The sequence below is a fragment of the Ruditapes philippinarum genome, unplaced genomic scaffold (genome assembly GCF_026571515.1).
Source record: "Ruditapes philippinarum isolate M1 unplaced genomic scaffold, ASM2657151v2 ctg2494_1_1_1_1, whole genome shotgun sequence".
Lineage (NCBI taxonomy): Eukaryota > Metazoa > Mollusca > Bivalvia > Venerida > Veneridae > Ruditapes > Ruditapes philippinarum.
Window position 1 is genome coordinate 1 of NW_026863666.1, and position 288358 is coordinate 288358.

Sequence of the window (288358 nt, forward strand, 5' to 3'; positions counted from 1 at the left end):
TAACTTATTAATAAGTTACATATTCAGTATAAGTACTTTAGTTATTTTTGTGCAAGAACTGAGAAAAATTAATCATTGAAAACTTCAAATTGTTGTTTAAATTTGAATAAATATATAGGATGCACATGGTGCCTTATCAACTGCTGTGAAATGTTTCTGTAGAGAAAATAACTACCAATAATGCAGTTGAGCACATGTGTGTAACAATTTGTATTGTTCAATTAATGCTTGTTAGGTATTTGTATTTATACTTTTGTACAGCCATATTGCCATGAACTAGACATACTGCAGTATGCTGTATGGTGTTTTATAGTTGACACAATTGTTTTAGGTGTATGGTATATGCCTTAGAGCATGTAAATCCTATGCATTATACTCTGAAATAGTATAACAACGGCATGACAATATGGGCAACTGATAAACGATTGTAAATAAACCAAAATGAAAAAAAATAAAAACATGAGAAAAGGAGAAATCTGATTAATGGTACTCCCTTGTTTTGCACCTTGTTTTAATAAATGTGGTACTTATATCATTCTGTGATACTGTTAAAGAATACTTTTATTTTTATTGGTAAATAAAACATCAGATTATGTAGCTGTTCAGAGGTGATAATTTTTACTTCAACCAAATGCTGACCAAATGTAGTATTTATCATATCCTATAAATACAAACATTTTATTATTTATATCAAGGAAAAAGGCCATAACCATGCTAAATTTCTTAAAGGCACTTACAATCTAGAGTGGTTGCGTGGCGGAGTGGTTAACGCGTCGCACTAGTAATCTAAGGATTGCTGACCACGTGGGTTCAAACCCTGGCAGGGGCAAGCCGTTGTTTCCTTGAGCTAGAAACTTTACATTCATTGCTTAAGTACTGGTTGGTTCCAGGAACGGGTTCAAGAGTGTTTCAATAAGCTTATAGCTTCCAACACAATCAAACTAAATCAAATTTGTATAAACTTATATTGAGTAAACCATTCATCATTTTCATGGAAAATTTCAAAATAATTACTGAATAGTAAATACTGCAGTACATGGATGATCTTACTGATCTTGGTCTTCACTGGGCACATGGAAGCTAAGAATTAGTTGCCATGACGTTTTGTAGACTAGATCACAAAAACTAATACATAAAATGTCAGATGTTGGAAAAATGGCTGTTAAAATTTTCCTTTTCTAAAAATGGAAACGTTTATTGGGCATATCTGTTAAGAAATGTTCTCCAGTTTCATTCTGACATTTATCAATATGCTTCTAAATTTAATTTTCCAAAATTCTATCTTTAATGGTGTTATTTTTAATTTCATCATCATCAAAATAATGTTCAGTTGCTAGTAATTAAATTACTGTAAATCCGGTATTTTTCGCGATGTTTTAATTTTCGCTATTATTCGTGAATCGGCCGCGTCACGAATTCAAGATGCCGCATAAATTTTATAATGAAACATACATTATAAAAAAAATATCTGATGACAATTCTTTTTTTTTCGAATTGTTATTAAGTTTTATAATGAATACAATAACTGAATGTAAATAATTAATCTGTGCAATGTTTTATTTACATCATAATAAAGATATGAAGGTTATAGGATTTTCCCATTCCATTTTCCTCATCAATACATACATGTAAAACATAAAAAGAGACAATTTTTGCACTTTACAGACAATGTCAACACATATTGTTTAGGTAACAATAGATTTACGGTATTAAAGTGATCAACGGATAATTTTCTTACGGTAGATTAAGTATTATAAACAAGTATATAACACCTTTTTACAAACATTTAACGTTTCATCAAACACGCTATTTGCAAAAAAATATTGACAAATGATTAGAAAAACCGTTCGTAATAAGTCAATTACATGTATGTAGGTACATTTTGTATATAAAATAAATAAATAAAAACCGTCTCTTATTAACACCATTAACATTTACCTTGCATAAGAGCAACATAGTTTAGGAATTAACTTCAACTGTTATATTGCGGAAATAAAATTCAAATAATCGCGAATATAAATTGCTGACCCTGCCATCGCGAATTCATGAATACGCGAAATAATCCGGGGGTAGGGTTTTCGCGAAATAAAGATCACGCGAATATAAAGTGATTTACAGTATTATTATATATAGCTTTAACTGCACACACAAATAATTATGATAATACAGATAATATGTAGACAATTAGACAATTGCCCTAAACATATTTATGGCACTAAAGGTCCATGTGCTAGCTTATTGGTCAGATTAAGTTATAAGCTTATATATATAAGCAAGTTCCATCAACAATTTGTAAGTGAAATATTGTTGAATTTTGAAGCTATAAACCCAAGAGTACATTAGCAACCAGTGAATAATGAGGTCATGGGTTAAAAGCAAAATGTAGAATTGAAACCACTAGTAGCACAAAGTGGCTATAAACCTAAAACATATGACACATGGATGTCATGCCATAAGAACACAGTGTGGTCATGCAACAAGAACACAATGGTCAGTCATGCAACAAGAACACAATGGTCAGTCATGCATCAAGAATACAATGGTCAGTCATGCAACCAGAACACAATGGTCAGTCATGCACTCAGAGCACAATGGTCAGACATGCACTCAGAGCACAATGGTCAGTCATGCAACAAGAACACAATGGTCAGTCATGCAACAAGAACACAATGGTCAGTCATGCATCAAGAATACAATGGTCAGTCATGCACTCAGAGCACAATGGTCAGTCATGCAACAAGAACACAATGGTCAGACATGCAACAAGAACACAATGGTCAGTCATGCATCAAGAATACAATGGTCAGTCATGCAACCAGAACACAATGGTCAGTCATGCACTCAGAGCACAATGGTCAGACATGCACTCAGAGCACAATGGTCAGTCATGCAACCAGAACACAATGGTCAGTCATGCAACCAGAACACAATGGTCAGTCATGCACTCAGAGCACAATGGTCAGTCATGCAACAAGAACACAATGGTCAGACATGCACTCAGAGCACAATGGTCAGACATGCACTCAGAGCACAATGGTCAGTCGTGCAACAAGAACACAATGGTCAGTCATGCACTCAACGCATAATGGTCAGTCATGCAACAAGAACACAATGGTCAGTCATGCAACCAGAACACAATGGTCAGTCATGCAACCAGAACACAATGGTCAGTCATGCAACCAAAAACACAATGGTCAGTCATGCAACAAGCAAACAATGGTCAGTCATGCAACCAGAGCACAATGTCAGTCATGCAACAAGAACACAATGGTCAGTCATGCAACCAGAACACAATGATCAGTCATGCAACAAGAACACAATGGTCAGTCATGCAACAAGAACACAATGGTCAGTCATAGAACCAGAACACAATGTCAGTCATGTAACAAGAACACAATGGTCAGTCATGCAACAAGAACACAATGGTCAGTCATGCAACAAGAACACAATGGTCAGTCATGCAACAAGAACACAATGGTCAGTCATGCACTCAGAGCACAATGGTCAGACATGCACTCAGAGCACAATGGTCAGTCATGCAACAAGAACACAGTGTGGTTATGCAACAAGAACACAATGGTCAGTCATGCAACAAGAACACAATGGTCAGTCATGCAACAAGAACACAATGGTCAGTCATGCAACAAGAACACAATGGTGAGTCATGCAACAAGAACACAATGGTCAGTCATGCAACAAGAACACAATGGTCAGTCATGCAACAAGAACACAATGGTCAGTCATGCAACAAGAACACAATGGTCAGTCATGCAACAAGAAACACAATTGTTAGTCATGCACTCAGAGCACAATGGTCAGACATGCAACAAGAACACAATGGTCAGTCATGCAACCAGAACACAATGATCAGTCATGCAACAAGAACACAATGGTCAGTCATGCACTCAGAGCACAATGGTCAGACATGCACTCAGAGCACAATGGTCAGTCATGCAACAAGAACACAGTGTGGTTATGCAACAAGAACACATTGTGGTCATGCAACAAGAACACAATGGTCAGTCATGCAACAAAAACACAATGGTCAGTCATGCAACAAGAACACAATGGTCAGTCATGCAACAATAACACAATGGTCAGTCATGCAACCAGAACACAATGGTCAGTCATGCACTCAGAGCACAATGGTCAGTCATGCAACCAGAACACATTGTGGTCATGCAACAAGAACACAATGGTTAGTCATGCAACAAGAACACATTGTGGTCATGCAACAAGAACACAATGGTCAGTCATGCAACAAGATCACAATGGTCAGTCATGCACTCAGAACACAATGGTCAGTCATGCAACAAGAACACAATGTAGTTATGCAATCAGATGACAATGTGGTAATGCCACCATTAAGCACTATGTGATAATGCGATATGGTTATGGAACTACAGCCAAATGTGATCTGGCTTATTAATCATCCATCATGTCTGTTTATCCACACTTCCTTTTTCTTTGGCTAGACCACTTTCTCATTACATATTGTTATAAACAGGAATATTTCTGGAATTAAATTTGCAAATGGTTTAACAAATTCTACTTTTGTGCTTAATAGGGGGAAAGACATCATAAATTGTCTCAATTTAGAATTTTAATTTGAGACTATACAAACAGGTGTTATAACATAAAATTTTGTTATCCTTTTGGAAAAGACAAAATTGCACACATTATTTAATTTGTCTTTTCTTTTGTGTTGTTGAAAAAGGTTACAATATTAGTGCAATTTTTTAACTTGTGAAATACATTTCACTATTATTTATAACTTTCTTAAACAAAATCATTTATATGTGAAAAATCTTTAAGATTTAGACTTTACTTTATTACGTCAGATCAACCTTATACTTGACTGTTTCTGTAACAAGTTAATGATACTGAAAGTATCAAACCTGAATGCTACTGTATATGAATTATTTTGATGAAAGATATTTTTACTTTTGTTTTTAATATTATTTTAGTGTTATGTAAAGAACAAGATGTCTATAATGTCTATATATCAGGCTGCCTGAGAGTACCATATGGCTTGTTATTTCATATCTTGGAGACAGTATGGAATATTGCAGTAATTTCAGATATATCTTACATAAGTTTGCTTATTGCAATCTATTACAAGGGCTGTTTTAAGAGCATCATACATTCTTTAAGCATTCTATGCACAAAAAATGAAATATAATAAAAAGGAAAACACTGCTCTAGCTTATTTTACATTAATTTATTTCATCTGTTACAAGAGTTGTATAAAGAACATTATCCATATAATCCATGTGTAAAAAGAAGACAAGAAGGAAAAAGTAAAAAAAAAAGTAAAAAAAAGAAAGTACCATGTTGTAATTGATTTCAGTGAGACTATAAATGAGTCTAGCATAGCTATAATTCTATCATTGCTGTAATTGAACTGGCTTGTGAAAGTATTGTTATTTGTAAGCTAGTTTATTGTTTATTCACAATATAAAGAATAGGACTGGCAGACTTTAATAAGACTTGCACAAAACCTTTACAGACAACATCATTTACAAAAAAAAACAAAAACAAAAAAAACAAACAAACAAAAAATCACTTGGTTTGCCCCCTAATCTCAATAGGGGAAGCATCTGGGTTGCTGGATTGATTCTTATACTAGGCATAATTTCTAATTTCTTCATGACTGTTGATGTTTCGGACATTTAGTTTAATGGTCATTTTGATATATGGTTAGTAATCATTCATCAAAATATAGCCTATAATGGAAGATTAGTTACCCACCGTTCTTAAGTGATGAACTCTGTGGTGACATCATAAGAAAATGTTCTTCATCTTCTAGAATCTTATCACAAAGTTTGCTAATTTTATTGAAACTTTGTCATAATTTTAATCTTGATATTTGAGTCAATATAATAAGATGATTATGTCGGAAATACAGCTTGGAGAAAGATTCTGTGACATTTCCTGAAATATACCATTATTTGTTCAGGAAATTGCTAACTATTACTGTCAAGTACTTTTGTTCACAATTTCTTTATATAATAGTTTATTTTAGAAATTGTTGTTGTTCGATTTTGACATGACATGGAGGTCAGGGAGTATAAACTTGTACAGTGATAAAAAGCATAAAAATTACTTTGGAATCATAAAGTTACATAGAGTTAGCATGTTCACAAAATGTTTGATTTTAATCTAATTGATCCAGAGTCTACATTACATCATAACTGGTATATTTTGATTTTCTGTGAATGTTTTAGGTTTTGTCTATCCTAAGCTTGCTGTTTGCAACAGCTTCTACCCATGCAGCCAGTGCAAACTAAGATAAGCTGGTTCAAGCCATCTGGTCATGGTGTGCAATGTTTGCTGTTCAATCAGTATGGAAGTTTCCCTGATATTGTTGAATGGTTATGTCCAGATTGAAAGATAGACAAGACCATTTACGTGTGGGATAATTTTCAAAACCTACAATATTTCATCACCATTTTAGGTTTAATTTGAGTGAAATAGGATGAAATAAACAGGAGATTTTCTTGGCAGATTTAATTCCCTCAGTAGCCGTTATACTGTCAATAAATACAAAAAATTTGATGCCAAGAAATATGAATATTTTTAGATTAATGATTATTAATTGTCAAAATTTAAAATATGTTTTTGTTTCAAATTTAACGGCATATAATTTAGATATTGTAAGAAAATAAACTTTACACATATACTTAGACAGACAAGTTTTGTGTCAGAATTAAAGTTGATTGTAGATGGATAGCAAATTTTAAGCCAAATTAAATTTTCCAGGCAGTTTACTTTTCCTATAAATATTTAATTTCGACCATAAGGAAGCCTGAGCTTTCTAACATTGCATGTTTAAGTACTGAATTAAGTGGCACTTAAAGTGTTTCCAAGCACTTTACAGATCTTGTTAAAGTAGATATAAAACTGAGATTAGCAACAGAACAAAAACCTTAGTTTGTTACTGGAAGTATTTTTTTACCTACTTGCAGGAGGTAGATAGCTTTGGCAGATGAAAGCTGTTACTTACTGTCACGATTTTTATATTGTTCTCTTTTGTTGCTTTCCCATCATTTTTTATGTCTTTGATGATTTAGAGGAGGATAATCATTGTGAATTGTATAGTTTGTATACATTCTGTAAACACACCTGGGAGATAATTGTTGTGAACATTTTGCAGGAATACAAAATACCAATTATGAGCACAGTTGGTGTCTGTTGCATCCAATAGAGAAATTATGCTGGAGCAAGAGTTATGCACAGTTTAAATTAGCACATTTTAGCATTATAATTACTACTTCTATTGAAAAGAGATGATTTGAAACTATTTTAATTGGGCCATATTATTGTGCATTTTATTTTTGAAGTCCACATAATGCATTTCACCTTCAGTTTCCTGGCAACAACTGGAAATACACATGACAGCACAGATCATCGTCTGCAATATTTCCTATTCAATCAGTACTTAAATTTAATTATTATGTCTCCCTAAACTTTTGGGAGACATTTTGTTTTGCCTTAGCCGTCTGTCTGTCGGTCCGTCTGTCCAGTTGTCCATCTGTCTGATCATCCACATTAAGCTTGTCGGCCCTTCACAGGTCAAACCATAGGTGAGATTTCAACCAAACTTTACAGGAGTAATGAGTAACTTCCCTAGTTGTGCACATCACCTGCACATTTCCCTTCGCAGCACAAAATGGCCACCAGACCTAAAAATAGAAAAATCTTATTCGGCCTTCACAGGTCAAACTGCTGGTGAGGTTTTAACCAAACTTTACAGGAGTGATCAGTATAATCCCTAGTTGTGCACATCATCGGCACGTTCCGCTTCGCAGCACAAAATGGCCGCCAGAGCAAAAAATAGCAAAATCTTGTCCAGCCTTCACAAGTCAAACTAATGGTGGGATTTCAACCAAACTTTACAGGAGTGATCAGTACCATCCTTAGTTATGCACATCATGGGCATGTTCCGCTTTGCTGTACATAATGGCTGCCAGAGCTAGAATCAGAAAAATCTTGTCTGGCCTTCACAGGTCAAACTACTTGTGGGATATCCACCAAACTTTACAGGAGTGATCAGTACCATCCTAAGTTGTGCAAAATACTGCCATGTCCCGCTTCGCAGCACAAAATTGCCGTCAGAGCTATAGATAGAAAAATCTTGTCCGGCCTTCACATGTCAATTTACTGGTGGGATTTCAAGCAAACTTTACAGGAGTGATCAGTACCATCCTTAGTTATGCACATAATGGGCACATTCCGCTTTGCTGTACAAAATGGCTGCCAGAGCTAAAATTAGAAAAATCTTGTCTGGCCTTCACAGGTCAAACTACAAGTGCGATATCAACTAAACTTTACAGGAGTGATCAGTACCATCCATTGTTGTGCACATCACAGGCACAATCCGCTTTAACGCAAAAAATGGCCGCCAGAGCTCAAAATAGAAAAATCTTGTCCGGCTTTCACAGGTCAAACTACTGGTGGGATTTCAACCAAACTTTACAGGAGTGATCATTTCCATCTGTAGTTGTGCAGAATACTGACATGTCCCGCTTTGCAGCACAAAATTGCCTTCAGAGCTATAAATAGAAAAATCTTGTCCGGCCGTCACAGGTCAAACTACTGGTGGGATTTAAACTTTACAGGAGTTATCAGTACCATCCCTAGTTGTGCAGAATACTGACACGTTCACCTTCGCTGCACAAAATGACCTTCAGAGCTATAAATAGAAAAATCTTGTCCGGCCTTCACAGGTCAAACTACTGATGGGATTTCAACCAAATATTACAGGAGTGATCGGTACCATCCGTAGTTGTGCAGAATACAGGCCTGTTCCGCTTCACTGCACAAAATGGCCCATAGAGCTATAAATAGTAAAATCTTGTCCGGCTTTCACAGGTCAAGCTACTGGTGGGATTTCAATGAAGTTCACATAAGTGACCATATCCAAAGCTAAAGCTCTTTATTCAAGCATAATTTATATCAATTATTTATATTGTTCATACAAAGAAGTAAATTCATAAGAAGTGAACATAGCCTTCTTGAAAAAGAATAAACATATAGCTTATAGAAATAAATAATAGAAGAAAATGTCATTACACTTATGGTTTTATGTATTTAATTACAGTTCAGTTTTTAATCCCCTTCAGCATAGCAGAAAGGGGATTAAAGGAATGGCCTCCGTCCGTCCGTAACACTTTTGTGTCCGCTCCATAACTTTTAAACCACTGAAAATGTTTTGAAATAAATTGGCTCAAGTAATCACCATAATGAGAGGATGTGCAGAGCGCAATAATTGGGGCAACCCCCAAGGTCAATGTCACACTTAAAGGTCAATTGTTAAAAGCTTTTCATTTCATAATAAAAGTCTACATTTCGTGTCATAACTTTTAAGCTACTGAATTTTTTATGAAATAAATTGGCACAAGAAATCACCATAATGAGATGATGTACAGTTGCCTTAGGTCAAAAACAGAGTGACTAAAGGACAATGGTACAGTTGCCTAAGGTCAAAGACACAGTGACTAAAGGACAATGGTACAGTTGCCTTAGGTTAAAAACATAGTGACTAAAGGACAATGGTACAGTTGCCTAAGGTCAAAAACACAGTGACTAAAGGACAATGGTACAGTTGCCTTAGGTCAAAGACACAGTGACTAAAGGACAATGGTACAGTTGCCTTAGGTCAAAGATACAGTGACTAAAGGACAATGGTACAGTTGCCTTAGGTCAAAAACACAGTGACTAAAGGACAATGGTACAGTTGCCTTAAGGTCAAAGACACAGTGACTAAAGGACAATGGTACAGTTGCCTTACATCAAAGACAATGTGACTAAAGGACAATGGTACAGTTGCCTTAGGGCAAAGACACAGTGACTAAAGGACAATGGTACAGTTGCCTTAGGTCAAAGACACAGTGACTAAAGGATAATGGCACAGTTGCCTTAGGGCAAAGATACAGTGACTAAAGGACAATGGTACAGTTGCCTTAGGTCAAAAACACAGTGACTAAAGGACAATGGTACAGTTGCCTTAGGTCAAAGACACAGTGACTAAAGGACAATGGTACAGTTGCCTTAGGTCAAAGATACAGTGACTAAAGGACAATGGTACAGTTGCCTTAGGTCAAAAACACAGTGACTAAAGGACAATGGTACAGTTGCCTTAGGTCAAAAACACAGTGACTAAAGGACAATGGTACAGTTGCCTTAGGTCAAAAACACAGTGACTAAAGGACAATGGTACAGTTGCCTTAGGTCAAAAACACAGTGACTAAAGGACAATGGTACAGTTGCCATAGGTCAAAGACACAGTGACTAAAGGACAATGGCACAGTTGCCTTAGGTCAAAGATACAGTGACTAAAGGACAATGGTACAGTTGCCTTACGGGTCAAGTGACCAAAGGTTGAAAACACAGTGATTTAACATAATTATACTAGTACTTTAAAGTAGACAGATGAATCTCTGTCTTCTTTCAATTATAAGGTCATAATTTGATAGTAAAAATGAATGCACTCAGTGGCATTAAGTAACTTGGAACTTTAGGGACATTTACTATTTATACAGATGTCACCATCAACACGGAAAAAAAAGTGAGAACATAAACTGCAAAATTAATGCAATATTTATGGCTTCAACAAGGAGCTGTGCAAAATATATCAGAAGCTAGAATAATTTTAGAATATAATGCTTAGTTTATTGGACTATTATAGCAGCAGTCTTCTGCTTTTCCTGATCTTAAATGTAATAATCACATCTTATAATGTAATTTCATGTCTGTATTACATCCTTAAGTGGCCATTTATGTTTGCAGACTTTTGGAGTTTAGGAAGGCATGAACAAATTTATGTTCCTTTGTATGACAGTGTCCTGACCTTTAACCTCATATTCTGTTATTTTGTCATTTCTTACGCTGAATTTAGCTAAAATTTTCGTAGAAATGTTTCTTCATTCTGTTATATACGAGCCAGATTATACAAAATTTTCAAACATAATAACAATTGTTTTGCTTTATCAAAACTAATGTGTGTTTTGAGACACTATATGAGAAAGTTTGATTAAAAGTACCGCTTTGATAGGAGAAGTAATGTGTGCTTTGTGACATTTTATCATTACTGCATTGTGAATCTGCTATCCACATGCAAACTTTCGTATAACATGGCTGCACATTGTGATCTGATTCATAAAACATAAAAGCAATCATAAGACTGTTCTTGTTGAAGACTGTCTAGACTTATAGAACGTTTAATATTATTTTTTGTAACCTACAGGTTCCTATTTTATATCTGTTTTCAGGCTGTTACAGCAGTAAAAGATGGGTCTTTCTATATACAGATCATATCTGGGGTATGTATATATGCAGTAATAATATATTTATCTAAAAGTACATATTATGTAACTTTCAGAGCATTATCCTTCTGTTGCATGAAAAGACAGAAATATATTTGCTGAAACTCACTGAGATGTGACAATATTAACCTTCACCTAGAAGTCCAAAGCATTCAAATTGTATTGGCTATGCCATCTTGATATTGGGAAGTTTTACTTTGAGTGTAAGGAGATTACTGAAAACAGTATATTTGTAATCATTTAAGAATTTAACGAGACCAAATTTATTAATAAAATGGCAAATATGTTATACCTCATCATACATTGTATCCTCAACTATGATATAAATTTCATTCTTGCTTCCCCACCCCCCTTCCAATTAGATGATTTCATATGTTTTATTGCATCATAACATTATAAAAGCATCATATCGTCTATTTTAAGGTTAAATTTGTCCAGTCTGTTTGAAAGTCAGTCAAAGCAAATAACACATTTACAATTGAAAGAGCATTGTAGTGAGTGACATGGGTTCTTCATTGTTGAATTTTAAGAACATTTCACAGAATTAAGAGAAACAATTTCTGGCAAGATGTGTTAGATGCTTAATATGCATCAATTTGACTTTGGTTTCAGTGACGTTATGCTCATATTTTCATGGTCAAGTTGAGCTGAATTAACTTTATATTTCAAAAGATTGACTGTCAAAATGGTGTTTGACTAACAGTTGATACTTGAAAATGTTTAGGATAAAATTATATATCTGTCTAAAATTAAAAAAAGACTGCCTCACTCTTTTTATAAACTAAGCATTATAAGGTAAATTTAAATGGATATTTACAGAAATTTTGTTTGGATCTGCAAGTTATTTATTGTTTATTCGAACTTAATTATTAAATTTAAAGGAATTATGGCAAAATGAAAACTTATTTTGACTTTCACCAGTTCACTCACTTTATACCCTTAAATGGGCATAATGTCACTTTAACAAAAATATTGACAAGCAGCAGCTTTTCAAATAGATTTTGCATGGAGATCATGCCAGATATTCAATCCATCAATATCTGCAATCAATCTATATTGTTCTGTATTATACACCTTTAATTAAACTTCAGTTAAGCTTTAAGATGTGTCAACTTTTTAAAAAAAATGGGAAAAACCATTTTTATCTATGATTTTTGTACTTACTTGGGGTTAATTTGTCAGTGGTAGAACTTAATGTAGCCAGACTTTGACTCTAAGCTGGGACCTACAAACACCATTCTGCAGTTCTACCAACTAAGTTACTTGGCTACTTAAGTCATTTAAGTGAACAGTAGCATATGACACAAGATCAAAGAATCTTACATTCAATATCATTTCATATAAAAGTACATTAAATCAGACATTATCCTAGAAATGTTATTGAGCTTATTACAGAATGGCTGTGTCATATATTTGAAGTAGCAACTTTTGTAAATGTCCAAAATTAATATCTAATGGTTTTTGATGTGAATGATACAATTTGATTTATTAGTTGTGAAATTTGTCTTGTTGTTGATTAAAGTATCATTTTGTTTTAACATATGTTTTAACAGGAATTAGGCTACAGTATGGTGATAAGATCTGTTAAAATTTGTCTTCATCAACTTGTGCCATGTGAATGAAAACATTGCAGTGTGAAATAAAAAAAACGTTCTTACAACTTCACTTTTCTGAGAAAATATATTAAAGTATTGTCATGTCCAACTTTTTAATGTCAGCTCTTAAGTTATAGAGTCACTGTACCAGTGCTCAACTAGTTTTTCACAAAATCACATAAAAACTCTTTTAGAACAAAAAGTTTGCTGGGAAACTTATTTTGTTACAAAGCTGGCCCTTTCAAACTAACAATAAGCTAAACGGTTTTAACGACACAGATCAGGATACAATTTACCACAGAGTTGTATATAGGAAAACCACTATATTTTTCAGGCAACCAAACCAGTGCTTGACCAGATGGTTTTATCTCTATCAGAACTTCTATTTTTTAAAAACAGATATGACTTTTTATGTTCAACAATTCTATTTCAAAAATATTTTGAAACATTTATGTTTTAGTGTCTATAGATGTAAATATGAGAGCAAATATGATACGAAGGAAATGCTATACATTGACAAATAAAGTGTTTATAAGAGTTTTGGAATTTACATATACTGGGGTGTTTGAGATTACTTATTCTCATATTTTTTTTTACTAAAATCACTCTGCAAACATAGTTGAGTGTGATACTTGGTGTAATATACAAATGGTCTACGCTTTTAGTGGTGTGTTCCCGATTTGTTTCCGTACAGCTGCCATATTTGTTTACATGTTCATAGCCCCTGCCTTTTATGGAAAGCAGGGTTTTGATGATTTTTGGGCACCTTTCCTATGGAAATCAATTGGGAGCATAAGAGTAAAGGCAATTTAACAAAGTATTGTCCACATTTGCCCTAAAGTATCATTATTTCAGTGTTTTAAATAGTTTTTACTTTTATTATAGAATTGTATTTTTGTACTGTTTAATATTGTCTGCAAAATGGCCAATCTTCTACCAAACTTGGAGTACTTGTACATGGTGTAGAGGTTACAGGTCAGATACAAATAGCACACACAAACTCCCAGGGTTTTTCCACTTTAATGCATAAATCGTACACAATTAGAAGTATTGGTTGAGCACTGGGCTGGTTGAGCACAGGTACTGTGACTCTAATTTTTATAACTTTTTATTCAGGTCCATTTCTGAAAATCTTAAAAGATAATTATTCCCTTCAAACTTTGAATACTTGTTAAATATCAAAATGGGAAAGTAAACCTGAAATTTATCTATGTAAAGTTATGCTTTCTTTTCTTTTTAAAATTGTCTAGGCACATTCCTTAAAAATGTCAAAGATTTCTCTTTTAATTTACTTCATTCTTGTACTCTTTCAAAAAGTTAACACTTTTCAAAAGGGCAGGTTAAAACCTGAATTTTATTAATTCACAGTTATGCCCCTTTTTTTAACTTTTTTATATTTCCATAAAATGTTTGAAAATTGTTGAAGAGACTCACATTTTATTTCTGTAAACTATGACTTCTTGATATTTTATAAAAGAGGACATTTTATTACTAAGTTTTTAGACAAACAATTTAAAAGATTGACAAAATTGTTTATAAATATATCTAGATGTAATCCTAGGGAAGAGGCACTAAAAAGAGATAGATTTGTCTTTAAAAGGTATAGACATTGATAGATCTGTCTGAATTTATTTAACTCAAACTCTATGTAAATCAGTGGGAATAAAGTGAATGCTTAGAAATTTCAGATTAAATTGGATGTGAAAAGATGTTAGACTTAGATTATATGGCTCAGAAAGCTATTTATAAGATTCTGTAGATAAAATGTATTCCAGTTACCGTACATCTAGTTGTTCATCATCGTTGGTTACCCATGGTTTATATTCTATATAGCTTACCCACAGTATATATTCTGTACAGACTACATTATGTAGGTTACCCATGGTACACAATGATGGTTGTTCACCAAAGTTAAGTAAGTTCTGTAAGCTAGCTGGATAGCTCTCTCACATGAAGAATCAGAAGTCCCTGGCGGTATTATAACAAACAATAGTGAGGGGCAAGTGGTTTGAAATCATTTTGAAAATTTCAGTCAGCTGTAACCAATGCATGGTATTTAGTGTACTTAAAGTTATAATGGCCCTTGTGACAAATGACAACAAAAATTAATAAACTAATGTAAAGGTAAAATTACCTTGAACAATTTCTCAGAATACATGACATTTCTGGCAATGGAAACAAAGTCAATTAAATAGCCCTTAATATGTTTTATCACTTTTATGTTAGCTCTATATAGAATTTCACAATATAAACTTAAGGTTTGAGAGAGGTTCTTTATAGTTACTGCTTCGATCATTGGAATGCATAATATTTGACTCATGATTTCATACTGTTATGTCAAACAAAAGCAACAGTTATTCCTGCAATGCAATGTTATGACAAGTTGTGTTATTAATGTACCTTACATATTTTCTGTCGACATATTCGTTGTCTTCTTTAATCATTAGCATTGATGTCAGTTATAGGTAATTCACTTTTTGTATATTTATTATGCAGTTTATGTTTGCTGAATCTTTATATGACTATTTACAGGTCTTGTTTTTGTTACATAACATGAGGAAGGCATCTCCTGGTTTTATGAGCCCGAAATAAATTTGTTACATAAATTTGGTAGTCCACATATCAGTCCATCTGCACCACTGGAAAGATATAGTGGGACATCTCATTGTAAACAGAACAAAAGAGAACTATACAGTTCATTCTGTAGCAAAAGAGGAGAGGCCCATGGGTCCTCTATTAAACAAAAGAAAATTATAAGGGAAATGTGCCTTGGTCGCATGCTTGTTGAAAGATCATTTTGGATTGCTAAAACAAATTATCTTCTAGGCCAATATTGCCCTATTGAATCTTACTTTACATGATGATTTTGTTAGCTTGACTTATTTCGAAGAAAAAAAAGAGTTATTGTTACACGCATTGCCTCGCTCGTTGCTGTTGCCTTGCACATTGCCTTGCACATTGCCATTTGAAAACTTTATCATTGATCATTAACCTTTTTTTGATTTTTTGGTGTATTGTCTTCATACTTGTCCACAACAACCCTTTGGACAAGACCTTCAAGTAACTCAGACTTACCTTGACCTTCATTTATTATGACATTGACCTTTAAGGTCAAATGTCTGAATTTTTGCTTGATTTTTGCTGTAAGTAGCTAATCACCATAACTGTACCAATTGCCAAAAAGCAACAAAAGTAAAATATTGTTCGTGTAATTTGTCTATGAGTGATGTTTTGGAAAATATAACCAGACACCAAAAAAGAATGTTTTTGAGAAATAAAATAAATGTATTGATAAGGAAAAAAAAAATAAGTCCTTATTTTATTAACATTATTTAATCAGATATTTAAAAATAATTGTTAAATTGTCTATGTAAATAATATAATGTTAGACACATAATTATCTTATTTTCTGATTTGTTTTATTCTTTAAAAGTTTTTCATTTATTTTCTTTCAATGTGAAAGTCACAGGATAAAACTTAAAACTGCATCTGTTACTACTTATTTTGTTTTGAATGACTCATGCACTGTTATCTGCTGAGGGAAAAATAAATTCATGCTGAGCATTCTCATTTTCTCTGTACATTTCTGCAGATCTTGTGTATTTGACACCCACATCATGAATTTATTGATGATGTTTTATTATATTTTTGAATTGAAAAGTAATAGACATGCAATTTAAGAAATGGATAGTAATATGAAAGTATATCAACATAGAATTAGAAGAACATAATTAAGTATCAAATTGGAGCATTTCATTGATAAGTCTTATCTTACAAACTCTTCAATGTACAGTAAAATAAAATAGAGATAATGAAAACCTTAAAGAATGCTCAAAACGGCAAGATTGAAAATGTGTATGGTGTTGTCAAATGTCTGTTAAAACTAGCTCAAAAATAAGTTTGATGTAACATTTGAAAGTACTTGTATGGCTATGAAGATTTTAAAAGATGTATGAAATATTACAGCAGCATTAATATTAGCTGGATTATTTACTGATTCTTTACTGTGGCATTTATGAGCTGGCTACTAACTGATCTTAAAGTCCAGACTAGCATCTGTATTATGTCTGTTAAATATAACAGTTTTCTTATTTATATTATTCTAGGGTGGGTCTTTTTTTCATATACATATTTCTTATGGGAAGCTTTAGGCTCTGTGTTGTATGAAGACATCTGTTACAGGCATTATTTTTCAGTAAATAACTCGTAAAAGATTATTTGAGAATATGAAAATGTAAAAATATGAAAAGAGTGGGCAACTTAAAGTTAATGCCATAAAATGTTCAAACAACATTTGACATTATGTCTCAAGAAGTTGATTTTCCAGAGAAATGTCATTAAGTCAGTTGGGAATAACATGTCCGGATATCTTCAGAGCCCTGCTTCTGTGGAGAGAGAATTTCGCCAGAATTTAATAATCATTAAAGAAGCAGCCTTCATCTTTTTCTTGTCTCAAATGAAATAATGACATCTTAATAACGTAATTTGATGTCTGTATTGTACCCTTTAGAGTCCATCTACGTTAGCAGACGTTCCTCAGTGCTAAGGATACAGACAAATTAGTTGACCTTGCCTAATATTGATACCATCACATAATCCAATTTAGATAGATCAGATGCTCTTTATTGAAGATTATTACACTTGGATCAGTGATTCGGTTTTTTTGGTGTGTTTTTTTGTATCAACTTACATATGTCTTTGAATTGGGGAAAGTTTTGGTGTAAAAGCCATAAAGTAAAAAATTTTGGAACACTTTACAAATCTTTTTTTTTGCAGATGAGTATACACTTGATTTAGAAAATGGTGCTTTCCTTAAAAGCAGTATTCATGCATTGCAGATATATTTTGTGTTTGTCAATGAACTATCATCTTGAGTGACCTTGAGTAACCTTAAGTGATCTATTATTAGCTCATCTGAGCACAATGTCATAAATTTCTTAAAATGAAACTCAAAATTGTTCATATAGTAAAACCTTTGAAAATACATTCTCTGAAAACCACATGTGTTTAAATTATGTCCCTTGATTCAAAATTTGCCATGTCCTGGTTTTTTTTAATGTTTTCATTTTATACAAGTAGACCGTAAAAGCTTCAAAAAATATTCTCTCAAAGCCCAAACACTTAAGCTTAGATATTTTACTGAGCTGACCTGTACCAAGATTGTTCAAATTATTGTTCAATGTCAAATTGACCCCATCCCATTTATTTCCCCTGATAAATAAATAAATACTTTTCTCCTCTTTAACATCATGGGAACAGTCCTGAAATTTGTTGTGGAGGATAGTCATAACTAGTAGATGACCTCTATATATTTTGAGGTCAGTAGGTCAAAGGTTATCCTGTCCTCAGGTTATTTGGATCCAATGGCCCCTTTGGTATTTTCAACCTGTTGCTTTTAGATTTATGTCACATGTACAGTAATGTATGTAGAAAACTTTTGATATTTGATGTCCTTGAACTTGACCCAGAGACCTGCTTTTGAATTTTTAAGTTATGGTCCTTAAACAATTTTGAACTTATCTAATGACAGTTTGCAGGGGAGAATTCTTTTGGTGGCAGGATGACCTTTATGAATAATTATTATACCCCCGATATGAAGTTTGGGGGGTATATAGGAGTCACTCGGTGGTTGGTTGGTCAGTCGGTCGGTCCAGCCGTCCATTGCATTTTCCTTGTCCGGAGCATAACTTGAAGACTAATAGTTGGAATTCAATACAACTTCATACAATTGTCAAGCACATTGAGAGGAAGTGCAGTGCACAAGAACCATAACTCTATCTTCACTAATTACAGAGTGATTGCCCTTTGTTACTTTCCTTGTCCAGAGCATAACTTGAAAACTACTTGTTGGAATTCAAAACAACTTCATACACTGGTCAAACACAATAAGGGGAAGTGCAGTGCACAAGAACCATAACTCTATCTAAAGTTATTACAGAGTTATTGCCCTTTGTTACTTTTCCAATTTTTTTTTATTTGTCCGAACCGTAACTTGAAGACTAATGGTTGGAATTCAATATAACTTCATACAACGGTCTAGCACATTGAGAGAAAGTGCAGTGCACAAGAACCATAACTCTGTCTTCACTATTTACAGAGTTATTGCCCTTTGTTTCTTTTCCTTGTCCGGAAATAACTTGAAAACTACTGGTTGGAATTCAAAACAACTACATACAATGGTCAAGCACAATAAGAGAAAGTGCAGTGCACAAGAACCATAACTCTTTCTAAAGTAATTACAGAGTTATTGCCCTTTGTTATTTTTCCATTGCTTTTTTTTGTCTGGAGAATAACTTGAAGACTAATGTTTGGAATTCAATACAACTTCAAACAATGATCAAGGACATTGAGAGGAAGTGCAGTGCACAAGAACAATAACTCCATATTGACTAATTACAGAGTTATTGCCCTTTGTTACTTTTCCTTGTCAGGAGTATAACTTAAAAACTACTAGTTGGAATTCAATACAACTTCATGAAATCTTCAAGCACATTAAGAGGAATTGCAGTGCACAAGAACAATAACACTATTTTGACAAATTACAGAGTTATTGCCCTTTGATACTTTTCCTTGTCCGGAGCATAACTTGTAAAGTACTGGTTGAAATTCAAAACAACTTCATACAATGGTCAAGCACAATAAGAGGAAGTGCAGTGCACAAGAACCATAACTCTGTTCAGAGTAATTATAGAGTTATTGCCCTTTGTTACTTTTCCATTGCTTTTTTCTTGCCCAGAGCATAACTTGAAAACTACCAGTTGGAATTCAATACAATTTTATACAATGGTCAAGTATATTAAGAGAAAGCGCAGTGCACAGAAACCATAACTCTTTCTTGACTCATTTAATAGTTTTTGCCTTTTGTTATTTTTTATTGTCCAGTGCATAACTTGAAAATTAATGGTTGGAATTCAAAGAAACTTCATACAATGGTCAAGGGCAGTGAGATGAAGTGCAGTGCAGAAGAACCATAACTCTATTTGGACTAATTACAGTTATTGCCCTTTGTTACTTTTTTGTCCAGTGCATAACTTGAAAACTAGTATTTGGAATTCAATACAACTTCATACAATGGTCAAGTGCAATAAGAGGAAGTGCAGTGTTCAATAACCATAATTCCATCTTCAGTATTTGTGGAGTTATTGCCCTTTGTTATCCCCCGCCGATGGAATCGGGAGGGGGATATAGTTTTGGCGTTGCCCGTCTGTCCGTCCTTCCGTCCATCCGTCCGTCTGTCCGAATTTCGTTTCTGGAGTAGTTCTCTGCAACTACTGGCTGGAATTCAACGAAACTTTATGGGAATCATCAATATCAAGAGGAGATGCGCATATCGTCGGCTTGTTCCGGTCCGACCCTTTAACTCAGAGTTATGGCCCTTGATTAGTTATGTAGTATGCATATAGAGTAAAAATCGTTTCCGGAGTAGTTCTCTGCAACTACTTGCTGGAATTCAACGAAACTTTATGGGAATCATCAATATCAAGAGGAGATGGGCATATCGTCGGCTTGTTCCGGTCAGACACTTTAACTCAGAGTTATGGCCCTTGATTAGTTATGCAGTATGCATATGGAGTAAAAATCGTTTCCGCGCTACTTCTCTGCAACTACTGGCTGGAATTCAACGAAACTTTATGGGAACCTTCAATACCAAGAGGAGATGCCCATATCGTCGGCTTGTTCGGGTCAGACACTTTAACTCAGAGTTATGGCCCTTGATTATTTATGCAGTATGCATATGGAGTAAAAATCGTTTCCGGAGTAGTTCTCTGCAACTTCTGGCTGGAATTCAAGGAAACTTTATGGGAATCATCAATATAAATGGGAGATGCGCATATCGTCGGCTTGTTCCGGTCAGACCCTTTAACTCAGAGTTATGGCCCTTGATTAGTAATACAGTATGCATATAGAGTAAAAATCATTTCCGCACTACTTCTCTGCAACTACTGGCTGGAATTCAACGAAACTTTATGGGAACCTTAAATACCAAGAGGAGATGCGCATATCGTCGGCTTGTTCCGGTCAGACACTTTAACTTAGAGTTATGGCCCTTGATTAGTTATGCAGTATCCATATAGAAAAATATTTGTTTCCTCGCTACTTCTCTGCTACTACTGGCTGGAATTCAATGAAACTTTATGGGATACTAAGAGGAGATGTGCATATAGTCGCCTTGTTCCAGTCAGATACTTATAACACAGATTTATGGCCCTTGATTAGTTATGTAGTATGCATACATCTCAATGGCATTTCCAGATTTTACTATTTAACACAAAGTTATGGCTCTGTTATTGCCCTGAATATTTATCAAGTTCAAAGAATATTACTATTTATGCCATGATTAGTATATAGATAAAGCCTTATGTCTTCAGTTGTTGTGTAAATAATAACCAGTACTCGGCGGGGGATATAAATTCAACGAATTTGCTTGTTCCTTTTTCTTGTCAGGTGCATAACTTAAAAACTAATGTTTAGAATTCAATGAAACTTCATTCAATGGTCAAGCACAATGAAAGGAAGTGCAGTGCTCAAGAAGTGTAACTCTTTTCAGACTTATTACAGAGTAATTCATTAAAACTTCCATCATCATCAATGGTCAACCACATTGAAAGGTAATGCAACATACAAGAACCACAACTATCTTTAATTGCCCACAACCATAACTCTATTTCATTTTTTTTGCAAGGTATTCTGTTACTAGTAACTTCCTCATTTCTGAAGCAGTTTTGTGGGGGTATTAATCACATTTAGTGATAGTTCTAGTTTTGTTTGATTGCAAAATTTTTCTTCTCGGAATTAATAATAAAGTGTTTATTGATAAATTAATGTTTAAAATGAATTTTTCTGATTCTTCTTTTCAGAATCTGTACTTTTCCTCAAATTTGAAAGGTCTCTTGTATACAGTCAGTAATATGTATGAGCAAACATTGCCTACTCAGCATTTCTGGTATAATATTAACATTGCATAAATGGAATATAAACTAGCAATCATGTGCAGCTTCTAATGATATATAGTTATAACTTGTGCTAATTTCTGAAGAAACAAATTACTGTATGTGCATCAGTAAACTGTGGTTGAAGTACCAGTGTCTGAAACAGGTACCTGCTAGACTGCAAATTTGATAAGAAATGATGTACTGTTGTTACAATTGCTGATCTCTTGGTTAATAAAAGTATTATGCATTATCAATCATCAATTTTCAGTCTGATGGGCGAGTTTGTATGTAGTATAGAAAGTAGACCTATCTGAAGGATTGTCAATTTGTGGTTAATGCCAAAAACTACCACCAACAGTACAATTGTGGACTAAAATAAAGATATCGTTCTTTTTAAAAAAAACGTCTGAGGTCATCCTGATTCTATAACAATTGTATATGTCTATTGTTAACATAATATACAGAATTTTTGTTACTAGTAGGATCTAGGAGTTTGTCATTCAGCTCATTATATGACAGTGACCAGGTGTAAAATATGCTTTGATTTGCCGGAACTGTCACTGTCTTACCTCTACTAGGCTTTACCACCAGTAAAAGTCAGGCCAGTTTGCACATCCATACAGTCTATGAACTATTCTGTCAATATCTCAATTATTTATAGATAAATACTGAAATCATTTAACATATTTCATTGACTACTCTAGTAAATACATTATATAAAATCAGCAGGATAAGGAATAAACAGAGGTCTGCGTTCATAGGAAAGCACTGGTAAAAATATCTGTTTTTTTTTCAGTTTTTGCCAGATGACCTGCTTGACATCTTTTGTATGTCACATTATCCAAAACACAATTTTGGTAATGGAATAAAACTGTAAATATTATAAAAGTATATACATGTATTTGATTATTTAGCCAGGTCCAGCTTATATTTGGATGATAACTTTATGCCTATATTCTTATGATTCATGGTTTGCTGAAAGTTTATAAGTGAATATAACGTGTAAAAGATAAGATTTTGCAATGTTTGTCCAAGTTATAAAGCAGTTGTTGTAATTATCAGACTATTGTAGCCCATGATCTGATCTTCATGTATCTGTAATGTAATTTGATGTCTGTTATAAGAGAATGTTATTCTTAGAACCCATTTACATTCATGGACAAATTAGTTGACTAAACTTCATGGTAATACTCAAAGCAATACAAGATATAATATTCCTCCTAATACAAACTCTTCCTTTCCTTCTTTCTAATGTCATATTCAATTAAGGATAAAATTGATGTTTTGTTGGAATTGAATTTTTGTTTGCCTTATTGTCTTGAATGATTGATAGGTCTTGTAAAGATAAAATATTTCATTGAACTATGCTAGATTAGGTAATTATGTAATTGTTTTTAAAGCTTGATCAAAGATTCAAGTAAGCTATTTAGAGAAATGTGTAGAGGAGATGGGCTAAAAAAGGTTTCTTGGACCGAAGTTCTGACCAGCCCATAAAGGCCTAATTGGACAAAGCATTGGTTGTGAGTCATCAAGTATCTCAGAATTACAATGAAACTGTCAAATTTAAAGATCCTATAACTCAATGTTTTATGGTTTTATATCATAAATACGAGGGATGATCAAAAATAAACCGGACTGTGACTGGCAATTGAAGAATTTTCATCCTATCACTTATTGTTATATATCAAACTTAATCGGAAAACAATACCTGTAAACTGATACTATATCTAATCTGATAACGCAAATAGCTTGTCCGTAACAGCGAATTAAAAAACCATGGTAACGCACACCCGGCGCAGTGCGTAAATTCGCCTTTACATGAGGCGTTTTATGCTGCGTGTATTTTACAATATGGCACATTTAGATTTCAAAATACGCCAAAACGTAATGTACCATATCTTTGACGTTGTCAGTAAAATGACTTCATTTAAACCATATTTATATTTACAATCACAATTCAAACGTCACATGTTAATGAAATACTCGCGTTAAAACTATGTCGTTGGAATGTCTCGAAAATCGATCAATAGGAAATATTTGTCAAATGTAAGACGAGAAACTGTTTAAAACGTAGAAAAAGATTATGGCTATCAAGGGAAAAGTTCCAGAAAGCCACCGCATATTTTTTTGATTAGCTTAAAAGATTAAGATAGGATAATAGAGAAATAGAAACAAGAAAGGGGGAGACAGAAAAAAGACATTTTCAAGGACGTTGGTGACGTCAATCGCCAAAGACGTTGAAAAATGACAGTCGATTGACCGCGGACATTGTCAACGATGTTCGACAGTAACTACGGAACGGTGCAGTCAACTCTGAGGATCTAAAAATGATAATAGTTAATGCATTAATTACATGTATTGTATTCTTAGTTTACAATTGTATCAATTATTTTCTTATTTTACGCAGTAGTTTTATGGAGAAATTGTGTCAACAATTTAACAGCCACTGTTCAAATTGGCTATGCGTTTTATTTATTTTTAAATAATGACAATTTTGATCATACATAGTTGTATTATTCTGTTATTTTTTTCGTATGAATGATACATTATCATTCAGCTCATTATTTTACATTATTTGTATTACATAATATAGTAAATTTCATGGACGATTTTTTCAACATCAAGTTACAGAAGGAAATAACGGAAGTTTGCGTCATTACAGGAGCTCTTTATCACCATTCATTCTATTACAATACAATATGATACCCACTTGAACAGAAATATATATAGGCAGGGGATCCGCCGCATCAATAACATGACTGTACCACATATTGGCCTACTCCGTGAATGGGTAAAAATCTGCTCTGTTAAGGACAATACGCTTGCGACGTCTTTACGTCAATTTTAAAGTTATACCGTGCGCCGCATTGCTTTACATGTGCATGCCAATAACAGCATAACTTTTTTCTTTGTTAATATTTCTTGTTGGTATTTTTTGTATCATTTAGGGGATAGATTACGATTTATTTTCCGTGCATTGTTATGTAAATTCATTTAACAAGTTAAGAATCATTTACAAAGTCCGGTTAATTTTTGATCATCCCTCGTATAATGCTCAAATGAAGATTTATCAATATTGTAAGTTCCAAATAGCATTATTTGTAAAGATATTACTTAATTTACATTTCATGTTAATAAAGGGAGGTAATTAGAAATTTGTTAAATATTTTACATATTCTTCTGTGTTTGAAAATTGTTTTTGAAGCATAATTATATACACTTAAGTGTGGTAAGAACCTCACAACATACAGGATCTTTAACTTAAAAGTAAACTTGCACTCTTGGGATTTGCTTGTGGATTTATTCAGTATTTGTAAAGTTCTTGCCCTTGACTTAGTAAAAGAATTTTAGTTTTCAACTTGTGGCACATGTAAAAAATTTTTGACCTAAAGTCATAAGATTGACTAAACAGCGGAGTGTGGGGGCACCTATGGACACATTTCTAGTTTTACTTGAAAAATGTTATTTTTTACTACAACTTCTTCTACCTCAAACTTCAAATACTTATTCCTTATCATCAATTACATCCTATGTGACATTACTTAGGTTCAAAACTCTTGAAGCTATAGTTTCAGATTCATCTTTGAACTTAGGATTTTCTTTAAGAAATATATTATAACTTCTTTACTTCAAACTACTTCAAACTTAAAATATATATTTCTTATCTTTACACACATGTTGTGTGACAAGGTTCATACCTCTAGCGTGACTATTTCCAGAATTATTCCCCCTTGAACTTGGAATTTATGTTAACAAATGTTATTTTTTTACTATAACTTAATACATAATTATACTTCATTGATTTTTCTTCATAGTTTTGTCTTCCTTACTGCGTCCAGTATTTTATTAGTCAGGCTTCGCTGTCTCCTGTGACTGCTCTTGTTAATGTTGGTGTGACTTTAAACCAAAGCTAAAACATTTGGCTCCATGAACATATTGATAAGAATAAGAGATGGTGTTTGAATTCCAATGTTTTATGAATGTTTGTCCATTATGATAAATTCAAGATTGGAAATGCCAAAGTTTAAGATACTGACAATTGATTATGCCAAGCTTATTCATGTTGATAAAATGTTATGCTTTCTAATTTGATAAAACTCAGTGTTTCCATGGTTTTCATGATGCATTAATATTAAGATGTCGATACTATCTTATGTAACATTTAAATGGACAACATCAGGATTTCAATATTGAGGGCAATCAGTTAAAGAGAGTAAGACAAGATTCACAATTAACATTAAAATCAAAATGTAGTTCAATGTAATGTTTTTAAAATATGGTAAGATAATTCTGATACATACGGTACACTATATATAGTATCAAATTGCTGAAATAAAATGTTTTTTGTTGTTGTTTTTTTTAAAGATAAAGAAAAAAAGTACTTTTTATTTCTTGACCTTTGATTATAGTTTTTCTGTTTTATACTTACCTGTTTTCTACACAAGTTCCCTCACATGCATCAGATGAAACATTGGTGAAATCATTTGGTATTAAAGCAGCATGCCTTCAGATCCATGCTTATTTTCAGGAAAATTTTAAAAATGTATTTAAAAGTAAATATTGCAGAGTGAATAAAGTAAGTAATTTTTACATTGCAAAGGACACTTATAATCCATGTTTATTACCAAAAAGATGTCAAAATATGAAAAAATAGTCTGTCCTTCATTAGTCATGCAGTAAGAAAACTAGTTGAAAAATACTCCATGAAAATAAGTATCTGAATATTTTTACTTTTCTTTAAATCTTAGTGCATCATCACAAAGTTGGGACATGCAGCTTTAAACATATTTAAGTCAACCAAATCATCAAAAAAATGATGTCCTTATAATTATTTTTCAATGAAAATATTTGCATGCTTACATGTATTGGGAGAAATAAAGATTATGTTATGTATGTAGAGAGTTAAACTTGTATACTTAATTGTCTTTACTTTAATAAGCTGCCAAACTGTTTACTTTGTATCAATAACATTGTAGATGAAATCAATTTATAATTAGACAAAAAATGTAGCAGATTGCATCAATAATGATATAATCAATTATCTGTCAGAGAGAGATCTACCTATAGAAAGCCTTGTTAACACAATATACAGTAATTCCTAGAATCAGATAATATATATAAATAAATTATATCAAAAACAAAATAAAAAAGAAAAATAAAGCATCACTAGGTTGAAACTTGATGAATATCTGAATACAGTTTTATAGAGTTAATTTACTCTAAACAAAGCAAAATGAAAGGTCTCACTAGGACACAAGTTGCAGAAATTTAGTTATTGTGCCATCCATCCCATCCAAATCTTCAATCCCAAACCCCATCCCATCTCATCCATCTTTACTGTCCTTGAATATAATCAATAACTTCTTAAATTTTTTCTTTTGGTGATTTTCTTTCAGTGTTGTTTAAAGAATTTTATTCTATCCAGAACTCTTGTTGTTGTTTCTTTTGCCATAGCAACCAATATGAAAATATTTTTATAATCTCCATGTCAAAAACTGTTAGTCTCATTTTGATATTAATTCTCAGAAGTAACCCTCCACCAAAATTGTTAGAATAATTTTTTTTTATCAAAATACAATTGGTTGCTATTTAAAGTGTCACTTCTTCCTGGCAGTCTGGAAGTCGTTTTTTCCACGTTTTGTTAGATGAATATAATATTATTCTGTTGAGTGGTTTATGGGCATCTTTATCCTCAATAATTAAATTTCAGTTCTCTTTCAATATATTTATGTATTACAAAATAATTACACATATATGAGTGAGTTATCAATAGCAAGTGTTGAGTCTGGTATATTGTCATTATACAAGGAAATTCAATGGGGCGACCATGACTAAGATCATTTACAGGGTCTGACTTTCAACCACTGTCTCTGACTTTCAGCTACTGGCTCTGACTTTCAACCACTAATTGCTCTGACTTTCAACCACTGTCTCTGACTTTCAACCACCAACTCTGACTTTCAACCACTGTCTCTGGCTTTCAGCCACTGGCTCTGGCTTTCAACCACAGGATCTGACTTTCAACCACTGTCTCTGACTTTCAGCCACTGGGTCTGACTTTCAACCACTGTATCTGACTTTCAACCACTGGCTCTGGTTTTCAGCCACCAGCTCTGACTGGCACTAACTTTCAACCACTAGCTCTGACTTTCAGCAACTGGCTCTGACTTTCAATAACTGGCTCTGACTTTCAACCACTGGCTCTGACTTTCAACCACTGTCTCTGACTTCCAACCACTGGCTCTGATTTTCAGCACATTCTCTGACTTCCAATCACTGGCTCTAACTTTTAGCCACCAGCTCTGGCTTTCAATCACTTGCTCTGACTTTCAATCGCTGAATCTGAATTTCAGCTACTGGGTCTGACTTTAAACCACTGTCTCTGACTTTCAGCTACTGTCTCTGACTTTCAGCCACTTGGTCTGACTTTCATCCACTGTATTTGACTTTCAACCACTGGCTCTGGTTTTTAGCCACCAGCTCTGACTTTCAATAACTGGTTCTGACTTTCAGCCACTGGGTCTGACTTTCAACCACTGTCTCTGACTTTCAACCACTGGCTCTGGTTTTCAGCCACCAGCTCTGACTTTTAATAACTTGCTCTGACTTTCAACCACTGGCTTTGACTTTCAGCCACTGGCTCTAACTTTTAACCACTAGCTCTGACTTTCAGCAACTGGCTCATACTTTCAATAACTGGCTCTGACTTTCAACCACTTGCTTTGACTTTAAATCGCTGGCTCTGACTTCCAGCCACTGGCTCTGACTTTCAACTACTGTCTCTGACTTTCAGCCACTAGGTCTGACTTTCAACCACTGTATCTGACTTTCAACCACTGGCTCTGACTTTCAGCCACTGGCTCAATGCTGTGGGTTTAAGTCTTAACATATGCTATGTATTCTTGCCTAAATTAAATGTACAGAGAGTCACTCAACAGAAAAGCTTATCCCCAGATCTGTGTGGCTAAAACCAAAACAACAATGAAATTTAATGTACATTGTATTAGATAGATCAAGACTGAGACAGGATGAAGCATTCAGCATTTTCCTTCCTCCCACAGATAGTTTAGTTTGGCAACAGAAGAAGATTAACAACAAAAGTAACCATTTAAAAACAAGTTAGACAACAAAATGAACCTATTCTTTCTGATTGTTTTACTTTATAAATTGACAATATAGCCCATTTGTTTCTATTTTCAGAAAAAGCTGTAGCAGTATCGGACAAAGTTTTTGTATGTAGATCACCCAACAGTCTGTGGTACGTAATACACATCTTTATTTCATTACAAGGACTTGAAATATTTGTCACAATGAGTTAACAACATTTGTTGTTGTTTTTTTTGGTCCTATGTGTTAACTCTGTGCTTCCAAAGTATTTTGGCTCCTTCATATAGTAGAAATAAGACAAATAAAAAAACTGTATTGAGGTTTTTTATAGTCTTAAATTTAAAGAAATGTATCAATTTGATTTAAGAATATTTGGAATAAAATAATATTCTGGCAATATATGGGCCTTCAGGATAAAGTTTGCACTCCGTGTAAAGCAGATTTGAGTGGCAGAATTGAGAGTTTTCTTAATTATGTTATTAATGAAGAAGCCAAATTAAATCTTAATCTTAAAATCTAGGAAAGTACATTGAACATTCATCTCTTTTATTATACCCCCAAAAACGAAGTTTGGGGGGGTATATAGGAGTCACTTTTCCTTGTCAGGAGTATAACTTAAAAACTACTAGTTGGAATTCAATACAACTTCATGACATCTTCAAGCACATTAAGAGGAAATGCAGTGCACAAGAACAATAACACTATTTTGACAAATTACAGAGTTATTGCCCTTTGATACTTTTCCTTGTCCGGAGCATAACTTGTAAAGTACTGGTTGAAATTCAAAACAACTTCATACAATGGTCAAGCACAATAAGAGGAAGTGCAGTGCACAAGAACCATAACTCCATCTTGACTAATTACAGAGTTATTGCCCTTTGTTACTTTTCCTTGTCCGGAGCATAACTTGAAAACTACTGGTTGGAATTCAAAATAACTTCATACATTGGTCAAGCACATTGAGAGGAAGTGCAGTGTACAAGAACCATAACTCCATCTGGACTAATTACAGAGTTACTGCCCTTTGTTACTTTTCCTTGTCCGGAGCATAACTTGAAAACTACTGGTTGAAACTCGAAACAACTTCATACAATTGTCAAGCACAATAAGGGGAAGTGCAGTGCACAAGAACCATAACTCTATCTAAAGTAATTACAGAGTTACTGCCCTTTGTTACTTTTCCTTGTCCGGAGCATAACTTGAAAACTACTGGTTGGATTTCAAAACAACTTCATACAATGGCTAAGCACAATAAGGGGAAGTGCCATGCACAAGAACCATAACTCCATTTTGACTAATTACAGAGTTATTGCCCTTTGTTACTTTTCGATTGCTTTTTTTTGTCCGGAGCATAACTTGAAGACTACTAGTTGGAATTCAATATAACTTCATACAATGGTCAAGCACATTGAGAGGAAGTGCAGTGCATGAGAACCATAACTCCATCTTGACTAATGACAGAGTTATTGCCCTTTGTTACTTTTCCTTGTCTGGAGCATAACTTTAAAAATACCGGTTGGAATTCAATACAACTTCATGCAGTTGTCGAGCACATTAAGAGGAAATGCAGTGCACAAGAATTATAACTCCATTTTGACAAATTACAGAGTTATTGCCCTTTGATACTTTTCCTTGTCTGGAGCATAACTTAAAATATACTGGTTGGAAATTAAAACAACTACATACAATGGTCAAGCACAATAAGAGGAAGTGCAGTGCACAAGAACCATAACTCCATTTTGACTAATTACAGAGTTACTGCCCTCTGTTACTTTTCCTTGTCTGGAGCATAACTTGAAAACTACTGGTTGGAATTCAAAATAACTTCATACAATGGTCAAGCACAAGAACTATAACTCTGTTCAGAGTAATTATAGAGTAATTGCCCTTTGTTACTTTTCCATTGCTTTTTTCTTGTCCAGAGCATAACTTGAAAACTACTAGTCTGAATTCAAAACTATTTCATACTATGGTCAAGTATATTGAGAGGAAGTGCAGTGCACAGAAAGCATAACTCTTTTTTAACTAATTTAAAAGTTTTTGCCCTTTGTTACTTTTTATTGTCCAGTGCATAACTTGAAAATTAATGGTTGGAATTCAATGAAACTTTATACAATGGTCAAGGGCAGTGAGATGAAGTGCAGTGCACAAGAACAATAACTCTATTTGGACTAATTACAGTTATTGCTTTTGTTTCTTTTTTGTCCAGTGCATAACTTGAAAACTAGTAGTTGGAATTCAATACAACTTCATACAATAGTCAAGCGCAATGAAAGGAAGTGCAGTGTACAATAGCCATAGCTCAATCTTCAGTATTTATAGAGTTATTGCCCTTCGTTCCTTTTCCTTGTCTTTCTGGACTTCTTACAGAGTAATCCAATAAAACTTCATCAATGGCCAACCACATTGAAAGGAAATGCAACATACAAGAACCACAACTATCTTTAATTGCCCACAACAATAACTCTGTTTTAATTCTTTACAAGGTATTCTGTTACTAGTAACATCCTCATTTCCGAAGCAGTCTTGCGGGGGGGGGGGGGGGGGGGTATTAATCACATTTAGTGATAGTTCTAGTTTTATTTTGCTACATCTGTGATAATTATGAAAATTAATGTATGCAAGACATGTATATACAATGTATTAGAATATTGAAAATACAACATACTTTAGAGTTATTAGCTATAGAAAAAGTAACAGATGAGAAGACAAATGTTAAAGGCTTGTATATTCTTGATTTATTTAAAGAATTTGAAATGTTATCTACCAATTATGTTAATTAAGCCTATGAATAATTATACTTGCATCTTTAATAACTTAGTATAATATTCTAATACAAATGATAAAGAATTGAGTTCTAAAACTTTTAGACAAAAAATTTCAGCTGTTATTCATGACATCAAAAAATAATTTTGTACAGAAGTGATTATATTGTCTTTTTTCTAAACGATAATTGGTCAGCTATGTCACATTGTTCAGCAGACATCTAGATTATGAATGTCATTTTTACAGAGACAATTTGCTGGGTAAAAGCATTTCTATATTGTCTTCACTGGTACATTATATAAAATTTAACTGAATCCTGGAATTTGGGGATAATTAATATTTGTCTATATTATTTAGCTTATCTCAAGGCAAAGAAACCAAAAAGGTCGTCATAGTGTCTATTATTTTAACCCATCTCAAGGTAGAGAAACCGAAATGTCCTCAGATTGTCTATAATTTTTAACCCATCTCATGGCAAAGAAACCAAAATGTCTTCAAATTGTCTATAATTTTAACCCTCCTTATGGCATAGAAATCAAAATGTCTATAATTTTAACCTATCTCATGGCAAAGAAATCAAAATTTCCTCAGATGGTCTATAATTTTAACCCATCTCATGGCAAATAAATCATCATGTCCTCATATTGTCTATAATTTTAACCCACCTCATGGCAAAGAAACCAAAATGTTCTCAGATCGTCTATGATTTTAAACCATCTCATGGCAAAGAAACCAAAATGTTCTCAGATTGTCTATGATTTTAAACCATCTCATGGCAAAGAAACCAAAAGGTCCTAAGGTTGTCTATAATTTTAACCAATATGGCAAAGATGACCAAAAAGTCATCAGATTGTATATGATTTTAACCCATCTCATGGCAAAGAAGCCAAAAGGTCCTCATATTGTCCATTGACTTACTGGCATATGCATGTATTACCCTCCATACATTTTTTTTTACTTTTCAACCTTACTTATCACACTCTGCTTTTATCATTAAAACAATAATATTTGACTCCTGAAGGCTCAGACAGTAATAGCAACAACTATTCTCTCTATGTTTTGTTATGACAAGCTGTGATATTAATGTTCTTGCATTATTTTCTGACAAAATCTGAATGTACTTAAAAAGCCAAATTATTCTGAAGCAGTTATTACATTTCTGTATTAAAAAGAAATTTTGTCTTAGGCAATTTATTGTTTGTAACTGCTTTGTTTGTGATTCAATACGGAATCTCATAATTTTAATGAAATTTACAAATCCTTCACTTTTAATGAAATTCAGGAAATTTCAAGTTCCAACTGAAATTAGTAGCTGAAACCCTAAGAACATTACATACAATTTTCTATATGTTGATATATTTATTCTATTTTTTGTTACTTTATTCATCAGCTAGAGCTATAATTATTTCTTTATAACCAGTCATTGGATTTGATAGAAATGCTCACCTAGCTGTTTTCTATCAAGCATCCACTTGCAGGTTTAAGGTCAACATCTTGTTTGGAACGCAGCAAAATTGAAAAAAGGTCAGTCCAAAATTTTACATCAATTCTGTGTACTCTCTTCAAAAATGTCAGTTTGAAATTTATACAGTGGCTGCCATCTGTGTTCATTCCAGGATCATCTGAGAATTTCCTCTGCAGTTTATTCCTAACTTTGGAATTATACAGATATCTTTTGGCACAAAAATGTAGTAAATTTGTTTATATAAGTGTCTGCTTTGCATCACAATTTGAGTGAAATTATAAGATTTTTTTCCCACAATAAGATTCAAATGTGTTTTCAAATAATCATATGCTTTGCTTCAAATTTTAATTAAAGATGTTAGTATAAGTAGGAAACGCTTAAATAATAAGAAAGAAAGTTCCAAGGGTATATAGTTGGAAGGTAAAATAACAGTTATAATTTCTTTGAAGGCTAAATAGAAATTAATTTTCTTGAAGGCTACATATAAATTTAAATTCATTGAAAGTGAAATAAAAAAAAATTCTTTAAGGTTGATCAATAAAAATTAGATTTCATGAAACTAAATGAAAAATATGATTTCTTGAAGGTTTGATAATAATTAAAATTTCTTGAAGGCTAAATAAAAATAAACATTCTTGAAGGCTATATTAAATTTATAATATCTTGAAGGCAAAATAGAAAATGTAATTTATTGAAGGGTAAATGAAAATAATGAGTACTTGAAGGATAAATAGAAATCATAATTACTTGAAAGCTAAATAAAAATATTATTTCTGAAATGCTAAATGAAAATGAAAATTTCCTAAAAGCTAAATGAAAGTTATAATTTCTTGAAGGCTGAATCAAAAATATAAAATTGCTAAAAGATGAAGTGGTTATATTTTCTTGAAGCCTAGATAAAAATTAAAATTGCTTGAAGGCTAAATAAAATCTTTTACTGCTTGAATCCAAATAGACAAAGTTAGAAATTAAAAATTTATATCTGCCTCAAGGTTAAGAAAATTTCTGGACTTCTTGTAGGCTAAGCAAGTGTTAATTTAGAGATGCTTAAAGGTTAAGAAAAAGTAGGTAAGAGCTGTTTGAAGGCTAATTGAAAGTAAAGGCTAAGAAAAAGTTGAATTGCTAAAAATTGAAGACTAAGAAAAAAACTGCTTGATCTCAGACAAAACCTCTGGTTCCACAGCATAAACAAGGTTGAAAAGCTTATTATATGTAATATGGAGACTCTTAGCATTTAATATTTTTGTCTCCTTACTGCTTATAGATAATTTGCTGAAATAAGTCATAAGTAAACTTTTTTTTTTAATTTGTTGAGAATGTGGAGAGTAATTGTCTCAGTTTCTAAACTTTGGTGTTAGATTATTAAAAGCAAGTCAAAATGTAAACAAAATTTTCCAGGAATAAAAAATAAACAGAAAAAGAATTTCTATTAACAGATCTCTTCTAATCCAAATATTTTATCTTTGCATCTTTTTTTCTAAGAATTGAAAATAACAAATCATTATAGTTTTTTTTTCTCACACAATCTTACAAAAGAATTTAAACAAAGAGATTATTTTATCATTAACCCTTAATCTCTGAATTTGTGACATGGATTTGCTGTGCTTAAAATTTGGAAAAGTCCAAATTGAATTTTAACAAAGTACATTGAATTTGAGCTACCAGGAGTATCATTAGAACCTGGTCATACTGAAAATTCGTACTGGCTCAGGCCTGGCTCAATACTCAATATTTGTCTGTCTGTCCATCTGTCTGTAAACTTTTATTTTAAACAACAACTCCTCATAAAATGCTAAGCCAATTTCATCCAAACTTTACAGGAATGTTCCTTGGATCAGGTCAGCTTTAAAATTTTTTCAAAGAACTAAATTCCATTCAGAATTCTGGTCGCCATGGCAATTGAAAGAAAAATCTTTAAAAATCTTCATTTAAAAAACCCAAAGAGCTAGAGCTTAGATATTTAGCATTGGGTCTCTACCAAGTTTGTTGAAATTAAAGCCCTGGAGTCTAAATTGGCCCTGCCCCAGGGGGGAGTGGTGATTTTCCTTATATGTATATAGGCAAAACAAACAAAACAATTCTTCTGTTATACTATAGAGGCTTTAGCTTAGATATTTGAAATGAAACTTTGTCTCGTGGACCTCTACAATAATTGTTCATATTATAGCTCTTGGGTCAAAATTGCAGCGCCCCTTGGGAACATAGATTTACCTGATATGTATTCAGTATAGTAAAAATTAAAAGAAAAATTCTTCTCTTAATCTACAATAAGTAAAGCTTAGTTTCCATAGCAACCAGTGACTTCATAGCAGCCATTGACTTTTCATAGCAAACTGTAAATTTTCATTGCAACCAGTGACTTCCATAGCAAACATTAACTTTCCATAGCAATGAGTGAACCTACCATTGAATTTCATAGCAGGCACTGACTTCCAAGAATTTATTTGTATAGCAAACAGTGACATCTTATGGAACTGTTGTTTTCTCATAGCAGTAGCAATCGTTTAATTTAATACACATGCACTATTTCAGAATGATGCAAATATGAACTTTGTGATATCAGTTAGGTTTAGATTTTATATCTGCTTTTATTTATAGTTAACAATATTACTTGTTCCTTGTCATGGAGAATATTCATATTCAGGTGAGCGATATTAGGGCCATCATGGCCCTCTTGTTAAGATTCCAGCTGGTGATCACTTGATCGAAAGGTATGTCCCTCGCTTTCTGGATGCTTTCTGTTGAAGATATTAACCTACTATGCAATGATTTCATAGTTAAATGAAAGTTCCTGGGCTGCCTTAGTCTTAGGCTCTATGCTGGTGGCAAAGGCTAATCATTCAGTAATTGCCTGTTCTTTTCTTTTTCAAAAGCACACAAAAACCCAGATGAAAACAGTTTTCAGAAATGACTTTAGGTTGCGGATGTTATTTATTTTAATTCACTGTCAGAATTAAAATGCTCATTTTATGAGCTATTTCTTTGCAAGGTCATTTGAAACTGGTGTAAAAGCATAGAATATTCAACATTTCTATTTGCTAGATTTTTTTCTCTCTAAAATTTGTTAAGTTCTGCTGGTCCACTAACAATGTATGCATGATCTATAGAAGTTTCTTGGATTGGTTTCAGCTCAATAGCTTAAATTTACTAACAGCTAGTGTAAAATAGGAACATTATGCGAAGAAGTATCTTGGACTTTTAGGCGGAGGTCACCAGTGATAAAAATAGAAATTTAGTTTGTGTCAAATTCCTTTAGTGGTGAAAAAACTGTTGGTGATCAGTTCTAATTTTCTGTGTCTGTTGGTGTGCAATGGACCTCTCACAGATAATATCTATTGTTTTCACATAATTTAGATAATGAAAACCCCTGTGCTGTTTCAAATAGGTTACCAGTTATGAACCCAGACTAACCACTTTAACAGAACAGTTAGTACCTTGCATTTAAGTCCAGAATAGCTCGGGTAGTTATGAACATATTGTTGGTAATCCTAGACTCCGCCCACTCTCAGAGAACAGTGGGGATTAGCACAGCTTGGGTAGTTATGAACATATTGTTGGTAACCCTAGACTCCGCCCACTCTCAGAGAACAGTGGGGATTAGCACAGCTGGGGTAGTTATGAACATATTGATGGTAACCCTAGACTCCACCCACTCTCAGAGAACAGTGGGGATTAGCACATCTGGGGTAGTAATGAACCTATTGTTGGTAACCCTAGACTTCACCCACTCTAGAAAACAGTGGGGATTAGCACAGCTTGGGTAGTTAATTATTGAACCTATTGATGGTAACCCTAGACTCCGCCCACTCTCAGAGAACAGTGGGGATTAGCACAGCTGGGGTAGTTATGAACATATTGTTGGTAACCCTAGACTTCGCCCACTCTAAGCGAACAATGGGGATTAGCACATCTGGGGTAGTTATGAACCTATTGATGGTAACCCTAGACTCCGCCCACTCTCAGAGAACAGTGGGGATTAGCACAGTTCTGGTAGTTATGAACCTATTGATGGTAATCCTAGACTCCACCCACTCACAGAGAATAGTTGGGAACAGCACAGCTTGTGTAAATTTTCTTCCTGGCAGAGAACAATCAGCTGCTAAAATTCCACCAGTTTCCCTGAACATTGCAGTTCAGACCATATCCTTTTGGCTGATTTTGGTACAAAACATGAACCTTTGCATTGACAAAAACAGCATGGGGGCAGCTGGAAGATAAAAAGCAAGGGCTATTTCTCCTGTATTTTCCTCACACCTCTGGGGATGAGAGGAGCCAAGATTACAAATGGCTGTTGCATAGAAATAGCAAAAACATGCTTAGTTCTAAATAATCCAGGAATTCTTTTTGAGTCCTTGTCTGCCAAAATACAACTTGTGCTCAATACACCATTTGCTATCCACCTGCATACCGGGTATTGAGAGAAAACAATGGAATGAGGTAGCATCTGTGTCCTAGGGAAAATGGTTCTTTTGGAAAATTTTATTCTCCAAAAATGTATTAAAAAAATGCTTTTACAATAAAACGTGTGCGGTTTTCTTTCCTCTTTCTTATTTCTTGGCAAAATGTAAGAAAATTGATTCTAATGTCAGTGTAAGAGGGAATTGTTTTTGTTTATTGCATAAAAAAATTCTTCTTTCAAAATAATTAATCATGGTGAAGTCTCGTGGGTGACTTTCTTCATTTGAAGACTATACTTTTTCCAATTAATTTATCGGAAAATCATTTATTTACAATAATATCTACTATAGTTAAAAGTAGAAACACATTTATAGAGGCCGGCCTTTCCTCTAATTTCTATAATAGCCCAAGAATCTATAGACAAATTTGGAATAAATTGGTTTTCATCACAAAACATCTGTCGGAAAATAATGTATTATGTCTGCTTTAATTTGTCCAACGGTTCAACTATATCATATCTAATAAAAAGAGAAATCACATTTTTATGTTGACTTGCTCAAATACTAAGTCTGTTTATTGCAATTTTCAGTTTATGAAAATTATACTTGTACTATATAAGATATTATTTCAAAATGCCTGTATGCCATAGTTGTGATGCTTGTTATGATATCTAAGTTACAATGCAGTTGATGGTGCTGATGATGTTATAATGATGATTATGTTTTGATGATGATGATGATGATCTTGTTATGATAATTATAATGATGGTGATGATTTTAAAAAAAATGATGATGATATTGTGATGATTATAATGATGATGATGATGTTATGACGATAATGATGATGGTTCTGATGATAATGATGATGATAATATGACATTGATAATGTTTTGATGATAATGATGATGATGATGATGATAATGTTTTGATGATGTTGATGATGATGATGATAATAATGATAATGTTTTGATGATGTTGGTGATGATGATGTTGATGATGATGATAATGATGATGATGATAATAATGATAATGTTTTGATGATGACGATGATGGCAGTGATGTTCAGACACTGTTATTGATGTTTATGAGTGTTATGATAGTCAAGTTACTATTTATGTAGCTCACAATACAATGCCATCTTGCATCATGATTTAATTTTCATAAAAGCTGCTTCACTTCATTATTATTATATTTTCAATTTGCTCTAAGTCATCTCCTCTGTACAAAATTTTTGACATTGAAGTATTGAGAGAAAAAGTCCTAATGTGTTAAAATGTACAAAATGTTTGTATTTACAAAAAAGGAAGAAGCTTGAATGGTGAAGAAGCTATTATAGAAAGCTCTCAAAATGCTTGTAAAAATTGTGATTGCTTTTGATCTTTAAACATATCTTATAGAACTATATTTGTCTTCTTAAATTTCTTGGCATCAAAGCAATTTAAGATTTCACACAGAATATATAATGAAGTCTGGTGAAATTTAAATATTTATAATGTCAGACAATTTATATGTACAGAAGTTGTAGGTAATTCCATGTAACCAATGAACAAAAGTCAAGCTAGATGAATTATTAATGAGACAGACATAAAATCTATATCTTGATCATGTTTTTCTGAATCCTTACCCCACTATATATCTTAATTGGACTTGTCCATCTTTCAATTTGGACAAACAATTCTTCAATATCAGGGATAAGATATTTAAATTATGTACTGACAGAATAGTAGACAGTGCTGACTGATGCTGGTCTGCACTAGTTTTATTAGTTGAATTATTTCCTGCCAGCAGACATAAGGTCAGTCATTACAATGCCAGCCTAGTTCAGTTCCTGCAAAGCCAAATGTTTTTGAACACATGGAATTAAAATATAGACAAAACCCTATACTTTGTTTATAAATTTTTTCGTAATCTATGCCCAGGTATGTATACTGTAAATGGCAGCACTTGAACAAAAGTAAGTTGGAGTTCAGGATGAAGCAAACCTTTTTTTCATGACAATTTATGGTGTACTCTAACCTTAAACATGGTCTTGTCCAGCTTCCATTTTTGGAATTGTCTATTTACATTTGTAGGGATATCAAGATGAAAAAATCAAATAAGCCAACATGTAAACCTGGTCTGAGTGCACAATCAGGGAAATCTAATGTGACTAAATATACTCAATGATACTGTTTCCACTGATATGTGTGGAGAAGTTGACAGTTACATGTGGAGTATGAGGTTAGTACTGGTAGAAACATGCACTCATAGACAAACTCTAAAATGACTGAAATGTATTTAAATGGCACTTAACCCTAAAGAAACAAATGCTTGGAAAACATAATACTTTGATGATTTATAAAAGCAGTTAAAAGTTTTCTTCAAAGTAAGAGAAATGATATTCATGTGGAGGGTTGTATGCCCAGATAATATTTTACAAATGTTTGGGGAAAAAATGGACTTCCTTACTGTGAGAAATTTTCCTTCAGTATTATGAGTGTACTGTCTTTAATTATTTTTCAATTTTTCACGATTCTTAACATTTGATATTATTTTCATCATTGAAAAATATTGAAATTCTAATGTAGCATTGTACAGTGCACATTTTGGCACTGAGCATATTTTTTTACAGAGCATATTTTTGTACTACAAAAGTTTTGTACTGAGCAAATTCTTTACTGAGCATATAATTTCCATTATATTATAGAGAATTGTGATATTTTAATGAATCATATTTAAGTGAATTGTGAAAACTCTCAGTGAATCATAATATCTCAGTTAATTGTGAATGTTAGTCTGCAGTTTAAAATCAAGTATTACCCTAAGAACTACATACATACCCTATAAAGTTATATGTTTGTTATCAAAAGAACTTTGTCAAGGTCACTTTTATTTTAAGAACATTTCTCAATTTCACAAATCTCTATAATATAATGCAAATTATATGCTCAGTAAAGAATTTGCTCAGTACAAAACTTTGTAGTACAAAAATAATTATGATTCGTATAAAAAAAATATGCTCAGTGCCAAAATGTGCACTGTACAATGCTACAAAAACATACTCAGTACATAGATATGCTAAGTACAAAGTACAATGCTATGCTTAGTAAAAAAACATATGCTCTGAGTACAAAAAAAAATGCTCTGATCAAAATAATGGTTTTTTGCTTGCACAGTAATTATGCTAAGCAGTGCAAAGAATTCTTACTACAAAATTTGAGCTGTCCAAGGTCTGTGCAGTAATAAAGTGTGAGAGGAAACAATTGCCCCGAAATAATTTCAATGCCGTTAATATCTTTAGTCCAAACTTATGTTCAGTGCAAATGGTTCTTAGTACAAAATATGCTGTGAAATCATGTAATAATATCTTCTGCCTAGGGGCTTCATTTTGCAGTTTCACTATATCTTTTTTCCCCTACTTAAATTCTTATATTTGATTCAATAAATTGTAAAATTAAGTTAAATTTTGTCTTTGAAACTGAAATTCCTTTAGCTTTTCTAACTTTTTTATAAAAATTTGATTAGATATTTTCCCTATGTTACAGACACATCTTTATAGTTTGAAGTACACTAATTGTATTTCCATCTCAGCTTATATCACAACACACAGTATCAAAATGTAAATGCTGTGCCATTTTTGGTATAAAATTGCTGCAAAATTGGTATATATGTAAATAGTTTATGTTTTTTGACTACTGATGATGCCTGAAGACTACATTAGTAATTTGGCTAATGGAAAGACATTTTTGTTATAGTAATTCTTCATAATTTGGATCCTATCAAAAGTATTAGATGGCATACATGAATGCTAGTGGGTAGTTTATCTTTGCATGGTAAGTATGAAAATTGTTGGTTTGGAAGAATATTATAATCATGAAATGATCCAATGGTTTCAGACATTTGTACTATATGGGAGTGGAAAAAACAAGTTCTGTGATGAATATGATGATGATTTTAGGATTGTTAGAAGAATTCTACGGTCATTAGAGTATTGATTACATCACGTCACAATTTGCTCAAACAGAAACGTGCAAAAAAATCAATCAAGAAGCGTTTTGTGTAGTTAAATTCTAACACTATGGAAATTTTTCTATATAAACAAAGAAGGTCGGAAGCGTGCATTATTCTACAACAATGCACTCATCATTCTTATTACCTCCCTGTGTATTTTCAAACCGACACATTAAAGGCGCAATTTTGTTTGTAAAATGTGATAAATAAAAAACAATTTTTTGTTGAATTTTGTTGTTAAAACTATCTAGAATAAAAGAAAATGGTCTAAGAAAATGAATCCGAACACCAATATCTTTAATTCAGTCGTTAACGCTGTACAGACTTTTAAAGTGTTTTTTTACATGACGTCACAATGTAGCACAAAACAGCACGTGCAAAAACAATTAAATCAAGAAGGCTGTTTGTGTAAGTTTTGTTGTATCTCGGAGACAGAACACTATTTTTTTTCTAACATTTTTATATCAAGGGAACAGAATATTCTATTTGATCAAGGTTTGTTTGTATGTTGGCAGCATAATATTCCATTTGTTCAATGTTGGTTTGTTTGTGGGCAGTAGAATATTCTATTTGTTCAATGTTGGTTTGTATGTTGGCAGCAGAATAGTCTATTTGTTCAATGTTGGTTTGCATATGGGCTGTAGAATATTCTATTTGTTCAATGTTGGTTTGTTTGTGGACAGTAGAATATTCTATTTGTTCAATGTTGGTTTGCATATGGGCAATGGAATATTCTATTTGTTCAATGTTGGTTTGTTTGTGGGCAGTAGAATATTCTATTTGTTCAATGTTGGTTTGTTTGTGGGCAGTAGAATATTCTATTTGTTCAATGTTGGTTTGTTTGTGGGCAATAGAATATTCTATTTGTTCAATGTTGGTTTGTTTGTTGGCAGTAGAATAGTCTATTTGTTCAATGTTGGTTTGTTTGTGGGCAGCAGAATAGTCTATTTGTTCAATATGCTCAATGTTTCATTTGTTTGTGGGCAGTAGAATATTCTTTTTGTTCAAGGTTTACATTTGTATTTGGTCAGCAGAATATTCTATTTGTTCAAGGTTAATATTTGTACATGTGTGTGGTTAGCAGAATATTCTATTTGTTTAAGGTTAATTTGTATGTTGTCAGCAGAATATTCTATTTGTTCAAGGTTAATTTGTATGTGGGCAATAGAATATTCTATTTGTTCAATGTTGGTTTGTTTGTGGGCATTTGAATATTCTATTGATTCAATTTGTCCAAGGTTTATATTTGTATGTGGACAGCAGATCACAATTTGTAAGAATGTATTCGATCTGAAGAGGCTTTTTATTGTTTTGCAGTGTGCTAAAGTATAAATTTAGGAAAATAGTTAATGAAATTTTAAGGAATGTGTTCAAGAGTTTTATAATATTATATGAACAAGACAGCAATTAAAAGTTAAAATCTGATTTTTTAAGAAATCTACATTTAATGACTTCCCACTCTGGAAGATTTTTTCTTTCCCATTGAGAGATGTCTGTCATTAAGTGAAATTATTTCCTGTATTTTATAACAAGTGGCTCCTGAAGACTTCTGAGATTTTAGAAAGTATCAAAATATCATTAGTTAGTTTATATTTAGATTTTAACCTTGGAAAGTGTTCAAGAAATGCTGTATTTGATTTTTTTCTAAACAACTGGAATGCCTTCTTTTTTAGATATGGTTAAGTGATTGATCTGTATTTACATAATATATAGTTATTTTAAATAGAAATATTCTAAGATCACATAATATTAAAATAGAAGTGGATTAAGATGGCATATGCTTATTTGACAAAAAATGTAAATGTTCTTGTCCATCTGTCATTTTTAGGGCAAATTTCAAAATATTTAAAGACCATGATCACTGATCAGACACTGCTAGATGTGCCATCTGAACATGATCTGCACTTGTCGCATAGTTAGATTCTGTAGCTGATTTCAACCAAAAGTTACATACATTTACTGACATTGAACTTTAACTCGGCTTTCACAATGGGCTCTGTTTTTTTACAGCAGTATAATTTTAAGTTTGCTGGTTGTTTTGCCTCAGTCTTAAAACAGACTGGCTGTAGTTGAAAAAGTCAGATTGATGGTTTGTCTAGACTCTTTGTCTTACTTCCAGACACATTTATATATCTCAATACTTTTTATCATCTAAATTAGTATTTTATTGTAAACTGTAGGTGTAGTATCTCGAATTTTTCAAAGAAAAAAGAGCAATTGCTACAGTCATTTTTTTGTTGCCATTGCAGTTGCCAATGCCATTGCTGTCCGAAAACTGTTACATTGGTCATATTTTATTCACATTGGATTGCCTCCATACTTGGACACAACAACCCTTTGGACAAGGCCATCAAGGTGACCAGACTGAACTTGACATTCACTCATATATGACCTTGACCTTCAAGGTCAAATGATTAAATTGTGCTTGATTTTAGCTATGATTGGCTATAACTCTGTTATTTATGAATGGATTGTCTTCAGACTTGGACATAATAATCCATAGGACAAGACCTTTTTTGCAGAATCAATTGATTATGACTCATCAATGACCTTGGCCTTAGCTTAAATTGCCATAACTTTGTAATTTATATAAGGATTTGATTTATACTTTGACAAAAAGAACCCTTACAACAAACTGACATGTTGAATAATTTTAAATGACATTGACCTTAAATTGACCTTGAAAGTGAAGGTCAAATTATTAAAATTTGCTTGTCATATCTTTGTTATTTATTTACACTGGGACAAAAGAACACATTTGACAAAACAGACATGTTGTATTTACTGATATGTGGCTGTTAACTGGTGGTTTAGGGAAATCACTTTTGGTTTAAGCAGGTTAAGGGCTTAAATTGTGCCTTCTGAACATTTGACAAAAATAACTTCATTATACTTGGTGTATGCCCCATGTCCAGATATTAAGTATTGTTCTAGTACATGTAACTAGTCAGGACTGATTCTAGTCAGGAGCTAACATTAACAAAGAAATGGTTTGAGCATCTTCCTAATATTGCCTCATGCTCTTGTAGGCTGGATTGCTGAAACTTCATGAAGAAACTCTTCTTTAAACTTCAGTAATTTGTTGAATCTTCTCTATCTAATCTGTACAGCATCTTCCTAATATTGCTCATGCTCTTGTAAACTTCATGAAGAAACTTTTCTTTAAACTTCAGTAATTTGTTGAATCTTCTCTATCTTCTGTACAACATCTTCCTAATATTGCCTCATGCTCTTGTAAACTTCATGAAGAAACTTTTCTTTAAACTTCAGTAATTTGTTGAATCTTCTCTATCTTCTGTACAACATCTTCCTAATATTGCCTCATGGTCTTGTAGGCTGGATTGCTGAAACTTCATGAAGAAACTCTTCTATTTGTTGGATCTTCTCTATCTTTCATACAGGGCATTGACCATGCAAGCATTAAAATTGGTTCTGGTTCACACAATTGGTTTATGTTGACATAGTGAATTTTCTTTATAATGGTTAATGTGAAAGTGTTATTAAATGATTGCCTGTATAAAGATAGATGTATATTTAATCATTTTTGTGAAGTAAATAGGATCCAATTAAGTATCATTTTTCCCTGAAATAAAACTCATCTTATTGTCCTGTATAAGTGGATAAAAGTTAACAATGATAAATGTGATGTTGATTTAATCTGTGATCATTGAGATTTTCTTGATAGGTCTTTATAAATGTTTGGTTTAGTTTTTAGATTACCAGAATTTTTAATGAAACTACATGCACATTTGTTTCAATTGTTCATTTTAACTGTCAAATATTTGTTGAACAAAAAATTGTTAGTGATTTAAAGTGCAAAGAAATATTGTGGTAAATAATATATTGTTTGTGGTAAGTGATTTAAAACCTGATTCAAGTGGCATGCTCTGATAACCTAAACCATGTACAGTATGAAATGTTTGAATCAGTGTGGTATACATGTATATTAAATGGAATTTTGTAATTGACTGTTTTTCCATGCTCTTATGATTAATTAATCAATCAGAATTAATATTTGTGGTTTGATTTGGCCTTCAACTACAGTATTGCTATGATGGCATATATAGTAAACCTTGAAAATAAAATGTTATTGAATCTAATTATATATTGGCAGAAAACATATCAGTTTATTTTCATTATTTGATTTATTTGAAATATTTATGTAAAATGTTTTTTGTGCCCCCACTTTAGTGGCGGTTATTTAGATTTACCCTTGTCCTTCCGTCCGTCCGTTCTCTTTTGTGTCGCACATAACTCAAAAAGTATTTGACCTAGTCATGAAACTTTACAGGAATGTTGATCAGCATGTGTAGTTGTGCACCTGGGTATTTTCGTCTGGATATTTTTAGTATTTTCAGAGTTATTGCCCTTGACTTAGTAAATATTTACAATTTTCAACTTGTGTCGCACATAACTCAAAAAGTATTTGACCTAGTCATGAAACTTTACAGGAATGTTGATCAGCATGTGTAGTTGTGCACCTGGGTATTTTTGTCTGGATATTTTTAGTATTTTTTGAGTTATTGCCCTTGACTTAGTAAAATTTTGCATTTTTCAACTTGTGTCGCATGTAACTTAAAAAGTATTTGACCTACAGTCATGAAACTTTACAGGAATGTTGATCAGCTGTTGTAGTTGTGCACCTAGGTATTTTTGTCTGGATATTTTGAGTATTTTTAGAGTTATTGCCCTTGACTTAGTAAAATTTTGCAATTTTCAACTTGTGTCGCATGTAACTCGAAAAGTATTTGACCTAGTGTCATGAAACTTTACAGGATTGTTGATCAGCATGTGTAGTTATGCACCTGGGTATTTTCTTCTGGATATTTTGAGTATTTTTAGAGTTATTGCCCTTGACTTAGTAAAATTTTGCAATTTTCAACTTGTGTCGCATGTAACTCGAAAAGTATTTGACCTAGTGTCATGAAACTTAACAGGATTGTTGATCAGCATGTGTAGTTATGCACCTGGGTATTTTCTTCTGGATATTTTGAGTATTTTTAGAGTTATTGCCCTTGACTTAGTAAAATTTTGCAATTTTCAACTTGTGTCGCATGTAACTCAAAAAGTGTTTGACCTAGAGTCATGAAACTTTACAGGAATGTTGATCAGCATGTGTAGTTGTGCACCTGGGTATTTTCGTCTGGATTCATTTAGTATTTTTAGAGTTATTGCCCTTGACTTAGAAAATTTTTGCAATTTTCAACTTGTGTAGCATCTAACTCAAAAAGGATTTGGCATAGAGTCATTAAACCTTACGGGAAGGTTGCTCAGCATATTTAGTATTGCACCTGGGGTTTCGCTTGTGGATTTATCCAGTATTTGTAGAGTTATTTACCTTGACTTAGTAAAAACGGTTTCATTATGTTGTTATTTGTTCCTTGAGTGCTGAGTTAGAATCGACCAACTTTACAGGAATAATGATCATCATCACTAAATAACAGGAATAATGATTCACATCACTGTGAAGCTATGCACCTGGGACTTTGCATGTGGATTTTTTCAGTTTTGTTAGAGTTATTGCCCTTGACTTACAGTAGAATAAATTTGCAATTTTCAACTTGTTCATGCATAGCTCAAAAGTATTTCACTTGTAGGCCTGAAAGTTTACAAGAATGTTGGTCAGCATGTGTACTTATGCACCTTGGGGTTTGCTTGTGGATTTATTCAGTATTTGTAAAGTTCTTGCTCTTTACTTAGTAAAAGATTTTTAGTTTTCAAAAAATATTTGACCTAGAGTCATAAGATTGACAGAACAGTGGCGCGGTGGGGACACCCATGTCCTATGGACACATTTCTAGTTTATATAATAACTTTGAAAATTGGTGCACAGGTACAAGTTAAATGTATGCAATAGTTCAAGTATTTCAGGGGTCACTGATTGGTTTCTTGGTCGAAGCCTATTTTTTCTGTCACGATCTCGGACATTGAGTCAAATGGTCATTTGTCTCTCGCCACTGATTCAGGAATCATGTAGGATAAATAGTCAGTTGCTTGCAGAGTAATTTGAAAAGGCCTAAATTTGGAAACTTTTGACAGTCTATTTGGCTAAAACTGTCTTCAATGTAATCATTTATTTAAAAGTTGCATCTATCTGGAAAAACACTATGCGCGCAAACCAAAAAAGGGCAACTACTTAGTTAGTAAAATGCTTAAATAAGAAAATAATAAAACATATTAAACAGCTACAGTTGCTTCAATATGGCTGTATTTGAGCCTGTTAAATCTTTTAATTAATTTCTTATTATAGTCTAACTATTACTTAAATGTAACATTACATTTAATAAGCCTTTTCTATTCTGACATTAACATCTGCTTACTAGAAGTAGTTAATTATTACCTCTGAAGGTATAATGTTTCATGTTGTCAAAATTTATGTTATTTCATTTTAAGTGCGCTTTTTGTGTAATTTCTGAACTCAGTGTTAAACCTGCTTTAATTTATCTAACTTGTCATTTATTGGTTTAATGAAAAGGGACGTTAAGATACTTCTGTCATTCTCTATAAAAAGTGATTAAAATATATATATTGTATATGTTACTTTAAGTCTTTCCTTCATAGGCAGAGTATAAGTCCAAATATTGTTGGACTTAAAAGTCTGTAGAATAACCTTGATTCCAGCAGATACTGATTTATTATTTGTTCACAGATTCATAACTCATCTTCTTATATTCAAATTTAATTTGTTCACAGGTTCACATCAGTTCTTTACTTATTAGTTAAATTTATTATTTGTTCACAGATTCACATCTCAAATGATTTATTCAAGTATGATTAATTTGTTCTCAACTGATTAATTCAAATTGAATTTATTTTCAGATTCAGGTATAAAATGATAAATGTAACATTAATTTGTTCACAGGTCCACAGCTGAACTAATATCTTTAAATTTAATGGAAATTTTAGATGTTTCTTCCAGTATCAAAGAAATGCTTACCATGCCGTTTTGAGTCTGAGCCAAATTTCAAAGATTTCATTTGTTTTTAAATAATTGAAATATTCTGTGTAAGGTTGTTACACATAATAAGTTTTGACAGTTTGGACATATTGTTCTGATAAATGCAAATTTCTGTTTGTTCTCTGAACTGAATCTTCTTCCTGGGACAAAAATTGATGAAAGAAGCTATTATATAAGAAGTAAAAAGATCACAAATTAGAATTGGAAGGCAAATAATATTAATAAGGAAAGTGAAATTATTTCAAAACATTTAATGAGGCCACGCTGTCTGCTCCATATTCACTCAGTTGTTGCTCCAATTTTTGTATTTCGATGTTGAAATCCCTTAAATTCATTATACAAATTTAATAGGGTTTTGAGTTCAATAAAAAAACAACATGAATATGAAGGCAGGCTGATTAAAGAAATTGACTTCAACAATGTGATCGAACTAAACCCAAAATTGTTTGCAATAACCATATTGTATCAATATAATTGTATAACAGATATTGTAAGAGAGAAGAAAGTTGTGGCAGACAATGGCATTATGATATGCTTGTGATTTTAGTGCAGTCAGCTTGATTTCCCAGGGTGCAGTTACTGTGAAACTGGCTGGAACCATCTAAGTCAAACAATGTTATATGTGGACCAAGGGGAAATATTTTCGTTACTATAGGAATTGAATTATATATAGCATTATGGCCATCATGGATAATTCAATAGTTGTGCCAGTTTTTATTTATCCCATGCCTGGTTTGTATGATTTAGATTTGTTGTTTTTTGCTTTAACATATTGGGGGTTAGTAAAATAAAACATGAACGTGTAATGGTCTTAAATTGTGTAAACATGGCAGAAAATTATGAATAAATAGCATAATTTTAAGAATTGTAACAATTTGAGGATCCTTCTCATTGCAGTATTCCTTTGAACCTTTTAGCTCACCTGTGCATAATGTTTTCTCAAAGCAGTTTGGTTAAAATTCGTCCTGCCCTTGTATTGTTTTTCATGCATTGACTTGTTTATGAAAGTGACATTAAAAAATATTCTAGTAGTAAATAAGTAAGTAAGTAAATAAGGAAAGTAAAGTAAGTAAAGTATAAATAAAGTAAAGTAAAATAGTAAGTAAAGTAAAGTAAGTAAAGTAAATAAGGAAAGTAAAGTAAGTAAAGTATAAATAAAGTAAGTAAAGTAAAGTAAAGTAAGTAAAGTAAATAAAGTAAAGTAAGGTAAGTAAAGTAAGGTAAGTAAAGTAAGGTAAGTAAAGTAAAGTAAAGTAAGTAAAGTAAAGTAAAGTAAAGTAAAGTAAAGTAAGGTAAGTAAAGTAAGTAAAGTAAAGTAAGGTAAGTAAGTGTACGTACATACATAATGTACGTAACGTAATGTATGTAAGCAAGTAAGTAAGTAACGACTTCATTTAATGAGGCTAACATATTCAGTTTCGCGATCTTTCATGCGGGCCCCAGTATATACAAAACAACATAAAAAACAATCAAAATCAACATTTAAACAACATAAATATGTACATTAAAACATCATATCAATATATTAATAATTAAACTTTTTTTTTTCTTTTTTTTTTTAAATGAAAAAGTGACATTTTCATAACTTCTTTATGGAAAGTACCGGCAAAGTAAGAATAATGTTAAAGAATGAGACATTTATAGGGCTGTTCTATTAATAATTATTCTCATTGAAAAAGAAAATGCTTAGAGTGTACATGTTTTACATAGAGCATGACCATATGGTTCTCTACTTACATAGAGCATGACCATATGGTTCTCTACTTATGTTATATAAATCATGCCCTTAGAATAAAAATTGATCCTGCCCTTAGTTTACTTATACTTGTTTAAAAAAAGACACATTAAAATCTATTTTTGTTAAAGTTACATCACCTACAGATTAGATATTTAGCCTGCAGTATTGTCATAGTTTAAAAAAATATATATAAATATATAAATTATGCAATTTGGGTCCAAAATAGCTCTGCCTTATGTCCCATGCAATTGAATTTACTGAGGTGAGTGATCTTAGGCCAATCAAGACTCTCTTGCTAACATAATACAGCACTCATTTTAATTTGTTTGAAGAATTTGTGATGTATCATGTGAAGAGATGACAGTTGGATATATCATTGTTATTCTCTAATGTTAACATTATAGTTTCTCTTAAAGGAAAGTTTTTCTTAAAAAAATGCTTTGGAAATGTAATATATGTAATGATTTTCTTACTTGCAAAGGAAAAATAGATATTTACATCAAACTTGGTACCTAAAATTTTGCCATTCACATCACATTTATATTGGCAGTAGAATCGTGCAGTTTATTACCATCTACACATTAAATGAGAATGTTGTTATTCCATGCATCAACATCATTTATTTTACACTATTTTCCTTTGTATATTTATTATTTGCATGAAAGGATTCCGTTTATTGTATAATGGCATGTATTTATTTATTAGGAAATTTGCACTACATAGGAAATAATTCATGACAAGAAATATAAATGTCATAATTACATGCAGTTTTAATACAGACATAAAACTTAAAAGGTAATGAAATTCTTGTGAAAATAGAGCCGAAATATCTCAATTATAATTGAATCTAATCATGTAAAACCTCAGCAATCAAATTTCCACATTTATATTGCTAATTTTCATGTCTGTTTGCAGAGACATATTATTTATAAATATTGAATACACAAATTCATTATCTAGATAAATATCCAAATACATGGAATCAAATAGCATGTTTGGCATTATGATTAAGATAAAATACTGGTAGAAAGTTGATGCTTATGTAGGGAAATTTGGTTTGGTACGTGGCATAGAGCTGGTCATATCTTTGAGAACTGTACTGGCTTAGGCTAAAATATTTGTTGTTGTTATTATGATGATCATCTTACACTCTTATAATACAAGCATCCATGAATAATTACATTCAAATGTCAGTCTTCAAAAGTGACAAGCCTTTGCCATCAATATATAGTCACCATAGATGGTAACTTGGTCTGATTTTGTTTAAAATTACTCTTTTCACCTTCAAAATTACATAGAAAAAGCAATTTATTTGAGAGAAAAGATTTTCTGAATAATACTTCTCTTAAACTTTTGAATAGGCTGACCCTCACCAAACTAAAATGGTATATAATTTCTTGGATGATTATTTATTAAACTTTCAGAAATACTGTGTTCTAAATTGGCCTCTTTTAGAAGCTGTCAGAACCGAGAATAGAAATATATTTTGAGAACTTTAACATCTGGTATAATAGATTGTTAATTATTATGCAAACATGTCTAAAAGCATACTTCATTTAGAGTGATCTCTCCAGTTTTTTGGAAAAACTTTTTTAGTCACTCTTAAAGGAGCAATGTTTTTGGCCACTCTTAAAGGAGCACCATCCTGTTATTGTGCAATTCTTAGCCATATTTGAGTAAAAAGCATTTGTGAAATACTTTTCGTTTTTGGGTCAGTTTACACAATAACAAGAGCAGTCGGTAGGACAGCAACGCTCGACTATTCTTAGTGCTTAATAATTAAAAAGCCTTTATAATGTAAAATTTTCTAAATTTACAAAAGAGCAAAAAATTTTAAATCCATGTTAAAGTTATAGGCCTTGAAGAGAGTTCTATAATTATGCTCTCAAAGAAAAGTATAAAATTTCAACTTGTTTCAAAGCCAGATGTCTGAGGTGTTATGCAAACTTTAACGTAAATTCTAAGTCGAAAAAGGGACATAATTCTGTCAAAATGCTTGATACAGATACCTATTCCTGTCTACAGGTTGGGGTCATGATGGTGAACAAGTGTGCACAGTTTCAAAGCTATATGTCAATATGGACTTTGAAAATATATGAGGTATTACAAAAACTTTAACATAAGTGGTTATGCTGAAACCGAGGCCGACGCTAGGGTCACAGACTACAATAGCTCTACTTATTCTTATTGAATAGTCGAGCTAAAAATGATTATCCTGGAAAAGTAGGGTGAGAGAATTACCTGAAAATTTCACACAAGTTATTTGTCCGCACCTACATCAATTGGGATAGAAATCTCAGAAAAATATTTGCAGTCCTGACATGTCAAAATACCTCAGTGGGGTTCCTTTATAAGCCCATTATTATAAAAATTAAAACCCTTACACTTCTTGGACAAACATCTAATATTGGCAATATGGCAAGGATAGCTAGCTTTGTGGGTTCAAACCCTGTAAGTGGCAAGCTGTTGTTTCCTAGAGCAAGAAACTTTACATTGCTTGGTAATGGTTGCTTCTAGATATGAATGATATGGGGAGTATGTAATAGATTGTTACCCAATCCAACTAAGATAATATAACTAACATATTGGATATTCCTTTCCCAAACACTGTCTGAATCATTAGTTTGCCTGTGGTCTGTGGCCGCACAGTCTAACCATGCAACCTGTGCTGACCAAGATCATCGTACACATCCATGCTGTCAGATAAATTATGTTCTGCACTGTTTGCTGTTTTAGTCAATGGTTAATTGAAATTTTCCCCTTAAATTGATTTAGTCCAGAGTATTAAAATGAAATATTAAGCATTTTGTTAATTTAAATTCAAGTTAGGCATTTTGATATGCTGGTATAAAAGTTAAGGTGATCAATACATGGACCTATTGTTTTGAATAAATTATTCAAACTTAATCCAACCATTTACATTTGTAAAATTATACAGTAATGAATATTAAAATGATTTGTGTCTGAAAAACAAGTACAATTTTCAATATTAGTTTATGTGTATAATAAATACAGACATTATTCATATATCTTGAGTATTATAGACTTAATTTATATCCCCCTATATGTAATTCAAGTCCAGAAAAAAAGAAAGAGTTTTACTGGAATAGATTACTCTATGATACAGATGAGATAGAAAAGGTTGTCATTGTTTCGTCTGCAGCTTGTTTCTTATTATTTTGTGTCGTCTGCTTTAATAGTTTTTTTTTTTATTAGGTTGGCAGCTTTAAGACAACTTAAGTAAAATTTACTATTTGAACAGTTTGTGTTGGTAAGTTGGCAAATGTGTGACATTTGCTTAAACACACCTGTGTGCTTTGATAAATGATTTCAAAGTTTGGTAAAGAACACAACCATAAACAGACATGGCACTGTGTTAGTGAATAAATTTTCTTTGGGATGCAAGATCTGAGACATTCTGACATCAACAGTATATGTGAGTTTTGTCACTGTAATTATATTGACTTTAAATGAAGTCTCTAATTGATTATAACCTTTGATTCCTTGATTTAGAGTTTTTACTTTTGTTTTAGCTCACAGTTCTTTATCAATCTGCTTTGCCACTTTAAGTTTCAATGATCTGTTAGTGATTATAGGGTGTCTTTTGTATGAAGAACTTCTCCTACATTATCCCAATAGTATCAGTTGTGTACCCCCCCCCTGCGCCAAAAAGATGGAATTGTGGAAAATAAATTGTGTATTGACTTTTCTTTTTCAAACTTAGTTTTATGTTGGCAATAAAATCAAAGGTCAGTCAGAAAACAGTAAGAATAAATTGTTTTTTTTAAGAGACTGTAATAAAAATGATAGCACTGTACAGAATCAGTTCACCTTTCTTATGAGCCACTAGTCATGACAGCCTAATCAAAGTATAGAAAACCTTAATGAACTTCTATATTAATTAACCTATAGAGGGATCATCACATGACTTACAAATCTTTGGATGACTTTCTAGTATTCACATGGACTGTACTTGGTATTTGCAAGGGCCAATTCTCAGAATTTTTTTTTAAATCTATGAATTATTATTTACTCTTCACTTATTTATCCTTCACTTCCATGCATGGTATTTAATACACAGTCGCCTGAGAAAAAAATCTTTGCTCAACCAATTCTATATTTCTTTTTTTTATCATGTTTACAGACAAGAAGATATTGAGAAAAAGACAGAAATGTGTAAAGGTAAGAGAACATATTAAATACTTAGATAATTTTGTTTGTTTATGCTTACCATATAGGGCAGGAACTACAAAAGAAGAGAGTTCACAAATAGCACAATATTTATAAGACTTTTAGTAAGATTGATTACTTCTTTATATATAGAGACACCTAGATGATAAAAAATTAACATTTTGAACACTAAGCTGCAATAATGTCAAGTTGTTGCACCAGGATTGTTAAGCCAGGCTTATGTTGCCAGTTTAAAGTCAGACATATGCCAACAGAATAGTGCCAGACTAATGTCACCTGAATAGTGCTCTGCTTATGTCATCATTTTAGTGCTCGGCTTATGTCTTCAATATAGTGCCAGGCTTATGTCACCAATATAGTGCTCTGCTTATGTGATCATTTTAGAACCAGGTTTATGTCACCAATATAGCGCCAGGCTTATGGCATCATTTTAGTGCCAGTCTTATGTCACCAATATAGCGCCTGGATTATGTCATCATTTTAGTGCCAGATTTATGTCACCAATATAGTGTCAGGCTTATGTCATCATTTTGGTGCCAGTCTTATGTCACCAATGTAGTGCTTGGCTAATGTCACCAATATAGTGCCAGGTTTATGTCACCAATATAGTGCCAGGCTTATGTCACCAGCATAGTGCCAGTCTTATGTCACCAATATAGTGCCAGGCTTATGTCACCAATATAGTGCCATGCTTATGTCACCAATATAGTGCCAGTCTTATGTCACCAATATAGTGCCAGGCTTATGTCATCATTTTAGTTCCAGGTTTATGTCACCAATATAGTGCCAGTCTTATGTCATCATTTTAGTGCCAGGTTTATGTCACCAATATAGTGCCAGTCTTATGTCATCATTTTAGTGCCAGGCTTATGTCACCAATATAGTGCCAGGCTTATGTCACCAATATAGTGCCAGTCTTATGTCACCAATATAGTGCCAGGCTTATGTCACCAATATAGTGCCAGTCTTATGTCACCAATATAGTGCCAGTCTTTTGTCATCATTTTAGTGCCACGTTTATGTTACCAATATAGTGCCAGGCTTATGTCATCATTTAGTGCCAGGCTTATGTCACCAACATAGTGCCAGTCTTATGTCACCAATATAGTGCCAGTCTTATGTCATCATTTTAGTGCCAGGCTTATGTCACCAACATAGTGCCAGTCTTATGTCACCAATATAGTGCCAGTCTTATGTCATCATTTTAGTGCCAGGCTTATGTCACCAATATAGTGCCAGGCTTATGTCATCATTTTAGTTCGAGGTTTATGTCACCAATATAGTTCCAGGCTTATGTCACCAATATAGTGCCAGGTTTATGTCACCAATATAGTGCCAGTCTTATGTCACCAATATAGTGCCAGGCTTATGTCATCATTTTAGTTCCAGGTTTATGTCACCAATATAGTGCCAGTCTTATGTCATCATTTTAGTGCCAGTCTTATGTCATCATTTTAGTTCCATGTTTATGTCACCAATATAGTGCCAGGCTTATGTCACCAATATAGTGCCAGGCTTATGTCACCAATATAGTGCCAGGCTTATGTCACCAACATAGTGCCAGTCTTATGTCACCAATATAGCGCCAGGCTTATGGCATCATTTTAGTGCTCGGCTGATGTCACCAATATAGTGCCAGGTTTATGTCATCAATATAGTGCCAGGCTTTATGTCACCAATATAGTGCCAGGCTTATGTCACCAATATAGTGCCAGGCTTATGTCACCAACATAGTGCCAGTCTTATGTTTCCAATATAGTGCCAGTCTTATGTCATCATTTTAGTTCCAGGTTTATGTCACCAATATAGTGCCAGGCTTATGGCATCAATATAGTGCCAGGCTTATGTCATCATTTTAGTTCCATGTTTAAGTCACCAATATAGTGCCAGGCTTATGTCACCAATATAGTGCCAGGCTTATGTCACCAATATAGTGCCAGGTTTATGTCATCAATATAGTGCCAGGCTTATGTCACCAATATAGTGCTCGGCTGATGTCACCAATATAGTGCCAGGTTTATGTCATCAATATAGTGCCAGGCTTATGTCACCAATATAGTGCCAGGCTTATGTCACCAATATAGTGCCAGGCTTATGTCACCAACATAGTGCCAGGCTTATGTTTCCAATATAGTGTCAGTCTTATGTCATCATTTTAGTTCCAGGTTTATGTCACCAATATAGTGCCAGGCTTATGGCATCATTTTAGTTTCATGTTTAAGTCACCAATATAGTGCCAGGCTTATGTCGCCAATATAGTGCCAGGCTTATGTCACCAATATAGTGCCAGGTTTATGTCATCAATATAGTGCCAGGCTTATGTCACCAATATAGTGCTCGGCTGATGTCACCAATATAGTGCCAGGTTTATGTCATCAATATAGTGCCAGGCTTATGTCACCAATATAGTGCCAGGCTTATGTCACCAATATAGTGCCAGGCTTATGTCACCAACATAGTGCCAGTCTTATGTTTCCAATATAGTGCCAGTCTTATGTCATCATTTTAGTTCCAGGTTTATGTCACCAATACAGTGCCAGGCTTATGGCATCATTTAAGTGCCAGGCTTATGTCACCAATATAGTGCCAGGCTTATGTCATCATTTTAGTTCCATGTTTATGTCACTAATATAGTGCCAGGTTTATGTCATCAATATAGTGCCAGGCTTATGTCACCAATATAGTGCCAAGTTTATGTCATCAATATAGTGCCAGGCTTATGTCATCGTTTTAGTTCCATGTTTAAGTCACCAATATAGTGCCAGGCTTATGTCACCAATATAGTGCCAGGCTTATGTCACCAATATAGTGCCAGGTTTATGTCATCAATATAGTGCCAGGCTTATGTCACCAATATAGTGCTCGGCTGATGTCACCAATATAGTGCCAGGCTTATGGCATCATTTTAGTGCTCGGCTGATGTCACCAATATAGTGCCAGGCTTATGGCATCATTTTAGTGCTCGGCTGATGTCACCAATATAGTGCTAGGCTTATGTCACCAATATAGTACCAGGCTTATGTCACCAATATAGTGCCAGGCTTATGTCACCAACATAGTGCCAGTCTTATGTTTCCAATATAGTGCCAGTCTTATGTCATCATTTTAGTTCCAGTTTTATGTCACCAATATAGTGCCAGGCTTATGGCATCATTTAAGTGCCAGGCTTATGTCACCAATATAGTGCCAGGCTTATGTCATCATTTTAGTTCCATGTTTATGTCACTAAAATAGTGCCAGGTTTATGTCATCAATATAGTGCCAGGCTTTTGTCACCAATATAGTGCCAGGTTTATGTCATCAATATAGTGCCAGGCTTATGTCATCATTTTAGTTCCATGTTTAAGTCACCAATATAGTGCCAGGCTTATGTCACCAATATAGTGCCAGGCTTATGTCACCAATATAGTGCCAGGTTTATGTCATCAATATAGTGCCAGGCTTATGTCACCAATATAGTGCTCAGCTGATGTCACCAATATAGTGCCAGGCTTATGGCATCATTTTAGTGCTCAGGCTGATGTCACCAATATAGTGCCAGGCTTATGGCATCATTTTAGTGCCAGGCTTATGTCACCAATATAGTGCCAGGCTTATGTCACCAATATAGTGCCAGTCTTATGTCACCAATATAGTGCCAGGCTTATGTCACCAATATAGTGCCAGTCTTATGTCACCAATATAGTGCCAGGCTTATGTCATCATTTTAGTGCCACGTTTATGTTACCAATATAGTGCCAGGCTTATGTCATCATTTTAGTGCCAGGCTTATGTCACCAATATAGTGCCAGGCTTATGTCACCATTATATCATAGCCAGGCTTATGTCACCAAATATAGTGCTGCCAGGCTTATGTCACCAATATAGTGCCAGGCTTATGTCATCATTTTAGTTGCCAGGCTTATGTCACCAATATAGTGCCAGGCTTATGTCACCAATATAGTGCCAGGCTTATGTCACCAATATAGTGCCAGTCTTATTGCATCATTTTAGTGCCAGGCTTATGTCACCAATATAGTGCCAGGCTTATGTCACCAATATAGTGCCAGGCTTTATGTCACCAATATAGTGCCAGGTCTTATTGCATCATTCTAGTGCCAGGCTTATGTCACCAATATAGTGCTAGGTTTATGTCATCAATATAGTGCCAGGCTTATGGCATCATTTGAGTGCCAGGCTTATGTCACCAATATAGTGCCAGGTTTATGTCATCAATATAGTGCCAGGCTTATGTCACCAATATAGTGCTCTGCTGATGTCACCAATATAGTGCCAGGCTTATGGCATCATTTAAGTGCTCGGCTGATGTCACCAATATAGTGCCAGGCTTATGTCATCATTTTAGTGCCAGGTTTATGTCATCAATATAGTGCCAGGCTTATGTCACCAATATAGTGCTCTGCTGATGTCACCAATATAGTGCCAGGCTTATGGCATCATTTAAGTGCTCGGCTGATGTCACCAATATTGTGCCAGGCTTATGTCACCAATATAGTGCCAGGCTTATGTCATCATTTTAGTGCCAGTCTTATGTCACCAATAAAGTGCCAAGCTTATGTCATCATTTTAGTGCCAGGCTTATGTCACAAATATAGTGCTCGGCTGATGTCACCAATATAGTGCCAGGCTTATGGCATCATTTTAGTGCTCGGCTGATGTCACCAATATAGTGCCAGGTTTATGTCATCAATATAGTGCCAGGCTTATGTCGCCAATATAGTGCTCGGCTGATGTCACCAATATAGTGCCAGGCTTATGGCATCATTTTAGTGCTCGGCTGATGTCACCAATATAGGGCCAGGCTTATGGCATCATTTTAGTGCTCGGCTGATGTCACCAATATAGTGCCAGGCTTATGTCACCAATATAGTGCTCGGCTGATGTCACAAATATAGTGCCAGGCTTATGGCATCATTTTATTTCCAGGTTTATGTCACCAATATAGTGCCAGTCTTATGTCATCAATTTTTAGTTCCAGGTTTATGTCACCAATATAGTGCCAGGCTTATGTCACCATTTAAGTGTCAGATTAATGTCATCATTTTAGTAACAGGTTAATGTCATCATTTTAGTACCAGGCTTATGTGATCATTTTTATGCTCCCCGAAAAAATTTCGGGGGAGCATATAGTCGCCGCCTTGTCCGTCCGTCCGTCCGTCCGTCCCCTTTTCTTGTCCGGGACATAACTTTGAAACAACAAGAGGTATCAACATGAAACTTTGTAGGTAGATAGATCTCATTGAGTAGGTGTGCAGTGCACAAGAACCGTAACTCTGCCTTGCCTAATTTTTGAATTATTCCCCTTTGTTTATTTTTACACTTTGAACTTTGTCCGGGACATAACTCTAAAGGTATAAGAGGTATCAACATGAAACTTTGTAGGTAGATAGATCTCATTGAGTAGGTGTGCAGTGCACAAGAACCATAACTCTGCCTTGCCTAATTTTTGAATTATCCCCTTTGTTTATTTTACACTTTGAACTTTGTCCGGGACATAACTCTAAAAGTATAAGAGGTATCAACATGAAACTTTGTAGGTAGATAGATCTCATTGAGTAGGTGTGCAGTGCACAAGAACCGTAACTCTGCCTTGCCTTATTTTTGAATTACCCCCCTTTGTTTATTTTACACTTTGAAATTTGTCCGGGACATAACTCTAAAAGTATAAGAGGTATCAACATGAAACTTTGTAGGTAGATAGATCTCAGTGAGTAGGTGTGCAGTGCACAAGAACGGTAACTCTGCCTTGTCTTATTTTTTGAATTATCCCCCTTTGTTTATTTTACACTTTGATCTTTGTCCGGGACATAACTCTAAAAGTATAAGAGGTATCAACATGAAACTTTGTAGGTAGATAGATCTCATTGAGTAGATGTGCAGTGCACAAGAACGGTAACTCTGCCTTGCCTACTTTTGGAGTTATTGCCCTTTGTTCATTTTGACACTTTGACTTTGTCTGGGACATTACTCTAAAATTATAAGAGATATCAACATGAAACTTTGTAGATAGATAGGTCTCATTGGGTGGAAGTGCAGTGCACAAGAACCGTAACTCTGCCTTGCCTTATTTTGAAGTAATTGCCCTTTGTTTATTTTTACTTTTTGACTTTGTCCTGGACAATACTTTAATACTATTAGAGATATCAACATGAAACTTTGTAGGTAGCTAGATATAATTGAATAGAATTGCAATGCTTAAAGAACCTAAACAAAGCCTGGTCTAATTTTGGAGTTATTGCCCTTTGTTCATTTTTACACTTTGACTTTTACCTGGGACATAATTCTGATATCATCAGGAAACTTTATAGATAGATAGATCTCATTGAATAGAAGTGCAGTGCAAAAAAACATAACTCCGCTTTGCCTAATTTTGGAGTTTTTGCCCTTTGTTCATTTTTTTTATACTTTCCTGTGTCCAGAACCTTCTCGGGGAGCATCACCCGGTTCAACCGGTTCTTGTAGTACCAGGCTTATGTCATCATTTTAGTGCCAGGTTAATGTCATGATTTTAGTGCCAGGTTAATGTCATCATTTTAGTACCAGGCTTATGTGATCGTTTTAGTGCCAGGTTAATGTCATCATTTTAGTACCAGGCTTATGTCATCATTTAAGTGTCAGGTTAATGTCATCATTTTAGTGCCAGGTTAATGTCATCATTTTAGTGCCACGCTTATGTCATCATTTAAGTGCCAGGTTAATGTCATCATTTTAGTGCCACGCTTATGTCATCATTTAAGTGCCAGGTTAATGTCATCATTTTAGTACCAGGTTAATGTCATCATTTTAGTACCAGGCTTATGTGACCATTTTAGTACCAGGCTTATGTGATCATTTTAGTGCCAGGTTAATGTCATCATTTTAGTACCAGGCTTATGTCATCATTTTAGTGCCAGGCTTATGGCACCGATATAGCGCTCTGATTATGTCATCATTTTAGTGCCAGGTTTATATCACCAATATAGTACCAGTCTTATGTCACCAGTTTAGAGCCAAGCATATGTCACGAGTATAGAGTCTGGCTTATGACTCCTGAAAAGAAAGCAAAAAAAAAAAAACATTGTAATCTGCACTTCCTTAAATAGATTGTAACCTTTTAGTGTCAAAGTTTTAAAATTTCTTACAATAACATTGAGCAGTTTGAAATGGAAAAAAGATGGAATAACCATCTAAATTTTTTATAAGATTGACAGACTTGTGGTACTTTAATTCTTTAAAACGTAATCTTAACTGTGTTTTTATTGATTAAGCTATAGAATGTTAAAGAGAACAACCAAACTTGTCTCTCTTTTAAAGGGAAAGTGTTAAAGGGAAAGTGTGCTTCCTAAATTTGACAGTATTTCTTGTTATTTGTGTTTAGGGAACACATTTGCAAGTTGTAAGCAATTAATCTTCATTTTGGATAATAGCAAAATTGCTTGGGATGCTTTTAAGGCAAATCATTAGTGTATCTTAGATTAAATCTAGAAATAAATGAAATTGAACACATGATGTGATTTCCCAGCAATTTTCAGTGTTACAGACTGATAAGTTAAAACATTACATTAAACAGTTTACCAGTGGCAATCCTGCTGAGCTTCTTTTTGTCATTTAAAAGTCTGTTTATTTTTAATAGCTCATTGAAATGCATTGTAAAACTTCACTAAATCACTCGTGGCTCCCTTGTGCAGACATTTGAATAGCATCAAAATTCATATCATTTCTAATGACTTTTTGTAATGATACATATTTAAGTTATGTCTTGTTAAGGCATATTATGTTTTGCTGGGTTTGTTTTTGTTTCAACATAAGACTTTTATGGATGTGATTATTCTTATATCTTTAAATGTTTTATTATTGATTTTGATATGCCAGTTTATAAACTTTGATAAACTTAGCTGTATAATTTGCTGTATCAGATCACTATATCTATCTGCGTTCTACAAACAGTTTTTTTAGAGTTATCGCTCTTGATTTATTAAAATGGAATGAACATGAACAAACAACAGCATTTTATTGCCTTTTTGACATTGAAGTTGTCTTTTCTGAATCAAATAAGCATTGCTAGCAATTTCATAGTTATTCACCAAACTTTGATAACCTACAAAATTGACACTTCAGAGTTATCTTTCTTGACATACCAAAAGTCATGCAATTTTCTTGTGCAATTGTCAACTTAATTATTAAAGCTTAGATTCATTAATTGTTTTGATTGCTTATAGTTTTAAGAACAAAATATTAATTAAAGCTCCAGAAAATGTTTTTCTTTTTTATTTTTGAAAAGAATGAAGTTGATTTTTACTAAGAAACAAGGGTTGTAACTCTTACAGAATAGAAGACACATGAACAGCTTTATGGTATACTTCACTTTTACAAACTAACAAACATAGAAACAAACAAACACACACGCACACACACACAAACAATAAGTAAAACATCAATTAATCAACCAATCAGTCTGTAAGAATCATTTCACTGATAAATGTATCCATTAGGCTTCTGTCATGATTACATAAAAAATAGGTTATTTCCCTGTTCACATTGATTGTCAGTTATTGTTCACCTTATTTGCAAAATTGAGACAGATTATCTAAAATTTGCAAACAAATGGCCTGAAGAGAAGTTTAATGGTAGAGATATTTCAGTGAGAATGTGTGACTCCAGTTATGTTTCCGAGATTTTATTCTATTCAAAATGCACATTTAATGCACGCAGCCTCCTTAATTTTCCTGTTTCTCAGATATTTTATTTTTTTCAAAGGAGTAATGTCTGTCAGCCAGTGAAATTGTTTCCTGTATTTTTAAATTGATGAAGGTTTTAGATGGTACTAAAATAATAATTCATGTATTTTGCTATTATTGACAAGATTATTTGAAAAGTTCAAAAAAATTTGAGTACATCTTAATTGTAACTTTGTTAACTAGAAATGAGATTTAACAATTAACAAAGACATGCAGTTGAACTTATTTAATGAAAAATATATTCAATAATTACATTAAGGTATAATCTTCTTTTTTGTCAAAATGTTTATTAAAGGCCCATTATACCCAAGAAATGCTTTAATTTATAATTCTTTAAATTTTATTTCTGGTGTCCAAGTGTTATAATTGCCAAAAATTTACTCATTGGCCAGTAACCTGAACAGTCTTTTGCTTCTGTTGCTTTTTAGTATTTAGTACATGTATAGTGACTTAGTATTTGAATGAAAGTCAAAATACTACTTTGTTTACATTTTATTACTTTTATGACAAATAATTTCACATTTAGCACTACTTTCTTCAGATGATGAGCATCTAAATTAAAATGCTCTAAATCAATTATTTAAATGCTAAAAAAAACTCCAGTTTCGTCCTATATAAATGAAAGATTTAATATTTTTTAGGCATAATGTGACTTTAATAGACTGTATTAATTGCCATTCAAATGTATAGTATTATAATTATTATTTGATAATATCTATAAATATAACCTAATTAACTGTCAAATAGTTTCAAATGACCCTATGTATCACTGCCGTCAACAAAGAGGTCTTCAACGTTATACTGCATTCAGTCTCACACAAATTTTACACGATATACCAATCAAAGCAAATATTTTGACAATAAGATTGGTACTATTTTGGTTGTTTGTCTTTAACTTGAATGATGGTAAATTTACAGGCTATCTGCTATCCTATTCCTGCATAGTTTTAACTCAGGACAGGTAATCCATGGGGACAGTTAATCCATGGGGGCAGGTAATCTATGTGGACAGGACATCCATTTAGGACTGGACAGGTAATCCATGTTGACAGGGCAGGTAAAACATGGGGACAAGCCATGAAATTAATTCATGGGGACAGGTTATCTATGGGGACAGGACATCCATGGGGACAGTACAGGTAATCCATGGGGATAGGGCAGGAAATCCATGGGGACAGGGCAGGTAATCCATGGGGACAGGGCAGGTTATCCATGGGGACAGGTTATCCATATGGACAGGTCATCAATGGTGACAGGACATCCATGAGGACAGGACAGGTAATCCATGGGGGCAGGGCAGGAAATCCATGGGGACAGGGCAAATCCATGGGGGCAGGGCAGGAAATCTATAGGGACAGGGCAGGTAATACATGGGTACAGGGCAGGTAATACATGGGGACAGGTTATCCATGGGGACAAATAATATGTGTGCTATCTCATAACCATGTATAAATAATATTTCTGCAGAATATCAAAGAACAATGCAGGCTACCATTTATGGTTCTTGTGTGATTATTTGATAAAAGAAAAAAGAAACTCTGTAAACAGTAAGTTGCTATACATGTAGAGTAAAACCGGTCAAAAAGGTTTTTCCCTTTTTTTCTTAATAATCTATGTTAATAACAGAGTGGCAGAAAAACATCAATATCTTTCGTATCTATATAATGACAATTCTACAGAAAAGTACAGGTGAAATAAATTATCAGTTCTTTGATATTTGAGTTCTCTAAATTGTTAATTAACTGCCATTAAATAGGAAAAATTACAGTGTATCTAAAGTTTTACAACCATTTAATGCGTTGATTGAATTTTATTTTCTTTAAACATCATAGTTACCATGATTTATCACATTAAAGTAAATTTATTATTTGTCAGAACAAATAAGGTTAAGTTTTGCATCTGTACAGATCAAGGGTTACATCAATCAATCAATCAATCAATCAAAGATCAATCAGCATATTTACCTTTAGTGATCAGTATGAGGATGTTATACCTGTAAATTGTGTGATTATAATTATACACAATTTATTGACAACACAGTGAGATCTGAAGGGGTGGGAGAGTACTTGTTTTGGATGGAGGGCATCCATTTTAGAGAAAATGATGGTATTACAAAAAAAGTCATTTGAAGTGATTGAGTGAGATTTGGAACTGATTTGTTACTTCAAAAATATTATAATTGTGCTTTGAAACTATATTTATATTGTTGTTTGTAGTTTAAAGAAAGTTCAGAAACAGTATCATATTTCCTCTAAAATTGGCTATTGATCAATCAAGAATTAGAAATCCGTCAGAAGTTATGATTACTGTATTTCAAAGACTTTTTTATTCTAGCAAAATAAAATTATAGTAACATAATTGAAGTTGACAAGTTGTTAAAACATGCACATTCAATTTTCCAAACATTTTTCTTTAGTTGTAAGTCTTATACTGTAGAAATACATTCAAGAAATATATTAGAGTTACATAATTCTTATAAGACTGGACTTACCTATATACATATAAGGCTTTTAAGCAACATATGAAATATCTTGTTACATTGCAGATATCTCAAGATTCATGCTAATTTTCATGAAAATTTTGAAAATGCAGTTAAAAGTAAAATATTGTGAAGTGAACAAAGAAAGTAATTTAGACATTGCAAGCAGCACTTACAATCCACATAAATTACCCAAAGAGGTCAAAATATAAGATGGTGATAAATATTGCAAAATCAGTCATTTATTGCACATAACATGATTGCACATTTTTTCTTGAATCTTGAATACTTTTCTTAAAATCTTAGTATATTTTTCACTAGTTTGCTTTTCTTGAAATATTTTGGCTCATCTGGTGGCATGCAGCTTTAAGATGTATTTTATAACCATTTATTTCACAACAATTTTACTAACGTCTGGATTAATATGTTTCAAAATTCACAGGGATTGTTAACCTGAGTGCTTTATCATACACTTTTGTATATTGAGGTCTGAAATTCAAGCCCTCAATGAGTTTATTTCCACAAGAAAGAAATCTACCCTGGTTAACATGTAAATGGGTAAAGCTATGAGGATGGTTATAATTAATTCATGGGTACCATAATATTTGACTGCCATTATGCAAAGTGAAAGACCCCCCAGGGTGATTCATAAATTGTTATTAATAGTCCATTGACCATGAATAGAGCTGTTGATTAACATTGATGAATTGATGAGCATGCCTATTGCTTGAAATGTACACAAGAAAATGAGTTTACTTACAATGATAATGATTTCAATATTACAAGTTGAAGGTCATGAAATTTAACAGACTGATATTATGCCAGTGACTGTCTAATTCAGTTGCATTATATATAATTATGTAAACAGTCTAGACTGAAGTCTAGAAACTTTGTACTTTTTAATATGCAAGGACATGATTGTTTTGCATGGTGGTCCTGATTTTATTTAGGGTCATTTTTAGAAGAAACCACATCAGGAGCAATGCAACTTGTTTCAATGAGTAAACTTAGTACTAATTGGTTCCAGGAACGGATTCAAGAGTGTTTGAATATTAGCTTATAGCTTCCAACATTAGAATAAACTATTAACTATTTTTAGATCCAAATTTAATGCATGCTTTCTGAAGATGTTGAATTCCTACATTTTTTTAAGATCTATCATTTGGTCAAGTCGGCTGTCTACTCCCACAGTCCATCAACTACTCTGTGAGTGTCCAGACAGATTGGGTGGTGGGAGGGGGTGTATTATATTATAGATTTACAAACATTTCTTCTTATAGGATAATTGATACAATAGTCAATATGTTTGCCCTATAATGTGTTTGCAATGTCAGTGCAATGCCAGGAAGCAAATTTCCCTTGATGCAGTTATTGTGAAACGCTGGCTGGAACCATAACAATTTAACAATATTTCATTAAACGGATGGGGAACATTATTTTGATATAATTTATATATAGACGCCATTTACAATTTATGTTTGATTATCGTTTCATCACTCAAGGAAATGTTAAACTGATGGGAAAGTAATTCTTTGAATTAAAAGTAACTTATTTGTGAGAAGAATACTTTAATTGATGTATAAAGTGATGTTTTTTTATAATTTTTGATGGGAAAGTGAAACTGTCATTAAAGTCTGTATTTTATACACCTGAAAAAGTTGATACATATCATATTTTCAAGAGAGAGGGAAAGCTGAAATGCAAGCAGGTATCTGGGTAAGTTACACCTTACCATGCTAAATATCTTTAGTGGACTGGTCTATCTTTTAGTCTGGGCAAAACCATTCATCTGTTTTGTGGAAATTCCTAAATATGTACTGACTGTCAAGTTAAGTTAGTACAGACCATGCACAGATGGCATGGGTGTAGGGGCTGGTCTTGGTCTATACTGGGAAATAATTGATATCAGCAGCTAGCTAACAGAACCTAAGAATATTGCCTTTGTAATTATACCCCCAAAAACGAAGTTTGGGGGGATATGTAGGAGTCACCCAGTGGTCGGTCGGTCAGTCTGTCGGTCCAGACGTCTGTTGCATTTTCTCTATACATTAACTATACTCTATCTTCAGTATTTATAGAGTTATTGCCCTTTGTTCCTTTTCTTTGTCTTTCTGGACTTATTACAGAGTAATTCAATTAAACTTCATCAATGGCCAACCACATTGAAAGGAAATGCAACATACAAGAACCACAACTATCTTTAATTGCGCACGACCATAACTCTATATTTCAATTCTTTTACAAGGTATTCTGTTACTAGTAACATCCTCATTTTTCTTGTGGGGGTATTCATCACATTTAGTGATAGTTCTAGTTAAGCTTTGATTGGATCAACTTTAGTCAGAATTTTATGTAGCATAATTTCTGTAAATAAAATAAGTTATCTAAAGATTTCTGACAGTATGGGTTCAAACCCTGTCAGGGACAAGCTGTTGTTTCCTTGAGCAAGAAACTTAAAACTCATTGCTGGTTAGTTCCAGGAATGGATTCAAGAATGTTTCAATAAGCTTATAGTTGCCATTACAATCAAACTAAAAAGAATTTGCATAAACTGAATTAAATAAAAGTTTTTAAGTATGTAGCATGAAGCAAAATTTATCAAGGCATTCTAGAATTTTGAACGTAATAAGATGTATCACTTAAACTATCTGGTGTCTTCTTAAGAAATGATGTAATTTATGAAGGACATTTTATAAAACTTGGAACAGCATAGTTTATTTTGGCATGACAATTTGGCATAATTCGAAGAATGTTCGTTAAGTCTTTACATATTAACCCCAGAATTCAATCAGAACATCTGTAATGTTTGATAATAAATTTAAAATGATGTTTCATCTGTACACAATTGTTATAAAATGTACTTGTCGCAAAGATAAATAGTGCTGCTACAGAAATAGGGAATTCCTATTTATATGCAGAAGATACTTGCAGAAGGGAATTCTTTCAATAGATGACTGAAACATTTTTTATTTAGTTAAAACATATTTATTTATGCTCCATTGCTGAACAAGTTCTTGAAACTTATATTAATCACTTTCGAGTTGGCTTCCTGGAACCAATCATTACAGGTGTCATAATTGATACCTAGAAACATGGACGTGACCTAATAAGGGCTCAAACTCATGATCCCTGGGTTGAGAGGCAGATACCTTCACCACTAGGCCACTGACCCCCTTCAAGTATTGTTAATATAAGAACTAATAAGAAAAACTTGAAAAAAACATCTAGTTTTCATGAAATAATACCATTTTTGCTCTATTATAGCTTTCCAAGGTTAAAGGTTGTTTTTCATTCTGTATTTCTTTTTACAAGTACTTTCAGCACATTAATCTATGTATCTTGGAGATATTGTGTGAACATTTTATACACTATTAATTGTCTTTGCACTTGACAATGCATGAAAATATTCCTTTTTATTGTTGTAAAACATGTGCTTATAGCGTTTATTTGGCACCATTATAACATTAATTAATGAACAAGATAATTGAATTACATCATTTCATGCATTCTTGCAGTAATCAAAGCCTTTATATCATTAATAAGCTAAAAATTATAGAAATATGGAGTTTATTTCATGTTTTCTACTGTCTTGCGGCTCCAGTGCAGGGAAAAAATTATTGCCTGGTTGTTAAAGACATGTTCAATAATTATCCTCTCTGTAGTATTGAGGGGAAAATCTTAATGTTTTAAGCTTCTGCTTATCATAGGCTATAGAGATTATAGCTGGGTTTTTTTTCTTCAAAAAGAATTTTATCTGAATTGTTTTATAATAGAAAAGAAATAAGATATAAAATTGTAAATCCAATAACAAGACTATTCTGCAGCATCTCAATGGATGAGTGAATCACTCCCCCCTGACTTATAATTATGGGAACTCCTCAGCTCACAACTGTGAGCCTCCCGAATTTGCTGTATTAATTGTTTTAGAACAGTTTTCAGAAAATAATATAAGATCTAAGAGCCCCAGTGAATGAAATTGAATTACTCACTGACTAGAAATCACTCTACCGTTTCACTGCTTTGGTTATGATCCCAGCAAGAACTTTTTTTAGAAAACAGAATTTTTCATTTTATGATATTCTCCAGCTTAACTCAAGCATATGTAAGTGAGTGCACTGTCCATATATATCAGCTGCCTTAGTAATACATGCATGGCCCCCTTTAATGTCCCATCAGCAGGTATTATCATAGTTGCAGGTAGTAAATTTTAAGCTGGAAAGACTCAGAACACAAACAAAAAGGAAAACAAAATGAAAATATGTGTCTTGGCATCGGCATTTAGGGTTCAAACACCTACAGGAATGTTAAGTGTCTTTTGTGGACAATATATACAGGGAGGAATCTGAGGCGTTTCCTCACAAATATAGCAGCACAGCTTCTATATGACCTTTGAAAAAAAATGATGTAACTCAAAACCCAACCTATGAAAAAAAATGGTAAGGATGTGTAAGGAATTGTAAAATGTCTGCACACAGTTTTCTATGCAAAATCATGTACGAGGGGTTTTCCAAAAATTGGTGGACTTTCTTTGTTGCGTAAAATACATTTGAGATATTAATTTGAAATTCTTACACTGTGTAGAAGAATTTTAAAAAATTCATGTTTGTAGCTTCTTATATTACAATAATATTTAATTTTACATAAACACATGTCAACGACAGCGGCGCACTCCAAAAAGTTATTGATGTCAAGGTCATAATAACGTACAACTTGTGCTTCAACATTATTATTGCAGTCAATGACAGTTACTGTTTCTCAAAGTGATGACCATCACTAATTTTTTTATGCAACTTAAACACTAATAATCATTATATTTCATTTTCTCTGTTTGTCTGCTGATTTTTATCAAATGTTTTTGTAGGTGTCTTTCCCAAATTACAACATAATTTTATGATCATTTTATAATCACGCGATTTTCTAATTTCTGTGGGTCATTTTCCTGTTGTAAATAATATCGGCCTCTGGCTTTTCTGGCAATATCAACAAAAAATGATGGAAATGACATCTATTATTTTAAAGAATTACTAAAATGACGTCATAGAAGAATGATACGATGTTAAGCGGATTCTCTACGTTAAATTTTTAGTTTTTTTTAGCAAGAAATATACAATGACTTCGTAACTGCGCTTTTCTACCGTGCGCTGGGTGCCGTGAATGTGCTTATTTAAAAGCAATATAAAATCATTATTTATTGACTCAGTTAACTGTTCCTTTCAAAATGAGTTGATTATATTCTATATGGTATGCTGATAAAATTTTATTACAATACACGTTGAGATTCAAGAGATATTTAAAAAGTCCACGAATTTTTGGATAACCCCTCGTATGTTGAGGTCAAAATTATCACAGCTTTGTAAGGTTATAAAATACTTGATAAAAATTAATTTTCTGGTCAAAGTAAAATTATAAATAAGTGTATTGATTTAATCTTCAAACAGAAGTTTTTGTGTATTGTATAGCTCTATTATTTATTTCTTTTAGCCACAATATAGACAGGAGAAGTATTATTGTGTGGAGAAAATAAATTAAGGTAATCCATTACCCTAGGCTTTATTTTTTGTAGGGTTTAACAATACTTTCTTAGACTTAATAATAGGGTCATTTTAGTAGCCCCATTTATTTGTCCATTAGGAAATTTAAAATGTTTTTATTAGAAAAGAAAGTCTGTTGTTGAGAGGCAATGAAAAATACCATACTCTCTCTTACTTAGCATCTCCAGTGTGAATAAAATCCTTAAAGTATTGGAACCAATGATTCCAGAAGACCAGAAAACCATAACAACACATCTGAATCTGCTTTCATCTTTAAGTTATAGATTCTCTATTCTGTCAATATTGCTAGCATGTATGGTTATGATTCCATAGAATTATATATAATCAAACTAACATTACTTCTAGGACAAATCAGTCTAGAATTGTTCCTGAAATAAGGTGCCACATATTGGGTACTTACGATGGCCTCTTGGGGGATTATGATTTTATATGTATATAAGGAAGAACAGCATACTTGTGGAAATAGTACTTACTAAACTCGTGGAGAATCTCCCTGTGAGTCCTTGGATTAAACTCGCGAATAATAACTTAGTGTTAGGTAACAATGTTCATCTAAACTTTATAATTTCTAGGAACGGCACTATTGAAATCCGCTTAATTAATTTTTGAAGACTGTTTCTGAAAATGCAAAAGCTTAATGGCAAAATTTGACATTACATTTTTAAGTAATATCCATTTTACAGGCTACATCAGTTAAACTTATGTTCGTGACAATTCCAAAGACAAATGTCATGCAACAAAACAATAATAGAACATCAATGATAATATATAAGTCTATAGTATTATCTGATAAATGTCATTTGGTAATAAACAGAATATGGTTTGTAATTGTGTAATGGTGTTCCTATATTGTGCTTATTAACTAGTATAGCTAATTTTAGTCTATCATCACTTTTTAGAGCAAAATTATTAATTAAAAAAAAAGGCAATTTTTCAATGAACCTTGTCACACAGCTATTTGTCAAAGCCATACAACTTTTAAGTTTTGATACAAAAATAATTCTCCTATTATCGCCCATCTAAACTTGTTTCCTCTGCCTAGTGGAATGTTGTAACACTTTACCAAATATTTCCAAGAAAATTCAAAGAAATATTTGCTCGATTTCTTTGCATTCCTTAATACTTTATCTAGTGTAGTAGCCATTGGGATTGAGGCGGTGTTTTAAGGTCATATGATCTCTCACGCAACAGTAACTCATGTTCTACATGTGAGTTTAAAGGTCATGAGTGTTACTGTTATTCAATAAAATTAAGTAATCAGTAATCTCTTTGCTGAAATGAAAGGGAAGTTAGAAGGATAATATGAATGAGGCCATCTCATTCACCGAGGCCAACAGTTTGTTTAGTGACGGACCTTGGAGTGAGTTAGATTTTACACAGTTTGACATAATAAGGTCATATATATCCTAGATCTTATTATTAAGATTAAAATTTAATGTGGCACAAACATGCACAAGAGAATTCAATGATAAAAACATTGATGAAGACATCTCAGACAATCATGCAACAAAAAAGGAATTTGTGTGATATGAATTAAGTACTATAGTAATTAGATTCTGAAGGAGACAGTTTAATAAGTTTATCTTAACTTGGATTTATAGCTTGTATATTGTAGAGGGCTGTTATAATGTGAGGTTATAATGAACTGTACAAGTATCAGAGAAGGCAAAGTTTATTGAAAACCCTGAACAGTTTATACAATAAACCATTGTAGGTCATGAAATTTGACATCTTTACCAAGGTAGTATTTGAAAGTGGCATGTAAATGTTTATTAATTAAACGCCAGGGATTTTTTCTGAAGGATTTGGTTATTGTATGGTTAATCGTTTCTGGATGTTTAAATGAACTGAGAGTATACAGATTAACTATGTGTTTACAGAAATAGCGGAGGGAAAGTTTATTAGGTAACATGAATGAAAGTTTTATGAATCTTTTGCCAGGAGCTATGATTACATACTTTGCTGACACTAGGAAAATATTAAAAACAATTTACAAACAGACTATATTACGATTCTTGTGTGGGATTTTTATACTACACAACGTATAAGATTTAGTGAATTTCTGTTCGACGAAAACCATTAATTGATACATGTGATGAAAATAACTATCAAGTTGTGCAAATTAATAAATTTGATTGTGACTTCGTTTGATTAATGCTGGCACGTACTTAAATTTTCTTTCCGATAGTTAATTGATCTAGGAAAACAAAGTTTGACCCACATAGTTATGACTCGAGTTAACGTGAGGTAGTTTATAACGATCAGATGCCTGTTAGTTTTGTCATACATATGGATTATAGTTCTGATATCAAGCCATGGAAGTAAGAAGTTGTCGTCTTATAGGTGAAATAAAATTATATTACTACAGTGACATTTTCATGGAATTAAGTAGAACTCATCCCCACTCTCTCTGTAATTATCGGAGTAAATATGGATATATAATAGAAATTATTTGTAGAGGTTGATCTTTTAGTGAATAGTAAGTGTTCTATCAATTAATAGCAGCTGCCCCAACCACAACAAAGTCTGCCGTTCTGAGCACAGTGTACTGGAAGTTTTCTGTACACCGCACAGGAAGTAGTTTGACTTGGTATGAATGAAGTTCGTCCTACGCCAGTAAAGAAAAGCTCAGTTTACAATTCAGGACTCTGGTTTCGCTAGACTGGCTGAATAAGTCCTTTACTAATCTATCTGAGTGTTGAATATGATTCAACTCTTGGTGTTTTCTGCATGTCATTTTGAAAGGGGTATATAATTAGTTTTCTTTCAGCGGAGCCCTTTGAGAGTTGTGGTGGAATCAATAAAGTGTTTTTGGATTTATGTCTGCTATAAGGGATATTAACGCTTGATCCTGGCATTATATTCTAGCCGTGAGATATACAAAGTAATGATTTGAGGGTTCAGTTTTTTAATTATTAATTTTAATATTTCCCCTCTTAATTTTCAAAACCTAAAACATGATATTTTATCAACAGTAAAATTTTTTGTGCTGAACTGTCTCCTTTTTCAAAAATGCCTAAAGAAACAGTCATAAAAAATACATTTTTTAAGAATGTTTTTTCCTTCCTTGAAGTTACTTAACAAAAGAATTTTGATTCTTGCTTATATGGATAGGATTTGTCAGATAATGCATGTTAAAGCCATGTATTTATCATAATTTTAGATTTTGATATGTCGTTAATGCAATTAAGTGAGATAACAGGAAAAATGGATTTTGCACGGGGAATTCGAAATGGATAATTCTATAGACGATAATGTAAATCTGATTTTTGAAAAAAATTTTGGTGTAAATCAAATTTGTAAAATGCAATTTAATGGCAAGTTTTGTATTTGAGAGGCACAAACAACTTTTTGGGTTGTGTGATCAATAGAATGAGGTACTCCATTTTTAATGGCAGAGAAGAAATTGTTAATAAAAAAACAAAATTTTTTATATGCATAATTATTGAGGGAAAATATCCTCTTTATACAATTAAGGATTTTTCGTTATATAATGATATTCAGGTCTTATCTTTATGATTACTGAGTAAAACCAAGATATAATACAATGTGTTTATGAGGAGAGAGAGTTACAGACTTTTTGGTCATGCACTTTGCAAATTGTTGTTGTTGTTGGACATTATGATTGTTCTCTAGTTGTTTTGCACTTCCTTATACATTATTATATTAATCAGAGATCAAGAAAGCCAACAAAACTAGAGAAAATAGAAAACCATCATAAAACAGTAATATTTCAAGAATTGGTCATGCTGCATAATGCCTTGCATTAATACTTCAAGTAACTTCAAATTTTCATCCCAATTTTCCCAATGCTGATAATACAAAAATTTCCAAAAATTGTAGCTGGACAGGTCCATTTTAGTAATTCAGCGGGTTAAAGGTCATACAAAGATAAACATAAAAAGAGAAACAGAAACATCAAATTTAATTATCTTTATTTTGGTATGGCATCTGTGATTTCTTTTAGGGCTAATATAAGGCTGAAATTACAGAAAGTATATATTTTCACCCTGTTTCTGAAATAAATCCCCTCTCCAAAGTAAAAAAAATAAAAGTAATAAAATTAAAGTAATTTTTATTTTAGGAGAGAAATCATCTAATTCTTTTATCCCAATTAAAGGTGGACAGGTAGAAAGAATCAAATTTATTGCGAAATACACAATAGATTATATCAACTAGTGTAATGAGAAAGATTTTGATTTTGTCTATATTCATTATAACAACTTTGTGCCCATTTTTACCTCCCAACACAATTTTCCCCTCTCGAGAGTGCCACCGATATTACACCTTACTAATGAAAAAATTCTCAGTGGTGAGAGAATATTGTAGACGTGATATATAAAACAAATTGCTGCTTTTAACTTGCCATCTGCTCTTAATTAGTAATAAACTCTGCTGATCATAACAAATTAAGCAGTCCATATTTATAAAAACAAATTTATGTGTTGCTGTTTTATTTTTTTAAAAAACTAACACACCATCGCCCCCTATAAAACAGAAAAAACACAAAACACAACTTCCTTTCCAAAAAGCAAAATAAAAAATCATTATTTGGACAATTCACCTGGGAAAACAATTTAATACTATGCAAACTAACAATAAAGTAAATCCTCTCCTTGGAATTAGTAAGATATGTGTGTTCAAACTGATTACCCACACCCACTTAATTTTGAAATGTCAGTTGTGATAGAACACACCTGTCGCCACTAGTGTATACTATTTGAGTGCGCGATGAAAATGTTTATATAAAACACCCAAATCTGACTTGGTTTCTAATTATCTTTGTTTATATTATTGAATGAAGTAGGGATAAAAAAATTCACACTCTTTTCTACTCTCCCTCCATAACTGGGTGGATAATATGTCTAATTTTTTGTGAATCTGTCCGCCTCCTTTCTTGGACCGAGAGATAAGTTACATATAGGGAACACTTCACCGTACTCGTCGCCGCTCCTTGTCTGATCCGTTGGTCCGTCAACATATTAACTTGTCCGGTTTCCTACTCATTCTCGTAAACTACTGGTTGTGCAGTATATTTCATCCAAACTTATAACCCAGGAATGATACAGTACCCAAGTCCGTTGGTAGAGCATATTGGTCACGCCATAATTTCCGTGGATTATTATTCAATGTATTATATTTTGTCAAGAGTTATGGCCCTTACTAAGATAATTTTTTTAATTTTAAAGTTGGTCCGGACTTACTTCCTTCTATATATCTATATATATGTGTTCCAACGCAATTTCAATGGAATACGTTTACAGAATTGATTTCTGTTAGCCTAAAGGTCCCTTGTCGCTCAAAAAAAACATATTTGCATCCGGTTCTGTTGTTTGATTTCGCGTTGAATGATTTTGGCCCCGAGTTATGGCCCTAATATGATAACAAACGGTGTTTTTTTTCTCTGTGTGTTATGAAGATGGCCACTAAAATAGCTTGTCCGTGTATATAATCCCTCATAAAAATACTGAGGTGCATGTTGTTAATATTCATACCAAACTTAACAGCGAAAATGAATCAGTACCAAGTCTAGTTGTGCCATAACACTTGATCCGGCATTCTCCGACCATTCAATTGATTTGATCTTGTCCAGAGTTATGGCCCTTTAATAATTTTAAAGTGTTGTCCGGACTCTGACTCTCATCATCGTATAATACCTTAAACTAATAAAGCAATTCTAACTAATGAAATATCTTTGACAGTTGAATCCTGTAAGCTCCAAGGTCCTTGCGCTATTGCACGGGAGTGTATATGGTCATGGAGTGTGAACATGATTTTTTGGACGAGTTCATGGATCTTATTTGATAAAAATGGGGGTGATTTGAGCTAGTTCAGTGCTCTAGTTGTCCATGATATACCGTCAAAAAAGCTTGGTTCACCGGAACATTGAATAGCTCCTCATTAAATCCAATCTAAGGGATGGATTTCTTTAAAATCTCAATACCTCATACAAGGAAATAGAATAAAATGATCACATAGATCTAGGTTGTGTGCCAACATAAGTCATTGATAAACTGATCTGTCCGTCCTGTCACACAACAGTGTCCGCCAACATCGAATATTGGCCATATGACGGCCGGAAACATTCATGTTTAGATAATAATACAGGTGAATCGCTCTTTAGTTAGTTATGTTAATATGAAATAGAGAAAAACATGAAACATAGATAATGATCACTTCACAGAGCTTTAGGTATGGGCTAACATTTACGAACTGATTGTTCGAAAGAAACTTACTATTTACTAATGTAAGCTAAATACATTTATGTTTTAATGTTAGAAGTTTTTGATATAAGAGATTAGTAAAGAATAATTTAAACTAAAGTTTACTAATTATCTTGTCATGAAAAGATTTATAATTGAGTCAATCATAGTAATGTTCTATTTAAACTCTAAGGTTTTGAAAAATGGATATGATACAGTATATTTAAGTATTGAGGTACATGTATATCAGTTTTAATAATTTCCAAAAGTTAAAATGAAATATTTTCCAATGTAAAATGCATTATGGTATAATTCGTAGTTCTGAATATTTCCAGCTTAATGAACTAATCTGTGCTACCAATATGTTAAATTGATAGTAATGATCCATCTAACGTGGTATTTTCAAAAGTATAAGTGCTATGTGTTACCCATGATTAAAGATGATTAGTGGTAATAACGCCTGTTTATCTTATTTGTCCTAGAGAGTTTTATAATATATGCATATTTTTCAAATGTAAGAATGAATAATGGTTATAAATAGTACAATTCTAATTTATTTCTCAAAGTGGTGAGAGACATGCTATTTTCTCCAAAATGTAAATGAGATCAATGGTAATATATCTAGTTCTATATTTTCCAAAGTTATAGATGTGCTATTGTTCCCAAATAATAAAATGAATATGGTATACCTTGAGAGAAAGGGTTTTTTATTTCTGTAATTTCCAGTGTTAATGACTAATTCTCTTGTACACCAATGTTTAATGCATAGTAAAAGAGCCAGGTCTGTAATTTCCAAGTCTTGAATGCATATGTTCCCATGTTTAACTGATATGGTATAGCCCCCAGTTCTGTAATTTCGAAAAGATGCTTATGGCTATGTTTTTCCGACAATATTAAATGAAATATGGTATAATTCTGTATTTCCAAGTTTAATTCTATGTCACATTGTTAATGATAATGTGTATTTTATTGTACTCCAAGATTCTGTTATATTTTCCCAAGTTTTAATGCTATGTTCACAATGTTAAATGATATATAGCGGATAGAGAGAAGTTCTGTGAGTGGTTAATTTTCGCAAGTTTTAATGCCTATGATTACCCAAAGTACGAAATGTAAGACTAGTAGATATGAGTCATTGAATATGGTATTACCATGTTTTTGTAATTATCCAAATTTTAATTCTTATTCTCAACACAATTGTTAATATGAATGGTTATATCCAACCTAGTATCTGTATTTCCCAAGTTTAATGCATTGTTCCCAATGTTAAAGATGAATATGGTAATACAGGTTCGTATTTCCATACTTAATAAGTTCCGTAAGTCCGCCAAAAGTTTGTTTAAATGATGATATGTAATATTAGTTTACCGCAGTTCTGTATTTCGACAAGTTTATCATATTGCGATGAGTTTCCACACGAATGTTAACTGATATGGTTATAACCAAGTTCTGGTATTTCTCAGAGTATCAATTGCAATAGTAACCTCAGTTTCTGTATTTCCAGAAGTTCAATCGCTATTTTTGTAATCCACCAGATTTGATTAATCTGATAGGGATACCGACGTTCTAGTATTTTCCGAAGTGTTCTCGAATGCTATGTGTCCCAAGTAACGTATAAAATTGAATGATGGTTACTAACAGAAAGTGTCATGTAGTTCTCCGATAGTATAATTCTATTGTCTCCATATGTATTTAACAACTTATAGACAAGATATCCCCAGTTTTCTGTATATTATCTCATAAGTTTAAATGAGCACACTATGTTTCAAATGTTTAACTAGATAATAGTATATAACAAAAAAAAACAAGACAATTAAACAACAGGAGAGGAAAACAAACCAGTTCTGTATTTCCAAGTTGTTAGAATGACATAGTGTTACCCCAATGTTACAAGCTGTATTGGTATACAATTTCTGTTATAATCATTCCAAGTATTAAGTTCTACTTGTCGACCAAGTATTATGTATATAGTAATATCCCAGCTTTCTGTAATTATTCACACGTCTTAAATGCTATTTTTCCCAATGTTTAAATTTATAGTAAATACCTAGTCTCTGTATTTTCAAGAGTATTATTAATCTTATGATTCTCTCAATGTTTATATATGCCACTCACGTATTTAATCACCCAAGTTATGTATTTTCCAAGCTTAATTCTATTATCCCCAATATTAAATGATAGTATATGCGATTTCCATTTCCGTATTTTCTGAGGTTAAAATACTCATGTTCCCAATGTTAAGAGTGATGGTAATAGCCCAGTTTCTTGTAATTTTCCAATTTAATACCTATAAAGTATCTTATGTTTCCCAATGGTTTTACCCATGATAATGATATCCAGGTTTCTGTGTATTTCCAAAGTGTTAATTGCTATGTTCCCAATGTTTACTGATAATAAACCAGTTTTGTATTTCCAAGCTTAATATCTATCTTCCAATTGTTTTTAATGATGGTATAATAATCCAGTGTTTGAGTTTAGTTCAAATAGTTTAAAATGTTAATTGTATTCCAAATGTTTATTGATGTATGTACCATTCTGGTTAATTCCAAGTTTAATGCTATGTTCCCAATGTTAAATGATAAGTAATAACACAGTTTCTGTTAATGTCCAAGTTAATGCTCACTTCAATGTTAAGATGAATAGTACCAGGCTACCTTGCACACATGGTTCTATACTGTATTTCCAATTTAAATATTGCTTTAATGATATAGGCTATAAACCACGAGGATCGAATGCAACTGGCAGGTCCCATCCTTTGGCGTGTTATTTATTGCTAGAGGATGAATAAATACAATCCAAGATTTAAATTTTGAAAACATTAATTGTTCTGCTAGTTTGTGACAGTCAAGATGGAAATATATAGTGATATCGATTATCAATACATAAATAAAATAATTTATAGATATCATTTCAGTATTTGTAACTTTATTTCACATTAAAAATACTACTGATATGCAGGAGGAAATATTGATAACAATAAAAATAACATACCGCCATTCGCATGCTCGAGACGTATACTCGAGATCGTTGGTCCCTGAAAAAACTGATAAAAAATTCCTTAACAAGCGACTAACTTATTAAAATGCAACATTTATATCACATGTAAAGCTTTGAAATGGAAGACTGGCAGTGCATTTGAATAGAAAAACATATCTAGAATACATATAAAATTAATTAAGTGAAATAATTTACTTATAGGAACAATTTTTATAATAACTAAAATAATGTAATTTATGTCATTGCTTATTCATTCTTACAAATTAACTTGATTATAATTAGTAACACGAGCACACTTAGCATTAACATTCTTCCATTAAAGCTAATATCTAAATACTTTATAAGCACATTATATCTTAAAGACATATTACTTATTTCACTTCTACAGTTTATACGAAAATAATATCCAAAGATCTCCAGTTATTTAGAGTTATTAAAAATACAATGATAAATTTAATATGCAAGTTTGATAGAGATCTACAAAAATATATATAATTAAAAACATATTGAGAGAAACAGCTTAAGAATAAAAATAAAACATATCTTCTTACAGTGAACATTTGAATGAAAGAACAGCAGATATATAGAAAAATAAATAAATGCATCAACATACCTGATAATTATTAACAATCAGATTGTAAATTTTTGGAAAAACATTAAAATGATCTTATTCTGTGAACATGTAAGTATGGATAATATGAAACTTCACCAGAATTTCTGAGCCAAAGTATTAATAAGTAGTACATAAACAAGAAAAGTGAATGCAAGATTAATCATAATAGGAAGATAGTTTGACACATAAAAAGGAAAGGAAAAATAACCCACACCTGAGATAATATACTTACTTCCAAAGTATAATGTGATTGGTCAAAGATCTCAGTATTATTACCGATATCAAGTGTGTGACATAAAAATCTCCTTCATATTTTACCTTAAGCAGGATGATACTTTAATTTTTGCATTTTAAATCTGTAAGAATTTTCTAATCTTAGTTATAATTTATAAAGTTTGCCAACACAATTTTTAATATGAAATGTGACAAATCAGTTGAAATAAAAATAAATCAAAGTACACAATTAACATTGAATAAGAATAGTAACTTCAGTGAAAGAAAGAGAGGTAATAATTTATATCATATAGATTAAATTAATACCACCATTAAAGTTATAGTATGTTGCAAATTAACTCTGATGTTAAGAAACTTACAAAATACAAGAGACTATAAAAAAATACAAGAAGAACATTTAGATTATAAATCAATTGGCACCAGTCCCCCTTAAGACTGTAATAGGTGGTTACCCCAAGCAATTTGATTAATATTGAGGAAATACGTGTACAGAGTTACATGAATTCAAAAGAAACTGAAAAATGATATATATATCAGTAAGCTGTTAAATATCTCTTTTAAAAATTATTAAGTAGCGGATTTTTCCATCATATATTATTATACATGAATAACAATCACGTTATCTAAGAAACAAATTTAACATTAATAACTCCAATGAACTATGCGAAAACTAGTACAGAGATAACTCAGTGGTTGTAAGATCACCTAATTAGGCAAGAGTAAGTAACACTAGGATACGTAGTTCTAAATTGGAAAAACAAGAATGCAAATTAGTCCCTGGCTAAGATACGTTTTTGAGTCTATTGCCATAAAAGTAATAAGAGAGGAAACTTGATTTTTGTATTTAGTTCTGTGATACAAAACAAAGCTAAAAACCAAAACACTGGTTTTGTATTTTATTCCTAAACTCCAGACTTTGTTCGAATATTCTTATCCGAACATGTCATCGGCAGTTAGAAAAACCCCGCGTCGTGAAAAAGATATTTGAACTCATTCACACAAGATTTCCAATGTGACGACAAAATTATAAGAGGGATCAATTTCTTTATAAACATATAGAAAATTGTGATCTAGATAAGTTACTATTAAGTAAAAAACAAAATACACCAGACACAGACAAGATACAAACAACTATTAGGATGTACGCTTCAGCCGAGGTTTTAGAGTATGGTTAGGCCAATACATCTATAAGCACTACTAGACAGATCAATAGTTAAATTTGTTTAGTAAGTTTGGCTTTGAGAAGTAACATAAAAAGTACACTAACAAAATGACTAGGTTTAAAAGGAATTCCGGAACTTACAACTGTGGTAGGGTGTACCAAACTGAATAAGGACAATTAAACATAATTTAGAATACTATTTATATAATTATTTACTTTGCAGTTTTTTGTTTGTCCTTGTTTTTGTTATTCTATTTTTTTTATCTTTCCTCATTTTTTTGTTTCTTAAATTGTACCTCGAATTTATCATGGTTACTCGCTATGTTCTGCAGGTCTTTATTAAGTTAGCTGTCCATTTTTGGAGTTGTTCATCGGTATCCGCCTTTGAAGAACGACATAGTTATCCATACTTTAATTGTTTTGCTATTTTGAGTGTGAGACACGGGTTCTATAATTCCGAGAGTCCGGCTAATAAATCTACTTAGGAGTAAGATTCATCGTTTTTTATTTTATATACATTTTTAAGTTTAAAGTTCAAATGTTTTAATAACTGAGGAATATCAGTCTTGAACTTTTATAAGTCTAAGAGAATTTAGCTTCAATCAGTTAAATAATTTAAGGTGAAAGCTTTTATGGAGATCCACTTGACCCCTGTGTGCATTGAAGAGCAGATCTTACTCAGAGCGATTAATGAAGTAGTGAGCCACGGAGAGTATCCGACAACTGTGATCTGGAGCTCGACAGGGAAACTTTGTATTGGTTTAGCAATTAGAAGTTTGGGTTGGAGAGACTCAAACTGAAGAGATGAAGGATGATTCTCACAAAATTCGAAGGATAAGTAGATGTGAGTTGACCTGATCTGACATCGTATCCACCCTACCATGTTTTCTATCGATTGTCAATCCTAACTTGTTTATAGTTATGCTAAAAATAAAACTCTACATCCGGATCACTAATGCTCAAAACGCCCCACTGTGAGAGTTATGCTAGTAAGGACTGACATAAATAAAAAAAATTACCATAAAATTTAATAAATTTTGAAAAAACATAATCTTTTATTCTGTGAATCTAGTCAACAAGATGGATATTAATATATATTAGCAATACATATATAAAGATAATTAAGATATATAAGATTCATCATAGTAATGTAATATTTAAATTAAACAATTACATGATAAGGGGAATTAATAACAATAGACCTTCGCTTTGAGTGGAGCACATGTAAAGACGATACTTATCTCCAAGAAGTATGAGTGAGTCGATCGATAAAAACTATCCAAACCGATAACTATAAAACGAACTTTTTATATATATATATATAAACTGGAAATGAATGAATAAATCAACTATAATTCAATATAAATTAATGAAAATTATTACTTATGGAACAATTTAATTAATAACTAAATAATAGTAATTTTAATTTACAATTACTTTATTTAAGTAAAGAACTTAAGATTTAACATTTCCTTATAAAGCAAAACTAAACTTTATACATTATCTAATGACATTTTACTTTAACTTCTAACAATAAGAAATATTCCCAATCTCAGTTAATTTAGGTTTAAAATACCAAATGATTATTTAATTATGCCAAAGTATTTGAAATCTACAAAATAATATATATTAAAACATATTTGAGAGAAAACCAGCTTAAGATTAAAATAAAAACATATTTCTTACAGTGAAAACATTGAATGAAGAACAGCAAGGATATTATAGAAAAATAAATAACTCAACCATACCTGATAAATAAAAATGCAAGAAATTTAAAATTTGAAAAAACATGTAATTCTTTTATTTGTGACGTCAAGATGGAAATATGAACTTCACAGAATTTCTGAAACCAGTATATAATACAAACAAAGAAAAGTGAAGCAAGATTTAATCAAGGAAAGATAATTGACACATTTAAAAAGGGAATGGTAGAAAAAAACCACATGACTCACATATTCAAAAAGATTATGTGATGGCAGATCTCATAATTATTACCTAAGGGCATAAAATCCCTTATATTTACCTTTAAGCAGGATATATTTTAATTTTGCAATTTTAATCTGTAGATTTAATCTTAGTTTAATTTAACAGTTTGACACATTTTAAACACGATAAGAAATGTGAACACATAAGATTTGAAAATATAGAAATAAATCAAAGTAACAAACATTAAATGAAATAAGAATTATAAACTTCACAGTATAGTAAAGAAGAGGTATAATATTTATAGATAAATTATACATTAAAGTATATGTGCACTTACAAACTGTTTTCAAAGAATTTACTTACAAAACAGACCAATAAAAAAATACAAGATAAATTTAGAATTATAACTACTTGTATGGTAAGATTCCAAAATATGAGATAAAACTGATATGGTATCACCAGATTCTGTAATTTCCAACATTTTAATATGAGTTATATTAGAATGTTCCAAATTTAGAATAAGATGGTTGGTACTCAAAATATTTTATATTTCCAGATTAATATAATTCTATGTCATAAAATTGGGCCGGCCAAATTGTTAAATGATGGTATATGAACCATTCTATATTGTGTTAATAACTTTATGATAAGGTACCCTAGAATATTAAATGATCAGTTATATATCAAAAGTTAATTGAGCTCATTTAAATTACCTGTAAGTTAAAATAGAATTTTTTCCACAAACCACAATCGATATTTAATTAAATACCCGAGAATGATTACCATATAAACGAACTCTCAATAGGCGCTAATTTTCTTTTGTATGTGATTTATATCGATATACAATAATGTTAATTTAGAGACTCCTTTATTAGTGATTTAATATCACAACACACTGTACAGTATAATGTGACACCAATTTGAATTAATATTATATTTGTGTCTAATTTGAGCTATAATCTTCTATAATTACTATCATATAATATGACAATTTTATTTTACTGTGTATTGGCTGTTTACACTTATTTTGTTTGTATCATTTTATTTTGTGTATACGACGAACGAGAGTGAGTGTGTGAAAAAATATAACTATTCGTTGATAAAATTAGTATGTGATATAACTACTCACGCATCTATTAAGAAACCTTATAGAATAACCATATAATATCAAGCACATAAAATATCGTAATTATACCATATTCTTGCGTCTTGACAGATTCATCTATAAATAATTACGTTGTGGAGTTAGTCTATACGCATTACACTATCTTTGTGAGCTGGCAACTGTGTAGCTCTCTATACACACTCATGTTTGAACAAGGGACAATCTCAATGACAACTTGTTACTATATGTTATACTTGCTTTCGAATAATGTAATAAGACCAGGAAGATCGGCTCTATCATTTATTAGTCAGTATAGCGCAGGCTAACGATTATTATCTGGTGTCAAGATAACTCGTTTTACGACAAGAGAATGAATTTAAGTACGCTCTTGTGTGGAGCTAATGATAACTTGTGTATAAATCGTTTCAGTTCAAATCATTTAAAGGTTCTAATGCAGATGAGCGGCATTTGCTAGAAATTAATGTTAGAGACAAGGGTGAGCCAGCAAGATAGTGGGAGATATGATATGTTACACAAAAAAGCAACTTTAAGGAATATATTCCTCGACCTTCTATTTATATCCATCCTTCTTACCAAAAATTATAAATCCAGACTGACGTTCTTGCAAATACACCATATATTAAATCTATAATCTTACACACTATTCTCTCGTTCAAATTTCTCTATCACATATGAGCCTCAGTTATTTAAATATTATGTGAGACATAATTTCAAGGACAGTATTGATGAGATTGCTCCTCTATTACTATGGATGTATATTTTGATAAACAGAGCATTGCGGACACTCTGAGACAACGAAAATGCCTAGGATCTTTTCTCTAGTGAGAGATGTACAAAACAATTTGAGTGCGTCTCTGTCTAAATATGTGTGAGATATTGAATAATATCGTTCAAAAAGTTAGTCGTTGTGAAATCTATATTTTTCTAGTGACTATTTGTGTCTCTTCCTACGGCTCTACTAGTCACATGTACATTAGAGTGTGAGCTCGCTTAAAGTTATAAGACCGTTAATCGAAAGAGATTCGTTTAAAGTCAGTATGATTGAACAAACGAAACTTGATTGATCATGAAAAATAATTTCTTATACCATATTGATTTAATCGTATATAGTTACTGGGAGATTTATAATATTAGCATTTGCATTATATATCAAGTACTGAGTGAGTGACTGATTGTGAACAATGGATTTGTTAATGAAACTAAATATTTATAAGAGAGTAATTTGATATATAATACATATGCACCACTAGAATATTAACCTCTTTATATCTAGTAAGATTCAGATATATTGAGAAACACACCACCCACCGAGCTTTGTGGCGTGTGAGAACAATATGTGATTTTTTTTAATTTCAACAAACACTAACGACTAGTTCCTCTATGTTCGCAGTGTCTCTTATGATATATATATATTATAGCCGTATAATTCCGTCAGTTACGTCCGTCCGTCTCAGTTACAGTTACAGTCATGTCACCGAGTGCCTCAGTTATATCTAGTGTGATAGCTTGCTGGGCTGGAAAAACGTCCATTCGTGATAAGAGAACGTAGTTCCAAGAGCGAACAAAATAGGCGTAGAGTTCTTTGACACCAATACGAGAGCTACTTACTTATAAAATCTCTTCATAAAATAAGGATGAATATACCGCGTCTTACTCTCGGAGACAGATGATCCTACTTGTTCTTTGTGCGCTCATCAACTCTCAAGAAGGTCACAGCGTACAGTGACTAAGAAGTGATTCTTTGATAGTTGTCCCACAATTTTTTTCTCACGGAGTCTCTCTGTGGCATGTAACTAAGAGTTCCTTTTGGGACCTAGCCAGCCCTCAAACTTCATAGGATGAAATTGGTCTTGATAGAGAGCTGATGATCCGTAAATATTTCGGTATGACTCTCATTGTGTGTTGGTCATGTATGCTCTCAAGAGGGTCAAGGTTCATACATCATTCGTGAGCATGAGCTAATACTTGGAATCACATGTTTCTTCTCAAGTTCATCTCTCCGTGAGAAGAGAGGAGAATCGTATTAACATAGCAAATGATATACCTCTTTCGCCACCACACACTTTAACAGAATCATTCTCCTATACTATACTCTATCACTATTCACTCAGGAGTGTAAATTAGGATCTTTAAATGTGAGGATCATATGACTCAGCACATAATTAAAATATATATAGTGTGGTGTCATAGTAATATCGGAAGATGAGGTTCAAAATGGTCTTACGTTGACTCGTTGTATAAAGTTTTTACTAGGTCCTCGGAGTATATTTATCATCTTCGAGTCTATCACCACGGGGAGAGCGATCGATAAATTACTGAAGTTACTCTTATTTGCACCTACAAAGCACTCATAAAATTACTCTCACTATGATCTGACATTGGTCTTATAGAAGGCAGACTGTCCTTAACTCTAGTGGTGCTTTTTGTGCGGGGTGATAAAAGCTGACGGTCAAAACCACGAGGTCTCAAAAGGTTGCCACGTGATAGACAGTAGTGAGTTAATGGTACAAATCTTGATACATTACACCAGAATTGTATGAACACCTGAGGAAATGAAATAAACTGAGTAGTATTCTCATTTTGACCATAACTAACCTCTATATTTTTCTACCCTATAAGAATATAAGATAGATGTATTCATATTGAAACACTACATCACTGAATACCCTATTAAGCATTTAATTATATATGGTCAGTAGGATATCAAAACAAAGGTCTGTAAAAGGTCACAGCGACCGTGTATTGGGTTAATTTGCTTTAATACTTCTCGGATGATAACCTGAGTTTCTATTGTTTATCAGCTAGCTCAACTCTCAACGGCTTCTACTTATAGCGATTGATTGGTGTCCTTTTATATAAATTAATATTGAGTAGGAACTGGATACCTCTCGTGTGTGAGAGAGTCAGGTTGAGGTCAAAGGTTAGTGTGATGCACCATGATGTGTGAAACATAAGTGAGATATTACCTAGTGTGTATATATTAGAATAGTAAAAGACATGTTTGGTAAGCATACTTCTTCAACAACCTTAACAATAGAATACACCGATTATCCTCAGAAATAATGAAAATCTATGAGTCCCTTTACATTGCAGAAGTGACCTACCGGGTATGGTTTGTTTACCAAATATATGCATTATAACTGCCATATTTTCCTAATTTGCACATTAATTGATGTAAGTCCATTCACAGTTATTCTCAGCAGTGTGGGGCAGAGACATCACTTTTTCTTAATTTAAGCAATAATCATGCACTCTTCATAGTTTATATATAGTTGAGAAATGAGTTGTAACTTGCTATATGAGTCAAATTAATATTAATTGTTATTATCCATTACAAAGATATTCAATTCAAAATAATTAAGATTATTTTATGATAATTTGACTATTAATGCTGAACGTCTGTGTTAGTGATATGGTATGCTGATGGAAATAGTTAATACATTCATATTGTCCATAAAAACCTACATGTAATTATTAAGTAAGTGTCACTTTGACTCATGGAATGCTAATATTATGTATATTGTTGTTTTGTTGTTGTTTTTATTGTCGTTTTTTTTTTGGGGGGGGGGGGGGGGTATTGTTTTTTTTGTTTTTTTTTAAATGTTTGGAGGATTAATTACATCTTTTGTTTCCATCTAATAATGTCATAGGATCCTAAAATGATTACATTTGATTAATGACATTGTCAATTAATTATTCATTTTTCATGTTAGAATAAACGTTTTATCATTAAAACATGTAAAACATTCTAGTAACACATCATTTAATGGAATTTTCTGTGTTTAAATAAAAACAATTCAGAGAAGATTAAATTTGTTATCTGAAAACATACCAATTTCAAAATTAAAAGTTGAAGTAAGTTTTTACTTACTTTATGATAATTATAGTCTTAAATTTAAATGTCAATAAAAACTTAACTTTGTAATTGCATCTTGATATGATAAGGAAAAAAACTTTTGTCGCCTGAGTGTTATGAAAAAATCATTTCTAGTTTTGCGTACTCAGCACTTAGTTTCATTGCCTCATGTTTTAAAGAACTCTTGTGCATTTTGCGTTTAAAAAAAAAAAAAAAACATAGAAAGAAATTATACAATTATCTTAACTGTTTACATACAACTTGCCCTTCCATCGGACATGCCAACAATATTCATGTCTGTTGTTTTAATTGCCTTTTGTTTTCTGAGGCACTTCATTAACAATGGTATAAAGAAAAATTATTTTTACAGTGCTGTGAAGTGTTCTTAAATTGAATTAAATGTGAAGAAAAGTATGTTATATAATTATATACTTGAAATAGATAAGGAATTATTTGTTGTTAAGAAATGATAAAATTGTAAACATCATTAATTTTATAGTGATGAAATGATTCAAATTTACTGTTTAGACAAAATAAGTGTTAAAGCTGGGACAAATCTATAATCTGACATTCATCTACAGACTAGATACACAGTCTTATCCTGCCGTCCAATTGCCAGCCTATATAAGTGATCAATAATCATAATTATTATCAATACATTGATAAACTTTCATAACATTGTATTAAGGTCATATAAGTACAAAAAGGGCTGTTAAAATCTTATGCCAGGTTGCTTAAATATCTTTTATTTTCTCCATTTTATAAGTACAAAAAATACCCGTTGACATGTAACGATAAACATTACGAAATGGCGATGCATGCATCTGGTTGGACAAAAAGTTAATGGGACGCTAATCTCTAGTTCAGCTTGTCCCCCGTTATTTTGTGGACCAACATGTCAGGGTAACGGATGTAAAATGATTTCAGTTGATACATTTTATCATAAATGGTTTCTAAATGTTTAATGTGTAAACTTGTGTGAAATGTGGGACTGGTTATGTCTATCCATCTGTTGAAATATTTAAAAAAAAAAAGATAATGTATATGTATTTTATGCCAGTAAATAATGGCAATAAATCAATATTTCTATCAAATTATTCAGGAAACTGAAATTACTCATGAATTTCAGGAATGGTGCTGTAAGAAATAACTAGATTGTTTCCCTCATTCAGAAAGCATTAATTTGGAAACTTTTTTATGTAATCAATTTTAATATTTCAGGTACTTTGTATATACCATAAAGAAACATTAATTTTGTTTACGTAATAAATCTGCCTCAAATAGAATTCCCATTTGAGCTATTTCCTCTTTGTGATAGAAATTAATAACGAAGAAATTTTATTAGTTTCACCCGCTTCTCTTGATATAATTTATATACTGGGTTATTTATAACATCATAGACAAAATTTAGAACATTTCGACTTAGATGAATTAGCTTAGAAATTTCTTGTTTTATGTTTTACCTCACTTACTCAGTTTTTGCATTGCATAGGATTTTTGTTCATGCTTAAAGATATTGTTCTTGTTTTCTGTTTTTAGTTACAAATTTTACTGTTATCTTCAAATTTATATACATGTACTTACAAACCTCTGACACTTTGTGCAATATTTGTTTTACAGTATTATCATTAACATACAGTCTTAATTATGTGATACATTGTTATCTTTGTGACACACACTGTGTAATATCTGTGGCACACATTGTGTAATCTCTGTGGCACATATTCTGTAATCTCTGTGGCACACATTGTGTAATCTTTGTTGCACACATTCTGTAATCTCTATTGCACACATTCTGTTATATCTGTGGCACATATTGTGTAATCTCTGTGGCACATATTCTGTAATCTCTGTGGCACACATTGTGTAATCTCTGTGGCACACATTCTGTAATGTCTGTGGCACATATTGCATACTCTCTGTGGCACACATTATGTAATCTCTGTGGCACACATTGTGTGTAATCTCTGTGGCACACATTGTGTAATCTCTGTTGCACACATTCTGTAATCTCTGTGGCACACATTCTGTAATGTATGTGGCACAATTTGTGTAATCTCTGTGGCACACATTGTGTAATCTCTGTGGAACACATTGTGTAATGTATGTGGCACATATTGTGTAATCTCTGTGGCACACATTCTGTAATGCATGTGGCACATATTGTGTAATCTCTGTGGCACACATTCTGTAATCTCAGTGGCACACATTGTGTAATCTCTGTGGCACACACTGTGTAATATCTGTGGCACACACTGTGTAATCTCTGTGGCACACACTGTGTAATATCTGTGGCACACACTGTGTAATCTCTGTGGCACACATTCTGTAATCTCAGTGGCACACATTGTGTAATATCTGTGGCACACACTGTGTAATATCTTTTTGGCACACATTGTGTAATCTCTGTGGCACACATTCTGTAATCTCAGTGGCACACACTGTGCACACACTGTGTAATCTCAGTGGCACACATTGTGTAATATCTGTGGCACACACTGTGTAATATCTGTGGCACACACTGTGTAATTTCTGTGGCACACATTGTGTAATCTCTGTGGCACACACTGTGTGATATCTGTGGCACACACTGTGTAATCTCTGTGACACACACTGTGTAATATCTGTGGCACACACTGTGTAATCTCTGTGACACACACTGTGTAATATCTGTGGCACACACTGTGTAATATCTGTGGCACACACTGTGTAATCTCTGTGACACACACTGTGTAATATCTTTGTTGCATATATTGTGTAATATCTGTGGCACACACTGTGTAATCTCTGTGACTTGTAATTTGCAACACACAGTCTTACAGTAACACACACATTGTGTTATTTTGGTGAAAAACACTTTATTATCTTTGCACCACACATGTAATTTCTGGGGTGCATGTACATCTGACTGACACACACTGTGTAATCTCTGTGATACATGTATACACTGTGTATTTCTGGTTTGCATGCAACATAAACACACTAAAATGTACCATTTACACCTTCATATCCAAATTTCCAAGGGAAGACCCATTTCATACCTACCCCATCTTACCCCTGTAATCTCTGACAGCTTGCTGGATAACTTCCTCACATACTGTACACTCGGAGCTGTTTCTACATTAACATCAGTTAATAATGAGATATACAAAATTATGAAAGATAGCATTTATGACTAAGAGCTATAAATTTGTTAGTGTGAACTTTTTTTCTCAAGAAGATATTTCAAGATAAGATATTGAGGATGAATATTTCATCAAACAATGTTCTTATCAGTGTTAATCATAAAATATTATCATCATTCACTCATAATGATGACAAATACTCTCTTTACAATCTGATAATGAACATGGAAAAAACTGCATATTTGAACAAAAAAAAAACATCATATGTAAAAAATAACCTAAAAAAACAACAACAAAAACCCTAAGAATAGGAATGGTTAACAATGTAAGATCGTGTTTGATTACAACTATGAGATTTTTGCAAGGGAAAAAGCAGGATACAGTTTAAAAAAAAAACAATAAAAAAAACCATAAAATCAAGATAAAAAAAATATTGACATGATAAATGAGGTATGATATGCTGCATGAAGCATTAGATTTTTTTTAATGATTGAGCATTGCAAATTGTTTTAATTAAGGGGTGGGGGGGAATATTAAGGGGTGGACAATTATATTGGCTGAGTTTTTTTCAGGGCTTTCAAGTGATTTGTCAACTTTGAATTTGCTTGTGAAATCAGCTCAGTTATTAGATTGGAGAGTGTGTTACGTGTTTTAATGTTTTTGGTGAGTTAAAGCAATGAAGCTGACAAACCATATTTTTTTCAAAATGCCATTCTTTAACCACTCAGGTTTTAAATAGTTTTTGCATAGAAGTAGAAAAATACTGGTAAGTAGATCTACCTGGAGCAATATTTTCAGCATAAAACTGACTGAATCATGAAGAATATTAATTTTCAAATTGTTTTTTTATTTATTTTATTTATTTTTTTGGGGTGGGTGGCGTGGGGGGGGGGGAATATACCGGTATGAAATTTCTTGCAAAATAATGTTATTTTTGGTTCACATTCAATGTTCGTTTAAATTGCCAGATCACAAATGAAAAATTGCTCTCTGTGGAAATGCAATTCAATAACAAATGCTTTGATTATAAAAAAGTAACCATTTGTACAGTTTAGAATGAAACAAAAAAACAAGTTCTGTTCAATCTAAAATTATTGATAGAATTTTTACTTGATTTTTTAATTAAGTGGGCGTACAAAAACATTTCTTTAGCAGTTAGAGATTTAATTCTGTTTTGATGAATGTTCAGTTGTTTTTAAGTAATAAATCTTTACTAATTCAAACTGTTATTCCTTACAAAACTTGGCACATTTATTACTTTAAATGAGGTTTAGTTGTAATTTAGGCTGTTTTGGGGTATTAATCAATAACTCATTAATTTTGTAATTGAATGAAAGTTGGAAGAAGAGCATCCTATTGCAGCAATTTTCTCAGTCAAAATAAAATTTATTAATTTACTTTTTTGTGTGTATGGAAATACATTCTTTTGTTATAGTCAGGCCAAATTTGATTGTTCTTCAGAAACATCAAAAAGAAATGAGATTGTGGTTTAATTTTACCATATTTGTTCAAGTTTGATACTATAACATTGTGTATTTTTGTTCGATTTATCACTTTGAGTCCACTTTCTTACTGCTGTAGGTTCAAATCCCGAAGTGAAATCAATATGATATACTGTTTTAAGCTATATGTTAGGTCATTTGTTCACAAACTTGTGCCTGAAATAATGCAGGACCTTAGGGTGTCTGTGGTCATTCTACACCAGGAAAGTTGTGAAGTTGCCATTTGGCCTTGACAATGTCTGTAATTACAAATAAAATCTAACATAATAAAATAACATTGTAATCATAATACTTTAAGGGATTGCCTGGGTTAACTACTTGGGTTATGATTTTGTATTTTCACTTGTCTCTAATGGTCTCCTCCTACTAGACAGTAATTACAGATATCCCTGGAGACATGAAAGATACATTACTGTTTAAATTACCTAACTTTATGTAAATTAGTTATACAGGTATGGTAGAGCTGGGAAAATGAACCCGAAAAAATAAATGAAGCATTTTTTGTGACAAGAGCTTCAAACACTTGGACATGAGAGGAATTTTTTTAATGAAGACCATCAAAATTTTACATTTACATGATGGTGAATAGTGTAAGATAACATTAAAGCTGAAATAAGGTCATGAATTTGATAGAAGGCACATCTGGCCTTTTAAGAGGTAGAGTTTATTGCGGGAGATTAATTCTTAATTGAAGATATTGCTCTTTAGAGAGCTGAAGAGCCTGAAATATTCCTCTCTTTCTTGAGAAAATATTCTATATTCTCACTGTAATACAGTCAAGTGGAAGTAAATCGGGTTTTTAAACATACCTTCTTTACAACACAATGGGCCCTTCAAACTGCAACCCTCAAAATAAGCTAGCAAAGGTTTTAAAAATATCAAACTGTAGGAAAATATATCAAGGGTTTGAGAAATTTATCTAAATACTTGCTATCCAAGTTATGAATAATTTTCAACAATAATGAATGAATATAAAAACTATATTTTTTATTGCCTGCACCCCAATAAATGTAAAATATTGTCATGTGAACAAAGTAAGTTATTACATTAATGCAAACAGCATTTACAATTGTACATTACCAAAATTAGGTAAAAAAGAAATATGCAAAAATAGTCCTTACTGCATGTAGACATGCAGTATATATGACAATAAATACTGCAAAATCAGTCATAAATTGAACACAACATGTAAATTATTACTTGAATTGTTTTACTTTTCTAAAAATATTAGTATATTTTTCTCTAATTTGATTTTCTTGAAATATTTTGGCTTTGGAGGTACCGGTATGTGGCTTTAAGCTTTAAAATAATTCTGGATTGTAAGTGCCTATAATATTTTAGTTTATGTTACTTTTTTATACATTTGACAATATCGTGAGTATATTAAAAATACTTTGCAAAGTTTCATAAATTTTCATAAAAATTTAGCATGAATATGGAGGCGTGCTGGCATGCTGCTGTAAATTACAATGATTGTAGTTCTGCCACATGATATAGCACCCATGATATTCATCATCCTAAACTCAGAAATCAGTTCACATTATTAACAATAAACTGGTTGTGAATGGACTCCCATGATAGTTGTAGAAATGTGCTTCTTTAAAGATTTATTTGAAGGCAGTTTTGAATTGCTTCAGTAAATGGTCCATGTTTTTGGATTGATTTCATGTGTATATTCATAATATCTGAAGTTCTCCTTTTTAATGAGATTAATTTAAAGTGGGAGCAACAAGGTCAAGCACTGACAAAGTCAGGTGACCACTATGTAGCTTTACTCAAGGAAATCTGTGAGTCTGATGTGCCCCTTGCACTATTAGTTATAGGTTATATGGTCCTATATAGACAGCCTGGGTTATATTGCAAACAACCATTTATATATGGTCATATAACCTTTCAGGAATATTTATAACAAATTTATAAGGCAGCAAACTTCCTTTTTTGATTTTTTTTTATAAACTGACAGCAGCTGTTATTTAAAACTATATAAATGTCATGATTATCCAATGAAAAGGGATGCCACAAACCTGCATAAATGGTTATAAGCTTTTATAACCAAACTCATTTAACACTGATAATTGCAAAGATCCATTTATTATATCAAATCTATTATACAGCAACATTTTATTTACATTATTTCAAGAAAAACAAAAATAATAGTTAAGCCATGTACTTAGATTACATAAATGTCTGGATTATACAATAAAAGCAATGTTACAAATAGCAAATTTCAGATACCAAAAGCAATCTGACTCATCTTTCATAAACTATGAATTACTGTCTGTTAAGGAATTACTATGTATTCTGTCTGGAATAACTCTCCTTATATATTAATTTGTATACCTTGAAATTCTAAAAAAATGGTATATTTTAGAAAACTTCTCAGTTTAACATTGTTAAGCATTTGAAATAATTTTTTGTTCAATAAGATCACACACAGTATTTCAAATGAATCACATTTACTTTAGTAAATTAATTTGATTAATCACTATCCTTATTTAACCATTTATAAAAATGGTTTGCAACACTAAAATTGTTAGTTTAAATTAGTAAGTATTTACAAAATTAAATTGGTTGTGGGGCTGTGCTACTGTTGACCATAAAAACTTATTAAATTATTGACTGATTCATGTGAATCTAAATGATTTTTCTTTTTGTATAATTGTATTCAAGTTTAAAGAGATTTTATTTAGAGAAAAGAGAGTAAAGGAAAATTGAATTACGGGCCGTCCTGCTTCATTACATTTATTGTTAAATTCTCTGATAATTTTACAACATGTAACATTTGTATTGTCAGTGTGTACATCTTTCATGTCGCTGTAGGTAGTGTTACACTTTAATTGATGACATTTTGTCAACTTCTTTAAACCCCGTGTCCTTTTCCAATGTAAATTAGTTTACAGAGAGTTTTAAAACCATTGTAATAATGTGGTCATCGGGTGGACATTCCTTGGCCGCCAAGCTGGGAATGTAATTAGCAGTGACCACTGGTCAGTGTGACTTCATTTAATGGTTTTATTGTGATTTGTCAAGAGGGAGAACTGATTATACATGACATTTTCAACAAATGGATAAATCGAACAAAGCTATTGCAAAGACTAAATCACTGTTGTGACAAAATAACATCTTAAAGTTTTACTTTAAAAAGGAATAGGAAATCATCGGGTCAGTGCGCCCTAGTTTGTTAAAGAGGGGAAAAATACATGATGAACTAAAAGAAACTAGTGCGGATGAATTTGTACTATTGTTACAAATGTATACAAATGTAAATGTAGGGTTCTTTGCTTACAGCAGGAATTTTCTGAGTTATATAAAAGGAATTATTTTGGATCTAGAAATTGATATTTAATAAATGAAGCGTCTTTACAAGAAAGAGTTCTTATAAGGTTTTTTTATTCCAGTCTATATATCCAACTATATGTTTAAAACTGAATAAAGTGGTTTTTAAAGAAGAAAATAGGAAATATTTACACTGAAATTGTGTTCACAAGTGAAAATTATTGCATGAGGGAACTTAAACTTCATGCATAGGATTTAATGTTATGTGCCTAGTCAGCTCAAGGTCCATATTTAATCAGGTATTTACTTAGTATTTATTAGCTGAAAAAAGTGGAGGTTTTGTCATGACACTTGTCCACAGAGGTGTTTCTTAAACTTTTCATTACGGTCCCTAAATTTCTCAGAAACTAAAAAAGCTATTCACCCAAAACTTAGTAGACATGATAATTGTCATAAAAGAATGCCATATAACATTTTGTCTTCATTGTTATTCACTTTAATCAGTAAAATAAAACTTTTTACTTAAAAATTCTGGCCACTTAAATAAAATTGTATAATAGTTCCTTTTTAGCTCACCTGAGCTAGCTCAGGATGAGCTTTTTGGATCATTGAATATCCGTCTTCGGTCGTCCATCCTCATTTGTATTTTAACACTCTAGAGGTCACATTTTTGCCTCAATCATCATCAAACTTTGTCAAGCTGCTTGTCTAGGTAATTGCTCAGATGAGTTCGAACATGGGTCATCTCAAATGAAAAACAAGGTCACAGGAGCTAAGAATAGAAAAATCTTGTTAACACTCTAGCTGCTTACTTTTTTGATCCAAATATCGTAGAAATTAGTCTAAAAATTTGTTTTGATGATTTTTATGTCAAGTTTGAATATGGGTCACATGGGGTCAAAAACTAGGTCAACCCGCCAAATATGGAAAAACCTTTTTAACACTCTAGTCATCAAACTTGGTCAGGATGCTTGTCTAGGTAATTGCTCGGATGAGTTAAAACATGGGTCTTCTCGGATGAAAAACTATGTCACAGGAGCTAAAAATAGAAAAATCTTGTTAACACTCTAGTGGCTACTGTTTTGATTCAAATATCCTGGAAATTAGTCTGAAAGTTTGTTTTGATGATTTCTATGTCAAGTTCGAATATGGGTCACCTGGGGTCAAAAACTATTTCAACCCGCACAAATATGGAAAAACCTTGTTAACACTCTAGTGGTCACATTTTTGACTTAATCATCATCAAACTTGGTCAGGATGTTTGTCTAGGTAATTGGAACATTGGTCATTTCGGATGAAAAACTAGGTCACAGGAGCTAAAAATGGAAAATCTTGCTAATACTCTAGTGGCTATTTTTTTGATCCAAATATCCTGGAAATTAGTCTGATAGTTTGTTTTGAGGATTTCTAGGTCAAGTTCGAATATGGGTTACCTGGGGTCAAAAAACTAGGTCACACTGCCAAAATATAGAAAAACCTTACTGGTCACATTTTTGACTCAATTGTCATCAAACTTTGTAAGGATGCTTGTCTAGGTTATTGCTCTAATGAGTTTTAACATTGGTCATTTCGGATGAAAAACTAGGTCACAGAAGCTGAAAAAAGGAAAATCTTGTTTACACTCTAGTGGCTACTGTTTTGATCCAAATATCCTGGAAATTGGTCTGCACGTTTGTTTTGATGATTTCTAGGTCAAGTTGAAATATGCGCCACCTGGGATCAAAAACTAGGTCAACCTGCCCAAATATGGAAAAACTTTGTTAACACTCTCTTGGTCACGGTCATCAAACCTTGTCAGGTTGCTTGTCTAGGTAATTGCTCGGACGAGTTTGATTGGTCAGGTGAGCGATCTAGGGCCATCATGGCCCTCTTGTTAATTTTTGCAATTTAAATTATACATGTGAACTTTTTTTGATGATCAAGTGGGAGATTTTTCTTCAAAAAGAGGGAGATTTTAGAATTTGCAATAAACAAAGAAGGAAGTTCTGACATCAAAAATAGGGAGATTTCTTTAATTTGTGAAAATACCCCTTATTTTAAGAAAAATCTTTGAAAATATGGCTGCAGAAAGTGGGAGTCTCCTGCTAAAAGTAGGAGTTCACATGCATGTTTAAATAAAACTTTTTACCACATCCTTTTTATATTTGACCTCTTAAAGAAATGTTCTGAACACTTACACAGATTCTTGTAATGGTTTTTCTTTAGGGCTGATGGGTCTGTAGCCAGCACAGTACAATATCAGTTTCAGTTATGACATTTATAAATGAATTATTAACTGCAGTATAATGACCAACTTTATTCTGTTTTATGTCAATATGTAATTGATATATACAGCTGATGACTGTCATGTCCTGAAATGTACAAAATATGAAATAGATTCTAAATAATTCATTTGCAGAGCTTTGTGAATGAATCATTTCAGTGTGTTTGAAACTGAAAAGTTTAGCACTGTTGTCAGCTCTAGTTCATGAATAAATCATATATTGACATTGTTTTCTATATGATATGACTGTCTGTAAAGTATCTCATTGTGATGGAACCATTCCCCATTATATTGTCTGCAATATATTATTGAAACATTTGTCTAGAAAATTGAATTGCACACCATTAGGCTTCTAATCCTGGAAAAAGGATATTACAGGCAATCTTTTTTTCTTTTCAATTTTTATGATCAATGCATTTTAATATCCCTATCTAAGATTTATTTTTAGATTTTAAGAGGTTTCTGAAGACAAAGAGTTCTGATAAATACCGTAATAATTCTATTTAGGGCCCATCCTCTAATAGACGCCCACCCCCCATATTTTGGACAAAAAACGGCCATTTTTCAGCCCAAAGTTGAAAAATTAACTGCCCCTTTTAAACGCCAATCCCCCGATTTGAGTACAATTGAGCTTACCTTTACAATTCAAGTTTCCTTATTTCCGTTTTCACGTAGGAACGAACTTCACTTTTCTTGTCTTTTTTAAGTTTATATGTTTCAATGCCACCACTTTTTACAAAAGTTCCTTTTGATGGCGAACGCAGTTCTCCAAGTATTTCGGCACTGATTTCTACAATAAGTCCATCTTTGAATAATTTTGTAAGAGGCTGACATAATCCCTCCGGTATATGTCCAACAAGAGATCCATTATTTTTTACGATAATTGCGCTATCACTATGTTCATTTTCTGGTTCCAAATTACACTGAAGTATAGTTCCGACTGGGCATGTATATTTGTAAACGTGATATCCCTTAATAACAGATTTTATAGACACAAGCATAGGTGTTGCCATAATTCAATGTGTTTTGTGTATAAGATATATATACATGTATAAAAAATAACCATTCCGAGATGCCAAAACTCACGCGCCTATTTCATTACGTCAGCAAGGTCAACGTGCGTGGTTCAATGTATTGGGGCCCAACATGGGAGATTAGTTCTGATTAAAATTATTTTGAACAATAGACGATTGTCTTTTTATATCAAAATCCCGCATCAATCCCTTTAGAAACATATATGCTTGTGTCAGTAAAATCGGTCAGAACTATTCTTACTTTTTTTTAACAATTATATTTGCCGGTAAAAAATGCATAATGATCGGACTCAAAATATTCCATTGACTTTTTGAATTGTATAGATCATCCCAGATTACAGAGTTAATTGGTAACCTTACATAAATATTTCGTTGGGAAAAATCATAATATTTTTGCAGTAAAAATGCGTGAGGCTCATTTTTTATTCCCGTGCTCGGATACCGGACTCTACATGCACGGTATTAAAGTGCGGAAAATAACAGACTTTAGCCGGTACGTTACGATACCGAAATCAACTTTAGCGTTGTCTGCAATTATAAATCAACATCCGCTCTATCTTCGGATTCGATTTCTTCTTTTAGTTATGAGGGGCGAGTGGATTTATAAAGCCTTGCTTAGAAAATTAGTTTGTCTTATGAAGATGCGTCTCCAATTAACGCCCATCCCCAACTTTCGAAAAGTCTTTGATTCTAATAAAAGCCCGGGCGCTAAATAGAATTATTACGGTACTCCCCTCAAAGAGACAAATTAGTTTTTAGTTTTGTGTTTGTTGTGTTAGGTATGCTCATCTCAGATTCACATTCAAAATTGAACTTAAGATTATTAATACTTTAAGACTTATGATATAAATATTATGTATTTCTTTCTATTTAAGGGTGATTTTACTGTTGATGACTTTATTATAATACCATATGATAAAAAGAATCTTACATGTGTTATCTTTTCATAATGATTTTAGACTTGCGTCAAATCGCCCTGGAAATTTCATAAAGTTCGCCACAGTTGTGAGTTTATATATTTAAGAAAAAGCTACTGTACCTGCATGCATTTCAAAGTTTAATACAGCTATGTTAAACATGAGTTAATACCTATATTTTGTTAATAAAAAATTCTTTTATTTTTGAAAATGGCCTTTGTATTTTAACATAAGACACATCTGCGCATGTGTCTAATGATTTGACATGCTGAAATATGACCTTGACCTCAAACTCCACTAGACACTACTGCATTATGGCAAAGTTCAATTGTATAGTAACAAAAAAATATACTTCTGTTATATTAATGCAGTGGCATAACATTTTTTCACAAATGCATTCTTGTTTATGGAAAGCAAATAATTCAACACTAGTGTTTCAATGGTAACATTTCTCCACCAGCATCATGCAGTTCCCCCATAGCTTTATGGAATGATTCCTGAAATATAGTGTAAATTAACAAATAACTAAACATAACATTGAAGCTATAATAAGTTAATAAAAATAACCTCATGGAAAAGGCCACACATTTTTGTATATAGCCTGTACCCTAGAAAACAATTGACGGCTGCTAAAATATTCATGGAACACAAAATGTAATTAGTGATTTACTGGCAGGTTTACAGATTGCTTTAATAAATATGGCATTAATTAGTAGGTTCATTCATTATACAGTTTCCTTTCATAGAAACCAATTTTATACACTTCAGGATATATGATATTCTATTTTCACAAATTTGGCTAGATTATTACTTAAAGATAGCAAAGGATAAGTAAGAATCCATACATCAACTATGACTGACCTTTATTTATATTATAGATCTTGGGGCTTCAAACTGGCATATATTCTTAATCATTATTATTTGTGATTTTTGAGTTTTGTTTTCATTTTCCTTCTTTAACATGTAGCCAGGTTTTAGGTTGGTTTTATAAGTCACACAGGTACTGTCTTAAGGTCATTTATAATAGAGACTATCCAGCATTCAGGAAGAACCTTAAGTGCCCCATTTAATACATTATCTCAGGTACTTGAATGCACCCAAAACTGGTGACCCCTGCTTTTGTATGCTTGCTTGAGAACAAGTTTTAAAAGTAAAATTTAAAAGGAGTTCTCACAAGTTTGATTGTTTCTTAATGTCATTTGGCAATTTACCAACTTCTACACTTTACAGACACCATTTTGTCATTAGAACAATATTTATGTGCATATAATCTAGTCTTTATATGACCATCCCTTGGCTAACTGGATATCTTCTTCACATCGTCCCCTGGTGGAATTAAAACCCATAACAGTGGGGGCGAGGGATATGAATTTGATATTATCATCTGTTTGTTTACTAAGTAAAGTAATTTTGGTAGAACATAGATCCATCATGACTTGTAGATAAATTACGTATTGTCTATATACTATTACATATATTTTACTCTCCTGAATGTGTTTCTTTTATTGCACAAGACTTGACAGTTTTGGTAAAATTACTACCAGAAGTCAAATGCCTTAATTTAAGGTTGTAGACATATGGTAGAATAAATCTTCTAGGTTGAACATAAAAGAAATGGGTGAATCAATATATTTTATGGTAGAAAGTGGAAAAGTAGATTCAAATCCTGACAGTCAAGATTGCCTCGGAGATTTGAAAGACGTTTATTATCAATTTCTTAGATTTTTCTACAGTTCTAAATTTTTTGTTTCTTCTTTTATATTGAATAAAAAAAAAGAAATATGACTTTGGCCAGAATTTATGGTCTGAGTTGTGTGGATTTTTAATTGTGGCAAATTCACAGTTTCCGAAGTGGAGGAGAATTCAGGTGCCTGGCCCTCTTGTTCTTTTATTTCAGTTGTGACTCAGGTATCTGGGTAGACAAACTTGACCTTTAGTAAGCTAGCGTGTGGACTAGAAGCTTGATCCTCTTTTGAAAGAATCCAAAATGCTTTGTGGGATTCAAACCCACAGCTCCCAGGGACACATAATTTATTAAAAACAGAAATATTACGCTGAGTATAAGTACATGTACTACTAAATTGGTAATCTGTTGGTAATCTGTTTAAAATTTGACAAAGATAACGAATTGGAGGTTACTGTAGAGTTGGACTTTGGGAGTGCTTGAATCACACCAAAAAAAATTTAATGGATCAACTTTGTCTTTATCTATTTCCTTAGTTTCTATAAAAAAGGTTCTATCCTTTGTTTAAAGATTGTTATGTCACTTTATGAAAGACAATAGTGAATTAGCAATAACTGTTATGTCTGTTCTACCATATCATCTGTTTGTCCATCTGTCTGTACCTCACCATATTTTAAATAGGAATATTTCTCAGTAGTCCAGCTGTGTTTTGTAAAGTTGTTTATGAGACTGTGTAACTTTGTTTTTGTGAGCATTGATCAATTGAGCAGCCAGTATTACTCCTGCAATTTCCCTCGCTCCATGCAAAAATTCTTCAACATGATAATGTTGTCTCTAGCAGCTTTACTTCAGTAGAACAATCAGTAATCACACAGCTGTTATAATTACTACTGTTAATTACCAGTACAAGTCTGTTTTATGTTAATTAACACCCACATATCAATGCTTCTATTTCCTTCAAATTGTCTTAATTGTATTTACTTTGTGAAAATGTTACTTATTGCTCACTCTGAAAGAGTGTCATCTATGTTGATTTCTTGGCGATCATTTTCATTAACCTTTACCAGACTAAATTTGTGAAATTAACTTACCCTGCTATGAATTCTGAACTCTGTAAGGCAATTCAGTTACTTTGACAATATCAAAATGATGTTTCATGCCAAAATATTGAGATTGGGAGGGCATATTGTTTTTGGTCTGTCTGTTTGTTTGTTTCATTGTTTTTTTGTCTGTCTGTTAGATGTCACTTTGATTGAAATACAGAAGTACTACAGCCTCCGAATGTCACAGTTGCATGCACCTTGATGAGCTTAGTCACCTGTAAAATCCGTTAAGAGGTCAAGGTTATCAGGGCCAGGACCCCCATGAGCATAGCCTTCAATAGAATAAGGGTAGGGCTTGTTTTATCCAGAACCCTTTCCCTTTGTGTATAATATTATGTTGAAAGAAATTTTTTTTTTTGAAAATACAAAAAGCATGGTTATAAAATTGACAAAAGTCCTAGGATGTGAGAGTACACACTAAACATTAGAAATAACAAAGTAATTTGAGAGTGATACTAAATTTTGTGAGATATTCCTAGAGGGGACAGTGTGTTATCTTTAGGAAAATTGATGAGAAAGGTTTAATTCAAACTTTGGTCCATACTGAGTTTATTATTTGCTTATTGTCCCTCTGTTTATATATCTGTCAACATAATTGTCAAGTTTTGACTGATGTGCACTAGACAAGACAGTTGAAACTCATTGGGACTATTGTCAATGTTTGGACTTTTCTGGAGTTTATAGTGTTTAATAAAATTTCTTTGAATAACATAATAAATGAGATAAAAGATAACTTTTTTTGTACAAAACATTCATTATTTGGTCATATTTAATGAAGCTAGCATAGCTAAAAATAGAAAGTCACCTTTGGTTTCCCCATCATCCTGGCATTATTGGATGAAGCAGTGAAACAATTATCCTGTTGATTGATGAAGAGCCTTCAAGGCCCTCTTGTCAATCTGACAAAGTTTGAAAAATTGTTCTCCCATTCCTACCAAAGTCACATACAGTGTACATGTTGATCAAGCAAACATTTGAACAATAGAACATTTAGTTTGAATTGAGATCTAATAAATTTTGACAGTTCAGTATGTTGAATGCCTTTTAGATTAATTTGTGTGGATTTACCAGAATATATTTCCTGACATTGACTATCAAAATTTGATAATAACAGCCACTGAATATTTTTCATGTACATGTATATATGTGACATATAATTCCACTGATCATGAATATTGAAGAGTAGCTATTTACTCTTAACCAGCCGAATTCTTTTATCCTCACTGAGCTAAATACATGTATCATAAATGGACTTGCCCATCTTCAATCTGGACTCATAAATTATGGTGTAAATTTTAAAATATGTACTGACTAACTAATGAACAGTTGCAGACCATGATTAGAGGGCACATATGTGCCGGCTAATATCTTGGATTGTACTGGTGGTGTGGGTCCAATCTGTTGCCAACAGCATGATAAAAGTTAAATGAACTTGTCCTTCCTCTATTTTTGAAAGTGTCCATCACCAGTATTAAAGGGATATATATCAAAATGAAAATATGATGTTGAAATTACTGATAATTTATATAAAAAAAAAAATTTGTTTTTTACAAATTACAAATTAAACTAGCATGCAACAGTAAGGTTTTGTTTGTATTAAATTTGTTCATTATAGTTGTCTAACTAACAGTAAAGGATAATTAAATATTGAAATTATAAATGTAAATAATTATAGTCATGTGATATGACTTGAACTGCTTGAAGCTTGTAAAACTTGAAGAAGAAAAAAATGAAACAATAAACTAATATATAAATGTTGTGGCCTTAATTAGATTATGACAATTGAATCTTTTCAATTGTATACATTGTGTAATGTTTAATTCTCACCAGACATGATGCTATAATTATATGATAACATAGTCACAAGCATGATTGTACTCAGTTTAAAATAGTATTTCTTTGGATCATGGTAAAAGATAGGTATAAACATGTACTCATGATTTATTTTTTTATCAACATTATTTATATGACTAAAATTCAGATATGTTCCATTGCTTATATATTGTCACCTCAGTGCAGTTACAGGTTAACTCCTGTTACTAAAATATCTTGGATAGTTTGGCGTGTTTGTATCTTTCAAGGACATGCACCCTTACATGGGGGGTTCAAGTTGATTGGGTTGTGCGTAAAGGCCTCAACAGACGGTAGGATTTTGAAGTACAACACCAATTAAAACTAAGATGTACAGACAAATCTTAATGTGTGAAGGCTACTATTTCTTGATTTCGGAAACCTTATGTCGAGATGTAAAGGCCTCAACAGACGGTAGGATTTTGAAGTACAACACCAATTAAAACTAAGATGTACAGACAAATCTTAGTGTGTGAAGGCTATTATTTCTTGATTTCGGAAACCTTATGTCTAGATGTAAGGGATAGGACATGTTCTATTTTGAAAATCTTGTCGTACGGATTTTTTCAGACCTCCCACGATGACAAGTAACAGATAAGCAAATTATCTTCTGATAATGGGTGTAATGAATGAAATTCCAGAACAATTAGGGCTTAAAGGTAAACATAGTAGTAAGATGGGGTAAAAATGATGTTGAAAAAACTCTTCAGGAGACTCAAAGTTGTGTTATGTTCGAATCCCAAATTATTCCGAAAATGATTATGTCACGGTATTGAGTTGTTCTCTAATTACATGAATTAGGGGAGGGGAGGTAGTTTGTAGGCGGCTGGAAAGCTTAGTCAGTAGAGCCGCAGTACGGTATTCCGAAGGTCCCAGGTTTGAGTCTCGGTCAGGCTTCACATTAAAAAAAAATATAATTTTTTTTTAAAATGGAGGTGTTTCAATCATTACTCATGGCGAAAAAAGTATTTAGTGAGTAAAGTATGTAAAGGATCAATGTAAAGGGACCTTTTTTAGGGGAAATCTCAGATGATTCTTACTGTGTAGAATTACCGTCTGAATGCAAGTGTTGTATAGCTTTGAAAATTGTACATCTTATCTCTAATTAGTGCTGTACAACTAAATCCTACCGTCTGTTGAGGCCTTAAGGGATAGGACATGTTCTATTTTGAAAATCTTGTCGTACCGATTTTTACAGACCTCCCACAATGACAAGTAACAGATAAGCAAATTATCTCCTGATAATGGATGTAATGAATGAAATTCCAGAACAATTAGGGCTAAAAGGTAAACATTAGTAGTAAGATGGGGTAAAAATGATGTTGAAAAACTCTTCAGGAGACCCAAAGTCGTGTTGTGTTCGAATCCAAAATTATTCCGAAAATGTTTATGTCACGGTATTGAGTTGTTCTCTAATAACATGACTTTGGGGAGGGGAGGTAGTTTGTAGGCGGCCACATAGCTTAGTCAGTAGAGCCGCAGTACGGTATTCCGAGGGTCCCAGGTTTGAGTCTCGGTCAGGCTTCACATTAAAAATATATATTTATATTAAAAAAATGGAGGTGTTTCAATCATTACTCATGGCGAAAAAAAGTATTAAGTGAGTAAATTTTGTAAAGGATCAATGTAAAGGGATCCTTTTTAGGGGAAACCTCAGAAGATTCTTACAGTATAGAATTACCGTCTGAATGCAAGTGTTGTATAGCTTTGAAAATTGTACATCTTATCTCTAATTAGTGCTGTACAGCTAAATCCTACCGTCTGTTGAGGCCTTAAATGTCACTGACACAGGAGCATCCATTGAAATGTATTTTTAGGATTTATTGTAAATCATTTGTAACTTGCTGTTTATGTCAGCAAAACTGCATTATAATGTCAGCAGTTTTTCATGGGTTAGAGCAGTTTTCATGGATGTGTCAGCCATATTTATTGTGTAAGCAATACTTCATTATTATATCCACAATACTTCACTGATACTTCAGAAATACTTAATCTATTGCTACAGCATTTCTTCAACATCTGGCAGGGTGGTGATGGTAGCTAACATTGAATAATTTGTCCTTATCTGCCTTGTATTTGAGGGGATGTTCTTTCAAGTGAAGAAATCATTCATGTAGGTTGCTAGCCTTTTGGTGGCTAACTACCAGTCATTGGTGGCTAACTTCCAGTCAATCAGGAAAATTAAAAAAGTCACCATATGACCCGTTACAAAGTTAGTTCGACTAGAAACACATTCAAAATAAAATTTTGTCTTAATACATACGAGGTATGATCAAAAAGTTCTCAGCCAGATTTACTTCTATAGTCACTACACTGACATTTACACAAGATACGTGGATCCCGATATCTTATTGAAGATAACTGACCGAGTTACACACGGTTTTACCATAAAAGAGGGGTGTGTCATTTAGACCAAATGGATAAGTTGAAATCAGAGCTGTCATTAAGTACTTCTGTAAGAAAGGGATGTCACCCAAGGAAATCCATGAAGACTTCATAGATACACCTATAGCACTGTGAAAAAATGGGCTGCTGAATTTAAGAGGGGCAGGGAGAGCATTGGAGATGATGAGCAGCCTGGGCGGCCAAAAGAGGCCACCAACGATGAAACTGCTGAAGTTGTGCAGGCTCTGGTCATGTGTGACAGAAGGCGAGACCTGTGAAGCATTTGTAGGGTATAAGTGGGTATAAGCTTTGGTTCAGTTCAGGCAATTTTGACTGATGTTTATAGCATGTCAAAGGTTTCCACTAGATGGGTCCCTAGACAGTTGACTGACGACCAGAAACTGACCAGGCTTGACATTTCAAGATATCTTTTGTCTCGCTAAGAGGATGAACCTGATTTTGTCTCAGGATGAAACATGGGTCCATCACTTTGATCTGCTCCTGCCCGCCAATGTGCCATCTCACACATCCCAAGTTGCGATGCTGCTTCAACTGACTGCGGCTTTGAAATTCTTCCCCATTTCCCATATTCTGTGGACTTGGCCCCCTCTGACTTTTACCTGTTTCCGAAACTGGAAAGCGTGGTTAACGTTTTGGAAGCAATGAAGGTGTCCTGAAGGCAGTCAATGAGTTCCTTGAGGACCAAAATAGAGAGTTCTATTTTGAAGGTTTAAACAAGTTGGAGCACAGGTGGGCAAAGTGCATTGATGTAGAGGGCAATTATATTGAAAAGTAAGACCATTAGTTGGGTTCCCTGACTACCGGAAGTACATCGGGCCAAGAACTTTTTTATCAATCCTTGTATAAGCTTGATTGTTACATAGCTAAACTTGTGATCTGCGGTTTGCCAAACAGGAGAAATGAGATGAGTTTATTCTAACATCAGTGAACCAGAAATTATGATTTCTTCAGCAGACGTACAATTGTTTTACCATCCTAACATAAAGTTGAATTATGGTAATCCATTTTCCTTTCAGAAAACTAACAACTTCATTTATTCCTTGAGCCAGTTTGCTGTTGTAAGATAGTGATAATTTTTAAAGAGTGCTTTTTATTGTTAACAGTGTATCTTGTTTCTTAAATACCAGAACTGATCTGTCTGAAATCAAACGTCAACTTTTGGACATAATTTTATTGGTAACTGAGGGAAACTGAGCCAAGTTTCTACTTTGATTGTGTAAACTGCATTGATACTGACAATGACACTGCTAATTTCAATGAGTTACAATGCTAGTTTCATCCCAGGTGGAAACCCGTTCCTTAGAGGGGGTTAATGATTCTTGGATACCATAATGTGGGCTATCCATAAGAGGTGTGACAATCACTCCAAGGTAGATTGATATATGGATACTATTAGCCCATTGCAATTACAGGAAAAATACTGTATAACTGTTATGTTAAGCTGTTGGTTTAAGTAGGAAGATCAGGCACAGAGGTGACAGGTTCAATCCACTTGAGAGGCAAAATTTTTTCACTACTGGCTCATGTGAGATATGTTGTCATTCATCAGTGTCCAAATTGGTGATTACTGGTTAGTTATCCAGGAAACCAGGTAACTTCAATGACCAAATGTATTAAAAATCAATGTTAGATCAATCAGTAGCTATAATATATACATGAAACTTAAACTTTAAATGCTAACGTTTAGTCTTAATATTTTGACAATGTAAGTAATTAAACAGTGTAATTAAATTTCCACAACACTCTAAAGATAAATTTTTCCCATGGCCAGTACCATAATATAGCACCAGGAATCTATCAGTTCACTTCCACACATATATTTCTGACAAGGGAATTGATTTGGTGTGTATGATAATCTTTGAAAAATGGAAAACTGCCAGTTGTGGTCTGGTAGTTCAAGTATTTCTAAGGTAATTGACTCTGGGTGTAAAAAACTGTGTAATACAGTGAAATGAAGTGTACAAAGTTATAGTTCATTGTTTATTTTAGTGGCCAGTCAATTTATCATCATACTTGAGGGATTATATTTCTGCCAGCTGACTTTCTAATGAATAAAAATCCATTACATTATTATATAGTTTGTTTGTTTTAACAAATGTTTCATGTCTGGATTGAACATCTAATGAAATACAAAATTACAGGATTTAATATGAATAATAATTATTACAGATTAAATTGTTGAACATGAATACACTGTTTAAGGTGTGAAACAAATCTGCTATGTTAGCTTTTGTTGAATGTGACTTTGGAAATATAGATGTACATATTATTAATAATAATTATAAGAAAAAAATTGATATGTTTCTTTCCTTAATTGTATTAAAACATATTTTTTAATTTATTGTACAAAAATTTACCTTATCTGATAGTCTGCTCAAAGTGAAGTATGTGTATATATAAACATCATAAGGACCTTGTATGAATGTTTCTGTACATTTGTTGTCTGTTTGGGAATGGTTGTAACAAAAGTTCATCTGTTATCTTTAAAATTGGTCCAGAGAATGGTAATTTGCAGATTTATTTGATTATGGTAATGTCATGTAGTATTATAAGAAACAACAAAACTTAAAAATTTAAAAAATTCATTTTTGACATGTTACTAATAATTATGTCATTTAACTTGCTTATATTAATATAAACAAAGACTAAAAATACAAATTCTTATTTTTTACTGCAAGAATTATATTATTGAACTTAAAAATTTGATCGCATTCTTACTATATTCTGTTATATTATTTTATGAATCTTATTTCAAAATGATGGAAACTGATACTGATTATTTCATAAAGTTCCCTTCTCATATTCTGGTTTCACTTTCATCAAGTATTGATATGAATATATTAAGGGTTGTTAAAAATGTTTATTGAGAATTTATTTACCCCAATACTTTGCTGAAACAGCAGCCCTGTACATGCACATTACTGTAGTCTGATCTGAGGCTCTAAAATACCTTTCATTTTCATCTTTGATATCCCAAAATATTGATAATGGATATGTACAGTATTGTTTCTCTTCCCCATCTTTTAAACTATACAGTTTAAAGGACTCATCCTGCTTGGTATTTCAGAATACCTGACCAGATTGCACACTGTACCGACTCTCTACTACCAGTGCCATAAGTTTATGTTAGTGTATTTTAATGAAACACTCAGTATGATATTTACTAGAAGCAAACATTTATCAAGTTTTGTCAAACAGTATATTAAGTAACTGTAATCAAAGTCTTGATATTTTTCTTATAACTGTACTTTTGTATTGTTTAAGCAATATGTTAAATGACATTTGAGCCGTGTGTTTTAAAGAGATCATTGTGATCAGTTGTAAAGTTTTAGTGTCAAAACATCAATGGGTGGGGGCTTTGCAGGGATGGGGGAGGGGATTTGGATTAAATGGCTGGAACACAAGGGAGAAGTTTAATATAATACCTAACAAAAACATTATTGAATGAGTCAGGTGTAATATATAGAGGATATTGAATGAGTGTAGGGTTCAATACTGAATTTATTGAATGAGTTGAATAAAATTGTATTATGTGAGCCTTAGATGAGCATGATATTGTTTTATTTGCTAAGTTCAATAAATTTATTAATGAAGCTACATGAATATAATATTCTATTTATCACATATCCAAAAAAGAACTGTTTGTGGTAAAAAGAATGGATTTTTAGACGCGCTTATTTCTGTGTAATGCTAACATTCAGCGTGTGTTGAATAACACAAATGATGTCACGTCAAAATATATGCACAGCTGTCCAATACTATTTTTACGGAGTCACAAAATCAGCATGGGTATGTGATAAACATTTATATTATCCAAATGTTTTTAAACAACTGCAGAAAGATAGAATTTTGCAAACTTTTTTAACAGTCCGGGTGTAATTTTTTTGGAGTTTCAATTTGAAAGTGAAATATAGTGTAGTTCTCAAATTTTGATCTATTGCCTCAAATTTTTGATCTATGCTAGTAATATGTCTTATGTAGAAGGAATTGATAAATCTCAGCCAACAGAAGAAAGTTGAAATGATCAGTACTTACATGCAGCACTGGCAGCACTGATGATTTATCAGTGAACCTGGTGCCACTGTTTCTTTCACATTAGTTGTACAAACTGGAAAATGTCTCTTTTTTTCCTTATTTCTTTTTAATTTACTTTGTCATAACACCACCCATTTTATTTAAATTACTCATTGAAAAATAATATTGAGGGCAGCGTATTTGAATTTCCTGTCTCTCTTGTATTGGAGTGGTTATTTTCTTAGGATATGAGTAATGAATTTGAGTGTATTACTTGTATGTAGGCATTCAGAATTAATAATTGAGAAAAGAAGACTCTTATAAGAGGAAGTGAGTTTATTTTAAAGTTAACAGAATTGGCTCTCTTGTTTGTTTTTTATCCTTCCTTCAATTAGTGTTATTGATATGTGTTTGAATGGCGTGGAAAAAAACTAATTTCCAAATAGAATTTTGTGTTTACTTTTTGAGGAAATTTATTACATTGTGCATACAGATACCTATTGTTTTCATTACTTTGATGCTTTTTATGGAATGGAAGCCTCTTCATGGTAATTGAAAATTTCTGATTTATAGACCAGGGACATATTTAGCTCCAAGTTTTCACTCTTTATTAACATCATTGCTCATCTATTTTCAGATCTAGAGCGAAAATGGATGTCCCTGTGGGAAAGATGTTTTCTTTGTGACATGGAGGATGGACCCTGTCAAACTCTTCAAAATGTTGGCGTCAATTAAATTACCATGGCAACCTACGCGTTCTAAGATTGGATGGCCAAGGCGTGGTCAGATTTTCTTATGGATTATTTTCACATCTCTTCTGCTGTTCTTTTGTGTAACCTTGACCTTTAATGGTCATGTCTGGCAGATGCTTGATTCTAACATGCATCTCAGTGAGTATGATGATGCAAATGAAGGATATGGATTAAGGAAGCTTCTAGAGGATCCAGAGGCAAGATTAAGACAGGAAGGCTTGGAAAAAAGGCTGCCCCAGTGTATAATAATTGGTGTAAGAAAGTGTGGAACAAGAGCATTATTAGAGTTTCTTAACCTTCATCCCAATATAAAAACAGCTGGAATGGAGATGCATTATTTCAATAAAGATGAAAATTATGATAATGGGTATGAGTGGTACAGAAAATATATGCCATTTTCAACATCAAAGGATATTACCATAGAGAAAACACCAAGATATTTCATTTCTGAGAGTGCACCGGAACGGATTTTTAAGTTCAACAGTTCTATTAAATTGATTGTGATATTCCGACATCCAACAACAAGAGTAATATCAGACTATTCCCAAGTGTACGAGAATAAACTTGAAAGAAATAAGTCTGTAGAGCCGTTTGAGAAAATTGTGATTGACAAAAGAACAGGCCGAGTGAATACTGGGTACAAAGCAGTGAGAATAAGTATGTATTATTATCATTTGACGCAGTGGTTATTGTATTTTCGTAGACATCAAATCCATATCGTCAATGGGGATAATTTGATAGTGAATGCCTTAGAGGAAATAAAAAAAGTGGAGACATTCTTGGGATTGGATCATGCGATTACTGAAGAGAATGTGTATTTTAACGAGACACGAGGGTTCTACTGTATGAAATCAGGGAATGATCAACATTGTCTTGGTGCTCAGAAAGGAAGAAAACATCCCGATATTGACCCAAAGGTTATAAGGAAATTGAATAATTTCTATCATCCGTACAATCGGAAATTGTTTGCTATGATTGGTCAAGAATTTGATTGGGATTAAATGAGAATTTCACAGCATCATGCAGAGAATAGAAGAGACAGGGAATTTGGGCGTAAAACTCTGGACCAGAAAGTATTAATTATAATGTCATTGTGCATTTTGAAGTTTTTAGTCATACAAGGGGTGTAATCTCATATTGTCAGGTTGTCTCCCCTTGAAATTATCAGTTATACTTGGATATACATGCATGTACTTTACATTATCTGTTCATTTGAAATCCTTGAAGAATGAAGTTTGATTTAAAGTACAGTGAAACAGTATAACTTTTCTCATAGCCATGTGACATCATGTTCTCATGAATTATGATCATGTGATATGATGGATATAATGTTTACATTTTATCATCAGGTATATTATCTGATATTCATATCACAAGATTGCTAAAAACATGCTTAACTGATATTGTAAATTTACTTCCTAGTATTAATACATATATACTTTTTTCCATAAAATTTTAATTATAGTTTAATTAAATGACTATTATTGATACTTATTTTTGCAGATTTACTGGAAATTATTTATATGGATACATCATTATGTTACATAAATAACACATTATTGCATACATAATAACATTTCATCGCTTGAATTGATTTTCACCAAGGTATCATTTAGTATTTTCTGGCCTAATCATTTTTAGCTATTGACCAAATATCATCGTACAATATTTATGCAATAAGGCTTTAATGAATTAGTGATTTGTTTCCATGTACATGATTTTCTATGAAGATATATGTCACAAATCTGAAGTTTCGTTTGGCCATCTTTGTTGTTATTGTTTTTGTTGTTTCGTATGAATTGAAATATGTTGAATAAAGAACTACAGTCTACTTGTGTGTGTGAACTTATAAAGTAGTCTGCTTGTCTTATGTCTAAAAATTGGTTTGAATGTAAGGATTTGTTCATGTGAATATATGACGGAAGTCCTGAACCCTTCTGTATTTAAATAATAATAGTCCATTTCAGTTTTAGAGCACAAATCTGTATGTTAGTCTGGGAGACTGGCAATCACTTGCTTCTAGCAGGTCAATAGTTAGTTAAACTTACTAGTTTAATTGTTTCAGATTAATGAAGGTCACTAAGTCTATCTTTTACCAGGTCCAAAGCAAGGAAAATTGTTATCATATTAACATCATAGATTTTCTTCATTAGGTTTTTATCATTCTTTTTGTTAGCTTTTTTTCCATAACTCATAAAATATTTACAGATGATATTAATCATGGGAGGGTATTTAAGTTTTTTAATACCACACAGCATGCTCACTTTGTAAGAGTAAAAAAAAAGATGTGGGGAATTTTTTGTTTGTTAATGATTTTTTCTTTTCTAAGGTTAATTTTACTAAAGTGTAGAGAAATGGCCACATGGTTAATGGGTCAATATGACACAGTATCTACATGTACATGTAGTTCAATACAAGAAATACATTTGTATGTATGAAGAAATTGGTAGGAATATTGAATTACAAGACTTTTCTATAAATAATCAAATATAAAAAATAAGCTATTTTGTTTTAATTTGTTTCTGTCTGAAAATGTTGTTTGCGTTTATTATTTACAACTTTCAGTCTGAAAGTTTTTTCTTGACATAAAATATTTTCAAGTTTCAGCTAGAAACGTTTTGGTTCTGTTAATTTTTCCAGTTTTGGTGGTAAACTTTTATTTCCATTAATTTTATATCAGTAAGAAACCTTTTGTTTTGGTTACATTTTTGTTTGTCAGTTTTAATGATAGATATCACTTTTTTCCTGGTTTATGATTAAATTTTTTTGTTGTTATTGTTTTTTTGTTGTTGTTTTTTTTCCCCACTGAGTATAAAAAGCTATTTCTGAAATATTTTTGTCAGTTTAAAATGAAATATATTGTTATGTTATTTGTAGGAAACAATATAGATTGTATATACAGTCATTACCCTAGTTTCCATAGATAATTTCCCTAGATCAGTCAATCTTCTTTATACATAATGGACAAGAGACCTTACTAATTTGATGAAGTTTGGTTAAATGGCAAAAAGGTCTTGACATAATTATATAAATGACAGTTACACATTATTGGTTTAGCAGAAGCACAAATGGCAACAAAATCAACAAACAAAAACTCTGTGTAAAAAGCTTTGTTAGATTTTTTTTTTTAAACTTAAAGGAACTCCACTGAGGTCCAAAAGCCTAAAAAATGAAAATTGAATTTCTTACACAGAATAGCCAGAGCACTTAATACAGAACATTATGAGAAAGATAAATAAGAAATATACTAAGAAATAAATTGAAAATCATATTCTGTGCTATTCTAGCTGAGCCTGATGTGAGGGAAAAACGTTGGAAGGCTTTTCAAATTTAGGCCCTTTTTTACAATTAGAATAATTATGCTGGAAAAACGGATTGAGGGAGTGATTTGAAATTTTGCACTCAAGTAATTGGGTAGACCTACACTAGAGGGAGCATTAATCTTGAAAAATTATTACCATGCCAAAAAACCCTCAGTGGAGTCCCTTTAACATTTATAACACAGAAAAAAACTTCTGAAGCAGTAAGAATTTGATTTAGAAGGACTGTACATGTATAATTCTTTATTATTGTTGTTGTTATTGTTGTTTAGTAGTGGTGGTAATGTTGCTGATGTTGAAGTTCTTTATAGACATCTAGGCCTAGACTTGAAATATTAATGAGCGTGACTCCATCATCCTTTAAGTTGCTGGTTTAGAGCATAAATTCTGTCACTATGTTTGTAAAGCCAGTTTTAAATAATTCATTACTTCACATTAGATATTAGTAAACATTAAGGTGCAATACATATGAATATTAAAACTGTATTGAACTGTTAATATACCCGGTACATGTACATTTGATAAAATATTATACTTGAACTGACTGCAAAGTTTGTACTTCTTCTATAATAAAACTTTTACACATCTAAAGTGACACGCCTTGATATGAATGAAGAATGTTCCTGGTGTAAAAATACAATTGCCCGATTTAAGGAAGTATTGTCACAAGCCTTAAAGGGACTCCACTAAGGTTTTTTGACATGATGGGACTGGAAATTATTTTTTCAAGATTATTATACCATTTTTTGATGAAGGTCTTTACCAGTAAATTGTGTGCAAGTCTGGGTATTTTACCTTTTTTAAGATTTGTAAAAGTTAATCAAAGTAACATTTTCACAATCAATGTAAGATTTTCACATTTAATGTTTTCAGGCTTTTTGACCTTAGTGGAGTTCCTTTAAAAGATGTACATTCAGAAGTTATAGACCAACTGGTCCACTTGTCATTGTATCAACTAAAGTAAACAATGTAATATCACCATAAACCAGGGGCAACCTGCAATTTCCTCTTGTAAACATATAATTACCCAAGATAGAAATGATGTGTGTGACTGTTTCAAGTGATACTTTATGGTCAATTGTCCACTTTTCTTACTCATTTTGGTCAGTTTTTACAGCTGTCCATATACTTAACATAGACATTTATGTGCATGGAGAACAGCTTTTAGATAAAGTCTAAAATTATATTGAATTAGGTGTTTATTTCAAGTGTTCTAGGAGAGCTGTTAAATGACATGGTTTTTGTTTGTCAATAGTTGTCATGCTATGTTCAATGTCAGTAAAGTATGTTTATTTTAAAAAAAATGAAGAGAAATTAAATTTCCTGGTATTAAATGTTATTTTATAAATGAGTATTACTGGCTTATAAAAATATAGTTACTTATGCATGAATACTAAATTAAACTTTTAATCAACAATCTATCAAAGACTTTTGTTTATATCTATATGATATTGGTCTGATATAAAACTACATCTATAACTTTAATACCCTCTCATTCTACTCTGTTTGAATCCCACCGGAGACAGTACTTCGCTTAAAGACCTATCCGGTATTGAAGGTTCAATTCAGGTAGAGAGTCCTGTCCATTAAAGTTGAAAAGTAGCATTATTGTCTTAACAGTGTAAGTTTGACATTAATGTAAATTTTTAAAAATCTAACCTTTCATATTTATCTGAACTTTAATTATTTATGACATTTTAAAGTGAAGTTAAATCCATTAAGTCAACAAAAATCAAAAGTAACTTGTAAATATTATTTTACCTCAGTGTAATTTTCTAGTCAGAGGAACTAGCTTTGTGTTTAATTATTACTTGTTTGTTTTGATGGACATAAATAGACTGAAAAAGAGGGCTTTATATTTAGCATTACTTATTACAGATATACTTGCCTGAAATTTTAATATTGCTTTTATTAAATGAATGAAAGGAATGACTGTGCAAAACTGCTAAAATGTTCGGTATTCTAAATGTAAGACAGTTGTATGTATATTAAACTAAACTGGTTTGTGTTTATTAACATGATTATAAGGGATTTTCTTTATGGATTCATTGGGAAAAACTGCTTATATGGTATGTATGTAAAGTGCTTTATTTTTTTATATGGATACAAAAATCTTGTAGATGTACTTAATACTTATAAATAGAATTGGTATGACATGCTGAACGATTGTCTATAGAGATCCCTGTGTCTATTATAGTGATGCCAAGGCCATCTTATTTATATTACAATGTCATATAGTGTTCCTAAGGCTTTATATAGAGAACCCAATGTCATCTAATGATCCTGTGATCCCTAGGCCCTCTTTATATAGAAATCCTAATATTAACTAGTGACCAAAGGCCCTCTTATTAAGATAACACTGCCTTCTTTAGACGCCGCATGCAAAGATCACAATGTCATCTAGTGATTCCAGTTCCCTTTACAGATTTCCTAATACCTTCTATAGAAATCACTATACCATCTAGTGATTCCAATGCCCTCTACATAGATCCCAGTGTCATCTTGTGATTCCAATGCCCTCTACATAGATCCCAGTGTCATCTTGTGATTCCAATGCCCTCTACATAGATCCCAGTGTCATCTAGTGATTCCAATGCCCTCTACATAGATCCCACTGTCATCTAGTGATTCCAATGCCCTCTACATAGATCTCAGTGTCATCTAGTGATTCCAATGCCCTCTACATAGATCTCAGTGTCATCTAGTAATTCCAATGCCCTCTACATAGATCCCAGTGTCATCTAGTAATTCCAATGCCCTCTACATAGATCCCAGTGTCATCTAGTGATTCCAATGCCCTCTACATAAATCCCAGTGTCATCTTGTGATTCCAATGTCCTCTACATAGATCCCAGTGTCATCTAGTGATTCCAATGCCCTCTACATAAATCCTAGTGTCATCTAGTGATTCCAATGCCCTCTACATAGATCCCAGTGTCATCTTGTGATTCCAATGTCCTCTCTACATAGATCCCACTGTCATCTAGTGATTCCAATGCCCTCTACATAGATCTCAGTGTCATCTTGTGATTCCAATGTCCTCTACATATATCCCAGTGTCATCTAGTGATTCCAATGCCCTCTTCATAGATCCCAGTGTCATCTTGTGATCCCAAGCCCTCTACATAGATCCCAGTGTCATCTAGTGATTCCAGTGTCCTCTACATAGATCCCAGTGTCATCTTGTGATCCCAGGCCCTCTACATAGATCCCAGTGTCATCTTGTGATTCCAATGTCTTCTACATATATCCCAGTGTCATCTAGTGATTCCAATGCCCTCTACATAGATCCCAGTGTCATCTAGTGATTCCAATGTCCTCTACATAGATCCCAGTGTCATCTAGTGATTCCAATGTCCTCTACATAGATCCCAGTGTCATCTGGTGATTCCAATGTCCTCTACATAGATCCCAGTGTCATCTGGTGATTCCAATGTCCTCTACATAGATCCCAGTGTCATCTAGTGATTCCAATGACCTCTACATAGATCCCAGTGTCATCTAGTGATTCCAATGTCCTCTACATAGATCCCAGTGTCATCTAGTGATTCCAATGACCTCTACATAGATTCCTGTATTATCTAGTGATTCCAATGCCCTCTACATGCCCTCTACATAGATTCCAGTGTCATCTAGTGATTCCAATGTCCTCTACATAGACTCCAGTGTCATCTTGTGATCCCAAGCCCTCTACATAGATCCCAGTGTCATCTTGTGATTCCAGTGTCCTCTACCTATATCCCAGTGTCATCTAGTGATTCCAATGCCCTCTACATAGATCCCAGTGTCATCTAGTGATTCCAGTGTCCTCTACATAGATCCCACTGTCATCTAGTGATTCCAATGCCCTCTACATAGATCCTAGTGTCATTTAGTGATTCCAATGTCCTCTACATAGATCCCAGTGTCATCTTGTGATCCCAAGCCCCACTAGAGATATGCTTTAGGCTACATTTAAATCTTCAGGTACTTTTCATGGATTCCAATGCCCTTTTTGAGATCCTGTTAAAGTACTTTAGTACTTTTATCATAGTTATTTATTTGTCATAAACATTTTTGCTTTAGTATGAAATTGCAACATACAAGTACTGTTAGAAGTACATTTACATGTATTATCTTATTATACTGTTTATATTAATACAATCTAGTCTTTAATTCTAAAGTACGAAGAATAATTTTATATTGAAATTTTTTCTCATAGTCTCTGACCCAATGAACGTTGTGGATAGTCTCCTGTATTGTTACAATTTCAAGTATGTCTCCACTTCAAATTGACCAAGGTTAAGTACATCATCAAGATTTCTGAATGTTTTTGTCTGTTTTCAAAATTGTAAATGGATATTATTTGCTGTAAAATAAGTGTTATTTGCTGTAAACTGGGTTTATTTTGAGATTGTTTTAAATTGTTAACAGTTATACAATTTAAGTACTAAGTTTTGGATACTTTTTATAATTTTTTGTGTTTGAGGGTGAAAGGGAGATAATTCAGTAAGTTATTCTTCAGGCACTGAAATATCTAATAGATGATTATGAAGAATATTTATTTCTATAGATAAATTTTAAACTATTATGGATCTACAAAACAATATTTCAAAATGAAAGTCCTCCTGAATTACAGTATTAAATGTTTAGATGTTGTTGAAAATATGTTTTACAATGAATAAAGAATTAAATCTTTTCCTGAAGAATAATTTCTTGGATGTAATGCACCTATACTATTTTCATGTTTGTTGCTAATGCTCTAAATGTTAAAATGTATATCTGGTTGTATTTCTCGAACAAGTTGTTGAGAAAAGAACAATATTCATTTGAAATGATTAAAAATGATACAATACACTACCACTTGTTTCTTTTGTTATTTGTTTCTTCAATACAAACTCCTTTTTCAAATCTTTCAACAATTTTCATTTTTCTGTGCTTTGATTCATCATTGTCTGTGCTGTCTGCTTTATGTAACTTGTCTGAGTTAAATCACTTTCAGGTATAAAAGGAACATGTTTGTGTAATGTTTTAGAGGAGATAGGTGTGAAAGCAGATCTCTACATATATAATGAAATCATCTTTATATTCCCACATTTGTTCTCATTGATATATATTGACAGATATAGGTTACTATGTCAGGTTGTGTATAGAATATTCAATTTAAAACTAGTAAGTTTTTTATATCATCTAGGATTTGGTTCACCTGTGAAATATTTTACAATATCTGGTCAAATTGTTTAACAATACTATTAATGAAAACCTGAGTCTGTACAGAAATAAATACTATAATATTATACCGTTTTATTTTGTGTGGAGAATATGGTGGTTTTGTTGTAAAGCATTTTGTAGTTACTTCACTTCAATTCCAAGAAATCAAACCCTTCATTTAAAATTCTTTATATCATCATCATTATTTGATATAATTAGAATTGATTAATTTCTCCTACACAGTCATTAAAAATTATTAATTAGTTTATTGGCACAAAAACTTGAACTGTATATCCTTCCATAATTCAGTACCCTGTACTCATTCACAAATTTTAATTGAGTTTTTTAATGTACATGCCCACAATCATTAAAAAACTTCATTTATTTTAATTAGCCCATCTTGAAAGAATTCTCCCATTACCCAAACATCATTTATAAACTTAATTAACTATCTCACTATCATTTAAAAATAACTGTAATTTATTTACAAATGAAATGATTTATTACTTTATCATTAGAATTTGTTTACCAATTGGTCCAACATTATTTTAATTTCTTAATTTTTTAGCTATACAATATTGATAAAAACTGTAACAATGGCCCACCATTATGGAAAAATTAGTGCTTATATAATAGCTAATGATCATTTATAATAACTGTAACATCACCATGAAACTTTTATTAGTGCACCAAACTTTTATTAGTGCACCATCATTAAAAAAAACTTTTCTTTTTAAATCTAACTTTTGAACTTTTCTTTTTTTCTATTTTCTTTTTTATTTGACCAATATATACCCTGGCTGGCATGATGTTTTTTGTGCTGTACATGTGTGTCTTTCTTGAATTGTCCAACAATTACTGTAACCTTCTGTGGAGATAATTTCTGTATATTCTATAAATGCCTGATGGTTTATTTATTGGGTGATTATGTAGGTGTTAATGGAGACCAAGGGGTCTATATTTGCTCATCTTTGGGGAGTTCTCTAACATAATTATTGTTATTGTCATGCTTTATGATAGTTTTACTTTTAGAAAAGAAAGACCAAATACCGGTACCATGCTAAATACCTTAAATGGACTTGTCCATCTTTCAATCTGGATAGAACCATTAATATTTTTAGGGCAAATTTCAAATAAATATTGGCTGAATATCAAATAGTGCAGACCATGATGGCATTGATGTGACGTTTGATCCTGGTCTGCACTGATTGAATGAGTAGAATCTGTTGCTGACACCAATTTAGATGTTAAAACATTAAAAATTGCCAGAATGTATTTATACATACAGATTTGTGATGGATATTTAACTGGATATTTAACTTGAATTTTTATATTTTGTGTTTGTTAAAGAGATGGTACTTACATGTTTTTGTTGTGAGTCAATTAGAAGTATACTTATGTTAATACAACAGTGAGGGAGGGACCTCTAAGGCTACATAAGTTGTTGAAGCTGCTGACTTAGACTCATTTATGCTTTCTGTGCCATTAAAGTTTTTGCCAAACTATCTGATATCCTGCCAATCAGATCCTATTCATTGGAAAGTGGGTACAACCTGGTGGAAAAATATGCTGCAGTATACTTCAGTAAATATATTATCCTGAAGAAATGCACAATTGGTATTCTTTAGTACTTTATACCATTGAAAACAGGAAAACTGCTATATGACCTTGACATCATCCAGGGAAATGAGGGGGGGGGGGGGGAAGAAAAAAACATAATGCAGCATGTCACATATAAGGATCTTACACTGGCTGCCGGTACAGACCAGAAAATCTGGCTCACGGGTAACTGTTTATGGCAGTAACAAGGCTCTGTCAAGTTTCTGCTAAACAGTTACCTGATAGCTAGATATTGCTGTCTGTGACAGCAGCCGATTTATGTGTGCAAACAGTAGATAATCCTGACTGATACACAAGAATCATTGATATTGCATTCTTAATATTTAGTTCATTTTTGTGTCGCCTCTACGGAGTAGTGGCGACATATAGGGATCACTTCTCCGTCGTCTGTCTGTCCGTCTGTCTGTCTGTCTGTCCGTCACAAAACTTGTCCGGACTACTCCTCATAAACTACTGGTGCAATTTCATCCAAACTTTACAGGAATGATCAGTACCAAGTCTAGTTGTGCATATTGTCAGCATTTTCCGGTTCAATGATTTTTGTCAGAGTTATGGCCCTTTAATAATTTTTATTTTAAGTTTGTCCGGACTACTTCTCTTATACCACTAATGCAATTTCAATGAAACTTTACAGGATTGATCTGTAGCTCAAGTCCTTGCACATATTGCACGGGTTTTCCGGTTGAATGATTTTTGGCCGAGTTATGGCCCTTTGATAAAAAGGTGTTTTTTTCTGTGTGTTGCCAGATACACAAAAGCTTGTCAGGACTACTCCTCAAAAACTACTGGTGCAATTTCATCCAAACTTTACAGGAATGATCAGTACCAAGTCTTGTTGTGCATATTGTCAGTATTTTCCGGTTCAATGATTTTTGTCAGAGTTATGGCCCTTTAATAATTTTTATTTTTAAAAGTTTGTCCGGACTACTTCTCTTATACCACTAATGCAATTTCAATGAAACTTTACAGGATTGATCTGTAGCTCAAGTCCTTGCGCATATTGCACGAGTTTTCCGGTTGAATGATTTTTGGCCGAGTTATGGCCCTTTGATAAAAGGGTGTTTTTTTTCTGTGTGTTGCCAGATACACAAAAGCTTGTCCGGACTACTCCTCATAAACTACTGGTGCAATTTTATCCAAACTTTACAGGAATGATCAGTACCAAGTCTAGTTGTGCACTGTCTGTCTGTCTGTCTGTCTGTCACAAAACTTGTCCCAACATAAAATTGGCCATCATGAGGCGACACATGTGATTACTGATCGCTCTTGTTTAAAAATCAAGTTTAAAGTGATATTCTGATAGATCTACATCTATTAGTGGCTATCAAACATTGAATAGTTTAGTCTTGAAACTCAGAAATTAACATCAATTTATTTATTTGGCATTTTGACATAATGATGTCATATATTTATTCCTCTACTTCCTTTGTTGGCGTCCGCGCCGAAGCGCGGCGCTCTTATGGAATGAGATCAGATTTTGTGAAAGGGCGACAGCAACTTCTCGAGCCTTTTAGTCGGTCATAATAAAAGCCGAAAATTCCGATCGGTATGAGGGTGCTTGATTATTAAATAAGAATGAAATGTCGCGATATGTTACAATGAATTTTCGCAATGCAAACATTTACAAATGAAATAACCTTTTCCGTCAATAAATCGCGCTCTTCGGGGTTTTTTATTTATCATTTTGTAGTACACAGTCGGTTATCATGTCATGGTATGTTATTGTTGTACATGTATCCTAGAATGATCAGTTGATGACCTAAATATTCCAAAAACCTATTTATAGATATATCTTTTTATCACTCCTATCGGTAAATGCCGGTCTCTCCCGGTCTATTTTGACCAGGATTTACTAGTGACCGGCGAATAGTATTTTTTTTGGTATTAAAATGACATTATCAACTTTGAAACATTTTTTTTAATTATTCAATTTGTTATCCGTGTTTAGTAAAGATGTCGAGGAATTATTCAAAGTTACAAATTAGATTTTATGAATTATTCAATTGATCGATAATTTAAAAAATGATAAAGAAAAATACAATGTACATGTACATGGTTTAAGAATAAACAATATTATATATTGAAAGATAAACCATAATTTACTGACTTTTTCCAGTTAAGCTTTGACTTATAATCGTCGGTCAATATGACAATTGAATTCTTAAAATTTATTTTACAATTTTAATAAAAAAGAGTAGTAAAAACTCAGTATTAAAATAGCACATAAAACACAAAAAAGAATAAAAGAAAACAATATTCATAAAATTTGTATTTTTTTTAAATTAAAATTAATAGATATTACAATTATTGTATAATAAACAATTATGCTCAACATGATCAACATGGTAATATAACCAGTGTCATATTTTTACTAACTTAAAGTGTGAACAGATACCTTAAGGGGGTCTTCGCTAATAGCGATAACATGTACATAATAAGGGACAAATGTGTGGTACGTGTTGATCATGCGTTACACATATGGATTATAAATGATTGCATACATGTATATCCGTTGCTATTAATAACCACGATCATAAAGAAATAACAAGTAATATTCTAATCTCTAGCATGCCAATCAAAGTTCATAATGAACAATGTCTTTCGTCCGCTCATTCATAAGTGGTATACATTTCTGGTAGTTTATAAGAATATCTTGTCATCATATGTGTACTAGTTCATCTTCACTTGCTGCATTTCTTGCTTGGACGCCCTTTGATGCTTTGCATCAATGCTTTTCTTGTTTATACTAGAAGGGTAGATAATCTTTGTAGTGGCATATCATACACATCTTTTGTTAGATAAAGCAGTTCTAGTATAACTAAATTATACTGAAGCATGTGCTTCTCATGAACCATTTGGTAAATGTTTATATGAAATAGTACCGTATCTTATTTGTTTGTAATCAAAAATGTATAGAAAAGTTAACATGAACTGAACTCTAGAGAACTTGTGTGTTATTGTTGAAATTCCTTGACAATTTGAAATACAGAGGCATAGCAGTAATACAAAACTTGAAATGTGGAAAAGATAGCAGTTACATTCAAATACTACATTCAAATTCTTTCACACTTGTGTGAATATATGGCAAAAAAACTTAAAGATTCTAGTTATAGTTGGTTACTTTAGGGAGTTTCCCACAAGACAGCCTGTATAAATTTAAATGTGATACTTTGCCAGTATAAAAGTTGAGACTTTTACTGAATTATCTCAATATAATTTGATAGGAAATAAATATGTAAGGAGGTTGTGGGTGGTTTGCTGGGTCTAGATGCATATAAGATAACTATGCCAATTATCTTGACCTAGGCTAACAGCAGAACTAGCTTGTTTTATACTTTAGCCATTACCAAGCTAAGTATTATAAATGAATTTGTCCATCATTTTATTTTGGACAAAACCACTCATCATTTTTAGGGAAAATTTCAATATATTTTCATAATTTGTCAGTTACAATGTAAGAGTATTGCAGCTTGATTGAACTTTGATAAAAAAAAAAGTGTAAGGGTAAGCACTTACATAGGTATCACCTGCTAAAAACTTGGTTAATTGGGTATTAAGGTGTGTATTAAATACCTGAAGGGATGTCTGAAATCTTGAATTTCTTTTTAATTGGCTATTGTATTAAGTGTTTCATTTCTTTTAACACCAGGAAAAGATTGTGTTACGTTATAAGAGAGTAATTGACAAGATATATCCTCTTATAATGTAAAGATGATGTGATGTACATGGTATATTATATTGCTGTCTAAAGTAAGTTGTTTTTAAATAAAATACAAATGTTGTTAAAAAGAAAATAGCATTTTTTCTATGAATATTTCATGTTTTGAAAATACTTATATTGAATGTTCAAGGTAAAACACAATTTTATATTGTGTAAATAGAAAATAAAAATGATGATATTGATTTATGAAATTTAACATACTAAGTAACATATTATTATAATGTGCTTAAAATAGTTTTTAATGTTGGTCAGGTTAGTGTAGGATATGGAGGAGTATAGCACCTTGAAGGACCACAATTGTTAGAATTTCTACAATGTGATATTAATCCCTTATCCTCAAAACTGATAGTTCCAAAGAAAGAAGCTGGAAAAAAGTCTATTTATGAAATTCAACAATTCAACTGTCATAAAAAAACTGCTTTTGTTGTGTTTTTTCTCAAAAAATCACAAAAGAAATAGTTTTGAATCAGACAATTCTTGAATCAGACAATTGGAAAATGTTGAATCCATTAAGCTTGAAATATATCATCAAGAGTAGGGAAAAATACAACAGGACATGATTTATGGTAAAGATAACATTCTTGATAAAATGTCATTCAAAAATGATTGTGAGTGTTAAATAACCTCTCTCACTATAGAAAAACCAATTTCTTTCTTCAAGACTGTATTCATCTGTAAATATTTACTGGAGGTCTTGGCACTTGATTTCGTGCATTTATTGGCAAGTCTGTGACATGGTGGATCAAAATTTAAATAGATTGAGAATCCTTTCAGATAAGTTTTGAAATTATTCTGTCTATCAAATAGAAAACTGTCCTGGATACATAGTTAATCATTTTTTGGAGAGAATTTAGTAGGATGCTTGTGTCAAGTTATGATTGGTATGATGATTACATGACCTCTGATTTATTGTAAAACTTTCTGTTTTATTATTTGTTATTAATTAATGAATAACAATTTCAAAATTGGTGTTTAATTTTATTTCAAGTTGTACAGAAATTAATACACCATGAAAATCAATCAATTGATTGAACTTATAAACAGACAATGAATACGTAAACAGTCAATGAATACATAGACATGCAATGAATACATAAACAGTCAATGAATACATAGACAGACAATGAATACGTAAACAGTCAATGAATACATAAACAGTCAATGAATACATAAACAGTCAATGAATACGTAAACAGTCAATGAATACATAAACAGTCAATGAATACGTAAACAGACAATGAATACATAAACAGACAATGAATACATAAACAGACAATGAATACGTAAACAGACAATGAATACGTAAACAGACAATGAATACATAAACAGACAATGAATACATAAACAGACAATGAATACGTAAACAGACAATGAATACATAAATTGTCAATGAATACATAGACATGCAATGAATACATAAACAGTCAATGAATACATAAATTGTCAATGAATACATAAACTGGTAATGAATACATAAACTGGCAATGAATACATAAAATGGCAATGAATACATAAATGGATAGTGAGTACATAAACTGGCAATGAATACATAAATAGACAATGAATACATGAACAAATGGAATACATAAATAGACAATGAATAATCATGAATATATAAATAGACAATAAATACATGAATAATCATGAATATATAAATAGACAATGAATACATGAATAATCATGAATACATAAATAGACAATGAATACATGAACAAATATGAATACATAAATAGACAATGAATAATCATGAATACATAAATAGACAATGAATACATGGATAATCATGAATATATAAATAGACAATGAATACATGAATAATCATGAATACATAAATAGACAATGAATACATGAACAAATGTGAATACATAAATAGACAATGAATAATCATGAATACATAAATAGACAATGAATACATGGATAATCATGAATATATAAATAGACAATGAATACATGAATAATCATGAATACATAAATAGACAATGAATACATGAATAATCATGAATACATAAATAGACAATGAATAGTATGAACAATCATGAATACATAAATAGACAATGAATACATGAATAATCATGAATACATAAATAGACAATGAATACATGAATAATCATGAATACATAAATAGACAATGAATACATGAATAATCATGAATACATAAATAGACAATGAATATATGAATAATCATGAATTCATAGATTGACAATGAATACATGAATAATCATGAATACATACATGTAAATAAACAATGAATACATGAACAAATGTGAATACATAAAAAGACAATGAATGCATGAATAATCTTGAGTACATAAACAGACAATGAATATATGAACATTCAACAATCATAAATACATAAATAGACAATGAATGCGCAAGCAGAAAATGAATGTAAAAACATTTAACAAAATCATAAATGATCACACAAAAATAAATAAACAGACAATTAAAGCTAATCACAAACAAACAAAAAATACCTAACCAACAAGCTTATCTGACACTGATAACTTTGGTAGCATCCAATCAGCTAAGATAGAAATAGATTTTAATGCTGAGAAAATAATAGAGAGAAAAATAGAAACCTTCAGAACTACAATAAAGGAATAAAATTCTGCTGTTCCCATTATATACACCTGTAGTCTGAATTATCCAACTGAGTGAGCTAATAAATGCTGAAAGGTCATAAAATAATAATTCTGTAATTGATTCCAGATTTCTGGTAAATTAAATTTTCCAGATACCTATTTAATTTACCAGATACCTCAGATTTATAGAAGTCAGCAGCAGTATTTTGAATGTGTTTTAACCATTCCAGTTTGTTGTACTGGGATAGTTTGGCAGACCTCAAGCATCTGAATAATATCAGTGTCAGATTTAACATGAACATTAATTGTGGTAATCTGGCATGAAAAAGTAAATAATTCTGGTTTGAAGAGGTCAGTTGTTATGGCACTAAAAGGTAAATAACTTTTTTATGGTAAATATTTTGGCATGAAAAGGTCAATAATTCTAAGGTTAAGACTGTCAATATTTCTAAAGTCAATAATTCTGAAATAAAAAGATCAATAACTCTATGATCAATAATTCTGGCTTGTGCTTCAGTGTAAATGAGAAAAAATAAGCATGTGATTACACTTTTAAAAATAATTGATTTTATGTTCAAATAAGTCTGGATGTAATTAAAGAATAATGTATATTTTATATTAAAAGTTTCATTAGGATCTAGGGTTGTAACTTTCAATTCTTAATGCATTTTTTAAAAAGTTAATATAAACAAACCATGGTCATATATGATATTATATATTTAATTTACCAATTCATGAACAAGCTCAATCAAACCAAGCTTGCAATGTTCTAAATTTTGCAATGATGGTCAACCTTTAAGGTGTCTATTTTATCTACATTAATGTTATTGTCACATTAATTTTCTTTGTGCCATGCAGTGGCTGTAAAAATTCTCTTAGTATATTTAATAAGAGCTGTTATAATTCAGAGCAGAGCATATGGTTGTCTCAGTGGATGGTTCAAATATTTCTTCTTTATAGTATAATGACCCTGATATAAAATATATTGTCTGCTTTTTCAATTTGTTAGATAGTCTGACTGTTAAATAGAATTTTTATTATACCCCTGCACAACAAAGTTGTAAGGGGGGTATACTGGAATCAGCTTGTCCGTCCGTCCGTCCGGCCGTCCGTTGGATTTTTCTTGTCCGCCCAATAACTTAAGATTCCTTTGACCCTTAGTCTTCATATTTGGCATGGAGGTTAGTCATGATTAGTAGATGACCCCTATTGATTTTGAGGTCACTAGGTCAAAGGTCAAGGTCACAGGGGTCTTGACTTCAAAAAGCTTGTCCACCCAATAACTTAAGATTCCTTTGACCTACAGTCGTCATATTTGGCATGGAGGTTAGTCATGATTAGTAGATGACCCCTATTGATTTTGAGGTCACTAGGTCAAAGGTCAAGGTCACAGGGGCCTTGACTTCAAAAAGTTTGTCCACCCATTAACTTAAGATTCCTTTGACCCACAGTCTTCATATTTGGCATGGATGTTGATCATGACTATAAGGTGACCCCTATTGATTTTATGGTCACTGGGTCAAAGGTCAAGGTCACAGGGACCTTGACAAAAAAAGCTTTTCTTCTCAATTGCTAAAGAATGTCCTGTCCGCAGTGTATTGATTTTGACATTTTCACATTTGAAGCATGTAGAATACATAACTTAGCAATGCACTGGCTTAGTAACCTCAGATTTGGCAGGGAGGTTGTCCTTGAGCTCTAAATGGCCACTGTTGATTCTGACAAAGTGGTATGCGGGGGTATTCACGCCATGATAGTGGCAGTTCTAGTTAAACCTGCATGTTCCAGATGAGCTAAAATATTTCAAGAAAACCAACCTTCAGAAAAATGTATTCAAATTTTCAGAAAAGTAAAAATATTCACAACTCAAGAAATAATTTACATGTTATATGCAATTACAGACTGATTTTGTAGTATTTATCACCTTTTTTTCTACTATGTGACTAACACAGTAAGGGTGATATCTTTGTTTGCATAGTCTGACTTTCATAGATGCATTGTGTGTTCACTTGGTAATATTTTACTTTTTAATACATTTAAAATTTTGTATAAGAATTAGCATGAATCTGGAGGCATGCTGCTTTAAACTTCTGTTTCCTCCTTAAATTCTATTTTATTTAGAAATTGAATTATAAAACTTTTTTTTAGCTCACTAAACATTGTCCTTTTTGAGAATTTTAACCTTGTATAAAATCCATGTATTCTTTTTAAGTCAATGTGACATGTTAAGAAACAGTGAATAAGAAGAAAAAGTCTGAGCATTAAAATTCACCACTTTCAAAGATTCAATTATTCAGTTATTTAACATTTAAATTTTTTGCACACTGATAGATTGAGATAAAATTAAAGTAAAAAAGATATGAAATATTTTATCTGAATTTTCTGTGATTCACACAATTTGTCATGCTCATGATATGATATAATAGCCAATAAAATGCCCACAAAATTTCATAATTGCTAAAAAAATCACAGCTATAAGTTGTTATTTTCACCTTTAATTGACTGATTTTACATATAGATTATTACAAGAAAGATTAACAAAATACTGTATGCATTAGGTTATCGCATCATCATCAAGTTTATCACATGGAAATCTACCGTTTTTCTTCTGTTATTTTTTGTCTAGTTGAGTAGTGAAATTTAAATGCAATATTTTATTGGTAAAGATATAAGATAATATTAATTTTTATTTTTTTTTATTGTGAATTTTCAAAATTTCAGCATAAATGTAGAGGCATATGTTGATAATGCCTCAGCATACATGTGAACTCTCCCACTTTTGGCGGGAGACTCCCACTTTCTGCAGCCATATTTTCAAAGACTTGTCTTAAAATAAGGGGTATTTTCACAAATTTAGGCAATCTCCCTATTTTTTATGTCAGAACTTCCTTCTTTATTTATTGCAACTTCTAAAATCTCCCTCTTTTTGAGGAAAAATCTCCCATTTGATCATCAAAAAAAGTTCACATGTATGCCTCAGTTTTGCAAAGACCAACTAAAACAATTGTATCCTTCAAAATTATCTACTTAATAAATTTCTGATAATGATACTTTAAAACTTAAAATATGTTACCACATGTTTTGTTTTTATTGTGCCTGTAATGAATTTGTGTGCATCATTACTCTAAATTAATTCTGGTGTGGTAATCTTCAAAAAACAGGTATCTCAGACAGCTTGATTGCCAGCACTTGTTGACATTGTGGCTTTGTCTAAACACTAGACATAACACACACTTACCTACTTTTTGTTGTCAAAAACACAAATTGTGGATATTGTTGCTGTGTCATAACGATATATATATAGTACAAAATTGAGAACATTTTTGCTAGACAGAAAATCTCAATATGGAGGCATTTTTGCTTTATCCGAACTTTAAACAGATTACACTTACTGAGGCATTGAGATGCTTTGTCCATACTCTTGACAGACCATTTCCTTATTAAGACATTTTCTTCTTTGTCCAAACTGTAGGAAGAAAATCCCCTTATGGAGGCATTGTTGCTTTGGCCAAACTTTAGACAGAACTCACTTATGGAGGCATTTTTGCTATGTCCAAACTTAAGACAGAACATCCTCTTATGGGGGCATTGTTGCTTTGGCCAAACTTTAGACTGAAAACACTTATGGAGGCATTTTTGCTATGTCCAAACTTAAGACAGAACAATTCCTCTTATGGAGGCATTGTTGCTTTGGCCAAACTTTAGACAGAACACACTTATGGAGGCATTTTTGCTTTGTCCAAACTTTAGACAGAACATCCTCTTATGGAGGCATTGTTGCTTTGGCCAAACTTTTGACAGAACACACTTATGGAGGCATTTTTGCTTTGTCCAAACTTTAGACAGAACATCCCCTTATGGAGGCATTGTTGCTTTGGCCAAACTTTAGACAGAGCACACTTATGGAGGCATTTTTGCTTTGTCCAAACTTTAGACAGAACATCCCCTTATGGAGGCCAAACTTTAGACAGAACACACTTATGGAGGCGTTTTTGCTTTGGCCAAACTTTAGCCAGAACATCCTCTTATGGGGGCATTGTTGCTTTGGCCAAAGTTTTGACAGAACACTCTTATAGAGGCGTTTTTGCATTGGCCAAACTTTAGACAGAACATCCTCTTATGAAGGCATTGTTGCTTTGTCCAAACTTTAAACAGAACGCAATTTTATGGAGGCATTTTTGTGTCGCCTCTAAGGAGTAGTGGCGACATATAGGGATCACTTCTCCGTCGTCCGTCTGTCCGTCTGTCTGTCTGTCCGTCCGTCCGTCCGTCCGTCACAAAACTTGTCCGGACTACCCCTCATAAACTACTGGTGCAATTTCATCCAAACTTTACAGGAATGATCAGTATCAAGTATAGTTGTGCATATTGTCAGCATTTTCCGGTTCAATGATTTTTGTCAGAGTTATGGCCCTTTAATAATTTTTAATTTTAAAGTTTGTCCGGACTACTTCTCTTATACCACTAATGCAATTTCAATGAAACTTTACAGGATTGATCTGTAGCTCAAGACCTTGCGCATATTGCAAGGGTTTTCCGGTTGAATGATTTTTGGCCGAGTTATGGCCCTTTGATAAAAAGGTGTTTTTTTCTGTGTGTTGCCAGATACACAATAGCTTGTCCGGACTACTCCTCATAAACTACTGGTGCAATTTCATCCAAACTTTACAGGAATGATCAGTACCAAGTCTAGTCGTGCATATTGTCAGCATTTTCCGGTTCAATGATTTTTGTCAGAGTGATGGCCCTTTAATAATTTTTATTTTTAAAGTTTGTCCGGACTAGTTCTCTTATACCACTTATGCAATTTCAATGAAACTTTACAGGATTGATCTGTAGCTCAAGTCCTTCCGAATATTGCAGGGGTTTTCCGGTTGAATGATTTTTGGCTGAGTTATGGCCCTTTGATAAAAAGGTGTTTTTTTCTGTGTGTTGCCAGATACGCAAAAGCTTGTCCGGACTACTCCTCATAAGCTACTGGTGCAATTTTATCCAAACTTTACATGATTGATCAGTACCAAGTCTAGTTGTGCACTGTCCATCTGTCTGTCCGTCTGTCTGTCCGTCTGTCACAAAATTTGTCCCAACATGAAATTGGCCATCATGAGGCGACACATGTGATTACTGATCGCTCTTGTTACTTTATCCAAACACTAGACAAACCACCCATTTACTGGCAGTTTGATGCTTTATCCAAAATTTGGATATGGCTAAAAATATTGCCATAGTTGGTGTGTCTAAAATGTAAACATTGGACATTGTTGTGTTGTGAAAAATATAGACAGAACACAAACTTAATGACTGTAACTTTGACCATAGTTTGGACAGAACTCAGACTTGTGGACATTGTTGCTTTGTCGAAACCTTAGACATTTAACAGAACACCTACTCGAAGACGTTTTTATTTTTTATATTTCTACAAAATTTAGACAGAACATGCATTTCTGGAAACACTGAACATTACACTTATGGATATTGTTGCTTTGTTCAATATCTAGACATAACACCTACTTTCAGACATTGATTGTCCTATATCAAGACATTAAACAAACTTGTGATAATTGTTTCTTTGTCCATTGATTCTTTGTGCAAACCTAGCACCCCCTAGATTTAATGATGGCAGTTGTCTACAGGGCCTTCTTTAACTTGTTCAGTCATTTGGTATGTAAAGCATTGATGAAGATATATAAATAACAATACATAGTGAATTATATCTCAATATTCTTAAATGTGATACAAAAATGATATTGTTGCTGATAAATATAAAATTATTTAGTTTATTTTTGTATTTTTCAGGAGTTAAGGAATGTGCATCTTGAAATCAGGCAAAATGACAGGCAACCTTGACTCACATAACACATCAACAAATTGGCTTCCAGACACATCAATTAAGTATGCCAGTATGTCAAAGGTCACAGACTGGTGGCAAGGATACCTTAAGTATCAGGTTCCAAAGAGTGTCCGCCGAAAAATGCTCATCTTCTTGTTTATTGTTGCCATTTGCTGTATAACGCTTATATACTCGTGTTTTAATTGTTATGTCATATGTTCAGGAACATGTAATGTGCTAAGCATAAAGCCGGACTTAATGACTCAAAATGCACAAAATATCACCCGTCTTTCTTCCAGTCATCTCAAAACTAGTCAACGTCTTCCATCATGTATCATTATCGGGGTTCGTAAAGCAGGTACAAGAGCTCTCCTCCAATATCTCGACTTGCATCCTAGTATTGTTGCTAGCGCAAAAGAACAACACTTTTTCAACACAGACAGGTATAAGCTTGGCTTAGAGTACTATCGTAAAGAGATGCCACCTAGTTTGGAGGACCAGATTACCCTTGAGAAAACTCCGGCATATTTCTCTGATTTGATGACTCCAGAACGTATCTACAGAATGAATAGCTCAATAAAACTGTTAATAATAGTGCGGGAGCCAGTTACTCGCCTCATTTCTGATTACACACAACTTAAATTTGTTAAAGGACAAAGAAACAAAGAAATTGAAGAATTTGAAGATCTAGTACTTGATGAAAATGGAGAAGTTAATACAGGGTATAGACCTGTTCAAAGATCTATGTATTACCACTACTTTGTGAACTGGTTGGAGTTTTTTCGTCTGGATCAAATTCATATAACTAATGGAGATGCTTTGATAACTAATCCTTACCCAGAGCTGTACAATATAGAAACTTTCCTAGGAATTCCTCACAAGTTTTCACAACAAATGTTTTATTTTAATGCATCAAAAGGATTTTTTTGTATGAGTAAGGAATCGTTAGAAACACCATGTTTGAGTGATACTAAAGGACGGCCACACCCAAAAGTAGATCCAGAAGTTCTGGAAAAATTGTATGACTTCTTCAGACCAAGAAATAAATTATTCTTTATCCAAGCAAAACAGACATTTGATTGGCCGTAGGTAAAATGGACATGGACTTCATGAAATTGTTAACACATTGGATTTTGCTTGATATTACATAGATATTATTTATAAAAGAAAAATTATTTGCATCAATAATTTATTTAGATTGTGTCTGATATTGTATGTCCAGTTTTGACACAATCTTTTTCAAGTACAACCCTGGTCATAAATGTTGGATTTTAGTATGGCCACATTTCTAAATATAGATCAGACAATAGTATAGAGAGGTAAACTGAAGAATATCTAAGGAATACAAAATACTGATTTTGCCAAACACATAGACAATTCACTAGTGGATGTTCAGTCTGCAGTTTAAACAATTTTAAAATATGGGATGTGACTCTTGCAATATATGGTGTTCTTTTTTATGTCTCTTTGGCATATTGTAAGATGTTGTGTCAGTTAAATGAGAAGTGAGGCTGCTGGATTTGAATCCCTTGCCCCTCATGCCTGTAGGTTTGAATCCTGTCAGGAACTTTGGATTATTTTAAGTGAGGAATGTATCTAGCTGGTTGGTGGTTTTTCTCAGGTGCCCACTAGCGACTTAAATAATCCATAATTCAAGTTGGGCATCTGATGTCTTCCACCACTTAGCTAAAATGTCACACTGTGACCTTTATAGTGTCAGTGCCAGTTAAAACCAAACCAAAGATAATTTATTTAAATGCAAAATAATTATTTATTGTAAAGTTTATAAATGTTTCCTTATGGACCGCACTATTACAATCTTTGTTAAAGATTTATCTTTTTAGCTCACCTGAGCTGGGTGAACTTTTAGGATCATTGATTGTCAGTCATCTGTCCTGATGTAGTTCATTAACACACTAGTGGTCAATTTTTTTTTGCCTCCATTGTCAACAAACTTGGTAAGGATGTTTATTCTCAGACAAGTTCAAACGAGGGTCATCTCGAATGAAAAACTAGGTCAAGCAAGCCAAATATAGACATATCTTGTTTACATTTTAAAGGCAATTTTTTCAGTCCAAATATCCTGGGAATTTGTTAGAAAGTTGTTTTTATGAATTCTTGCTGAAGTTTGAATGGGTCAAAAACCAAATCACACACAAAAAATATGGAAAATTCTTGGCTACTATTTTGGCCCAAATGTGCTTGAAATTTATCAGAAAGGCTGAATTATAGCTTCAAATATGGGTCATGTGGGATCAAAAACTAGGTCACAGTCCAAGTATTGAAAAACCATGTTAACACTTCAGAGGCTACTGTTTCAGTCTACATATCAAAGGTTCCTTGTATTGAATTCTAGCGCAAGTTTGAATATGGATCATCTGGCATGAGAGACTAGATCACATAGCCCAAATATGGAAAAACCTTGTTAACATTCGTGAGGTAATATTTTCAGCCTAACTTATAATTCCTGAAATGGGTATGAAAGATTGTTTTGAAGATTTCTAGCTTTAAATATTGGTTGTCTGGGGTCAAAAAAGGTCACACAGCCCCAATATGGAAAGAAACCTTACTAACACCCTGCTTTTTCAGCCAAACATATCAAAATTCAATTTATTAATGTCAGTATAGGGGTGTCCATGACAGAGTGGTTTATGGAATATCTAATTTTTTTACTCGAGTGTCTGTGCCTGAAATAAGACAGAAATGGTCACCTGAGGTCTTCCTCCACCAGTTAAGCAGGAAAAAGATATAAAAAATTTCCATACAACCATTAGTGTGTTGGTGCACTTATAATCACTCTATATCACTTCATTAACATTTAATATAGTAATTGCGTACACAAAAGATTGTGACAAAAAAATAAAAATGACAAAGTTTTTATGAAGTAAAAATCATGATTTATGTAAGATTACTGTGATGACAGCACAGTAAAGCAAAAACTAATTGTCATGCCTTTTGGTGCAACACTTAAATACATTAAATTCTTATATACAGTAACAGAAATATTTTGTGGCTTTTGAAGACAAAGTTACATGTATTTATATTTTGCTCTTGTACATAACAATTATAGGAAGGTATTTTTACTAATACTTGTGTTAATTTTCCATTTGGAAAGATTTGTAGATAGTAGTTTACTTATGAACTCTGTGAGTTTGATTATGATGTTAATTGTCTATAATATAGATGATGTATTGATATATTTATCCCCCACACCTTTACAGTGGGAAGGATTTTTTGTTTGTTTATTTTTTGCTATGTCATGTCAGTAGGTAGATTATTAATTTTCATTTCTTCTGAAAAAATACTTCTTAGTGCAATTTCATTTAAATATTGAAGACAGGGCCAATCTTCCCAGTATGATTGTTTGTTGTCAGTGGAAGATACTTAGCAACCGCTAGTCACAGTAGAGAGTCTGTAATTCGTTATAAAGAAATTCTTTTAAGCTCAAACTCAGATCTTCGGTATTTGATTGGTCAGAAACTGTCGCAGAATTAAAATCCAAAGATATGAGACAGAGCTAAAAAGTTTTATAACCACGAGACCAGGTGCAATACTGTCTGTAGCCCAATATTTGAATTTTGCTATGGATATCCCTTATACATGGTCAGTTTCAGATTCAAATCTGACATTAGTTCAGTAAAAGTAAACTCTAAGCATCAAAGGTTATTATAGATGAATATCTTTTTATGGATGTCTTGTTTTTTTCACACAACTTTTGTTGGTTGACATGTTCCTTTTACTAATGAAGTTGTATAATAATGCTGTTATGTTGTAATATACGGGTAATGTTAGTGTTTTAGATCAAAGACATCTCTCTTACAAAGTGTATAAAGCTATATATCTGTTGTCTATAGTTTACAAAGTTTTATTTTTTTTATAAATTCCAAAATATGACAGATATTATTATTGAAGATCTTGTTTTGGAAGCTTTTAATCTTTTTATGTACAATATTTATGTGTGTTAAATAACAGAAACATTGTATGATATAACTCTTGTGAGAATCTTCCATACAACATAATTTTCCCGTTTTAAATTTTTTACATAATATTTCATCAGATATAGCTTTATTCACTAATAGGAGCCTAATACCAATATATTTATTATATTATACATGTTTATTTTTTCTTACTGAAGGGACTCAGCTGAGGTTTTTTGACATAATAAGACTGGAAATATTTTTTCTAAATTTGTATACCAATTATTGAGGGATCTGGACCAATAAGTAGAGTAAAAATTTTTGTGGTCATTCCCTCACCCTATATTTCTGGATAAATCATGTTTATTCCACAAAATAACCCAAAAATGAAGTGTTGCAATACAGTTAAGATTCTCACAAAAATCGATTTTCAGTTTAATTCTACATATATTTTTTATTATTTTTTGCAGGGTTTTTAATTTTAAGTGCTTCACTAAGTCTTGATATATGTGTCTTTGGACCTCAGTGGAGTTCCTTAAACTCATGATGATGATCAACTAAAAGGACCCTTGTGAATTTTATATACAAAACATTGACATTATATCAATTAATATTAATTAATATTGTAGTATTTTACAAGTAGAAAATTAATGCATTTTAATGTCTGTTATTGAGAAATTTGTACACTCAACTTACATAAAGTTTTCCTGAAAATGTGATGCTCTTAAATTCGATATTTATTGTAAAATTATTTTGCTTCTTCTAACAGCAAACCTAAGATTCAGGTTTTTCTTTTGCAATTTTAGCAGAAGAAATTATAAATCTACACTTAACTTTTATATCTCAAATAGATTGGAGAGCAATTTTTTCTCAATTTAGCAAAGATAAACTTAGAGACAAAATTGTTTAGTACTTGAAATCCATGTGTTTAATACTGTATTGATAATTATGATAAGATATTATGTTAATTTGTATAGAGGCTTAGATTATATTATGTTTTTATCCTGTCTTTGTAAAAATTGATTGTGAACATTTTAAGTGATAATTTTATACTAGTTTTATAGTATTAAATTGTCATGGTTATTTGTACAATGATAATTTGTTTTTTTTAATGTGATAATATTGAAGGGTTGTTGTTGTACAGTTGTACCTGGTGATGCCTCGTAAAATAACAAAAATACAACTTCTTGGTGCAAAACCCAAAATATTATTGCAGTTAAAAAAAGTATTTTGGGCTATTTTCAGTCTGAATGTATTGAGAATATTTCATGTACATAAGTTTTATGAGCTGCTTGCAGTTATTTCATATCTAAAAATGTCTTCATTTTACTGAAATCACAAAAAAGCTGGATTTTTATATTTTACTTTTTCATGAGATTAATGTGAAGAAATTTCATTAAATTTGATTTCATATGATGAGAATTAATAGTCAGTAAGGTATATACTTAATTTACAGGTTATTCTATAAAAGATGCTTTTGCTATAAGTTTGTTAATAAATCTTTTTATTTAGCTGCTGGGACAACACAATATTTGTTTTTGCAAAACTTATTTTTATCTATGAATATTATTTTCTAACTCAGGTGAATAATTTGGACCACTTTGAATTTATCATTTTAAAATGATTGGTTTGTATACTGTATTATTGAATTAATTATTTTATATTTTCCACGTATGACAGCCAAAAATATCTAGATTCATCTTCAGAACTTGACCAGATATCTCTGGAACTTGACCAGATATCTTATTTGGTGACAAGAATCTTATTACCACACAAAAAATGCTTTACAGCCCGTTTTTTTTCTCTTGAATACACTTGTCAAGTTCTCATTTTTGGAACTGACCATTATCAAATTAGGATATATTGATATGAAAATTTGAAGTTGGTCAGCCAACAGTATAGAGTTGTTCAGTCTGACCATGCAGGCTATTATACTGGTGGCAAACACAAATTACAAGTCAAGCAGGGTGAAAATAAAGTTTATAAATTGTCACTCTACCTCAAAAGAAAGTCAAAACACTCTAGATCAATGTTTTAGTTTTATTTTATTCTATTTACTCATTAAAATTTAGATGCAGGTCATTGAATTTATTACATTGCAGATTTTTTACATGTATAACCATTATTGGTATGGCATTTAGATTCAGTTGGAATGTCCTATCTGTCAACATTTAGAATTATGGAAATAGAAAAAAAGTAGAACCCAGTAATACTGTGTTAAAAATTGTCTACCCATGTGTAAGTGTGTAAAATAGCTGATGTGTTATACTGTATTCTTTTTATTTATTTCTGAAGAGTCAACAATTTGTCATTCCCTACAAAGGTAACTCATGTTGAAAACAGGCAAAAATAAAATTGGAATTTTTAGCTCGATTATTCGATGAATAGGGAGATCTATTGTACTCGCATCACATTTCAGTTATTTTTTGCTTTCAACCAAAAGTACTGAATGGAATGGGTTGAAAATTCACACTTTTATTGAAAGCATAATAGGCCTCTGTCCAAGACCCATAATTCTTTTTGATTTTGACAGAATTATGACCATTTTTGAAGTAAGAAAATTCTACATTATCCATACCCTTGTTTTACTATGAAGCACTTTGAATAGTCAAGCACACAGACCAGTGCCACAGTTTTTGTTCAATTCAGTGTTTTCTAATATAGAGATATATTTAGACCAACCATTACAAACCAGTTCCACAAAACAATTATAATATTGTTATTTTTACTTAATTAGAGAAACAATTGCCAATTCATTGATAATTCTGCAAAGTGAGTTTAAGCTTTTTGTTACAGCATAGCAATGGCATGAATGCATATAATATTTGAAACAATTTTAGAGACTTGGTTATCGTTCTTAATTAGATATACACATAAAGAGGTTTCAAACTCATGTTTTTAATTATTTATCTCACTTGAATGTAGACATTATCATAAACATGTTTATTGCCAAGTTATTATTTTACATCATTGAAGTTGAAAAGCACAAACTATTACAAGGGATTACCCAATGCCATTTTACCTACAATTATTCTTGGTTTGAAACATAAATTTGTTTGCACAGGTTCAAAAGTCATGTTGTTATTCTAGGTATAATTGAAAAGTACTATTTTACTTTTTATGATTATAATGGATGGAAATTCATAATATATTTTTGTTTTATTTTAAGATATCCTTTATAATTAACTAATGTGATCTTGTATTTCAGGGGGGAAAGTGGATATGATATCACTGAATCATAAGTCACTGATATACAGTAGAGATGTGTTTGAAATTTTATATATTTAATAGAATATTTACTGTTAGAAATAACCAAGTAACTCAAAGAGATTATTATGGAATTATTTTTGGATATTACAGCCATAACTTGAAAAATTGTTGTATAATTATTAACCATTACCAACCTAAAATAGCTTAAATAGACTTGTCCATCTTTCAAACTAGGCAAAACCATTCATCAATTTTAGGTAAAATTTGAAAATTAGTACTGACTAAATAGCAAACTGCACATATGATGATGAGACCACATAGATGTGTCAGCTGATCTGCGTCTGCACTTGTTACATGGCTAGAATCTGTTGCCATTAGGCTAAGAGTTTGAACCTTTTGTTCCCATTGCAGTTTCTCAAAATAATTGTCAGTAATGTTCAGTTATCTATGCTAGGACATGAAATAACCATGCCATGTGCAGCATATACATGTATGATAAGTCTTAACTTTATGTACACACATGAACAAATGAGACAAAAAAAACAATGTATGCATTAGGAGTTTAATATTCACACTAAACTTGTTATTGTAAGTCAGAGTGTTGGATAGTATAAACACAAATATGTCAAAGTAAAGCATCTTCAGAAGTTTGAGAGATAAAGATATTATCATTTTTCAAGAAAAAATTTGATGACATAAGAAAACCATGATCAAAGTCAAAGTTTGAAATAACTATTTCTCCATTATATATTGGCCTTACAAACATATCTGTAAGGTTTCTACATAAATGGATCAGAAATTGATATGCATCATTAGTACCACACAAACAAATCTATTTATTTCTACATAAATTGATGTGTATTATCCCAGACACACAAACAAATCTGTTGGTTTTCACATGAATTTAAACAAACTACTTGATTTCTTAACGAATTGATGTGCATTATTCCAGCCACACAAACAAATTGCATGATTTCTACATAAATTGATGTGCATTATTCCAGCCACACAAACAATTGCTTGGTTTCTGTGCATTATTTCAGCCACACAAATTACTTGGTTTCTACATTAATTGACAAACATGTTACTAGTCATACAAGCAAGTCTATTGGTTACTACATAGCCAGACAAACAAACGATAGGTTTTTCTATAAACTGATTTGCATTTTACAAACACACATACACAAGTCTATTATATTTTTCTGTATAAACAGGCATAATTTTAAAATATTTTTTTCTTTTATATCTTGAATGGATAAAATTGAATGTGACATATATTTATTTACATACATGATTTTACAAACATTTACTATCTCACATAATTTGATAATTTTGATATTTTGATGTATATGACTGATAAAAATGGAAAAACCAAAAAGCTTTGGCTTATAATAAATTTTGTATGTAATGGGAGATATGCAATGTCTCGGTTACCAAATGGTATATTTACTACTTTACTATTTTACCCTTGCTGTGTAAGAAAAAATAGTCCAGTTATAATAAAACATGAGATTCTTAAGATAAGTTATTGTTTTTTTGTTTTTTTCAACATCAAGGTCATTTATTTAACCCTTAACCTGTTGTAACCGAGTGGTTAGCCTTTTCCACGAGTATAGAGCCAGGCTAACCTACACATCTGTGCAGTCTGACCAGGCTTTATACTGATGATAGATGACTAATATTCATCTTGATATCCCTAAAATTGTTAATGGACAGTTCCAATAATGCAACCTGGACAAGTCCATTTAAGAACTTCAACAGGTTTAGGGTCAATTTCAATGTGCAATACATTTATACTTAACTTATGTTTGACAAGATAGTTAGTAATTTTAGACTTCAACATTTTTATATTGTAATCTTATAAGTTGACCACTGCATGTATTTATTTATTTCATCTATCATGATAAGTTTACCCTTTAATAGCAATCCATTTCAAAACCTAATTGCAAGTCAATAGTGGAGTTCATTTTGTTTAAGCTCAAACTAATGTATTTTTGAAAATGAAGACAAATGAACTAATCTAATAAAGTTCAATTAAAAAAGTGTTGTCTTATTATTTATTTTGTATCTCATGGAGATGTATTTGGTCATTCTGAATTCTTCACAGAGGATTTTTTTCTTCACAGAGGGATTTTTGTTTCTTCCCCCCTCCCACCCCTAGCTATAAGCCATACAATGCACACAGATGAGGGGCTTTTGGCCATTTTACTGAAAAACAGCTGCAGCTATGAAGTTTCTGATTCATGTAAATATATGTAAATATTAAATGTTTTATAAACAAAGTTGACTATTTCTTGTAAACCACAATAAAGAACTAAAGGTATATGTAGATTAAGACATTTCAACATAACTAATGTAGAATATCTCCAGCTTTAGAAGGAGGTCATATATAATTTTCAGCACTACATGCAGGTAGAATCGTCTGTAAACAAGCTAGATAACTTCCTCTATTAGAAGCTGGACAAGTATGTTTAAAAAGTTCAGCAGTGTAAGGGTTAAACTTCTCCAAAAGTGCTAAGCCTATAACTTTGATATTTGGTATGTAGCATCATCTTCTAGTATTTGTCTTCCATGAAGACATCAAATCATGGTCACAATCCATTTGATAGAGAGAAATAAGCAGAATTCAACATTTAACATGAAATGGTATAATTTTTAATTTAGAAAAATCTGCAGATGTGCTCATGGCCATTATCATGGAACCTTCAATGTGACATATGCCATTTCATGGTGAAAAAAAACATGATTGTGCAGTTTTATGGTACTATTTTGTACTTTTTAGTACATTATATTTAAGACGCGGATGCCAGTAAAACTTATCACTTGACTTCACCATCACATTCTAAATATAATAATCATACAACTATTCCATGCGATTTTGTAATTTATCAATTTTAAACAGCAAAATAAAACAAGAGGGCCATGATGGCCCTATGTCAATCACCACAGTATAAAAGCTCAAAATAACAGAGGACTGATAATATTGATATGGACAGGCATTATGTCAGAATCTAATTGAACTGATATCAAAGTTCAAATCTGCACCTGAATCTGTGGCATTAGTCCACTTAACAATGTTTCATTCTAAATATCAAAGATACAGCCCTTGCAGTTTTCAAGAGGAAGATTTTTGAAGTATATGATATATAAGCAAAAGCCATGACCCCCTGGGCAGGGCCAGTTTTGACCCCAGGGCTATAATTTGAACAATTTTTGTAGTTTAAACAGATGAAGCTACACTCAAAGTATCTTAGCTCTAGGTCTTGCACTTTAAGGGAAGAAATCTATTTTTAGCCTTTCTGACCTAGATGTCAATGGAGTAGAACTATTAGAACAATTTTAGTAAAGCTTCATGCTAGGAACATCCCGTGAAAATTTTATCCAATTTGACCCAGTGGTTTCTGAACAGAAGTTGTTTGTAAACAAGAAATGTCAAACCACACATATGCCCCCCTACTAGCCCTTGACTTACATTATTGGTAATTTTGTTATAGAAACTTGCCATAAATGGGTACATGGAAGTGTTCAGTTATGGAAAAAAGAAAAATAATGAAGACTGTGATAAATAGTTTTCAAGATAATGAGTGGAAACCATTGACATTTAAGGCCCCTGTGAACTAGTAACCCAAAATCAATAGGGGTCATCTAATAGTTACTACCGATCAATATTAAATATATGAAGACTGTGATAAATAGCTTTCAAGATAATGAGCGGAAACCATATTAACATTTAAGGACCCTGTAACCTTGACCTTTGGCCTGGTGACCCCAAAATCAATAGGGGTTATCTACTAGTTATGACCAATCAATATGTGAAATATGACGACTTTGTGATAAATAGTAACCAAGATAGTGAGCAGAAAGCATTCTAACATTTATGGCCCCTGTGACCTTGACCTTCAACTTGGTGACCCCAAAATCAATAGATGTCATCTACTAGTTATGACCAATCAATTATTCAATAGTGAAATATAAAGACTTTGTGATAAATAGTAACCAAGATAATAAGTTGAATTCATACTACCATTCAAGGCCCCTGTGACCTTGACTTTTGACCTAGTGACCCCAAAATCAATAGGGGTCATCTACTTATTATGACCAATCAGTATGTGAAATATGAAGACTTTGTGATAAATAGTAATCAAGATAATCAGTGGAAATTATTCTGACATTTCAGGCCCCTGTGACCTTGACCTTTGACCTAGAGACATCAAAATTTTTAGGGGTCATCTACTTGTTATGAACAATCACTATGTGAAATATGAAGACTTTGTGATAAACAGTTTTCAAGATAATCAGAGGAAACCATGTGGTCTCTCGACGGACACACCGATGGATAGACACTGGACAAATTGTGATCACAAAAGCTCAACTTGAGCTCAGGTGAGCTAAAAAATCAATAAAAAGGTTATACACACAAAAGACAAAACAATGAAATACATATTTTTCATATATTTTAATGACACATCATTTATTTAACAAAAACACAATTGAATTTATGTTAATTTAAAAGCACTCTTGGCAAAAAATATAAATATGTTCATATAAATGAAACATCAATATGAAAACTATGGTAAGTTCATATAAAATGTTAGTTTTCACATAATTAGACAATGAATATACATGTTATAAAATACAACAAAACAAATGCTTTTATGTACCCAAAGAAAAAAAGTTATGCACCTTAATGAATTTCAGAAATAAATAAAATATTAAAAAAAAAAACTTTGTGTGAATTAATAACTGGCATTTTTTTCTTTCAACATTCTGGCAATGGGAAAGTTGTTTTGTCTGAGAGACATTAAGATTTCTTATCAAAATGTGAAAGGTAATATGTAACAAAAATGTCTGTGCATCTCAAATTTGAGGGGTGCTTAACTGTTTTCTTTGTGTTTATTCTATGTACTTAAAATGCCCTTAGAAACATGTTTATCATGCATAGTTGATCAATTTGATAAATAAAGAAAAAATTTGCATTTAGAGCACATTATGCCAGAATCAAAATATTTTTGCTAAAATAAGCATATGCTCTTTATTAAACATTAAACACATTCTCATCAAACAAATTGCCTGTGACAATCAGGTACCTCTGTAATTAAGGTGCCTCAGATAGTTAATCTGCCATGTTTTCAGGAAAGATACAATGTCATCAAAAGTTGTATAATAACAAATACCACAGTAAAAAAACAATCATTCTGCACCTTGTTTATCAGATATAGGATCTATTAATGCCTATACATGTATAAATCCAATAATGACTAGCAAAACATTTGATTCATATTTCATTTATAAAACAGTTATTTTTAATGCATAAACAAGTTCTGTATTTCAGTTTCTATGTATTTTCTCATTAATATAATAGCTGAGCTTTCTTACCATCAATATAGTTGAGAACTTATTTTAACAATATAAATTAATCTGTATGTATTATATCTATCAACAGAATATTGATTATGAATTTAGTCCATGCAAATTTATTTCGTTAAAAAATCCTATTTCCATATAACAATGCTATATAAATATTGATGGAAAAGGACCAGGTTAAAATATAACATTTTATAAACCAGATTCATATTTCCATGCAAATAGAGGTTCTTCTTTCCATACATTCAAACATTTTCCCTGCCGAATTTCTAGTATGGAAGTGTCCCCTAACTTAAACAGTTCATTGTTAACTCTTTACCTGTAGAAACTGAAAGTGACCAGCCTTCTCCACCTGTACAGAGCCAGACCAGCCTACAGACCTATGCAGTCTGACCAATCTTTATATGTTTGCAGATCAACTTCAAATTTTCATCTAAATATCCCAAAAATTGATAAACAGTTTCTAAATAAGTCTATGTAAGAAATTGAGTAGGTTAAGGTTTAATATCATAATTTAAAGAATAGAGTCATTGACGTGTAGCCTCAACCATGGTCCTACACTGGTGGCATAGTTTGACCTAATTACGACTGCTGAAACAAACAAGAGCTGTCGGTAGGACAGCAACGCTCGACTATTCTTAGTGCTAGATAGTAAAAAAAAATGCTTGATACAATTACCTCCTCCTGTTTACAGGTTTGGGTAATGATGGTGAACAAGTGTGCAAAGTTTCAAAGCCATATGTCAATGGACTTTGAAAATATTTGAACTATTACAAAAACTTTAACGTAAATTCCAAGTCAAAAAAGGGGCATAATTCTGTCAAAATGCTTGATACAGTTACCTCCTCCTGTTTACAGGTTGGGGTAATGATGGTGAACAAGTGTGCAAAGTTTCAAAGCCATATGTCAATGGACTTTGAAAATATTTGAACTATTACAAAAACTTTAACATAAGTGGTTACGCCGACGCAGACGCTGACGCCGACGCTCAGGTGACTACAATAGCTCTACTTATTCTTATCGAATAGTCGAGCTAAAACTATAGTACAAAATATCACTTACACAACCCAAATTATTGGACACCTGTATATATACCCTGTGATAAATAACTTTTCATTATTTTAAAAAGCTCTTCAATGCACATTTCAGTAAACATTCTGTCCTTTTCATCCCTCATCCAACTGTTAAAGACTGAGTAAGATGAGTGTAAAGTCAGATATTTTTTATTGATGTCAAAATATTACAAAATCAATTTTTCTGCCTAATTCACAAGGTTAAACATTAATGAATTTCTACTCTCAGCTCTGTTAAATTGATATGATACTTAGATACTTAGTAAACAAATCTACAATTTGCCAAATATAAATAATTCAATCCCTCATGAAAATTTCTGATTTTACAGTGAGTATATAATGACTTAACCTGTATCTCTCTTTCTTGCCATATACTTAACAAAAGAACTTAATTCAACCATGATTTAACAAATAAAAACTTAAACCATGTACTAAATTAACATCTGTATAAACAAAAACATATCAAAATTGAGGCTTTAATATTGTCTTTAAAACCATGCAGGTGTCATGTAATTTCATTGGCTTCAAACTACACCCTAATTACACCATTATACTCATATCTGATATGATAAACTTGTCACATGTATGTATCGATACCTGTACATAATGATCACATGTTTTCTAATAACCAATGATTATATAACAATTGTTTATTCAAATAATTTCTAATAGTCAATAACCATTGGCTTATTTATAGTAGCTGTATATACATGATGATTTGTTCATGAAAATGCATATTTCTGGTTAGAAACAGATACCACTATAGTGTTTTACTTTCATATCGGCAACAGCATTTAAATCTTCATTTTACACTTTCCTTCTCTCTATGTCATAATCACACACATATAGTATAATAATATCACACAATATCTGCTTGCATATCCTCACATGTGTATATACATATATATATGAAACATGTGACACACAATCTAGCCAGACCCTGGTGAGATTCAGTACTCTATCTGTCTCATTGGCTGAATATTTTCAGAAACCTGTACAGGAAATAAAAACAACAATAAATTATCAACTGCCAATAAGATATGTTGAATTACAAGAAAACACCAGCATTGCTAGTTTTGGATTAATATTTTCATACAAATATTTTAGTATCTTGTAATATAATGTAAAAAAATTCTTTCTTTACACCAAGTATTGCAGTAGTTTGTAATGTATAACTTTATTTCACACCTTATAAAATTTAACCAATAAACTTCCAGTGTCTGTTCAAAAAGAAATTATTGTTGGATTGAATATGATCAATAAAGCTTGTTTTATTTCCCCAGTCCCAAAAAAGTCCAAAACAAATCCATATTATAATTCATTTAGCCATATGTTCAAAATTCCATATCAAATCTATATATTGTACCCAAAATAAAAGTGTTCTGTCTAAATGTTAAAAATTGGTGGTGTAAAATAGTCATTATATATTGTTAAATACAATACTGATTGTTTTGGACTTGTGTACATCTGTAAAACCTATATTGATTGTCTGGATGGTTAAAGAACCATGTAAATGATGTATGGCAACTTTCTAGCTTAACTGATGGAGAATGACTATCTGAAATAACACAAAGCCTAATGTCTTTCATTTCTGACAATATATTACCACTAAATCATACATCAGCTTTGAAAGGACTATAGAAAACTGAAGACCTCTCGTTTGAACCTAAACCATTGATCAAAAGGTCAAATATTTCTGACGAAATTATTACCTGAAATTCACAACCCGTACATTCTTTAATATCTTCTACTGAAATGCCGTCTGCAAGTTCTTTCAAAATCAGTCCATGATCATGGTCAACATCAAATACACACTGAAAAAACACACACACAATATGTAAAGACAGTTCTAATAAAGTAAAATTTCACATTAAACAATGCTCTGATGCAATCCAAATATAGGAAATGTATCAAATATACTAGTTATTGAAAGTACACTTATCAATGTATTTAAATCTTTTAATAAAGAACACAATAAGTGATTGAAATATAATTGCTAAATGAAGTCTAAGACATTCGATAATTATATAGTTTTGTGATTATAGAAATTATTATATAATTATAGAAGTGAAATACCACTTAAAAGACCACATAAGACATTCTAATGACATGGTTTCAATATTATGTAATTTCTGCTCAATATTTTAGACTTTGGTTCCTTACACTAACTAAAATTTGCATGATTTTGAAAATGTTAAAAATAATGGTGTGATTTGTGGAACTAGGTTAAACTATTAATAGCATTAAAGTACAAATGGGCAGAAGAGCTGGTGTTGTTCTATAGGGAATCTATGTTACCTTAGTAGACTATTTTCCTGTAAGTCTACATTTAGTTTCAAGATATGTCAAAGAAAGTCATAAAGGACAAACTGATGGAAAGAAGAAAGAATAATACCAATTAAATAACCTAATTTTAGGACAATCACATGATCACCAGCAGAAAATGTGATATTTCTTTGTTCTTTTTTTCCATACAATTATATTTTTTTAATTTAAATGTAAGGACAACATTTCTGGGTTGTCGGTAGCTGGTGTAGTCTTGATATATAGTTACTTATCTATGAGGACACTACCAGTATTTCTGTTATAGTTTTCTGGTGAGAGACACAGTGATTAGTTCTTTCACTCAAAGCCTACTGGCAGCAATTGATTCTAACTATGTCATGTGGCCAGTGCAAACCATGATCACACAGCTGAGAAGTGGTCTCCACAGTTTGCTTTTCAGTCTTTGTAATATTTTTTAATTTTCCCCTAAAAATGATGAATGGTCTAGCCAGGCAAGTCGAATGTATCTGGTGGATAAGTGTTAAAAAAGCACCTACCTTTTCTGTGATAATCATGCTGACACATTTTTGACCTGTTAGAGGAAGTGTGCAATGATCTAAGATCTTATGATCATTATTTTTAGCTGCATGCTCCATGGTTACAATGACCTTGTTGCCACTGGATACCAGATCCATAGCTCCTCCCATACCTTTTACCATCTTTTTCTAGTTATAAAAATAAGTATATAGAGGATATTTTTTTCTAGTGAAATACTGAAAATATCTCACTTACAAGTAATTTTTTTCCAAAGCACAAAAATCTCTATATGACAAATGTTCCACTTTGCTATACCCCTCAATGTTTAAAAACAGGTATCAAAATTCTATATTTCATCAAGTTACAAAAAGTGTCAATTATATTTCACTGATATATTTAAGTTCTTCATTCAAATCCATAAGAACAAGAATGTGTTCTCTACTATATCTATTCAAGCTTTTGATGGTAATATAATCTGACTGTAAACTGGCAAAGAATGTAGAGCTCAGAACCTGTACATGGTGTATTCATATAACATTTAAATCATTTTATAACTTGAATAAAGGAAAATCATGCTAAGCAAGCAGTGCTGCAGTGTCCTTAAACAATAGCCTACATCTTAGACCTCTACACAAGAAATGATCCTACTATGTCCGACTACTGATGCAATCATCCTCCAGTTATTGTGCATGAAATAAGTGGTCCACTTATTTAACAAATGAGAGTCAAAAAATATTATTACTCTTCTTGCATAAAAATATCCCAAGAAATTTGGATATGAAAACATAAACTTACTGGAATCATGTAGTTTGCTAGATCACCATACTTTGACACCTGCATAGCACCAAGAATTGTTATATCAACATGACACCTGTAAAAGAATATCAACTGAAAACTGAAAAGGTTCACCCAAATAAATGGTCACAAAGTATCTCTCATATAAATTTAACAGAACTGAAATTAGAAATTCTCAAAAATTTAACCAAGCTAATTTGTTGGGAATGTTGTTATTGTGAAATTATGTCATCCAGAAAATATCTATTGAAACACACTTCACTATTCCCTATCAAACAGACGGGGGCAGTCGAGTGTTTTATTGCACGGCATGAAAAAGGAATACTAACAAGTCACATGACATCAGATGTGACGTCAATAAACCAATTACTTCTCCATGTACTTCAACATAGTATTACTTTTATCATTTCTCTATTTATAAGCATGTTAGAATGAAAATAGATATAAATTTTCTCCCGTTGTATTATAATAAGGTACGCATTATTGTTCAAATGCTACCGGCCTTCATGATTATTTTCCTTCTCATTTGAACTAGAAACATGTATTACTTTACAAGAACACACTATAAATTGATACCTATTTCCTAAATTTACAGTACTGGAATCAGACCATGACACATGTAATACAGTATCATAATATTCCTACAACAATATGATACTTGTAAAACAGAATATTAACAGTGAAAACAAAACTTTGTGTTATTTTACAGTCCCACTGTGTTATGAAAAGAGAACTGCAGTAATTATTTGTTGTCTTAAATTATATATAATTACCCTCTGATCATGGCAAAAGATTCATCACTGGAGAAGAAAGAGCTGCCACTCAAATTTGTTACAGTTTCTTTTCCAGCATTAATTAAATCTGGGTCAACCTGATCCTCTGTTGGAAATGGCCCCTACAAAAATCAGCAAATCATTATTACTTAAATTACTAGGAAGTCATGTGATAAAAAGGTTTACATAAAGAAAATGTTTGTACATGTATTAAATATTTACATCAGCAACATCAAAATAATGGTAAGTCAAGTAGTGTCAAAGAACTGGTTAAGCTCTAAACTGCTGTCAAAATAAAATATTGCTGGTCTATTAAAAACTAAATAATTTTAAACACTGTATAGTGACAGTCTCTATGAGTTTAAGTCAGCCAGAAGAAAATTAATGCTTTTATATTCGTACTCAGAAATAATTTATAAATGCAACAAACTTAACCCTTAACATGCAGATTTTTTTATGAATTCATTTTCCCCAGTATTTAAATTGGGACAGTCCATTCAAAGTTAAAGGAATTTCATTATCAAAAAACAAAAACTGAGCTACCAACATAACAGAACCTGGTCAGACTACATGGAAGTGCAGGCTGGCCTGGCTTTGATATACTGGTGGCAAAGGTTATCAATTTCCTTACAAATAGGTTACGGGTTAACAGTCAGATATCCTTACCAGGCCTAAGATTCCATTTTCACTTTGCAGATGGACAACCATTCCAGGTGGCAAATGGTTACTGGCTAACATCGGCATTCCTATACCTAAATTTGCTGAAAACTTTGTTAAGGAAATACGTAAAATAGTGACAAAGGGGAACAACTCCAAAAGTATTGAAAGTGGTCCTCTTGCATTAATCCTTTCCCTTGAAAGTTCATTACATAGAAATTCATTTCTTATACAAATGACAATGACCACCTAGACATTGTGGGTTGCCATTTTTTTGTACTGCATAGTAAAACAAGAGGGCCATAATGGCCCTGAGGTCGCTCACCTGTATAAAGGCACCCGGAGCGGGGCCAGTTTAAACCCCAAGGCTTTTATTTGAACAAACTTGGAAGACACCCATTAGAAGATATTTCACGATGTTAAGTTTTTACTACACACATATAATGAAAAACAATGATCTACCCCCCTCCTTCCACCCTTCCCCCCACCCCCCGCAGGGCCAATTTTAACCCAAGGGCTTTTATTTGAACAAACTTGGTAGACACCCATAAGAAGATGTTTCATGCTAAACATCTAAGCTCTAGCTGATTGGGTTTTTTTAAAAAAAGATTGTTTAAGTTTTTACTATACACATATAGTTAAAACCAATGAGACCCCTGGGGCGGGGCCAATTTTGACCCCAGGGCTTTTATTTGAACAAACTTTGTAGACAATTACTAGAAGATGTTTCATCCTTAATATCTAAACTCTAGCTATTTTGGTTTTTTCAAAGAAGATTTTTAAGTTTTTGCTATACAAATATAAGGAAAATCAATGACCCCCGGGGCGGGGCCAATTTTGACTCCAGGGCTTTTATTTGAACAAACTTTGTAGACACTCACTAGAAGATGTTTCATGCTTAATATCTAAAATCCAGCTATTTGGGTTTTTTCAAAGAAGATTTTTAAGTTTTTGCTATATACATATAAGGAAAATCAATGACCCCCGGGGCGGGGCCAATTTTAACACCAGGGCTTTTATTTGAACAAACTTGGTAGACACCAATTAGAACATGTTTCATGCTAAATATCTTAGCTCTAGCTCTTTGAGTTCTTTAAAAGAAGATTTTTTAAGGTTTTACTATGTGCATATAGGGAAAATCAATGACCCCCTGGGGCGGGGCCAATTTTGACCCCAGAGCTTTTATTTGAACAAACTTGCCCATGCGACCATGTGTATTAAGCGACTTTTGTCTTAAACGACCATTTTAAATTCCCCCCGATCATTTTATTTCTATATCTTTAATGTATTAAGCGACTTTTGCTCAAAGTGACCAGCGACCGCTAATTAGTCACCAAATTGAGATAAATCTTGTCATTAAACGGCCACTTTTACCTGTCAAGTAATTGTGTTTTTAGAGAACGCCACCTGGTAATGTCACAAGTGTCAACAATCAAAACACAACACATAAACGTGTGAAAAACTCTATTTCCCAAACCGTTTTAGCGTATGCAAATGAAGTTAAGTATACGCGTGACGTGTATTATCCAATAATATCGGATAAACAATGCAAGGCTCCGCCCCTACTGAGATGGTGCATACGCTTCGCTTGTTGACATTTAGACTGCATTGAATTGACCTTGAACTTGATCAGCAATTTAATTAATCGTAACAATTAGATGTAGTTTGTGTTTATTTCAAATGAAAAAAATGCACAACAGAAAACTTCTTCACTAATAGGGGTTTCGTGTTGGAATCAAGGAAAATTAACGGAGAAGTTGAAAAAATCTGGAAAAATGTCAAACATGTACGTAATGGATCAAAACTGTTTTGTCAATAATATCAGAAAGTTATTTTTTACATTTGCATCCATTAAGATTATCGGAGCGTACTTATTATTCAACATGTTAAACGAAGTTGAAAAACATTCCCACCGCATAAGAAAGATGTCATTTATTAATTTTGACTTTTATATCATGCTGACTGTCTTAAGAGACCGTTTCATTAAGCCACCGTTTTGGGTGTTTCCGGTCGCTTAATACACGTTTGACTGTATATGCATATAGGGAAAATCAAAGACCCCCTGGGGCAGAGCCAATTTTGACCCCAGGGCTTTTATTTGAACAAACTTGGTAGACACTCATTAGAAGATGTTTCATGCCAAATATCTAAGCTCTAGCTCTTAGGGTTTTAAAGAAGATATTTAAAGTTTTTTCTTTCGGTTGCCATGGCAACCAGAGTTCTGCATGGAATTAAATTCTTTGAACAATTTTTAAAGGTGACCACCAAAGGAACATTCCTGTGAAGTTTGGATGAAATTGGCTTAGTGGTTTATGAGGAGATGTCATTTAAAGTAAAAGTTTACGGACGGATGGACGCCGGACGGACGCCGGACGAAAAGCGATCACAAAAGCTCACCCTGTCACTTTGTGACAGGTGAGCTAAAAAGAGTATGGATAATATAAGTGCATCCAGTAGGTCTATTAGGAACTGGATATAAACAAGAAACAAACATTAACAGGATACTGTTACAAACAGGATACAATACTTAACAATGAATTATCTATTTTTCCTAATATATAATATTGTAAATTATCTGATCTTCACATAAAATATGAGTCATCATGTTGTGGAGAAGTTATTTTGTTCAAATTAAATTTTGTGAACATTGGGGAATTATTCCAACAATATTGCCTAGTAAATGTAAAATAATATCACAAAAATAAGTATTCATTAGGAACAACATAATAGGTTTGTTATTTTCTAAAATGTCAATGATTTTTAAGTTAAAACCAAAACTCAATAACTGAGATAAAGAATTTAAAATATTATAAGTTAAAGTAATGTTAGGCTTGAAAAAAATAAGGGAATACTTTGTAATGGCTTTATAATTGGGATGTTTAGGCATTACTAGCTTTAAGCAACTGACAGAGGATAAACAATTTAATATAAACCCATGATGTACATGATCCTTCACTTTAACTAACCTACATTTATTTAGAGTGGCAATCTGAAGTCATTTGAGGAACTCACTCCCGAAGACTTCTAGCCCTTACCATGCTAAACATCTGAAATAGATTATCTTTCATTATAAGGTTAAAGTTTTAAATTATGTAATAAATAGTGAACAGTGCAGACTTTGATCAGACCGTACAGAAGTGCTGTCTGATCTGGGTCCGCACTGGTCACAAGGGCAATTACAATTGCCACCAGTAGACTATGGTAAGTAAGGCCTTGTATTGACATATAGGATACCATACATTCCATCTTGAAACTCTAAAGCTGCTCGCTTGATAATTCTTAATCTCATTCTTTCTCCAGCTGTTAACTCATGTGGTTCTTCCTTTACTGCTTTTGTTATCTTTAACCTCTAAAATAATAAAACATATCTTACATACATATAAAATCACAGTGCCAGTGTTTGATTTCAGCTTTTCTCTAAAACAACTCACAGTTATATAGGCAACAGTGTCAACCTGTAGCAGTGAGCCCTGTGCCATAACTTATATATTGAAGCTACACCAAAATATAATTGGAAGGACATAATACCTTACCTAGTCTGATAATACTGACACCAGACTTACCAGTTTTGGAACTTCTCCTTCATGCCAAAACCTAAGCCTGGAAGCAACTCAAGTGAATTATTTAACTATTACCAATAAAGATACAACTGTTTATAATTATATACATGTACAAAGAAATAACAGACTGTAACTTTTAACTTGCATTACAGCTCATAACTGAGCACTTTCTTCACTATGGCCTCAGATTTAAAAATTTCTCAAAATATCTTAACAATTAGTTACTGGTAATGTAAACCTGATAATACGACTAACCTCTATCCTCTTTTCATATTTTGGTCCTTTGATGATTCTTTTCACGTATATATGTGGCACCTGTACGTCGTTCGGATCTATCTCTCCATTAGGTACTATCTCCTCTACCTCTGCTATTGTTACTTTAGCAGCTTTACACATGGGAACATTGAAGTTTCTAGCTGTTTTCCTGAAATTAATCATAAATAGCATATTTTATACAGTAATATACCATAAATGAAATACCAATCAGATTTCATATCTATCAAATTTGCTTTTTAAATAATATGGCCATTGACTAGGCTGGGTTTTAAGTCACATTGACTGTAGTCTGTTGTCATAAACATGTAATAATTTTCTTGCTTTATAAGTGGTTCATGTACATGCATATCACTACATGATTTCAGTTATAAGCCATTAGATAACATGTGTCACTGTATCCAACTGTATCACTAATTGGGGAGATAATATCTAGGGTTCACATCCTGATTAGGCTGCATGTTAATCTTACTTTGTGATACATGCATACCTTGTAAACTTGAATGTAAAATCAAATTCAACTTTATATGTGTAAAAAGATGATCTAAAGTGAGCAGTCACCTAAATATTAGATTTCCATTTTGGTCAGCTTTCCATGCCTTGATGAGAGCAAAGTCACCAGTGATTGCTTCTTCTAAGATATAGTTCCTGCCATTGTATGTTCGAGCCTGAAAATACATGTATGCCAGTTAGTCATCAACATGCTTAAGTGTCTGCTGCTTTCATGTGAAATCAGAGAAATAAAAATTTTGAAACTGTTTTAACTCCGAGAAATAATTAAGTTTGGTCCCAATTATGTACACTGAAAGGTTTGGCAAAGAGATCATTAAGTGATTAAAAATATATACTGGTGCCTCATATTTCCGTGGTACCCATATTTCCAAGGTATTAGGCATAAACAGTTTAAAGTACCTCCTAGACCTTCTGCACCTACCAGTAGTTTTACTTTTACTATTTTATTGTATTTTTATCGAAATGTTTCATATAGGACTGAATAAAATATTAATTTATTCAGATTAAGAGCAAAGTAATTTATTTCACCGGTTTACTTTTAGATTTCATATCTTTTAAGAAAATCTTCTTTGTTAAACAACCATTGTGATACTTGATAAATGCCAGAGAGAAAATACCCACTTTCAGATGTGTCTAGGTATAGATGTATTAAAAAATAAAGATTACTATTGGTTTTGCTTTTGAAACTGTTAAAATGTTTATCCTACAAAATTCAACATTTTTTCCAGAATTTTATCCTTTTAACTTTTGTTGTCTGTGTTAAACAGTTAAGTACCATGGAAATATGAGGCACCAGTATACAGAATAGTATGATGACATAGAAATAATCATTAAATGCATTTGGTGCCATTTCTTGGTAACACCTCACCAAATTCAATGCAAGAATAACAAGAGCTGTCACAGGAGACAGCGAAGCTCGACTAATAAAATGCTGGACGCAGTAAGGAGGACAAAACTATGAAAGAAAAATCAATTATGTATAATTAAGTATTAAGTTATAGTAAAAATATAACATTTGTTAACATAAATTCCAAGATCAAGGGGAATAATTCTAGAAATAGTCATGCAAGAGTTATGGACCTTGCCACACAACATTTGTGTAATGATAAGAAATATATATTTGAAGTTTGAAGTAGATATCTTAAAAAATAAAGAAGTTATTATATTTCTTAAAGAAAATCCTAAGTTCAAAGAGAGATAAATCTGTAAATATTGCTTTAAGAGTTATGAACATTGTCACATAAAATGTAAATGATTATAAGGAATAAGTATTTGAAGTTTGAGGTAGATACCTTTAAAAATAAAAAAGTTAAAATAAAAAATAACATTTTTCTAGTAAATAAATCTAAGTTTATGGGGAGATAATTCTTGCGATATTGGTGCTAGAGTTATGAACCTTGTCACATAAGATGTGGTTGATGATAACATAAATATATTTGAAGTATGAAGTTGATCCCTTTAGAAATAAATAAGTTACAGTAAAAAATAATATTTTGTATGGAAAATTCTAAGTTCAAAGGGAGATAAATCTAAAAATATTGGTGCTAGAGTTATGAACATTGTCACATAAGATGGGGATGATGATAATGTAAATATATTTGAAGTATGAGGTTGATTCCTTAAGAAATAAAGAAGAAACAGTAAGAAATATTATTTTTTGAGGAAAATTCTAAGTTCAAGGGGAGATAAATCTGAAAAGATTGGTGCTAGAGTTATGACCCTTGTCACATACGATGGGGATGATGATAAGGTACATATATTTGAAGTATGAGGTTGATCCCTTTAGAAATAAAGAAGTATAAGTAAAAAATAGTATCTTTTAAGAAAAATTCTAAGTTCAAGGGGAGATAAATCTGAAAATATTGGTGCTAGAGTTATGAACCTTGTCACATAAGATGTGGTTGATGATAAGGAACATATATTTGAAGTTTGAAGTTGATACCTTAAGAAATGACAAAGTTATAGTGAAAAATATTTTACTGCACCAAAACTTTAATCTTAAATCTGGACGCGGACGCCGACGCCGACGCCGGGGCGAGTAGGACAGCTCTCCATATACTTCGTATAGTCGAGCTAAAAATAGTATGGCATAAAATAATTAAAAAGAATATTGTTCTTTTTCATTGAAAAGTCACAATATTTGCCCAAATATAAGTATGTATAAGTTTCTATCCTAAATTAACTAATTAACTATATTACACAGAAGTTAAATATAGAAATTATTTCATCTTAACTGTAGACAGATAAATGAAATATTTGCAGGCTTGTTATCTGTACACAGGACTGATACATTAATACTAATTATTTTGATGACAAATATTACAAGTATTTCTCTTTTGTGAGTTTGATAATATTAATTTATGTTGCTTTGTTTGTTTTTAGTGAAAATGATGACACACAAAACTAGTGGTCAGCAAAAGACTCGATCATGACTCCCTCTGCCTTATAGTTGTGTAACTGTTGTAAATACACATTTACCAAGTCATCATAGCACAACTTTGTAGAATTCTAGATTTAGTAATGGAAAATATAAGTCAAGTCCTCCTATCTTATTTGACATTAGTATGCCATCAGAATCAGAACTAATGTATGAAACCTTCCATATTATTCTAGTAGTTAAAACAATTAAGTTCTATAAATCAACTCTTGAAGAACTGGTTAACTAATTGAGATACATGTAACTATGTTCTTTACACAAAAAGGGCTTTTTAAGATCTGCTTTTTGTTTCAAGATAATTATCTAAACTTGGCATAATAACATAAACATTTCAGTGAAAATATAGTTATAAGTCCTTGAATTTGTTTAACATCTAATTAATATAATACAAAACTTCCAGATTTTATTCATTAAAAAAAAAGATATGAATCTATATATTATGAAATATTTTGATAAAATTTATCAACAGCAAAATTATATTGGTTCCATTATTATATGGTAATGATTCCCCGAAAAAGTTGTAACATTGATGTCTCTGTTATTTAATACACATGAAAATTGTTCGTAAACAGAATAAAATGTTCCGGAACAAAATATTATTGTATTTCATGTAGGGTTTTTATGTTCCGGAACAAAATATTATTTTATTTCATGTAGGGTTTTATCTGATTATCTAGGCCTAATGATTTTGTGCATTTGAAGGCAAGAATTATCATACATGTATTTATTTCATACAAGCATTTTGGATACTTTTTTAAACTTCAAACTATTTTTTTTCATCAGACATATAGCTTTATACACTTAAAATTTTAGAAGAAAGGTCATTTTATCTGATCAAACATTATATTCTTATTGAAACACAATTGTTACATAAATAATTTATTGCAAATGTGTACAGGCTAAAAATAGAATTTACACTTTTGTTATGATTCAGTATTTGGTGGTGTGATACACTTGATGAGTCACAAAGTAGATAACACAGCTTTATGAATTTACCGGTGCACCACCTTGCACGGTCCAAAAACAAAATTAGAAATGTTATGTTAGAAACAACTTTAAAATATCGATGACCCAGGCATAAAATTTCTATATAAGGGACGCAAACTATCACAGGTAACTTTATTATCTTTTCCTTGATTAATCAATAAAATACCAGGTGAAGATCGTTAATTTCCCCAGGAGTAAACAATCTTACATTATGACGGAAACTGATGTCTCAAGGTGAGTAAAACGCTGCAAAAAGACATCTGTTGATTTTCCTGTTGACAAACATATAGCTTAGTTGTATTTAACATGTTGTGTTTTAAAATTTATCCAGATATCTATTCAATAAACCGTAATTCGTTCAGTAAAACTGGACAAGGTGCTAAGAATCACAAATTCATTTCGGTTTCTTAAGCTTGACATTCTATCAATTATAATTGAAAAATATAAGCAAATGATTAAGAAATAACGGCAAATATACGCCTCTTTACAATAAATAAACACAAGGAATGCAACCCCTTTTGACACTTGTTTGTTTATTTGTATCATAGTTCGGGGACCTTTCTGTTGAAAATGTGTCAGAGTTTAATCGTATACATATACATGCACAGTGCCGTAACTGGAGTGCAGGTATTAGTTACTACTCAAGAGCATGCCCATTGATTGGCTCATTTTTGCCGGGGTTTACTTATTGTGACGGCAGAGAAAGGGAAAGCGACAGAAATATCAAATTGGTTCCTTTTTTCTGGGGTTTCATATTGTGACAACAGGGAATGTGTTTTTTAATGTTTGACTACGATCACGGATCCGTGCTACGATACAAAAGAGAAAGAACATCAAAACACTCGGCAATCTGATTAATACTCGGGGGCTACGCCCCTCGTACAAATCAGATAGCCTCGTGTTTCGTTGCTCTTTCTATTACTTATTGTATAGAAGTGTATATATGCTGTAATTTCTTCATAAATTATTTGCTTATATGTTTCAATTCACCGATTGACAGTTTACAAGCTAGCAGACAGCAGGCTAATCTTATCAGTAGAATTGCAGTAAAGATAACCGGATGCGAGTAAAGATAACTGGTTGCGTGTCTTGCTGTATTAAACGTATGTAAAATGGTCTGACATGTGATAGATTTAACTGTAAATTTAAATACATTTAATGTCAAACAATGTGTTGAAGTATATACTGAGATGAAGTTAAGACCAAAAGCTTTTCATTTGTGTAATAAATTTTAAAATCAGACATTATTCGCCCTAAACTTGTGGTTTAAAAACAGCTAAATTTGCATTGTTCTAGCAGTAGAGTTATCAATTTTACTTGAAGATAAGGGAAACAACTCATATTTTTTCACTCTATATACCTAGGTTATTTTTGAAGTTCATAAAGAGACTGACAATGGGTGTATTATATACTATTAATGATAGGATGTCAAGCTCCTGTGCTTTAGTGTATAAGTTTTACTTCTAAAATAATATACATAGAAGTTCATTCCAGGAGATAGCCAAAAGTTTAAGAAAGTGTTAATACGTTTATTAATAAATACACATTGTGAATTTCCACAAACATGTCCAAGAAAGTGTGGATAATTTTTATTAATTTACACAACATTAATAATATGTTGATTTGTCATTATGTAAATTCACATACATGATCCGATCAAGTTGGAGAATAGTCTCAATATTTCGACTGCAAGACTGACAGATTTTACAAACTAATATAACATAGATGTCATCTATACGTTTATGCAAAGGGCGACCACAGTCTCTATAATAAAAACTTACAGCCCTGGTGCAAAATTTATTGGGCTAGTTGGAGAAAACATATTGAACATTCCAATGGTAAGGTTGCAAATACAGAACTTTAAGCTAGAAGTCTAGTATGTTGTTATTATGTCAAACACATTTATGCATAGTCTTTTTTGAATCCATCTTGAAATGACAGAACTGTTAACTGACCATGACAATAAAATTAATGTGAACTGAGAATACAAAAGCACAACTATTTCCGGTGGCTTTCACTTTTCTCCCCTACTCCCATCTTTTCTGAAATTCATCCTGTCTAATGGGTACACAAAACGATTCTCCTATTAACACTGTGAAATTGGACACAAGCTATATAAAATCACTGCCCTGGCACAGTTGCATGCCAAGAAAAATATGCAGTCTGACAGAGACCCAATCTGAGACAGGTGGAATATCATAGACTGTCCAAGCTGCTCAGTCGCTTACATATTTTTTGTCACCAAATTAAAATACTGTGATCTTGCTGTGACACAAATTTTTATTTTTAATTTAAAATGACCAATCATTAAACATTTAAAATAACTAGTAACAGTTTTCATAATTATATTCAGTAAGATATTTGTTTAGCAACAGAAGTTTACTTTAAAACAAACCTTTAATATGACTAGCCTAAATAGTGTACCTATGCCAGCCATAAATTAAAATTTACTTTGAATTACTGAAAGGCACATTATGCCGCAGAAATCCATATCTTTTAATTCTTTCGAAATCTCAGGATTGTTTAGTAAGGTTTTCAATTTTAAATAACAGATAATGAGATTTAAAGAAAAAAGAGCTGCACAAGCAGTAATGTGTCATAAATAAAGCAAAATGTAAATAAAGTAGTATTTTGACTTTCATACAAAATACAAAAATGTACTTATTCACTATTAATTGCCAACAAAGCAAATATAGGTCATGAATATGGCTGGAAACTGTAACAAGGTACCAAAAACAAAAAAGTTTTTGAGAGAAAAAAATAATACTACAGTATTTTGAGAGGTATATTTAGAATACCTGTGGGAACATGCACAAGTAAATTAATGTCATGTATATCTGTTTTTGTTACAGCAAAAGTATGGTTCGTGACAGGTTAGCAGAGATGCAGGCCAAGAGTGCGGAGGTGGGGGAGAGTAAACACAAGAAGAATGATAGTAATGGTACACCATTACTAAACTCAGAACAACAGCTGGAAGAATGCTTAAAATGGGTTACAAGTGTCGATAATAAGGTAAAGACTATGAAAGAAGAAATTGAACAAATGCAAAAGTTACAGAAGAATATAATCTCTAATCCTCTAGTTGATGTGAAAGAAGTAAAGAAACTTGAACAGACTTCTGATAAAGTGTTCAATGAATCATCCAAACTTCAAAAAGAAATATCTGCATATAGATCTGAATTTGCAAACATGCATTTGGATGGTACACATGAGAGAATGATTAAGACACATATAGATAGGCTAGGGAGTGATGTCACAAAGACCATGCATGATTTTAGGGCGGCACAGTTGGAATACATACAAAAGACTCAAAAACTTCACAATAGAAAGTATGAAATTGTCACCGGGAACGAGGCAGGTAGCAGTGCTGATGTTGATCCTAGTGATATACAAGCTGTTTTTGCTGGTGATTACTTTGCAGAAGCACAGAAAGCAAAGATGGAGCTGCGAGAAATAGAAGCTAGAGATGCTGAAATTAAGAAAATTGAGAATAGTGTTGTGCAAGTGAATCAGTTATTTAAAGAAATAAATGCTCTTGTTATGGAACAAGGTGAGAAGATAGATAACATTGAGAAACATGTTAATGCTGCATCAGTGGATGTAGAATCTGGAAATGTACAACTAAAACAAGCCAGAGAACATCAGTCAAAGGCAAGGAAAAAGAAAATATGTTGTATTGGTATTCTGGTGGCTGTTCTTCTCATTGCTGGGGTTATCATTACTATAGTGATTGTATCTCAGAATAGTAACAATTAAGGAATGAAAAGAGCAACTTTGTTATATGTTTTATACCATCATGAATCAATTAATTTATACAATTCATAGGCATTTTAAATAACAGTATTTTCCCTATTTAACAGCCCTTTGAAGAAAAAGAAAAAACTAAAACATAGTATTGTTTGGTTTTATTAACCTGTCAATTACATACTGATAACACGGTTGATGCACACAGTATATTAATCTTCGGTAGATTTTTCGGTAAGTTCCGTGAGATGTACGCTGTGCGATGGAATTTAATTTAATTTGTATCTATAAACAAAGTGCACTCAGCGGTATAGCGCAATAGGGTAAGGCACGAGTTTATAATCTAACTGCCACACGTGTTTTTAAGTTCGAGACCGCGTTGGTCCATGTTTTTTTTTCCTTATTAATACTTTCAACATTATTGAAGCTATATATGATTATTTTATATTGTTTGTTTTGTTTTATTATGTTTTACTTAATTTTGTTATGTCTTTACTCATTTAAATGACATGTTTAAGAATTCATGTTAAAAAATTAAAACGGATTAAAACCAATAAATGTATTTTCAATGCCGTAAAACACACTACAAATAAAATTATGTTCCTTTAAAATATACTGCAAAAATAAAGAAAGAGTATTAGTGGCAACAGTAAGGATCGAACCACAGACCTCTCAATTATCAGGCATTCTCTTTACCGTCTGTGCTATCGTGAATTAACGAAAACCTTCACATTAAACTGGTGTGACTTTCAATCCATGACTTATATACTCCACATTAATTCTCGTAAACTACACGGACCAAACCGAAGTGGGATCGAATATTTAAATGAGTCCTGTAATGTATTCATAATTGACAGGTCAATAAAATCAGACTATAACTGTGAGACTGACCCTATTTTAACAACTAAATTTAATTGTGATATGATATAAATGAATATTCAATCAGATATATCATATAGTAAAATGATATATAATAGAATTTTTAAATCTTTAAGTAAACCCACCAATCTAAATGTCAACAAATGAATTCATTATAAACAGTTACATGTTTTTGTCATTTAAAGCCTTGAGGGCATGTCAAGCAATAATAGTTTTATGCTTGCAATATTAATTCGTTTTCAGCAACATTATCAGCTGTCAATGGGGAAAATGTGTTAAATAAGGGAAATACTTCAAGCTTTTAATATAATGGTCATAAAACAGTGTGTATGAATATATGTGTAATATAATATTGTGAAAATATCAAGAACAAGTGCTGAACATGGGCATAATATCTCAATTTCACTCTTGTGAAAACATTTATTTCATTCACTGCCAGGTAAACATTAACACTATATATACAATATTATAAGGGTATATTAACTTAAGCAACATGTACACAACTTATCATAATTTTTATTTACCTTTTCTGTACTATTACTTTTATTCAATATTTTAATGAATGAAAATTCAAATTACACAAAATGTAAGTCGACAATCTTTTAATTTTGAGTTCAACATTTGGCTGCTAAATGTTGGCATTTTGACATAAAAAGGCCCATCAAATTAATAATGTACAGTAACAAACTTTAAAAGTAGGACACATCTATCATACATATTTATAATGCTAAATGGTCAAATTCACATAGATCACAAATAGCGTCAGGATTAACTGGAATAAATGTATATACAATTAAAATGAATTTACATTACATTTCCTTATAAATTTTGCATATAAAGTTTTTGTAATGTGAGTTAATTGAGATGTAAATTTATTTTGTAGACAAGTGTTTTAGTATGTAACATATTAATGCAGATTAGTCAATCTGTTGTTAGGGCTCTGAAAGTGTTAGAAATGTTTCTATGATTTTTGTTGTTATGTTTTTTGTCAAGTGACCTCGAGGTACAATCTTAAATACATTCATTTACATTCTGCTGAAATACAAGTTAAATTGTGACTTGATTTAACAGGCAAACATGCTCTTATTTTAAGAAATTAAGCGCCTCTTTAAATGATATCTAGCTTTGTTCACTCTGTGCATGCTTTTACTTAGAACAAGGATTTGAACTGTCAATGGCTTAAATTCAATGTAGATACAAATGCAACATGCCAACAACAATTGTACATTTCAAGGAATTTCACAGGAATCAGGTGTGGCCCAAAGAGAGGAGAACCAAAGAATAATCTTATACTATTGATTATACTTCTTGTATTTTTGGAAAAAGTAATGTAGCAATCAGCACAATGAAGTTGTTGTTTAGAAATAGCTGGTTGATGTCAATATACATGAAATTTCTCACTAAAGCCACAAGTTCTACAGATAATACCCAGGCTAGTCAAGATAAATGCCCCCTTGATACCCCATTAGCATCTTGCATAACTTTGAATATAACTGGATATCAAAGACAAGTCAAGAATTAGTATTAATTGCATTCTGGTTATCCACAATTTTAATGAGATAACGAACAGGGTATAAGTATTGTTATTTGATGGAATCATAGTTGAATTATATATAGCATAGTGTATTGGTCATACTTCATTCTATGTGTCTCTGATTATACATGTATGCTACATATAATGTATGTTTGTTAAATGTTACATAAGAATTTTTTAAAATAGGGTATTGTACGTCAGTGTAGCTCCTTTAAAAATTGTTTACAGTCAAGAGATTGACTTAAGCTAAGGCATTATTTTAGAATGTTGTTATTTTAATTACTCTTCACTCAATGTATGTACATCATCAAGGATTTGTAAGCTTGCTAGTCACTCAATTAATGTACTTTATGCTCACTAGAGCAGGTTGTGCTCATGTGGGCTTTTAAGATAGATGACTTCCATTATTCATCAATCTGCCATTTTCTGCCTGCATGATAGGAATTTTTATTTGTTTCAATTAAATTTGCACAGGATTAGTATCTTAAATAGTTCTTGGTTCCTAGTTTTTTTTTCGTCAAAGGAACCTTATCCTGTATTTGTTTTCCTATATAGATTTTTTGGTATCTTGGCAAAAGGCCAAATTAGGCATATTTTTATTTGAAAGGTGACAATTTCAGTACTTTAATTTTAATAAGTCTTCTATAGATCATGATTTCTGAATAAATTCTTAAACCTGTCTGATTCCACCATGAGTAACTGCCCTTGAAAGGTTGGAAAAAAGGCATATTTTATATTTTGTCCATGTACTTACTGTTTTATTTGTGGTTTCAATTTCAACTAAAATATTTTGACTAACACATCTTGGATATTTCATTGATCATGCAAATCTATGGGTTGGCTCTAAAGTTATTGCCGATTTAAAGACCAAAATAGGCATATATAGCCAAGCAGAGTTAAAAATTGCATTTTTTTACTCACTCACTTTACAAGTTTAATCAGGTGAGCTCAGGACCCTATTGTATAACAATTTAGTTTATATATAAGGGAATATGGTGGCCATCTGCTTCTCAGTTGATAAGTCAGATAAGGCTTACCATAAATCAAGGATATGCTTTTCAAACCAATACCATTTTGGAAACAGAATCCAGTTTGAATTTTATCAATTGTAATCAAAAACATCATAATATAGTGCCATGTACACGCAACATTCCAGATACTAACTTTGTCTCCTTTATGTACCTCATTTAGTGTGGAGATTAATTTGGTTGAGGAAAACTTTTGACTATATTCCAAATATTCAGATATTAAAGTTTATTTATATATTATATATATTTTATTTGTTGCTTGCTCAGCTAAGTGTACTTGCACTCCATACATTCCACTTATTGAAGGTTAAAAGTCAGTGTTGTCAATATGTACGTAATTTGAAGTTGATCAAATCTTTGTACACATCTTGTTTGCAATATATTTTGTAATAAAGTTCTTATACTGTCAACTTATACCTTTTTATTTCACAACCTTACAAAATGATTATGTGTGTCATAAGGACTGAAAACCAGGACCATAACATCTCTATTCTGTTGTGTACTCAGGGGTTGAAAATTACTTTGTAGTATAATTGTATAAATGTGTAAAGTTATCAACTATATGTGTTATCAACCAATAAGAAGTCGCTATTTGTAGCCTGATAACATCACTTGGATATTAATCCCCTTCCGCGTAGCAGACAGGGGATTATAGGAATAGCCTTCGTCTGTCCGTCCATAACACTGTCGTTGCCGCTCCATAACTCTTTAAACCGCTGAAAATTTTTTTAATAACTTGGCACAAGTGATCACCATTATGAGACAATGTGCAGAGCGCAATAATTGGGTTGCTATCTCAAAGGTCAAGGTCACACTTGAAGGTCAGTGTTAAAAGGTTTACAATTCGTGTCCACTACATAACTTTTAAACCGCTGAAAAGTTTTTTTAGATAACTTTGCACGAGTGATCACCATTATGAGACAATGTGCACCTGTGGACAGGGTCACACAGGTCAAATGTAAGAAAGTCTACATTTCGTGTCTGTCCACAACATTTAAACCGCTGCAATGTTTTTAAGATAACTTGGCAGAAATGATCACCATTATGACGCCATTGGCAGAGCACAATAATCAAGTTACAACCCTGAAGGTCGGGGTCACACTCAAAGGTCCATTGAAAAAACATCTTTTTTTCATGTCCGCTCTATAACTTATTGACATTCAAAGGTTTTAAAATTACTTGATCACCACCATGACACAATCTGCAGAGGTCAACATCCAGGTTACTACCCCCAAGGTTAAGGTTATATGTTCTCCATACCTTTTTTTACTTTATGGAATATTTTAAATAACATGGCACAAAAAATCACCATCATGAGACTATGTGCTTATGATATGCATGGCATAACATCAAGGTCGTGGCTGGTAAAAGGTCAAGAATTACACATTAAATGTTCACTGCGGAAGGGGATTTAGCTGTCCTTCAGACTGCCTTGTCTAAATTGAAACACATTCAGATTTCTCCCACCACCATTATTATATACTGCCAATAAGAATTTAAGTTTTACCCAAGGTAGTGCCAATAAAACTAGCAGTCAAAAAAACCTGAAGACCAGTGTAGCTGACATGTATTTATTTTCAGAAATTCACTGATTTGTTTTCTAAAAATATCAGTCAATGCTTTAAATTTTTTTTCTCTCCTATTCATTTACTGTCACCAATCAATGCTCATATTTTGACACACCTGACAAGTTAGTTGTTATTTGGTGTAGTGCATGATATAGCAGTTGCCAAAGTTCAGGGGCAACCCTGGTTCTTAAACATGCCTGTTGCAGAGCACCGATTAAATTGGACCTCGGTTTTTAAAAGCCTCATCCAAAGCACCATTAGTACTGTTAGTGGAGGGTTGGGGATTTAATCTGCAATCCCTGTATTAACTAAACACCAACCTCTCTAGGTTCACTGACAATATCAACGCCACCTTCTGGATTGTACTTGATTGGTGCTCCACCTTGATGAATCAATGTTCCATACCCAGTAGGTGTGAAGAATGCTGGGATACCTGCTCCACCAGCCCGAATCCTTTCTGCCAGTGTACCCTAAAACATAGATTAGAACCCTGAAACAAACTTGTATACCCTGATACATGCATATAATCCCTGATATATACATTTAAACCTGTATACATACTTATAAACTCTGAAACATAGCAAATTTATAAAACTCTTTGAAGATTGCAAGTTGAAGAATAGATATGATGTCTAAGTTTTAGAAAAAGTGATGTACTAATTAAGTATTTAATGTTTCAAAACAATTAGGGATTAAACGATGATCGAGTATAATCGAAAATTGATCGTTTATAGAACCGATCAGAGATGATCAATTACAAAGTTTAATAATCGATTATCGGTAATTTATTTTCTTGCTGTTACTTAAGTGACTCACTGTAATATTATAAGTCTGTATTATAACAACACTAAACTAAAGCCAGTGTTTGTTGAAAAAATAATTTTCATTGAATATGAAAGTATACTGGTGACCATGGAGTCAATAGTTGACAGTGAGGCATGCTTGTTTAAAGGTATATTATGCTCATGCAAATTTGACATGAGAAAATATTTAAAATTGCTACACAGTCTATTTGTAAATATAAAATAAATATGTTTTGACTTCACACAAAGAAGATATGTTATGTATAAAATTATTCTACACACTAAAGGTGGTTGCAATATCAATATATAGTGTCATTAAAAAAAACTGGCAGTGTTGTTAAGAAAGGACCAACTTAACTTGTTCCCATACATAGTTTATTCATTGCTTTTTTGGAAGTTTGACATAATAATTTCATAGATTTTAATGAATTTATTTGATAAAAATATTTTACTCAAGGATGAGCATAGTATATCTTTAAACTAATTTATTTCAGTTGATAAAGTGGTGGTTACATGGAAATGGAATTCTTATAAATATTAAAGCATGATATGAACATTGTACATATTTACTTTGTTATTGTAAATGTTTCGATTATATAATCGATGATTGAACGAAAAGGGTTGTTCGATTATTTTCAATGATCGATTATGATTTTTGTCCGATTAAGAAACCCTAAAAACAATAGATTTTTTTTTAATTTATAGCTTGAATTTGACAAGATGCTCGACTATTCTCAGAGCTTTATAGTAAAACAAGATCCAAGTTAATGTAAAATTTAATAAGTTCAAAAAATGCCATGTTTCTGTCAAAATCCAAATAGAGCTATGGGTATTGAGAAGTGACCTCCTGTTATGCTCTCTTTGGTGATGCCAACTTGCACACAAAAACTTAATCAAAGTGTGATGCCAATGCCTGGATGAGTACACTACCTCTCTCTACTTTTTCAATGGTCGAGCTAATGAAAGGGTTATTGAAGTAGTATCTTCATCTATTACTTGTTTTTGACTCCCATGGAGGTTACTGCACCTCGTTTGATCCTACCCTAGTAAAATCCACACAAGTCAAAAACAAGTTCCTGATCAAGATTATTCTATGATGACCGGATAAAATTTCAAAAACCCAAAAACATATTATTAATGCTTTTACATGCATATAAACTTTTATTACACACATGATTTTATGACCCTGAAAATATTAATAAATTTTGAAGTGTTTTGAATATATCTTTCTAAACTAAGACAATATAGGAATTTTCCTTGAGGAAAGCCACCTTTTATTATCCTTGTATTAGATTATAACTATACATAGTGAAAAAATGTGAAACACTTCTTCATAAATATCAGACAGGAACTATTTTGTAAATTAGTGAAATATGAAAATTTATGAAAAACAAAAATATTTAGATAGTTTTGTAAGTTTTATATGAGCTGTTAGATAGTTGTTATCATATGACAAAATAGTGAAAATACTAAAACCAATTTCATTCTCAAAGATTTTACCTGTGGTGTAAGTTCAACTTCAAGTTCTCCACTGAGATACTGCCGTTCAAATTCTGCATTTTCTCCAACGTAAGATGATATCATACGCTTAATCTAAAATTATCAATCATAATTTTATTATAGAATAAACAAAAGACTAAACGGTAAACGATTTTTCTTTTAAGTTTTAATTCTTCTATTGACCCTTGTTCCTACCATAAAGAAGGAAGCAATAGGCCTTTCTCAAATTATATGCATACTTTACATTCCATCACCAGAGAGAGGCTAACAGGGCATGAATGTAAACAAGTAATGTCTGACCTGATAAGCCCAAGTGTGTTAAACTTACCGGGGAAAATATAATTTTTATTGTTGTGTTCCACTCTGTTATTCCAAATCTAAATATGATTATACAGTTAATTTTCATAAAATACGTAAGGATGTGAGTTAAATAAAGGAAGGGATTGTGGAAATAAGATGAGATGAACGAGAACATTTCGAGGTAAAATTTCATTTTTCTTTTCTTTTTTAAACTAAGCTACTTTAGATGTATTACTACTTACATTAATTAATCTGATTTCTCATTGTTTTAAATGTTTCATTTAATTATTAACATAATAAAATGTTTTGTTCATTAATTTCATTTAAATATCACACTTATGATTAATCTAAATCAATACCGTTTTTATACTAAACAAGAGCTGTCGGTAGGACAGCAACGCTCGACTATTCTTAGTGCTTGATAGTAAAAAAAATGCCTGATACAGTTACCTCCTCCTGTTTACAGGTTGGGGTCATGATGGTGAACAAGTGTGCAAAGTTTCAAAGCCATATGTCAATGGACTTTGAAAATATTTGAACTATTACAAAAACTTTAACGTAAATTCTAAGTCGAAAAAGGGGCATAATTCTGTCAAAATGCTGAATAGAGTTACCTGCTCCTGTCTACAGGTTAGGGTCATGATGGTGAAACAAGTGTGCAAAGTTTCAAAGCCATATGTCAATGGACTTTGAAAATATTTGAACTATTACAAAAACTTTAACGTAAATTCTAAGTCGAAAAAGGGGCATAATTCTGTCAAAATGCTTGATAGAGTTACCTCCTCCTGTCTACAGGTTGGGGTCATGATGGTGAACAAGTGTGCAAAGTTTCAAAGCCATATGTCAATGGACTTTGAAAATATTTGAACTATTACAAAAACTTTAACGTAAATTCTAAGTCGAACAAGAGCTGTCGGTAGGACAGCATGCTCGACTATTCTTAGTGCTTGATAGTAAAAAAAATGCCTGATACAGTTACCTCCTCCTGTTTACAGGTTGGGGTCATGATGGTGAACAAGTGTGCAAAGTTTCAAAGCCATATGTCAATGGACTTTGAAAATATTTGAATTATTACAAAAACTTTAACGGAAATTCTAAGTCGAAAAAGGGGCATAATTCTGTCAAAATTCTTGATAGAGTTACCTCCTCCTGTTTACAGGTTGGGGTCATGATGGTGAACAAGTGTGCAAAGTTTCAAAGCCATATGTCAATGGACTTTGAAAATATTTGAACTATTACAAAAACTTTAACGTAAATTCTAAGTCGAAAAAGGGGCATAATTCTGTCAAAATACTTGATAGAGTTACCTCCTCCTGTCTACAGGTTGGGGTCATGATGGTGAACAAGTGTGCAAAGTTTCAAAGCCATATGTCAATGGACTTTGAAAATATTTGAACTATTACAAAAACTTTAACGTAAATTCTAAGTCGAAAAAGGGGCATAATTCTGTCAAAATGCTTGATAGAGTTACCTCCTCCTGTCTACAGGTTGGGGTCATGATGGTGAACAAGTGTGCAAAGTTTCAAAGCCATATGTCAATGGACTTTGAAAATATTTGAACTATTACAAAAACTTTAACATAAGTGGTTACGCCGACGCCGACGCCGACGCTTGGGTGACTGCAATAGCTCTACTTATTCTTATCGAATAGTCGAGCTAAAAAGGGGCATAATTCTGTCAAAATGCTTGATAGAGTTACCTCCTCCTGTCTACAGGTTGGGGTCATGATGTTGAACAAGTGTGCAAAGTTTCAAAGCCATATGTCAATGGACTTTGAAAATATTTGAACTATTACAAAAACTTTAACATAAGTGGTTACGCCGACGCGGACGCTCGGGTGACTGCAATAGCTCTACTTATTCTTATCGAATAGTCGAGCTAAAAACAATAACAGTTATTTTGTTTACCATTTCAGATCAATATATGACAAGACAATATAGCTTGTTTTGAAGCATTTCACACAATAAGATTAACAATCATGGACACACATTCATATATGTCTGAAGAGAATAGATGTACCCTCTTGGTTCAAATGGAGAAGTAATGAACAGACCAGTAAGATGGACACTAAAGAAGATTTTTGCCAGATGAAAGGTAGATCACAAGACTTAATTTTCATTTTTACACATAAATAAATTTCAGCTACAGTAAAAAATACTATAAATGCAATTACAATATAAATTGATATATTCTAGAAATGTCATAATTCTTGTTACCACTTCATAATAAAATGGATATATATTTTTCAGGAATTCAATTGGTAACAGTAATGAACACAAATTGACAACTGGTATTTGAATCGCCTTAAGTTGTAATATCTCTTCATGGCAGTTGCAGAACAGATGAAAATAAAAATACTATCAAACAGTTCAAAGAAGAATTACAGAAAACTGTGGAAGAAAATAAAATGTTATATTGAACTTTTGATACAAACAAATTTTTAAATGATAACAGTTGCATATCTTGTTTATTTTGGATTTTCAACATATGTATATTCATTACAGTTTTTAATGTTTAAAACATCAGCAAAACATTAAGAGCTTTTATTATGAAGCAAGCAAAACAAACAGCTTGACTGATAGAAAGAGATAGATGTTGCAAGCTGACAAAATGTATTTTTAGCATATTTTAAAGGACCATTTGTTTAGTCCTTTGTGTCTTAATTCAAATAAAATAATTAAAAAGAAATCATCGCATTACTTTGTTTTTAACATTACTTTGTTTTTAACATTATGCTTTGTTACATATATGGTACAGCTGCAGGGAATATGTCAACATGGTAATAACATTTAATATTTTGTCCTCTTATTGCATTATATACTGTTGAGTGAATATTTCTTGGAATGCTCAAAGAAGTGCTGAAGCTAGATGCTGTCTTTCCTAATACCCTCCGACTTCAAGGTCCTGCACATGTATTCTGCAAATGTTTAGTCCCCTAAGTAAATGGAATGTCCGGGGTTGTTAAGTCCAGGCAACATCTTCTGGAAGTGCTGTGTACCCCAATGATTTGTTATATATCAGCTAGTACAGGGTTCAACAATATGACCACATTATCAAGTCGGACCAACTGGACAAGTGCAATAAGCTAATGATACCTCAGATTTGACTGATATTTGCAATTAAATGATTGTAATTTGTTAAATACTAAGTATTTAATACTGTAATTAGTTAAAACAGTTGATAATATATAAGTTTTACATCCATTACTTAGCATGAAATGTATGTTTCCAATGCTGTAAACAACATCATGTGTTAAGATACTGAAAATCCATTGAAATGTATAAGACGGGGATGTGGTGTCATGTCTAAACAAAATTGTTATTTTGATTTGGTAAGGTTCTCTGTAAAGTTAACCAGTTACTAGACAGTCATCAAGAATTTTTGATTTTCAAATACAAAATGAATAAAACTTATTGTTTTTTTTATTTCAATGGCTAAATTTAGGGGAAGTATGGTACAGAATTCAGCATCCAACTGTTTACATCTATTATCAGTTAATTGCCTTATACATTCTTGACCAACATGTGTTTAGGTAAGCAATAAAATACTGATAACACAGATAATGTCTGTATAAGTTGCAAAGAGTTAACCTGATATTTATACTTGTCACGGAATATTAGGAATTAATTGGAATTATCATAAACATTTATTCACTTTTCAGGTCTTAAATACATGTATATATCCTTCACTGTATATAGCGTAAAATAAACCATTTATCTCCAGAAGATATTTTTGTAATGTTAAATATAACATTCAACAAGTATGTAGTACTATTAGTACTATATCAAGATCTCTAAATCTTTTGGCCATATATTCATGATATGTTTACATAGAGCACACACCGGAGCTTGCCCTGTTAGCCTCGTTCTGAGAAATCTATGAATATGTATGAGGTAATATTAAGAAGGGTCTATTTCAAGTTACTCCACTCGAAGATTTTGACATGATGGGTCCATGCTGGGACTAGATTCTTTTTTTTAGACTTGTCTACTATTTGCTGTAGGTCTGGACCAACAGCTTGTGTGCCAAATTTCATATCATTTGTTCAATCTGTTTCTCCAGAATTATTATTAAATTGTGCTTAATGACCAAAAAATGTGTTTACACACTCTTGACTCAAATTGGTAAAAAAATCACACAAGATAATAGATTTTCAAGTTATATCTAGGTGTATTTCTATAATATCTTTCTCATATTTTTCTGTTTTATATGCCCTGATTGATCTTAGTTAATGTAAGAATTTCAAATTTTAAGTTTTTATTATGTTGAATAAAGCTCTTTTAAGTGCATAGTGTGTTTAGTTCCAGTCATTTTTTTAGCATTTTCAGTGTAAAATGTGTAACAGCAGTATAACAATTTTAAGACATTTTTTTTCTTTGATAAACATTTTAGTATTTGTTCTTAAAAAGGATGTAATTATTCATGATCATTTTTAGCTACATATAAACATTGCATTGTGTCCTGCTGTATTTTATTGTATAATCCATTATGAAACTTGCTGTCAACCTTCCAACAGTCAAAGGAAATCAATCATGCATAGGAGACAGACTGACAAAAAATATCTATGACCTGGTTTTGTTTAAGGAGGAGACCCAATCCAAAGTTGTCCACACCAGCATTGTTACTAACAACTGTTAAACCAGTCTGCCCTGTACTGAGCATAGCCCCAATTAGATTCTCTGGTATACCACATAGTCCAAAACCTGTAACATGATAAAAATGTGTTACTCATGGCACTTATAAAGATCATTTTCAAGAAGTCATGGAAATTGATTTTATTTCTCGTTTTGTATCATAGCAGAATGGGGTATCTGTGACTGACCAGTTTAAATTTTTGACTTCAAACTATCTCCCCCTTACTGCTGTGGGTTTGTCTTGGAATCCTGCAGTCACTATAAATTCTTTTATATGAGGAAGCTATCCATCCAGTTTACCAAACAAACATTGGTGGTTCTACACAGGTGCCCCCTTGTGCCTAAAATAATGCACAGAAGGGCATCTAAGGTTTTCCTCAACCAGTTAAGCTGGTCTGTCGACCTTTGAAATTGTCATGTGACGTTTACAGGGTCAGTGTAACATAAAACACTCCAAACAAAAATTATCATAGAATTAGAATAAACAATACAAGTAAACTGGTTCCTTCCTGTCATTACTGATCAAAGGTTCCAATATTTTTGTTATAAAAAGTATGAATTTGAGTTAATGACTTTAATGTTATTGGCAACACATACCTCCAACCAGTAGTTTACTATTACTTGGAATATCTTCAACAGCCTCTTTGGCATTCTTGTAGAATTTTGCTGAATCTTTTCTACATGTTGTACTAAAGGAGCAGCAAGGCTAAAATTTAAATCAATTAACATTTTATAGAAAATTAAGATCTTAACTTTTCATTTCATTGTTGTTGATTTATGATTATCACAATAATTATTTTTATTCTATTGAAACATCAAAATAATCAGTTCAGACATCAGAAACATATCAATTAAGCCATGCTACAAATAAATCTTTACTCTAATTATCCTGCCAATAATGTCAAACAGATCATAGGGACATAGACATGTTTGTACTTCACAATAGCAAGAGGGTTAAAAAGAGTATTGAAAGAAGTTAAAAGAAAAGGAAATGTTGAAATCATGGGGCTGGACAACTAGGATATGACAAGCTCAATGCTAGATGTGACAGAATTGAAGTAACTGCTCTAGGGTAGGGAGACAGACAACCATTAGGGGTAAGTGGTTCAAATGGAAGAGAATTTATAGTGATTCTCTTATTTTGGTGCTTACAATGTCTCTTTACTGAAAAATGAGAGAAAAAAATCAAATATATATATACAACTAGCATATGAGAAGCTCAATGCTAGATGCGACAGAATTGAATTAACCATTCTGGGATAGGGAGACGGACAACCATAGTGGGTAAGTGGTTCAAATGGAAGAGAATTTATATTGATCTGAAATTAATGTTAGTGATGGACCTATAACTAAGGGGAGTGGCGTGAAGTTTGAGAAACACAGGGGTCAAGTGTTATTTGATCGAGAGAGCAACCAGACTGTGGTAAATCCTACAGAGAAGAGAGATAAAATATCAAAATTATGCCAAAGATTTAGAGAGTGAATCATGTCAGTATTGCTTCAAGTCTGACCATAATCTGTCCTGTTTGGACATTTTAATTTGATCTATATATGTAACAGGGATCAAAAAACATGTTCAGAGGACAAGTTGCTTCAAACTTCTATTTGTCCTACATGCTATGCTACATGTACTTGTCCTGTATTTTGTGCGTGATTTTCAAGATAAACTTTGCTGTTGCAATAGACCGCTGGAATTCTCATTATTTGTTTGTTTACATTTAAAACAAATCAAAACCAGAAACAAAGCTTGTGTTTTAGGTTATGTATAAATCCATACTTTATATAGCAATGCCAGGCACATTCCAGTCAGGCCCGTATCCAATTTTAAAACAATGTGTGTTCAGAGCTTTAAAGTATTGGCAATTTACACACAACCTAAAACAGTAACACAAGCTGCCTTTCTGGTTTTCCAGCGTTAAATGTAAACAAACCGATGATGAGAATTCTAGCAGAAATGCATTGGCAAATTTCCACTCATACTATATAATTTTGTACTTGTCCAGTGTCTCAATCTCTACTCGTAAATGTGAGTGGGCGAGTGGAATTTTCGGTCCCTGAATGGTTAGTGTGGGGAGACAATAATTCAAAACCATATTCAAATTGCGTCCAAATGGGACTCAAGTTTTCTTATTCATTACAAATTAGGTATCACAAGGTATAAATTATAAATCAAACAATCCTCAACAGAGCAATGTCTTTACATGATATTTTAGTGGCACAATTGAGTTGACAAGTCTACACAATTGAAGCAATAAAAGCTATACAGTTCAGTTACTAAAATTAAAAGAAATCCCATTGTCTTAAATTGACTTAAAGAAACTTTATTAAGATTATGAAGGTGTAACATTTTCAAGCAATTTCATTGGCTAAAGACCAGTGATATGTGACCGACTTTCAAAGAATCTGTGTTTTCTCAAATATCTAACAATGTCTCGTTTAATTAACCGTCTATAATCATACTTACCGTATGATTGGTGACACATGCAAGAGCTGGAGGCAGATTCCTTATTGCAGGAGCAGAAAACAGTTTGAGAAATGTTGACATTGTGTTTTCTTTTCTGTCAGTTGAAAATAAATACTGCAAAGTCAATAAATACCACAAAGGAGATATAAAGAGCGAGAAGATTGCAATATTTTTTCGGGAAAAAAGTTTTTGACATTGTCAGTAAGAAGTAGATTATTTTAATTGAAAAATAAATATATACTTCTAATTAATCATTTTCCAGAGAGATTTTGTTTTCCTTTTTGTAGTTTTATCCCACCCAGTCACGGATCCATCGGGGATGGGTGGCGGGGAGAGTGGGTGAGGTGCTGGAGGGGGTTTAAGGAGCTGTTGTTTGGTTTCCTTCCTCCTACATTGCGATAATTAGTAGTTGCAAGTGCAGGTTATCCAGACTAAAGGGGATGAACCCCCAAGCTCCAGCCGTCCTAGCCTGTTGTTTTTTTCTTTCAAAAATTACTAACATTATACAATATCAGCAAAAACCTGGCATGATATAAAAAGAGGTCATTAACTATGTTAATTGAAACTCTGTCAGTCAGAACGTTGCATGCCTTGGGGCAAGTGTTATTGTATATCCTCGGGGTCAAGCTCTTTCAGTAGCTTACTCTCTGTTAGTGTATAGATGTCTGCATGATAGGCCTTCCGATATAGTAACCAAGTCTAAGTAAAGAACCTTAAACATTACATGTGTAGTAGTAAGAACTTAATACCAGAACATACCGTATGTTATTTCCCCTAAGATATAAGGGAATGGCATTTACCTATCTGTGAAAAAGTCTTGATTATGAAGCATTATTCATATAAGTATGAAATGAATGGTCCATAAAAGAGTCAATATTTAACACCATTGCAAGTCTAAAATTTATTTTGAAAATGAAGAGATGTTCCCTTGTTATAAAATGTGCACCTGAAAATGAACCAGAAGCCATCATTTAAAGGAAGGAAGATTTGCTTGTGTTAAAAACTGAAATTTAAAACAAAAGCCATCATTAGGTATTTAAATTTGAAATTTGTGAAAAAATGTTGACACTTGTATTTTAAAATGTGCATCTAAAATGCATCAGAAGCCAGCATTTGTCACGTGTCGTTTTATTTGTTTTGTTAATTGTTCATTTTGCCGTGCACTGTTCGTCATTTAGCCGCGGGAAAATTATCCTTAATGTCCGCACATGCGTCGACTGTCGTTAGTCTCTGTGGCGTATGTTATCCTCTCCTATTGTATCGGATGGTTCGTAATGTACGCTTATTAGCGGAAATTCACGGAAACGGCCGAAACAATTCAACTATGTCTGTATCTCGTGCAATTTTGTGAACTGTTTTTGTATGTCCAATCGTGTTGTACGTTGTATGAAAGAGATTTGAGAGAAAGTTTTTCATTGGTTTTTAACATTTCCTTTCTTCCAAATTCCTGCGAACTTTCCTTTTCCGCTTCACTTCGTCTTTATTCTCTTACGAGTTAAGATATACAATTCTACTTACATTAATTCTATAAGTTTATTTAATAGAATTTTTGATAGGAAATAACTTATTATTAAGTTATCTACTTTTTGTATTGAGACGCTGTGGAAAGATTATTTTCATTTCATTAATTTAATCGAAATTAATTCTTATAATATTTTGCATCGCTTAATTGTTGTATTTTATGTATGTTTTAATTAACTTGTATTATAAGCATGTATTTATGTTTTTAGGCTTTTTCTTCGTATATATTACAATTAAATTGACGAACCTACGCCAGGAGTTTGTAGTTATAATTCTACCCTGTGACACATTTAACATGAAGATTTCATTTTTTCCTGGGGGAGGACCACAGGTGTTACCATAATCTTCTCCTGCTTTTGCAGCACACATGTTAATAAGTCAAAGCGACCAGCTACACTGTTATTCTAAGAACTTTTTCAAAATTGGTGAGAAAATGTCTCTTTTTTACAGTGTAATAAGCTGGAATGATAGTAGATGAAAATGACACTTACACACTACATTTGTACATGTACTGTATGCTAAATATGAGTACAATATCTTCAGAACATTCTTTAACTTACTACTCTGGGTTTCATCCATTAGACCAGCTGCCTTTTTGGAAATGTGATTTTGAGAAGCTTAAACACCCTTTCCTCAATGACATGCAAAGAAGGCATGGCTGTTACAGGCGAAATGATAAGTTTGGGCATGGCTCATGTGGCTGAACCATTGTTACTTGACAGGTCAGAACATCAATCTTCTCCTTTGATGTAGATAATTACGCAAGATAAATTGTTCCGGGATGGGGGATCTCAAGAAGTGTAAATTAAAATTCCCTTTTAGTTCTGACAGTGACATGTTTGTTTTTCGATTTTCTTTATGTAATCCCAATTATACATGTCTCCATTTCGTTAATTCTTTTCTAATTTCGCACTTTACGCCGGTTACGGCAACAACAACCGGAAGTTTACAAAATAGTTGCATTCTTTTGAAACTACCTTGCTATCCTTTGCATTTTTAGATAAATTCTTAGTTATAATAAAAATAGTCACAGAATTTTACAATGTGAGTATATTTCATACAAAAATTTGTTTTTCAAGGGAAAGAATGAGGAAATTTGAAGCTGTTTTATTGCTATATCGGGTTTTTTAGTAAATTTTTACTCGTAAAACTGTCGTCAGATCATCATCATGCAGATTTATCGTCGGATACCTTAAAGGCTAAACTGCTAAATCGAAATTCGTCCCTGCCCTAGAATCAACACCATTACTGTGTATGTCTCAAAGTCACAACAAATGTGCGTTGAGAAAGAAAAAAGTTGTATAATTTTAAACACCAAAGTAAATTTATCTAGGAAGTGGTCACGTATGACATGTATGACTAGCAAAGACAGTGTGTATTCAGTTATTGGCTAGCCGTACGGCACTTTTCAAAATTATATGGAAGTCGAAAATGCATATGTTATTTTATGACTTTAAATGAGGATTTTAACCAAGAAACAGCAATTGTCTTCGTATGTTTTTAGAGATTAGTCACCTTGTTGCCTACTTTAATTTTTAAAGAAAGTATTCTCATGAATACCGATCTTTGTCATCTCAAGACGTCAAAAAAAAAGAGCATTTGGTTGCAGTTAAATAACATCAATTGAAATAGTTTACAAAATTTTGATAATAATTCTTTTTTGTTTCATTAAGTTTAATTTTCGACACCCTTATTAAAATGAATAAAAAAAACAACAACAAAAAAACAAACAAAAATAATTGTTGTTGGGCTCTGATAATTGCGTCAATTACAGACGGTACTGGTTTCCTAGCAGTTTCCTACCACAAATCGCACTTTTTAACAAATAAAATAAAAATCAGTCTACGGAGGGGTACAAAACTTTGACAGGACAAAGTTAGGTACCTGTCCAGCATTGCCATGTGCTTAATGTTGCACTTTCATATTACTTTTTAATTTGAATATAGGCCTGAAACATAACACCTTTTTTCACCTTTATTCAAAAATTCATAGCAGTTTTCCGGACCTGTTTTATTTTGAATATAATTCAGTACCATAAAGCAATGTTAAGATGGTTTTACAAGACAAATAGAACTTCCCAATCTTGTCCGTGTCGTCTGCAACAATATTTTCCGAAGTATTGATTTACCTAAAATGGGGTCTTAGTTATTGCGCATGGATACTCAAACCAGAATTCCCCAGGTGTTACTTATTTTTGAAAGTCGCAAGTTCTCTATGTAACTTTAAATACAAATGTAACAGACAAAACTTCAAAACATATAAATTGTTGTACTATTTTAAATGCTGTTTAGCATTGTAAACAAAAAGTCTCTCTGATTGACGAAGTAATGTGGATGCCTTACTGGTAAAAATAGACTGTACTGGGCGAAGATGATAAACGGCCGGAAAACACTGCTAGGGGACGGAAACTGCTAGGAAACCAGTATAGAAGTTTGTCCATCATTTAGAAAAGTTTGCATGTTTCGTGAAGCGCATTCTTAAATTCTATTGTCAATCCCTGGGTTAGGCTTTAATTAAGGCTAATTAATTGAATCAATTTGATTGTGCTTTTATGTCCGATATTTATCTTCTGTATTTGGAAATTGTACAATTATTTTTACTTTTCATTGTTTTCTTTTTTTAATTTTCTTTTTATTTATTCCACTCCGATCATTATTTATTCGATCCTTATGCTTAATTTTTTTTTTACAAAAAGGTGGAGCTTCATTCTTTATTATAGTGAACACACAAGGACAAATGCAGAGACATGATTATAATCCTCGTTTAAAGACACAAAATAACATATGCATTTTCGACTTCCATATAGTTTTGAAAAGTGCTGTACAGCTAGGCAACACAGTGTGTCCTGGCTAGTCGTACGTGACTCACGTACGGCTAGAACTTTTGGCTAGCCGTACGGACCTGTATACGGCTAGTCACTTCCATCTATCTAATGGATATGCCAAACTTTATTCAACTTAGAACGTTTGGATCATAATTAAATTAACAGGCTAAGCCTAACTGTGTAAAGTCGCTCACTTCAGAGATGAAATATGATTCTTCTTGTGCAGCAAATAAACCAGTTTGTTACCAGAAGCAGGATGAAGGGATAAAGAAGTGACGTCACTTGAGACTGGAACTCTGTAGTACTGCAGGTGGAGTGGTATCCAATTAAAACCCACAAATACTACATAATTAGCGCAACAAATTGTGTGCCAGGGTTTTTTATTTTACAAACAATGGCCACCCAGGGCTCTAGCAACTGGGCGACTTGGGCAATTAAGTTGCCTTTTAGTAAATGAACTCCAATTTTGAACATCAAAGCCAAATCAACTTTGCCACAGTTTTTTACTTCCTGCATAGACAGTTCTTTACTTCCTGCATACTAAGACAGTTCTTTAAAAATTAAATTACGTATCTTACAGCGCTTGACAATAAATTAAATCCTCTCCTCCGGACGTAAGTAAAAGGCGACTGCCGATAACTGACTGCAATTAACATGTTTGTTTGACATGATATGCATGATATTCCAAGGCTTTTCATAATTTTTTGTAAACCCTTTACCTAGTATGGAAGTGTTTTGACGGCTTTCCTCTCACCCCCCCCCCCCCTTTTTGAGCGTCAAACAGTGAAGATGCTCTATTTAGGCCCCAAACACTGTTTTCTGTTTGAGAAATGTTGATAAAATAATTATATGTGATCACTTTTTTGGCGCCGCCCCCTATCAAAAAGGTACATCAAGGGGTTGTCAAAAGAGGGATGTTTCAGGGGTTTGAAGGGGGGCAATAGCCCCCCCCCCTATCACCAAAAAAGTTTTGGACATGTGACAGGCTAAAAATGGCCTCAGGTTGATAGTTAGGTATCGTGTAACCATCGCTGTAAAGCCTTTTACTCTTTCTCAATCCATTGAGAAGTTGCAGCACTTTGAATCAGTTTTGATGGGAAAAAACAATGCAAAGTAGTGAATTTTCTCAATTTTGAGACTATGGTTCAGTCAACATTTGTGCCAAGTTTCATCAGTACTGAAGCATTTTTCATAGTTTCATAGTAGTTTTAACTTGTAACAGGAGGCTTTTCAATGAAAATGGCCATTTTTCACAATATGCTCATGTGGTAAAGGGTTAAACAATTTATTTGAATTATTTTTTAATACTTAAGTAATATCGGTTGAATAGAACATGCAAAAAATCACTGAAAAATAATTGATATTGATGTAGTTCTAGCTTTCAAAATTTTATAAGCCACTATTTAACATTTTTGTTTTTCATCTGATGCAACATTAGACCTGTTACGAAACCTAACCAGAATAACATAAAAACATACCACCTCAAATATTTTCAAAGTCCATTGACATATGGCTTTGAAACTTTGCACACTTGTTTACTATCATGCCCCCAACCTGTAGACAGAAGGAAGTAACTCTATCAAGCATTTTGACAGAATTAAGCCCCTTTTTATGCCCCCACAGAGTGGGAGCATATAGCGTTGCACTTGTCCGTCCGAGTGTCCGTCCGTACGTCTGTCCGTACGTCCCGAAATCTTGTGAACGCAACTCCTCTTAAACCGGATGGCAGATTTTGCTTAAACTTCCAGGGATGAACAACCTTAATGTGTAGATGGTAGTAAAGGAAGGAATTTTTGCTGCGACCAAATTTAACAGAATTATGGCCCTTTGTTGATTTTTTCACTATTTACTATGTAGAAATTTTGTGAACGCAACTCCTCTTAAACCGGATGGCAGATTTTGCTTAAACTTCCAGGGATGAACAACCTTAATGTGTAGATGCTAGTAAAGGAAGGAATTTTTAGCTGCGACCAAATTTAACAGAATTATGGCCCTTTTTTGATTATCACTATATACTATGTTGAAATTTTGTGAACGCAACTCCTCTTCAACCGGATGGCAGATTTTGCTTAAACTTCCAGGGATTAAAAACCTTTATGTGTAGATGGTAGTAAAGGAAGGAATTTTTGCTGCGACCAAATTTAACAGAATTGTGGCCCTTTGTTGATTTTTAGTTTTCAACTTGTGGCACATGTAGTCCAAAAAATATTTGACCTAGAGTCATAAGATTGACAGAATAGTGCAGGCGTGTGGGGGCATCCGTGTCCTATGGACACATTTCTAGTTTTTTGGCTTATTTTATAGCCGTTATTGGGTCATATTCCCTATTGAAAATAGTATATTATTTTCCCAATCCGCTTGAAAAAATTCCCAAACGAAAGTTACAAAATAAAAATATTGAATAAAAATTCTAAAATCTTTGAAAATAAGGGCTCCTTCACTGTAATAGTGCGTATATGTTTAAAGATGCCATCCTAGACAGTAATTATGCATCCATCTAATCAGTGTAAAATTTCAGTCATACATTTCTTCCCAATTTTAACAAAACACCGCTGAAATTCCCAATTCCATGGGTATGGGTCATGTTCCCAAAATCCTTAAAAAATCCCTGTAAAGTCAAATTTTTACTGTTTAAATAAATTCAGTGTACCAGATCAGACCTTGTTCCAAAGCTGCCCATTATTGTTGTATTGGAATACATGTATATGGTGAACATACAAGCCAACATGTACATTGTACTAAAATCATAATAATGATACTAAATTTGTTATGAAACAGACCTACTGAACTGTATAAGAAAGATACATAAAATGGCAAATGTAATCAAGTTTATTCCTTCTCAATCCTTCAAGGTTTGCTGACTAATGACTACATATTAAAAATATAATTTTATCTTGACTTACAGGAATATACCACCAGGTACAGCAGCAGGACGGCCAAAAACTGGTCAAAGGCCCATTGGAACAGGTAATATAATTATGTAACTTTATATTTCACTGTCTTACTGTTTTGATGATTCCCTATCATTTAAGGTATTTTTGGCTTATTTTACTCTGTCAAATGTTAAATATACAAAGAATAAACAGGAAAAAGGTTGGAATAAAGATCTTGTATATGTGGATAAAGTAAAACAAGTAATGTAAGGGAAATCTTATATATATAATAAACAATATGATAGACTTGCCGATTTTTATGAACTTGATTAAATCAAGCTGGATCAAAAGAATATTTGATGAAAATAACCATGGTTTGTGGAAAGAGATAATAAAGAAAAATTTACAAAAAATAGGTGGAATCGACATATTTAAAAGTAATTTAAACACATATGATATACAGAAACTTAAAATCGAAAATTATAACTTTCTTAAAAGAATTACTACTGTCATGGAGTAAAATAAATTTTAAAAAAATCCACAAAATCTATTAGACCAAATAAATTGAAATAATATGGCAGAATTCACACATAAAAAATAATGGATCTTTAATTCTTTTTCCAAAATGGAAATGTCGAAATATCAATAAAATAAAGGATATTTTTAACACTGAAACAAAACAATTTAAAACCAGCTGAAACTTACTTTTGACATTCCTGATACAGAAATATTTAACTTTTATAAATTTATTTCATCAATACCCAAAGAATGGAAACGTAAACTACAACAAATTAATCAAACTTCAACGCCTAAAGAAATAAGCACTTTTGATATCATAGAAAAAACAAACACGTCCAATATTAGTAACAAGTTAACACATATTCAAAAACAAATAAGACTCTGTAAAAATAAAAAAAACAAAATCGCAAATAAAATGGGAAGAACGATTTCCTCAAAAAGAATTTCAATGGCAAAATATTTACGAAAACGTTTTTGTTTATTGCAAAGATAACATTTTGCAAAACTTTCAATATAATTTTTTACACAGGAATATTGCAACAAACAAATTTCTCCTTCAATGTAAATTAACCAAATCTAGTCTCTGTGATTTTTGCTGTATGGATGTTGAAAGTATAGAACACCTATTTTGGGACTGCCAAACAGTACAGATATTCTGGAATAATTTATTCAAATGGCTTAATGAAATAGCAATAAATGTTACGTATGATAATTTTACATCTTTCTTTCATGCTAAAGATAAGAAAACATCGTATATTTTTCTCTTTTCAAAATATTACATTTATACCAGTAAATTAAAAAAACAAACTCCAGATATAAGTATCTTCAAAAGAAAATTTTTAAACAGATAAAAAATTGAAAGATTTGTTGCGTTACAAAATGATACATTAGAAGAATTTGAAAATTGCTGGATAAATCTAATTGACTTGTTTGATTTCTAAATAGTACATGCAGAAAAAATGCTACTAAAGCAGTTTATTTACTTTTTACTTTTTATTTACCTTTCAACCTTTTGCCCCTTTTCTTGTGTAATTGTATAAATGAATGTACCTCTTAACTTTTTAAAATGTCTTATATATTCTAACTAAAAACATAACAAAATAAATTTATTTTTAATTATCTACATATCAATAAAAATACTAAAGTTATCTTGTATTGTATTATTTTTTCTTAAATAAACGGGCCTTTAACGTGGTTCCAAAAAAAAAAAAAAATAAATAAATAAATAAAAAAAAAATAAACAATAGGAGCACTGCTTTATTTTTGTCCTTAGAAAAAGCAACTTTAAAATTCCTAACTGCACAAAAATGTCTTGTGTCACAAGTTGCCCAGTAATCAGGTGTTGTGAATTCAAATTCCTGCCGCCCCACTCAACTCATCCCACTCACCATTAAGTTTAAGCAAGATTAAATATTTTTATTGATTTAATGGCATTTCATCAAAATTTGCATATTTAAATACTTCTATATTAATGTAATTGTGCTTTGTAGTTTTTGTTGCTTTTTGGATACATGTATACATAATACTATATTGTAAAAGTCAAAATTTTTATTAACTCTTTTGTAGCTATGGGAGGTCGTCAGCCAGGAACAGCAACTAGACTGACCACAGCCATGGTAACAAACATTTTCTTTTTCATACTTTTTCAAGTCTGCCTGTCTACTAACCCGGTCTATAGAGCATTAGGTCTATTAACTATGCCTCCATATACCATGAGCCAAAATATTTCACGAAAATCAAACTTGAGAAAAATGTACAAAGAATTTAAGAAAATAATTAAGGATTCAAGTAATAATTTACATGTTATACATGTAGGTCTGATGACCGATTTTTTAGAATTAATTTATCACCATATTTCTACTGCGTTACTAACACAGTAAGGTCTATTTTGCATATTTTGACCACTTTTTGGCAATTTACTTGAATTGTAAGGACCTTTTGCAGAAGGGAACTTGCTTTCTTTGTTAACTTCACAATAATTTACTTTTAAGTGCATTTAAATTTTTTATGAACACTAGCATGAATCTGGTGGCATGCTGCTTTAAGTTTCATAGTTTTTAGTCTTGAGCCAAACAAAAGATTATTTTACTCTGTGACGATTTCTTTGTTTAATATGTCTTAGTTGTTGTTGTATTTAAAAAAATAGGTAAGTACTGGTACAGAATCCAGGAACACTCCTTTGGAATGTCTTTCTGTTTATAATTGTAAAGGCAAATCAAAAGTGTAATATATACTGTTTAAGCACAATTGTATTCATTTATGTTTAAAAAACAGCAAACATTAAAGTTACCCTACATGTTAGACTACTGAAAAATATGAAATCATGCTACAGAATATAGCAAATACATGTAGTTTCAAAACTGAATACTGGTAGGTCATTGTTAAATTTAAAATAAACAGGTTAATCTTTTTTATAAGGTATGTGTACAGGTAAGCATGCCATATTAAAATAAATTTTCATTACAGAATCCTGGGACTGCTCGTCCAGGTACAAGAGGAGGCCCTGCAGCTGCTGGTGGGGGTAAGTTTGAAGATTTCATGGGGCTTATTTTATAACCAACATTTGGTCACCTTTCTAATTGAATATAATGTTTTTATGGGCAGGAATTCCCAATCAAAGGTTGTAATTGTTGTTACATGTGTAAGCTGTTTTTAAACCTTGATGAGTGGTAACATCAGTTTACATCAATAGTCAAACTTTAAAACTTATTTTGTGTTGATATTTTTGTTACATATTATTCATATTTTATAGTGTCTGCAGATAAAGAGTATGTTGAAACTAATCTAGACAGAAAAAAACTAAATTTCTAATTTTAAGCAAAACAACACTTACATTCCCAGTCCTTATTCCCAAGGATATTTGCCAAGGTCCAAAAGTATGTAAAATAATGGATATTATGAGTTGTAATTTGCAGATATATGGTGTCAATTTTTTTAAAATGGAAAACAATAATTATGCTTGTATTAAGATAAAATATTTATATAATTATTATTTGTCTATCTATAATATTCAAACAAGTGAATGAATTTAATAAGGTTTGACAATTTATTTTATTTTCTTATGTTTTGACCTTTGGAGAGGCTAAATTTCTCTATGATGATGACAATTGATCTCGGACATTGAGTCTAATGGACATTTGTCTCTCACCACTAATTCCAAAATCATCTTGTGGAGAAATTGGTAATTACATATGTACTGGTTAGTTATCCAGGAAGGCCTGTAAGGTGAATTGATGATCTTGGGAGTTTTTAGCAAAAATGGGTTTAAATCTTTGTAAAACAGTGAAACAAACAAATTGTGTTTTGACATTATAGCATTGGATGCCCGGGTAACAGTGGTTGACAGACCTATGACACAGCAAGGATTGGGTGGTATGAAAACAGCTGCAAAAGGTTTGTTAATGCATGAAAATTACTATATGGTGTTCCTATGAAACATGTAAGAGGACTTAGTGGCATAGTATCTAATTAAGATCATTGATTTTTAGTATTTATCTTTTGCAGTCTTACTAATGTGATTGAAATTTTTCATGCATGCAAGTCAGTCCAAATTTATTGATTTAGTATTTTATATAGAAGTTAAATTACTTTCATGACAATTTTACATTTAGCACTTCTTTCTTCAGGTGATAAGCTCGAACTTGCTCCAAAACCATTATCTAAATGTTATAAAAGCTCATGTTTGCCTTCTTGAAGAAGGAAATATGTATTTGTTTCTTAAGCATAAGGTGTCTTTAATCAACTACAGTAAACTCCGCTTATAACGAACTCATTGGGACATTCAAAATCTGTTCCTTATATCCGGAGTTCCTTGTAAGCATATAGCGAATTAGTTCCTTGTAACAGAAGTTTTTATAGCGAACAGTTTTACATATAACGATGTAATTGTTTACCATCGTCCTCCATTTAGAAGAGCATTTGATTAAGAGAAATAACTCTTAAGTTCGTCATTATTGTCTCCCTTATATTGATTAAGGAATAATTGCAATGTTGTTTCTTTTTAATATAATTATTATGTATAAATATATCTATAAGATAATTATATGATATGTACCATATATGCAATATTGTTATTTATTAACGATACAGTAGCATGCACAAAAATAATCACTTTGCTTTGAAGAAATCGCTAATTTTAGTTTGGGAATGTTTACAACTCTTCAGGTTAAATTCAATATCCAATAAACTTTTAAAAACTGTTTTTTCAACATGTGCATTAGACTGGAAGTATGACCTAATCTAGTGCAAACAATCAATAGTTTTCAATTTTTTTACACAACCGGCAGATAATCTAAATAGATCTCGTCTTCGGAAGATTGACTGTCATCGTCATTGTTTTGTTCCTAATATATCCGCTACGTTCGGGCCAAGTTGTAATCTGTGCCGATGAAAACGAAAAGTAGAAAATGCGTGATCTGTTTCGGATAGCCAATATTTGGAGTTCGTTATAAAAGTGTAATTTTCTGTACTTTTTATGGCATTGGGACTAAAAAATGAGTTCCTTATAAGTGATAATTCCTTATAACCGTGTTCGCTGTAACCGTAATTTTTTACATTAAATAAAGAAGGGCAAAATTCGGGCCAAAAAATTTTGTTCCTTATAACCGGAAGTTTGCTATAACCGTGTTCGCTATATGTGAAGTTTACTGTATGTCAATGGTTCCATCAGCTTATTTGTATATAATTATATGTAATTTCAGGTCAGAGACAAGTTCATGACAGAACATACTATCTAGGACTAGTCAGGTATGTTGTAGCTCTAGAAATGGAGCCGATATAAGTATTTATTATAATGCATGTTTGTAACATTGATTTTCATTGGGTAATCATGATGTTTATGTAATCTCTATATCTAAATCTGATTTTGACCTACTTGTCCATTTTTTTTTTCTTAAGCAGTCTTTACTTTTCTTTACTTGTCAGTATGATATTTATAAATTTTGGGAAAAACAATATACTTTTCTGTACCGTTTGTGGGACAACATGGGAAATATTGTCATTTGAATTGATGGCTCTGCAGTTGCTATGAATTTATAAAGTAATTTTCATTTTCTCATAAAAGAATTTTAGATGAATTATAAATTTGTTGAACAGAATTTTGACAGGTTATATGGCCACGTATAAACAGTGGGATGCAATGTAACTCCATTTTCAAATATTGTTTAGTTTTAGTTTAAACTATTTTATTTTAGCTGGATTGTGTTGGAAGCTATTAGCTTATTAAAACACTCTCGTATCCGTTCCTGGAACCAACAGGTACTAAGCAATGAGTGTAAAGTTTCTTGCTTCTAGAAACAAAGGCTTGAGGGGGTTTGAACCTCGTTTAAATAAGCATACAACTGATGTTGCTATAACTGGCTATTGTTGTTATTTCTGCCTATTGTTTTACTTTAAATTACTAACTATTGATATTACTCACTTATATATATATATGTTGTACTTACAGGAGTAAGATAAATGAGTTGAATACAGAGACAGCAAGATTAAACAAGGAGATCGAGAATGTCAGTGAGGAAAATTCCAGTTACCTTACTTATGAAAAGAGGTACTTTTATATTATACACTTGTATATTATGATTTCTTGAAGCACTGATCTTAAATAGTAGGAGTGCAAGTTTTGAGATTTGCCAATGAAATAAAATTTTGGATTATTATTGAAGACAACAATGTTTGAAAATATTATTACCATTTAGGGTTAGAACAGCGCTTTGTTAAAATTGCCTTGTTTATTTGATATTGCAAGTTAATATTTAATGAAAAACTAAATTTTTAGCATAGAGGATATTGAGATATATCTCAGGTTAACACTTATTTTGATATTGGATAATTCTAGAAAGAACTGTTGTCAAATGTATGACACTACTGTTTCCTACGAAAAAATAGAAAAAAATACATGACAGTGATTTGGGTGTAAGAGTTCGATATTTATAATGACTGCTAGTTAATCATTTTAACCCTTCTTTATCTGTTAGTTAATGGTATATCTTAATTTGATTTCTATCTAGAAGATAAAAGGCTGACCTGTTTGAGTATGTGAGAACCTTCGTAGTTGTATGGTTATTGGTCAAAATTACTTAATTTGAAACATTTGCCACTTAATTCTGAAGTTTCACATACAACCAAAGACCTTTTTTGGACTCTTTTTAGGAAGATACCCAGCTCAATAGTTCTACTAAAGTGCTGGCTTGTGTCTGAAATAATGGAGGAGCACCTTTGTTGTTGAAATTTGTTTCTGTTTCAATAATATATTTATTTTTCTGGCTAAGATTTAAGATTGGAACTTTATTATTTCAGAGCTGAGACACTTGCAAGTGAAATAAAAGATCTACAGGGCGAGCTTGGTGATTATAATACTGTAAGTAAAACAATAAGATCATAAGTTCTTATAGACTTTAAATGATTTAACAAATTGTTGAAGCTGTACAAACTTAAAGGAAATTAGTTATTCTGTCAAACCAGTCAAAGAGAATCTATTTTGAAACCCCTTCATGGTTTCTTTGTTCTCTGGCCTAGTTATATTAAAAACAACTTATGTTAAGGTCAATATATAACACTCCAGAAGTTATATCAATCTTGAACATCATAACTTTTTAAAAGCTTTTAAGAACTATACATAGACCAGATCATAACTCTATAATTGTATAGTAGTTTTGTAGGACTGCCTGTTAGCTATAACTCTTATTTTTTACTGTTATTAAATGTAGAAAACCCTTGACAACAAAATTCTTATCTATATATTTTTAGCTTGTTGATAAACTGACTACAGATGAAGATATTCAAGATGTTGAATTTGATCTGAATGATGTAAGTATGCTACAAATTTTATCTCAATGATTCATCATACAAATATACTCACAATGCTGTAAATATTATACAAATATACTCACAATGCTGTAAATATTATACAAATATACTCACAATGCTGTAAATATTATACAAATTGGATCCCAGTTTTATAAATACTATCAAGATTTGATCTCGGCAATTTGATTACTATTCAACTTCTCAGTGTTGTAAGTTCACTGAAATTTGATCATCTGAATAAACTAAAACACATTGAAAGTTATACAGTAGAACTTCGGTAAGTCGAAGTTCAAGGGACTTACGTAAAAAGTTCGACACATCGGGACTTCGACTCATATATAGGTCCGAATTTTGCGACAAAATTTCGCCATGACACAACGTTTACAAATGACATTACAAATGGCGTTACAAAGAAAAGGGGCGATAAGTAAAATCATCTTATAGTACGTATCAGATACAATACTGTTTCGTGCGTGTTAAAACAGAACAAGAATATTTTTTTTTTAACAAAATTTATTTATTTATTCATTCATTTATTTATGTACAACAAACAGGCAAATAAAACATGACTTAAATAAATACATTTTACTTTTTAATACACAAGAATAATGAGCACATTTTTTATTAACGAATATGAATATCACACATCACAATGTTTATAAACGATTATCATTAACATTCACAAAGAAATCAGAGATTGATGTCTGCTTACACTCACTTCTTCTTAGATAATATCTGCTGAACATAGAACTAATGTCACTTAATTTTGCGATGGCTCTTTCTGTCTCCGCATCACTCCCGATTCCTTGTTGGTGAAGAAAGTCCCTGACCGCATCTAATCCGTCCATGGCATCGAAAAATTGTCACTCCAGATCTTGAAGGCAGCTCATCATCATCGTTATCATCAAGAAGGGTTTCATCGTGAGATTGACGTTGTGAAACAACGTTATTTATGATTTCATCGTCAGTGAGATCAGCGCATACCGGAACACTGTCATCTGCCGATGTGTATTGCTCAAATGATACACCAGAGGTCAGACGCCTCAGAGTCGACAGAGGTAAGTCATCCTCAGGGTCGTCCTCAATCATTTCAATACCGGAAACTGAAGACTGCTGGAATCCAGCATGTCGGAAGCAGTTAGCAATAGTCTGAGGACTGACAGCATGCCAAGCTGTTTTGAGCATGTACAATGCATCTAAAACTGTTTTTTTCCCTCAGGGCTTTTCAGTTTAAAATGTGCAGATAATTTGCTCTGAAGTTTTTCTGCAAAATATGTTGTTTTAGTGATATTATAGTAATAATTTTTATATCAAATGGAAATTTAAAAAATAGTGCATTAGATGGTGAAATATAATGAAAAATAAATAAAGATTTATGGAGATATTTGATAAAGAAAATTTTTTCTATTGTTTGAAATCATTTGCTTTTTGGATTATGTACATGGTTTTACCTGGATTTTTACCTGTGATTGTAAGGATAATGGATTAAGCTGGATTAAACTGGACTATAATATATCAAATACAAAGGAATTCTAAGATACAATTGGACAATAATAGATACTACACTTTAAATAATTGTTTAACAGTAAACTTTGACAGCAAGTATAATAATTGATAAAATGTCTAGTAAAGGTCAAGGATCAGGACAAGGGTCAAAGGACAACTCTACTGGTACAAAAATTTAAAACATCAATGAAGGGGAACACAGGAAAACAACCTCCAGCTAAAAGAGCAATTTCAGAAGTAAGTAATGACAGCACATTAAGTAATGACAGCATGAATATGTCATTAATACAAAATCAGCTAGACTTAATGTCAGAAAAATCTTGAAGAGCTTAAAGGAGACTTAAAAAAGGTATCATAAAAAAAGAAGACATAGAATCAATAATTTCAAGATCAATCACAAATGCCATGACCCAATTACAGCAAAAAATGGAAATCATTATAAAAAAAGAGATTCAAGAAAAAAACTAAAGAGTTAAATGACAAAATAAGTTCACTTGAGTTTGAAAATAATCATTTGAAGGAAAGTCTGACAAAAACAAAGACAGAGACCGGAAAAAGGCTAAGCACAATGGAAAGAAAGAATATCTCAAAATGAAAAAAGCTGTCAAAGATGCCAAAAAAAAGCAAATCATAATGAACAGTACTCCAGAAAAAATAACATAAAAATAATGGACATAGCTGAAGATAGAAATGAAAATATCCAAATATTGACAGATAAAGTAATAAACCTTCTGCAACAAAAAGATGTCAAACTCGAGAAAGAAGAAATAGCAGCTATCCACAGACTACCTTCAAGGAATCACAAAATAAGACCTGTCTTAATAAAACAATCAACAATGATGCCAAGTCCAAAATAATGAGGAAAAGGAAAACCATGAAAGACGCTGGACACAAGTTGGTAGATGATGTAACAACATTAAACTCTGGTTTAATAAACCGTTTACTGTTGCACCCTACAATAAAAAGTGCATGGTTCTTTAATGGATCTGTCTATGGACTAACTGAAATGGATGAAAGAATAAAATTTGACTTGTATGACAATATTAATGAAGTGATAAAAACTTTCAGAGAAAAGAAGACCCATGTAAAGACAACATCTACAAGATAAATGTATCATAGACAGGATGAAGAGAACAGATGAAATATATATGTAATTATAGACTAAAATATAATGATTTCTTTTTTTTCAGTTGTTTTCAAAAATTAATGTGTCCAGCAATTAAAGACAATTAATTAAAAAGTTAAAAAGTACATATTTCTAGATTATTTTTCAATAAATTCTTATGTTGATATAAGCAAAAATGGCTACATTTAAGTAGCTTTTTAATATATTTATTTCTTAACTAAGTGATTTTCTAAGCAGGTGATAGTTAATTCTTAATAACATGCTATACCTATATACATGTAAATTAGTTAGTTATTTATAGAATATTGGAAAATTGTATTATCGTATAAGGCCATTTCATGCTATAAATGATAAATCCTATTTGCCAAGTAATGCTTAAAATAGATTTGTGGATTGAAGACCTTGACAATTTATAAATTCTTGTATAATATACGTTATACGTAAAAAAAAATTCTATTTTTTTAAATACAATAATTGTTATTTTGATCTGGCAATAGGTATATTTATTAAATAAATGGTCTATATCTTAAATAAAGTACTTGTTATTTTGAACTGGTAATTATATATTCATAAAACTTGTGAGTGAAATATGGATGAAATAAACACTTACTTTTATTTTCATCTTTTCTAAATAGAAATTTTATTTGATTCATTATCATATGATATTTGTGTGTATTCATGTATCACTTTTAATGTCATCATACTGAAAAGAATTCCAATTTCTCTATCTACAAAAAAACCTGTCCAGTAAGTATTTAGTTCTGCTGCTGGTTAACATCTATCCCTCGCCTTTATCGGGAGGGAGTTTTACTTTCAGTGGGATGGTTAGACTCACTGGGTAAAATATGGTATACAATATCCTGTGAGGTTGCCAGTAGTAATTCTATTACTGCTATGATAGAGAAATATTGACTTATTACTTAAAACATTATTTTTTATCTAATATTTACTCTAAGTTTCATATTACACTTTATGTTACCATGATCACATGATGTTATAATTGTTTTATTTATCTATTTGCATAACAAAGTCTTAATAAAACATATTTTTCTGTTCTATATAATTTTACAGAAAATTCAGTTTGTTAAATTGTTTATGAATAAAATATTTGTTTCTGTTTTTTCATTTGTTTACTTGTGAATACCACAACAAGTTGAAAATTGTTTGTTTTATACATCTCTAAGAGAATGAATCACACGTTTATGAGAAATCTTTGATATCCTCTAATTTATAATTTTCATTCATTGAATGTGTTATTCATTTAGAAATAACAATGAAAAAGAATGTTTCAATTTTTGATATAATTAGATGAAACATTAAACATATTATGCATCTTCTACAAAAAAGTTTTTTCTTCCATAAGTAAATTTTACTTGTTTATTGCAAAATGTATTTCTTTCTTTATATACAAGCACATTGTTTTATATTTTTGAGGTCATTATGTTATTTAGAAGTGTTTCTCTGGGTCCATGTACATATTGTATTTACTTTACTTAAGTGTAGCTATGTATATTGTAGATATAGTGTTGAATGTATTATTGTAAATATTAGTTATGAGTAGTCTTAATATTTTCTCTTACAATTGTCGAGGTTTACAGGATAGTATCAAGAGAAAAGATGTTTTTAGATTTATTTCAGTCAAAAAAAAGCTGATATTCTCTGCCTACAGGAAACACATTTTATAAAAGAAATTGAAAAGAAAATTTATTCTGAATGGAATGGTTTATGTTTTTACACAGCCATGGTAGGTCTAATGCCAAAGGTGTGGCTATTTTATGCAGAAAAGGTTTAGATATAAAAATTAATTCTGTTAAAACTGATGATTCAGGAAATTTCATAATTTTACAAATAATGCTTGATTCTATAAATTTCACATTAGTTAATATTTATGCGCCAAACATAGACAGTCCTATTTTTCTTTAAAAACATTTTTTGATACTTTAGATTCTTTTGATGATAATGACTCTCTAATTATTTGTGGAGATTACAACCTTGTTCAAAATCCTGACTTAGATTATTATAACTATAAATCAAAAAACAATAATGTAAAGGCAAGAAATTTTTTAATAAGTATTATTGAAGAAAAAGACCTCATTGATCCCTTTAGAGAACTGCATGGTAATAGGAAAAAATTTACATGGAGACGAACCAACCCTATACAACAAGGTAGACTAGATTTTTTTCTTATATCAAATAGTTTATATCAGTATGTACGAAAATGTGATATTGACATTAGTTATAAATCTGACCATTCAATAATATATTTAGATTTTTGTTTTAGTTCTGTAAGTCATGGAAAAGGTTTATGGAAATTTAATAATGCTCTGTTATATGACATTGAATTCCTTGATATTATAAATAAAAAAATAGATGAAGTAAAATTACAATATTGTTTACCAAGTATACAATATAGACTATGTTTTAGATCCAAAAAACAAAGATGTAAATTTTGTTATAAATGATGAACTTTTTTAGAAACTCTTTTGATGGAAATAAGAGGTAAAACTATATCTTACAGCTCTTTATAAGGTCAAAGAAAGAAATACTTATGAAAAAAAGTTAATTGAAGAAATTAATCTTATAGAGCAAAACCTGACAATTGAAAATAAAGACAAACTTTTACACTTACAGAATGAATTGACTGAATTAAGAAATAGAAAAATAAGAGGTGCTATGATAAGGTCAAGGTCACAATGGATTGAATCTGGAGAAAAGCCTACTAGTTATTTTTTAAACTTAGAAAAAACACATTGTTCAGATAAAATTATTCCTTTTCTAGAACTTGATGATGGATCCTTTATATATGATCAAAAAGATATTCTTACAAAGACATGTAGTTATTATGAAAATTTATATAAAAATGTTGATATAACTGAAGAATCTAAGATTGATATGGAATTAGAAAGTTGTAATGTTACCAAGTTGTCTCAAAATGAAGCATTGAATCTTGAAGGTCTACTTTCATATGATGAAGTTTCTTTTACATTAAAAAACATGAAAAATGATAAAAGCCCAGGTTGTGACGGATTTACAGCAAATTTTTTTAAAATATTTTGGAATAGAATTGGACATTTTGTTGTAAAAGCTATAAACTTTGCATATACTGTTAATTCTTTTTCTAGAAATCAAAAGCTAGGAACAATAACATGCATTCCAAAAGAAAAAAAACCAAAACAATTTTTAAAAAATTGGAGACCAATAAACTTTATTAAATGTAGTTTATAAATTAGCTTCAGGTTCCATAGCAAATAGACTTAAACTTGTTTTAGATATTCTAGTTTCAAAGGATCAGACAGGATTTGTTAAAAATAGATATATTGGTGAGAACACTCGATTATTGTATGATATTATGAAATATACTGAGGATAATGATATACCAGGTTTAGTAATGATGATAGATTTTGAAAAAGCATTTGATACGTTATCATTTACATTTATAGAGAAATGTCTAGAACTTTTTCAATTTGGTCCTATGTTTAAAAAATGGATATCTTTATTTTTATTTAATACTGAAACTTGTGTTATTTTAAATGGATATTTATCAAAGTTTTTCAAAGTTAAACGAGGTTGTAGACAAGGCGATCCTATTTCACCTTATATCTTCATTTTATGTGCAGAGATTTTAGCAATAAAAATAAGACAATGTAAAGATGTTAAAGGTATAAATATAGATGGGGAAGAATATAAAATTACACAAATTTGCTGATGATACTTCACTTTTGCTAGATGGATCAGAAAATTCCCTTAATACTGTTTTAAAGTTTATTAAACACGTTTTCAGAAATTTCAGGATTGAAAGTAAATTTTGATAAAACTAAAGTTATTTGGATAGGCTCTCTTAAATACAGTACAAGATCTATTAAGACAAAATGGAAACTGACATGGGGTGATACACAGTTTAAATTGTTAGGTTTGATATTTGATGTTGATTTAGAAAAAATGATAGAGTTAAATTTTAATGAAAAACTTCAAAAAGTTAAAAATAGTATAGGATACTGGGAAAAAAAGAATGTTAACACCTATAGGAAAAATTACTGTTGTTAAGTCATTACTCCTTCCTTTATTCACTCATTGCTTTACAAGTTTACCAACACCTAATTCAGCATTTTTGAAAACACTTAATGACTTATTTTATAAATTTATATGGGAAGGTAAAGCAAAGATAAAGCAATCAGTAGTTATTAAAACATATCAGGACGGTGGTCTAAATATGATTGATATTGATAGTTATATACATTCTGTAAAGATAAAATGGTTTAAAAGATATGTTAGTAATAGTAACAGTAAATGTTATAAGCTAGTGATGGCTTTATTCAATATTGATAAAGTGTTTAGCACAGGTAAATTGTTTTGTAAATTGACAATTGATAAAATTAAAAATGCTTTTTGGATAGATGTTTTAAAAGCTTATATGATTTTTACAGATAAACTTTGTATAGACAGTTTAGAACAAGTGTTACAAATGCCATTGTTTTACAATCATAACTTGTTAGCAGGAAATAGATACTTTTATATCAAAATTTTTTATGAAAAAGGAATCAGATTTGTTAATGATATTATTAATCCCCAAGGCGATTTTGTAGATTTAACTTACTTAGAGCAGGTGACACAAAAACAAGTAAATTTTTTACAATATCATAGTTTGAAAAAAGCAATATTATTATATACACAAAAGCTTAACATTTCTATTTGTAAAGATTTTATTAATGTTCAATACCCTATTATGAGTTGTTATATAAAACCTATTTTAATTACACAAAATATCAAAAAGAAAATATGTTTATGATATTCTAGTTAAAAATCAAGATGTACCAACATGTCAAGAAAAATGGAACTCATTTTTTTACAAATTTTGATATAAATTGGAATTTAATATATAGTTATGTATTTAAATGTACCAAAGATTCCTATATTCAGTGGTTTCAGACAAGAATAATTCATAGAACTTTAGCAACAAACTCACTTTTATTCAAAATGAAAATTGTCAATAGTAAAATGTGTACTTTTTGCAATTGCCAAGAGGAAACTCTGTTGCATTTATTTTGGGAATGTCCAAAAATTCAATTGTTATTTCAATATCTGAAAGACAAGATAGATAATTTGGATGATAATTTTAATTGTAAATCATTTATTTTAGGTTCTGAAGTTAATGATTTTTAAATATGATATTTTGTTTTTAGAATTGAAAAGATATATTTATTTGTCAAAGAGAAAAATCGTGTTACCTACAATACCTGGTTTTAGAAATAGTCTTAAATTGGCATGGAATATTTACAAAAATACAAATTTGACCAAACATGTAAATGAAGGATGGCAAATTGTAAGAACTTTAATAAACAAATAGGCTACACTAAATCAATTTACCCCAAACCAATATTCTTTGTTTGTTTTGAAGCTGTTGCATAATACATTATCATACATAATTGTTATACATATTATATGAAAATTGATTGAAATGTTTGAATATAATGTATATTATAATTATATAAAAAATATTATTATAGATGATGATTTAAATATTATGTATATATCATGTAAGGTATCAGAGGGATGACCCCGACCCTCTCATACCTATTACGGGGTAAATAAACGGGGTTACCCAGTTGGGGCCTCAAAAAAAAAAAAAAAAAAAAAAAAACTGAGATGCTTGTTTCTCCACCTGTTTCAATAGCTCGAAGCTGTCGTTGAATGACTTGCTTTCTATAGTGAGCTTTGAGATTTTTTATGACTCCCTGATCCATAGGTTGGGTCACGGATGTTGTGTTTGGTGGCAGAAATACGAGTTTGACAGATCTTAATCCCGTGATGTCTGGATGTGCAGGGCAGTTGTCGACAATCAACAGAACCCTTCGCGACTGTGCCGAAATACGGCGGTCAAACTTTTTCACCCAGTTAGTGAAAATTTCTGATGTGACCCATGCTTTTTTGTTTGCATCATATTCAATTGGCATTGTTTTAAGATTTTTGAAACAGCGAGGATTTTTTGATTTTCCTATCACAAAAAGCGGTACTTTCTCAGACCCTGTCATGTTTGCGCAAACCATAACTGTTAATCGATCCTTGCTCATTTTACCACCGTGGCACTGAACATCTTTAAATTCTAAGGTCTTGTCAGGCAACATTCTAAAGAACAAGCCAGTTTCATCGGCATTGTAAATGTCTTGTGGCTCATATTCAGTCAGATAGGTTTGAAGTTTAGATTTCCACTCGGTCATTGCTGTGGAATTAGAGTCGACAGATTTTGCTTCACCACAAACTTTTTTGAAAGGACAGTTCATGTCTTTCTTTAAATCTGTCAAGCCAGCCTGTTGAGCACTCGAAATCAGAAACATTGAGCTGGTCTGCAAATTGCTTTGCTTTTTGTTTGACAATTTCACCAGATAGCGGTATGTTTTTTTGATCTTGCATTAGAAAACCATTGCAAGAGGGCACTTTCTAACTCTGGAAATTTTTGCCTTTTTGTCACGTTTGCGTTGTGGGCCAATGTCTGCCTCTGAAAACTTCTTTTTAATTTCATCTCTTTTTTTCAACCAAGTTGAAAGTGTATTAGGTGGAATACCAAATTTACTTGCGACATCTTTTTTCTTTATTCCCTTTTCTACTTCTAGTATTGCCTGGTATTTAATTTCGTAAGTCTGCACATTCAGTTTACGCTTTATTCCTCGCTCTGATCTGAACGATCTAGCTATCCCCCCGGAATAACCGGGTCCTTCACTAGATGCTTCGGTCACATTTGTGCGGCTCGCTATCCTCCCGGGTTGGGTACCGGGTCCTTCGCTTACCAACACGTTATGATCAGTAGAAATATCCATAATGGAACTAATTTGTCAACATTCATAGAGGTTTATATTCGAATCATATGACATTGAGAGTGATTACGATTAAAGACATAATAAAGGATATTTTCACACATAGTTACGCATGCAAAAGCTGTTAAAACAAGCGGCTGTGTGTTATTAACACCTGTCAGATAAGATGATCGGCAATCATCTACGCGGGCGGAAAAGGTGTGAAAAATATCTGGAGATTAAAGGTGTAAAAATTATTGAAGGACTTCGACTTATTTGTGGTAAATTGCACTCGATTTATTCTACACGGACCACGGAAAAAACTCGACACATCGAAAAATTCGACACATAAAAGTTCGACTCATTTGTAGGTTTTTATAAGGAATATATAGGGGAAAAAATCGGGACTTTCATTTTTATTCGACACATCGAGAAAATCGAGTAATCGAAGTTCGACTCACCGAAGTTCTACTGTAATTGTACACATTGCAAGTTTCAAGCGTACACTATGTAAGTTACAAATGTATACTATGCAATAATGCAAGTTACAAGTGTACATTATGTACAATGTAAGTTCCAAGTGTACACATGGTAAGTTACAAGTGTCATTATGCAAGTTAAAGGTGTACACTAAATGAAGTAGGTATTGGTAAGTATTGTAGATATGCAACAGTAGTGATGTCACTGTTGACAAATACATGTCAGAATCTGAGCATTTGATTTAAATTTATAGATGGTTGAATAAAATAATCTTTTGCTTTAATCAGGTATTGGTTATAGCTATATAGCTAGAGGATAACTTTGTACTTTACATATTTACTTTTTAAGAGATATTTAGTGTAATGTTTTATTTTATATATGCCTTTTACCCACGATATTTTGTGTTTTAGCTGAGGGCTACCAATGAAAGAGAGGCAAAGAAGATTGAAGATCTTTTTGAAATTAAAAAACAGTAAGTTCTTGAAAATACATTTATTCAGGTATAAACAGTTATAACTAAGGACTGACTTTAAGCTTTACAGTAACTGCCAGTTTTTATGAGCCATACATTGAAAAATTGGGGCATAATGCTTTGATCTGTTTGTCTGTCTGTTTTGCTCACTGCACACAAATTTTTCTTTGGTGATGACATCTTCATTCGATATGTTTAATCTATTTTACATAACATAGACAGGAACTTGATTTAGATACATTGAAATACATGCAACTTAAACATCAGGGTGCCGTTTTATCAACAAAGACGGTCGTAACTGCGATCTTATCTTACGACCGATACTTACGACCGAGCTTACGATTTCCTCATGACCGTTTTATGAACACGGTCGTACGCCCTCAGTCGCAGCTAAGACCATTTTCGGTCGTACGACCGTATAAACAGTAACCATACAGTCGAAAGTATGTTTCCGGGTCACGTGATTTCCCGCGCACCTGTCAATGTAAACACGACTGCATAAAGATGATAAACCACAGGACCCCGAAATTCTATCCAAAACAAAGAAATAACGATTTAAAAAAAATCCCGTATATATACTATACAAAAAACCTACAGTATGCATAAACTGAATACCGTGTATGCCTCGTTGAAGTAGCTTTAATAACGGCAAAGCATGGGGGAGGATCAAAAAGCTAGGACATTTAAATACGTTTAAGGGCTTGAGGGATGTTGCACGTATTTATTATCCCTCATGTACATGCTCAATCAAACCGAGTCTGCAATTTTTATGTAATTTTGTTGTGATTAATCAATCAATCAATCAAAAATTAATGCTCCCGAGGGGTTACTTTGTTTTCCAAATTAACTAAATAAAGTACAAAAAAAAAAACGATAAGTCTTTTTGTGTTAGAATGCGGTTTCTTTTCTTGTAGAAGATTTAAAAATAAAATACATGGGATACATTGTATATTGATCTTTATTAAATAAAAAAACAAACAGTAAATCATTCACGGATTTATATAAATCCGTGAGACAAATAGATACTTATTTGCGGATCAAAATATAGAGATGCATCAAAAGGAGGACGGACATAAATCCGTCTACAAAACATGTTATAGACGATGTCAAATTTTTTAAATCCCTTCTGCATGTTAGGCACATTATTTCTAATAAAAGCGGTAGCGTCATTCTGGTCATCCAAGGATACAATTAAATATCACCAATGACTATGTAAATATATCCCTTACATCCCTGTATTTATAAGACTATTCTGAATAAAAGTCAAAGAACCTGATAGTATACATCATTATGTTCTGTCAACTGTAAAGTATCTTGTCCTAACTGTGTGAGTAAAGCATAGCTAGTTTTTTAAGATTTTTTTACTTCGAACAAAGCGCTGTTGATGACACCCATCAAGGTTCAACCTGTATGTGCGTTCATGACATTGAATAAGTTACAGCTTGAATACAAAATATATGTACAGGGCTCTGAGGTAAAATGCTAAACAACATCTGCAAACATTAGAAGTGTCTTTCTTAGCAGTTTCAGCTAAGATTAAGGAAAAGTTGAAAACAATATGGCTGGCTTATTTGTAAAAGTATTTACAGAACAGTAAGTGTTAGAATGTTACAAAGTCTTTTATTATTATTCCAGTATGACAATGAATACATATTGCAAAGAAAATTATGACATGGAAATGACATGTTACAGTGTTTCTAATTCATATTAATTTTTAATAATACCTGTTTAGAATTGATGTACATATCTGCTAGAAAACAATCTTGAAACTAGATAACAATATAAAATACTATTCAGACAAGAGCAGTTAAGACACTATTCAGACAAGAGCAGTTAAAACAAATAATAAGTTTAGCAATTAAATATAAAATGTCACTTCCAGGGAATTCTGTAGAATGTTTCTCAGCTTTACATTAAGATTGTTTATTTTCATTATTGTCCCTTTTGTGTTATTTTCTTTGTGTTTTTAATATTCATCCCAACAATTTTTAATGCATTTAAGTAACAATAAATCAATAAATATCAATATAAACACATATGTTACATTCATTTATCTCATGTCGTTTTACTTTCAGATGAATTGTAACCCATAAATCTTTGTTTTTGTAAAGTCACTTTAATCAAATTGAATACAGAGAAGAACATCATTTGATTTTTAAGTTTTGAACATGAATCAAACATTTCATAATGTTATTCAAGAGAATGATTCAGTAAAGTTATCACTTCAAGAAATATAAATATTTGATTTTGACATACATTAATAGCTATAGTTTTGAACTTAAGACAAGTGAATATACAGTCAGTACAAACATGTACCATCCAAGGTATACACTCAGAAACAACTTAAAGACTTTAACCTATGTATATGTTTTTATTAATCATTAATAAAAAAAGCATTCATATAAAGCTTCTTACATGCATTCAGGGTAATAATTGTAGATCACTGACTATCCCTTTGTGACCATACTCAAGTGTTATTTTTATTCATGTGCATGTAGAAACAAAGTTATTATGGAATGTGTTAAATTATACATAATGTACTTTATTCAATATAAATTGATGAAATGTTTAATAGTCTATATAACTTTCTTCATAACTATCTTTAGGACTTTTATGTCCTTTGTTCGCCATATAACAAGGTCACAACACTTGGCCCCTTTAAGGGAGAGCTGTCCCTGGATATTGATTCCAACCATAGGATTGTTTAGCTGTAAACCTTCCATCATTCAGCAGTAGTCTGAAACATTACAGAGAATAATCTGACTTAAAATCAAATAATAAACATTGTAATTTGATACAATAATTTTTTTTACAAACTATCTCATATGAAACGTCAAGAACAGATAAATTACAAAAATGTAATATGAAAATGTATAATTCAAATGAAATCCTTATAACTAAATGTTAATAGTTTTTATTCAATAATTTGGTATGTCTTTGTAATAATATTTGTCAGTCACAGCCACTGAGCTTTTAAATAGGTTCCTACTGTTGAATTTGTTTGATATTCCTCTATAACTGTCAGTTCCCTGACAGTGTAAGGTCATTTTACTTTTATATTACTGTTTCTAAAATAAGTTTGTCACTACTGACCCTGGTGATATACAGCCTCATCATTGTTAATGTCCTCTTTTACAAACACATTGATCAGCAGATGCACCAAATACTAACTATTCATGCTGCCTTAAATATCTGTAAGGAAAATCAGATAAAAATTCAGCTACAATTTCATAGACTCTTTATAGCATGTGCATGTATAAAAGAAAATCAAGTGATACCTGAAAAGAAGCCTACTAGGATAATATCTACATAAACTTTAACAAACCTATGAGTAAATATGATAATGATTTCCACAAATCTAACATTACTACAATATATTACAATAGTATTTGTTTAAATGTGGAAACAAGACACTTAACATCTGAAGACACTTCACATCCCAAAATCATTCAGACACTTCACCCATCATCCCTGATTATTTCTAGAATGAATATTTCATCAACAAATAAACCTTTTGTTTGTTAATTTTCTTTTATAATAGTATTTTTTTTATAAAATGTTTAACTCAAGGCAATTTTCAATATTTTTAAAACTGACAAGTTAACTTGCAACATGGAACTTTGATATATTACATCATTTTCTGAAACATTACATGAAAGACAATTTTTAAATATCAATGTGACATAAAAATAAAGAAAAATCTGCTATATAATTAGCATATAATATAGAAAACACACTGTAATACCATATTGTTTACATTATAAAAAAAAAATATATTGTGCAAAATTATGTATGTTTACTGCTGGAAAACTAATGTGTTATACTCATTATATTAGAAAATCCTCATATTGTATGTACAAATGTGCTTGAGTGAATAAAGATATCTGTCTGTCTGTCTGTCAATTGTTGATAAAAATATTATGTGTGATTTCCAACATAACTATCAATGTACTGTCAAACTGGGACATACATGTTTTTCCCAGTATCAATGTTAGAACAAATGAGGGGTTAAAGAGATATCTCATATCTTAGATAGTAGGTCACCCACTTTAAATGACTAATACAAAATAAGTTATTTTAAATAGTCAAACTTATTTTGAAGTTTTAATGTGATAATTATATTTTAGAAAAAAATATAAAGTACTTAACTTTTTATCAATAATACCATATAAATATATTAGGGGAAACGTAATAGGCCTATCTCTACAATATTTTGATTTGGTCCATACTTATTATTTATATAACAAGAAATGTGTTAAAACATTGAATAATTTAATCACCATAATTGATTGCATTTCACATGTTCCATCCTAATTTGTGTAAAGCACATAACAACACATAACCAAAAAGGGAGGTGTAGTGCTTTAATCAGATTTCATAGAAAGAGGGGTGAAGTGAACATATTTCAAACTCACCTGTCTGCACAAGTTACTTGTCCTTTGTTTTACAATCCTCTTTTCATGTGATACACCAAATTGGATCTCTAAAGATGCTCATTTCGCATTTATGTACATGCTTTACCAAACAACAGTGCTCCAGTTTCATTTGCATTCCTATTACACTACTGTACTGTAGGTTGTTGCCTTGTCACAGTATTAACGCTTGTTTTTCACCTAGATACTGTAGCAACTTCATTGATAGGTCTACAAAGGAACATGCTTAACTAATTATAACAATCAAATTGGTTTTATAGCTTGACAATTAAGACAATTATTATTGACAATTGTTATAGCTATAGCTAAATGTTCTGTCCGAAATCTGCACTGTCCGAAATTTCTGTACCAAAATATTTCGAAAAGAAAAGTAGGAAACGGTATAGAAAATTGTAAGAATCATTTGCTTATCTGGCTACAGATAAGATCTTGATCTTGATCTTGATCTGTATACGGTGTGACGTCAAAGACATTATTTACACCGGCCTTTGCAATTATCAAGCGGCTTAGGGCAACATGATACCCTCTCTAATGATTTTTGCGAATGAACTGGATGTGTCCTTAAGGGTGTTTACATTATTTATCAAAAGGTCTGGAGGTAGAGAGTTCCATTCTTTCACAGTATTTGGGAAAAAACTGTACTTTAACACATCAGTACGCGACTGGATACGTAAGAAATGTTGACTATGTTGGTTCTTGTAGATCTTTTACTACGTTGTAAAATATTTATATTTATATGTGCTTGTTTGTTTACACCTTTATTCATTAATATGAGTCTATTTTTGTTGTCTTCGTTCCTTAAGGGATGGTAGATTTAGTTCTTTCAAAAGGGTTGTCATAGTACCAGGTTCGTAATTATAATTTGATGTTATAAATCTAACTGCTCTCTTTTGAACACTTTCTAGTTTTTCTTGTAGATAAAGTTGATGTGGGTCCCAAGCTGCACTACAATTTTCTAAGATTGGTCTAATAAGTCCTTTATATGCTTGTAATTTAACTTCTAGCGGGCAAGTTGATAGATTTCTTTTCAAAAGTCCCAGAGTTTTGTATGCTTTGTTACAGATTTCTTCCACATGTTTTCCCCAATGCAAGTTACTTCTTATATGGACACCGAGATATTTAATAGATTGTAGAAATTCCAGTTTTGTCCCTTGTAATGTATATTCATAGGAAATTATTTTCCTTTTTCTAGTTAGAGTCATCATGTTGCATTTTACCGGTTGAAACCTCATACCCCAATTTGTTGCCCACTGTCCTAGCTTGTTTATGTCCTCTTGTAAAATTTCGCAGTCTTTTCACTTAATATTTCTCTGTAGCAGACGCAATCGTCAGCGAATAACTTTATGTTTGACGAAATATTGTCCGAAATGTCATTTATATGAACCAGGAATAATATCGGCCCTAACACCGTACCTTGTGGAACACCGGATTTTACTGATGAAGTGCTAGATTTGCTACCGTTCACTACAACACACTGTGTTCTCTGTGTAAGGAAAGAGTCTATCCATAACAAGATGTTTTGAGATATTCCATATTTTTTCAGTTTACTTTTCAATAGTTCATGAGGTACTGTGTCGAACGCTTTTTTCGAAATCAAGAGAATAAATATATCTGGTTTGTTTGTTGTTATCTATAGATGTAGCCCAGTCATGGATGACATTTACAAGCTGTGTTTCGCAACTATGATGTTTTCTAAATGCGTGTTGACGATTATTCAAAATACTGTTTTTGGTTCTAAATGTTGCATGAGGTTGGAACAAATTATATGTTCTAACAATTTACAAGTAATGCAATGTCAGCGACACAGGTCTGTAGTTACTTGGAATGGATCTATCGTTCTTTTTGAACAATGGGCAAATGTTCGCATTCTTCCAGTCTTCTGGAATTAATCCGCAATCAATTGACTGTTGAAAGAAGTGGGCTAGGATTTCTGATATTTTCATATGAAAGTTCTTTGAGTATTCTAGGGTGGATGTTATCAGGACCCGTTGCTTTACTCGGATTGACATTTTTTTAGAATGTTTTCAACACCTTTTTTTAGTAACTATAATTTTCTTCATGGTTTCAGTAGAAGGTTTGGAGTACGAACAGAACTGTAAATTGTCTCTGTAAAAACACTAGTAAATTGGTGATTAAGTGTTTCGGCTTTATCTATGTCTGTTTCGGCGGATTTACCGTTTCCCGACTTTAGGGGTGGTATACCTTGCGAGTCTTTCTTTTTGACTACTTATATATTTCCAAAAGGGTTTTGAGTCCTGTTTGATGTCACCAATGAGATCGTTAACAAACATACTGTGTGCTGATTTCAATTCATTATTTATAGAACTTCTTAGAATCTTCCATCTTTGTTTAATCTTTGAGTTGCCAGTTTTTTTATACAAAGCATGTGTGCGGTTTCTTCTTTTAATCAGACGCTTAATATTATTATTTATCCAAGGTAGAGACTCTTTTCCACCTGACATTTTGCTAGGAATGTTCTTTTCAGATGTATTTATTATAAAATTTTTAAACATATTCCAGTTTTCTTCTACTGATCTTTTGTTTTGGTAACCATTAAAGTATTTGTATTTGGAAAAATTAACAGCATCTTCCTTCATTTGAGTATAGTCACCTTTTGAATATTTGAAAAGTTTACGTTTTGGCATAAGACAGGAGTTTTATTAAACACATATATATACGTCGGATGTACAAAAATGAAAGTAATACAACTTACAATAGCTTCTTCATGGGAATTATCAACAGATTAAACTAGAAGTGATTGTTGCGTCCCTTGGATGTTAAAATAGATTAGCACTGTACATAAACATGTACGCGAAAAACTTACGTTAGTTGAAAACTTCAATTGTTCAAATATTTGTGTTTGAAAGTTCCTATCGGGAATTATGCAAAAATGGCCGCCATTTTTAAGATCTTTAGCCTACTTACGACTGGCCTGAAGCAGCCTTAAAGTTACGACGTTAATTTACGACGTCTTAGCTACGACCTTGTTGATAAAACGCGACGTAGCCGTAAGATCGGTCGTACGACCAAATCTTAGCTACGACAAGGCGTACGACCGTTGATAAAACGACACCCAGATTTTCAAAACTCAAAACTAATATTAATTTTGTGAATGATAGGGGTTGGGCATCCATTTCTGTTTAAAAGATTACATCTTGTTTTACCTTTTATATTAGACAACAGGCCTTTTTTCCCTTTAGGAAATTATGCAAAAAAAATTGAGGCATTCCAATTAAAAGAAGAGGGTGGGTGGGGAGGTAATTAAAACTGTGTTAAATGATTTATAAGTGGAGATGTTTGTAGTAAGTTGTGAAAAAAGTTAGTATTGGTACTGACTACAGGATCACTAATTATCTGCCGGACAGTTTATTACAAAAATATTGATAAATTGGCCATAAGATCTGCCAAAACAAGAACCATAAATTGTTGTATATTTGTGTTATAGGAAAGAAGACCAGATTAAACAGATAGAGAATGAGCTGGATCAGGAGAAACGTATGGCTGATAATCTTGTTAATGATATGGTATGTATAATGATTTTTCATTAGTTAGATCTCTTTACCAGTGCTGTGGTGCTTTACTTGTTTTAATTTTTGCTTATTTATGCCCCTTCCAAGCCCCCACTTAAGACTTTTACTGTCTTTGAGTGGTGATGACATCAGCCTGATCTGTCAGCTGTTTGTAATAATTTGTTACATATGAAATGCATAAAATATGTTTGTTTTACAGATAAGTAATCAAATTAAAAAAAAAAATAATAATGAAAATAAAATCAAAATATGATAAGTTGTAATATGTAAATATTTCACATTTTAAATGCCAATGGCACAGCATGTTAGAATTCACAATCTCATTTTCATAAGTGAACCCCAGTCATTAAGGGGTTATGTTTTGCATATTTTGATGAAGGTAGATAGCTAGCTTAAATTTATTTACTTGTACACTTTTAATACAATTAGCATAAATGTTGAGGGATGCTGTTTTAAAGGAAAAATTGTCATGGTAATGTTTATTGTAAAAATATTCTTGTATAAAACAAGACATTTCACTGTACATGTATATTATGGAGTGTTTCTATACTGTTCAATAGGACCCAGACATGAGGCAGAAGTACTACCGTATTAAGGACATGAATGAGCATATGTTAAAACAACTAGAGGATGGACAACAACAGTTAGATGTTCTCAACTCTAGGATGGAAGGACTTCAAGAGGTATGAAATACTTACCTAATCACACACACCTGATCATGCTGATGTTCCAGATAAGCTTAAGTGATATTAAGGCTAGTGCTCAGACTAGTGTTCACTTATATCTAAGGATCAGGATCAAAATTTATATTTCAAAATTTCCTCATTATTTATTTCTCATGGATAAATATTCAATGGTTACTTAAAATGGACTTGAAATAGCATATTTAGCTCCTTTACAAGATATTCACCAGTTTGAAAGTAGATCAAGATATTAACCTTGATCCGATAATAGATCTTTATTTTGATCCATTTATTTTTGTAATTCGGAGTGGCTGTCCTAAATTCTATCCCAAAATAAGCTTGCTTTGAAAATCAGCAGAGAGGTTAAAATTGCTGGCTTTGAATCATTTGCTTGCATAGTTGTTTGTTCAAAATATTGCTATGGATTTTTTATTCTTCCTTGTGGGGTCTAACAAGCCTATGGAAAGTTGATGGCTGTATTTTGGTGTTTGCTTTTTACTGTAATTAAGGGATTACCATGCAATCTGACAAGGCTCCAAAGTGAACTTTATTTTAGCATTTGATAATATAATTTTGATATTTACATAATGTTTTCAGGAATTGTCTATGTCACAAGTGAAACAAGAAGCTGTAAGGTTGTATGAGCAGTTAAATGAATTGGAGATGAAGAGGGACAGTCTAATAGAAGAGGCGAAGTCAACAACAAGTCCTGCTGAAGAGAGGGAGAAACTACTGAAACAAGTGAAAGAGGACAACGTAGAGATAGCTAGTATGGAAAGACAGTAAGAAAATGTTTATGTTACCAGTTTGTTAAAGTATTTGAAGTATCTTTGGGACATGTTGAGGTATTGGACTCTCTGTCTGAACTTGTGAGTTCTGGTTGGCATTTTGTGTACAAGTTGATATCATGAGGTTCATTCTATAGGAACCATGATTCCTATTAAGTGATAAGAAAAACTATTTTTGTCTTGAAAAAGAAACAAAACAAAAAATATATGTATGTCTGGCAAGAATATCTATCCATCTGTCTTTGTAATGAAGTGTTGGTTTATAAAATTTACAGTTTATTCTGTCTATATTGTTGGCTATTTTATTTGTCTTGCTTTGAGTTTTTGAACAAAAGAGATTCCAAACAAATGTCCCAACAATTGTCAATTTTTATACAATTCAGTACTTTTTTTTGCTGAGTTCCATTTTATGGAATATTGTTTTTCAAAGTTGATGCTTATAAGGGGATTAAGAAACCTTGTCATTTGAAATGTAACTTGCTTAAAGGTGTATAAAATTTTGTATTTGTTTGCCAGTGTGTGATTTACATTTTATATATATGTTTCAGAACTAATGAATTCAGGGAGAAGATGGAGTCTGTACAAGAAGAGATTCACTCCCTTGATATGGACATTGAGGAAAATCAAGGTATCATATAATTATTGATAATTCCAGGTCTTGAAAACCTCACAAACAAAACTGTTACATTATCAACATTATTTTTCAATGTCAGAAGTTTTGCATCAATGCTAGAATAGAAATGTGTGCAAAGATAAGCAAAGTATGTTTTTTAAAAGCCAGTTTTACTTTGTAAGAATCAATTATCAGCAGTTGCCATTCATGATTAATCTCAAAGTCTTTAAAGACCTTTTGGAAAGATATTTATGCATTTCAAACATTTTAAGATGATGAGGTTTTATATTAAAATCTCAGTTTCTGTTTTTGTTCTTTGTATAATTTAGTGACTTCTTTGTATAATTTAGTGACAACAAAGGCTCTATATTATATGTTAACTAAAGACAATTTTAAAAGCGATAGACTGTGAAGAATATATATGTTGCTTCAATAATATCATATTTATTTATGTACAGGGGAGAGAAACCAGAAATATAAAGAGTTAAAGAAGAGAGAAGAAACCATGGATGGTAAATATTTAAAATACAAGTAGTACTATAAGAAATAAAAAATTAGTGTCAGTTTTAGAGATAAGAAACTTAGTATTTTGGCAATTTGTCAGTTTGTCACACATGGAGATTAGGATCCTTTATGAAAGGAAATTATCTAGCTAGCTTATGGAATGTAAGTGGTTCTACTTAGGTGCCTGCTGATGGTCTGCTACCAATGTACAGTGAAGAGCATTAGACCTTTTTAATTTGGGTTACTTCATGACTGAAGCTAGAAGTCATCTTAAGTGGTTTTAATAAATGCAAATTGGGACTAAGACAATAGTGTTGTGATTTATGGTTTTCTACAGCTTTTATTGTTAAAAAAAAACATGATTTTTTTTCGGAATTTAACATTACTTTTTATTATTTTTGCAGATTTTCTTCAAACTTTTGAAGAGTCAAAGTCGCAAGAATATGTAAGTACTTCAACATTTTTAGGAAGGATTCAGGGAAAGAGACTTATTTCTTTCATTTATATCAGTGAAAGGGTTTAAATACAAGTTTGAATACATGCATTTCATTTATCGGTACTCTGAATAAGTAACTTGATAAAGTTGCATGACATCACAGACCTAAGGAATGATAACTTTAATGCTGTAAATGGTCCCCACAGTTTGTTATATTTATCTTTATAACTTTCAGCAAAGAATCACTGAATTGGAGCAGAATGTAGTGAGCCTGTTAGAACACATCAGTAGGGTAGGTGAACATTTTCTTTACTTTTTGTTATTAAGTGTTTCAAAAAGGTTGATATCAAGTTAAAATTTTGCGTTGTGACATGTTTTTACATTGTGATAGTTGACCTTTTCCAAAATTCAAGGTCAAGTTTTTAGTTTACCTTTTCCAAAATTCAAGGTCAAGTTTTTTTGTTAGGTCATGGCACAGAATATTGCAATTGAGGCCTTTCTCCACAAGTATAGCAGTAAATTTTCCACATGATCTTAACTTTGATAATGTGAATTAAGCACAAAGAAAATGAAAAAAGAAAGAATTAGCTTTATATTATCAGCTGTGTTTAGAAAGTTATCAAAATACAAACTACACACATTTCTTTTTGTAGAATATGAGTAGGTTTCAAGCTCTGCCAAGCCAGAATGAGTTAGCTGAAATGAAGGAAGATTTAGCTTTTAAGGAAGGAGAAATGAAGAAATCAGAACATACATCTTTGGGATTAGCACAAGGTAGGATTTGATTTTTTGGTCATTACACATGTTAAATTCTTCAAGTGAGAAGATAGAGGTCACTAACAAGATGGACAATAATGAGATTTGTATACAGGCAAATGACTTGTCTTGTGTGGGCAAATGTTCTAGCTTGCAATGTCAAATGTCCACCCCCTTCAGGGACAAATGTCTGCCTGTATTATAATATCTCATATTGAAAAAAACTATCTTGCAGGAACAAATAAATGTCAACCTATTCTAAAACATTTAATGACAAGTGTTCACCATTGCACCATCACAGAAGGACAACAGGTCTTATATTGTAAGGGTCTGTCCATTTTGGGACAGTAGTAGACTTTGCAGTATCACAATGCTATGATAGCAGAAAATTTCCTACCTTACAGGTTATCATGGTATTTATTGTCTGCCTGTGTTTAAATTATGCAAGAGAAAAATGTCAGGCTATTGGAAAAATATAACGTATGATCTCTGCAGAGTATAACACTTTGGGAAACAGCAATTTTGATTGTTGCAAAGAGGGGTTAAAATTATTGTGTAAAGTCATTCTTTGAGAAGAATAGATACTGTTGTAATAAAGAGGTAATTGTTGTACAGAAGGTTGCTCTGCAGAGTTTATTTTACTGTACCTTAAAAATACAAGTATATACTTTATAACATACAGAGAATGAGAAATTACGTGAAGATCTCGAGAAAGTTGAGCAGCTTGAAGACAAGATAAATACAGAGCTGGTGATGCTACGTGAGAAAATATCCACCATGGAAACAGAACTTGTTACATTCCGTGACCTTGACTCACTGAAGAAAAAATCTGAGGAGAAGAAACAGGTAAATGCATGATACAGATAGAAGTTATTATAAATCAGACTTTATGCCCCCGCTGCTTAGAGGAGGCATGAAGATTTACTCTTGTCCATCTCTCCCGCCTGTTGTCCATCCACATAGACTGAAAAAAAAACAGATAAATGAAGGGGCATACATGTTCTATGGACACATTTCTAATATTTTTTTACTTTTCACACCTCATTTAGCTCATCAGAGCTATAAGTATTGATGTACAGATGAATCATTTAGAATGAAAAACAATAGAAGCATGTAGATCATATGTAGATCTTGTTTTTTTCTAGAGATTATAGAATTCTTTAACATAATTTGTCATAAATAAAGTTAGTTTTAGTTGGATTCTGATGGGGTTGATGTGTTTGGAATAGAAGATTATATATGGTCATTTACTTGAATTGTACTGTTGTGTGACAGATATGTTAAGAATTTTATTTTATTTTACAGAAATTGATGTCTGACAGAATAATTTTACAAAAGAGGAAAGAGACGTTTAAACGTCAGCTTCAACAGCTCAGCTCTAAATATGACGGTCTTAAAGCCACGCTGAATGACAATGAGACTTATTCACAGGTATACTTGTGTTATATAGTATTAAATACTAAGAGTTTTGATACATTATATGGTCAGGTTATATGGTTAAGACCCTCCAGACAAGGTTTGAATAGCAGTTATTTAAGTTGTTAAAAGTTAATATGACAAGTTTGTTACTGCACAATTGGCCTTTTTGATTACAATCAAAAAAGAAAATCATGGAATTACAATATTATACAGTTTTGTTTTTTCTTTTAATCAACACAGTTTTTCAGAGGAACACTATAAGAATTGCAAATATTAAATATATAATATTATATTGTAGTTCACCAAATAAAAAACAAATACATGTTTATTAGACATAGATGAACAGTAGGCTTTTATGAATTCCACAATTTAGCATATGGTTCTTATGCTTGTACTTTGCCAATCTGAACTTAAAATTTAGTATTACAAAAAAATGTTTTACTAAACTTAAGCTTTTCTTCCCACAACTGTACTGTAACTTACTAAATGTTGTTTTCTCTAATTAACTGATAAAAAAAAAAATTTGATGATAGAATATTACTTGTCTGTGATTTCAGCTTGGTAACTTGGAGCGTAAATGGCAACACCATGAACAGAACAACTTTGTAATGAGAGATTGTATCCTTTTAGTTATATATATATACAATGATGTATATTTGTATGGTAACGGGGGTGGTGGCAAATTTTACAAGTTTTCTCATGTTTATTTTAATTTTATTTCATAACTAAGATTGAGAAATGAACTTTAACCCTTCTGACTGCTAGAGAGTTTGAAAAATTGCCTCAGCTACCAGAATTATACAAGATAAAAAGCTTTCTGATGTTTTTCTCAGAACAATTTGATTTTAAATGGAGTAAACGATTTTTAAAGGAAATAGGAGGAGATAATTAGAAATAATAATTAAACATGTTATAATTGTAGAAAGAACTCTGTCTGGGGAGTTAATTATGGGTAAGTTGGTTAATAAAGAAATTGGTTGTTTGTGAATATTTAGAATAAAATGTTGTTGACCTTGACAATGACATAGTTATTAATGCGAAGACGATGGAGTGTAACTACCGGCCTATAAGTCGACGTGTGTTTAATGGAGTCAATGAGTACAATTCACTTCTACAGACACAGATGGCAAATAATCCGAGCATGTGATCTTCTGTATATTAAAATTGACATTCAAAACTTCTACAGATCTGACATTCAGATCTAGACTCCAACATTGACATTCAAAATATATGTACTTTATTTGTGTAAAAAAGTGAAAAGATGCATAATTTATCATTATCTGTGTAAGGAAGTGTCAGCTAACAATACAAATGTTATAATACAATACAAATTGTTGGATAATAATACAAATGTATAAATATCTATGAATAATTGTTGTAAAATTTTGTTAGAACTATGATGCAGTTTGTAATGTTTTATCACAGTGATAGTTTATTCTATTGTATTAATTCTAATGGGACCAATTAATTTTTATATGTATACATGTATGTAAAGTGGTAAAAAAACATAAGATCTGATGAAAATGGCAGGCAGACTAAAATAACATTTACGATATTTCTTATAAATTATTAAAATACATTTTTGCCATTCTTTTCAATTCTGATTTTGCTAAATATTTGGCTTTAATTGTGTAAAATTATGGTACATTGTATATTACAGTGTACAAAATGTTTAAATTTGATTTTGTACAAATCGCGTAATTTCTATTATCTCCCTTTTCTTTTTGTTCTTTAACCAACATTAAATAATTCGTACAGCAAGAAGTAGGGATAAATGTTTGTATTTGTATCTTTGTACTTTCATCTTAAAGAGACTTAAAGAGAGGTAATTTGATTTTTATATAGGCAAAAATGAGTTTTAACCACATTTTTTGGTTCACAATGTGCTTAAGACTATTTTGTTAAGTAAGTTGTTATATTGTACAGTCGATTTTGTTGATAAGCTGACATGATGTCAACTTTATATCTGATTACCGTCCATTTATTTATTTATATTAGATCTGTGATTTATGATGTTTATTTTATTGCTACAGTAGACAATTTTCTCTTTATCTTCTGAAATAAACATTATTAAAGATATACGGTATGATCTGTTTTTCTTTGTTAGATAATGCACTTAAATGAATAAACACACCCTATGCCTGTGGATTTAAATCCCCTTCCCCATGATCTGTACATTCGACCCAGGTGGGCTCACAGGTCAGCGGTCCCAAGGATGTTTGAATATGTAAAAAAAACAACTTTAGACAGTACACCAGCATTTTAATTTAGTCCTTATATGATTTCTTCTTTGCATTTCATGTGTGCAGAAATTATCGCAGTTCTATTGCTATATATCTATGTGTAGACCGAAGTAACTTTTCTTGCAATTTATCTGTAGATCGTAATACATATAATTAACTCGCGCTTCATGGCGGGTTAAAGTCTTCTCGGCTAAATCAATTCTTGAAAATTAGTTTAAAGTAATATGTATTACATCTACTATAGCTATATATCGTCTGCCATGGTCATAAAGGAAGACTTGATTAAAATGCAGGTTCTCTAATTATGAGAACATGTTCTATGAGTGATTCCAGAGACAAAGATTTACTGATTAATTACAAAGATAACTCGAGTAAGCTTCAACAGTCTCATTCGAATCTAATTATGTTCCCATAATGCCATTCGATTTCACTAATACTATATCGATTTAGTAAATACGTCACCCTGGGAAATGGTGAAAAATTAATTGGCATTTTGCACATACATTTAAAAAGAAACTTTCACCTAAGGTAGGAAAGGATATTTTAGATTTTTAGATAAATAAAGAAAAAAAACACACAATGCAGGAAATTTTCAACTTGGTAAGTACAAACTAATAGATTTCCTTTTTATATGCCCGAAAGGGCATATTATGTTATACCCCCTGGCGTCCGTCTGTCTGTCCGTCCGTCCGTCCGTCTGTCCGTCCGTCCGTACGTCCGTCCGTCCGTTAGCAATTTGGTTTCCGGAGCATAACTTAAGTTCCATTTGGCCCACAATGTTAAAACTTCATAGGATGATTGTCCATATTGGGTAGAAGACCCCTATTGATTTTGGGGTCAAAAGGTCAAAGGTCAAGGTCACTATTACCTTAAAACTGAAAACGGTTTCCGGAGCATAACTTAAGTTCCATTCGACCCACAATGTTCAAACTTCATAGGATGATTGTCCATATTGGGAAGAAGACCCCTATTGATTTTGGGGTCACAAGGTCAAAGGTCAAGGTCACTATGACCTTGATACTGAAAACAGTTTCCGGAGCATAACTTAAGTTCCAATTGGCCCACAATGTTCAAACTTCATAGGATGATTGTCCATATTGGGTAGAAGACCCCTATTGATTTTGGGGTCAAAAGGTCAAAGGTCAAGGTCACTATTACCTTGAAACTGAAAACGGTTTCCGGAGCATAACTTAAGTTCCATTCGACCCATAATGTTCAAACTTCATAGGATGATTGTCCATATTGGGAAGAAGACCCCTATAGATTTTGGGGTCACAAGGTCAAAGGTCAAGGTCACTATGACCTTGATACTGAAAACAGTTTCCGGAGCATAATATAAGTTCCAATTGGCCCACAATGTTCAAACTTCATAGGATGATTGTCCATATTGGGTAGAAGACCCCTATTGATTTTGGGGTCAAAAGGTCAAAGGTCAAGGTCACTATTACCTTATAACTGAAAACAGTTTCCAGAGCATAACTTAAGTTCCATTCGACCCACAATGTTCAAACTTCATAGGATGATTGTCCATATTGGGAAGAAGACCCCTATTGATTTTGGGGTCACAAGGTCAAAGGTCAAGGTCACTATGACCTTGATACTGAAAACAGTTTCCGGAGCATAACTTAAGTTCCAATTGGCCCACAATGTTCAAACTACATAGGATGATTGTCCATATTGGGTAGAAGACCCCTATTGATTTTTGGGTCAAAAGGTCAAAGGTCAAGGTCACTATTACCTTATAACTGAAAACAGTTTCCAGAGCATAACTTAAGCTCCATTCGACCCACAATGTTCAAACTTCATCGGATGATTGTCCATATTGGGTAGAAGACCCCTATTGATTTTGGGGTCACAAGGTCAAAGGTGAAGGTCACTATTACATTGATACTGAAAAATATGTTTCCATGCATAACTTAAGTTCATTTTGACCCACAATGTTCAAACTTCATAGGATGATTGTCCATATTGGGTAGAAGACCCCTGTTGATTTTGGGGTCAAAAGGTCAAAGGTGAAGGTCACTATTACCTTGATACTGAAAACAGTTGCCGGAGCATATGTTAAGTTCCATTTGGCCCACAATGTTCAAACTTCATAGGATGATTGTCCATATTGGGTAGAAGACCCCTATTGATTTTGGGGTCAAAAGGTCAACGGTTAAGGTCATCCTTACTAAAAAAAAAAAAATACTTTCGGGCATATAATGCTCCGCCTAGCGGTGCTCTTGTTTAACAGAATGATTTTTATACGAGTGTTAACATTTTTAGTGTAAATACGGAGCTGGGCCTCGTGGTTCCACAAAATAAATATAATGTAAGCCTAAGATCACGGGCCCTTTATTTATTGACAATTAGCACTTCTAGTTTCATCTTGTCTTGCATCTTTTTTAAATTTAAAACATTTATTTCTTTTTTATAATTGAATAGAGAGCATCATATTTCAATAGAAAAGTGAATTTAGTAGCCGCATGTTGTAATAACATTTGAATATAAATGATAAATCGTTATCGCACAATAATTTAGTGAAGAAATGACATTATTGTTAAACATATAACTTAAAGAGATCAGCCAAATCACGAGATGCACGGGTTCAGCGGAACTAGAGCAAGTGACACGACTTTTATAAATTGTAGGTGTTTGAAAGGATAAAAATATTTCATTATATTTATTTCATTTTGCTACTATACTAATTCAGCATTGCTTATGTAGGATGAACTGGAAGCATTTCTTGAAGAATGCGGAGATAAAATTGTCGTCATAGATTTCTGGGCAGGTTGGTGCGGGCCATGTAAACTTATTGGTCCTGTTTTTGAGGTAAGGACTTACAAACGCAATGAATAACATACATGTATCATTAAAATGCAAATTCATCGGCACTGTAACGGATACAATCCGTAACGAAGACCTGTACTCTCTTACAAATTTGCCTTATGACAATAAAGTATGTTCAAATGTGTTTCATGACGAATTCTCAAAGTAACAAATGTAATTCATGCGAATGAACTATGTCGCAAATGCGCTTTATGCCGAGTGTATATCAAATGTATTTCATGCTAAATATACTATGTAATAAACTAGCTTCGTGCCGAATGTACTTTGTAACAACTGTGTTTCGTGCGTGCTGTGTATCATATGTGCACTTTGTAACAAACGTGCTTCGTGCTTTGTGCCGAAATATACTATTTAACAAATGGTTTCATGCTGAATGTACTTTGTAACAAATGTACTTTATGACGAGTTTACTATGTAACAAATATACATCATTACAAACATATCATGTAACAATTTTACGGGCTTCGTTTCGAATGTACTATGTAACAAGTGTGTTTCGTAACGAATGTAATTTGTTATAAAGGTACTTTGTGACATGTAGCTAATGATAAATGGATTACAACAAAGCCTCCAAGATAAAAACAAAATACACAGCAAACTAGTAACTGAAGAGATACCTTCCTTAAAGTGTATAAAGCGTTATATCTGCTACAAAAAAGCTTCCAAATTGCTTGTATTGAAAAAACGAGTATATGGTTGTAAATTGCCGTAAAAGCAATTAATTGCGCATAATTATATTAATATAATTATTGATAAAACCATACTAAAAATAGCAAGATAATATTGTGTTACCGAACATTTTATTTTGTTTACGAACAGTATTCCAGTGTATTATAAGCAGAGACATTCTATGGTACAACTCTTTCGAGAATCAAAAGATTTTACTGTTGATAAGGTTTATTAAAATATTTCATAACATATGAGCCGCGCAGTCTGATCAGGGTCCATGCTGTTCGCTATCAGTTTCTCGATCTACTTGTATTAGGATTTGTAAGCGAACAGTATGGATCCTGATCAGACTGCGCGGAAGCGCAGGCTGGTCTGGATCCATGCTGGTCGCAATCCCATTATGTTGGTTTTGTCGTGACGCGGCTATATAGCTGTATACCACTCAGTTGTTGTTGTTTTTTACATTCTTAAGTAAGTTTTTTAATTGGTAAATTTACATATTTAAAGTATACGTCAGTACTAAGTCTTGCAGGTTTTACTATATACTAGTAACAAATTTTTGTTGTTTTAAAGAGATTGGCCAAAGACCAGTCGGTTTCAGACAAACTCGTTTTTGTCAAAGTTGACGTAGATGAAGCTACGGTACGTTGTTTATATCTTATATTTCATTTGACTTGACTATTTATAATGAATACATGAATTGAAGACATAAATGCAAGCTTAGTTTACAAAAAATATATGAGAATCAATTGGAGGAAGTACGTGGTAATAAATGCTTATTTACTTGAATATACTGATATGTACATTGCATTACATTATATTATTATTCTTTGATATTTTAGACGAAACCCGTAATCCTATGGTTTTACGAAGAAGTTGAATAGTTATAAAATGCACTGTTTTGTTCCACTTGAAGTGTCTATGTAATACATTAATATATGGAAGTGGTACATTTTTTTGTCTTGTTAATTAAGTATACCCTTCCCTCACGCCAAACTGCATTCCCGAGTGTCCCCAGAGATCCGGATTCCAACCATCCTGCCTTTTACTGTGATAATTGTGCTCCCGTGCATTCCCGATTATCTGCCCCTACTCACCACAGTAAACAGTCTAAGTACAGTGCAAAAGGCCAATAGAATCAAGGGCCCCTAAATCATAATATCTCAATGTCGTCAGTTGGCCCCCAACAAACTAAAACATTCAAATCTAACTCTTGTTGTTTCAAATGATATTGAATGCGTTACAAGTTGAATTACTGTGTCACTGTTCACCAGCATTGTTATATAATATTTTAGGACATCGCACAGTGGATTGGAATAGAATGTATGCCGATGTTTGTATTCTACCAAAATGGGGAAAAGGTTTGGGTATTTTTCAGTCAATAGTACTATACGTCCGGAATATGCAATAGAAATTTCAAGAAAAAAATATATTAATTCAACATTATAGATTTACTGTTTTCCGCCCTTTAGCTCATGTAATTATGCGTGTATAAGTTTTCTAATTACATGTATATTTTTACATATAACCCACACTTGTAGTAAAGCACTTACCGAAAAACAAAATATAGAATAAACATTTTTAATGTTTGTATGTCTTTTTAGATTGATGAATTTGCTGGAGCTAATGGACAACTTTTAGAGAAGAAGATAAGAGAGTATGCACAAATGTCTTAGAAAAAATAAACATTTTATATACTCACGTATTTTGCCAGTGATAATATATTGTGGCTTTATATCGGAGCTCATTGAAAGAAAAGCTTACTAACACTGTTTAAATTTGTATTTAACTTGGATATGCAACAACACAAAATGAATTATAATAATAACATGTCAATTAACTTACATAACGTATATTGCATAAAAAAATCCTGTCATAAAAAGGAAAATAAATGGGAAGAGCATAACTTTCAACTTTCTTACCCAATGTACCTTTAAAAATAATGGATTTTCATAAATTATAAAATAATAAATAAATAATAGTCAGTGGTCTTATTTTTTAAATGACTTTGTTTTTGTAAGAGTTGTGTATAACACATATTTTCCATTATTTTATCCAGTACTAGCCTATTTTTAGCATCTTCATCGCAAGACATGTCTAAAACTATCTCTAAGTAGGCTAAGTTGAATGTGATAGTAGGAGCATGTTTGGTTAGCTGAGATCTACGCTGAACGTCTGGTACTATTTGTTAATTAAATTTATTTCTCTAGAATTACTTTCCTTCATACTCTTGAGCCTTGTGAGCTCAAAAAAAACAACAACAATAACAAAGTTTGTAATTATAATTTCCATTTTATTTCATCCTTAAAATAAATAAACCAGTAGATCTACAATTATATCTGATACTACATGCATATATAAAAGCTATCAGGTACTACATACATGTATGTATGCTAAATAATAACATACATGTATAGTAATAAATATCACAGATTATGCAATGGACGGATTTTAATGGCTTCAAAACAGTATTTCACCACATGGGTAATTGCTTATAAAACACTTCAATGAAATAAAAAAAAATTGGTAATAAATTATTTCAAATCATATATGTTAATCTTTTTACATAATTATAAAAACAGAGTGTGACTCTAAATTGTCTTCATATGTTATCTTAGTTATCTATATCACATATACACTGTCAGATGCATTTTTTTTAAAATTTACATAAAGTTTATTCATAAGTGAAATTTTTCACATTTAACTTAAAGAATTGATTTACAGCAATTAGGCCATATGGTGACATCCTCCATGATTTGGCAAACCTATTTCAAACACAGATAATCTAGTCTGTCAGTTATCTAAATTAAAACCTAGTCCACTAATTATCTCAGCCTCATCAACGACGCTACATACACCCAGACAGAGAGCACAGAATTAGGATATGGATGGACATACACTGCCAGTGCATACTCAACATCGCTCGACTCCTGGGAATGTACACCAGTTGCGTAGACAGTCTCGATTATTGGTTCGATCTCTGTGAAAGGCATGTTGATGGGGAATCCAGAAACCTAAAATAAAAATATGAATGAATAAATAAAAAACAAAACTAGTCATGTCATAATTTTTAGTTAATCCTTCTTCAAAAGAGCTGTATCTTTGTATGAAGATAGAATATACTAAATATCACAACATAGGATTATTACACCATCAAGATAAATTAATTAGAAAATAGAATAAAATGTATCAAATTTAGATTTGAGTAACAAACTATCTGCGTCCATATGTTTTATACTTGAATCAGCATTCTCTCAAGTGTATATGCTATCCACTTGGCTTCATTTACAACACAATATTGTCCAAACAGACCAAAACAACACCAATTGTCCACTCATGGCTAAAACAACACAAAATTGTCCACTCATGAATACATCAAGCAAATGTTTTGGATATTGACATCTATGATGCTGTACAATTACACTAATTTTGAGATAAATATACCTCGAGATCTAAACAAAAGAGTTTAAAAATAAGAACACAATATTGTATGTTTGATATGACTGAATATATGAGGAGGTGAAATTACCTTGTATGAACTGAACGACTGCTCTAGCTCATGTATATGTTGCTCACCTACAGACTTCCCACAGTTCTCCTCTAGCCTGAAATATGTACAATAAACTTTGAAATCATTTCAAAAAATTCACATTACTCATTTTTGTTCTCCCAATTTTAATATATTTACTATTATTTACAGAATCAGCAGACCTTTGACATTGATATAAATTTACTAAATACTCATCTATGTATAACTATACAAATTTCTAACTTAATATAATATAATAAACACTTTAAAGGTTAAAATACATATCGTTTTGACATGCATACTCACAATGGAAGCATTTTTCTCATCACTTGGGTACAGTGTCTGTTCCAGCGTGTAATGTAGCGACTCCTCCAGTCCATGATCTTGTTCTTCAGTGTTGACTGTATCTTCTCCTGTAACTCTACTACATAATCCTTGTCTGTTGGGAAGTAGTATAATGCATCAGGCTGTAAAACAAGAAATAGCTTAAAATATATAAGTAACACCTAAAGACGATCACTGACAGGACTTTTGACAATGATCACATCAAAGAATTACATTCTTTTATCTTAATATACATAATCTGTTATCATCCTACTGTTGAAAGCAGTAATTTTTAAGGTGTCAGTGAAAATACTCCTTCATACAGAGTTGCTGAGGAATAATTCGTAGAATAATCGTAATAAATATAAGCACTTACCTGAATACTACCAAGACCAGGGGCCGGGTTCCTCTTGGTAAACAATGGCTCCCACTGGGAGGCATCAGCAAAGTTATACATGATCTGAGATGGTTTGTCATACACTTGAATGTTTGCCCAAATCTAAAAATGTAAGAAAATTCACAAAATTAAAGGATGGGAAATAAATCTAGAATTGCTAGACATTGTTGTGTTATAAAGCTGGGCATTGCAGTTTCATAACAGAAGACTCAAACGTATTTTCCTATTTAAACCTATGTAAACTAAGTGATTCCTAGAGTGTGGCCATTTTTTACCCCAGGGGTATGATTTATATAACTTTTGAAGAGGACCACAAGGTGATGCTTCATGCTAAATATTTAACTTTTTGGCTTTATATTTTCTGAAAAGATTTTTAAAAATTTCATTTTAAAGTCTATTTTTTTAGCTCCTGTGACTTACTTAAGCATCAGACTTGAACTGTTTATATAACTTTTGTAGAGGACCACCTAAGGATTATTTCTGCACAGTTTAGTCAAAATCCATCAAGAAGTTTAAGAGATGTTGTTTAAAGAAATAGTGGACAATGAGGAATGTCTGACAATGAATGACAGACACACTGCCATCATAAAAGATCAAATTAAATTCACAGTATCTAAAGAATTACATTTTCATGATTGACAATGCATCCTATTTTCTGAAGTGGGCTGGTAGTGTCCTGAGTGCGAAAATGATCCCCACTGCTTGGGTTCCAAATCCAAAAATTGCCGTTGTCTTCCTCTGTCAGCACATAGGCTGTGGGGCCTTCTGGAATAGCAGAACCACAGATAAGCCACGCCTTCTTTCCTATTGACAGGAAGAAATTGACCAGTAAAATAGCATGCTCCTCTTCGTCCCCTGACAGCATTTGTAGAAATTGCTGAAACAAAATTATAAATAAATACAATATGTCCCACTTCATTAAAAACAAAAAAGCAAAATCATTTTTATCAATATTATATGTAATACTGTGACATCTTTGTGTTTATTGATGTTATATGTTTCAATGTTCCTGTTTTAACCAACTGCATATCATCTATACATACCCACACAAGAGTTTAGTCATTGTCACCAAATAACCAAAACCGGTAAAATTTCTACAACAAAATTATTGTGATCTGTATTGTCATAGATCTGATTTTACGCATTTAAAAAATGCTTCTCTGTAGATAGTAAAATCATATTTTGATAATTCACATATTTCAAAAATTTAAAATATAATTTTCATAGTAACCTGACTATATTTGAATGCAATGAAAAATAAATATCATTAATAAATGGCAATATTGTGAAAAATACAATTATTCATCAGTAAAATGGAATTGATAACATGAAGCACTTTAATATTTGCAAATAACTTGTTTGAAATGAAACAAAATTCATGAAATATTACAGAACTATTTTTCAATATGATTAATTGATGACATCATGCAGGAGAGCACATGAAAAAAATCAGTCAAAATAACCACTAAAAACTCATGGTAATAAATAGAAATTAGTTTGTTTGTATATTAGATCAAATAATATTTCACTTGTGAACACCAGCAAAAATATTGCATCTGATGTTTACTCTGTGAAATAAATTTCCATCTTACATACAAAACAAACAAATATCCTCAATATTTTACCTACTTACTTTCCTAACAACATGTTCTCACTTTAAGAAGATGATATAAAACTTACATCACATGTGTTCCATATATCACAGAGACCTGGAAATATCATAGAATCCGACACAAATGGAATAAGTGACACATATCTGGCCACAAGTTCAGATGTAGCTTCCAATGATAGACCTTTATCCGTTAATTCCTCTGGTGGTTTGATAGCTTTAAAATACCGTGTTATAAACACAGATTTGAAGTTAGTGTCTGTAACAAATGTTTTCACTTCACGTTTAGGTGTAAATAAGTTGGAGATTCTTTCCTGCCATTCATCAGCATAGACCATCAACTTCTCTTCCTCATTTGTTGTAAACTGAAACAATAAATCAATGTATTGAATGGTTAAAAAACACAAAATGGAAACAAAATGTGCATGTTTTTGAAAATGTGTAGGGGTATATCGTTTATACTGCCATTTAAGTTCAAGATGTTAACCCGAGGTAATTTTTTGTTGTTGCGTTTTTGAATCACATCAACATTGAAAAAACATTCAATCTTTACTAATTGACAAAGGTGTCTCTTTGTGTATTGAATCAGGTACATTTAACCACAAGTGTGTACATTCAACCACATGATTCAGCCTACCTGCTGGCAGTGACTGATTCTACCTACCAAGATCTGTTCGTGATCACGGTCTACACTGTTTGCTATACAATCCAATACATATTTCAAAATTTTCCCTAAAAATGATAAATGGTTTAAAAATTAAGATATTTAGTGCGGTAAGAGTTATGTGAAATGAAAACTTAACATAACTAGACATAAAACATAATATATCATTGTAACATCATATACATGTAAATGACTAAATGTAATATCATTTTATACATTTATGATATTAAAACAAGCATAATCTTACCCTTTCTTTAGCAGGTTCTGGCTGAGTCAGTGGTGGTTCAATTGTTATAAACATGCTGAGTAATGTTTTAACATCTTTGCTCAACCCGACATCCATCTCGCCCATGTGTAGAGACTCTGGTACATAACCCAGCAATACAGGCGGAGCATTTACACGGAATGTACCATCAATCTTAATAAAACAAAACAAAAAAAAAAGATAATTGTTAAATATAACAATTTTTAAGAGTTTTAAACTGATAAGTGATAAACTGATTTTTTATCATTCCAGAAAATGAACGGGGCTAGTCTACTGCTTATGTATTATTTTCATGGTGGACTAATTCTTGTGGATATAGGTCAATCCACAAATTTATAATCCAATGAAATTTCAATTTGTCTGCTGTAAGATTATTTTGTATTACAACTGTTGGCATTTTACTTTTTGCAAAAAAAAAAACAACAACAAAACAATCCACAAATTTAAGGACTTTTGTGACAAAACTGTAATTTCATGCACAAAATGAAGTGAAATATAGATTATAAGTTTGATCTACTATCAGGTAAACTGTTGATACATGACATCAGTACTGTTCAATGGTTCATAACATGTATAATAATGACAGGCATGTTCTTTAAGCTATAATATGTAATAAACAGATATAAAAGGAAATGCATATGTTTCCTTGAACAAAAAACATAAGAATTCAAAGCTTCTCTTCTACAGAGTCTATATGATGGTCTAATGTTAGGTAATAAAAATATGATGTGCAGAGTGAAGACTAATAATAATAATACAAACCTTTCCATTAAAATAAACAGTAGTAAATGGAATTTTTAGACTACCAAGCCATTTTTTCTCTATTCTCTGATGTACAGAACTTCCTCTTTCCCTGTCATCCTGAAAACATATACCACACTGTAATCTACACTGTTTCCCCTCCTCTGTTTATGTCCAACCCATTTTTGGGACCTACACATTTAAGTTATGCATATTGACCACTCCCTGGGTGCCATAAGCAGTTTTTGCACCAGCGTGGATTTTGAAAGTATACAGATAATGTAAGCAGCAGTTATTAAGAGTTCAGTGCATATAACCCTATAACCACTCTTCCTCCTCAAAAATTATATATGTATTTTTCTTTAATGTTCACGTTGCACTTTAGCAGGCTGCCAGCCCGCATAGTTCAATCAGTAAGAGCAAGAGACCTGTTATCTAGACAGTCTTAAATCAAGGCCTGTTTATGAGTGCTTTAAGTATTTCAGTATCTTTCTGTATCTGTATCTTGCACTATCCTCCAAAATCTAAAATGACTAATACTCTTCTATAGGACTCAACAATATGGGCAATCGATGGCGAATATAAATAAACTCAAATTTAGTAGGTTTATTAGGAAAACATTGTATATCATCACTGAAGTAACTATTTATAACAATGTAAGTTTTAATGTACTTTATACAATGATATGCCAGTACTATGCACCACTGACTGTATAATAAAATCTGAAGGTGAAACAGTATAAAGAAATCTTATTTAGCCTTATCTTTTTTTACATTTCTTAATGAGTCCATAATTATTAATTTTAGGAACAAGAAGAAAATTTGAAGGCATCAATATGGGGCCTTGTTAGAATACACAATGACCTGGTTCTAGACTGGTGGCAATGGTTGTTCCGACACTTTAAAGTTTTAAATAAATAGAAATGTAAAATTTGAAAGACTTTACCTGTTGAATATCGACAACCACTTCATCAAACAGATTCAAGAATATACTGTCACCAAGTGTTTGTAGGTTACTTGGACTAAAATCATCATTTGGTGCTCTGTAATATGAAAACAATCTTTTAATACTTAACCCTTAGTCTACTAGAAGCACCTGTGCGTTCACATACAACCAGTGCAAGATCAGCCAACACAGATGAAGGTCTGCGCTGTTTGCTATTCTGTCAATACTTATTTTAAGATTTTCCCTAATATTGATAGTTACTTTGTCCACATTGTAAGATAGACAAGACCATTAGAGCCGCGTCATGACAAAACCAACATAATGGGTTTGCAACCAGCATGGATCCAGATCTGATCAGGATCCATGCTGTTCGCTGTCAGTTTCTCTACTTGTTATAGGGTTTGTAAGCGAACAGCATGGATCCTGATCAGACTGCGCGGATGCGCAGGCTGGTCTGGATCCATGCTGGTCACAAACGCATTATGTTGGTTTTGTCAAGACGCGGCTCATTTATGATATTTAGCATGGTAAGGGTTATATATGCTTTTCAATGAAATTCTAAAACATTCAGTGAAATATGAGACATCACACTGTGAGTGAAATACAAAAATTAGGTCCCTGTTGTAAATATTGAAAAATATAGCAAAGAAGACCATGTAAATTATGTAGATTTTAAAGAATTGAGATTAATTTCAAACTTATTAGCTTCATTTTCTGCCATTTTTGTTAATGTATTACTAGTTTTTATGTAAAACATATAGAGTATGACTTATGATAAAGAGAAAATGCATTTATGATCAGTAAACATTGAACATCCATTGGTCATGTTTATTGAAATACTCTTGTAGCTAAGGCAACACTCATTTATAGTACTCATTCATAGTTTCACATGTGCTTACTTAAAATTTGTTGTGTACTTACTTACAATTTCACATGTACTTACTTAAAGTTTCATAATTATGTACTTACTTAAATGGTATCACTAATTCTTCATTAAAACTTGGATTAGGTCCGTCGCCCACTGAGGTCTTTATTGAATTATGCTGGAACATTACTTCAATAAATGGCCGAACTGTTGTCTGTAAATCAAATGTACTGTTGTGATAAATGTTTTCATGAAATATCATAAATCAAAACAAAATTCTAATAAAATGTCTTTGCAATGTACATATTAAAGGAAGTTTGCACGTGGCTGCCAGTAACCAGCTTGAGGGTGACTGTTCAAGGCAGTAACAAAACCTTCCTGAGTTACAGCTAAAGAACTACTACTCTGAGAGCCTGATGTTCCCATCTGAACTGTCAGTGTTTGATTCTTTTTCTTGCACATTATATATCAACTATAATTCATCACAAACACTGGAAACTAACATTTACTTATACTAACTTATGAATTTACAATTTCAATCACAATATACCAGGGAGGTGTAAGATAACTATAACAGCAATTACAAAATTATCATTAATTGTTTTGTACAAAATAAAAGGAATGTAAGAAATTTCTATGCAAAAAATAATCTCAGTCTTATTAATCAATACTACCTAATATAACAGGCAGGCTCTGAAACATTATTGTTTGATAATTGGTAAATAAAAGGTATTAGTATATAATTATGTTTATAATGCAAATTCATTAATCAAAGTAAATAGAAACTATACAAAATTAGCTAAAAATAGGAAATATACTGTATATCAAGTTCAACATAGAACTTGTCAATGTTAGTAATAGAGTATGATGAATAGAAAGTTTAAACTGAAACTATACAATGTTCCTAGGAAGACAAATACATATTCAACTTTGAAAATAATAGAAAATAATATTATACCAAGGGCAAATTGGATCTTGTCAATGTTAGTAATAGAAATATAATAAACAGAAAAAATTCTTTATACCAAATTCAGCCTATATTGTCTGAAAATTTTATACTGCCCATTTTGCAAACATTATCCAGTGGTTGGTTGTGGTATTTTCAACTATATCACCAAAGTGTGAAAATTGTCATTAACCAAAAGGGATATCCATTAGTTGTAAGATTGTATTGAAATAATTAAGGTGTATTTTTACCACAGATAGACAATATAGCGGAAAAACTCAGTGGTAAAATGCAGCATTCACACACAGTAAAGGTATGTGGTTTGATCACACCTAACTCCATACTGTGATGCCTTTCTACTTTTTCCCCACTTTTAAATGTTTTTATTCTTTATATGTGCTGCATTGACAGTATTGAAACATTTACTGCTATCACACGTTTGAAATGATTTTTTATTGAGGAAATATGTCAAAGTAAATACAATAACTCAAAGAAATAAAAAAGTACCACTCTAACCTAACATCAAGCAGCAAAATATTTTTTCTCAGCTATTATTGACATTCTAACCATTTGCGCTATATACCGGTATGCTTGTAATGTACCAAATGTACTATACACTTAGAAGAGAATAATTATCACAGTGTTAAATAGTAAGTTCAACCACCAGATAATATATACAACATTGGCAGATAAACACTTTCAGCACAATACTTATAAAGAAGTTTTAATTGTTAGCAATAGAAGTTAATGAATGGATTAAACAGGAGGTATTTCTAATAAATTGATATAAAGGCAGAGCTGTAATGTTTATATATGATGCAAACGTTGCCGACCTTCATGAAGAAAATAATAAAATTACTCAAGATTATAAGAAAACTTAACTTAGATTTTTTTTATGTTATCATGCATTGCACACAAATTAATGTTTTTGTGAAAGGTGCAGGTATTACGTTTTTCAAGATTACAAACAAAATCGCAATACACTTAATGAGAATTTTTTTGTTGATTTTTTTTTCATCATGCATATCATATCAGTTTTGGTTATTTTGTGCTCAGTGAAAGTGTTGTGTGGTTATTTTGTACATTTCAAATAAGCATACAATTTTTTTTTCTTTCAGAAAACAACTTTTATTTATGATAAATGGTGCTACAAGTATATCAATTAATTAACAAAATATAAATCAGCACCATGAATTTGTTTACTCCATTAACAGTTGATATGGGAAATAAATCTCCAAACTAATCTTTTAACATAACATTTGACATTTTTTTGGACAAAAAAAAAAATTTTGCTAAACCCATGATCATCCCAACCTTATACCACTATAACTTCAACATATTATGTTTAGTGAACTGTGCAATTCTAAGAAATATGAGCCAAATGATCTGCCATAAGTTAAATACTTGTGCCCTTGGCCTTGATATATAATCACTAATAATCAAAATTGAGTGTCAGGAAGTACTCATGTCTGGACATAACAGACAGTTTTTAAGTGACATATTTCAAAAGAAGGCAACATATCTTACAGAATGATAAAACAATAACTTCATTATAACTGTCATTGAAACTGATCCATAAAGAAATAGTGAAAATTGAACAAACTTTATGTTAGAATATCGTTAAAGAACTTGAAGTATAACCTCAGTGATATAATGAACATGTGAGTCTTACAATCCATGAATGAAGATAACAGGCATGATTATTATACCTTAAATTATTGTTAGGTGATTTCGTGCCAATGGAATTTCAGTAGATACAAGACTAATTTGATTTTTTTCAAATACATCTACTTCTTAAAGTAAATTGGTCTATAATATAATATATGTAATACCATAAATAATCATGTTGATAGCATTTAGAATCATAGGTGATACAATACCATGGAAGATTTATATATGGATGTTGTTGGCAAGTATAAGATACATGATCTGATATGACATATATCTAAATATAGCAGATAATGAATTGTTCAAGAATTACTCATTATATAAATGTTCATACTAAATCAATTTTTCAAGGATATCCAAATGGTATAATTCTATTGCTTTTATCAATCCTATGGAAAATGTGCCAAATGTAGACCAATCCACTTTTATTCCTCAAATATTTTTATTGTATAACTCATTTAGGCATCTATATGAGAAGATAAAATTAGTTCAGTCTTGTATCAAACTGAAATAGCACTTGCTCAAGAACTAAAATATTGATATTCGTGAACCCAATGTGTAGAAACACCTCATCCACAATATACTTACACCTTCAATAACCTCCTGAAATTACGATCATTTACAATACAGAAACAAGTAGTATCAGGCATACACATTTAAATTTTAAACATTAAGAAAAAAACCTTTTTCTGCTCGGTGGGTGATCACATTTTTAACATTTTGTAGCTCTTGTATTTTTCAAATGTTTGCAGAAATTTGCCTGGAATATGGTATATGTTAATTATTCAAATACTGTAAAATATTTTGAAAAATTAGCAAAAACATTTCAAGTCATGGGCGCGGCCATTAGCGGTGACCCATTATTACTGTAAACAAATGTCATGTGACCACCCACCCTGTTTATGGAGAGTTAGAGTAACATAAAAACAGGTATTTAACATATTAAAATTACTAGATATTATAACTCTACTGTCACCCTATATAAATCATAACTTTATGTAAAAAGAAATTGATGCTTTGTAATTTTCCCCTCGGGAGCTTTAAAAATATTTCTCTAGGACAGCTATTTTTCCCAACATTTTTCTTTTTTTCCACAGCAAACAAGAATTGTTTAACAACAACCAAAAATTAAAATAATTTGCAAGAAGTCATCAAATCCTTAAAGTAGTCTTGTACAGTTTGGTCATGGGCAAAACTCAGATCTTATTAAGGGACGTTCTTTCTGAATATGAAATTTTTAACTGATTTGAAGTTCACACGGAAGAGTCGATCTTAAAAGCTTATATCTCAATTTATTATTTATGAGGACTATTTCAACCTCATTGTAACACAAATTTACCCTATTAAAAATATTCACTGCAACTTTTATTGAACATCAAATAAAACATTGATATTTATATTAAGTCTAAATTCCTACATATAAAACATTGACATTTATACACAACAATATATTAAATTTTCATTATCATTTGGATTACCTCTGTTCTTCTCCTGTCTGGTTCCCGAGTTGTCATGGCACCTGACCTGAAATTAGAAAATCATTCATGTATTACATCATAGTTAGCCTGCTGGTGGCTGATGAATCTACTCATGCCACCCTTGCAGACTATGATCAGCTGCCACAACAGTGCAGTCTAATAATGGTTCATTATTTACTCAGTACAGAGTTGAAAGTTTTCCCCAAAATATGCTTTCAAGGATTTTACTAATGCCCTTTATAAATACTACTTCAAACGTTGTAAACAGTTTACAATTAAAACAGTTGTAAAATTTTTTATTGTTGCAATATATATTATAGTTTGATTGAAAACAAATAGGTAATAAAACATTTATTGCATGGGTGTTTGTACAACAGTCAAAACTCTTGTCCCTCTTCAGCCTCAAATGTCATCCCTGACATCTAGGGGCAACAGTTTTGACTGTTCATCTTATACCCATAAAATAACTGTATACTGTTTCATTCCATTAGATATGTCACCATGTGCTTAACTATGAAACAGTTTTTGTAAATTCACCCTAAATTTATCATTTCATCTTGTGTAGGAATCTACCATGACTTGATTCTATAATGCTGATCAATGCAACCATATTGAATGCCAATAATTATCAACTTCCAATAAAAGTTTAAAGAGATCTTCCTTACTTTTTTTCATATATTCTTTACAAATAGTGAAATATGTACATATAACTCTATTTAAACAAAACAACACAACAATAAAAAACACAACAACATCATAAAGCTCTAAAAATACTTATAAAGTTTCTTAATAATGAATAATATACATGTATTTAAAATTAATTCAAAAACATTTCACAATATTTTACTGACATTGTACAGGACATATGGCAAGTTTCCAGCTTTAATGGTGGAAGAAGACCTCAAGTGCGTTTTACTTATTACTCCAGGCACAAGTGGGCCTTTGAGTAGAACCACCAACCTTCGGTGAGCTAGCTAGATAGCGATAAAATACAAAATATTGAATTTATGAAATTTAACAAGATAAAATAGAGACTAGATATCACACTCCTAACACATGCGTCACAACAAAAACTGTCAGATCATGATTTTGATATGCAAAAATTCAAGAGAAAAAGGAATTGCAACTTGGTAATGGTAGAGAATAAAATGATAGCCCTTTATCCCATGGATCTTTGATGATATAGAACACATTTTACAGGTTTGAATGTAATTTAAGTTGCACACCTCTAAAAAATAAAACAAGTTCAAATCGTGTATGAAGCTGCAATTTAATGAAAAGTTGAATGTTACAAAAACAAAGAGATGAAATATAATTTAACTTGAAACTTAAATAAGCAATAACACTAACATGGGAAAATGCTTTTCTCAAAGTTTAAATCAATTATCTATTGGGGGAGGAAATTGGTTGATAACAAAAGAAAAGTTATAAATAATGAATATCAAGTAATTAATCTATGAATACTAACTATTTCATGCAAGTTAATTGATATATACATGTATATAGAGAAATAGAATACTATGATTTTACACTAGAATTTGTTCACCTAAGAAATCTAGATAAGAATAAGTTAACAACATAAAAGATGTTTGAGGTACAATATGCTAAAATTCAATTGAAACAATGACAAATGAAACAACAACAAAACAGCAATTGAGATAATAACATAACAGAGACTGAGATAATAACACAAACAACCAGGTAACTGAGATAATGACATCAAAATAACTCGGATAATAAAATTATTATATGATGGCAACTGTGATATCAATATGAATGAGATAATAAAAAAAGGCAAATGAGATAAAAACATAACAGCAACTGTTATAATATCATAACAGTAACTGAGATAACAACATAACAATAATGGATAATAACATAAAAGCAATTGAGATAACAATATGAATGAGATAGTAACATAAAGGTAATGATATAATAACAGTGTGTGGAACAATAATATAAAGACACCCTACTGAAATAATAACACAAAGTAAAATGAGATAACAATATAACCGTAACTGAGGTAATAACATAACAGTCACTGAATTAATAACATAAATCAAGTAAGATAATAATATTAATTGAAAGGAAGAAAATAATGAAATTTTGATGTAACAAAATGGAAAGGAAAGAAAGAGGTAATAACATAAATGAAACTAAGATACATGTACCATCATAAGAGAAACTGGGGTAACATCATAAAGGAAACTGAGATAATAACATAAAGGCAGACCTGCGGGTGCAAGAGAAAAGGTTTTTTTACATGATTAGTTCTATAATCATAGTTCAAGTATACACAAAACACCTAGAACAACACAATATAGAAAATGTATACAGCCATTACACTCATAGATGTATAAAGGGTCATGCTTTACTAATAATAATAAACAGTGTGACACAATATCTATATACCTCCATGTATTTTGAGTAGCTTCATTTATTTCTAGCCTGTCATGAACAAATGATAACAGTAAAATAAAATATATGATTATGTTTTATCATTTCTTTCTATTTCTGCATGAAATTGTGTACTCTACTAGTTACTGAATTAGTTTCAGGAACTTTGATGAATATTACATTTAACGTATAACAAAGGGATAATACAGTTTGAAACCAAATGTCGATAATTTAAAATACATACCATTTTCATCTGAAGATGATAACATGTTCAAGGAAAGTTTATTTTTTTCCTTCCAAAATATCAAGAGAACTGAAATCAAATTACTTCCTTGCTGAATTTTAAATGAACTAAATTAAAATTTCTTCCTTGCAGAAAACTGAGAGAACTTAATTTATATTACTTCATTTCAGAGTGCATCTGTAAGGATAGCTGAGTTAAAGTAACTTCTAGCAGACAATGGAGAGAACAAAATTCAAGTTACAATACTTCTTTTCTGAGTGTAAGGAGTACTGAATAAGTTACTCTCTTGCAGAAAATGGAGAGAAATGAATTAAAGTTACTCCCTACAAGAGTTTAAGGAGAGCTTAATTAAAGTTATATTCATGCTTGATCTTTAAATAATTGATTTAAAGTTCAGCTGCACAAATTTGATTTCATAAAGAAATGGGGAAATAAGTTTTGAATCATATTATATTTTCTTTTAAGTCATAATCATACAATATATCTGTAAATAAAAAAGTCCTAATAAAAAAACAACAGAAAAACAAGCCAAATATATAACTTGTGTAACATAAGTAACAAATCAAACCATTCAAACATTAAGATAGCTGACTAAGACTGGTGTTTCATACATCAATTGTTATATTATGGAGTGTAATATGATTGATATTCATGTACTTGGCAATTGTACATGTACTATGTGCAAGTTCTAAGTATTGTAATCTGTTACAAACATACATGTTTGTACACCATCATAAATGTAAATAATGGTGTACATAAGGTCATAACTTGTCCAAAGTGTTTATAACAAATCTTTAATACTGTTACTAATTCTAAGAAAAGAAACTATTAAATATGCTTTATTTCTTCTTAAATATTTCATCATTTCCCACCAGTTGAGCAACTACCTTCAATTAACAGTTGTAACAGGAAGTGTACCAGAAATCTAAGGCATTGAGATAGGCTTGTACCCCACCATAGGTCATTCTATAACATAAGTTATACATCCTAAGTTGACCTTCAATATCAAGTTTTCTCAAAAAATCTGCACTTTGCTACTTCATTCTGATAAATTTGATATTAAATACAACATGAAAATGTGAGTTGCTGCATACCTTTATAACAATTAGCATTTCATGGCCTATTTATATCCAAAAAGAATTTGTATCACATCAAACTCTATTACGATGACAATTTATAGATAAATACATTGAAAAAAAAACCCCACAAATTCTGAAAGTAATTGAGACAATATTTAATTTTAAGATCAGATCACCCTAAAAAGTATTTATTCATAGCAGTTAAAGTCTTTAAAATTGAAACAAAAAATCCATTCCAGCATGACATATCAATTTACTTACCAAAACAAAAGGAGTTTCAAAATGATTTTTTAATTTTTAGTTTACAACATGTATATAAAACTAAAAACAAACTAGCAAGGATATATCTGCAAATACACTAAGAGGTCAGTAACGGGATGATGTATACATAGCTTAGAAATGATCCATAACTTGGTTCATCAAAGTGGTCTTGTTTGTTTGTTTGTTTCATTTTACGCCTTTTTCCAACAGTATTTCAGTCATATAGGCGGGTAGTTTCCTAACCATCATTCCTGGAGAGTTACACCAGTACTTGACTATCTTCCTCCGCTAAACTACCAAAGCATCTCCCGGGGATCGAACCCACGCCAGAGAGGTAACTGGATTAGAAGTCATCGACTCTAACCCCTCGACCATGGAGGCGGTTATCAAAAGTGGTACATATGGTCTTTTTTTCTATTTCTAAATCAAATGCCTTGTTAAGTCAGCTTTAGGCAGTTTATATTAGAGAACCATTGAACAGTATTATATAATATACACATTAAGTTTGGAAATTATCTGTTTATTATTATTATGATTAGGTTGATGGAAAGTTACATTATGCTCATTTTCTCCTGAGTAACTGAACTTAATCAGCTCTTTCAAAAGATATTGTCTATTATAATGTCACCAACTAAGAATTGATTATGGCAAATGTTAGCAGTAAAATATAAAAACTATCTATTATATGTATATTTAAAATATACATATAACTTTCTGTGAGTCAAATGGGTTACTTATTATTCAAGTTAAGCAGTGAAGTTGAAAATAAAATTGAAAACAATTATGCACATAATTTCACTTTTACCTGAATACTGCCCTTCCAAACTTGAATTGGTGTAAGATCACTTTAAAGTTTCCCTATTTCCACATATAAAGGTACCCTTAAACATTGTTTGAGGATATCAAATAAATATAAGGTCTACAATTAGTCTGATTAATATATGCATAAAACTAAGATTGTACCATAAATATTAAAAGAAGAAATAATGAACATAATGAACATACCCTGCAGCAGACGCAGCCATTCTGATGGGAACATTCTGTGCACGACTTATGTTCACCAATATCTTCACCTCATCACCCTTGATATTCTGTGCTGTCACCTTCTTACGTTCTCTACGTCTTGGCTTCAGTGGAGCTTTACGCTCAAACACCTTTAATAAATTACCTCCCAAAATTCTGAAAAAGATAGGATTTAGAAATAAGCATGACATAAAAATAACATTCATTGTAATAAGGAAAAGAATATAAGAATCTTACACCAACTGCCGGTACAGACCCGAATATCTAGCTCTAGGGTTACTGTTTACGGCGGTAACGAGGCTCTGCCGTGTTTCCGCTAAACAGTTGCCCGTGAGCTAGATATTCCCGTCTGCACCAATTGCAGGTGTTTGATTCTTTTTCTTGCATATTACATGTCAATTATTTTCGGAACAGAAATTATGGAAACTGATATTCTCATTATGCACTTTTTTCTTATAGTAGCGTATGAACATACAACTTCATTCATAACGGAAAAATGACGTCATCCTAAGAAAGCGATTCATTCATAAAAGGTGCACGAAAATGACATCATTTAAAGCACGCGACTTGTCTTACATGGGGGGTGTAAGATAGAGTTTTCTAGCCTCGGTGTAAACGGTAGATAATCCTGTTTGAGATGCAAGAAATAGAGGATATTTGTTTGTTTGTGTGTAAGATGAAATTTTATTTCATCGAGTGGGCTTTAAAAACAGTATTCTCACGAGTGGCGAAGCCACGAGTGAGAATACTGTTTTTAAAGCTCACGAGATGAAATAAAATTACATCTTACACAACAAACAGACAAATTTTCTTTTTATTTTATGCTTAAAAACAAGTTAAAACGAAATTTCCATAATTTTAACGTTAATATTAAAACTGTTTCCCCCATTGAGAGCCCCATTTATTCGGAATTTCTCATTAAAAAAAAGAAGTCTTGAGCTGAAAAATAAGTCCGCCAATCAACATTAAATGACAGTGATATTTATTAATTTTATTAAAAAAATATGAATGATCGCTTGTTTTGATAATAAAAACAAACAATTCTTGTAGGAGAAAAAGTCCAACCATCCATCCATATTTCTGTTACTTAGTGCGAATTTATATTAGACCTGGCTTTGTAAATTGTAAGCGGCAGCCATTTTTTAAAGTTGTGTATTTCATGGGAGGAAAATAATTGTGTAAGATTCAGAGGGATATAATTTGGATTTGTTAGTCATACACATTTTTAAAAGAAAGAAAACTTATTTGAGGATTGTAACAGACAAAAAATAAGTGTTGACAGATGTGAAAACATTCAGAAAAGAAGCTAGGAAAATGGAAAACTTGGAAACCTGCTCAAGAACGCTGGGTTGATTTAACTTATTCTTCGAGTTATGGCTGTCAATGCTTTCAATTTTTCATAAAGCATACATGCTCGTAGGATACTTTAATATGCCCAAATGTCATCAAGAGCAGTTTTGCATGGGGAAGGAATGTATTTTTGAGACTGTCAAAATGAAACAAAAAAACGAAATTTGTTGGTTGGAATTTCATGAATTTGAATGAATAGAAGTAAGTTTTCTTCTTTTTATCACACACCCGTGCCGATTTTGCGACTCCGTAAATATGGTATTGCACGGCCGTGCATATATTTTGACGTGACGTCATTAGCGTTATACAAACAGTGAAAAGACGCGCTAAATGTTAGCGTTATACTATAGACGCGTCAATGAAAAATGACTCTTATTTCACTTTAAACGGTCTTTATTTTGGGTATGTAATAAATAGAATATTAAATTCGTGTAAGTTCATTACTGAATTTATTGCACTCGTTGAATAAAATAATATTATGCTCGCCAGAGGCTCGCATAATATAATTTTATTCAACTCGTGCAATAAATTCAGTATTGAACTTACACTCATTCAATATCCTCTATTTATTACTTTTGACATTTAAGTTATTTATCAATTTCAGTTTTGCTTTTTCTTTAAACAGCCTGACATTGTCAGAATTGTCAGCAAAAATAAAATTGAGGTACCACATGGGGAAAATCTTAAAAAAGTAGTTTCGTCATTGAAAAGAGTGAAATTATATTTTGATAATTTTCACTGTGAAATTACCAAATATAATTTTCACGGATAAATCAGTAATCCACTGAAAAGCATAAAATAAACAATATAAAATGCACAGTGCATTTACATATAGAATTTTAAGAAAGAGTAGATCCCCAAAAAGTAATGAAAACAAAACCAAATGTATGAAAATTGACTTGGCTTTACTGAGTCTGTTCATGAGAGATAAAGCAAAACGAAATTATTGTCACACCTCTTTGCACAATCAGAAGCAGTATGTAATCTTCAACACTAGAAGTATTGGAATAAAGTAACTTGAAAGACCAGAAAATGCATCAACATTGAGATGAAGTATTGAGTAACATGGTATAGCTGCCTAACAGAACTTAACACCTACTGTTGTAAGTACAACAGTTCTAAGTTAATATAATTATGTTACTAAAAATTGAAAGCTTATACATAGTATAGATGAACAGAGAATAACTTACGCAATGTTTGGTACAGCTTCCTCATACATACTATAGATGAACAGTAGAATAACTTACGCAATGTTTGGTACAGCTTCCTCATACATACTATAGATCAACAGTAGAATAACTTACGCAATGTTTGGTACAGCTTCCTCATACATACTATAGATCAACAGTAGAATAACTTACGCAATGTTTGGTACAGCTTCCTCATACATACTATAGATGAACAGTAGAATAACTTACGCAATGTTTGGTACAGCTTCCTCATACATACTATAGATGAACAGTAGAATAACTTACGCAATGTTTGGTACAGCTTCCTCATACATACTATAGATCAACAGTAGAATAACTTACGCAATTGTTTGGTACAGCTTCCTCATACACACTATAGATCAACAGTAGGAATAACTTACGCAATGTTTGGTACAGCTTCCTCATACACACTATATAGATGAACAGTAGAATAACTTACGCAATGTTTGGTACAGCTTCCTCATACATACTATAGATGAACAGTAGAATTACTTACGCAATGTTTGGTACAGCTTCCTCATACATAGTATAGATCAACAGTAGAATAACTTACGCAATGTTTGGTACAGCTTCCTCATACATAGTATAGATCAACAGTAGAATAACTTACGCAATGTTTGGTACAGCTTCCTCATACATACTATAGATCAACAGTAGAATAACTTACGCAATGTTTGGTACAGCTTCCTCATACATACTATAGATCAACAGTAGAATTACTTACACAATATTTGGTACAGCTTCCTCATACATAGTATAGATCAACAGTAGAATAACTTACGCAATGTTTGGTACAGCTTCCTCATACACACTATATATCAACAGTAGAATAACTTACGCAATGTTTGGTACAGCTTCCTCATACAAAGTATAGATGAACAGAGAATAACTTACGCAATGTTTGGTACAGCTTCCTCATACAAAGTATAGATGAACAGTAGAATAACTTACGCAATGTTTGGTACAGCTTCCTCATACATACTATAGATCAACAGTAGAATAACTTACGCAATGTTTGGTACAGCTTCCTCATACATACTATAGATCAACAGTAGAATAACTTACGCAATGTTTGGTACAGCTTCCTCATACATACTATAGATCAACAGTAGAATAACTTACGCAATGTTTGGTACAGCTTCCTCATACATACTATAGATGAACAGTAGAATAAACTTACGACAATGTTTGGTACAGCTTCCTCATACATAGTATAGATGAACAGAGAATAACTTACGCAATGTTTGGTACAGCTTCCTCATACATACTATAGATGAACAGAGAATAACTTACGCAATGTTTGGTACAGCTTCCTCATACAAAGTATAGATGAACAGAGAATAACTTACGCAATGTTTGGTACAGCTTCCTCATACATACTATAGATGAACAGAATAACTTAGTAGATAACTTACGCAATGTTTGGTACAGCTTTCCTCATAACATACTATACTATCAACAGTAGAATAACTTACGCAATGTTTGGTACAGCTTTCCTCATAACATACTATAGATCAACAGTAGGAATAACTTACGCAAATGTTTGGTACAGCTTCCTCATACATACTATAGATGAACAGTTTAGTAGAATAACTTACGCAATGTTTGGTACAGCTTCCTCATACACACTATAGATCAACAGTAGAATAAACTTACGCAATGTTGGTACACGCTTTCCTCATACACACTATAGATCAACAGAGAATAACTTACGCAATGTTTGGTACAGCTTCCTCATACATACTATAGATCAACACTTACGCAATGTTTGGTACAGCTTCTTCATACATACTATAGATGGAACAGTAGAATAACTTACGCACATGTTTGTACAGCTTCCTCACACATACTATAGATGAACAGTAGAATAACTTACGCAATGTTTGGTACAGCTTCCTCATACATACTATAGATCAACAAGTAGAAAATAACTTACGCAATGTTTGGTACAGCTTCCTCATACATACTATAGATCAACATAGAATAACTTACGCAATGTTTGGTACAGCTTCCTCATACATACTATAGATGAACAGTAGAATTACTTACGCAATGTTTGGTACAGCTTCCTCATACATACATAGATCAACAGTAGAATAACTTACGCAATGTTTGGTACAGCTTCCTCATACATACTATAGATCAACAGTAGAATAACTTACGCAATGTTTGGTACAGCTTCCTCATACATACTATAGATCAACAGTAGAATTACTTACACAATATTTGGTACAGCTTCCTCATACATAGTATAGATCAACAGTAGAATAACTTACGCAATGTTTGGTACAGCTTCCTCATACATACTATAGATCAACAGTAGAATAACTTACGCCAATGTTTGGTACAGCTTCCTCATACAAAGTATAGATGAACAGAGAATAACTTACGCAATGTTTGGTACAGCTTCCTCATACATACTATAGATCAACAGTAGAATAACTTACGCAATGTTTGGTACAGCTTCCTCATACAAAGTATAGATGAACAGTAGAATAACTTACGCAATGTTTGGTACAGCTTCCTCATACATAGTATAGATGAACAGAGAATAACTTACGCAATGTTTGGTACAGCTTCCTCATACAAAGTATAGATGAACAGTAGAATAACTTACGCAATGTTTGGTACAGCTTCCTCATACATAGTATAGATGAACAGTAGAATAACTTACGCAATGTTTGGTACAGCTTCCTCATACATAGTATAGATCAACAGTAGAATAACTTACGCAATGTTTGGTACAGCTTCCTCATACATACTATAGATGAACAGTAGAATAACTTACGCAATGTTTGGTACAGCTTCCTCATACATACTATAGATCAACAGTAGAATAACTTACGCAATGTTTGGTACAGCTTCCTCATACATACTATAGATCAACAGTAGAATAACTTACGCAATGTTTGGTACAGCTTCCTCATACATACTATAGATCAACAGTAGAATAACTTACGCAATGTTTGGTACAGCTTCCTCATACATAGTATAGATCAACAGTAGAATTACTTACGCAATGTTTGGTACAGCTTCCTCATACATACTATAGATCAACAGTAGAATAACTTACGCAATGTTTGGTACAGCTTCCTCATACATACTATAGATCAACAGTAGAATAACTTACGCAATGTTTGGTACAGCTTCCTCATACATACTATAGATGAACAGTAGAATAACTTACGCAATGTTTGGTACAGCTTCCTCATACACACTATAGATCAACAGTAGAATAACTTACGCAATGTTTGGTACAGCTTCCTCATACACACTATAGAATCAACAGTAGAAATAACTTACGCAATGTTTGGTACAGCTTCCTCATACATACTATAGATGAACAGTAGAATAACTTACGCAATGTTTGGTACAGCTTCCTCATACATACTATAGAATGAAACAGTAGAATAACTTACGCAATGTTTGGTACAGCTTCCTCATACATACTATAGATCAACAGTAGAATAACTTACGCAATGTTTGGTACAGCTTCCTCATACATACTATATAGATCAACAGTAGAATAACTTACGCAATGTTTGGTACAGCTTCCTCATACATACTATAGATCAACAGTAGAATAACTTACGCAATGTTTGGTACAGCTTCCTCATACATACTATAGATGAACAGTAGAATAACTTACGCAATGTTTGGTACAGCTTCCTCATACATACTATAGATCAACAGTAGAATAACTTACGCAATGTTTGGTACAGCTTTCCTCATACATACTATAGATCAACAGTAGAATAACTTACGCAATGTTTGGTACAGCTTCCTCATACATACTATAGATCAACAGTAGAATAACTTACGCAATGTTTGGTACAGCTTCCTCATACATACTATAGATGAACAGTAGAATAACTTACGCAATGTTTGGTACAGCTTCCTCCATACATACTATAGATCAACAGTAGAATAACTTACGCAATGTTTGGTACAGCTTCCTCATACATACTATAGATCAACAGTAGAATAACTTACGCAATGTTTGGTACAGCTTCCTCATACATACTATAGATCAACAGTAGAATAACTTACGCAATGTTTGGTACAGCTTCCTCATACATACTATAGATGAACAGTAGAATAACTTACGCAATGTTTGGTACAGCTTCCTCATACATACTATAGATCAACAGTAGAATAACTTACGCAATGTTTGGTACAGCTTCCTCATACATACTATATATCAACAGTAGAATAACTTACGCAATGTTTGGTACAGCTTCCTCATACATTACTATAGATCAACAGTAGAATAACTTACGCAATGTTTGTACAGCTTCCTCATACATACTATAGAATCAACAGTAGAATAACTTACGCAATGTTTGGTACAGCTTCCTCATATATACTATAGATGAACAGTAGAATAACTTACGCAATGTTTGGTACAGCTTCCTCATACATACTATATATCAACAGTAGAATAACTTACGCAATGTTTGGTACAGCTTCCTCATACACCATGTCTTCCCATCTCTTCATGTGAGATTGAACTCTAAACCTTCGCATAACTTGTTCCCGGATCTATACACAATAAAAACAACATGAATAAAACATAAATCTACAACAATAAATACTAGTACAAATTCTAGAATATCTTTTTTAATTACCAGTGTTCTTATTTCCCTTGAAAAAAGTTAATAAAAGACCTGATATGGTGAAGTGGTTAGGGTCAAGGACTACCAATCATTTACACCTCATTATTGAGGATTAAAAATCCCACAAAAAGTTGAAGTCTTTCATGTGAAGATATCCAGCTTGTTCAAACAAGGTTGGAGGTTCTTCTTGGGATTCTGCTGCTAGCTTGTACATGAAAAAACTTATGAAGGGATACATGTGTTTTTTTCTGCACATGTAAAGCTTAAATGTCCCAATATAACTTGGTGTTTTTACTATAAAGACTTACCCTCTGTCGGAACCTTTTTACAGCAGCTCTGTGAGATTCTATATCTTCCATCTGACGTAACTTCTGCTCTTCTCTTTTCTTTCTTTCATAATCCTAGCAAAAATCAGAATAATACAGTATATATAATTACGTACTTTTGATTTTCTCCATTTTCTTAAACACATATTTCTAAACCTGATGCAAGAGAAAAGCCTGGACTTTTTTCTATGACATAAATATGTTATAAAATGGACAAAATTTTTTTTCCTAAGTATTCAATCAAATCAAGGCCACACTAAAGTTTTCTAACCTGAACAAAACCAAATATACATCATATAAAATAAGTTGAAAATTTTCAAATATCAGAGTGAATATATAACTAGAACTGTGTCCAAATGACACGGATGCCCCCACTGACAACATATATATGGTATATAGTGAAACTAGAACTGTGTCCAAAGGACACGGATGCCCCCACTGACAACATATATATGGTATATAGTGAAAAAATCAACAAAGGGCCATAATTCTGTTAAATTTGGTCGCAGCAAAAATTCCTTCCTTTACTACCATCTACACATTAAGGTTGTTCATCCCTGGAAGTTTAAGCAAAATCTGCCATCCGGTTTAAGAGGAGTTGCGTTCACAAAATTTCTATATGGTATATGGTGAAAAAATCAACAAAGGGCCATAATTCTGTTAAATTTGGTCGCAGCAAAAATTCCTTCCTTTACTACCATCTACACATTAAGGTTGTTCATCCCTCGAAGATTAAGCAAAATCTGCCATCCGGTTTAAGAGGAGTTGCGTTCACAAAATTTCTATATGGTATATGGTGAAAAAGTCAACAAAGGGCCATAATTCTGTTAAATTTGGTCGCAGCAAAAATTCCTTCCTTTACTACCATCTACACATTAAGGTTGATCATCCCTGTAAGTTTAAGCAAAATCTGCCATCTGGTTTAAGAGGAGTTGCGTTCACAAAATTTCTATATGGTATATAGTGAAAAAATCAACAAAGGGCCATAATTTAGTTAAATTTGGTCGCAGCAAAAATTCCTCCTTTACTACCATCTACACATTAAGGTTGATCATCCCTGAAAGTTTAAGCAAAATCTTGCCATCCGGTTTAAGAGGAGTTGCGTTCACAAAATTTCTATATGGTATATAGTGAAAAAATCAACAAAGGGCCATAATTCTGTTAAATTTGGTCGCAGCAAAAATTCCTTCCTTTACTACCATCTACACATTAAGGTTGTTCATCCCTGGAAGTTTAAGCAAAATCTGCCATCCGGTTTTAGAGGAGTTGCATTCACAAAATTTCTATATGGTATATAGTAAAAAAAATCAACAAAGGGCCATTATTCACTTTAATTTGGTCGCAGCAAAAATTTCTTCCTTTACTACCATCTACACATTAAGGTTGATCATCCCTGAAAGTTTAAGCAAAATCTGCCATCGGGTTTAAGAGGAGTTGCGTTCACAAAATTTCTATATGGTATATAGTGAAAAAATCAACAAAGGGCCATAATTCTGTTAAATTTAGTCGCCAGCAAAAATTCCTTCCTTTACTACCATCTACACATTAAGGTTGATCATCCCTGGAAGTTTAAGCAAAATCTGCCATCCGGTTTAAGAGGAGTTGCGTTCACAAAATTTCTATATGGTCTATGGTGAAAAAATCAACAAAGGGCCATAATTCTGTTAAATTTGATCGCAGCAAAAATTCCTTCCTTTACTACCATCTACACATTAAGGTTGATCATCCCTGTAAGTTTAAGCAAAATCTGCCATCCGGTTTAAGAGGAGTTGCGTTCACAAGATTTCGGGACGTACGGACGGACGGACGTACGTACGGACGGACAGTCGGACGGACAAGTGCAACGCTATATGCTCCCACTCTGTGGGGGCATAAAAATCAACAAAGGGCCATAATTCTGTTAAATTTGGTCGCAGCAAAAATTCCTTCCTTTACTACCATCTACACATTAAGGTTATTCATCCCAGGAAGTTTAAGCAAAATCTGCCAACAAGTTTAAGAGGAGTTGCGTTCACAAAATTTCTATATGGTATATAGTGAAAAAATCAACAAAGGGCCATAATTCTGTTAAATTTGGTCGCAGCAAAAATTCCTTCCTTTACTACCATCTACACATTAAGGTTGTTCATCCTTGGAAGTTTAAGCAAAATCTGCCATCCGGTTTAAGAGGAGTTGCATTCACAAAATTTCTATATGGTATATAGTGAAAAAATCAACAAAGGGCCATAATTCTGTTAAATTTTGTCGCAGCAAAAATTCCTTCCTTTACTACCATCTACACATTAAGGTTGTTCATCCCTGGAAGTTTAATCAAAATCTGCCATCCGGTTTAAGAGGAGTTGCGTTCACAAAATTTCTATATGGTATATAGTGAAAAAATCAACAAAGGGCCATAATTCTGTTAAATTTGGTCGCAGCAAAAATTCCTTCCTTTACTACCATCTACACATTAAGGTTGTTCATCCCTTGAAGTTTAAGCAAAATCTGCCATCCGGTTAAAGAGGAGTTGCGTTCACAAAATTTCTACATACAGTCCGACCCCGGTTATTCGACAACCCTTAATTCGAATACCCAGCATTATCCGAAGTAGATCGGCGGTCCCGTTTTTATCTCTATATAAAACAATATAAATACGAGCGTATTATTCGAAATGCATTATCCGAATACCTCCTATTTTTCGAAGTAAAATTTCGGTCCCGATTATACAATTAAGTAAGAATTTCACACCTATTATTTGAAGCCTGCCTAATTATTATTCGAAGCCAGACTAATTGGCGCAGATCCACTTGCTGACCGGTGGACTTGTAAAAAATATCCACAATTGTGCGTGTAATTAGACAATCATGATAATAACTCTTTGTGTGTTCTTTAATCAACTTTGATTACCGAAAATGAAAAGCTACGCACCGTGTCGGATTTTGTAACTGTTACTGCTTGAAGATGACAGCAATAATTTATATACATTCCGTACATGTGAATTTGTCAAAACATCCAAAACATTTTTTGTAACGCTACATGAGAGCCTTTATCCTAATCGAAAATACCAGAGTTTAGCAGTAAATATTGTAGTGACAACACGGCCATTATCAAGGCTTTGCGCAAAATGAAACGATACATAATGTAGAATAAAATACAAGTATTTATGTCTTCAAAGTCAATACAATAATTCTTTTCCTTAATATTAAGTTTTTCTCAATTGATTACAGGAAGTAAGTGTGTTGTAAACAGTAGTTTTGCGATGATTGGTCAAAGTGGAGTAGTTTTCGTCTATCACAATATTCCGATTTCGATTATTCGAACCCATCGATTATTCGAAGTAAATATTCAGTCCCAGGCACTTCGAATAAACGGGGTTGGACTGTAGTATATAGTGAAAAAATCAACAAAGGGCCATAATTCTGTTAAATTTGGTCACAGTGAAAATTCCTTCCTTTACTACCATCTACACATTAAGGTTGTTCATCCCTGGAAGTTTAAGCAAAATCTGCCTACCGGTATAAGAGGAGTTGTGTTCACAAGATTTCGGGACATACGGACAGACGGACGGACGGACAGACGTGCGGACGGATGGACAGACAAGTGCAACGCTATATGCTCCCACATTGTGGGGGCATAAAAATATATCTTTACAAAGAAAAGTCTTTTTTTCAAAAAAGAAAAAGACAGTATTCACACTCAACCTATTGAATTTTTGTAACACATTTGCTCTGCATTGAATTTGGATCAGTGTATTTGAACATACAGATTTCCATATTAGAATAGAAAAATTTAGCAAACCAATAGGCAACAGCATAAAGCCTGGATAGACTACACGGATATGTAGGCAAGCCTGCCTCTATACTGGTGACAAAAACTAGTCATATTTGGTTCCAGCATGTTAATGGTTCAAAAAGAACAAGAAACATGGCAATGCCATGAAACCAGGTTTTCAATTATCACCATTGTAGATAAATATGTTGTATTTGAAATACAAATACAAGCAACAAACAATGTAACTATGTGCAATGTAAAACATGAATAATGTAGGAGGAATTGCCACTGAAGAAGTTTTCACTATAATATTATGTATAAGGAAAAAAACAAAGGGCCATAATTAGGTCAAAAACTATCCAATCACAAAACCCCGACAATATGTGCCAGGGTGCTTGATGACAAAGCTTCTGTGAAAGTTTGAACAAAATCCGTTGAGAAATGTAGGACGAGTTCAGCACAGAAGAATTTGTTCACTATAATTATATTGATAATTCTGTATAAATGAAAAACAAGTTACAAAGTAGACATGAAATAATATATCATATCTTTTTTAAATTACCTCCAAAGATGATATGACCTTTGACTGCCAAATCAAGTTAAAATCATGTAAACAGGATTTCAATGTTAATGTCACTGTGACCTTGACCTTGGAGCCAGCCATGCGGAACATGCGTTCTGCACGTCATCTTGATGTGGTAAACATTTGTCTGAAGTTTCATCAAAATTCTTCAAAGGGTTGAAGAGTTACAGAGCGGACAGGATTTTCAATGTTAATGTCACTGTGACCTTGACCTTGGAGCCAGCCATGCGGAACATGCGTTCTGCACGTCATCTTGATGTGGTAAACATTTGTCTGAAGTTTCATCAAAATTCTTCAAAGGGTTGAAGAGTTACAGAGCGGACACAATTTCGTTTGACGCCCGCAACAGGATTTTCAATGTTAATGTCACTGTGACCTTGACCTTGGAGCCAGCCATGCGGAACATGCGTTCTGCACGTCATCTTGATGTGGTAAACATTTGTCTGAAGTTTCATCAAAATTCTTCAAAGGGTTGAAGAGTTACAGAGCGGACAGGATTTTCAATGTTAATGTCACTGTGACCTTGACCTTGGAGCCAGCCATGCGGAACATGCGTTCTGCACGTCATCTTGATGTGGTAAACATTTGTCTGAAGTTTCATCAAAATTCTTCAAAGGGTTGAAGAGTTACAGAGCGGACAGGATTTTCAATGTTAATGTCACTGTGACCTTGACCTTGGAGCCAGCCATGCGGAACATGCGTTCTGCACGTCATCTTGATGTGGTAAACATTTGTCTGAAGTTTCATCAAAATTCTTCAAAGGGTTGAAGAGTTACAGAGCGGACACAATTTCGTTTGACGCCCGCAACAGGATTTTCAATGTTAATATCACTGTGACCTTGACCTTGGAGCCAGCCATGCGGAACATGCGTTCTGCACGTCATCTTGATGTGGTAAACATTTGTCTGAAGTTTCATCAAAATTCTTCAAAGGGTTGAAAGAGTTACAGAGCGGACAGGATTTTCAATGTTAATGTCACTGTGACCTTGACCTTGGAGCCAGCCATGCGGAACATGCGTTCTGCACGTCATCTTGATGTGGTAAACATTTGTCTGAAGTTTCATCAAAAATTCTTCAAAGGGTTGAAGAGTTACAGAGCGGACACAATTTCGTTTGACGCCCGCCCATCCGCCCATCCGCCCAGCGCCCATCCGCCCAGCCGCCCAGCCGCCCATCCGCCCATCCGCCCGCCATACCCCAATCTAATAACCAGGATTTTCAAAATTGAAAACCTGGTTAATAAGATACATACTGTAAAAGTATCTCTAGGTATTTCTCGATCATATGCTGGCACCATCTTATAATTTCTAAACTCTTGAACTTCTTCATCTCGTAACTGTAGCAACTGAAACCTTCTATTCATTACAAGTTCATCATATGTGACAAAGTCAAACTCTTCCATCAGCTGCTCTAACCGGAAATATTCAGTCGGTGATAGTAATGCCGAGTCCCCTGATTTACCCTGTAACAGTACAAAAGTTTTAGTAAGTATTTGATTATAGCATCTTTATAAAACAATCTTGACAAGAGCCATGTCAACATGGCCATCCCTCGCCGAATGTGTTTGCTCATTGGAAGAATGTATATGTAGTAGAGCAGAATAATTCAATTTTAAGAGATCTTTTTGTAGGCTGAAGTGATTACAGATTTGAAACCTATGTGAATACTGATGGCTGAAAAAAACAAAGGGCAATGACTGAAAAATAATGCAGGGTAGGTTATAATTCTTGTGTGCTGCACTCCTCCTCAATGAGATCTATCCACCTATGAAGTTTCATGTTGATATCTCAAAGGCTTTTTTAGTAATGTTCTGGACAAAAATTAAGCATGAAAAATAACAAAGGACAATAACTGAAAAATAATGCAGGGTAGGTTATCATTCTTATGTGCTGCACTCCTCCTCAATGAGATCTATCCACCTATGAAGTTTCATGTTGATATCTCGTAAGCTTTTTGAGTTATGCTCTGGACAAAATGCATGAAAAATAACAAAGGGCAATGACTCAAAAATTATTATGAGAATAGTTATCATTCTTGTGCACACCATTCCTCCTCAATATGATCTATCCACCTTTGAAGTTTTAAGTTGATATCTCAAATACTTTTTGAGATATGCTCTGGACAAAAATGTCGGATGGAAGGAGACTATTTCTATATCACCCGCCGCCTTTCGGCGAGGGATAAAAATCTATTCTGATTAAAGTTTCTTATAACCATATAATCTATATCAGTATTTCATATAAATAACAAACCTAGCCAAAATGCTGCCATACTTTTAAACTGAATATCATTTCATTGAGTAATAAATTCTACAGCATCGTCTATGTTTCATATATCAATAATGAAACCTTTTTAAAAAAGGTATATGAAAATAACCATATTTGTATGTGTTTTAAAAAACTATGGTAAAAGCTGAGAGAAAATGTATTATTAATATACCCTAAGAATATAAACGATATCAGCGTTGCTGGGATCATTTGGGTCAAGTCTCGAATTATGAAACCATTCAGCAAGTTTCTTTAAATCCATCACACCTGTTGCCCCAATTGCTGCAAGAGGATCCATCTTCTTCATGTGACTAGAAATATACATAGAGAATATTGAATGAGTGTAGATTCAATACTGAATTAATTAAACAAAATTTTATTATGCGAACCTTTGGCAAGCATGATATAATTTTATTCAATGAGTTCATTAAATTTAGTTTATACTTGCATGCAGGGCCATTGTCGATGGTCCGGTCGATTGGGCCTTGGCCGGACCAATATTTTAGCCAAATATGTCTGGTCATTAGCGGAAAAAAACAACTACAAAATAACAACAAACATCAAAAACAAAAGCGCGCGTCACTGATAAGCAATTTGACACTTAACTGGCCCCTTATGCAAGGCACGGTAATTGATTAAATTTAACTGCTGTTCACATAGAAGTATTTAATACAAAAAGTTTAACATATTATGATATCATGACCTGTGACACAGTTCCATCGGAACCAAACCAACCAAAATTATTTTTGTTTTCAAAACAAATGACGGCAATATGTTTTTGGCTAATTCAGATAAAATCACTCTGGTCAAATGATTATTAAGCTTAAACCATTGTGATACTACTGTTTTTGTATGTAATATTTCTCGTATTTGTATATTTATAATTATCAGATTAAAATGAAGAATTATAACAACATCAATTGTTTATTTTTCATTTGTCAAATATCAATTATTCATGTTATGTACAAATGTCCGTCCGTTATGCGATTGGTAGTCAACACTTCAAACGCACAGATCTTTATAAACAAGAGGGCCATGATGGCCCTGAGGTCGCTCACCTGTATTTAGGCCCCCGGAGCAGGGCTAATTTAAACCCCAGGGCTTTTATTTGAACAACCTTGGAAGACACTCATTAGAAGATGTTTCATGATGTTAAGTTTTTACTACACACATATAATGAAAAACAATGACCTCCCCCCCCCCCTTTGGCAGGGCCAATTTTAACCCAAGGGCTTTTATTTGAACAAACTTGGTAGACACCCACAAAAAGATGTTTCCTGCAATCTAACCTCTAGCTCATTGGGTTTTTTAAAAGAAGATTTTTTAAGTTTTTACTATACACATATAGTTAAAAACAATGACACCTCTGGGGCGGGGCCAGTTTTAGCCCCAGGGCTGTTATTTGAACAAACTTTGTAGACACTTACTAGAAGATGTTTCATGCTTAATATCTAAACTCTAGCTATTTGGGTTTTTTCAAAGAAGATTTTTAAGTTTTTGCCATACACAAATAAGGAAAATCAATGACCCCCAGGGCGGGGCCAATTTTGACCCCAGGGCTTTTATTTGAACAAACTTTGTAGACACTCACTAGAAGATGTTTCATGCTTAATATCTACACTCTAGCTATTTGGGTTTTTTCAAAGAAGATTTTTTAAGTTTTTGCTATACACATATAAGGAAAATCAATGACCCCCGGGGACGGGCCAATTTTGACCCCAGGGCTTTTATTTGAACAAACTTTGTAGAACACCCATTAGCACATGTTTCATGCTAAATATCTTAGCTCTAGCTCTTTGGGTTCTTTAAAAGAAGATTTTTTAAGTTTTTACTATATGCATATAGGGAAAATCAATGACCCCCGGGGCGGGGCCAATTTTGACCCCAGGGCTTTTATTTGAACAAACTTGGTAGACACTTACTAGATGGTGTTTCATGCTAAATATCTTAGCTCTAGCTCCATGGGTTCTTTAAAAGAAGATTTTTTAAGTTTTTACTATATATATATAGGGAAAATCAATGACCCCCTGGGGCGGGGCCAATTTTGACCCCAGGGCTTTTATTTGAACAAACTTGGTAGACACTTACTAGAAGATGTTTCATGCCAAATATCTTAGCTCTAGCTCTTTGGGTTTTTTAAAAGAAGATATTTAAAGTTTTTTCTTTCGGTTGCCATGGCAACCAGAGTTCTGCATGGAATTAAATTCTTTGAACAATTTTTAAAGGTGACCACCAAAGGAACATTCCTGTGAAGTTTGGTTGAAATTGGCTTAGTGGTTTATGAGGAGATGTCATCTAAAGTAAAAGTTTACGGACGGCCGGACGCCGGACGAAAAGCGATCACAAAAGCTCACCCTGTCACTTTGTGACAGGTGAGCTAAAAATAAGTGACACATGCCAAAATAATATGTACTAGCGGAAGACTGTAAACTGTGCCAAATATAGGGGAAAACACTCCTGAGAGCATCCTAGAATAAAAAATTTCATGGGGAGCATGGTTCACCTCTAGAACCACTATTTGCTGCATGAATCACAAAATCGTGACAACGGGCCTGGCATGGCATCCCTTACATTGACAGCTTTTAAAATATCACCAATAATTGTACAAGATATTTTAGGCAGTACAACATTAACTCAAGAAACAAAACTTAACCATAATTATCTTACTTAAACATGCTGGTAATATTTGATGTGGCAGCAGCAGGTACGAGGGCACGGCCATGTTCATCCACTGCCCAAGCTATACTAAACGTTAGCACACCAGTTGTCATCAAGGTCAATAACTCCTCACCTCCTTTCCCAAATGTAAACGGCAAACCTTAAATATAGATAATAAACAATATCACTATTATCCTTCAATCACAACCACAAAGCTATCATAATTTCATCAACACTTTAATCACTTTCTTTCCTAACATACTTGCAGAATTGTATTATCTTTTCCTAAAATTTCAGTTTATTTAGATCTGTCCATTGTATAATATCTAACTTTAAATCCTTAACATGGTGGAACTAAAAATGACCAACCTTTGACTTTAGAACAGTGAAAGGCCATCCTGCACATACAGTCTAACCACATCCCATACTGTTTACAGCTTTATTTTTTCTGCATGGATATGTAGTCTGTCTATGTTTTATACTGGTGGAAAACACTGATCAATATCAGTTCCCAACTTTCAACATGTTTATTTTGCCGAGGACTTATTTTTTATTATACAGAAGCACATTATAAATTAACTTACCGCTGCCAACTCCTTCATGACTGTGATTAATTCTGTGATCACTGCTGAACTCTAGATCCTCTAATTGTACTGATAGTGAAGTGACGCTCGTGTCTGGTATAGGGGCACATAACTCTGCCATCAGACTACTGCTTAAACCTACAGTTTCATACACCTACAAATGGGATACAACATCAATAAAACATATAGGTGTATAAAATTGTATGTAACAAAGCTAGACAAAATGAAATATTAGAGTCATTTATATGTAAGCATTTTACTGGATGTAGCAGAAGCTGTAAAGACATTTTAATCTGATACAAATATTTAAGGAAAAAACTGAAACTGACCAGATATATCTCGCAACTGCTTTTTATAGACATGCAAGAACTTCATTTTGCTTAAACTTACAATAAATCACTTGTCAAATGTTGGAAAAACCTTTACTTAACAATTTGAGGATGCTGTTAAAGAGCTAATTAAGTAATACAGTTGGCCCTGTTACTATAAGATTTTAAATGGCCAAGTGGTTAACATGTCAGACAAATAATGGAAGGATCAATATCCGTATGAGTTCAAATCCCGTTAGGGTCGAGCTGTGGTTTTCTTGAGCAAGAACATTAACACTCATTGCTCAGTACTGCTTGGTTCCTGGAACGGATTCAAGAGTTTGTCTATAAGCAACTAAAATAAAATCTGTAAAAACCAAGACTTTAAGAATGATCAGTATTACCTGAAAAGCTATACTTTCTGGCCATTGTAGAATCTTCATATTGTAAATTTGACCATAATTCACCTTGAAATCCTGGGTCAAAGGTCTGTAATCAGATAAATTATCATACAATTATACAAATAAATAAATTAATGCCTTGTTATTCATCATACTTCATGTTGATCACGATGAATGCTGACAATTTCAATTTAAATTCAAAATTGTTCAAAGAAGACATACAAAGGTTATTTATCGTGAAAACTCCTGAATTCAGACTGATTTAATCTATTTTAAGAATCTATAATTAGTTATTATTTAAGGCAGATGATAACTAATTTAGGATAAAATTTGATTGGCTTGTTCCAATGTTAAATTAATGAGGAGCCAATACTAACCAAAATAGTGATTAGAGCTATTGAAGTCAATCTGTTGACCAAATGAGATACGTGTAATTTGATCTAGAGATCTGACTGAGTATTAGACAATATCATAATACAATGTAATTGATTTGAATCACATTATAGACAGTTAAAAAATAATTACTCATAATAAAAACACATAAATTGGTAAATAATAACTTATAGCTTCTGTCTTGAACAAACTTTACCTTCAAACTCAAATATTTACTATCATAAGATGACTAAATGTTTTTACTCATTTTGCTTCATATTTCAAACAGGAAAAAGACACTTACTTGGAATTAGTCCTTGACACTTCTTTATTGTTGAACAAAATTTTCACAAACACTTTACATTTAGATACATCATCCCTTCTCCTCTGTTCTCCACTGAAATAAAATTCAACATAATTCATTTACACATTTATACAAATCATTTGAACATCATAATAAAACAAGTTGTCAACTAGAGTCAAACTTTCAATGATCTATTTATTATCGCTCTTTTGATATCTTTATATTCTACTCAAGAGAATAGATGTAAATCGAGTCTAAGACACCCTGACCACTGTATGGAGAACTACTATTTCATATGGCCACCTTCTAGAATAGGCAAGCATCTCAAAATTAACACTGGCTTTCACAAAGATAGCTGGCTAATCTCCTCATTTCACAAGTGGAATTTGAAACCATAGCAATGAAGAGAGTGAGTATGAAGAGCCCAACCTTACTCTGCCACCATAATAAATAAAGACAGCTTGTAACCTCACTTTTTCATCATATTCTATTATTAAATCAGTGAAGCTTGTGAAAATCTAAGTTTCTATGTAAAACATTATTTTTGCTATCATTTTATGTTTATGTTCTAAATAAATATTATTCAAAGTGTATAAAGCTATATTTCTGCTGCCTGCAGTTTACAATATTTTTGTTTGAATTTTGAAATCAAATAATTCTAAATTGCCTGTATAAAAGAAATTATGTATGTGCATATGATTTCTTTATGAGCAAATAGTGCAAGCTGCAAACCATTTCTATATGGGTAAAACCCTACTTAGCAGCATAATATTTTGTTCCAGAAAACTTTATTCTGTTTACATTTTTTTACAGTATTTATATGTGTTAAATAAAAAACAACATTCTATTAAACACCTCTTTCGTTAATTGACCATTAGATTAGGGAAAAACATAATTTCACAGATTTTATAACAAAAAATTCATTACATATAACTTTATACTCTTTTAAGCTGTGATAAAATAACAAAATCTTTTCCATGTACCTGGGACATTCTGTTGTTGGTGTTATTGAAGCAGTGTTAGATAATTCAAGATCTAGTTTGGGTTCACCAGGTCTCCGTCTACTCTCTAATGCCTTTGCCTTCACCTTTTCTCTGACAGTATTTTCATCAAATTGTTCCGGAAGTTCCGGTTGAGTTAGGTCGGCCTCGTCTAAAGTTTCCTGGTCTTTTCTCTGAGCTTCCTGGAATAAAAACACCATCGTAAATAAATAACAATTCTGTTCTGTGAGCAGGAAACTAAATAACATATCAATGAAAATGTTGCAATTTCTGTAAATAACACAATGAATAAATATTATTCGAGGAGTTTATTATTCAGATGATTTTACAGTAAGTTTACATCTAAAATTTTGTTTATATGCAAAAGTTAGTGTCAAAGATGTACATCTCAAACCTTATGCACAAAATCAATTTTATCCATCTGCTTTTTGGTCAGTTGCAGATTTTTTAGCAGTAGATGACATTGTTGTTTATGACATTGTTTAACCCCTTACCTCATATAGACGTGTTTTGACCACTTTTCACCCCCCTCAAACAGTGAAAAAATGCCCTATTTTGGCCCCAAACACTGTTTTTCATTTGAGATATGTTGATAAAAAAAGTGACCATTTTTTAGGCACGCCCCCCCCCCCCCCCCCCATCAAAAAGGTATATCAGGGGGTTGGCAGATTGGGGATCTGCCCCTTCTATTTTGGGGGTTTGAAGGGGGCAGGTGCCCTCCTCATCGCCAAGAAAGTTTTGGACATGTGACAGGCTAAAGAAATGGCCTCATGTCAATCATAAGGTAACCTGTAACCAACGCTGAAAAGCCATTTACTCTTTCTCAATCTATTGAGAAGTTGCAGTTCTTTGAAATCAGTTTTGATGGAAAAAAACAATGCAAAATAGTTATTTTTGGCAATTTTGAGATGTCCCCCGTTGCCAATGTTACAGGAAATTTAAGATTGAGCATGCTGTTACAGAGGCTATGGTCTAGTCAACATTTGTGCCAAGTTTCATCAGTATTGAAGCATTTTTCATAGTTTCATAGCAGTTTGAACTTGTGACAGGAGGCTTTTCCTTATTTGTTTTTGTCACATTAAGCAATATACAGTAGAACTTCGGTAAGTTGAAGTTGAAAGAACTGGCGTAAAAACTTCGACACATCGGGACTTTGACTCATGAATAGGTCTCAATTGATGACAAAATTTCGAGCCGTTTATGTATACAAGCAAGTTACAAAAGGCGTAACAAAAGGAAAGGGAGATAACTGACCCAGCTTATAGTAAATATATCCCCGTGTGATTATCACGTGACACCGGGTCACTGAAGTTCTCAAATGAAAGTCGTTCTTATTGTTTACCTTCAAATACCACTACAGAAATTTGAATGGTAACAATTAAAGCACTTTATCACACATTTAAATGCAAACAAAGGCTGTTAGAAAGCAAGGCTATGTAATTAACACCTGTCACACAAATTGATCGGAAATCATCTTCGCGTCTAGAAAAGGTGTGAAAAAAGTCTTGAGATCGAAGTTGTCAAAATAATTGAAGGACTTTGACTTATTTGTGATAAATAGTACTTGATTTATTCTATACAGACCTCTAAAAAAGTTCGACACATCGAAAAATTCGACACATAAAATTTTGACTCATATATAGGTTTTTATAAGGAATATATAGGGGAAAAAAATCGAGACTTCATTTTACTTCGACACATCGAGAAAATCGACTTATCGAAGTTCGACACATAGAAGTTCTACTGTACTTGTTAACAAGAATTGTCGGAGGGCAGTAACACTCGACTATTCGAAAAGTTGTCACAAATGTGTTTCATTGAGTATAATAATGCTTACCTATATGAATACATAAAATTGTCTGAAAAGGTACAAAGGCTTGTTATTAAGATGTTTTATCGAGTTAATCACTATTTTATTATTATGAATGCATAAAGTTGTTCCAAAAAAGGCACAAACCCTTCAGTAGTTATGGAGATATTTGCTTACATGCAAAAACTTAACCAAGAATTTCTAAGTAGAAAGAGGGGCATAATTATGCTAAAAAGCAAATCAGAGTTATAGGACTTGTGCCAATCATGTAAGATAATCACAGAGAACAAGTGTGTGAAGTTTCAATCCATTCCCTTCAGTAGTTATGGAGATACCAGCTTGCACACAAAAACTTAACCAAGAATTTCTAAGTCGAAAAAGGGGCATAATTATGCAAAAAAGCAAACAGAGTTATGGGACTTGTGCCAATCATGTTAGATAATCACAAAGAACAAGTGTGTGAAGTTTCAATGCATTCCCTTCAGTAGTTATGGAGATACCAGCTTGCACGCAAAAACTTAACCACAGGGACGCCGACGCCGACAAATGGGTGACTGCATTAGCTCGATTATTCTGCGAATAGTCGAGCTAAAAATATTTCAAAGGAAAAAAAACAACTAGACTCAACCCACCTCATTGTAGTCCTCTAGTCCTGACCCACCCGATAGGGCACTGGCACTACTTTGCCTTGATCCCTTTCTACCTCTTAATTTCCTTAACCTCTTCTCAGCATCTTTCTGTTTTAATAAAGAATAGAAAAAATATAACCTTTTCTAATATATTCAACACTACAAAATCAAATGAAGAACATCACTGTTAATATTAATTGCGAATTGTAAATACATGTTAATATGTGCAATCTATATACCTCATGCAGTTTAAACTTTAAGATCCATAAATCTCGTGCAGGATGAATTTTGAAATCTACAGAGCTAAAAATTTACCCACTGAACCAGTCAGGCAGACACATTATCAAATGATATATGATTCAATGAGATTTACCTTGGCTTGCTGTTGTTTTTGATATTTGGTAATGTCCTCCTCATAAGATAACATTTTATGTTTGTAATCTCTCTCATGCTCATCTCTTAATTCTTCCACCTCTTCCTCAAGTTCTAGTTTCCACACAGCCTGATCCTGTGTCTTGTCCACCTCTTGTCTGTAATGTATAAGACATAACAAATATATTGTAATATAAGTGTCAATGTGATATAACATTACATATACAATGTCTAGAATTCTTTTTTGTTCATGTTTATACTTTAACTATGAGAGTATTGTGAAAGTTTATATTTAGAGCCGCACCATGACAAAACCAACATAATGTGTCTGCGACCAGCATGGATCCAGACCAGCCTGCGCTTCCACACAGTCTGATCAGGATCCATGCTGGTCGCTATCAGTTTCTCTACTTGTTAAAGGGTTTGTAAGCAAACAGCATGGATCCTGATCAGAATTTGCGGATGCGCAGGCTGGTGTTAGTAATATTGCATCTGAAAAAACAACAACAAAAAAAACTAAGACAAAACAACAAAAGAGAATATAAGTAAACACTTACTTTCTTATCTGCAGTTTGACAGGTGTGTTAGTGAATCTCTGAAGGTCTCTCTGGGCTCTAATTTCCTTCCATGTATGTATGATATTCTTTAATAAATTCCTGTCCGACTTCTCTTCTCTATCACGCTGTAATCTTGCCTGTCTATTTTACAATACAAAGTCATTATTTTATATAAGTCAATTTTGTTACACAGTAAAATATATTGATGTAAAAAAAAATGGCGGAAATGTATCATATTGAATATACATGAACCTGCTGAATTAGTGCAAAGGATTAATTCTTTGAATTTGGAACAGTTCATTTAAATTTTAAGATATTTCTTTAAATTAAGGGGCCATCAACATAGAGCCAAGTCAAGTAGCAAAACTGTTAAGTAAAATAAGGCAACAAAATATCCCAGTCATCACTTTGAGTGTAATTACTTTTGCCAGATTTTTCAGATTTCAAATTTTACTCATTCACAAAATAATCAATAAGTAAATACTCATTGCACTAAAAACTTATCTGGAGCCGTGTTGTATATTTAGAACATTTACCTGATTTCTGTCTTGTATTCTTGAAGTCTTCTTTCATAGTTAGATCTGTCAGTCAGGGTATGTTCACTCTAAAATAACAGACAAAATCAGAATTTATTAAATAGTTACAAAATTGTTGCTCATTGACACAAATACGTAATTGTCGAAATTTGGTTTTTGATACAATGCGCAGAAGAAACACTTAAAAATTCAATATGTTAAAGAAAATAAAAAGAAATACAACCCCACCCCCACATAAATTTTTTTCTACATGCAACTATGAAAATAAGACTTGATGGTTATTTTGGCAGGTTCAGTGTTTAATTCATTCTATCCCTAGTACTGACATTTTCAAACTTCATAGTTACAGTACCTTTAAATTAAATTTGTAAGTACAAAATGGATACAGCAATAAACATTAACAGCTTTTCATACATACATAAAATACTTTTAAAACAATTGCAAGTGAGCTACATTTAGTATGTGCAAATTAAAATTTCTTAGGCTCACAAAAATTTGCAAGTGATGAGAAAAAGTTAAACTTTTTTTTTTTTTTTTGGTCTTACGTCACATCGACACAGTATAGGTCATATCGCGATATTCCAGCCTTACTGGTGGAGGAAGACCTCAGGTGCCCACCCGTGCATTATTTCAGGCACGAACGGGCACTTGAGTAGAATCACCGATGTTCCTTAAGCTAGAAAGTTAAACTTAAGCCCAAGAAAAAAGTGGAATCAACAGAATAATACATATGTTAGCAGTGACTGTACCACTTTGTAATTTTGATGTCTAGAAATTGACAACAACGACTATTGGCCTCAGCAGTTTATTCCTATATATTAAAACAACAAAGTGTAAAGTTACTAATGAAATCAGATAAAATATATAAGACTTGATCTTATTCTAAAGATAACTTGAGAAACAAGGAGAAATAATTACCCTATGAGCTGCTATATGATCTTGTAGATGTAATGCAGAATCCTTTAATGCCCTCAGCTGTAATATGAAAATATATATATTGTCATTAAGCATTGTATATTAAAATATATTTTCGTTCTTTTTCTATGTTATAGTTAGACGCTAATAAGAACAAATTAAACAGCTGAAAATATGTAGAAGAAACTGTAGCTGTTTAAGATGTTTGATTTTTTTATGTCTAACTTAGTCGCAGACCTACTTTTTGTAGGCACTCATAGTATATTTTTTTAGATAGACAAAACTTTTAAATGAATATTATTAAAGTCATTTTAATGATATTATGCAAAATAGACTGTAAGAAATTTTCAAATTTAGGCTTTCTCATTTGACAAAAAAGTAAAACAAAAGCTATCAAATTATTCACACTAACATAACAAATTATTCACACTAACATGCCTCACTTTTATAAAGGACTTGCCCTACATATTCTAATGATATCAGAGTCTTAAAAAATATAGACAAAAGAAACCTTGTCGTATTAAAGCAAAGACTTAAAGTCACATAACTTGATCAACCAGTTCAAGCATATATCGCAACTAGCAAACACTCACCTTCTGACCCAAATACTCTGTCATATTTTTCTTTTGTCGTATGACATACTGTTGATACATCTGAGTGAGTTTCTGTGCAAGGACATGTTCTCTACTGTATAAATGATGGTGGGAGAAACATATCTGGTTAATATCAACATCAAGTTGATACTGTCCTCCGCCCTCTGTCGTACCGTCTATATATCGGTTGTCAAACTCTCTCATTATTGCCTGCAATACACATCATATTTTTCTTTACATTTCCAAAGACATTTTACTTTTAATATTTTTTGGTTGCTTTTCAAATTTGGCCAACTTTAACTGGGATGCCACTTCAGGCATTTTTCCAAGCATATTCTGTTACAGAGGCTATCTGGATACTTGCTCCTTGCAAAAGATCAATTTCAAAGTAATACTGACCTATTTTCTGCGGAAAAGACGTGTAAGTAAAATGTTGAAGCCCATATGTTTTGGAGTAAGAACATGTACTAAAAAATTTCATTCTGTCGCACTAAAAATGCTGAAAACCTTAAAAATGTCCTGAGCTTTATGTATCTTAACAACATAATCTGTTGAGAACCTTACTAAGACAAGGATCTTCAAAAGACTTTTTCCAAGGGCCAGGGTAACATTGTTTCTATTTCAACCAAGCAATATTTAACAAAAATAGACTTTAAATTAAAAATGAAGAAATTTAGAAGGCAATGCTTACAATACATTTTAAGAGATGAAACAATTGCTGGCATTCAAATAAATAAAGTTATTATTCTGGATAATAATTTGTTTAAAATGTTTCATTATATAATGTAAAAATGTTGTCTACCTTCTTATAGACAGTCTGTAGATATGGTTCCACCTCTTCTGTTACTGGAGGTCTAGAGGGCATAACCTTTAATGGATCTGGTAATGCCAGCAGTTTACCATCCTCACCAAACCATTTCTTAGCTGATTCATGTCCCTATAAATAGACAATGTTTGCTGTATTATTCATTAAAATTTGCAAATAATGTGATCAAATTGATATAAAAAAAAAAAGAGTTTATAAAAAAAGTGTCACTTTTTGCTATCTGTTATAATGATGAAATTAAAATTCTATAAATAACAGATTTACTGAATATTATTAAAAATTACTATCAATATCAATTATTATCAATAACACACCTGAAATAATTTCATATAAACTTAAAGGCACATTAATTGACAACAAATGCCTTAAAACATAATGTATTTAGAGAGTTTTAATGTTTTATCATCTGCAATATTTCTCATACAAACAGAAGGCTGACTTATACATTATCCAACAAAACAATATAACTTGCATATGTGAGACCTTAGTAATCAATATCTTTACATGTCATGATGTCAATTCAATATATACCATGACATTACTTTTGTACCAGCATGATAAAAGAATTCACACTTTTATTACACATTTTTAACATCTTAATGTTAGAACCAAAATAAATATTACCTGTAACACATATTTTATCAGTGATTAAAAGATTAAAATATGTATGTGAAAGATAAAACAACTTATTATTCCCGGAAGTAAATTGAATTATTTCCTTGTCATTGCTCAAAGTAAATTTCAATGACTGATAAAATATATATATCAATCATAAGTGTTTTTTAAACTAATATATGTATAAAATTTGTGTACCTTTTCACCCTCTTTTAGAAGCCTGTGTTCCATTCTGTTTTGGTTCCAGCCTGAGGTTGAAGGCCGGGTACCGACGTAGAATCCTTCTTCCTCCAAACGCCTCACTTCCATCTCCTTCGCAACTTTATCTGTTGCCGGAACTTTATAAGACAAACAAACATTCTTACAAATAACAAGATGTGTCACATATGATGTTGAAAAGTTAACTGACAAAAGTAATTGTTCAACTGAAGAAAGAAAGGTCTTAACAAAGTACTTACAGGGTATTAATTGAGCAATATCTACTGAAATATTTTTACAAAATTTATAATTCTTTCAATAATCTTATGGTTGAATCTCACATATTGTAACCTAGAATGTCTCCATTATTTATAACACATAAATATTGTATGTTAAGTCGTAAACATAATAAATTGTTCCAGAACAAAATATTACGCTGCTATTTCAGATAGGGTTTTAACCATTTAGCAACAATTTCAATATTTTCACAATATAAAATTTTAGACAATTAACACTCACTTTCTGCACTAGATGGATAGAAATAGATCAAATCTTCTTTTCGAACCACCTCATCTGGGTCAGGGTATTCAGCTTTAGACATTACAGTGAGAGCGTACCCAATATCTTCCTCCTCATCTTGTGGAATCAATGGCTGTTCATCTTCAGATTTACCAGGTTTTGGTTCACCTTCACCCTGAAAAAACAAAAGCTCTTATCTCAGTGATATATACAACAAAACTAGATATGTGACCATACGACACTGATGCCGCTACAGAAAGACAGCATGACAGACAGATTGAAACATGCAAATCTAAAAACTGTCTCCACCCTAGGTAGTGGCACAATAAAAAAAATAACGGAGAAAATGACAAACTAGTATTTTGACTCTTATTGAATTGCACTCTAGCTATGTCTAGTATTCCACTACAAAATTTTTTAACTCGATAATCCTTTTTTACCACTGTTTATCCTTATTTTTTTCTTAAGTTTGTTTGATAACCTGAACAGAGAGAGAGAGAGAGTTAATTAAGTCTACAAACCTCGGATGTGTGAATACTAGACAACACATACATGTATGTTTTTAAATGACAATTTGTAGACCACAAAATGTCAAATGCCATTAAATATGTCAATATCAATGTTTCAAGTGAAACACGAGTTAAAGTTACTAGTTACCTGAGAAAAGAACAGGACAGTACTGGCACAAAATCCAAGAGAACTTGAAAGGTAACAGTAGCACCAATAGATGACTGGAATACTGTCAAACCAGTGTAAACTAAAACACATCAAACAAAACAATTTCAACATTTTACCTCTTCTCCTTCTTTGGGCTCTTCTCCTTCTTTAGGTTCTTCACCTTCTTTAGGTTCTTCACCCTCCTCTTTTTCTTTCTTTTCAGTTTCAGCTTTTTCCACTGGTTCCTCCTCTTCTTCATCTTTAGGTTCTGGTTCCCACACTCGAGTAAAGAAATCAAATGCTTCCTCCGCAGACGGCATATAAATACCCTGAAAATTGGGGGGAAAATGAGCTCAAAATCAACAAATAAGAATAAAATATCATATTTTACCTGAGTCTTTTAATTGATTTTTTTTTCATAAAATTATAGACAGAAGTTTCTTCATAAACTTGTAAGAAAGAAAACAAACTTAAGTACAATCTCTGCGGCCCCTCTGTACAGAAATCACTTCTTTACATTTCTAAAGTTAGATTTTCCAATAAATTTAACCTCTCTAGAGCCACATCTCTCAGTAACAACCAAAAATCGTTTGTCTTCCAAATGTTGTTGCTATGCAGAGGTTATACTGTATTTTCAAATAATGATTGTTTTAAAAATATAAGTAACAATGAAATGGTGTCTCTTTTTTTAACTCTGCATATTTTGAGCCCTTTTCTCTTCTTAATAGCATGCTGATTTTTCTCTTCTTTCAAAAAAAAAAATTCTTCTCAAAATATTGAAAAAGAATTAAGGAAAAAAGTTAACTTGTGTCCTTAACCATGACAATTTTATAATCAAAGACCTTACCTCTTTTCTTGTAGCTGCTAGTTTCTTCTTCCTTTCTTCCCTCAGTTTTCTTTTTTCTTCTGTCATTCTCTCCAGTTCCTCTAAGTCCATCTTTAAATTCACAAAAATAATTCAATCATTCTATATCTATGCATGATATACATTTTACAGTCAATTTTCCTCAAGAAAAATTTGTTACAATATTAAACCTCATTTAAGTTTCTTTTTAAAAAAATAAATATATATACAGAAAGGTTTCCTAAAAGCAAAACTATCACATAATTATTATCTAAAAACGAATATAACAAGCATCCCCTCAGATGTTAAACTAATAGAAATTAGCAAAAGTCAAAATAAATAAATATAAGGAAACAAAGAAAGTTACAAAATAACAGAAAAAGGTAAATTCTAAAATAAAGCAGAGATGGTATTATAATCCATGTTTTACTTATAAATGTCTATCTAAGAAATAACAGAATAATTTCAGAATGACATGTACATTAATTCCCAATTATTGACATCTAAATATCATACCTATTAAGTTAGCAGACTAAAAGAATACATCAAAGAGAAAAAATAAACAACAAACTTCTAAGATTTCAAAAGCAACTTTGAAAATACATTAACTTCATGAATTTTTAACTACTTCAGTTTCGGTGACATCACTGTGTAAAGTAGTTTATGTTTAGACACTTCTTGATACTAGCTAACTAGCTAAATGAATAATAAATATAGCCTTATTGATAAACAATTTATTCAACCATCTTTATCTTTTTAAAGGAGTCATTTTCCTTCTTCTCAAGAAGTCATCACTACGGTTCTGTATTTTAAAAATTGTGAACAGTCAAATTCAAACCCCAACTCAGAACACAAATCACACAGTCAGAAAAGATCAATCAGGCAGGATTTTATTTCAAGAGACAAGAAAAAAATAACAACAAAAAAATAAATAAAAAACAAACAAAAATCACACACTTGCAGCAGAAGTGGGAAATAATCTAAACATGTTATTCATTTAAAAATGTAGTTCAGGTAAACAAGTAGTTCATGAAAACATAAAGTTCAGGTAAACATGTAGTGCATGAGAATTTAAGTTCATGTCAACATTGGTTCATTTTAACATTAAACAAGCAGTTCATGCAAAGATACAGTTCAAGTGAATTTGTAGTTCATGTTTATATGGGTTCATTTAAACATTTAGTTCATTCAAACAAGCAGTTCATGTGAAGATATAGTTTGTGTGAACATGTAGTTCATGTCAAAATGCAGTTCACATGAAAACATAGTTAACATGAACATGTAGTTCACACCAACATTGGTTCATATAAACCAGTAGTTTGTTTAAACATGCAGTTCATCTAAATATTTAGTTCATGTCAACATCAGTTCTTTTGAAAATGTAGTTCCTTTGAACATATAGTTTATGTAAATATTTGATGTGGAAAACAAAGCAGATGCAAAATAACCATTCATAATTATGATAATATCTGTTGATGTTTTACTGACATGTACATCTTTTGATGGAATTTGTCTTCATTAAAGTTGTAATTCAACAATGTTTTAGACATGAAATCTAAATAATCGAAGAGTTTCTTTAAAATGGAAATCAACTATAACAGTTGAAAGTTTTAATTTCATTTAAAATTTATGATATATATCTGTTCCATAAATTTAGTTGTTTTTTTTAAATATTTTTTAACACTAGCACTATCTTTCTTAAAACATGAAATTTTACATAATAGCCCTAATATAACACACTTGCAATTCAAGACCAAACAAAGTGAGATTATCTCATAACAAAACTGTGTGATTTAATTGTAACAAATGGGTGGGGTAACTGGTTGTTTACAAACCTCGTCAAACTTTGATCTTGGTTGCTATAGAAACATATTGAAAACAAAGAGGAAATAAATCATAAAATGTTAGAAGTACTTAATATATTAGTCATACAAGATATAAGAATTGTTCTGGTTCTTGGAAATGCTTAATTATGATATGCCTATTTATAAAATATACCCTGAATTCTGAACTAAGTCATGTAATCCTGAACCCTGAATTAAATCTGATTTATCATTAACTCATCCTAAAATTTAGTAAAAATAATCATTATAATTAAGTCCTTATTCTGTATCTAAATTATATTTCTCAAGAACCATATTCTAATATCTTTTTTCTTAAATAACATCAAATGACTAGACATTCAACACAGATTTTAATAAATTAAATACCCTGCCACTTAATTGATATGGCAAAATACAGACATACCAGGAATTGCATTTAAAAAATTGTTTTAATGGTCAATTTTCATATAATACACATCTATACACTGTATCAAATTTCTGTAAAGCAGATCTACATATAATGTAAATTACAGCATGAATAGAAAGTGTTATGTATTAACGGCACAAATTTATATTTCAACACTTATCCTGCTTCAGTTTTTACAATGAACTTGTCAAGCTAACATTTTGGCTACTATCATTAGAAGCTATTAATTCTGGGGATATCAAGATGAAAATTTGATCAGATAATTCAGCATAAATTTATATCATAGAAAACTCTCTAACTTGTAAGTGACAGCTTCGTATTCAAAACAAGACAAGTTCATCTCAAATATTGAGCAGGATAAATGTTTAAGTAGGAAAAATATTGCAATTTACCTAGTAAGCTTTACAACACATATTAAAATGGATGATTAGAAAGTAACATTTAAAGCAAAGAAAGACTGCACCTTATTCCAATATTAGGGAAACATTTAGGCCTCATTAAAACATTTACTATCTAAATTAACCATACCACATATATACTATAAATAATAATACTGTCAATAAATACCTTAAAATTTCATTGGCTGACATACCATATATATACATGTATTTAAACCTGTAAATTTACTTGCATACATATTTAGTAACTTTTCAGTAAATTACTGAATTCAAAATTTATAGGTCACCTTTTGGTAGATAATAACATTTAAGGACATGAATGGTGACATGTCGGGGGTCCATACTCTCAGTGCCTGAAAGGGCGGATGGACCCTCATTAAGCCTAGAATAAATATATATAATGTATATACAGTTAGGGAGAGTACCTCAATCTCACCAGTTCGTATATAAACAGTCTGCTTTTAAACACTGAGAACACAATGGCAGATATCTGTTGACAAATCTATAATTATTCATTCATACATGTATATCATTAATATTGTTAAGTTTTTTTTACCAGTTATCTTGAACAATACTTATTCTTTCACCTATGTGAATATATTTCATATGAGGGCAGTATAATTTCTTGGTATTATATCATGTAGACTGCCAAATGATGAGAGAGAAAACTCATCTGGAACATTGATAGAAATATCAAGAAACGCCTAAAAGCATGAAACTTGGTAAATCTACTCTGTATATACTGATTTATACATGTATATCAAACATATCAGCCAATCAAAATTCAAGAAATTTATTTGCAGTAACATAAAGGTTAATATTTGAAGCTCTGATTGAATATTGGTATAACCCTGGTAAGCTCATGTAAGTTTCTTTTGCAATTTTTTTGTCAGGTATGTAAACTTTTTTTTCAATAACATGTCAGCGAGTTTATAATGAGCAGCATTATAAATGATATATCAGATCAGGTCAGACTATCAGGAATGGCATTTCTTCATGCCTCATGCCAAGTTATAGTTAAGTTATGGCGTAACATATTAACTTTAAAGGAACTCCAGGCATTGAAATGCCTAAAAACATAAAATTTAAACGAAATTTAAAATCATATATGCATAGCCAAAATCAAGTTTAAAGCATTTTAGCACTTTCTTTTTTTTAAGTCATTTTTCACAATTAAAATATTTTTTTCTTGGCAAATAATCTGAAATTTTGCACACAAGTTATTGATTCAAACCTTCATCAACAATTATTATTACATAAATCAAGACAAAATATGTCCAGTCCAATTATGACAAAAATCGTGATCGAATCTCTTTAAGCTTTATTGCAGGTTATCTGAACAACTGACAGCTATTTATAGACCTAACCAATACTGTTGTCATATATGATAGTTGTTACCCCAGTAACCCTTCAATCCACAATGCCTGGGTTAAGTGGCTGATACCTTTAACCTCTTACATCTTAACAACTTTTGTCAACACCAGAATATTTAATTCTATAAAAAGTAAATATAGGAACAGTGTAAAATATTAGGTGAAATAATTTCAAATCTGACAATCTTGAGTTTACCAGGGTTATATAAATGACGGCTAGTGTATATGATAAAGATACCTACATCTGTATCAAAGCGTGTTTTCTGTGTTTTATCTCTCTGTAACCTTCGCTCTCTCCTACTCTCCTTGGCTTCTTCCTTCACTTCTGTCATTGCTTCTTCCTACATATAACCTCATCATGTTAAATAAAGTATTTATAAAGACAAGTAACAAGTGAAAGTTGCACCAATCAGACAGCTTGGAGGACTTTTTTCAATGCTACGAAGTTAATAAAAAATCCAAATAATTCAGAAATTTATAATATTAATACAGGAAATAAGTAAGTTAATATCTAGAATATAGTCAAGATTCTTGGTCAGAAATCTACAATGACATGCCTGAGTTTAAAAATAATGCCTTTTAGCAGTTTTAGAGGAGGAATTTGCATGCAAAACCTACAAAAGTTTTTTTTTCAAGGTTCAAAAATTGGTATAACTCGGTCACAATCATGCTAGTAGAGTTATGTAATTTGGATATTAAGTATCAAGAATTATCTCAAAATATGCATGAAGTTTCAAGTGAACCAGTGTTTAATGAATATGAAGTTTCACACAAAACACAAGTACGTTTTGTACCAATTTAAGAAGAAAGGCTCTACTATTCCCCTCAAAAATTAAAAATTAATGTTAAAATAAAAATTGACATTATCATAAGATTTCTTTTTCATTTTGACAATTCTATAATTAATTTGCTATAACTTAAAGTTAAAAGACTCAGTCAAACCTTTGCTTTAGCTAATCTTTCTTTCATTTTTGCTCTCATTGAGGCCATTCTGGGGGTTTTCCTGTCAGTTTCTGCTTCAGTATCAGCAGGTGAAGGAGGTCGTGGTGATGGTGCTTTCTCTTCCTCATCTTTTGGAACCTCAGTAGGCGGGGCCTCTTCAGTCTCAGGGGGAGGCTCAATTGGGGCTGGTGGATAGAAATATTATCAGACTGAGGATAAGTTGTTTAATATGATATTCATTCAGCAAATTTTGTGTTCACAAAGTATTTATCATTTTTTCTGTACCAGTTATTAGAGACCTGATCACTACACCCTCCATCCTCACATAAACCGCTGGTGAATAGTAAATCAGCAAATGCCCAGAAAAATACCCTTGCTTCTAGGATAAATCAGATGATTAAATGTTTGCCATAATTATATCACCCATTGTGAGTTAGGCTTTAATCAAATGGTAAAAGTTTGGCCATATATCGTCCATTATGAGTAAGTCTTTCACTCCACTCCATTCAGCTAAGGTGCCTGACCAAGCTTTTTACCCCTGCTATTCCATACACACCACAAGGGAAAGGAAGGTTGCCTAAACTTTGCAAATAACAAGAGAATGACAAAAAAAAATCTATATATATAGAGCATCAATCAAATCAGGCTATAAAGAAGCTATGTTAATTTATTCTTATACAAGAGTCTTTCTGGTAACTGATATGGACACAGGGCTTCTGTTAGTGTAAGTTTTGGAGTAATTTACTCCTTGATTTTTGCTTGTGACTTTCAAATGAATGCTTTTCCTACTTTACCTACATGTATATAACGCGACTTCCAAAATCCAACATTTTGCAGTATCTGACTTCCAAATATTGGAACTTAATGGAAGCCCTGTGTGGTAAACCTTAACATACAAAATATTCACTATCATATGAAAAAGCAAAATTTGTCTTCACTTCAAATATTTTTAATCAACCTACTTTCTTCCACTTGTTCACTTTTTCTCCTCAATTTCTTTATTCTGCTTTCACTCTCTGCCTCAGATTTAGGTGATGCTGGTTCCCCTGACACTCCTGCCTCACCCTCTTCCTCATCAGGCATGGGCAGGGTACCATCATCAGCAACCTCTGAGACAGCTGTGTCTTCTAGCTCCTGACGGACAGATTCATCAACTTTGGCTTTACTCTTCTTCTTGGCTTCTTTCAACTCACGGGCAAGATCATCTTTAGGTGAGATAACTTCTTCAGCTAACTGTAACATAAAAATTCAATTTTACAACCTTGTTTATCAATACATTTGACTGAAGCAAAATGATTAAAGCAAATATGACAGAGGGCAAGTTTTTAGAGGACTAAGTTTGGAGATGGTTAACTTATTTCTTCGGTGGAAGATGTTAAAAGGGGTTTACCTTATATTTAATAACACAAGGACAGATATAGTATTAGACATATAATAATGTTGAAAGTATTTCTGAGTAAGTAAAAAATAGAAAAGAAAATGTTTAAGAAAATTGTTGAATAGTTGTTACTAAATAACATACAAATGTAGCAGCTATCAGTCCTAAAACAGTAACAATTTCATTATAAACAAACCTAAGTCTAATCCATTATTGCTATCAGCAGTCAAGTTACAAAATAAAAGAGATAAAAGCATAAGCCATGATAAGTATTAATTAACTGTTCCTACCTCCTTTTTCTTCTTCCTTCTCTTAGTCTTCAATGTTTTAACAAGAGCATCAGCCTCGGCTGCTTCCATCTATAATGTATATAACATTTCACAGTATTTAAAAACAAGCAACACATAGACATGATGAAATAGTGCTATACTTAAGTTCCTAAACTTTAAAGTATATAAATGAAAAATCATTGTAAAATGTGACTTGGTTGGTTTGAACAGGAACAGGCAGTTACCTAACATGTGTTCCTGGATTCTATACCAGTTCTAACCTGTTTCTCCACAAATTCTGCAAACATCTCTACATTAGTAATTTGAAACATTAATGGGGGGATGAATGACATCTTGTTGTCAAACAAATTGTCACAAAAGTGAGCAGTGCCTAGAATGTGACTAAAACTTGATAGTTCAAGGTCAAATGACTGAATGCTTATTACATAACCTTCTGCTCTAAGCTTTCAAGCCCTAGAAAACATGGAGATTATTCTAAGTCACTGTTGAGTGCAAAAAAAAGTTTAGATTTCAAAATATTTCATTGGTTGTAAAAAATATGAAATGCAGTGTGAATTCTATAAAACATTCAAGTTTCTACATTAAAATCTATTCATTTAAAATGTCCTATCTAATAAAAATGATACCTCTGGTGAAGAGTCTGTACCACTCGGCTGTGTATAATCCATAATATCTTCTTCCTACACAAAGATTAAAACATTACTTTATTTATTTAGGATATAACAATTTACAGCCCAATTCAAGCATCATCAAAAACTTTTCCGCAAGGGAGATATATAATGTTTATATCAATAACAGACTCTTTAATACATTAACCTCCCTTTTCCACTTTACAAAAAGCACAAACAAGAACAAAATTAGAATACCCTATGGATATTTTATACAGTAAATATTTACTTTTTTGCAAGTTTGTTAAGTACTGCTAAGAAGAAGATTTAATTGTCATTATTACAATCAAGCAGGTAGTTAATTGTTCTAACTTAAGAGAATTTAATAAATATTTAATGTAATAAACTATGTCACCATTGTAGGATTGGATATGCCATCTTCTTCTTCACCATCTTCTAATAATTTGTCCTTCTTTTTCTTTCGAATTCTATCTCGAATTCCCCTAAAGAATGAATATAATATTAGAATGTAAATTTGAAATACTGTTTGTCTTTATCCATACAACTTATGTCTATATTTTACGCTGTTTTTTATTTTTATAAATTAAATAGCATAATTTATAAATTTTAATTTCTTTGTTATGTTTGTTTTAATGGCAGTCAGTGGGCAGAAAAAAATATCATTGCTCGGAACAGACTCTGGCAATATAACTATATAGGCATATCCTTAAATTTAGTGAATTAAAATATTTAACTCATTAAATTACAGTTGAATTCCCCCATAATTTCCTACCACTGTGCACTTCTAATGCACTGGACAAATTGACCAGACAGGCCAGGGTGACACTCAATTATTCACTTAGTGCTGAGTTTCTCCCAAGAAGTATTTGACAACCTAGACAGTGGACAACAGATGGACTTGATTGTGATGGATTTTTCAAAGGCCTTCGACAAAGTCGACCATCACAAATTAATCCATAAGCTTAACAGAATGGGTGTTAACGAACAGGTATCCACCTGGGTCAGGTCATTTCTTCGCCACCGTAGCCAAAGGGTTGCGGTGGAAGGTCAAATCTCCGACCAGCTACCAGTGTTATCCGGTGTCCCTCAGGGTTCAGTCCTAGGACCCTGTCTGTTCCTGGCATATATCAATGATTTGCCAGAAACTGTCAAATGCAAAACCAGGTTATTTGCGGATGACACTAAAGTCTATTTGACAATTAAAGGACAGACTGACGCTGACAGACTACAGGACTACCTACATAAACTTGAAGTTTGGGAACGGGACTGGGCTATGGAGTTCAACCCAGACAAGTGTGAGGTGCTAAGGATCACCCGTAAAAAGAACCCCACCATCTTTCCATACACCCTTCATAATAAAACTCTCAAATCAGCAGAATCTGCAAAGTACCTTGGAGTAACTATCTCTAAAGACCTTAACTGGACACAGCATATTAATAACATCACCTCCAAGGCCAAAAATTCTCTAAGATTCATCCAGAGAAACGTCAAAACCCAAAACAGGCAACTCAAAACATCAGCCTATGTTACTTATGTCCGACCGCAATTAGAATACTGTTCCACCATATGGCACCCCTGGCAGAAACATTTTAGTCATTGAAAGTGTCCAACGAGCTGCGGCTACATATGTCTGTAATAATTATAATTTCGACAGTAGTGTAACCCAAATGCTAAATGAACTTGGGTGGCCTTCCCTAGAAAGCCGCAGACTCCAGTCCTCTCTTGTAGTGTTCTATAAAATCCAATACAAACTTGTATATGTTGACCATAACCATCTGACCCCAACTAGAAATCTGAACTTCCTGATCCCCCAGTCCCGTACCCAATATCATCTAAATTCCTACTTCCCTAGAACTCTCAGGTATTGGAATAGCCTTCCATATCAGGTCAAATCCAGTTCCAGCCTAGATGCCTTCAAGGATAGGTTGGCGACAGTCACCTTCTAGTCCCCACCCCCAGTATGTTTTTAATCTTGCACTCTTTCTTTTATCCTGCACCTTTTTTTATCTGTGATCTTTATCTTTTAGTATGCACCTAATACTTTTAACACAGTTTTCCTGACAAGCGCCTCCCAGTCATAGTCAGAATTGATTGTTCGGGAGTAACATGTAGATGTAGATAACAGACCCCTAATATGCCGCTGACTCTAACCTCATAGGCTTGGATATATACATGTACATTGTACTTAAAACCTTTCAACTTTTCAGTGGTTGTCATTGAGTTTCAACAACAAAATCAACAATTTGTCATCTTACATCCCACTTTTTGTGAAGCAGATAGATTTACCATAACTATTTTTTTCATGAACTGGGTCAAAGATGCATAATTCAGTTCAACAAACAAAATGTCACGGTTTAAAACGGTTCATTATGTGTGACAAAAACATATCAAAATATTTCAAATACATGTATGTTGCTAATAAATATATGCATCCAGAGTTTCGGTGTAAAACAGTTTTATATTGGCTGTAAACAGGTACAATGCAATCGGGAACTTGACCATTTGTTTTGGTGTAACAAGATTGTCAATTGACAATTTATGACATTGATCTGAAATTATCTATAAAAATGGACGTTGAACTTGGTATGCTTCATCTTCCTAACAACTGCACATTGATTCTCCACTAAACATTCAAATTAGGCTGTAAGTAATAGTGAATAATTGACATTTGCGAATAGTTACCCAGACACCTTTTTTAGTTGGTACAACTCATGTATAACATTGAACACATACTGGTTCTTTTAACATTTCACCAAAAAACTTGTAATATTTCCTGAAATTAAGTTACCAAGAATTCGAGATTTGTACAAAAACAGATACGTTACCATTTTTCCAATTGCTTTCAGAGACTAGATAGAAATAATTAGCATGAATATACATGATTTAGAAATTTATTATCATTCTTTCAGCATTATAGCACCAGTATATATTACAAAATATTATGCATTAATATACATTTATTAAAAATCTACGTCTAAGAATAGCTTGTGAACTTAAGCTGATGAAAATGTTACTTATTAATCAGACTTGTTTATTCCAAATACATGAGTTACTTATAAAAGCATTTTAGGTCAATAAATATACTGATGTTCCATACTTATCTATTGACACAATGTAGCTCGAATTTACTTAACAGTATAAATGTATTCCGCTAAGTGGAAACAAATATTAAATCATAGTAACGTATCTGTTTCACAGTTCTTCTATGAACAAAATAATGAAAAACCCTAAACACATAGATAGATATCCATAAAGGGTTTTATACAACTGACCAATAAATAATATGTCTGAACCAGTACTTTTAATATTAAACAGAACATACAATATCATTAAAAGTTTTTTTTAGGTTTTATTGTTTTATGTGTAGCTTCAAATAGTCAAATAAATTGTGACTTTAAGAAACAGATTGAACTTAACAAGAACATTTGAATAAAGACACTCATCTATTAGAATATTTATTGAAATTATCAGGCTTTCAAGTGGCCAATAATAAAAAAGTAGGGATAAAAGTAGGAAATTTTTTGTAAAAAAGTAGGGAAAAGTAGGGATCTTCAGAGCCTAAAAGTAGGGAAAGTAGGACTCTACTCACCATTTTTCCAAAGTTGATGCAAAAACAAATACAGACCCTTATCAACTAAAATCCATGGCATTTTCTTCATTTAGGAAACCAGTCACCAGTGTCTCAATAGGGATTCCACAACAGGATGACTCTGGACATGAACCTGGAATTGGTATTTTTTATATTAATCAAATTCCAAATAATAAAAGAAAACTATAAACAATGAACATGTCAGAACACAGACTATTAGCAACATTAAACATTAAGTAAGCATGTTTTTGTACACAGACTAGAAACAGGAAATGTGGTAAAACCTTGTTTAAGATAGCATGGTTGTTACAAAATACAAACAAGAACAAGAGCTGTCGGTAGGACAGCACGCTCGACTATTCTAAGTGCTTGATAGTAAAAGAGCCTTGATTATGTTAAATTTTCTAAGTTCACAAAAGGGCTAATTTTTTTTTTATAAATTCATGTTATAGGCCTTAGAGAGAGTCTAATTATACAGTATTGGCTTGACTATTCGGAAGGTAATGTCACGAGGGTGTTTTATTGAGTATAATAATACTAATTACCTATGAATACATAAATTTGACAGAAAAGGTACAAAGGCTTGTTATTAAGATGTTTTATCAAGTAAATAACTGCTTTATTATTATGAATGCATAAAATTGTCCCAAAAAAGGCACAAACCCTTCAGTAGTTATTGAGATAACAGCTGACAAGCAAAACTTTACCATGAATTTCTAAGTTGAAAAAGGGGAGAAAAATCAGCCTCAATGCAAGATAGAATTATGGATCTTTGTCAGTGACCTACAATTATGACCCTTAATGTGAAGTTTTAATAAATATCTTTAATAGTTATTGAGATATGTAAAACTTGCATGTAAACATTAACCAAGAGACTAAGTAGAAAAGGGGATATGAATCAGCCTTAATGAAAGATAGAGTTATGGAACTTGGTCAGTGACATACAATTATGACCCTCCAATTATGACCCTAAGTGCATGTGTAAAGTTTCAAGTAGATATATTTGAAGACCTTTAACCTTTAACCAAAATTTCTAAGTTTCAAAGGGGCAAATAATTCTGCAAATATTGCAGCCAGAGTTATGCAATTTTGCAAACTGATGTACATTGTTACTATAAAAAAGTATTTTAAATTTCAATTGAATATCTCAAGCAATAATTGAGATATTTGACTTTACAAAAAGCTTTAACCAAAATTTCTAAGTTAAAAAGGGGCATAATTCTGTCAATATTGTAGGCAGAGTTATTCAACTTGTCAATATGATGTAGCTTGTTACTATAAATAAGTATTGTAAGTTTCAATTGAATATCTCAAGTAATAATTGAGATATTTGACTTTACAAAAAACTTTAACCAAAATTTCTAAGTCAAAAAGGGGCATAATTCTGTCAATATTGTAGGCAGAGTTATCCAACTTGTCAATCTGATGTAGCTTGTTACTATAAATAAGTATTGTAAGTTTCAATTGAATATCTCAAGTAATAATTGAGATATTTGACTTTACAAAAAACTTTAACCAACGCAGACGCCGACGCGGACGCTGACGCCGACGTGACTACAATAGCTCTCATATTCTTCGAATAGTCGAGCTAAAAATGTTATGTGCAAAAACATAGTTTTAGATAGCATAATATATGAAACACAGACTAGAACAAGGATAGGTGTTAAAACATGATTTTTTAACTAGCATTATAACACACTAGAAAATGAAAAGGAGTAAATGTAAAAAAAAGCAAAAATTTACTAGCATCCTAGTTGTGCATGGAGTTTACCTAGGCATGCAAAATAGATACTTGTAACAATCAAAAGTAAATTTTAAGATATATACACAAGCACTTAGTATGCAAAGTTAGTACATGCAAAACTGACAAATCAAAGCAAGGGTTTACAGTTCATAATGTATTAATTAGCCACTGTATTCAGAGTTAGAGTCTTTTTTACACCAGAAATGGAGTTCATGTCCATTTTCATCTTTTTGCATTAACCATGCATTGTTAAATTTTGTGTGTTCATGTGGCATTGTGAAGTTTTTATACATTAATGGGCCTGAAATAATAAATAGTGAGTAAAATGGAATTTAAAAAGAAACTTAATGACACTTGCGAGAAATGTAAGTAGGTCTCAGATAATTCCAAGGTAGAGATGAGTATTTATGCCATATTATATATTTAAAGATAGAGAGCAAAAAACCTGTTAAGTAAACTTTGGATGCAACAACAATCTCTCACAACTTTAATGATTACATTACTAATAATTGGCATACTGAAAGCCTAAACACACAGTTAGTTATTCTTAAATTATCTGTTATAAAAATTCTTAGTCCCCACCATATTAAAGCTATCAAATTCTATCTAATGAAAGCATATGTATTTTTCAGAAACACTTCCTACATTTTTCCAGTATCTTTCATTCAATGAAAATTCAGGACAAAATGATCACAGTGAGCAACTTGCCTATATGCCAAACATTGTCTAAAATCTATATATGCTCAAAGATGTTGGCAAGTATTGTCCCTCAGCATAAGTATCATTGGGAAACAATTGAGAAGCTGGTCTGTGTACAAAACATATTATAATTTTGAAATGAAAAAAAAAAATAATTGACCATTAAGTAATATTTCTATAGAAGCAAACTCACCTAAAGATGCTGATTCTTCCATGTCAGCTACAACCAACCTCATCATGGAACCCCTCTTGCACCACTGATGACCTACTTCCATCAACTTTTTTCTACAATTAAACTAGCATCTGATTCTTATTAAATTTGAGATAAAGATTATATCAAAATCAATCTACTACTTATACTGGATTTTTTTTATCAATTATCGAGCTTTTTTTTAAAAAAAGTAGGGATAGTAGGGCATTTCAAGAAAAAAGTAGGGAAAAGTAGGGGTCAAACAAAAAAAGTAGGGAAAAGTAGGAAAAGAAGGAAAAGTAGGGCCCGCTTGAAAGCCTGAATTATGTGAGTGTTTCACAGACTAGTGTGAATTGACATTCTGTTGTCATTTTTGGTTCATCTGCTGTTCAATTGTCTTTATTTTTTTATATACTTTTTCTTTATATACTGGTACAATCTCGATCCTTGATTTTGTCATACTTCGTGATATGAGTAAGCCTACATGTATATGCTTATCTACATTTAACAAAATTATATCAGAAACAATGGTACCGCTTAAAGAAAACCAACTTAGTAATAATCAATCCATATATATGTGCACCTCCAAGATTTTGAGCTATATCCAATTAGTCCATCCCTACCATAGACAGAAAATCTTGATACGACCCTGACTAAAATTTAGAAACTAACGGGCATTCATTTAAAAATACTTTAATATATTTTTCCCCATTAAGTTACAGTGCTGTTATATATTGCCTAACCATATATTACTTATTTAAACCAAAGTTTTGTTGAAGATTTAGTTATATATATTAAACAGTACTCAAATCTCTTTCTAAACAGATACGTTACTATGATAAACAGATACGTTACCAGAAGTTATACAGTCCTCTACATTTTATTTTTAATACAAATTTTGCAAACCAAAAAGATATCAACATATATTTATTCCAGGAAATAAAACAGTAAATCTTTATATGTTTCTTTCCTGTTTTTCAACATTTTATTTTCTAGAAAACTCAACTAATCCTTGAATTTCAAATTCCTGATTCACATTTTTAGTTTTCCAATAAAATCGAGATCAAAGCATCATTTATTGGCTACACGTACGTTATGCTGTGATTTTTTACATGAAACCATTTCAAAATTGAGCAAAATCGGCAATTAAGATTCAAACAATAAATATTGGTAACGTATCTGTTGGTAACGTATCTGTTGGTCAAAAAACTAAAATATATCAGATATACACACATGTTTGCCAAATATATTGAAATATTAAGTTTTGTAAAGTATATATTTGAATAATGCATAAATGCGATCCTACTTTTAAGTACTGGTAATAGTAAATGTTTCTCAGTGGGATATCATGGTAACGTATCTGTTTCACTTTAAAGTATAATCCAAATTGCCTCATCATTGCAAAGTCATTGTGGTTCTAGCATGCATATTGTCGTCAAAATTATTTTTGAATAATGAAATATGATAAAACTTGAGTTCAATAGCAAACTATTAATATGTTACAAGTTCATATTACTCTTACTCAGGTTTACCTGAAGTGTGGTAACGTATCTGTTCAATATATGAGGGACATGCATTTCAGCTGCTAACTTTTTTTCAAATTCACTGTAGAAAACAATAAAAATCGCTCACTTAGACATTTAAATTAAAACTTAATACTAAAGCAGTTTTTCTTCAACACATGTTTCAGGTGAAAATATGTAAAACCAACAGTAATATGGGACCCAAGCCTGGGGACATTGCATAAAGGGTTATACAGCACCTTTGCATGATAATATTTTCGTATAAATCCAACAGACTATGTCATTAATTTGAATGCTTTACATACATGACTATGTAATGAAGCAATGGAATGCCCAAAAAGTATTTTTCAACTGCAGTGCAACAAAATATACCCAAGGGACAGAATATTTTCTAATTTGCACGTTTAGTGGAGAATCAATGTGCAAATAATTTTAACAAGATAGTATATGAAACTTACGACATCTTTCCTTTTTTTTAAAGTAATCTGATCGTTATTCTTTAAACTCAATGAAATTGGTATGGCGTTCTTGACAACTGCGACCTGAGGACCGATTTACAACTGCTGCTTGTCCATTTCAGAAGTTGAAGTTGGAAAACATATTAAATCGTTTGCAATTTCTTTAGTTTTGGTAGAAATTATCAGAATTTCTCTAATGTTTACAGAAAAATTCATGTAAAAACATGACAGATCAAAAGTATTGATCGATGTCACAGAAACGCTTGACTTTTATCGTAATTTGAGATTTTTGAAAAATATGCCGTTTGGGTGACAGAGACTCATTTAATAATGAACACCCCTAAATTTATTGAAGTTGAACACCTCTAAATATTCTGTTTCCCGAACCCGACAAACAACACCTTTAATGGGACTCCACTGAGGTTTTTTTGACATGATGGGACTGAAAATATTTTTTCCAGATAAATGTACCATTTGATGATGGTTTAAATGCAAATTTTCAGATTATTCGCACGCTTCGATTTTCCAGAATAATTGTTCAAACTGTAAAAACATGACCCAAAATGAATAGCGTTTAAACGCTTGTCTCTCAAATCGGGCTAAGAAAAGCATAAAAATACGAATTACAATTTATTTCAAAGTATATTTCTTAACTATCTTTGCATATATTTCTGTTTAAAGTGCCCCAGCTCATTTATGTAAGAAATTCAAATTTTATGTTTTTAGGCTGTTAAACCTCAGTGGAGTCCCTTTAATAAAAGAAAAGAAAACACCCCGAACCGTATTTTAAAGACACATTTATGTATGGATAAGCATGGGCAAACATAAACATTCCTCTAATCTTAGAGGATATTTTCCAAAAATCTATTCATGAATGCTCTGATGGAAATCTGAAATTGTACATTGTAGTTCCAATGAAAAAGGTTACCTGATCATCTCAGTCTCGTACATCTAAGATAAATGACTATTATTTTTGTATAATCAAAATTTAATGTAAAAAATAATAAAATATGCATGTTAAATATTATTGTCATCATTGTCTTTGAAGTGGAATTTTCTAATCTCATCGTTTAAAACCAATATCAGTTTTAACTATTCTGGAATGACCTCATATCAATATTTATCCACATTTCTTGCAATTCCGCATTAAAATCATCTCTTAGATTCTGAACTGGGAAATGTTAATTTTTTTATTATAGATTTAACAAATTTACCTTGTCAGTTTTAACACATTTAGAAGATAATATATTTGAAAGAAAATATTTAAATACATGATTATAAAACTTTTGCAACTTCCTTTTCACTTTAATGCAGATCTGTTTTTTTTTTTCTTTTAATAAAATAGCATACATGAGCATAAAACCGTTACAGAAGATTGAAGTGTCAAAAGTCATGCTGTGTATTGGTGTTTTAATATAGTACCCTGCTGATAAGAGAGCCCCTCAGGGTAAATAACAAAAGGCAGATGATAAATATAAGTAGGCAATGTAAATTCTGTATTC

The 288358-nt window shown here is 32.2% G+C and overlaps 7 protein-coding genes and 2 long non-coding RNA genes across 19 annotated transcripts; 7 read left to right on the plus strand and 2 right to left on the minus strand.

Annotated features, from left to right (window-relative positions):
* The first annotated feature begins 11152 nt into the window (after positions 1 to 11152).
* On the plus strand, positions 11153 to 139944 carry LOC132722912 (heparan sulfate glucosamine 3-O-sulfotransferase 5-like). Of its 2 annotated transcripts, XM_060707529.1 has the most exons (5): positions 11153 to 11324; positions 29056 to 29113; positions 39663 to 39810; positions 54421 to 54458; positions 135489 to 139944. In XM_060707529.1, the coding sequence occupies exon 5, from the start codon at positions 135499 to 135501 to the stop codon at positions 136609 to 136611; it is 1113 nt and encodes a 370-aa protein (XP_060563512.1). In that variant the 5' UTR covers positions 11153 to 11324; positions 29056 to 29113; positions 39663 to 39810; positions 54421 to 54458; positions 135489 to 135498; the 3' UTR covers positions 136612 to 139944. The 2 variants fall into 2 exon arrangements, with proteins under 2 accessions (XP_060563512.1, XP_060563511.1); XM_060707528.1 differs by lacking the exon at positions 39663 to 39810.
* On the plus strand, positions 106011 to 121418 carry LOC132722913 (heparan sulfate glucosamine 3-O-sulfotransferase 5-like). 3 transcript variants are annotated; one of them, XM_060707530.1, is made up of 2 exons: positions 106011 to 106156; positions 113145 to 121418. In XM_060707530.1, the coding sequence occupies exon 2, from the start codon at positions 113202 to 113204 to the stop codon at positions 114258 to 114260; it is 1059 nt and encodes a 352-aa protein (XP_060563513.1). In that variant the 5' UTR covers positions 106011 to 106156; positions 113145 to 113201; the 3' UTR covers positions 114261 to 121418. The 3 variants fall into 3 exon arrangements, with proteins under 3 accessions (XP_060563513.1, XP_060563515.1, XP_060563514.1); XM_060707532.1 differs by lacking the exon at positions 106011 to 106156 and adding an exon at positions 112815 to 112837; XM_060707531.1 differs by lacking the exon at positions 106011 to 106156 and adding an exon at positions 112867 to 113055.
* Positions 139945 to 147086: 7142 nt separating the features above from the next.
* On the minus strand, positions 147087 to 180495 carry LOC132722914 (succinyl-CoA:3-ketoacid coenzyme A transferase 1, mitochondrial-like). Its single transcript, XM_060707533.1, has 14 exons — positions 180338 to 180495; positions 178471 to 178579; positions 177809 to 177942; positions 172940 to 173032; positions 170957 to 171106; positions 158508 to 158614; positions 157929 to 158097; positions 157348 to 157462; positions 154123 to 154217; positions 153457 to 153578; positions 152684 to 152759; positions 151909 to 152076; positions 150799 to 150900; positions 147087 to 150078 (listed from the first exon to the last, which is right to left on the minus strand). Exons 1-14 carry the CDS (start codon positions 180416 to 180418, stop codon positions 150037 to 150039), a joined length of 1563 nt encoding a protein of 520 aa, XP_060563516.1. The 5' UTR covers positions 180419 to 180495; the 3' UTR covers positions 147087 to 150036.
* Positions 161855 to 165773, plus strand: LOC132722915 (syntaxin-1A homolog). Of its 2 annotated transcripts, none has more exons than XM_060707535.1 (2): positions 161855 to 162009; positions 164736 to 165773. In XM_060707535.1, exon 2 carries the CDS (start codon positions 164743 to 164745, stop codon positions 165637 to 165639), a length of 897 nt encoding a protein of 298 aa, XP_060563518.1. In that variant the 5' UTR covers positions 161855 to 162009; positions 164736 to 164742; the 3' UTR covers positions 165640 to 165773. The 2 variants fall into 2 exon arrangements, with proteins under 2 accessions (XP_060563518.1, XP_060563517.1); XM_060707534.1 differs by having other exon boundaries at positions 162000 to 162117.
* On the plus strand, positions 173149 to 176337 carry LOC132722917 (uncharacterized). Its single transcript, XR_009624680.1, has 3 exons — positions 173149 to 173420; positions 175155 to 175333; positions 175489 to 176337. It is a non-coding gene; the product is annotated as an uncharacterized LOC132722917 (long non-coding RNA).
* A 2258-nt stretch (positions 180496 to 182753) lies between the features above and the next one.
* On the plus strand, positions 182754 to 220491 carry LOC132722918 (intraflagellar transport protein 74 homolog). Its single transcript, XM_060707536.1, has 22 exons — positions 182754 to 182902; positions 187588 to 187649; positions 189641 to 189690; positions 190541 to 190595; positions 191390 to 191467; positions 192775 to 192820; positions 193521 to 193619; positions 194369 to 194429; positions 194819 to 194878; positions 205189 to 205250; positions 213129 to 213207; positions 213774 to 213896; positions 214494 to 214678; positions 215233 to 215312; positions 215756 to 215809; positions 216206 to 216246; positions 216473 to 216529; positions 216891 to 217011; positions 217676 to 217839; positions 218299 to 218424; positions 218970 to 219030; positions 219441 to 220491. Coding segments are annotated over exons 1-22 (1785 nt in total). The 5' UTR covers positions 182754 to 182900; the 3' UTR covers positions 219560 to 220491.
* Positions 220492 to 221117: 626 nt separating this feature from the next.
* On the plus strand, positions 221118 to 226012 carry LOC132722919 (thioredoxin-like). The gene is made up of 5 exons (XM_060707537.1): positions 221118 to 221255; positions 223365 to 223469; positions 224730 to 224798; positions 225452 to 225517; positions 225761 to 226012. Exons 1-5 carry the CDS (start codon positions 221235 to 221237, stop codon positions 225830 to 225832), a joined length of 333 nt encoding a protein of 110 aa, XP_060563520.1. The 5' UTR covers positions 221118 to 221234; the 3' UTR covers positions 225833 to 226012.
* On the plus strand, positions 221280 to 222885 carry LOC132722920 (uncharacterized). Its single transcript, XR_009624681.1, has 2 exons — positions 221280 to 221781; positions 222080 to 222885. It is a non-coding gene; the product is annotated as an uncharacterized LOC132722920 (long non-coding RNA).
* A 770-nt stretch (positions 226013 to 226782) lies between the features above and the next one.
* LOC132722921 (coiled-coil and C2 domain-containing protein 2A-like) lies at positions 226783 to 287128 on the minus strand. 7 transcript variants are annotated; one of them, XM_060707539.1, is made up of 42 exons: positions 286857 to 287128; positions 279048 to 279135; positions 278651 to 278704; positions 278025 to 278093; positions 277319 to 277589; positions 276357 to 276541; positions 275657 to 275755; positions 273229 to 273252; positions 271397 to 271486; positions 270687 to 270878; positions 269893 to 270067; positions 269374 to 269513; positions 268537 to 268671; positions 267735 to 267944; positions 267145 to 267201; positions 266227 to 266294; positions 265691 to 265831; positions 265135 to 265291; positions 264765 to 264869; positions 262305 to 262504; positions 261322 to 261414; positions 260649 to 260733; positions 259937 to 260090; positions 259362 to 259512; positions 256867 to 257005; positions 255680 to 255889; positions 250077 to 250169; positions 249603 to 249694; positions 242574 to 242747; positions 241147 to 241194; positions 237588 to 237633; positions 236698 to 236712; positions 233600 to 233709; positions 232631 to 232727; positions 231707 to 231805; positions 230927 to 231097; positions 230087 to 230380; positions 229032 to 229283; positions 228386 to 228508; positions 227992 to 228152; positions 227686 to 227761; positions 226783 to 227170 (listed from the first exon to the last, which is right to left on the minus strand). In XM_060707539.1, exons 1-42 carry the CDS (start codon positions 286859 to 286861, stop codon positions 226982 to 226984), a joined length of 5337 nt encoding a protein of 1778 aa, XP_060563522.1. In that variant the 5' UTR covers positions 286862 to 287128; the 3' UTR covers positions 226783 to 226981. The 7 variants fall into 7 exon arrangements, with proteins under 7 accessions (XP_060563522.1, XP_060563524.1, XP_060563523.1 ...); XM_060707540.1 differs by lacking the exon at positions 241147 to 241194 and adding an exon at positions 240000 to 240035 and having other exon boundaries at positions 226784 to 227170; XM_060707541.1 differs by lacking the exon at positions 236698 to 236712.
* Between the last annotated feature and the right edge of the window lie 1230 nt (positions 287129 to 288358).

Excerpts from the sequence above, each read along its gene's own strand:
- LOC132722913 (XM_060707530.1), top strand. The coding sequence starts at position 113,202 with ATGGACCCTGTCAAACTCTTCAAAATGTTGGCGTCAATTAAATTACCA.
- LOC132722912 (XM_060707529.1), top strand. The coding sequence starts at position 135,499 with ATGTGCATCTTGAAATCAGGCAAAATGACAGGCAACCTTGACTCACAT.
- LOC132722915 (XM_060707534.1), top strand. The coding sequence starts at position 162,095 with ATGACGGAAACTGATGTCTCAAG. Across the intron at positions 162,118-164,735 it reads ACGGAAACTGATGTCTCAAG|CAAAAGTATGGTTCGTGACA; the intron begins GTGAGTAAAACG and ends TTTTTGTTACAG.
- LOC132722914 (XM_060707533.1), bottom strand. The coding sequence starts at position 180,418 with ATGTCAACATTTCTCAAACTGTTTTCTGCTCCTGCAATAAGGAATCTG. Across the intron at positions 171,107-172,939 it reads AAGTTGAACTTACACCACAG|GGTACACTGGCAGAAAGGAT; the intron begins GTAAAATCTTTG and ends TCTATGTTTTAG. Across the intron at positions 152,760-153,456 it reads TCTTTTGCCATGATCAGAGG|GTGTCATGTTGATATAACAA; the intron begins GTAATTATATAT and ends ATTCTTTTACAG.
- LOC132722918 (XM_060707536.1), top strand. Across the intron at positions 191,468-192,774 it reads TATGAAAACAGCTGCAAAAG|GTCAGAGACAAGTTCATGAC; the intron begins GTTTGTTAATGC and ends ATGTAATTTCAG. Across the intron at positions 216,530-216,890 it reads TGTTAGAACACATCAGTAGG|AATATGAGTAGGTTTCAAGC; the intron begins GTAGGTGAACAT and ends TTCTTTTTGTAG.
- LOC132722919 (XM_060707537.1), top strand. The coding sequence starts at position 221,235 with ATGCAGGAAATTTTCAACTTG. Across the intron at positions 224,799-225,451 it reads TTGACGTAGATGAAGCTACG|GACATCGCACAGTGGATTGG; the intron begins GTACGTTGTTTA and ends ATAATATTTTAG. Across the intron at positions 225,518-225,760 it reads TCTACCAAAATGGGGAAAAG|ATTGATGAATTTGCTGGAGC; the intron begins GTTTGGGTATTT and ends ATGTCTTTTTAG.
- LOC132722921 (XM_060707539.1), bottom strand. Across the intron at positions 261,415-262,304 it reads CCAACAACAGAATGTCCCAG|TGGAGAACAGAGGAGAAGGG; the intron begins GTACATGGAAAA and ends ATTTTATTTCAG. Across the intron at positions 260,734-261,321 it reads GTGTCAAGGACTAATTCCAA|ACCTTTGACCCAGGATTTCA; the intron begins GTAAGTGTCTTT and ends ATCTGATTACAG.